The sequence below is a fragment of the Ambystoma mexicanum genome, chromosome 1q (genome assembly GCF_040938575.1).
Source record: "Ambystoma mexicanum isolate Mex_15411 chromosome 1q, UKY_AmexF1_1, whole genome shotgun sequence".
Taxonomy (NCBI): Eukaryota; Metazoa; Chordata; class Amphibia; order Caudata; family Ambystomatidae; genus Ambystoma; species Ambystoma mexicanum.
The window spans coordinates 684,485,734-684,774,091 of record NC_090922.1 but is presented as its reverse complement, the minus strand read 5'-3'; positions in this window follow the sequence as shown (position 1 = coordinate 684,774,091).

Below are 288,358 nucleotides of genomic sequence, written 5' to 3'. Positions count from 1 at the left end.
GAAGTAGAAAAATACAAAAAATGACTTGAAGCGCTGTTTGAGGCCTGGTGAAAGCGCAAATGTTCTCTCCTCTTACCTATTAGGAAACCGGAATTCGATGCAGGAGGATTGCAGACTGTCACAATGCCGAGCGCTGAATGAAATACTGGGAGATGCGGGTCGGGTGAGGCCATGTTTGGATGCTTTAAACCTAGACCGTGAGTGTGCTACCAGAATGGATCGCGTTAGACGCCATCTTGGAAGGAAAAATGGCGGATAACAATACTACGAGATGTAGTAGATTTCGGTGAAAGATATATTAAATTGTTTGTCACAATGTTGTTGACAACCATAAATGGATTTCTGTGGGTGAAGAGAATTGTTGTGATTCTTAATAGTAGCCACGGCGCAAGGAACTGAAGTAGGTCCAATACAATTGGAAATAATTATCATGCATGTGAAACCCTCTGCGGGAGTGGACTGCATGATTTATTTTTAGCAGACTGGACAATGAAATGGATGTTTAAATTGTCACGCTGCCACAAAATAATTGATCACATGTGTGGTTCAGGGCAACTAGTGTGGGTGGCACCTGTAACCAGACAAAAGAGATAGATCATTTGTGAAGGAACAGACTCCATTCTATCCCGATGTTCTCTTCTTACTCTCTGACAAGTATGATTCCCTTCTCACATTCTAAGGAACTCATTACAAGGATGGCGGTGAACCATGGCGCTATTAGCGCCATGGTTCATGCCGGTAAAATACCGGAACCGCCTTGGTGGAAAGGGGAATTACCGCCCTATTCCAAGGTTGGTGGGGCGGTAATTCCCCCTTCCACCATTGCCCTTCCCCATTCCCATTTTTGCCCCATAGGGCTCTATGGGAATGGGGAAGGCGCTAATTACGGTACCGTAATTAGCTCCCTGGTCCCTTTGTGGGTTGGTTTTTACCGCCTGCAAAAAGCAGGCGTTAAATTCCCCAACCCGCAAAGGGACCTCGTAGTAAGGCGGTAAGGGTTTACCGGTACCGGTACAATACCAGTACCTGTAAACCCTTACCGCGTACCGTGTAATGAGGCCCTAAGTATTGATTCACCCCTCTGTATTTATCATCCGTATTCTAAATGATATTGACATGGGGCCTCATTACGAGGTGGGCGGTAAGCGATTACTGGTACCGGTAAGGGCACCCGTACTGGTAATCCCTTACCGCCCTATTACGAGTTCCCTTTGTGGGACCTCCCTTAATGCCTGGTTTTACCAGGCATTAAGGACGGGACCCGCAAAGGAACTTTGGTGCTAATAACGGTACCGCAATTTGCGGTAGCGTTATTAGTGCCTTCCCCTTTCCCATTGAGCCCTATGGGGGCTCAAATGGGAATGGGGAAGAACCCTGGTGAATGGGGAATTACCGCCTCCGCCAACCTTGGAATGGGGCGGTAATAGCTCTATTCACCAGGGCGGAGTCGGTAAGGATTTGGAGGCAGCCATGGTGCTAATAGCGCCATGGTTACCTCCAAACTCCTAATGAGGCCCATGGTGTCCTCACCCTTTCTGAAAAGAAGTTAATGCCAATTCATTTGTTCATTCTTTTTGTGCTTGGTCATGATGTTCCAGAATGTGTTGGTCCTTATCTCGAGCCACCTCAAGACCATCCTTAGTTCTCTGCTTAGGCTGTCCAGTCTGCTGGCACTCTCAGTGTGAAAGATCTTCTCTTTGGCTCCCGCTTGGCTTTCTATTGCTTTTCCAGATGCTCTGCTCACCGTGCTATCTTTTTCTCTCACGTGCCACTCTCCACAGCTTCGGTCTCAAGTCCTCTGCAGCTCAGACTGTTTTGTGCAGGGCCTTACATACGCTTTTTCTCAGACCACCTTTGTGCCTTTTCTCTTGATTGAACTACCATGATCTCACTTGGTTTGGGGATTAGTTGTGCTAAATGTTGCTTTTAATTGACCCCTTACTGTGTGTCCCTGGCTTAGTGAATATATAAAAGGCCTATTGGCTATTTTCAATTCAGGAAGAAGACCTCCCTCTTGATAGTTATATTATGCTTCATGCCAGACTCTGGCCTCTACAAGTGGGCCCAGGTATCAAATCCATGATGCTCAGCACTCTCTTGTTTCAACAATGAGTGTGTTGCCCCTGAGCTATCCTTCCAGACGAGCTAACATGGAACTTGACTGACCAAGTTGTATACATTTTCTTTTGTGCTTTCCCCACAAAACTTCGTTGTTTTGAACCTTTGGCTTTTTGATGTGACCCTGATAGGTCAGTGTGTGTGTCTCCTCGGAAGCCTTTGTCTTCCTGACATGGAGTAAACTTTGGCCTATTTCATTCGATGGGGACCTGCCCCCAAATATGTGGTCCCACAGACTCTTGTTTATTGTCATCAATGGATCCAGTGAGGCAAAGCCATGATGTGGAGATACTACTGGGATACACACTTCTCACAAGCACTAGTTGTAGATGACCACCTCAGGTTCTTGTCATGCACCATTGTCAAGAATGAGCCTGCATACAAGGAGTGGGCATGCCACATACCATAGGTCACATGCTCTCTTCTGTGTTAGATATCAAATCCCATATGTCAGGGCATAGCACAAGGGATGGCCGGGGTCCCTGCAGCTCCCATCCTATACTGGCCCCTTGTGGCTCACAGCTCTTTCTTGATTGGCCATTTCTTGGGCTGGGCAGGCCTGGAGATCCCACCGTGTAGATTGTATATCAGATTCACATGCATCATCCGGGAGGGTTGGATCTATTCCTTTAACTATGAGCTTTCCAAACAAATATGTGTTATGTTATCCCACAACTTCCTCCATGTTCGCATGACTCTGGCTGAAGGATCTTCTTGCTGGAACATATGGATTATATTTAGGCCTTTCATTTCTCAATGCACCAGATGATTTTCAAGGGCATCAGTTACAGTTTTCTTAGAGGCCATGCGGAATTAAATGCAACAGTTTAAGATGTCCCTCTCCCGGGGAGGGTGGGCTGGACATAAGCCGTGTACCACATTTGTGGGCTCATTCTGAGCCCTGGTGAAAGCAGGTGGTATTTCAAATACTGCTATTTTTACTGACTTGACCCATTATGTGAAGCAAGTTATTTATCTTTTATTATTTTTTGTAAATCATGCATGCAATAAATGCTGCATTGTTACTGATTAAAATACCTCATCAAATTTCCCCATAATTTGAACATCCACAGAAAAGATGGAGGTAAACATTTTTCACCCACTTATAAATCCTTTTTAGGTTAAAACGCTGTAAAGCCAAATAGATGCGGTGCCGAACCACTGCTGTCCAATATGCCTGTCTGCCCCTTAAACAGCGCTGCTTATGAATTGTTTGATCAACAAGAGCACGGTATATGTTTAAATGGCCAGCATTTCTTTTCTGCCTTGGCAGTGGTAAAGTTTCCTGTGTATACCCAGAATGCATGGGATAGTGGTAATACCTGCATATATCGTTCTTGCTAGGACAATGTCAAAACTATCAGGGGTACATTAGGAGGACACGAAAAAGTCATCAGAAACTTGATGAACATATCTGAGGAAAGTCCTGTGCATTTATGCCAGCCACTCAGGGGGATAGCTCATGGGCAACCTGCTCGCCTTGGAAGCAGGTCGACACAGTGCAACACAGGTTCGAACCCCGGGTCCGCACTTAGAAACCTCTGGTTATTAAGCGCGTTATAAATAACCTATTATATCATATCACTCAGCTGTTTATGGGAGGCAATGCCTGTATGAGCAGTATGTTCCAGTCCCAAGTGGACAATGGTACTGTGCACTGCACTCTATGGTTTCAAAGCTGATTAGGGATATTTTGGATAGGAAGAAGCAACATTGTTTATATTACGCTAAAAACTGGTCGCAGAATGAAATGATGGAATTCACTAAAGGTGTGGTAGAAGGTTGTTCGTCTGTTGCAGTTGTTCTGCTCAACCGTTCAGTGGCCGTGGAGCCGGTAAGATGGTTCAGCGGGTTACATGCTCGTTGTTGTGATTTGTGTTTGATCTTCAGGTCCAAATCTCGGCAAGGCCAACTCAGCCTTTCATCCTTCCGAGGTCGATAAATGAGTACTGATTTTGATTGGATAATAATAATAAAGTATGTAAATATATCCTACGTAGAGCACTTTCAATTAAATCGCTATATATAAAAAACAAATTATTATTCCTGCTTGTTTATTTTGCAGGTGGGGGCATCCCTAGAGCAGCATGGACATGTGGCCTTGTGTTTCTGTTGGGGTGCTGCAAGGGTGGGGATCAGGTCAGTCTCACAACAGTGAAGATCCCAGTGCAGGGTACTTTTAAGGGATGCCCCCTTTATATGGATTTCAAACACAACATCTCCAAAGATCTCCCATGCCTTTCAGCCAGGCCCTTAGGTTGTGCACTGAGATATGTGTGGACCACGACCATGCCACTCTGCACTCCTTTGTGGACCTTCAGTGGATCCACTGATGATTCTCAGTAGATGGCTCAAATGCCTGGTCACTACCCATCAGTCTTTCTACTGGCATGGAGTGCCCTCTGTCAGCAGCTTCACTGTTGTTGTACAATAAGAGGTGATTCCAACCACCTTGGTGTGACATCATTCATAATGATGATTTGAAGCACCTGGGTCCATATAACTCTTTCATCCAGACCTAAACTGCCCTAACATGTGTAGGCCCAACCGCACATTCTCTAATACAATATTATTGTTTTGCACATATTTTTGGAACAGTGACGCTTTATACTGTTGGTGTGCAGTAGTGTACTTCGAAGTTATCGAGCTTTCCCATTCCATGTGCTAGTAGCCCATCCAATCCAGGGCACCGCCCTTGTCTTCTAGTGCTTTCCTATTATACTATGAACAGTACTCTAAGTCGCATGATTGATGCCTGACAGGACACAGCTTGAGGAGTCTGAGTAAGAGATTGTGACAAATCTTATGGGCTGCAACGAATCCCTCGCACTTAACCTAAGGAAAAGAAAGAATGGGGAATTGTTAGTTTTAGTGCTTAGGAGGCACCAAAGCCCAGACTATAAACCAAAAGTATTGGATTAGAATACAGCTAGAGTGAAATTTCACTTGAGGAGGGACACACACATTTTAGGTGTTGTTTGGTTATTTGCCCATCCTTTGAATGTCCAAGGCCATGCTAATCCGTATGAACATTCCCACCCACGTCCTGCCACCCCCCCTCCCACCCAAATACATCATCCTTGGATCTCCTTGAACTAACTTTACTAAGATTTAGCATCAAACCTTGTGCTGGAAGTGCCTGCCAGTGTATTTTCAATGCAGTCTTCTGACTGGTAGTGACTTAACTGGAGCTGTGAATGTACCACTGGCGTAATAAAAATACCTAACCAGGTCTAACTTCAGCCACTCAATTTATAAGCACTCTGCATGTCCTTCACTGAAGTCCTGTTAAAAACAAGCATTGGCAAAGCCCAACAGTTTTGGCTTGTGTATAAGTATTAGGCATTTGCCAGGCCCTGCTATCACATGCCCAGATACACCCCCATGTTGCAGCTACTACAATCCATGGTCAGTTAATAGCACTATGGCAGTGCCTAGCAAATGCATTTCCCATGTCTACATAAAATCCCAAACTGACAATTTGAAGTAATGGCATTGCAGTACTAAGTTTGGATTGGACATGGAAACTGACTACAGCCCAGGATGTACTGATTGACTCCAAGGTGGATAACAATGTTCTTCAACACATGTACCTGCTCGAATGTATGGGCACATTTTCTTTCTTAATTAATGTTTCTATGGCCGGTTGGCTTGCAGCAGCAAACTTTTGCTTTCTTTGTGGCATGTATCATGACTATAGCTGAATCAGGAGTTGTTCCTCCAGTGATCTGTTCCCTTAATACAGTAGGATGGGACCCCTGTTTGGTAAAGACCATGGTCTCCAGCAGAACTTGGATACTTGGCTGTTACTGTCAATGATCCTCACTAAGCCATGTGTAGGTATGAAAGAGCTGGATTGACACCTTACCATGGACATTTAGGGTGGACCGTGCATACAGTTTCTGACATGTGATGGGCCACAAAGGGGTTAGTGTTTACTAACACCCATCCTTGGTGTCTGATTTGAAAGGTTTGTGTTTAACTGGGAATGTATCTATTCATTGATTAGTGATTTCAACCGTGCCACATTGCATGGTCATGAAACTACTTCAGAGTGGTAGGAGACAATGGGAGAACAAGAACATCCAAACAGGAGGAAAGGATGGAGTAGTGCTAGGAGAGGTGGAATGGCTGGAGGGGGTTGAGACATTTTTCAACACTATGCCTGAGGGCCACAACACATAATATCAGGAATCGGCAGACTTTGGTTATCTTTTTCCTCGTTAGTGAAGGCTCCAAGGAAGAGAAATGCTTTGAGAGGATACCTGGCCTTTGTGAGATCTTATCACTATCTCAATGGCCAAATCATATTATTTTATCTCCTGTCCTCAGGGAGCAGGGTTTGATGTTCATGGACTCTTTTTGAAAATATCGGATACCCAGCCACATATGTTTCCACAATTGCTGAGCCCTGCTTTCTAATACACTTGCTCAATCAAAAGCACAGAACCCTATTTGAAAAGGATTATTTAAATTAAATTTGGCGTCAAGAAACCTTAACAGCAAACAGGGCACATTCAATATCAGGAAGAAGACACATGAATATGGTCAAAGAGTATTTCGATGATAACATGCAGCAGGCTATGGATTATGAACTATTGCTATGTCAAATCCAAATCTACTTTGTGCAACAGGAGTGATCATTGGAAATAGAAAGACAAGTCTCTCGGCTAAACATTTTGATATCTTTGAAATCTTTACAATGATCAAAATGAATTGTCATTTCTACCCCGCATATCTAATGGCTCAGAATAACCAGCACTGGATTTCCTGAAGCTATCATATGTGGAAGTCACTGATCAATGACCTTCTGATTATGAATATGATGCAGATGCAGAGCAAGGCATCATCTTCACACAAGTGCTGCTGACAGAGAAAAAGATGCAATACAAAGGAACTCCTTCCTGAAAGATAGATACAACATATTTTCTGATGGTGATGGGGAAAATATGTGATGTGAAAGCAATCCCTTTGCTGTGAGTTGTTTAATCAAATGGATGAGCAGTTCATTGTATCATTGACCAGAAAAACAAACTATGAGAAAAAACAAGAAGTGTCAAGTACCCACTTTCCAATGGGTCACTATACAAAAATATTGCATATAACAATACTAAAAAACAGTGATTTGATACATAGATAAAATATACAGCAAATATAAAACATAAACATGACATAGACATGTTCGAATGTAGTTGATAAAGTGGTGTAAATGAGTGCAAAGAAATAAATGAATCTATACACAGATAATTGGACAAACGGTATTGGATAAGAGAATATTTGAACGTCGACTTAAGTGCTTGAGTTTTGGCTCAACGGTGATCTTTAATTTGTAGACCATAGCCTTCATCCGTATGAAGAATATGTGTTTGTGGAGACAGTTCAAGATTTTTGTTAAAACATTTCCATTTCTGGAAAGCAGGATATGTAATGTAAACCTAAATAAGCTCATTAATTGTCTGAGACAATGAGTAATGCCAAGTTAAAATCACTGGTTTTTACCTAAATTAGACTTCCGTTCCCAAAGGAGACAGCAATGAATCTTGCATCATTTCGTACTGGTGCCATCACATCGGCCAGTTTGTAAAAGATTCAGCATGGAGTAATATGTCAGGTCACTAAAGTTGTGTAACAACAGTCTATACAATGGTGACATGTACAATAAAATCACTCTGTGACATCTAAGTGTCCAAGTTTTAACTAACTAGTAGGAAGATGAATGGCGTTGAGCATATCTTCCATTGGGACATAATGGAATTCCTAAAATTAGCGGATCGTTTAAAATCCTGTGGGACCGATAAATGCATCAATACCATACATTGTAACCGACTAAAAGGAACTATGGGTGAGGTAGAGAAAATGTTCCAAACCTCCCATTTAAAAAGTTTTGGTTTCTGGACTGTGATACCGCAATTACTAGTTTGACATCCGAAAGCTGCTGCTGGAGAGTTGCATGGATTCCATGTCTCGGCTTGTTGATGCAAGCAAATTTCCAATGTGCATGTCCGGTGCTGCATCAAAGCATGGGCATCATACTAAAGGACCATATTGGAACATGGCAGGCTTAAATAACCTAAATGCTGTCTGGAGCTTTGCGATTTTAGGGCAATATGTGGATGCCAACTTGGAGATGGAAATAGCTCCATGTGGCAACTTGACAGGCATAAAATAGGCTGTGTATGGAGCATGTGTTTGTAGAGCAGGGCCTGGGGGCCATGTCGGAAAGAGAAATGACATAGTGTCATGTAAAGAACTAGAATGATGTGAATCTTGATGTTCATTCCCCTCAAGAAAATGTTAACATAAATGAAATACCACTGAATGTTAGCCAAGACAAATATACATATAAATGGGAAACAGTTGTATGTTAGATGATTAAAGTAACACGTTTGATTGTAGATTTTCATTCAGGCCATTTGTATGGTTATGAAGGCTATGGATCCAGTGTTGCTCCACTTTAAGACAATTACTCATTGAGTGATCAGGTGGATCACAAAGAAGTCGATAACAAACCATAAAATATAATTTTCATTGTGGCCAAAGGCACAGAAATATTGCAAAAGAGGTCCCTCTGCATTCAAAGTACCAATCCTTGATTTATGTTCCAAGATTTGAGTGTATACTGTATGAGTAGTCATGCCTGCATAGCACAGTTGACCAGGTCATAGGACATGGTTGACACTTTTATTCTGGAATGTGTTACACTGCCAGGTAAATTCAGACTTTTTGGTCGTGAATTTACATACTGGACAGTGGCCTCATGGAAAGTGGTTAACTGATCGAACATGTGGCTTACCTAACACTTGTTCAATTTCCATCAGTGTCGAGGAGTTCTATGTGCAGCATGCACTAGTTTGTCTATAGACTGTAACCACGTTTGAGGGCGAACATAAACTTAGAACCAGTTAAGGAAGCCATGGACAGGGAACTTCAGTAGTTGTATATGAGCTGTTTGAGTTTGGGTGTAAATCTGGTATAGGTCAAGGAACAGGCGCTGAAAGGGTCTGATGTTTTAGCTCATTTGGAATTCAAGAGGGCATCTCTGTCAGCGTGCCATCATGTTTTGCTGCTTGTTTTAACAGTCAGAGTGGATACCCACATTGAAGACAAGTTGATATCATGAAATTAGAGTGCTGAGAGCAGTTAGCTTTAATAGTGCAGTACACCATAGCACAAGAAATTGACTACAGGGTAAATTATCCATGAGGTCTTTGAGATGCTGCCTAGTGTGTTGTAGTCTTGTGTTCCTGTCCATGGGTTCTTTGTGTAAGGTCATACAGAGTTTGTTATCTGAATGTTTAAGTACTAAATCTAAAAATGGGATCTCTTTTTGGCTCCTGTGCATGGTGAATTTTAAATTCAACCATCCTGTGAATTCTTGAAGGAGTTCAAAGTCAACTTGCGTGAACATCATCAGTGTATGTTTTCCAGCAGCTAATGTTGGATCTGAACCGTAGTAGTAGAAGGGGTTCCCTTTTGTACAATGTAAACTTTTGACAGGTGGTCACGGCCCGTGCTTCCAGTCTTAGTCCCTCCCCCTTTTGATATGCTTTGGTATAAACTTAATATACATTTGATATAAAAAGGATATAAAAAAGGTTTGATATTGATTTTATATCAAATGTATTTTGGCTATAAAGTGTTTTCTAATTCATATCAGTTTTCATATAAAGTGAATATACATTTTATATAAAATCTACATATAGATGTGAGCGGCTGGGAGCGGTGTGCAATGATGTTGCATGATCGAGTGCCTAGAGCGAAATGAGCTCTGAAGACAGAGACTGTGAATCTAGGCTTTCGCAGAGTGGCACAGTGATGAAGTCACAGAGGGGTTCTGCCCCGCAGTGTTAGGAAGTGGATATACATTTTATATCAAATTGATAAGCCCCCCAAAGATTTTGATAGCAATTTTATTGAACCCCAATAATTGATATATATATTTTGTATATTACAAGAATCCCAAGAATGTTTGATATAAATTTTGTTCTAAAGGGACGTCCCTAAGGCTATGATGGCGTGGGGGAGAGGGGCTTACAACCTGGATATATATCCTTTGTGGTAGGAAACCCTGGTGCTTTTTCAGCTTTTCAGGAGCTATGCAGGAAACAACGATTATGAACAGCTTCAGTTACAACGAGGGGAAAACACCCCTGGAAGCCCTGAGGATTACGCTGATACTCATATTTCTGATTGTTTTACGGTGTATGATGGGATGAAAGATGCCCAGTATTTAATGGCTGTCTATGAACCCAAAGTATTTTGGGACAACAATGATGTGGTTTTGGAGCAGTCAGCCACGGCCATTGGGGGCCTCGAAGACAGGGACTGTGAATCTATGGTTTTGCAGCCATGATGATGCCCAAGAATGATCTATCCCTCCGGGGACTTGATGAAAAACAGGGGCATGTGTGCGGGGGTGCTGGGCACCAAGCTGCACCAGAGACTAGCCATATTTATTGTGTTTGCTGCTCAAACCAACTTGAAAACCCGGTGGATCCTCACAATAGACTATGTAAGGAATGTGTTTCGCTAATGGAGACAGGTAGTGTTAAAGACACTGGGCCTCATTACAGTTCCGGCGGCAAACCTGCCGGTGCTACCGGTGGGTTGCCGCCGGACCTGTAAAAAATGACCAGTGCCTGACTTCCCAGTGCCACTGGGCTATTCCAAGTCCGGTAGCCGGGAGGTCAGGCACCAGTAATTTTGTTAGTCCCCATTCCCATTTGGGAATGGGGACACAGGAACACCGGCACTGTTTACAAAGGTGCTGGTGCACCTGTGAAAACTCTGCAGGCGGGTGCCGTCCCGCCCGGCAACTCTGACCTTGATGGGTGGGATAGCACCCGTCGGCTGAGTTGTAGTGTGCCGGTCCAGAAACGACAGTGCCGGTAGGCTTACCGGCACTGTTGTTTGTGGACCGACACAATTGTAATGAGGCCCACTGTTGTTTTTCATTGCGTCTCCTGTTCAAAATGAATTGGAAGCCCGGGTCACAACAGTCTGAGTAAGTAATCTATCTCACTGATGGAGACCAATACGGCTATGCCTGCTCTCTCCCGCGCTGATATTCGGACTATCCAGGGGTTTACGACCACAGGTTCTGGGGCGTGTTTAAAACAACACTATTACAGATGTTGCTCAGTGCATAAAGTTGATGACCCTCGAAGGATGCTCATGAGTGTTTGGATGTTGAGCTCTAAACGTCTAGTGGAAATGATGCGAGAGACACAGCCGCTTATACAGGCAAGGGTTGGTGTAGTGATGGAACGATGCGCATCTAAAACATTATGGGCTATGCAATCAGCGCAAAACCCCCTTTTGAAAATGTAGCAATTTAGACAGGGGTGGCCGATGTGTGTTAGAAGAATCATTGAGAAAACTGTTTGCAAGTGAGGGATAAAGTATATCAAAGACAGTATGCATAAACTGACCTACGAGGATTGAAAATGTAGATGTTTTCATATGTAGTTGCTCTTATTAGCAGGAAATGAAAAATGTACATATGTTGGAAAGGGATCAATTTAATGTGAAACCTGCTGTTGGATGTGTGAAACGTTTTTTGCTGGATTTAATTAAGGAGCTTTTCAGTACTTTATGTCCAAGGCTGCTGTGTTATCTGGAAGCACTAACAGAGATATACAGAAGGGAATGTAACAATCTTTTATGTATTGCAAGCATATGCGTCAACACCAGCCACCCGCTAATGGAAAACTACTGGCAAAAGCACCACAAAGGTTTTTTTTTCTGATCTAAAGTCCCCAGTGGGCTCCTCATTGCGATTGAAAGCAGCTAACCTGCAGCAGTGCTTTATGAATTTTTGACAGGGAACTTTATGAAATTTTGTCAACAGTTTCTCTATTATGTGTATTTGCTTATCGACACGGTAAAAGACAGTGGGCCTCATTACGGGGTTGGAGGTAGCCTTTACCAGCAAGGCTCCCCCGAAACTCGGCTCCGGTACCCACGAAAGGGGAATCACCGGGCCATACCGACCTCGGCAGACCCGGTAATTCCCCTTGCGCAGGTGCCCGAGCCGATACGTCCCCATTCCCATTTGAGCCCCTATAGGGCTCAATGGGAATGGGGAGGATGGTAGCAGCGGTACTGTTCATAACGGTACCGTTGCTACCATCATGGTCTGCTCACATGTTCCGGTACGGCCACCTGGTCAAGAGCAGAAGTCCTAAAATGGTGGTACGGTAACTATGGTGCCGGTAGCGATATCGGCACAGTTGTTGCCTTACCGGCATACTCCCAGTGTGTCTATGAAGTAATTGCTGATACAATTTGCAGCCGATAGGATCGTCGTGCAGCATCTGATAACCCAAACTATTGTGAATAAAATCTGAATAAATGTTACTGTTTTAAATGTTAATAAAAATGTGTTGTTTATAATACACAGTTTCGTCTTTATGTTCAATGGTTATGGGGCGAACATGCTGGGCATAAAGTTATTGGAAATTTACTAAGGAAAAGGGCTTGTGGCAACATCTGTGAAAATAAAAAAGCCAACACCTGGAACAGCAACAGAGTTCTACTCTGTGTCTTAACTTACAATGGGTGATTAAAAACATAGAAACAATTTCCCTAAAGAATTGTTGCCCCTGTCACAGGCCAGCATTACACCTCTGAATAAAATTATACATAATAAAAAGTAATAAAGTTCCAGACCATTTATGAATTGTAAAAATATTTGTTCATATAAAAAAGGACACATTTAACACAGAAAGAAAAACATTTAATGCAAAAGAAAAAATAAACATGCAGATTCAAATGCGCAATGCTCAGACAAACAGCTAGATGGACATGTCACTTATGCAGAAAACATATAAACAGTTTCTCTGAAAATTGTTGACTCCACCACAGCCTACCATTATACGTATGAATTCAAATGAACAAGTGATCTGTGTTAATTTACATAATAAATAGGACTGTACAATAAAGAGCCAGACCATTTTCTGAATTGTAAAAATATATGTTTACATAAAAAAGACACATTTAATACATACAGAAAAACATTTAATGCAAAAGAAAAAATAAACATACACATTCAAATAATCAACGCTCAGACAAACAGCTAGAAGGACATGTCTCTTATGTGGCGTAGATTATTTAGAGGTCTGGTAAAGATTAACACAAAAAATATTTAATAGCCATAAGGGTGTGTCAATCCGCCTGGTGTCAGTGTTCTTTTATCAAACACAACAGTGAGCATCTTTTGTAGAGTGACGGTGCAAATATCCTACTGTTTTATCCTACTGTGGATCGCTGACCACAACTGCAAGATCACTACCATCGCCAACACTCCCTGTCCTTGGTCTTACCATACCATAATTTTCTTCTCGATCCCACAACCTGACATAATCAAGACAACCTCTAACCCTGTACCTCCTGCAGTATCACACAGCTCATGTACGCTCATGAGGGACCACCTCCTTCCCCTACTCAACACCCCAGAGCTCCAGCCCCCTTTCACAAGTAACCCCAACATACTTCTGACCACATACACATCAACACTCTCCAAAGCAGTGTACATCCTAGCTCCCCTACCCCTTCACAAATCCAAGACAGTACCACACACAGACCCCTTGTTCACACCCGACCTCATGGAGATCCGTACAAGAAAACGCCAAGCCCAACTCGCTTGGCAAAATGACCCATCGAGACGACTAAAAAATGAATTCAGGACAATTGCCAAACAATACAAGACAGCCAAATCCAACTCCTATTACTCTAGAATAAACAACGCCTCCTCCAACTCTAAAGAAATATTCACCATTTACAGGGAATTAGAATCTCCCATCTCACCACCCGCCATCATCACCAAAGAAGCATCATGGTGCTCTGACAAGCAAAGATACACTCTTAGGTGAAAATTGACAACCTAAACCAAAACATAATTTTTTCAACAAGCCACATTCAGGAACAACTAAGCAACCACCAATTCCAACCCAACTCCTCCCCTCTCCACTCCCTCCACCATACCCTTCGTCTTCAGAGACAACACCGAAAGCAAAGTCATTAAACTAATCCTGGGCCTGAATCCTTCTAAATGTAAAGGCAATATTTGCCCTGCCTCCCTCATTAAATATTGTGCTGATGTGCTTACCCCCATCATCACAGCCTTCATTAATGCCTCATTCGCCTGCAGAAACATGCCAGACAGCCTTAAAGAAGCTTGGTTTCTCACGCTTCTCAAAAAACCACACTAGACCCAACCATACCAACCAACTACCGGCCAATTAGTACAGGCCCCTCAATTCTTAATATCCTAGACCGGGCTGCCTATCTGCAGATTCAGCAATTCTTGGAGAATAATAAAATCCTAGAAATTCGCCAATCAGGTTTCTGCCCTGGCCATGGAATGGAATCAGCACTACTAGACCTCAAGAACCAGTGATTTGAGATTAGCGATAAAGGGAAATGACCCTGCTCCTCCTATGAGATCTATCCACAGCATTTGATCTGCTCAACCGCCAAATCCTCTTCCACCACTCTCCTGCCATTGCCTGCATTGTGTCCTTTTTGGAAGGCAGAGTCATGAGAGTCTTTGCAGTCAAAACCAACACCTCTCCTTCACCCGTCACCTGCGATGTCCCCAAGACTCCCACATCGCCCCCACCCTCTACAACATCTTCACCAGTTCCCTCTTCAACTCTTAGACTCCCTCGGCATAGCCTACACCAACTATGCCGATGACACACAAATCCTAATCCCACTCTCTCGCAACTACCCAGAGGATTCCAATATCCTAAACAACATGTACTACACCGCCCAGGCTCGGATGGCAGGGAACCACCTCTGTCTAAACAGTGACAAGACTGAAATTCTCATTGTCGGCTCACCCCATGCCCGTAAGTCTCTCAGTGCACAATACTAATTCTTCCAAATTGACCAGTGTGCAATTCTAGTCTCTATAACAGTAAAGACACTCAGTGTCTACCTCGACGCCTCTCAGACCCTATCTAGACAAGTGAGCGCCATTGCACCCTCAGCAGCGTACGCCACCAAAGTCCTTAATGCAGACAGACCCTTCCTCACTCAAAACAACTGTCTCACCATTGCCCAGGCTGTCATTGGTTCAATGTTAGACTACTGTAATGTCCTCTTTACAGGCACGTCCACCAGCGATATCGGAAAAAAACAAACAATTCAAAAGAATTCCTTGAGAGCAGCCCTAAACATCCCTAAACAAGAACACATCTCTAGGGCAAGAAGGGAAGCTCACTGGATGCCCATCCAGGAACAAATCCACTTCAAAACATTGACCATTACACACAAGTTATTCGCTAGTACAACACCTCCCTACCTCACACTACAAATGTATAAAGCCCATTCCATTAGACCTACCAGGACCCCGTACACAGACAGACTGTTCATGCCCAAAGTGAGAAGATGTAGAAAAAGAGGATCTAGCTTGTGGGCCTGTGATCGAAATGTAATAACCATCTGCCTTTGGATTTTATGATGTGGCTGTGCAGAATTGTGCTCAAAGGTTAATAAACACTGCCGGAGCATGGTCTGACAACTAGCACCACCATTTTTTGTGATGCAAAACACAAATGTCAATCTTACCAGAAACCTCTGCAAATTTTCCAAAAACTGCAAGATGCAGAAAGTACCCAGAAGGGATCACTTTGTAAACAAGGGACTGTTTAACCCCTCAGCCTCCATTCTTATTTGAACAAAATCATAGGGACCAACAGTTTCCAGTATTTGTTGGACCAGTGTTTCCACATCCTTGGCTATAACTGTTAGCCCATGCCCCTGGCAGCGCAAGTGGTTCAAGATCATGAATCTGAACTCCTCATAATGCTTCATGTCCAAGAATGTTTTATAAGTCCTTTGATATGTCCACACCCTCTCCAAAGAAATAGGAGATTTCGGTGTCTGGGGTGTTGATGCCTGTGGTGTGCTAGCTCAAATGCATCTGGATATAACCAACCTGCCATTTTTCAAAATTTTAAATAGGCGATACCTCTGAGCTCGATTGTTTACTTCAGCCACTACAACACAAAGGTACAAGTCAATAATCGGTGGAGAATAGGAAATTTCAAAGTGCACATCATAGATTTCAAAATGTTCAGATTTCATGTCTAATGTGTGTTTGTTGGTCTGTCTCTTTTTTATGTGTTGCAGTATAAGCATCGAAGCAAATGGAAAAATCTGAGGTCTTATATTTTCACGTTGTAAAAAATATCCCAGCTCCACATGCTTTACCACTGCTGAAGAACATACATTGTTCACAACATACCTCAACAATCTCTTATGGAAAGTGATCATAGAAAGTGTTAAATTATATATGCTGCATACCTTGCACTGTGAGCTTACAATAAGACACTTCATACAGTATCATTCTGATGCTCCTTGACCTATTGTTCAGAGGCTGTGAGAGTGCAAATCATTACACATGAGCCTCAGACAGGTGAGTTAAGTGGCCTTAACCATTCATCAACAGATGAGCAATTCTAATGTGTAAAGCATGCTCCTATTAGTCAGTCAATGCACACATCTGTTTTGCCATCTCTATGGAAGAACCATATTTTGAATCTGGAGTGTGCTTCCTGCAGCCCCAGCCTGATTCAGAATATTTTTCACAAATCACGGGCTGTGAAAGAGGAGGATAGAGGAAGGGCAGTGGGAATTAAGTGATCTATTGTCACATAGTTTGACATGTATAGATTACTTAGTATTCATGTTTAAAGAAAAAGTGTTCAGTCTATGGGGACTCAGATTCATTTGGAAAGTTGAATGGAGTGGATTCAAAACCACCTCCTGTGGGCCACACCACTGATCTATGAAAATAAATTAAAAGCATAATAATACATAGTGGTGGCCAGTGAACTTCTTCTACGGGTATCTTTTCTGTAATTCTAATTGGAACCCCCTATCCATACTCCTCATAGCCTTGTCTTCTTTTTGTTGATCATGTGCTAATGCTTTACCAACCTGTGTAAGGTGTTTACGTGCATGTTTCTCTCTGTTTTTGAGATGCCGGGTGGCTTCCTTTCACCAATCCCCAACGACGTCAAATGCAGCAGGTCTCGTTTTCTTGTGTAACAATACAGTCAATACAGTCTCCAAATGCCCAAATCTCGCTATCTCAAAACTCCCTAATTTTGGCCATTGAAGTTGTGGTTCATGTCTGGTTTGACGATGCCAAATACTATTTAATACTATAGCTTCAATACCATATTCCACAAGCATGTCATACACCAGTGACCCTGCAGGTAGTGCCGGTTGACGATGTTCCAAATCATTCGGTTGTCTTCTCCTGCAACAAAGCTTTGCCCAAAAAGATGACAACTTACTGAAACCTGGCATATCTGAAAAAGCAGTTGTACCAGGCCAATATGTTACGCGTAAAGTACTGTCTAAACTAAACAAAGTCAGGCCCTATCTGTTTGAAACGCACTCACCTGATTCCAATGAAAGAGGGATCCCCCATCAAACCATTGAAACTGTTGTGGCTGGCCGTCTTCCCAAAAAGCCTCTAGTCCGGGTATATTGCCCTCATGACCTCTGGGCAAAGTGTGGCGTCCGAAGATCGTAGGCAGCAGTCTGTTGAGGAATCATGGCTCAACGTGCAGGGGCCCCCGATACTCACTGATCTCGGTCAGTCCAACCCGTCCTCGCCAAGTGATGGGTCATAATCGGAAGAGCCAAATCTTGGCCGCCATTCTGTTAGTCCATAAATATGAGGCTACTGCAAAGAAATGAAGACACACCAGTCACGAGGAACGAATATATAAACAACAGTTTATTAGCAGTTGAGCAGGCTCAGGTTTCGCAATGCATGTATACAGACATAGAAAAAGTGAGCTAAGACATGGGGGAGTGGACGTACGTTATACAGATTTGGAATACCACAATGAATTTGGGCTAGCTCATCACGTGATGATGACTCATGACCTACAGACCTACAGACGTGGGCATTTTACCATAGCAACATGTGCTAGTGCACTCGAGGGTATCTCACAGACAATTTACTGTCTGGGAAGCAGAGCAGAGAGGGGTGTAGGAGTATATTGTGTTCCTAACACAATGTAACATTCCTCGCGCTACTTTATCTATGTTCTTTCTAGACTAAAAGTTCAGTCTGCATTTCTACTCAGTAGCTTGGTCTTTCAGAACAACATATGCCATCAATTGTGCTTCACTTTAATAGTCTTGGTGCACATTCACAATTAGCTGCAGAAAGGGCGAGGGCACCCAGGAAGACAGGCAGGCACTGAATTTACAGATTAGCTATGTTTGTGCCGGTACTTCAAGGCTCTAAGTTTGAAAGACAAACAATGTGCTGAGCAGTTTCAGCATTCCTGTGCAGGGGCCTTTTAGAGGTGTTTTCAAGGTGGTGACTTTGAAAATTCTCACCACGTTTCAGAAATGAAAATAAGAGCAAAACAACCAAGATGGGGTTTTGAGGCCATGATAGCATGGTTCAATGTGAACGTGCTTAGGCCAACATTACAATGAAAAAAAGATATGTTTTTACAAAGCAGTGGATACAAATATTCTTGTGCAAATAAGTGCAAGCGCGGCAACGTAGTACGCCAGTCAGAAAGGACACTGAACACTTTGCAGAAATAATTTGTGATGTTAAAGTTCACTGTTTATTTCTATGGTTTTGCTTCAATGGGTACATGTTCACTCATCACTGCATTTTCCACCTTGCTTTAATATGCCATTGCATTGTGTACTCTGTGTGGGGAGCCTGAAGTAGGGGGTTTAAAGGGCCTGGCCCAACACAATGGTCTTGTGTTTGGCAAACCCGATATGTGTGAAGAAATCTTTGAATGATGAAGCTTGAATGATGCTACTTTTAGCAGGGAGGTTCTAAACATTCAAAGACAAGGTTCATTACGGTCCAACGGTAACCCTGCCGGTGCACTTTATTATATGTTTACTTAAGCATGTATTTAGCAACATATAAATAATATATAAAAAAGTGGAACATATCTATTTAGGGGTTGGTTTACTATAAATGCTATATGTTGTATAAATAAATAACATCATGAATTTAACACCGGCTATACATTTGAGTTTGCTAACAAACCATGTACAGATATCTAACTGCAAGCTTCTCGGGTGAAGATAAATCACAGCAGGTGGTTAGCCTTTAAATCTTGGAGAAGTTGATAAAACAAACCCTGGTATATTTGCGCATCTCTATTTGCTGTTTAAGCGCTATGTAAAAACATACAACACAATGCAGGGACTTCTCTAGCGTACCTAGAAGCAGCATATAAAAGCATGATACAATACTCCCCATAAAAGTGCATAAAACCCATGCATTGTATATCACACACAACATATCTTTAGAAGTTATAATGAATCATCCAACATATAGCTCATCATTCCATCGCCTTTGTAGAAAACAATGGGTTGCCATTTGTCAGACACCCCATAACACCTGTTCTCAAGGCCTGTTGATAAATCAAAAGAACAACACCACTTGTCCAGGCCCCAGACATTCCAAAGCCCTTGATGGATCAAAAAAAGAACAACTCCAGGCATCGGCACACCCAGGCAGTCCAGCAGCCCTTATGATCAACAATGAAGAGGACCTATCCTCGGGCCCTCAAGACAATGCTTCACATTCTGTAGTGCTGGTTCTGGGGATCAGAATGACTATTTGTAGCACCCTGTGATCGATATCTCCATTGTCAGTGGCAAACCCAGGCCTTTTGTTGCTTGAAGCCCCCTGAGAACCAACAAATGGCAAACTCCACAAATCCTTGCTTTGCATATCCATCCTTAATGATTGTGTTAACCTGTCAGCCATTTCCATGGGCATTCATAGATTCATGGCATCGGCGTATGTTGGTTGCGATAGGACAGATTCCACAAACACTCTGGGGACAGCACAGAGACCATGATGGTTTGTCAGGCCCCTCAAACATCATTAATGGGCCTCAAAACTTCCAGATATTATTGAATTAAGTGTAGAAATGTTCATAAATCCAATGGGTGATGCTTGTTGGTTGCCATGGGCTGTATCACAAAAAGATAAGTGCACCAAAGTGCACTCAGGGTTTCTTTAATGTTTAATGTAATGTTTGGAATGGCAATCAGAGCTGCTGGTTCCAAGCTTTAATATTGAAGGGTCTGAATGATTGTGTAGTGGTGCTATAAACACTAAACACTTACAAAACCCTGTACACACATTTTCAACTTCTTCCAAAGTGTTGTAGTCAAAATCTCAAAAATAGGTCTAGAATATAAATTCCATGCATAGAAATAGAATCCGGTGCTACCAATTTCTATGTGCTATCCTTGCCGACATGCAAAACCACAGAGCATTCTAGGCAAACTATACATTTTCAAACACACCATTAAATGCACAGCCTGTCTCAGAAAGAGCCTGTCTCATGGCATGAATCAGAAAGGTTAGAAAAATACAAAAAACAATACATTAAAGTATTGAAATTCCCCCCAAAATCACCTTTTTGTGTTGCTGTTGAAATAAAACTCTGAATCAATAGCAGGCCCAGAATTCAATCAGCAGGCTTTGCAGTTCTCCCAGTGTTTACAGGCCCAGGATCAAATCCAGCCGAGAAGCAAGGCACCCCAGGCAGAGCTGCAATCACCTCTTCCAAGTCAATTAATTGTCAATGCCGGGGATCATCAGGCAGGTGTTCTGACACTGGGGTTGACAGTACTCCTGCTGCAGTCAGAAGGGTCCTTTTAAAGGGGTGAAAGCACATGACTTTTCCTGGGGGCCAGCAGCCACTATTTCCTATTAGCAGAAGCAGAGCATTCTATTTCCTACATACTGCTTCCTATGTGTTAGAGCAACATCTAAAGTTAAGTTCAGCCCTGTAGATGCTGCCTGGGCCCACTGCCATTTTTCTTATCAACAGAAGCAGAGCATTCTATTTCCTGCATACTGCTTCCTATGTGTTATTGCAACATCTAAAAATAAGTTCAGCCTCAGCTGCTTCCTGTGCCAACCTTCAGTCTTAAGTTAAAAATAGTCCTGCCAACGACCATTAGTGTTTGTTGGTAAACATTGTTCATGTGTATTCACATGGAAAAATATTTTTATACAGTTGGAACAAATACTGTGTATTCTGGTGATCTAAATATAAACCCCATCTGTGCGTTCTGCTGATGTGGCTAGAATACCTCTGTATGAGTCACCACATTCCTAGTATTCTCCAGGCCTTATCGTAGCAAAAAACACCTGCAGTGTTGATTCACAGCTCTTTGGTGGGTCGCAGAGGGACACATGTAGGTTACCGGATTGTCAAAGCGGTACTTTGACATGTGTATGGACTCTGAAAAGCACACTTTACTTGTAAAGTAAACTGCTTTTCATTATTTACACTCTGTATCACAGCCAGTTCATATCAGATTGGTGTACATTTTTATATCAAAATTGATATAAAAAAATGGAATATCAAAGTTTTCGGTGAAGTTTACATACAAAGGGCCTCATCATGAGTTGGGCGGTAACGCCGGTGGTATTACCGCCGGCGTTATTAGCCCTACCGCCAAACCCCCGGCGCTATTAGCGCCGGATCACGGGTTTGGCGGTAATGGAATTCCCCATTCCCTGCTGAGCCCTTTCGGGAATGCCCCATTCCCCATTGGGCTCAATGGAGAATTTTTGCGCTCTTACCGCCGGCGGATTTCCCGCCGGCAGTAATAGTGCGAATTTTCAGCGGATTTCTCCCTGCTCAAAGCTGGGGAGAAATCCGCCGAAGCCCTGATTTGGCGGACCCTTAAATCCGGCGGTAATAGCGCTACTGCCGGTTTTAAGGGTTACCGCCAAACTCGTGATGAGGCCCAAAATGTTAATTAATATTTTATATAAATCAATATTCATTTTGATATACATTTCTTTATAGAAAATATGATTTTAATAGTATTTTTATATAAAATTCCCTATCAAACATATTATTTTTGCATGTCGGAAATATGCTTTTTAATATTAATTTTTATATAAATGTATATATTAAACATATGTTTTCTTTTGATATAAAATGTTTATATTAAAAAGATACTGAAATTGCTCAATATCATTTTCTGCTTCCTATAAACTTTATATAAACCTTTTTGTGGTTCAATTAAATTGCTATCAAACACTTTGGGGGGCTTAGCAAATTGATATAAAATCTATATCTACTTTGTATCACCCCAGGGTGGAACCCCTCTGTGATGTTATCAGCGTATTACTATGCGAAACACTAGATGCACAGTCCATGTCTTCAACACTCACTTTGCTCTTGGCGCTCAATCATGCAACATCTGCGAGTGCTGCACCCAGCCACTCCCATCTATATATGTACATTTTATATAAAATGTATATTCACTTTATATCAAAACTTATATACATTTGAAAACACTTTATAGACAATACACATTTGATATAAAATCAATATCAAACATTTTTGATATCCTTTTAATATCAAATTTATATTAAGTTTATATCAAAGCACATCAAGACCAGAAGCAGGGGGCGTGTCCACCTGTCAAAATGTAACATTGTACAAAAGGGGATTCTTTCTATTACTAACTGGTGATTGGGCATAATACAAGGTGTTCAAAAGCAGATCAATGACCATGTTTTCATATTGGGATGCATTTAAGATCACTCTCCTGCCATCCTTGTTAGCTGGTTTAATGATAATTTGCTGATTATTTTGAATTAGTAGTAGAAATAGTAGTGTATCACTTCTATAGCACCTTTCACCAGATATAAGAAAAGATTGGTGGAGGTGCTAGCATGCGTGTGTGCATATTGACCGATGCTTAAGATATGAGGGGTGGCCAAGTCCCTGTTGTCCACCCACATAGAAGAGGCATTTGGATGGGTGGTGATGAGGGGTCTAGCATAGGTACAGGAGAGGGGGATAGAAGATATGTGTACTACATATCACATTTATGTCATGAACGGTAGCTGCATTCTTATGGCAGAGATATTGTGCAAAGTGTCTTCAAATGGTGTATGAAGGAGGGTGTGTGCAGTTTTGAGGGTGAGCCTTCAGCTGATAACTTTGTGCATGGATAGAAAGAGTTTAAATGCATGATTTACATTCTAAGCATTGACCCAGAATAAGTATGCTGGTTATACTCCAATCTGCTAGCTATAATGTAGCACCTATATGTAGGGAGGAGTTAGACACTACGGGGGAGGTGGCCCAGAGCGTTGTAGGATCACAGGTATGTTTGGCCCAGGTTGTCTATGTATTATTCATGCCACTCTAAATCTCCCCATGCACTGCTGATCCATTGGGAAAGCAAAATCAGTGAAAAAGTTATGTGGGATTGGCATAATCAAAAAATTGCAGATGGCACCTATTAAAAAAGTGGTGCATTTCACCTCATGATTGCAAGTGATATCATGCACAAGTATAGCTCCACTTTCGTTGTCTGTTAGATGTCACTCAGAAACACTACGTAAAATATATTCCCATTGTCTGCAATTCCATATGTTGTCACTAAGTAAAAACCAGCAATTTAAATATTCAAATCTTTAACATGTTTTAAAGGTAATGCTACACATGAAAGTGCAAAAACACATAGCACACAGTTAAAAAAAGAACATTACACTTATTTTCGACAAGTGTAAGGTTTGCCATCTGATGCGGTTGTGAAAGCCTTAGTTTGTTTTATTTTCATCAAAAATAATGCAAGTGATCCCAAGATGGCGGCCGGCGCAGGAGGATGTGCCTGACTGTCTCTCCCCACCAGGCCGTTCCACAGAAGCCCATAAATGATGCGTGTCGGGCATCCATGCGCCTACTACTAAAAAAATGAGCTGGCGTACCTGATATGGGAGGGGGTCGGTGAAGTTGAACGCCCCCGAAGTGCTGCGCTGCTCCGCGGAGGAGGCCCGGGTCCTGTGGGGGACGGCGCGTGAGCACGGCGGCGTAGGACCTAACCCTACGGCATGGACCCGCAGGCTTTGAGCCCCTGATTCTGGCCGGTGAGGGCACCTGGGGGGGCCACCACCAACAGTGAGACACGGTGCGGCACGGTTGGGGAAACAGACTTTGTCGCACGATCGTCAGAACGGGGCTGCGCCGGCTGGGCGCTGCCGATCAGGTCCCGGTGCGCCTCCCGCACCTGCCGGGCTGTCTGCCTGCAAAGCGCAGTGTGATGCGATAGAGGCCCCGGGCCGGACTGGGAAAGACCCTGCCGCCTCCCCAACAGCACACGGGCCAGTGCACTTGGGGGGAGTGCACAGCGGCCGGGTGGAGGGGGCTTATCGGAGGAGCCTACAACGGCAGCGGCTCCACATCCCTACCCGGCCTTGAAGAAAGAAACGCCCAGGCCCCCATGCGTTCTGCCGCCGGGGACTGCGGGCATCTGGTCAGACGAAGACCTCACTGCATCAACGCAACCCTACTCCCGCTTTGCCGAGTGGCCTCACGCTGCGGGTGTTAACGCGGTGGAGCCTGGAGGAGTGGGCCACTGGGGGTGATTGGCACCTGGGCTGCAGGAACTTCACTACACCATATCGCACCTACGGGGAGCCTGTAACGCTCACCTGGTTCCCACGGAGGCGCGGCGTCTATTCTCGGATTATGTGTTTCCAACCAAGGGATTCCAAGAAGTACTTGAAATTGCGGGGCCTTGATCACATCAAACACGATTGCTTCCCGATGTCCGTCCTGACCCACCAGAGTGATTTCAACTGTGGAATGCGTTACAGGCCCTGAGGCTATTTCGGTTCCATCAACTGTAGTAATTACATCTTGGGCTACTTTCGGGCGGAGAGGAAGCTTAATCCTGGAAGCCAATTCACGGTCTATGTAATTTCCAATAGCTCCACTGTCTATGTATGCTTTTATAGCATGCAACTGCTGAGGCTGTTTTGGGTTCACAAGCACCATTGGCATGACAAAATGCGAGGTCAAAGAGTTTGTTTTCAAGCTCGGCAAGCGGACCCCTACGCTTGTCGGGCTAGGTCGTTTCCCGAACCAGGTGTCAATAACTCGTTATCAGTGGCTCCAACCACCTTCTTGGGTGGTTTAACTGGACAACTTTGAAGAAAGTGACCGGAAGTTCCGCAATACAGACAAAGTTGCATTTGTCGCCTTCTCTCTCGTTCCTTCTGCGTTAATGGTCCTTTAACACTGCCAATTTGCATAGGTTCGGAAACGTCAGTACTCTTGGAGTTAACGTGAGTCTTGATAGGTACTCTGGTTTCATACTTGAGCCGATCTGCTTTTCTATTTTGAAGTCTGTGATCAAGTTGAACCACTAAGTCTATGTAGTCTGCGCAGGCCTGGGGTGGGTCTACTATCTGAGCTATAACATCTTTAAGCTCTCCGCGCAGGCCTCGATGAAACAATGCGATCCTTTTATTTTCAGGCCATCCGGTTTCCACAACTAGTCTATTAAAGGTGGCGATATAGGACAAAAGATCCTGATTACCTTGTCGTAAGGATAGCAGTTCGTTGTCAAGGGCCTGTCCCTGCGAGTGTCGAGCGAACAATCTTTCCATGCTGGCCTGGAAGCTCTGGAAATCCCGGAGAATGGGATCATCCTGATTTACCAATGGAATAGACCAATCGGCAGCACAGCCACTGAGGTAAGATAGTACAAAGGCTACTTTGGTCTGGTCGTTGGGGAAGGCCCCGGGCCTGCATAAAAAGTGTAAACGGCATTGGTTCATAAAAACGGCATATTTCTTGGGATCCCCCGCAAAACGTTCCGGCGGGGCCAAAGGCATGTGTCCAGGTAGATTGATTTTTACCGGGTTATTCGAACCCATTGTTGTAGAAATATCTCCGGAAACAGGTAAAGGAGTGTGCTCTGCCTGGCCCTGCAATAACCTTTTGGCCAGATCATCAGTTATTTCCTTGGATAGGATTAGTTCCCTTCTGAGAGCATTAGTCTCCTGGCGGGCTGAGTGCACTTCTGCCCGTAATTCCCCTAAAAGATGGGCCAGCTGATCTGTCTCGGAAGTCTCCATAGCGCCCAGGCGGGAAATTGTGGTAAGGCTTCGTGTTCTGTAACGCTCACCTGGTTCCCACGGAGGCGCGGCGTCAAAGGCGCAGAACTCTGAAGATGGACAGGAAGGGCCCCTCTATTCTGGCTTCCCTGGCTCGTTGGATAACCTCCTTAGGGTTTGGAAGGATGAGCTCTCCATCCTGCTTCTGATGCAGGGGCGCGTTGAAACCCAGTTACTTCACTGGATTGAGGATTGATGGGAGTTCAGGTAAGCTTGACTGTTCAGGTAAGGCGCTGTAAAAGTTCTGTTCAAAAGTTCAAGCTTAATAATAATGTTCGTTGTCTAATTGCAGCAAGCGCTAATGCTTATTTCCCCTTAGGGGCCGGGGTTCGGAATGCCGGAGATATGGCGCCGACCCGAAGTGAAACAGTTCTGGATGAGCGCTCAGGTAATGTCTTTGCATTCACTCATTCAATGTCTTTGTCTTTTTTCCCCATAGGGGCCGGGGTCCGGAGATGCCAGGAAGCGGCAGGACCCGAAATGCAGTGGGAATAATCCAACAGGTAAGACTTAAAAGGAAACTGAGCTTTCCTTATTCCTTTTCTCCCTCTCACCTTTGTTCTTGTCTTTTTTCCTCTAGGCGCCGGGGCGTAGCTGAATCCGGAAGATCGCTGCTGAAGATGGAAGCGCCTTGCAAAGGTGAGTAAAATGCAGCGCTGCAGCGATCGAAACGAAATGCCTTTAAAATGATGTCTTCCTTTTCAGGGCCGTTGGAGAAATGACTCCGGGATGCAGATTTAGCAGGAAAGGGCTTTTCTTCTCCTATTCTCTTCCTTTCTCCCCTTGCAGGTGTTCCAGGGTGCTGGCAGGCGTGGCTGAAGTCAGGATGCAGGAGCTGACACGGTGAGCGTCCAGCTGCTAGGTTCAGAACAACACGAAGCATGTGTGGCTGTTCGGGTGGGGTTTAAATAGCCTTGGAAGAAGTTCCTGGTATGTATCCTTCCACCAATCAGATATGTATCCTTCCCCGACCACACCCGGGTGGTGAAGTAGTCCTACAGGTTAAGTAGTCCCATTCAGGCCTCAAGAGGGCCTGGATGAAGCAGCAAGGTCTGCATCAGGTAAGTGTGCACCCAAGCACTTAAACACATATCCTCTTCTATGAGCCTGGCGCCTAAGGCGCCAGGACTGGGGTCCGCTATGAGCCTGGCGCCTAAAGCGCCAGGACTGAGTCCAAAGGGCCCCGACTTGGGCCCGCTGAGACTTCCCTGGGGAAAATGATGTCTGCCTCTGGGGTTGCTGGGCCCGGCCTGGCTCCTTAGAGGTAGGCATCATGACAGAGCCTCTCTCTTTCCTTTACTGCCACTTTCTCAGCAGCTATGGAGGCGGCCCCATGGAACGAATAGTGGCGCTGTGTCACCACCGTGATTTTTCTCCAGCTCTGCGGTGCTCCCCACCTGAACACCTGGGTGCGCCTCCATCAGCTTCCGGGAGCGGACGTTCACTCTACAGAGGCTTCCAAGTATCAGGCGAGAGGCCATCTCGGTGGCAATAGCAACTAGGCCCCAAAGGGGGGAGCTTCCCAACGCTTCCCGCACAACGATCGACACATTAAATGCCCGGGGGCCTCCTCCTCACAGCACGCCTGGACCACAGTTGGGGCATTACTAGACTGTCGTCCCCAGAGGCAAATGCCCCAGGCCACGAAGCAGGCCACTTCCAGTGTGATACACCGCTAGGTTTGATCTGCCAAGGGCGAACTCTGCTTCATACACGTGCCGTCTAGACTGGGGCAGGGCCCGGCAACGGGCGCCCCCCTCCACAACTTGGCCCCCCTGTGAACTAGCCCTCCCAGCCTTAGGAGAGCACATTCATGTCCAAATCAAAGGCGATGACCCCAGCGCAGTCCCCCCCCCGCAGTGGAAGCAAGGCAGGAACTTAAGGCAGCTTTGGGGCACACAGGAGGACACTGTCCCGAAGCTAGACGATATCCCCCCACTCTCTCGCAACTCCTGTCGAACCAATATGGATGGTGGTTCGATGAGCAAGGAGGATATACAATTAAAGAACTTCAGTCACAACTCATCAGTTCAATGCAGGAGCAGTTCAAAATCCTCAGGGGCGAAATGAAACAGGCCATTCAAGAAATTAAGCAGGACGTGGCCAAGTTGGAGGAAAGGTCTGACATAGTGGAGAGAAAGCTTCAGCAGGTAGAAGATGATTCCATGAAATCGGACGAAACTATGGACAGAATAGCTCAGACAAACATGTTCCTTGAACAGCAGTGTGAGGACCTGGAAAATATTTCAAGAAGATCAAACATTAGGATTAAAAACCTCCCAGTCCATAGAAGATCCAGACATGTTGTCAACGGTGACAAGCTGTTCACAGAAGTTCTAGCGGATGACGCAGAACCGAAGGTAGGGATTGACAGGCTCCACAGGGTGGCCCTAATAGAACATCCGAAGCAGGAGCTAGACCCAGAGACGTCCTAGCATCGGTAACTTCCTATGTACAAAAAGAGCAGATTCTCCAGAAGGCCAGGCAAGCATCTCCGATGAGAGTGAATGGTCAAGAGGTACAGTTGTACCAAGATCTGGCCCAATCCACGCTCCTCAAAAGGCGGAAGATGGGACCAGTGGTCCGTCATTTACAATCAATCCAAGTGAGTATAGATGGACGTTCCCGTTTGGTCTCCTGTTTACTTGGGAAGGAGCACAGCACAGGATCACGACCTGTGAGGAAGTGGAAAAGATTCTAGGAATAGAGACTGGAAGGGAGGCCACACACCCAAAGCTCCAGAGGAGGACCTGGGGGCCGAATGCACAAGACGGCTGGTCAACGATTCACAGGAAGGGCAGAGAGAAGAAAAGTAAATGAAGCGCAAAGCGGTCCGGATATCCCCCTCCCAAGTTCAAACCCCTCAAGGGAAATACGCCAACACCTGCATATGAACAGATGGACATGCCCGACCGGCCTTTAGCAGGCCAGTGAGAGGGGACACCATGGTACAGTTGGAATCTTTAGTGGGGTTTAGGACTCCCCACGTTGAGTTATCGAGGAGACAAATGGGCCGGGAGGACTGGGCACTTCGCTCCAGTGCATGTAGCAACCCGGTTCAGACCTCAAGGGACTATGGGGCTAGGAAAGGGGGGTGTTTGGGGGAATGGAGCAGTGGGATGGCATACAAGCATGGTAACGGACATACAAAAGAGGTACCTAAGATGACACAAGGTGCACAGCTAAACACCAATCACTGGTCAGGACATACATGGCCCTAGTAACAATTCTCTCTCAGAATGTTAGGGGTATGAACACCCCCATGAAACGGGCAAAAACTGGAAAGGCAAGCCTGGAAAAAGAAGGCGGAAATACTATTGCATCAGGAGACACACATATAAAGGGGTGAGAAAAGCAGGATCAAAATTAAAGGGGCGGAATGTATCTTCCAGTCAAATGCCGAGGGTAAGAGTGAAGGAGTACTGGTGGCTGTGAAAGACTCTCTGAAGGCACAGATTCATAATTACTGCGCGGATAAAAAGGGGAGATATGCGTTCTTGAACATCTCAATCGAAGGGAGATTAGTCACTCTGGCATCTGTCTACGCTCCGAATGTGGGACAAGACCCCTTTGTGATACATATGCTTAATGAACTGGAGAAATTTGCGACAGGAGACATTATCCTGGGTGGGGACCTGAACCTGGCTTGGAATCCCTCTCAAGACAGGAGCACAAGAACTAATACAGATCTGAAAGCCCCCTCGGAGCCACTGAAGAAAGCATTTGAGTCCCCTTCCCTACATGATGTATGGCGGGCGAAGAACTCAGATAGGCCCGGCTTCACGCACTTCTGCCACCTCCATAATTGACTGTCTAGAATAGACTACATATGGGCATCGACCGCCCTAATAGGAAAAATTGAGGAGGTGGAGGTGAGCCCCATTTCTCTTTCGGACCATGCCCCAATCACAGCATCTATAGCTCTCAGAAATAGAGAAAAGCGCGCATGGTCCTGGAGATTTCTGTCTGATCTACTACAAGACAGAATGATAATGGACGAAATACAGGAGAATATAGATACATACTTCACCGAAAATGACACAGGGGAGACCTCGCAAGAGACGGTGTGGGATGCCTTTAAGGCGGTTCTGAGAGGTGAGCTAATTGCCCTCAAAGCCAGGAGAGATAAACAAATGGCGCAATGGGAGCACGACCTGGAGATACAATTGCGAACGGCCCAGAGAGAGGTGGTGGCCAACCCTTGCAGAGCCAAGAAAAGGGCAATGTAGCACATCCAGGGGCAATTGGATCTCCTTTGTATGATGAAAGTGGAATACTCACTTCTACGAACGAAGCAAAGGTATTATATGCTTGCAAACAAGGCAGATAAACTACTTGCCCTCCAGCTCCGGGAGACATTCAAGGAGAGGACGATCTTGGCATTGGAAGATCCCAATGGTAATCGGAAAACTACTGATGGCGAAATGGGTGAGATCATCCGTACCTTCTACCAAAATGTATACCGCACTAACAGCCCGAATCAGCGAGAACAGAAGAAATTCCTCCAGAATGTACCTCTCCCCAAACTACAGAAAGAAGTCAGAGAGATGCTCAACGAAGACGTTGCACCAGGAGAAGTTCTGCAGGCAATCAAACAACTCCCAAAGAACAAGACGCCTGGACCAGATGGTTACACAGAGGTCTTCTATAATAAATTCCGAACCTCGCTGGTCCCTAGGCTTACGACACTCTTCAATACATTTAAGTCTCGGGGGAACATCACGCCTTCAATGAATGAGGTGAAGGTAGTGCTCTTCCTAAAGCCAGGTAAAGATCCTGTCCTCCCAGTGTCATACAGGCCAAATTGCCCTGATAAATTTGGACGCAAAACTCTATACAAAGGTCCTGGCCAACAGGCTGACGGAGCATTTGGCTTCTCTAGTAGACGCAGACCAGGCAGGCTTTGTCCCCATGAGACAAACAGCAGACAACACCAGGAGGGTCTGCCACCTAATAGAAAAGGCGGAACGTACCAACGCTAGAGCAATACTGGTGACACTGGATGCTGAGAAAGCATTTGACCGCGTCGAATGGTCACATCTCTTCCACACAATGGAGCACATGGGATTTCGAGATTCCTATTTAAAAATGCTGAAGTCCAACTACAATAGCCCTGTCCTGAGATTTTAAATTAATGGTTTTTTGTCCCAACCAGTCGCCCAGACGAGAGGAACAAAACAAGGATGCCCGCTCTCCCCTCTCCTGTACGCCCTCTTTCTAGAACCTTTCTTGGCAAGGATATGTCTTAAAGGTATTCAGATGGAGGGTCTTGAACACAAAACTATGGCATTCGCCGACAATATGCTGGTAGCCCTGACTGAACCAACTGAATCTCTGCCAGTGCTCATGCATGAATTGGAGGCATTAGGAGCCATCTCAGGCCTTAAAATAAATAAGAGCAAATCGGGAATCCTAAACGTCTCAGAACATCCATCTGCAATAACAAGACTGGCTCAGATGTTGGGGTTGCAAGTAGCGCATGTCATATAACATACCTTGGAGTCAAACTTACCCCCTCAGTGGCTCAGCTATACAAGGCCAACTTCCCGGGCCTACTACTCCAATTGCAAAAGCTCCTAGCAAGGTGGTCCTCCCTCTCCACCTCGTGGTGGGGGCGGATTGCGGCATTCAAAATGACAATCCTTCCGAAGGCACTTTATTACTTTCAGGCCCTTCCTATAAGGCTCCCCAAATCGTTCTTCAGATCTTTGAACAAGATGACGTCAGCCTATGTGTGGCAGAATAAGAAACCAAGAGTTGCAATGTCCACGATGTTGGCTCCATTAGGCGAGGGTGGCCTGGCTTTTCCGCATTTTAAGAAAAACTATGAAGCTGCGCAACTCACGGTGATCAAAGAGTGGGTGGCGGATACTCCCCAACATAAGTGGACTAAACAGGATGTGGCAGTAGCGGGTGCCCCACTCTCAACCCTCCTTTGGTCCCACAAGAAACATAGACATATGAACACTAAAATAAGTGAATTCATGAGAGCAACCCTTAATGCATGGGACACAGCAGTCAAGAGGGGGGGGGTCTGACAACACACCCATCCCCCTTCACACCGTTATTTGGTAACCCCGACTTCCCACCGGGGATGGACCGAAAGCATTCTCCTCCTGGAAGCAGGTTGGCTGCACGAAGATCTGCGATATGTTTGTTGCACAATCACTTAGGACCTTTGGAGACTCGGTCCGCGAACTTGGAATGACAGGGTCAGACAGGTATCAACATACTCAATTGATCCATTGGCTTTCATCCCCTGTCAATAGGGAAGCAGGAACAAGGGCCTTCATGAACTTTGAAATCTTCCTGACAACAGACTCAGGTACTCGGAAACTGATATTTAATCTATATGCACACCTAAACTCACAAGGGGAGGTAGTCTGCTGGAACTACATGCAGAAGTGGGAGGCTACACTGGGTGAGAAGATTCCACGACACAACTGACGAGGTCGACTCACCTGATGGAAATGTGGCATAAGGTGCTACTGCAGTGGCACCTGACACTAGAACAACTACAAACTATAGTCCCAAGTAAGGATGGGCAGTGCTGGCGGGGGTGCCAGAATCGAGGCGACTGGAAGCACAGTTGGAGGGAGTGTCCAGTACTGGAAGGCTTCTGGACGGAAGTTAAGACCCAAGCGGGAAAAATGGTCCAAGGGGTTGAAACTTTGGGGGAAGGAGTGTGGCTGGCAGGACTTTGGGATCTGAAACAGACAGCATATACTAGGCGCCAGCGGAAAGTGATTATGGTTTTGGTGATAGCAGCGTGGCTAGCGATAGCTCAGTGCTGGAAACAGAGGGCACCCCCAACACAACTCCAATGGCTCAGTAAAGTTTGACACTTCAACACCATGGAATGGATGACCCATAAACTACAGGGCACCCCTGAGAACTTTCATTTGGACTGGGGTCCCCTCCTGCAGTACCTGAAGAGTGACTATATGTTGCAGTGGTGTCCTCACAGAATTCATATTCTAAACCTGTTTTAATCCAATAGATTGCACCGTTTGTCATGATCATGTGATTATTTAATGGCGTCCTGAGTTCCTGGGGTACATGAGAGGGGGAGGGTGGGGGGAGGAGTGGGGAGGGTTTATTTGTTGTTGAACCTGGTTATATGTTAAAATCAATAAAAAGACAGTTTTTTAAAAAAAATAATGCAAGTGATTCTGTCTCAGAAATCTTGGTCTGATAATCAAAACCCCCTTTACTAAAGCTCCATGCCAAAAGTATAGTGTATGCAGGTGCCCTGCTGCATCAGTCTCTTCACACCTGCAACACCTGGCTTTCAGTGGCACAGAGCATGTTCAAAGGTGACATGTGCCTTCTTGACAGCTGCTAGGATACCATGTCACTGCAGACAGTGGCTGCATTTAACCTCTGACCCAAAACATCATAATTGTGGCCCTAATCAGTATGGTGGCTTGGAAAACACTAAGAATACTTGGTTTCGGTATGGGGACTGATAACATCACACAATTATTAAAGTCAGATCAAATTGGTATCATACAAGTGTCAACCCTGTGAAACCCAGGTCATCTGCGTGAAGGCTATTTGGATTCAAGGCTAGCCTGCTTGCCTGTACTTCAGTAAGTGATACAAAAGGTAGGATGCTGTTCTCCTTTGATTCTCTGGGAGGATGGTTAACACTTCCCCTCAAGCAAATTAACTCTCACCAGGAGATCTCATGGGGACCACATTTCAAAGAGGTGCACGCATTAAACAAAGGACAGCCGCACACCAGGGTATTGCACATCAAAGGACCTTTGAAGCTGCAGGCTTGGGAAGGGAGTGAGTTTAGAATAGCCAGCGAGAACAGAAGGGAAACTGAGATTTATTTTTGGGTTGAATTGACTTCTGCCCTGCAGGAGTACAAGGATGTGTAGATGCTAAAGCACCTACTCAGCTCTCACACTTCTACAAAACAAGAGTGAATACAATCATAAAGGTAAAACAGGCAGAGTTAAGAGATATTCCTTCTTCACCATTTGTGTTAACGTGAGCCTTGGGAAGACTATACTCTCAAGAGGGGTATGAATGTGAAACAGTAGCAACCCAAACAGCAAAGTACAGCAATCCAAAATAAAGGAATAACCCATCAAAGTTCTGTAAAAGTATGTATACTTTAATTAAACACACCATATGCAAAAATAAATAAATAGAAAACACTACAAACACTCACCCCTGTTGAAAGAAGACAGAAAATGCAAACAGAGTAAGATTGCTTCACTCAGTTCTTCAAAAAGTATATGTTCTCGTATGAGATTAAAGTGACCTAGTAAGCATCTAGGGCCCAGAGGCAGTTATCAGGCAATACTACCTTTGCTGTTCTTGGCAGTTCGACAATGGAAAACCAGGCTTCTTAGCACTGTGCTGATGATTCAATTCCGGCTTGAGTGCGGCAGTAACGGTAGTCCAGGCAATAAGCAAGGGTGAAACTGAAGGTCGCTTGTGGTTCGAAGTGGTGCACAAGTGATGCAGATTTTGGAGGCCATCAGGCAATGGTTGAGGTTTGATGGCAGACAAGCTGATAACAGGATGTGCATGATGAGTCAGTTCGATACATTGCTTGAAGGATGCAGTTTAGTGAGAAAACCAGGGTTAGCGACAAAGAGGCTGGAGATTCAAATAGTGGTTTGAGTGTTGCAGGTGATGCAATAGTACTTAGTTTGAGACAAGGCAATGACGTGCTTCAGCTGTCACAGTGAGGTGGTGATTGAGTTCTAATGTGCAGTACTGTGGTTCAAAGGCATCTCTGAAGGGTTATGTTGGTTTGAATGGGGTAGAATTAGCTCAAATCACTGCTCTCAATGATTTGACCGCAAAAGTGCAGCAATCTAGGCTGTCTTGGCACTCAGGTGCTGTAAGTCCCACTCCAGAGTTTCAGGGGCAAGAATAGTGCTTGTTCTTGGCTCTCAAATACAGGGGAGGATGGCACACACCTTCAGTGGTCATTCAGCCCAGTGAGGTCATGGGTACCAGTGTGGCTGGCAGAGGGGCAGGTTGTGCTCCAGCAGCATGTCACCTCCCTATGTGCCCTGAGAATGGTAAGGAAGACGAGATTGCCTCTACTGTGGACTACCTGTCTTCACTACAAGTCCATAGGACTTTGGAAAGGACTGCTCTCCCAAAAGGGTACAAACTTATTCTTCTTCAAAGGCTGAAGTCCAGAGATGAATCCGAAAAGGAGTGGGAGACAACTTCTTTTAAAGGTAAAAGGTCAACAGGTGATTGGACTACAGCAAGCCTGCTTTAAGTCGTTCAATGCTGTTCTTGAGACAAGTGGCCACTGCCTTCTGACACATACCTAACATGTTTTGCTCTAAAGGAAGTGGAGCAGACAGGAAGGAAAGAGAGATACAGAAAGAAACAAGATGGTGGAATTCTCCTCCAGCTATGCTGAGGTCCCTGCATCTACACTAACTCTGCCCCCTCCATTGTCAACAGCATCAAAGGCTCTTCTGGTTTGCAATACTCTGTTGTGAGGCTAGTCCTTTTGGGATGTGTGTGCCCTTTGATACCTGTTTCCCAGGCCAGCCCCTACTGTAAATACTCGGTTGATTGCTTTGCCAGTTTGTAGAGGTATGAGGGACCTTGAAATAAAGGAAAGGAACGCTGAGAATGTAACAGAATGTGAGGGGTCAAGTGATGCACCCACGGATGAGTCTGGGGTGCCCCAACTTCAACTGGAGGAAACATACAGAGACAGTTACTGGAATTGGAAAGGGGGCTGTCCACCGGTGGTAGTGTCACCCCCAGAGAAGTGTTAAGAGGCCACAGAGGTGGATAGAAGAATGCTGCGTTCGATCTTAGAGTTTTTGTGGGCGGGTGATGTCACGGGTTAAAGGTGCTGTGCCTTTTAGAAGGACCCACGTGGGTATAAGGGTGTTTAAGGGGAGAGGAAATGATAATAAAGTAGTTCTTGCAAGAGAATGTGGTCCTGTGTCGTTTATGGGTTCACCTAATTTGAACGCTGACAATGTTCTGTACAGATTAGATGTGGGTTATTGATGCAAATGTCCAGTATTGATCTAAAAGTTTAATCAGCAAAGTTGGTGAACATGAACATGTTTCAGATTACAAGCATATAAAGCAAATCTTAGAAGCGAATAGTGTGCCATATGGGAGGTTGCTTTGCTCACTGGCAGCAACAAAAGAAAACAGATACTTCATATCACTGTTCACGAACCATTTGAAAATGTATCTGAATTGTTTACTTGACAGTAATGTCAATGTTAAGAATGTGTTTCCCTACACCAGACAGAGAGCCTCCTTCGAACATTACTTCTCAGTGTACCGACAGAATTATGTGGGCTGGTTACCTTAAATGTCAACTACCCCGGATGCATAGAATAAATACTGTGAGTTTAGAGCAGCGACCAGATTCATTGAGAATGGTATGGGCTCCCTGTAAACACGATGCATCATTTAAAACCATCCAACTTAAATCTTGCCCAATGCACGTTAAACTTAATGTCAATGAAATCGTCTTTAAATTAATTCAGGACAAATGTGTAATTGAGTAAAGTGACATGTCACTGGGGTCGGAGTGGGCTCTGTCACATATAAGGATGTCACGCCATTCACACCAAATGACACCATCTGATGTTTACAGGATTCTCACTGAAGAAGAAGTGGGGAAATGGGCCAAGAAGATACACCTAAACAGGTGCAACACGTCCATCTCAGGCAGCAGAGCAGACTTGCAGCATCATGTTTACAGCGTCTGTAAAATGCATAGAAACAGTTTCTTCGAGGATATTGCAGTTCATTAAACGTGCAGTGTTCTCCAACATTGAGAACTGCGGGGACCATACACACCAAACGTCTTAGAAACCATATCCATGTTTACGATCCATGTGTTGTAGCAAAGAAGAGGCATAATGAGGTCCTAGATAAAACATTTAAAATCTGTTGTTCGACTCGATGACCTGACCTTATTTAGAGACATAGGGCCTCATTATGAGGTTGCTGGTAAAACCTCCGGTAGGCGGCGGGTTACCGGCAACCCCGTAGCACGGTTTCTGCTGCCTGACTCAGTGCCACTGAGATATTATGGCAGGGGGCAGATATGGTAAATACCCATTCCTGTGGAGTGCCATAGGACTCCACGGGAAGGAGGTTACTGAAGCACTGCCACCACTGCTAACGGTGCAGGTGCTTCAGTGAAAACACTGCCGTAGGGGCGTGAACTCCCGGCAGGTCAGGTGAACCGGTGAAGGGTGTTGGTACGTTGCTACTGGCACTCTTATTTCTGGATCCAAACTCGTAATGAGGCCCATAGAGAGGATTGACCTTTAATACAAAAACTGGTTGAGAGGAAACAGAGCATCTGCGCTCCAGAGGGACTCAGTGGAAATGCTCATTACGTAACAAAAACTCTTAAGATTTTGAGAAAATGATTAACGAAGTTGGTGGTTCACAGTTAAATGTCTAAATCAATACAGTGTCTAAATCTGATTGGGCTAAGCATTATGAGAAGGTGTTCTGTTCCCAAAATCTACCTAACTCCTCACAGTCCTTTGATCTATTAGAATCCTATGTTACTTGGCAACTTAGTTTAGTTTAGTTTAGTTTGTTTATTTATAGAGCGCGTCCAAACCCTCAGGTAGCTGGGCGCATAATCATGGGCACAGCATAGTTACATATTGTTACACAAAGACATGTATAAAAAAAAGGGTACATACATTCAATGATCAAAGGGACTGGTACAGAATGTGGCATGAGATAATTACAACGGAAAGAAAGGACCGAGTTACAGGTGGTCCAGTTCAAGATTTACATAGGACATACAGTTCTGGATAGTGGATAGTGGAGAGAGGCCTGAATAAGTGTAAGTATATGGCAAGGTGTTTAGGCTGAGAGCCAGGATTTCACCATGGCTCTGAATGGCCAGAAAGAGGCTTCCGATCTGATTGCAAGAGGGAGAGAGTGCTGGGAAGCTGGATCCTCCTGCTGTTTTTAGATTGTAGTAGGGAACCTTTAGTTGGTGCAGGTAGCGAGTTCTGGTGGGTCTAAAGGAGCAGTGTCTATAGAATTTGTCCAAAAGGTAGCGTGGGGCAGTGAGGGACAGGCACTTATGTGTGATGACAAGGGTTCTTAGCTTGATTCTGTCCCGGATATGGAGCCATTGGACTTCTTTGCTGGCCGTAGATATGTGAGCCTTACGCGGGAGGTTGAGGGCACATCTTAAGGCATTATTTTGAAGAATCTGGAGTCCGTTTAAATTTTTAGTGGTGGTGCCTAGGTAGAGCGTGTTACAGTAGTCTAATTTAGACAATATCAGCGCTCTAGATAAGGTGAGGCAACTGGAGGGGGAAAGAAAAGGCCTACAGGCATTGATCAGTTTATTGGTGTATGTGGTGGTTGAAATGGTGGTGTTTATTTGTTTTTTTAGTGACAGGGTGGAATCGAGGTACACACCTAGTGTTTTGACCTCTTTGGAGACTTCTATGATGTTGCCATCAATGGTAAAAGATTGGTACCTAGGGTCCAATTTATTGAGGCGGGCCTGGGATCCTACGATAAGGAGTTCCGTCTTCTCGTCATTGAGGCAAAGACTGTGTGTGGCCATCCAGGGTTGGATTTAAAGGTAGATTTCATTAAGCTTTGCAACATCTTCTTCATAGCAACCAGTGAGAGTGATGAGGACCTGGGTGCCGTCTGCGTAATTAGTGTAGCTGACACCCAGTTCGTCGAGATGGTCAAAGAGGAGCTTAGTGAAGATGTTGTAAAGTGTGGGCGAAATGCAGGAGCCTTGGGGAGCTCCACATTGGATTGGGATAGAGTCAGCAGCCGTGGAGGGGGCGAAGAATCTAGTCGACCTGTCAGACAGAAATGACTGAATCCAATTGGTGGCATTCTGTGAAAATGTGGCAGCCGAAGAGAGGTGTTGTGTGAGGATCTGGTGGTCAACCAGATCGAAGGCAACAGAGAGGTCCAACAGGAGGAAAATGGCCAGTTTACCCTTGTCTTTGGCATCATCCATTTGGATTTTTAGATACAGGAGGGCAGTTTCTGTCCCATGCCAGGGTCTAAAGCCGGATTGTCGCAAGCCTAGGAGGTTGATGTCTTCCAAATGTTGTTGTATTTGGAGGTAGGCTACTCTGTCTAATATTTTAAGGAGAAAAGGTACCGTGGTGATGGGTCTATAATTCATGGGGATTTTAGGGTCTAAGTTGGGTTTTTTGAGAAGGGGGAGGACCCACGCTTCTTTGAGGTTATTGGGGAGCTCTGAGTTTTTAAAGGAAGAGTTGATCAATGAGGTAATAAGAGGGGCTAGCTCATTAGCTCCATCTTTGATGACGGAGGCGGGGCATAAGTCCCCTTTGCAATTGGATGGTTTGAGGCTGGCGATTATCTTGACTACTTCCTCCTCTGTGACTGGTGAAAAGTGGAAGGGGGCAGTTGGGGATGGTATAGTCTTTTTTACTGTTGAGGTTGTCTTTGGTGGCAAGGTTAGCTTTTTTGACTTTTATCTTTGCTTGAAGGAGGGCAATCTTGTTGGCGAGATCAAGCTGGATATTATTGCACCAGGCCTTGTCCTTGGTGCAGTCCTCTGTAGGTGGCAGTGCTGATTCGAGTTCCCTTAATATAGAGAATAGTTCTTTGGTACCAGATTTGGCGTTGAGTATTCTCATGTTATAAATCTCTTTTTTTGAGTTTAAAATGGCCGATTTTTAGGTGAAGGCGGCTGAGACGAATTTGTCTTTAGTGGAAAGAGATGGGGCTTTTCTCCAGCTGGTTTCCGCCGTTCTTTTGATGTTGCGGAGAGCTTTTAGTTCTGCTGAGAACCATTTGTTGGAGTGGGCAATGGGTTTGGCTTTTTGTTGTTTAAGTGGGGCTATCTGGTTGAGAGCTAGTTCCAGAGTGTTGTTGTATAAGTCTACAAGAGTTGATGGGTTGTCATTCTGAGTGGGAAGGTTAGCTTTGGTGATAGGCAAGAGAAGTGGTCTAAGGTTCTCTATAGTGAAGTTGCGATTGTTTCTGGAGATTATTTGTGGTGTCCTAGAGGGTGGTGTGGTTATGGGTATGGTTCTGGGTAGAGAGAAGGTGATAAGGTGATGGTCAGTCCACGCACAAGGAATGATGTCAGTCAGTGAGAGGTTGCAGTTGGCATCTGCAAGCCAGTCAAGGGATCTTCCTATTGTGTGTGTTGGTTTATTAATGTGTTGCGTGAGGCCTAAGTGAGTAATGGTGTCATTGAGAGAGGTGGCGTGATTGTCATTAGGGTCATTGAGTCCCAGGTTGAAATCACCCAGGATGATGATTTGTGATTTAGGTTTAGTGTTTGTAGTGAGTAGGAGAGAGATATCCTCTTCAAAGGTGGACAGGGGACCTCGGGGTCTGTATATGATGTGTAGGAGGATGGTTTGGGTGTTAGATAATGGATGTTTAATGGATAGGAGTTCAGCTGAGGGTAGGGTTGTGTTGGTTACTTCTCTGATGTTTAGGATGGATTTAGCAATAATTGCTACACCTCCTCCTATTCCGTTTTTTCTGGCAGATAGGATGATGTTGTAGTTATCCGGGATGGCCAGAGCTAATGTGGGACCAGCTGCTAAGTGGAGCCACGTCTCAGTGATAGCGATAAAGTCGAAGTGGTTGGCAGAGATAATGTTGGCAATATCAGTGGCGTGGGCTACCAGTGAGCAGGCATTGATAAGAGCACCCTTGATGGAGGTGGATGAGAGGTTGACTTTCGTGGGTGGTGGAGTGTGGGATATTATGGGATTATGACTGGGTGAAGGGACGATGTGCGCAGTTTGCTGCACATGGTTCTTGGTCTGGTTGGTGAGCATTCTAGTGAATTTTAGGTCGAGGCTAGTGCGGTGACTGAGTCTTGCATTTCTAATCTTAATTGGAGGTGCTGCATTCAGGAAGGTGGTAGTAGGTAGAAGGAGGCGAGAGCCTAGTCTTGTGTTTCTGAGAGGTGTGGGACAGGGTGTGAATGGTGTAGGTGGATGAGCAAATCTGTTTATTCAGTCCACTGGGGATAGTAAGTCTGGGTAGAGTGGCGTAGTTGTGTTGGTGTAGTTCTGAGGTTAGATATTGTGAAGCAAAGGGAAGAGCGTTGCCATGGTCAATGTGGCACCTCTAAGTGTGGCCATCATGGGAGGTTTGGCTCTGGGTGGTAATGGCAGTGAGTGGCAGCAGAGGTTTAGCGAGTAGAGCGGCAATTTACGCAGTCAATTAAGGTTAGCAATAACAGTGAATATAGGCACCTGCGCAGGTCGCAATAGGTAGAGGGCAATGTGAGCACTTAAATGAGCTTTGCAATAGCAGTAAACATAGGCATCTGCATGGCAATGCATGCTCACAATGAGAGGTATACAGGCACTGCAATGTCCTCATTAGGTAAAGGCAGCGAACAGTATGAACAGTCAGTAAATGCACGCAATAAGTGTACGCATAAGTATCGCTAGGGCCGCCGTGGGCATTGCACTGTGTGGGAAAGTAAACACATACAGGCAGGGCAGAGTGAACACGTAAGGATGTTTGCAGCACAGGTCTGTTAGAGCAGTAAGTAAATACACGAGATAGAAATGAACAAAGGCACCTGCTAGAACCGCGATGGGCAGGGTGAGGGACAATGTGGGCAATGAGAGGATATTTGCAGTGACGTTGGAGGATGGTGAGCAATGTGCTTTCAATCTCTCTTCAAATGTCGTAAGCTAAACAGGAGTGCAAGCATATATAAATGGACAGAGAAAAATGCGATTGTGAGTATATTCCACGGGAGGGTGGACAGCAGTGCCACAATCGTGTTCATTAGCGTCAAGGCAACGGATTTGGGATGGCAATGTCAGAGGAGGCTCACCCACGGAATGATGAATTCTTCGTCAAAAGTTCGAGGGTTCAGATCGGTGCAGCATGGGAGTAGGGCGTAGTGTCCTCGCCTTGCGCCGGTGGCGCTAGGTCAGCTTGGTCAGTAGTAGGCCTTCTTTCTAAGGCCTTACTTCATAGGCCGGCTGATAGCCTGCCGGCTATAGGTCTGGGTCAAAAACGAACTTGCAAGCCAATCAGAGCTTGGCAAGGACAGGCACAGGCAGATGCTCAGTGATCAGGCAAGGCATGGAGACAATGCGCGGCATCCATCTTGGGACGGGTTCCCTTGAATTGAATTAGACATGAGAATAGTAGCTGAATATCGGTGTTAATGCAGTCGGGGAAGCTAGGTGATATAACTTAAAGTGGCCCTGGAATCTATCATTGGTATTTTGAATAAGATTAGTCATTCTTGCGCTCCTGGTCCTAATAGGCTTTCTAACATCCTATTTAAAAATAGTCCGATGATCTGGTCTACACTCTGACACTCTTCTTTTTTAAAGTGGCAGATTCTCACTCCTTTCCTGAGTCCTGGAGAACAGTTCTCATTTATGAAAAAGGTTCAAGATCGGACCCAAAAAACTAAAGGCCCATAGCATTTACATCCATGCTGTTATTACGTTTGGAAAATTGGGCAGGTGGCAGACCAGTTTTAGGAAGCATGTGGGCACCTCACTTAATGGTGTTTATTTTAAAATGTGCACAATCCTTGACCTGGACAAGGAAATATGAATACGTCTTTTTAGCGACAAACGATCTCTCAGCCGCTTTTGATGCAGTAGATAGGAACCTTTTGTGGGCCAAACTGGAAAGTTGGGGGATCCCTCTGGGTTTCCTATGACTAATTTATGGTCTTCATGACCTTTCTGTAGTACAGGTTCGACTGAATTGGTGAGGGACCCTTTCCCATAAAATTCCACAAAAGGGGTGTTATGCAGGGATGCATACTGGTTCCCTGTCTTTTTAACCTTTATGTGGTGGATATTAGAGAATATTTATTCCCTGCATATTTGCCTCCCCGAAAAACTACATCCACTCACGGTTAAGCTACACAGATAATTTTCTGATTGCATGCAAATCGGTCTCCAGCGCCTGCTTGAAATTATGCGGCAGGTAACTCTTTAAAGATAAACTCGGTTAAAACAAAAGTGATGCACTGCACTTTGAAAGGGAAAATCACCTCTTTTCAACGGCGTGTACCGTCTGGGGTTCTTGAAAGTTCTGGCAATTTTATTTGCTTAGGATTTCTGATTCTCTCAAAACCCCATAAGTCCCAGGTCAGGGAATGGTTGAAGAATCGAGCTACTGCCCTCTCGAACCAAATGTATAGAAGCATAATTTTTGTGGGTGTTGGATATTTAGTCAATGTTAGAAGGAATAATATGGAGAAGAGTGCTAAAACTTCATAGCTCTGTTCCACTGTCTGCTATTGCTACGAGCGTGGCATACATTGGATTACTGGTAGGGCGCAATGGCGAATTTTATTGTTTTTCCATAAGACCGTCAGTCCCTTGAATGCCTCTTTATTTTGTCTACTGAATAATATTATGAAATTAAACAGGGTTGTGTATAGGAGAGACTGAATTTTGTACTAATTTACTACATCGACTGCAGACGACTGAAATTGAGCTTGTGAATAATCCTGCCAAGTTGAAGTAGATCTTGTACAATCATGACTGGATTTCCACCTTGGATGATTTCCATAGTTACGAATCCATGAGCCATTGCATAACTGACGATTAAAAGTTTGGGGCGCTGGCTCTGTATCTTTCTATCTATCCAAATAGATTTGTACGAAGGCTCTATACGAAATTTAGGTACAACCTGCACCCTACGAAAGAAATTCTGAGTAGGTACGCATTCATTTCGGCAGATGCAGCCAATTGTAGATTTTGTGGTATCCCTTACAACTTGAAACTCTTAAACATGTACTGGTTTTCTGCCCTGCACTGCCTGACCTTTTTTTTTTAAAGTTTACACACATATGGTATGATAGGTTATTTATATTGCGCTTAATACCCAGAGATTTCTAAGTGCGGACCCAGGGATCGAACCTGTGTTGCCCTTGAGCTATCCCCCAGAGACAGTACTTGGGAGTATGTGATGCTTTTTGGAACGACTGCCTAGCTGGACTCACTACTTCTTTAGTGCTGGTGTTAGTCGCTTTCCTGAAAAGCTTACAATTAGAGGTGAGAGATTGAGACTTTGAAGAAATTGGGGCCCACGTTATGTTATGTGTGTATTTTGTGAGCTTATTTTTATAATTAAGCAATGGATTAATAATTGTTTCTCACCTTTTATACATTTTATGTAACTTCCATTTTTAGCTTTTTATTATATGCGTCTTAACATCTTTTAGAACTAATGTTTTGCAATATTGAAACATGTTTTACTAATTTGGTGTAATTTATTAAAGGTTACTTGTTTAACCAAACAACAATAAATAAAATAGAAAACAAATGTCTCAGCATTTTGGTTTGACTGGCACCAGCCCATTTTCATGCTGAGAATACTCCTCTTCCTATGCTACGCATCTCTGAAGACTTGTAATGATTAGCCCCTCAGAAATAGGGCCTCATTACACGTTGTGCGGTAAAAATCCGAATTTTACGGCATGGCGCTACTAGCGTGTCCGCCCTCGCAAAAGACCGCTAATAGCGTCCCATTACGAGTTCGCGGACACGAGCATAGCGCCATGCCGTAAATGACTTTACCGCCATGCCGCAAAAGTCCACAAAATGCCCATTACCGGCCTCGACCAAAGTGCTGATAGCACCTCCTCCCTCACGCAACATGCAAATAGCGGTCACCGCAATTAGCGGACACCGTTAAAAAGCGGAACCGGAAATAGCGTCATCGCACAGGAACGGCAAAGAGAACGGCGGCCATCTTTAAAAACACAATCCATTGCCATCCTCTGCATCCAGGACATCTTTCCGGAGAACTCTGACCAAAAACCATCCAGGACTGCCTGAAGATGTCAAAGGCCCTAAAAAAAACCTCTGATCGTCAGCGGAAAGAGAAATTTACACCAGAGGGGCTCATATGCTGACAAGCACACTTGCAGCAGATGCCGAAGTCGTCTTGCCAATGATATGCGCCGGGAGGCTATCATCAAGAAAAAGGCCATCTGGGACGTAGTTGCCCGCAAAGTTAGTGCGGTGGGCACTACCACCCGCAGTGTGAAGGACTGCCGCAAGAGGTGGGACGACCTCCGGCTACGTGTGCAGAATATCCTATCAGTCAACCGTAACCTTGCAATGGCCACAGGAGGTGGCGCAGAATCACCTCTGAAGATGAAGGAGTGGGAGGAGACATGTGCCTCCACAATAGGAGTCGAAGCCATAGAGGGGGTCGGAGATATGGAGCATGGTGTGGCCATCTCATCTGATGGAGGTGAGTGTATACGTCAAACAATGCACAGTGAAGGGTGAGGGGGTACCCCAAACATATGTCGATGACCAGGCCATTGATCCAGCCACACACATACATGCATGCATCACCATATACACGTGCAATACAGACCCATCAATGCATGACCAACCCGACACCCCCATTACAAGAATCACTGATGAATAGGCCCCAATGCATAGAGCAGCATGACGTGAACATTCTGCATGAGGCACCTAGACCCATTAACGATGATGTACCCTATTTATGTCCTCCACAGGCTCACCGACATACACTGGAGAGACAAGCACTGCAGCACGTACTCCCCCAGCAGCCAAAAAAGCCAGAATGCATGAGAAAGGTGACACCGCCACCACCTCCAGGGGAACTGGGAGGACAGTCCATCTGCAGAGGGCCAAGTGCGGCAGGAGCACCATTTCATCACAGCCTGAGGGCACGGCTCCTGTTGTAGCTGAACCCACTCCAGTGTGCCCCATCATTGCTGAGATGAGCACGGAGGGCACGCACTCCGCAGCCACCAGCTGAACTGGGGAGGCAGCAGCCACCGCACCGGCCACTGACGAGGAGGACACAATCAACGTCCTACAACTAATCCATAACCCCAGCCCAACATGGTCCATTGAGGGGAGTCCAAGGGCAACGTCCGGATCTGCTACCCAGGGAGCACATGACACCCACACTGTAGAAGGTGCATGGAGCCCTCAGGTGTCCTCACCGGATGCCGGAAGCACGGACCAGGGCGCACCGTCCAGGCCAGCAGCACCTACCACCCTGGCAGACCTTGCAACCATCACCCGGAGGCAGGAAGACATTACTGCGCTGGTCGCCCAGCATGTGGCCGAGACAGGCCGTCTAAGGGATGACCTCAACAAATATGCAGGGCAAACAAAGGAGGCCATTGAGGCCTGCACTGACAGGATATGCCAGGAGATGGGCCAACTCCGCCAGGCCATTTTACGTATTGGGGACATCATGGAGCAGCATCACCAACCCCCAACACAGGATCGACCGGGAACCTCCTCCTCAGCGAGTTCCCAGCAGACCAGCCCCCTGCGCCGCTCCCTGCGAAACCTGAGGCGCCCCACATCACACCAACCCAATGTTGGTGGAGGCCCTGATGCTTAGGTCCACCAAGGACCAGGTGGCACATGTGGGGCAGGAAACTTAGACACCATAAGACTCACCTGGGTGTTTTGGGGGGGAGGGGGGTAATGGTGCATTTGGGTGTTTTGGGGGGGAGGGGGGTAAGGGTGCATTTGGGTGTTTTGGGGAGAGGGGGGTAAGGGTGCATTTGGGTGTGTTGGGGTGTTGCACTTCTTATCACATTCTGTTCAATACACACTGTTCTGAAGTTGAAACCCAAGCGTGGTCTCCATCATTGCGTATGTGTCATTTATATTGGACAGGGTCCTTTGTGGGACTCTAAACATGCACCAGGGCAACAATATCCGTCTCCGTCCATGCTATTTCACCTTTGTGCCTGATGGGATTTCAGAATCAGATGCTGACGCACATCGTGTGCCTCCTTGGCATTGCCTCTTGCATGTCCTGCCGGGGCATTCCACCCGTACTCATCCCCATCCACATCATGCTCTTCTGGTGGTTGCATGTCAATTTCAGGTGGCATTGGCACATTCCATCATATGCACATTTTTTGATGCTCTACACATGCCATGGTTATCTTTGCCACTTTGACACGGCTGTACAGGAGGGCCTCACCCAGGCTGCTTAGGCAGCGGAGCACTGTCATTGGAAGGCTGACTGCCAGCTCTATCACGACGCAGGTACGGGGATGTGCAATATTGTTGTCCTCTTCCTGCTGTTTCTGTGGGTTCCGTACAGGGGTTAGGAGCCACCTCCTCAGTGGATAGCTGGCATCGCCTGTATGGTGTGAGGAATGGGTACCTGTTACGGGTCACCTCTGGTGCGGGCTGTTGTTGTTGGTGCTGCACTGCTATCATGTAGTCAAGCCCGTCATGTCATGCTGCTGCTATTGGGACCATCTTGGTGTGGGAAGGGGTGTGGGTAGGGGTGTGGTGTGCTCTTTTGTGCTGCCTGTCTCCATTGCATGCACCTGTGCTGATTGTGTCCACCTGTGGTAGATGGGTACACTGCTCAGGTCTCTTAACGGGTGCTTTTCGATGCCGTTATTAGCGCCATGCCGGTAAGGGGTTTTTGGGTGTTTTCCATGCCGCTAATGCCATGTCCGCATGGCTTGTGATGGCCTGGTATTAGCGCCATGGCGCTAATTCCGGTCTGGGGGTCGCGCGCCCGCGGCCTTGCCGCTATTAGTGGCACCGTAATTAACTGGTGCGCTGATAGCGGTGGGTCCGGGTCGTGTTTGGCTTAGGAAATTACCGGTACCGGTATTCCCTTACCGCACAACATGTAATGAGGCCCATAGTCTTAATTTTAATTCTCGCCCGCTGATAATTTTACAAGTCAGTTACTGCCCTGATGCCTGAGATAGGCATAATTTGGAGGCTAAGCAACAACAGACTAACACACCCATTCGGATTGGCTTTTTTCCCTATCCTTAAGACTTACCATAAGAGTTCGACATTTTTTTTCTCCAGAAATCCTCCTGGCTTGACATTGGCTTTCAGTCAGAAATATATCCGCTTTATGTGGGCAATTTTAACCAATACAAGTCATTCTCGCTCTACAAGTCACGAACATAAATGTCCCCAGGCTCAATCTGAAATGTGCAGAAGTACATTCATAGTAACATTTTTGAAAAAGTGGTTACTAATTCCCTCAATTATAAAGTAATATAAATATTATTTACTTAACAGTTGAATGTATTGTTTCACGGATAAAGTTGGCTTTAAGCTAATACTAGGCCAAACTATTTTCTAACTCTATTTCAAAGTGCCCACGGGTCTGCGTGCAAATTCTCTGCAGTGGCTAGTGTCCCTGGACATGTTCAAGCCACAGTGGAGACATGGTGATGAAGGACATGAGGATGCTGAGATCCTTGCAGGTCAAGAAGGTGGTCCAGGATCTCTGGTAGCAAGGGCCAAAGTGAGCTCCAAAATAGAGGGATTTCCTAATGGGATCTCCAAACTCGATCAATAAAGGAACTTAAAGCTGATCTTACCCAAAGAGTGAATGCAGGTGATCAGTGCAACACAGTGCAAGTGATGGGGAAAAGGCCCAACCAGCCACACGTGAAGGCATCCATCCTAAGAGCCATTGGGTTGACCACCAAATGCAACATTTTCTAGAGATGCCTTTTCAATCTAGAGAAGAGGTCTACCTGAGCGGAGTCAAAATTAGTCTGACGGGAAAGGAAAAACAGGTTCATCCAGCCTCCAGTCCCTTCAGTTGAGCCAGTTTAAAGAACACCTGTATGCAGCTAAATCCTTAAGCCTGGGAATATGATCTGCCCGTAGAAATATAAGGTGCTGAAGATAAATATTTTCTGACTTCCAAGTGCATTGCATCATCGTATGTCTAGGGGATTGACACAACAGACTGCCAATACTTTGCCCAGATATAGAATTATGGAAAAATCCTCTTTGCCACTGTCCTGACTCTTGAGAATAGTTTGCCCACCTGAAGCTCCAAGCAATTGATTGGGTGTTCTTTCTGGTTACAGTGCCAACAACGTATGTCATAAACAGGGCACAGCAAACCCTTTAAGAGAAAGGTTGGCGTCCGATACGATAATTAACTTCAGTGCCTATGAAGCAGCTATTAGGGTGACTCCTCTTTGACCTGCAATGAAACAGGAATCATCTTAGAGTTGAATACATTTGCTCAATTGAAATTCTACCAGCATTATAGAGCAATGCAATGAAGCGTGCCTGGTAAAAATAGACCTAGACAGTGGAGGACAGGTGGCCCAATATTCAGGCTAAATTTTTGAGGGAAATAGGATTAAGAGAAATGAATACATGGGATCTTTCAGACTGTGGGCATGGATGATTTCCCAAACTTGATGACACAGTTGAAATCCTATAAAATACTTACAATTAGATCTGTTTTGCAAATAATCTAGGTAAAAAATCAAACTCACACCTCGCATTTGTTACCAGGATACAACTGGGAAGATAACACATCATGGTGCTTAAAACAGGTGCAGTGGGACGCAACAAGACTTACCTTTTGCCTCGATCTGAAAAGGTGGACGTCCTGAGTATTCTTTGTCATTATACTATGATGTGTGCAGTCTTCAGTTTTAGGGCAGTATATAAGTCACCTGAATGAAGGGTATTTTTCTGGACGTATAGTGCCTCCATTTTTAGGTTGCCATAGACCACCCAGCTGATATGATATGATATATGATATAATATGATATGATATATAATATGATATAATATGATATAATATGGCATTTATAATGTGCCTATAAACAAGTGTTTCAAGGCGCGACGAGGCAGGGAGGGGAACAAAGGGAGGACAGACAACGATCATACTAGGCCAGGTGTCCTTCAGATCGCGCAAGTGCATGGGAAGGGGGCAGGGACAGTGCAGTACATGGGAATAGATAATAACAATAGTAAGTAACAGCCAGCATGTGGCAAGTGCATGGGTAAGTGCAGACACTGGGTGTCAAAGGCTGGTAGGGGGACTGTAGGGATACAGAAAGAGTCCCCAAGTGCGGGGGTTGCCAGACGGGCAGTGCAGGTGTGTGACGCTGGAAGAGGAGGGACCTGAGCCCGAGATCAGAGCGTTTCCAGGTAGCCAGTGCAGTTCCAGTTACAGCCAGGAGGTCAGCAGAGGAGAGGAGGAGAAAAAGCAGAAGCAAAGAAAAAGGTTTTGAGGTGTTTCTGGAACCGGAGACGGTTCTCCTCAAGTTTAAGGGAGGCGGGGAGGCTGTTCCAGAGGGAGGCACCAGCCGAAGAAAGAGATCTGCCAGCAACTTTTTGCTTGGAGTAGCGACTGACCCGGAGGGAGTTGGAGGCAGATGAGCAAAGAGCGCGAGAAGGAAGATATTTAGGAAGAGAGAGTTGAAGGCATTGAGGCCCCAGGCACCAGAAGGCCCTGTGGACGATGCAGAGGGTTTTGAACTTAATCTTTGCAGCCACTGGGAGCCAGTGCAGAGATTCCAGTCCTGGAGAGATACGATCCCTGGGCTTGAGGCCAAAGACAAGTCTTGCAGTCCTGTTCTGGATAAATTGCAGAGGACGGAGAGTAGACGCAGGCAGATTTAGAAAGAGGCTGTTGCAATAGTCCAGCCTAGAGAGAACCAGGTCTCTGGAGACAGTGAGCTTCTGGGGGAAGGCGAGGAAAGGAAGAATGCCTCTGAGGAGGTGCAGCTGGGAGTGTGACTTCTTAGAGACGTCAGAGATGTGAAGCGAGAAGGAGAGTGTGGAGTCGAAGATGACCCTGAGGTTTTTAGCCTTGCAGGTGGGAGCAGGAAGAGGGCCAGGAGAGGCCAGCCAGAGAGCTACAGGAAAGGAGGGAGCAGGTGTGCTGATGAGGAGAATCTCAGTCTTACTGGCATTAAGGAAGAGGTAATTGGCGGCACACCACTCATGAATAGCAGACAGACAGTCAGAGATGAGGGAAGGAGAGGAGGAGGCCGAGGGTAGCCTGAATATGAGCTGGGTGTCATCTGCATAGCACTGAAAGTTGGGGCAGGGAGCGGCAATGTGGTGGGCAAAGAGTGCCAGGTATTGGTTGAACAGCCAGGGAGAGAGGTAAGACCCCTGGGTGACACCACAGGTAGAGAAGAAGATAGCGGAGAGGAAAGACCCAAGTTGGACCTGGAGGGTCGGTCAGAGAGGAAAGAAGTCAGCCACGCCAGAGCCTGACCAGTGATACCCAGGTTATCACGGAGACAGTTGAGCAGGACGGCATGGTTGACAGTGTCAAAGGCAGAAGAGAGATCAAGCAGGATGAGGACGCACAGGGAGTTAGTGTCAAGGTTGGAGAGCTGCCCAAGCCCATTGTATTAATGACAGGTGTCATGCTTGTATTGTCCTATTTATTACAACAAGGATGGCTCAGACAGAGCCTGTAATGTCTTCAAAAGGATCTTGAATGGCCTTTTACTGCAGAGGTTGTGTGGCCTGCTGTTCCATCATGCACACTTGGCTAAGAGGAAAGGAGGGACATTAGGCAAGGACACCATACAATGGTGTACCCAAAACTTTATTTGGTATTCCGTAACCACTAAATGGATCCATATCTTCCAAGTTACCAAAAATCATTCCTGGGAAAAGGGTGAAAATATGATGTGAGCTCCTTTAAGAGAGCTTCCTGGAGACAGAAACCAACATTCGAATGGATTGTGTTCTCCAACGTATTCCTCATCTTTGACATGGAGTGTCCACAGCTCGGCTGCTTTGGAAATAATTCAGCAGAGGGCGCCCTACATCGATGGCGTCAGGTCGATGTCCCTCGAAGACCTCCATCAAGGGTGACGACATCAGATTTTTTAAGTAGCACGCACGGCGCCCATATCCTCAGTTCCCTTTTTTCCACAAACGTGTTTGCTTCGTGAAACTCGGCGAGCCTCGTACTTTTCTAGTGTTTGCTGTGAAGATTTTCTTCTGGATGTCTTTGTCTTCCACTCCAAAGTCACCTCGGTACGGGATCAAGAAATGCCGGGGCTGCGGATACAAGATGTTCATCACAGATCCGCATCGTGTCTGCCTATGGTGCCTCGGCGGGGCCATGACACGGATACGTGAACCAAGTGCCAGTCGATGACTGGAAAGGCCTTGCAGGAACGAAAGGGAAAACTCAAGTTAGGCAAGGAGTCCAAGCCCCATAAGTCCCGACCTGCTGGGCCTTCGACCTGAACCGGGACATCCGACCCAGCCCTTTGAAATGAGGTAGCAATACTATGAGATGAATGGGGATGCACAAGTTATCCAAACATCAATAATCGAAACAACCTAGGTAGTTGGCAAATAGGTTGACTGTTTTCATGTAAAAAAAAGTGGATGATGTCTGGCACGGATCCATTGCCCCAAACATCACCCTCTGCCCTGTCCCATGCCTTTCCTCCCCAAACAACCAGCATTTCCGACTATATATCAACCCCCTGCCAAAACTCGACCGATTCTAGGCAACACCGGACACACACGCCTACCATCAAGAACCACACATACTATCACCCAAACAAGATCCACCACTACATTCAAAAGAAACTCCAGACTCTCAGGACGCACCCATCTCCAGCACCTCCCCCCCAACAACCTTCACCCCCTGCACAATCTCACTACCAATATAACACCTAAAATCTACCAAACCCGGGAAACTACTGTCACCACTCCTCAACAAATTATCACCCATAAAGAAACATCCCCACACCAGCCCAACCTCAAAACCACCATCTCCCAAACCCGCTTGTCCCAACCTCCCATTGCTACCAACACTAGACAACCCCTACTAGGAGCCCTACTAAATGTAAGATCCCTTGGAGCACATGCAATTGAGATACAAGACTCCATATTAGAGCTCAACTTGACTTCCCAGTGCTTACTGAAACCTGGCTACATTCTGCATCAGGTCCTCAGATTACACTAGCCGTCCCTACCGACTACACCCTTCTCAGAGCAGACCGCTCTGACACTATAGGCGGTGGAGTAGCCATCATCCAAAAACCCTCACTACTTTTTAGGGAATGTAAAATGGAAGCACTCATTGGCTATGAAACTCTCTCCCTCAAATTAGCCATTAACCATTAGGAAACCATTAACTTCCTAATAGTTTACAGAACACCCAGGGCCCCAAGTAAGCCAGATTTAGAATTACCACTACTAATCACACCGCTACTTAAACCCAAAACAAAATACATCCTTCTAGGAGACTTTAACCTAGGTTATGATGATCCTGCAGACAGCAAAGCTGCAGCCTGCAAAAAGGCATTCCAGGAGAAGCAATTTTCCCAAATAGTTAACACCCCTACTCATTCCAAAGGAAGAATCCTTGACCGGATACTCACCCTTAGTACTACAGTAACTATAACAGATGTCCTCCAACTACAATGGACCGACCACTGCCTAATCAAATTCAAAATAAAGCTAGATACTGACCGCAAAACCATACGTTGCAAACCACTACCCATAGAAGTCAGAAATACGCGTAAACTCACCCCAGAAAGTTTAAACCCAGTTCTCAACAACCTACTCAACTCCAAACCACTGGGCAATGCTAGCTTAGAAAGTATTGCTAATCACTATCACCAATGTCTAAAATCAGCGGTTGATGAAGTAGCCCCTCTCAAAACCAAAGTGCCCACAGCTAAACGCAGCAGCCCCTTGCTTTAATAATGAACTCATAGAACTCAGAAGAAAAAAAGAGCGGTAGAACATCTAACCAGAAAAAATAACTCACCAGAACTTCTAACAAAACTACAAAAACTATCCAAAGCCTACAACTCAGTGTACTCTCCTACAACGCAAAATCTCTCAACGACCGCATAACAGCCGCAGCCTCCAACACCAAAGAGCTATTTACCATAATCAGAGAACTAGAACCCATTCTTCCCACCAGCCCTATAGTTCCTAGTAAAGCCTGGTGTACCACCATTCAGGACGCCCTATCCTTCAAGGTGACCACACTCCAAAACAAAATAGCCTCACAAAAAACTACTAGATCTTACCACCACGCCCCCCACCCTTTGACTATCACCACCAGCTCTGACGTACCAGAATTTCACTTCACACAAGTCACCATTAAGCAAGCCCTCTAACTGCAAAGGTGACAGCTCCCCTGTTAAAGTAGTCAAAGTCTGCGCCACTATACTAGTACCCAACATTACCAATTTTGTGAATGAATCCTTCAATTCCAGCGAAATACCAGCCTCCATTAAGGCAGCCTGGGTCACACCATTACTTAAAAAACATCGCTAGACCCTGCAGTCCCTACCAATTACAGGCCAATAACAACAGCACCCTTCTTCCTCAAAATCATTGACAAAATAACTAATACCCAAGTACAACACCATCTTGAACATAATCACCTACTAGGGGAAAGACAATCAGGTTTCCGCCCCAACCACAGTACAGAGCCTGTCCTACTAGACCTTAAAAAGCAGATGGATGCTATAAGGGACTCTGGCAAACTGTGTAACCTACTACTCCTAGACCTGTCAGCAGCTTTTGACCTGGCCGGCCATGACAAACTCTGCCAAACCCTATCCACTGACTTCCACTTCTCACATAAGGCCACCGCTTGGATAAAATCCTTCCTCTCCGACCTCACTTCAAGAGTTTCTATAGGGGAAGTTGCAGCTGACCCCATCCAGGTTCCACTAGGTGTACCACAAGGATCCTGCCTCTCCCCCACCCTGTACAATGCATACACTAAGTTACTTTTCGCAGCACTAGATTCCATGGGAGTAATCTACACACATTTTTCTGATGACTCACAGATCCTTATTCCCATCACAGGCAACTTGTACCAAGACACGGCCACCATCAACACAATTTGCTCTCACATCCTAAACTGGATGGCATACAACAGCCTCTCTCTTAATGGAGACAAAACTGGGATTCTCATAGTTGGCTCCCCAAACAAACTCAGAAACCTCTACCCAGACTACACCACCATAATGATTGATGGCACACCCATTAACATCTCCCATAAAGTCAAAACACTGGGAGTGCACCTTGACTCGAATCTCACTATGAACAATCACATTAGCACCCTCGCCTCTTCAATAGCCTGTACCGCTAAACTCAACACACTTAGCAGGCATCTCCTATCATCTGCCAATTGCTTGCCACTTGCTAGAGCCCTCATCTTAACAAAAATACACTACTGTAACATTTTACTGTTAGGTACCAAACTCCAACTCCTACAAAACAAAGCCCTCAGAGCAGCCTTGGGCATTAAGAAAAGAGAACACATCTTACAACACAGAAGAGATGCACACTGGCTCCCAGTACAGTCTAGAATCCTCCATAAAACACTCACCATCACCCACAAATGTCTATCTGACACTGCTCCTAAGTACCTCAACAGTTGCAATGTACGCAAAGCCCCACCTAGATCTCTCAGATCCAACGCAAATATCCAGCTGCACATAACCCGCTTCACTACTACAAGAGCAGGTAATGCCAGCTTCACCATTGCAGCCGCCCACATCTGGAACTCTCTCCCACCCCATCTATCCAATGAAACCTTGCTACCTATCTTCAAAAAACAACTCAAAACCTGGTTGTTCAATAAGTACTAAAACTCCTTCAAATACTCCTTACCTCAAGACGGTAAATCCTGAGTAAACACTAGACCATTGCTATGTCATATGATAGACTATATTTATATATCCCTGTTATCTTTCTGCAAATTTAAATGTATGTAACCGGGATTTGAAAACGAAGATATATGTAAATTATGCCGTGATATCCAAGTGTTTGGGCGTACAACCAAATGCAATAAATAAATAAATAAAATTATCTAAAACATGCAGTACAATGGACGTCAACGGACGTCTCACAGCATGGTCTCAACGATTGTCATTAAAAAAATCATACTTATAGTAAAAGCTCGTCATTGATGACATTGACCTACGTATTTGCTAACGTCATCCTACATGGCAAACTACAAAAACCTATTGGAGAAAGTGATTGGGTCTAGGGGAACATCTAAGTATATGTTCCATATTAGTCTAAGAAAGTGATAGGCTCCTTAACAAAAGGTGGGGCAACTAAGCCCTCCCCTCAAACAGGCCACCATGAACGTCACTAAATACACAACATCCCATTGGTTACACATACTATAGGGCCCTTAATTACGCAGCCCCCTACCATTGGTTGTCACTCTTACATCCGTCAGTACTTTTCCACCTACGTTAGCAGCACGTAGGCTGAACCTCCAGGTGCTGGTGAGCTGGTCATAACCATAGCTTCCCACCAATTAGCATATCATCTATCATCACCTACATAGTCTGCACGTCAATTAAGGCTTTGAACTCAGCCTTGGAAATGTTCCTTGCTCAGGAGAATACAGGGGAGTGGAGGCACGCTCTGCATCCCTGCATATGTTTGGTTCATCATATTTGTCCATTTTCATCCTTCCACGTGACTGAAGACCACAAAATTGACCTCAGGTTCATTTAAAAATACTATTTTTTAATAGACCTCTGATGTCTTCCTTGTTTTCGTCCATGTCTTCTGAACAGGATTTTTTTTCGTTCTTTCACATGATTGTAACTAATGTCTGCTCATCCCAGTCTGATATGACCTTGGCTTCTTGGGGTTGGTCCCGCCTCGCCCTTCTGAGATTCACTCCTGTAATTCAATTGCTTTTTCAACTGCGACACACTGGAAAGGTCTTCCTTTTCTGGTCCAGCTCTGCTATAACACATAGTGGAATCATCCATTCTTTATTTGCTCCTATATATGTATACATTGGCGCATGCCGCAATCTATTCACTACTTAGCTAGCCTCAAGAATACTTTGTCTGCCTGCGTTTCTTTGCATATGCACACGTGTAAAATGACTTGATATCTTCATCGTTTCTGTAGCATAAGCCTCTTCATCTTGATCCCAAGATGTCACTTATCTTTGATACTTTTTTGATGCCTTATAGAATATCTTCATTCTCTTCTCTCTGCATCTCTTCTATGTACCTCAGTCTGGCTTCGTGTGACATCACCATTACGCTCTTTTAGACATTTTTTCTGATTCTTCTGGGATGTCATTAAAATGGCCATCATAGTGTCTCATATGCAGCTTTGGTTTTCTTAATGGGAACCTTGCTTCCAGGATTCTCCTTGGTATCTGTATTTTCACTGGTACTGCACGTGTCTCACACTCTGGTTCCCAACATATAGGCAATATGGGCGAGATGGTTGAGGTGGGGTACTTGGCTCCTTCTCTACAGACCAAAGAGTCGAGAGGTGACTCTCCTCAGAGGAAGAAGGTGTCAGGAATGCAGTTGGAGTGTCCGCGCCCAATTGTCAACCTTTGTGCAACATGAACTCCCATTCACAGAAAACATGCACACGGCCACGTTTCTTTTCTCTTCACAAAAAGCTCAGACACTATTTACAACACAGTAGGAATCATTTTGTGAGATGTACAGGTGTATCGTCTGCAAGGAAATACACCTCCTATGGAAACCGCTGGCAGTTGCCTTGGAAACGGTGGTGATCGCACTAACACTGCCATGTCATACGCACATTGTTGCATGTCATGTGACTTCTAGCCTTTTAAACTCCTCCTTTCACTGTGTTGGTGCTTCTGATTTTGTGGAAGTGTGCTTAGCTTTTCTATTATGTATTCTTGATTTCCTGGTTTCCTGATTCCTTGCCTGTTTCTTGGACTCCTCTGGTCTATTGCCCTTTTGGTACTGTTTGCTTCGGATATTACGCCTTTTGTTTTTTCCTTTGGACTCAGATTACTGCCCCCAACCTGCCTAAGCTGCTCCCTTGGATACCTTGCTGCCCGCTCTGGTGCCGACTCGGAATACGTCTTCACGGATTGCCTTTGTCTTCTCCTAAGGATTTGTTTGCCCGCCTTGCTGTCAACCCGGACCATTTCCACTGATTATTGTTCCACTTGGAATTTCGATTACTGTGTTCAAGTTTAAAGACTGCCTCTTGCACACAGAGACTGAGTTAGACCAGAGGCCCCTCTCCTCATCACAGCTCTGTACGGACTAGAGACTGCTGGCGTACTCTGGCTGAGCCGCGAGGAGCGTCCTCGTTTCGTCTGGGTGTTTGAACTATCCAGGACTTCCTGGTCCTTAGGTGTTTGCGTGCCGTCGGATGTAGCCCCCTTCACTTCTAGGGCCTTTTGTGTTACTCGGTTGTGTTGATCCTTCTGCAACTATCAAAAGGAACCTTTTCCATCTACCCCATGGTCAGGTTGCATACATCTCTTCTGTTTCTTCAATCTGCATTACACACCCCATTCTTTCCACTCTAAGCTTGCTTGTCATTCTGCTTCTAGATACACCAGGTGTCCCCCTCTCTCAACACTGGAAGGAAAGCCCTTCTCCCAAGACACTGTACAAATATATTTCAGTAATCATTTTCTTCAATTGCAGATTGGTTTGGGCAGTTTCTGTGTGTGCATTAATGTATTTACAAAAGTAAGCTTTGTCCTTAACCTGAATTTTCTTTCCGGTTTTAGGAACTCTGCTGTTCGTGTTTGGGTCCATTCTCCCAAATAATAAATCCCTTGGTATTGGTTTTTATCCATTGTTAATGACTCCAATCAAGCATTCCCACTAAGTCAGTGCCTTGTCTGGGATTGCTCAAGGGAAGCTCTTATTTATATTTTTATGACAAGTTATAATCTGGATGATGAACCCTTGTATAACGCCCCTCTCTTAGAATCCCCCTGGCCCCACTGAGCCAAGAAGTATGTTTGTTTTGCACATTAAAAAGGTTTATTTGAAAAATTAAACAATAGATATATATCACACTTTATAATAAATTAATATTTGATATCACACTTAGACATATGACAGTGATCAACAATGGATGATGTTATACTAGCACACTGGTTTAATTACTTAGCAGTAGTATAGAGGATAAGGTAGCTGAGAATGCTTTATGGTTTCAAGGAGATGCAAAGATGAATAAAAGGCAGTACAGAAATAAACTTGATATGATTTCAGCAAAAGATAATATGATCACTTTTTCTCTGACAATTCACTCCCCCCTATGCAATGTAAGGAGATGGAAGTAACACACACAGTCTTCAGGAATACAATCACAGTACAATACAAATTCAGTCCCCCCCTAGCAAGCTTATAGCATCAGGGATGATTTTGAAACACAGGAGAAAGACTTTCAGGTGATTTGCAAGGGAGTGAAATATGCTAAAATTGATTTTAATTCCCTCTAGAGGTTCAGGGTGAGTGAGAGATACTAAATATTAGTTCAGGATCACTTTAGCAATGCTCTATGAATGATTGTCAGGTTGCAAACGAATTTCAGTAATGGAAGCAAAGGACAGATCTTTCTACACGCGGTTTAAATGAAGCAAAATGTCAAATCACTGCTCTTTTTTTCGAGTGCGTCGAGCGCAATTACGGAGGCACCATAAGGAGTAGCAAGTCGGTTTAGAGCTTAAATCTCGTTCCTAGTACAAACGGTTCAAGAGATACGGACGATTTGATGAAGGTAGTTTTTCAGAAATTAATTAATGATTCAAAATGGCAAATGACACTTTTACAGGTTTAAAATCGGAAAAGGGACACACGATTCTATGATGCAGTTCTGGACAGGTTCAAATGTTTTGAATCAGATTATTTTAAGCTAAGAGATGGGTTCTGCACAGTTCTAGCTGGGCACTCACACTATAAATTTGAAAGGAATGGCCTTGTCACGGATCTGGTCAACAAGTTTAGCTGCAGTTCTCTCTGCTCGGCGGGTCAATCAGGCACCGGTTCTGTTCACAGCGGTCTGGTCTGGGTCTCTGGTTCTGCTGGTCTGGATCAAGTGGATTCTGGATACCGCACTGCTTTCTGGGTACTGGTTCTGTTCTGGATACACAGGACTCTTAGCAAGCAGCAAACTGCACAGCCCAGCGGTTGAATAGTTTGGTTTGGTTGCTAGGTTCTGAAGGCCTGCTGATAGGAGTTCAGCTTCTAGGTTCTAGAGTTCCTTGGAGTCTGGTTCTGGAGTCAGTCTGGATCTCTGGAGTTCTGGATTCTGGATTTCTCCATCAGAGTGCTGCACAGGAATTCAGTTGAAGGTTGGAAAATGAATGTCCCTGTCTGGCTTCCAGTGGCTCTTTTTATGTCTTTAGAAAATGGGTGCGGATGCTAACTTTCTATGCCCAACCCACTCATGATTTGATAGGTCAAGGATTTCTCTTTGACCTGATTTGAGAAGGGAGAAGTGAGTCATCCTATGTCATCAGGTGTCATGTTTATGGCTCCAAAGAAAGAACACTCCCCTTTGCTTTTACCTTAGAAAGTCATTTTCATAACTAAACATATTTCCCAAATACACAAGTGGTTGACATTACATGTACATATCATATATTACTTCGGGTAGGTCTCTGTTCCAACTCTGATGTTTCTAAGAGCCAGGGTTCAAAAATGGCAACTTATTTTCATTTTTAGCTGGTTTACCAATATTGGATTTTTACCAAAAATTACACAGATGCACACCGCCTTTCTACACATATTCCAGTAAATTTTCATTTTTCTAGCGTGAACCCCGTGTCTGCAATCTCCATAATTCATGGGGTTTTGCCTCAGAAAATGGTACAGAGTCCTAACACCTCTTAAAATGTGCACAGAAAAATCACAAGAATAATAATATTAATTATATAATGTTGACAAGTCCGTACTATGAATTATCCATCTTTTTTTAAATTATGCTCTGGCCCAGAGGGGTGTGGTTTCCCAAAGCACATGGTGGAATTTCTGGTTTGTCCACTTCCCCCAACTCCGGTTGCTCACAGAGGCACTGCCCCTCCCAGTTTCTCTCAAGAGGAAGCCATTTACGACCCCCCACCCCTAATTTAACATTTGCCTGAGCCAAGGAAGGCTCATTGTTCTGTTTCCCTCCAGTCCTAGGTGCTCCTCCCCTGATTCAATCAGGGAGGTGTCATCTCCTTTTGGTGGGGGCAGCAGAATGCAGCCAGGCCTGGGAAGAGTGGCTGAGCAAGTTTCAACTCCTGTTGGGGGTAGTTGCCGGGAAGAATTCACTCTCTTCAAGCCAGGCTTCAGCCAAATGTTACTTTTGTTCCCAGTTTTTCTTCATTCAAAACAAACTTACAATTTTTACACATGCAGCTAGAATGCTGATTCTAAGTTCAAAACTATGACATTTAACAGTTGCAAACTATGTGACACTCAACAGTAGGTCACTCATTTATTTTAAACATTTAGATTTTAGTGGCTTTTAGTCCAATTTAACTTCAGCTGCTGACATCCACAGCTCAGCCAGTTTTGTAATAAACATTGTTTTGGGCTCTTCATCTTTCCAGATTTTGTACGCACACAAGACTACATTCTGCCAAATGTCTGCTGGTGTTCAGTGAGATTTTTGAATATCTTGCAATGTTTAAAATAGGCATTTTTAGCTTGCATTTCAGAGAAACAAAGGTGATTTCAAAGCGCTTTTTGATCTAACAGGCACTGCTGTTTTTCCTTTGGCACACATTCCACTCATGGCACTCCTGGCCCATCACGCTCGGACTGGTGGGTAGTGGGTCAGGCGACCATTTTGGATTTCCTAAGCCCACAGCACCAAATGTTGCAGCATAATAGTCCAAACGTGGATCAGGACACCCAACACCATACATATTGTTAGGCAGAATTCGTCATCTACAGTACGGGGGCAAAAGTCGAGATGGATTCTGACAGATGTCCAAGTGTTCAAGGTCCAGGAGTGGTTCCCGCCATTCGTCCTCCTCATTGAAACGCTTGAGGAGAAGGCACCACTGGTCGCTTTCCTCGTTGTCCTCTTCGGCTGGCATCCCCGAGAGGGTGAGTTGCCTGTCCAAACATTCGACGCCCGCGGGGTGGGAAGCTTTCCTGGTGAAAATGCTTGACATTTTCGAACAACAGGGCAAAGCCCTGTCCGCACCTTCTGTTGAAGCCACCAGGGAACGTTCTTGGCTGGATACTTGCACGCCCTTGATCCCGGGTATACAGCAAGATCCTCATTGAGAGCCTTTGAGGACTTGTTCGGACAAGGTTCATAAGGATCGCTCGAGACGTGAAGCAAGGTCATGTTCTTCGTCTCCATCAAAACCGTCCAAATCCTTGATAACTTCAAAGCCATCGAAGCCATCAATGCCTTCGGTGCCACGCCAGCCTATACTACCTGTCGGGTCCTCCACCCTGATCAGGCCCTCGATGCCTTCGGAGCCATTGTCGATGCCGGCACCATCTGCACTGTCGGGGACAAATTTACTGGTTCAACCCCTGGCATCGGTGGAAATACCTAAGAAGGTGGTGTCCAAGTCCAAGTTGACACCAAAACCTCTGGCTGTAGTTCCACAGAAAAGGTGTACTCCACTGCTAAAGAAAGACTTATTTAAGTCCCTCGTCTCCATTTTTGAGTAGGAAGAACATTCTGATGAGGGTGAGGCTCCTTTTGAACTTCAGTTTGGGACCCTAATGTGCCAGATTGCCTCATCTCGGAGGAGTCAGATGCAGGATCTTTGTTATACCTTGCATAATGCCAGTAGTATTGACACTTCTCCTGAGCTGGAGCTCGGCTGCCCGGACCCTGGTGAGCATGCCGGCTCCTCTTACCAACGTCTTATGTCGAGAGTGGTGGAGTATTTTCGCTGGGCTAGGCCTACTGCCCACTATGATCAGGATGTTTTACAGACATTTTGGATCAGGGTCCTCCTACAGATCCCATATTGCCATTTCATGTGGCTCTGCACAGCAGGGTGGCTACAAATTGTGAAAACCCAGAGACTAATCCGGAGGTGAACAAGTCTCTGACAAGGAAATACCGCTCCTCCAGTAGCGACACCGGCTATCTGTGCTCTCACCCCACTGCTGAGAGTCTGGTGGTCCAGGCAGCCATGGCATTCAACCAGAGGCATGGCTACGTTGACAGCCCTGCAAAGGGGTGTTCATATAAAGAACATATGTGATGCTGCAACGTGGTCTTCGATACACACGTTTACCAAGCATTATTTTCCGGATACTTCCCATTCTCAAGATGTGGCGTTTGGTAAGGCAATCCTTTATTCTGCCCTTTAAGTTCAAATCTTACTAAATTCTTCACCCTCCTCCAATCATGGGTGCTGCTTTGGGAGTCTGTCAAAGATGAGGAATACGTTGGAGGACACAATCCATTCGAAGAACAAGTTACTTACACCTGATAAGTTCTTTCGACTGGATGTTCCTCCAGCGTATTCCTCATCGCCCTCCCATCCTACCCCTCTGTAGAATTTCCCATGCTATTACAGCTTTAGTTCCAACAAGGGTGAGTACAATCAGGCCCGATGTGTGCCCACTTCTGCTACACGAGGAGGGGGAAAAACAAGAACTGAGGCTACGGGCGCTGTTCCTGCTACTTATAACATCTGATGATGTCACCCTCGACAGAGGTCTTCGAGGGATATTGACCTGATGCCATTGACGCAGGGCGCCCTCTCCCGAAAAATTTCCAAAGCAGCCGAGCTGTGGACACTACATGTCAAAGATGAGGAATACATTGGAGGAACATCCAGTCGAAAGAACGTTACCAGGGGTAAGGAACTTGTTCTGCTGATCTTGGGAAAGTTACTCTTACTACAGAGAATGTCAGATCAAACTGGATTGGGGCAATGAGTCTCTGAAAGAAATATGAGGTGCACAGCCATTATCCCTCAAGGAGCTGTGGTGGCAGGAGGGACCGCAGAGTGTAAAGCTTCAACCTCTTTTATGTTAGTGTGAAAGTCATGTGATGCTTAAATTAAGGGTATTTCTACAGTACACCCTGAAGACCAGGCCTGTAATTTCCGAATATTGGGAGGAGGAGGAATGATCAGGGTAGACATAGCTGAGTGAAGCAATCCATTCTTCCATTGTTCCTCCTCTTTGCCAATTTAGAGGCCCCAGTGATGGCTGCCAGGTGTCTCCACCTAATAGGAATGTTCCTACCCTCACTCTTCGAGTGCTGTTGCTCAAAAGGGCTGACATCCCCAGCAGCGGAAGACAGGGAGGGTTTAGATCTAGGTGTGCCCCTGGGAGCAGGTAGGAAAGTCATTGAGAGACTGAAAATGCCTTTTTCTGTGCCCCTTTCCATGGCTCTGTAACGTTGTCATATAGAAAGGTAAAGGAATTAAAAGGAGAATTGTTCCATATTAATTATCATGACCATATGCAGATAAGACTTTAATGTAACGCAGCAGCCTGTTGTGCATCTGGACAACAAATATGTTGAAATGACACCTTTGTCAAACACTGTTACCATAACCCTTTCTTTTTAAATGAATGTTAACAGAGAAAAAAGCGAGAATCCACAAATCTGTAAATTTGAGGTCAGCAGCTTTACTGCATAGCGTGTTCCTCTGGGGAGGGACATTAATGCCACAAGGTCATGTGAAGGGCAAAGGTGTGATCTGGAAATCCCCTGCAACATAACACAAAATAACTGCCACCTAGTGATATAGCACTGACACTACTTGCTTGCTCGCCCACTTCCTTCCGTTTTATTCCGAGAAAACTCCATTAGAAAGACGTGGTTGTTTTAAAGCGATTCAATGTAGCACATCACCAGCACCTAGAACACCTTTTAGGGTGTGTCGTGCTACACAAGTGTCTGCAGTCAGACAGTCATTCAATAAGGCACTATGTAACTGCGTAGCTGCGAAAGGAGAAGGTGAAGAGAAGGCATGCCATATATACGAGGCACGTCATCGTGCCAAGACAACCTGTGGTTTAAGTTGACCAGATGACTCAACAATGGCACAAGGCTCTCTAATTTCATAGAATAAGCTTAACGGAAATTCAAAAATGTTCCCGTTTCAGAGCAAGGCATATGGGTGCACTTGTAGATGCCCATGTCTCTATAACATAAAACACACATTGTATTAATACGAACGATGTGACACCATTTTTTGGAGGTAAAGAGGCCGCATTCTATTACAGACAAAATTCCACACAATAATTCAGACGGGGTCCCACCAGTCGTTGACATCTTGCACCAGAGGTTACCTTGACCCTAGCAGCCCTGTTGTCCCGTCAGCTGCCTGAGTGGCCTACTGGCGGTCTGAGCTGTCCCAGGGTTAAATGCAACATTGCAATAAACACACAGTATAACTCGGCGCACTGATCTACCCACTGCCAACAAAAGGTGACATCATATAAACAGGGGATGGGTGGGCGGGATTCGTTTTCTCCAGAAAAAGGCGTGTGCCTGTGGTGGGAAAGAAAGAGGAAGATGACGGCCTGCCTTGGTTACATACCATGAACCCGGACCGGATGCAGGTAAGCTGCCCCCAAATCCTGGCGCTGTGCCCCGCCCCCTTTTCACTACCAGACACCACCAGTGAACAGAGGCCTCCCCGCCATGGCCCACGAGGCAGCCCATAGTGGCGTCGCTCCTGCAGGGCCATGGCGGCGCCTGCATACACCTAAGTGCCAATATTATGTTACATGTGCGGCAGTTGAAGTGGCAATGATGCTAAGTGTGTGTTGTGCTGACATTTCACATTCAGCGCAGTTATTAATATCACAGCGTTAAAAGTGAGTATTCAGCCCACAACATATCCCCAATACACGCTCCTGCGACATACATCAACTATCTGCACATTTTATAGGAACGCGCCTTTCCCCCAGTGCCCATTTCTGTCAGATCGTTTAAAAAATAGCCTATTCTTTCTACAGCACTCAATGAATAGGCTTTGCAAGATGAAATGAATAATGGTTGGCGTTGGTGGCAGCCTACCAACAACAAGGCTAGGGGTGGGCAGATTAGCAGCCCACTAGGAGGCGGCCATTTGCATGACAGAGAATTCTCAGGCTGGGCCTGTTCGCTGTACCGCAGAAGGAACCCACCTGAGACCTAACATTTGTCTGTTAGGCGAATAGATGAGTATTTATTAGAATTAAACAGTTGGGAGCTCCGTGATATTTATACTGCTATCAGAGCGGGTGTGTGGGAAGCAGATAATCTGGGAGGCTTCTATAAAACAGTCTTTAGTTCAGCTACTGAGGGGATTTCGCGGGTCTCCTGCGAGAGTCAGATAGAGTTAATTTGCCGCAAAGCTGCATGCTGGACCGAGCTGATATTGCAGTGTTATTTAGAATAGAAAGGTCAGGCCTGAGATTGAATAGTAATTGACAAGAACTCTACAGGGGAATAGAGAAGGCAGTCGGCAGCCAGTGACTGTAACGCTCTCCTCTTTTTTTCTTCATGTCCTGGGCGCCTGGATATTCCCCTTTTTTTTAGCTCAAGGCCTTTAATGAGATTTTCTCTGCAGCTGTAATGGTGGGCGCAATGACTAGCCATGTTAGTTTTAAAACGCGCTCATGTGGTAACGAGCAAAAGGTCTGATACCGGGTGAGTCACATTCACTGTGTGTTTTTCATCCATGTTGGTGCATGTGGGTCCACTTTTGATGTGGACTGCAAGTTAAATTGTTGCAAACAATTACAGTCCATTGAAGTACTTACTATATATGAAAACAATAGTATACTGGTGGACAGTGCTTTAAGTGGCCTGCCAAATTGGGGTGTGTGGTTGAAAAGGGGCTTGGCCTGGCAGGGGGTGGGGATTTGGCAGCTCCACAATTAAGAGTCAAAACTTGCCTCAGCTGAATGCCGCCTGTTAGGCCACACCCCCATAAGAGCCCGGCCCCGTTCTGCAAAAGTGCTGTGGCCTTAACATAGCTCTCAACTCTCCTGCTTCTGGTGGGTTTCACCCACCAAAATTATTCCCTCACCCGCCCACACGCCAGCTCCTTTGTTTCACCCGCCTAGAACATGTTTTCTTTCTCACATTGCGACCATGGTAAAAAACAAAAACCTAAATGTTACTGGGGTACCTGGGGTTCATCTTTGGGAAGACATTCTTTTTTGTTTTTTGTGGCATCACGTTTTGGCAGGATCTCTCCACAGTGGGCCTCATTACGAGCATGGCGGTAGCCGTACCTATATGGCAGGCATGGCTACCGCCATGCTCGCTACCGGCACCGCCCCCCACGATTGGGCAATAACCGGCCTATTACGAGATGAATGGGCCTGTAATTGCCCATTTGCGGGTGGCGGTATTGCCGGGCTCCCGATCCGCATTTTGCCTCATAGGGCAGAATGGGGGTGGGGCACATGGTTGTACCGGTACTCTTGATAACGGTGCCGGTGCAATCACAAGTTCGGCTCGAGGATGACGCATGGCCCGCCAGGTAAGACCTGGCGGGCTGGCAGGAACGCACAAGCAGAACGCATAATGCGGCAGGACGATATAAACGGTGCCAGTGCCTTACCGGCACCATTCATACCGTCACTGCCACCCTTATAATGAGGTCAGTAATTAGAAATCAAAGACAATTAAAAATACCATAACAACAATGAATGCTGTTGTGCTCTTGAAAATCATGTATACAGTTCTTTGCCAGCGGTGTGGAGTTAGGGAGGCATGTTTCTACCCTGGCATGTCATGAGCTATGCAGATTTTAATGCAAAGTTCATAATAAACTTCACTGCCACTGGACCCTGCTAAACTATCTGGTGGGGGATATTTAAACAATGCTGATACCTTTAGGCATCATTTTGGCGTTCTTAGTTGCCAAACGCGGTATTTTAAAGATGTGGCCAAATACCACCCCTGCCCCCTCGCGCTAAATCACTGGTGCTTTAATGGATCATCACCGGGGCAGTAAATGAGAGTAAAGTGAATGGGGTGTATCACACATAACGTAGCCAATACATCAACGTTCACATACACAAGCTTGCCCCCAGAGATGCCCCAGATGACATTAGTTCACTTAGCTTCCAAGCTTGTTATCGCCCATTACATGCCAGCAGAACTTTCTTGTAAAGAGTGTGAATTTGCCATAATAACACATTGAAGCACTCTTGGCTTGAGGATGAATAGTAAGTTTACTTTTAAGCTTTTGGCAAACAAAATAAACTGTGCAGAATGTGTTTGTAATAACTCGTTTACATCTCTGGGCAGCAATGCTGCATGCAAAAGGGCCTACTGGAGCATCCCAACTAGTTAATATTAAACTGTGGAATGTTATCATTTTGATTGTGTGCACATCTATATCGATGTGAAGTCCTGTGATATCACTTGCGGTGCTCAACATGGGCTCTCACCCTCCAAGTAGTTGTGAAAGGTTGAGAGCTACGCCTTCAACGGAGGCCTTCAAACGATGTAAGTGTTGCCGCCTAATTGCGGCACCGCCCCCCTGCCAGGCACCACTTTGGATCGATTATCACCCTCGCGCCTGTGGTGCGAGGGTTGTCATCCCTGCATTAGTAATGTAAGGGGTGCCTTGCAGGGCGTCGGTTCAGCAATAAAAAGGCAAGCAAGGCTTTTCTTTCTAAAGCTGAAGCTCTAGCCTATACTCGAGAGCTTCAGGCTTTAGAGAAAAAGGCTTGGCTTCTAGTGCGATGGGGATAGCAGAGTAAATTAGGGAGCCCCAGCATGGTACTATCTCAAACACAGTGTAGGAGCATACCGGGACTCTGCCCCGGCCCACTTAAAGCTCTACTTGTGGGCTACTCAGGAATGTATCCACCTAATGTGAGAATAAAACAGCTAAATATCTTTTGTGGTATATGAGGTCGCACATGCTGAGCTCCCGCGCAGTGCAGCACTTTACAGAAGCCATTTTGTATCAGCATCAGACAGTGGGCCGGGTACGACTGAATGAGGTGAGCAGGAATATTCAATCGGGAAATTATGCATGATTTATATCACACACATTCATTACTTGAGACGCACAGGGATGAAGTGATTTGGCAGCAATAGACAACCGTCCTGTTTTGTGACTGTTCACAATAAATTAAAAAGTGACTAATGAACTATTGTTTTAGGGAAATTGGCAGAGGTGTATCCAGGATTGTGTAACAAGTGGAGTCTGGAGCTAATATAGTAGGGCCCGCCCAAAGGGCAGCCCGCTGAAGAAAGTGAGTCTGTTCTGCCCGGATCGAATGCGCAGGAGTGACAGAGCACAGCGAGGGAGCACAAACCAATCAATGGTATCTTGGGGGTGGGAGGATTCAATGCACAGGAGCCTTTTCCAATGCATTTTTATAATGCCTTTTCCCATGATATGCCGGTACTCTGCAAATGTAAAAACATGTTCATACTGACTGTGCTCACACATGTCCATTCTTTTACACCTATAAATGCCATTGTTCCACACATGAAAATACTCATGAATGCTTTGTTCATAATGCCAATAGTAATGCTATAACGAAAACAATTCATGCTGGTACTGCCAATATATGCCAGTATCCCACGTAAGAACATACTCCTGTGGACTTTGCCTTAATGTCAGTAAAAAAGCCATGGCACAGTATGAAAACATGCCCTTGCTGGCTACACAAATCCCTATCTGATTTAAAAACATTCATCATGTTGTGTTTGCCCCCGAACTCCAGTAAGAAATGCCATGCCTCAGTAAGAAAACATTGCCTTGCAGGCTGCAAAAATACCCCTCCTGTTAGCATATTTATTTTGCCTTTGACCTTAATACCAGTAAAAATAAATACCATGCCAGAGTAAGGAAATATGCCCCCTAAACCCCATGTAAAAACATACATAATGTTGGCTTAGCCCTTAATGCAAGTACACAATTTAATGTCACAGTTGTGGCCAGCCAACCCCATTGTAGTACCGGTATCCCACCCCAACCCCGTCACATAATAACACTCATAGTGGCATTGCTCTGCCCATAAACGCCACACACACACGCACACACACGCACCCACGCACACACACACACACATACACACACAGACAGACACACAGACAGACAGACAGACAGACAGACACACATTGACACCCAGCCACACACAAAAATACACACACCCATATACACAGACACACAAACACACGCAGACACACACAGACACAGACATACACAGACACACACAGGCACACAGTCAGACAGAATCTCACAATGACACAGACATACAGACAGACACAAGAACTCATACACATTCACCCACCAGTCACACACCCATACATCTTCTCTGTCATTCAGAAAAACGACCACATCATTCACACTGCATTATCATTCACACACACTCTTGCACACACACATACATTCACACATACTTAACATCCTCACACACATGCATAACTCAAACACAAACACTTTTTCCCCTTACCTGTTTCCCTCCAGACTCGCCCCAAGGCTGCATCCTCAGCTGCTCAGTAGGCCTCCCACTCCTGCATAGACAGGGAAAGTCGCTATTATGTGGATGAGCCGGAGAGCGACCCCCTGCTGGCCAGGCTGCACAGTGGCATTTGTAATTGACCACTTGATGCTGCTGAGTTGTAATCTACAGATTTTGAGTGGGACTTGCCCACTCAGGCCCTACCCTGTCTACGCCTCTGGAAATTGGTAGAAAATGCTGCCTTTTAAAGTACATTGGCCCACATTGGCCCATAAAAGAAGCACACATATCATGGTCTTCCCAGCCCTTCGGTAATTTTTTAAAATTATGATTATTTTTGTTATTGGTTAAGAAAGCTCAACCTTTAATAATACATAGCAGGATTAAGGGTTGTGGGTGGGGACCATGCGCTCTTGTTAGCACAATGCGTAATGAAAACAGTCCAAAAAGTTATTATGTGTGTATATGCCTTGATTGAAAGATCTCTTCAAATCACATTGTAGTAAATAAGAGTAGATTTTATTCAAAGTTTGGACAGCCGACACGTGTTTCGACCTACGGGTCGTTCTCAAGGCGCAAATGTCATTCAAGTTCAAGTACTGCAAATATGTTGCCGCCCTTTCAATCGGTCGAAAACAATGCATCCATTTCAAATTAACAAACCCTCCAATGGGCTCAAAGCATCAGTACTTCAGTTACCAAAATATATAACCTAACAATCAGGATAACAAAGTATTCATTGGGCCAAATCCCTGCATCAAAAGGGTGATTTTGCTGCCAGTTATACTGAATCTTTCTTTTACACACAGATTTAAGAAGTGTTCAAGAGCGCACAGCTTAACCTTATCAAATCCACGGTTTTCTAATCCTTATTTTAATAATACATAGTAAACAAAATAAATGGCATTAAAAAAATGCCATCTCTCATAAACAGATTTACAACCGATACTCAAGATATTTACATACAGAATTTAATTTGTCATCAATTACAAACAGAAATAAAAAAAAAAAACATTAAAATTCCTAGATCATTATCCTGCAGCCTCTTCTTAATCCAGTGCTCTGATAAAACATGTAATTCCTATAACTGTCGAAGTAGTCCTCCACTCCAAGAAAATAGCCAAATCTCATCAGTATCTAATCTGGTAAGCATATGAAATAACTTTCCTAGATGAACCCTACACAAATTGCTCAAAGCAGTACAGTCCATTACTCAATGTTTGGTGGTCTCCAACACACCTATTTGTTTATAGAATCTACAAAAACTCTTGATATCTGGAATCTTGTTATATATCATCAAGATTTGTTTAGAGCGCAATAGATTCCAGCGAAAGCGAGTGAGAAAAGTGCATGGGTCAGTTTTTCCGGGTATATTCTTAGGAAGGGGGCTAACACGCCCCACCTTTTATAATCATACCTCAAATATTCCAAAGATGGATAAGAGTGGAACTTTTCCAGTGTCGATGCCCAGTCCTGTTGATATAACAAAAACTTTACCCTGCCTGGATAGTCAATCAAGTCATGTACAGAACAATTTATCGTTTCCAATAACATATTAAAAAGCTCCAGAAGGGCTAGAATTCTACTACAACACCTCTTAATGTAAATGGCATTAAAGTCTTCAAATGAAGAGTCGACTACTGGACATAGTATCTAATGGAAGAGCGATAATTTTTTCCAGTATGCTCTTTATTTTAAAGAAACTAGTCCCAATTCATAGCGAATGGCTGCTACTGGAAAAGTCTTAGGTAAGTTTAATACACATTTCCAGATTCTTCCCTCCAAAACTGTCAGATAGTCTAAAGTAGCAAAAGGATGGGTTTCAATTCCATAGAGGATCTTGGGAATGATTTTAGCCTCGTGGTATTTTATAACTGATTTCAAGGAGACCCTTCCAAACTTTATGTCAAACATCTTTAACTAGATGTTCATTTTCAAAGTTAACTCATTTAACCAAACCAGAATATTCTTCAAAGAGGGTCTTGCGTTGACAGGGAAGCCCAGATAAATCAATGAGTCAACAATAGTGGCTGCCGATTTTCTAAAAGGATCTATGTGATTTTACTGAACCGAAAAGTTTGACTCCCAAAAGTCCTTTTTTTATTTTATTTTTTTATTTTACGCAAATATATATGTGGGGGAGACCACCCACAATGCCCCCACCTTACCGCTATACATTTTATATTCACTTTACCCCCCACATATATATATATGTGGAAAATTGGGGGTCAAACTTTTGGGAGTAGGTAATTTTGTACGATACCTTTCTGTTACACCACTTAAAATTACACATCTTCCTAGTTTTAGTGAATCTTATTATTTTTTGATTTTCTAGGATTCACAGTCAATGCATGATACTTCATGTAAGATACAAAGGAGGTAATCAGACGTTGAAAACCGATTTGAGTGGCATCAGAGAGAAACAATTTGTCTGCATACGAGAGCCAGCAAAAACGCCCATTTTGCAATTTTGGAGTAATTAGAGAGGCTGGAGACCTTGCATCCTCAATATCAGCTAGGTATACGTTGAATACAAAAGGAGCGTGCACACATCTCTGTCTCACCCCGTGGGAGGTTGGTATTTTTCTAGATAGGACCCCCTCATTATTCATTCAGACTTGAATCTGTTTTCAAATAGAGACCCATTGCCAGATTAAGAACACCAGCTGGAATACCCCAACTATATAAATCCCTCCAAAGCAGGCTAAACTGCCTCATATTTTCCACTCCATGCTCATTGCTGAACTGAGTTGATCACTAATCTAAGTCAACAATGCCCAAATTTGATGCCTGAAACCAATTTGCAATTTGGAAATTCTACCTGTCTCAGCCGCCCAGGCCTCCGGATGATGTAGCACGATTGACGCAAATATTTGACTATTTGCGTTAGGCAGTGCTATAGGCCGATAACTTGCAGGGCTAGCTCTAGCTCCTCTCTTGAAAATAGGCACAATGGGGGTCATTATGACCCTAGCGGTAGCCTTGCTGGTTGTTAGGCGGAAACCTGTGCAGTTCCCTCTGGGACCACTGCAAAAGATTTAGGACTACAGGTGTTTGGCAGTAAACCCACTTGGTAGCAGTCTGTACCACACAGATTCACTTGGTAGCTGTGGCTGAGCAGTCAGACTTCCCTCAAGAAGAGTTAGGCAGTATGTGGAGTATACAAAATAGGGCAATCTACACAGTAGAACAAGCAAACACGGAACAAGGCTTCGGTGTAAAGATATAAAGGTATTTATTTATAATAGCACATCTATGGAAAAAACTCTGGCACTAATACGGCAAACAACTTCAATAGCAATTACTAATACGAAGAAAAAGATCAATCCGGCTAACAATAGTTCGACAAGTGTAGGTTCACCGGCATCACTTATTTGCAGACAGAGGTGTATGCTTTAACCTAGATGGCACTCTAGTATTCGTTAGGTCGGGAGAGAAAAATAAGGCAGGTTATGAAATCAACTCGGTACCAATACTTTACGGACAAATGCAAGGCAAGTAAGGCAGGGTCTACTGTAGTTCACAAAGTTCAGAGGCCAGGCCCACTCGGAGAGAGGCAAGGCGATATGTCCCAAAAAGTGTCTCAGTGGAAATGCGCTTCGAGTCTTTATCGCAAAGTGTTATGGAAAGATTGGACCAGTTCAGAACAGCAAGTTAAAGAAAGCTTGAAGGTGACCCAATGGAAAGGCGAGGATTAAGACACCTCACTCTATCCGGCAGAAAGGGAAGCCAGGCGGACACGGTACCTTGTTTGTGGAGAGACAGCTCCGGCGGGGGCAGTTGTTCCTGGTGGTGGATGCACGTCGGGTCTTTGCCAAGAGTAGAGATGATCTCGTCGTCGAAGAAAAGTGAAGTCCGGTGCACCACCAGGGAAGAGACCAGCCGCGGAGTGCTCCGTCACAAGGCACCACCTTTTGGTCGCGGTACAGGGGTAGTGGCTATCCGGTTACCGGGGTGCTCTGCACGGGTAATTCGACCACTGCGTCCTGGTGCGAAGAAAAAGCAAAGGGGACTGGTTGTTCCCACCAGTCAGGGGAAGAGACTCTCCGTCAGGGAGATCTCCTCTGTCGTCGGGAAGTGGAGAGTCGGTTCAGCAGGGCTCCACCGGAGGTGTCGTCGTTGCAGGTTGGCTCAGCTTTACCCTCGTCGGATTTTTAGGTCCTGTGGTGACTTCGAAAGATCCAGTCCCAAAGGCCCTGCTTTTATGCAGAAAACCCCCATTCATTCAGCCTAGCTGTCAATCAAAACACGCTAAGTGGTGAGCGGGGTGGCTCACCACTTGGGCCAATCACACCAGAGTGCGACTGGAGTTGGCAAGGCAACTCAGTCCAGGGTGCCCAAACCCCCTCCCACACCCCTGTGGTAACCCAGACAGAATGGCACCACTTTGGAGGGTCTCTGTACAGAAGCCCGCCAAAAGTGGAACAAAGGGCTCAACCTTTGGTTTAGGAGTCACAGAGACGAACACAGACGCCATTTTAAAAACCGAGTTCTGGCAGAAAATACCATCCGATAGACTTATTTAAGATAAGTAAACCGGTGGTATGTTAAAGATTAACGAGAAAAAGTATCAATCTCCAACAATGGGAAGAATCCCATAGGGTTATATTCGGGGTCGAATATAACAAGTAGTTTCCACTGCCACCAGCCAAAACTCGACGAGGGGGGACGGGACAGTGCCCCCTCGAATAACAGACCCCGGAGTAATCGAATTACCCCTACTAGTACGTCCACAATAGGATAGTTTGTACTAGTTCTGTTAGTAAATTTAGGTCTAGTAAAGCCAATGGTGACTTTACATGCCCGGTGAGACAGTAGTCAGTCCCCGGGTATGGAGTCTATGATGGAGGTCCGCTAGGACGCCCCAGTGCTACGGCACGGAGGATGCAGTGTAACACACATAGCAAAACATATGAGACCCTATGGAGTAAAAGATCCCATAGCCCATAGAACACATTGACATTCAAAGGAATTACACACATTCATGTCCAAGAGTGGGAGAAAAAGAGTCTCACTCTTGGCAGGATGGAAAAAAACAAACTCCTTAAATCCAGCAAAGCTGCTGGGGGACTCACTAGGTTAGGAAATTCAGCCTAAACAGAGAATTCTCCCTAACACTCACCCCCCCCCCCAGACTAAGGGACAGGAGGATTTAATCCACTCCTGGATGAATCCCATACCTCTAGTCGATGACATACATCCTAGAGAGACCATCAGCATTTTGGTGGTGACACCCTGACCTGTGCTCAATGGTGAAATCAAACCCTTGCAGGCAGATCGACCATCTCAATAGTTTCGGGTTTTCCTCTTTCATTTGCATTAACCATCTCAAGGGTTGGTGGTCAGTCTGAATGACAAAAGTAGAACCATACAAGTACGGCCTAAACTTCTTCAGAGCCCATACGATAGCAAAGCACTCTCTTTCGATTGTTGCCCACCTTGTTTCAGGATCCTTCAGCTTGCGGCTGATGAAGCAAACGGGGTGCTCCCTACCTTTCCCATCAAGTTGACTGAGTACGGCACCTATTCCTACATTTGAAGCATTTGTCTGCACAATGAAGTGTTGGCGGTAATCAGGAGCTCTGAGTACTGGGGCTTGGCAAAGAGCCTTTTTCAGGTTTTCAAAAGCCTGATTGCACTCCTCGTTCCATCTAACCTTTTTAGGAAATTTGGACGAGGAGATGACATTCAGTGGAGAAGCTATGGTCCCATAGTTCTCGATGAAATTCCTGTAATACCCATTGAGGCCTAGGAAGGCTCTCACTTGGGATTGAGTAGTAGGTGTTGTCCAATTTTGCACAGCTCCAATCTTACTGAGCAAAGGCCTTATTTCTCCACCTCCTACCTCATGTCCAAGATAGACTACCTTACTCTGTCCAATTTGGCATTTACTCGCCTTTATGGTCAGATTGGCTCGTCCAAGATCCTGCAAAACATCTCTCAGGTGGGTTACATGTTCTTCCCAGGAATTGCTGAACACTGCTATGTCATCCAAGTATTCCATGCAGAAGTCCTCCATCCCATTCAGAACCTGGTTTACCATCCGTTGAAACGTAGCAGGTGCATTCTTCAATCCGAAAGGCATTACCTTAAATTGGTATAAGCCAACGGGGGTAGAAAATGCAGTTTTCTCCTTGGCATGGTCTGTCAGGGCTATTTGCCAATAGCCTGACGTCAAGTCAAATGTGCTGAGGAACTTGGCGGCGCCAAGTTTATCCACCAACTCATCTGTTCTTGGCAAAGGGTGGGCATCAGTCTTGGTGACTGCATTAAGAGCTCTATAATCAACGCAGAATCTAAGCTCTTTAGATCCGGCCTTTGGTACTAACACAACTGGGCTAGACCATGGACTAGTAGAGGGCTCTATTACCCGGAGATCGAGCATCTTGCTGACCTCTCGTTTGATGTGGGTTCGTACGTATTCTGCATTTGGTATCCTCTGCTTTTGACTGGCAGACAGTCACCAGTGAGTATGTCATGCTGGCCCCAAGGGGTCAAGCCTGGCGAAAGCGAGAACAGAGAGGCAAACCGATTCAACATAGATTTGCACTCTTCTTGTTGCTCGGGTGTCAGATTTGAAGAGAGATTTACTCCTTCAACTTTTTCGTCCAAAGGTAAGCCTCTGAGGAGATCCGGAAGAGCTTCACTCTCTTCTTCTTCCTCGGATGATGCTAGAAGCAACGCTCCTACATCAGGTTGGGAAACATACGCTTTGAGTCGGTTGGTGTGTAAGACGGTCGGAGCCTCCTTGGGATTGCCCAAGTCCACCAGATAGTTGACCTCTACGAGTTTACCCACAACTCTGAAGGATCCCATCCATTTGTCTTGCAAGGCCCTCTGCCTTGTTGGGATCATAACGAGAACGAGCTGGTCTTGAGCGAACTCAACCATGTTAGCCTTTTGATCGTGCCAGTGCTTGACCAATGCTTGTCCAGCTTTCAAGTTATCACTTGCTTCTGTCATCATGTGCGACATTCTCCTCCGGAGACCTATCACGTAGTCAGTCACTCTGACCGGCTTGGGGGAAGGAGCACTCTCCAACCCCTCCTTAATCAGGGCCAATGGACCTCTGACGGATGACCATAGAGAAGTTTGAAGGGAGAATAACCTACTTCCTCCTGAGGGACTTCTCTATAAGCAAAGAGAAGGCATGGCAGTAGAAGGTCCCACTTACGCTTAAGGGGTTCCTCTAAAGCACCTATCATGCTCTTCATGGTTCGGTTGAACCGTTCTACCAACCCATTGGTTTGTGGGTGGTAAGCTGTTGAGAACTTGTAAGTAACTCCACAGGTTTTCCACATGGCTTTCATGTAGTGGGACATAAAGTTTGACCCCCTGTCAGAGATTACTTCCTTAGGAAACCCGACCCTAGTAAAAATACCAAGGAGGGCCTTAGCCACAGCCGGAGCTGTAACAGTCCCCATAGGAATTGCCTCAGGATACCTAGTAGCATGGTCTACTACAACAAGTATAAACCTGTTGCCTGAGGAAGTTGGAGGATCAAGGGGACCAACAATGTCAATCCCTACTCTCTCAAATGGGACTCCCACAACTGGGAGAGGCACTAAAGGTGCCACATTCTTGGAGCCAACCTTACCAGAGGTCTGGCAGGTGTGGCAGCTCCTGCAGTGTTTTTCTACTTCGGCCCCCATCTTTGGCCAATAGAAGCAGAGAGAGAGCCTTTCTTGAAACTTAAGTGACCAGCCAAAGGAATCTCGTGGGCTAACTGCAAGAACTGTGGTCTGTTCCCTTGGGGTACTACAAGCCGCTTGTAGTCTCCCAGTGCAGACTAGGTCGGTTCACTGTAGAGGAGGCCATCTTCCCAGTGCAACCTGTATTTCCCAGGCTCTTGCCCTTCAGCCTGAGCTTCTGCCTGGTGGCGAAGACCTTCCAGAGTTGGACATTCTCTCTGTCCCTTACTGAAGTCGGCCCTGTTGGGTCCACCATCTGCCAGTAAAGACTGCAGCTCAGGATGGTCAACAGGATCCAGATCTCCAATGAGTTCCTGGCGTTCCATTAGCTCTTCGTCAGAGTCTAATTCTACTACACAGGGTTGTACCTCCCTCTCAGCCTCAGCTGGAGGTGGAGTTACGGGTGTAACTTTGGACAACCGCGGGGAAGTCCTTGTTGGCTGCACTGAAACGCTGGCTGCTGGTTTCGGGATAGAAGTCTTAGGTTTCCCTTTCGCTTCTGATTTCTTCGAGATAGCGGCCGACAATTCCAGTGGAGCAGGAGTGATTTCTTTCTTCATCATCTCCGGGAGAGTACCGCGTATGGTCCTCTCTCTTGCAGGTCTGGTTAGCTCCTGTAACCGTTTACTAGGAGGTCTGGGAGTATGCGATACAACTCCGAGAGTTTTCAAATCGTTACCCAACAGTACGCGTCCTGGTACCTCACTCTGTATGCTGACAGGTATCTTCACAGTCATGTCGTTACACTGGATGAGAACTGGTAATTGGGGAAGCATCTGCACAGGCCCTCCAGCTAACTTGGTGAGGCGTTTGGGTGCCTTAGCAACATCCTCAGCCTGAAAAAACGATTTATCCACCACAGTTATGCTGGCCCCAGTGTCCCTAATGGCAGGAGTCTCCTGACCATTCACCTGGACACTGTCCTTATAATACTCTTTAGTATTATCGTGGATGGAATTATAGACATCTAAATTCTGTTGTTCCCACAACCCCAGAGATTTTAAAGAAACGCTGGCTGAGACTCCAATGGGTTCATCAGCTAGCAGTAGAAAGTTTCCACTTGCCATTTGGACTTTCTCCTCTGGAGCGAAGGCTAAGGAGACAAGCTGGACCCCTGAAGGTTTACCCTTACATCTGGGATCTCCTTTCACGTGGTCAGTCGAGCCACAAACAAAGCATTTACCGAATGCTTTCTGGAATGGTGGCTTGTTCTGGCCTCCTTCCGGTTTGGCACCAGAAGACACACTATTCTGCTGCGGTTTTCCTTGTGGCTTACCCATCTGGTTTTGTTTGGGGCCCTCTTTGGAATTTGAGTTATTCGAATTCTCTTTTGAGTCTTTTTTAGGCTGTTTTCCCTCATCCTTCTTCTGAGTTGCCCCAGAATCCTTATGAGTAGCCCTGTTGGCAACCCATAAGTCAGCAGCCTTAGCCAGCCTCCGGGAATCCAATTCCTTTGAATCAGCCAAGTGCTGTCTGAGCTCAGGAGAACAGGCATCATAAATCGACTCCCAACATAAAAAGATTCTTCATACCCTCATAAGTGTTCACTTTGTAACCCTTAATCCATCCCTCTAAGTTTTTCAACCCTTCACTCACCCAGGTAGCCCAAGGGGTACCATCATGCTTTTTGAGGGTTCTAAACCTCTTAAGATACTGGGAAGGGGTCTTCCCGAATCTAGCTATCAAAGCTAGCTTGACACTTTCGTAATCCGTCTTATCCGCCTCCCCCAACTCCATTACCACATCAGTCGCAACAGGGGGGAGCCTAGAGGACAACCAGGGAAGTAAGTAATTCCCGGTGATGTCCTGGAGCCCATGATTTTACTCAAACAGTTTTAACCAATCCAACACATCCAATCTCGGTTCATACATACCCACTAATTCCTTCGGCATCCGGGTCTTTTGGGACTGGAGCTCCTAGAGGAACCAGAGGAGAGAGAAGCATTTTCCACAGACAACTTTTTCATCTCTAATTCGTGATTAAGTTCTATTTCCCTGAGCCTTAACTCAGCTTGCTTCTGCTCAGCCTGGGCATTTATCCGTCTGAACTCGAGCTCTTGGTTTCTTTCAGATTGAGCCAAGAACCATTTGTATTCTAATTCGAGCTTAATTTTTTCAAGTTCAAAATAAGCAGGGTTACATGTGGGACCTGGTATGGGCCCCGTAGGTACAGCTGGTAAGGCAGGTAGAGGAGTTGTCAGGCTCCAACCTTCAAGCGCAGGAGTGGTACGAACCAACCACCCCCTCTGCGGTCTGGGTGCCTGCAAGTCACAGCTTACACAGACCTCCGAGACCCCGGCGGGGAAAGAGGGTTAGGGAATTGTTGGTTGGACAGGAACTGGTTTTCAGGATAACCGGAAAAAAGGGTTAGGAGAGGGAAGGTGGACAGGACTGGGGGAGTCAGGGTAAATACGAACTAACAATTAAACATGCATACCCAAACCAGCATATACATTACATGCCCACATTACAGGCTGTCATCAATGAGGCAATTAGAGCAAAAGGACTTATCTCTGTTTTTGAGTGCGGGCCTCCTGCCTGCGCACTCTCAGGTCCGGTCTCCGGAGCAGATAAATGCTGCAAAGAGAGTTATGACTTCAGTACAGTCACGCCGTTTTCCCAGTTGCGGTTCCCTTAGCTGGTGCATGTGGCTAATTATGCATGCAAATAATATGCACTGCTCGTGGGATCGCTGCACTTCGGTGCGGGCCTTGCGCGGGTCTTAGCTTTGGATTAATGGCTGCTACGTGCTGCACTTATCTTTTGCCGAACAAGGGGACTTCATGAGTCTGGGCGGTGCCCCCTTGCGTGTGCCCCGCTTCGCGTGGGAAATTCCTGACTGTTCGCCCCTGAACGCGGCTTTGCTGCCCAAGCGCGGGTTTCCCAGCATGTGCTGCAGCTGCTCCCCTGCGCTTGCGGTACTTATCTCAGGTGTATGAGGGGCCCGGGTGATGGCTGGTTGGGGTGTGGCCCCTCGTGTGTGTCCCCTTCCTCGGAGCTGCAATGAACACGTCCTCTTCGTTCGGGAGTTCAAGCACAAGCCCCGTGCTAACGTGCGCCCACGCATGCGCGGATGTGCTCCACCCAACGTGGGTGGGGTTTTGTAGTTTCCGGCCCAGGGCCTGCTGGGAAGTGGAGTTTGTAGGCCTTTGTTCCTGCAAAGAGGGCACAGAAGCCTTCTATAAGGCAATATCCGTTTGCGCTGGGGTTTTTTGTGTTTCCCCATGTGTGGACCACGTCCACAGCTCACTCCAGGCTCCCCTCTACACAATCCCAATGCCTGCCCCCTGACAGTACTCCCCCCCGCACAGAAGGCTCTGGGTTTGGGTTTCCCTGGGTAATCTCGATGAAACGCCCTAATCAACCTGGGCGCATGCACATTGCAGGCCGGCTCCATAGACTGGTCCTCCGGGCCATATCCCACCCAATCAATAAAGTATTACAAACCATTTATTCGGTGCTGAGAATTCAGGATTGCCCTAACCTCATATTCAGGGTGTCCCTGGACTAATATTGGAGGTGATTTCTTAGTAGGGACAGTGGAGGGTGCAGGTTTCAATAGGGATACATGAAAGGTGGGGTGGATCTTCATTTGTTTTGGCAAGGCCAGCTTTACTGCCACTGGATTAATCACTGCAGAGATGGTAAAGGGACCCAGATATCGCGGTTGCAACTTACAAGGGCTGGACATTTTAATATTGCGTGTGGATAGCCAAACGCAGTCCCCTTGTTTATATGGAGGTATTTGTCTCCTTTTCAAATCGGCGTAATGTTTCTATGACTGTTTTGCAGCATCTAAATTTTTTTGTATACTAGACCAGACTTGTTGTGCATAAACATGATGCCCCCTGAGTGTGGGTATATCCTCCAGGGATGGTCTGGGAGCTGTGGGCAAAACCCTAGGGTGGAAACCATAAACCCCGAAGAATGGGGTATGTTTCGTGGAACTATGGAGAGCATTGTTGTACGCTATTTCTGCTAACCATACATACTGAACCCACAAAGTTTCAGTGTCTGCAGTGTAGCAGCGTAAGTACTGCTCCAGGCCCTGGTTTAACCTCTCGGTTTGTCCATCGGTTTCTGGGTGGTATCCCGAGGACAAACTTACTTCCATACCAATTAACTGGCAAAAGGCGCGCCAGAAGCGGGAGGTGAACTGTGGACCACGATCAGTAATTACTCGTGTTAGAAGTCCATGCAGTCACACTACGTTTTGTAAGAACAGTTCTGCTAATTCCCCAGCTGTGGGTACCCCTTTACATGGAATAAAGTGACCCATTTTTGTGAGCGAGTCAACCACTACCAAAATGGAAGTGTATTTTTGGACAGGTGGTAAGTCCACAATTAAGTCCATGGTAACATTGTGCCACGGGGTAGGGGGAGTTGGCAAGGGTTGTAGTAATCCCGCCGGTTTTTGATGGCTGGACTTCTGTCCTCTACAAAAGTTGCATTCTGTCACGTATTTGCGCACATCCCGTAGCAGTGTAGGCCACCAAAAATGCCGAGCCACGTTCCGTTGGGTTTTGGCTACACCTGGATGACCCGCGGTAGTGGCATCATGGCACCATTGCATAACCTCCTTTCAGAGCTCTTCTGTGGGCAGGTATAATGCTTTAGCATAGTAGGGAAGTCCATTCACCAGGGAATGATGTAAACCCTTCCCACACCAATCTTGCAACTCTTGTGTAGTCATGGCTGTTTGTACATCTTCGAATATGTTAGGCCGTCCGACTACCCCGATAATTCGTGGAGGAGGCACAATAGGCCGATTTTCAATACATTCCTTATCGTCCGAATCAGGGTATCGTGACAAGATATCCACTTTTTTGTTATCAGCTCCAGGACGATAAGTAATAAGAAAATCATAATCAGCGAAGAATAATGCCCAACGTAGTTGGCGTGGACTAAGTGTCTTAGCAGTTTTGATGAACTGTAGATTCCGATGATCGGTGATCACAGTCACGGTATGATGAGCCCCCATGAGGTAATGTCTCCATTCCTCAAAGGCCGCCTTTACTGCTAGCAATTCCCGATCAGCTATGGTATAATTAGCTTCGGCAGGGAGTAATTTGCGGGAATAGTAAGCAACAGGATGGAGCATTCCCGTCTGCACTTCTCGTTGTGAAACAACTGCACCGATGGCGTAGCTGGAGGCATCTGTCTCGACCACGAAGGGCTGAGCTAGATCGGGATGCTTTAGCACCGGGCAGACGTGAAAGCTTTTTTCAACTGTTGAAAACCTAGTTCTGCCGCTTCGTTCCAAACATATGAACGTCCCTTTTTTAGTAAGGAAGTAATGGGGGTCACCAATTCCGAGAAGTTTCGGATAAACCGCCGGTAGAAGTTAGCGAAGCCTAGGAAGGATTGCACTTCCTTCACCGATTTTGGTGCTGGCAGTCTAAGATTGCTTGTACTTTACGTTGATCCATTTGTACCCCAGACGGGGTCAAAAAGTACCCCAGAAATTCCACATTAGAACCGTGAAATTCACACTTCTCCAGTTTAGCGAACAAACCATGTTCTCGTAAACGTTGGGGTACTGCCTTGACATGTTTGACATGTTCGTGTTTGTCTTGTGAGTAAATTAAGATATCGTCGATGTATACCACCGCAAAGATATCTAGAAATTCACGAAGCACTTCATCCAGGAAATGCTGGAAGGCAGCTGGGGCGTTGCACAGGCCGAACGGCATCACCTGATACTCGTACAGGCCAAACTTAGTCCGGAACGCTGTTTTCCATTCGTCCCCAGCCCGTACTCGTACCAGGTGATATGCCCCTCGAAGATCTAGTTTAGTGTATATGGTCGCCTTCCGCACTTAATCCAGTAAGACTGGAATTAACGGTAATGGATACCGATTTTTGATGGTGATACGATTAATTCCGCTATAATCGATGCACGTTCATAAGTCTCCGGTCTTCTTCGGTATGAAGAATAATGGCGAGGAGACTGGGGAATTAGAGTGTCTAATGAACCCGCTTCGTAGGTTAGTGTCTATATATTCCTTTAGATGTTTTGTTTCATCTTCAGTGAGCGCATATACCCTACTGCAGGGTAAGACTGCTCCTGGCTCTAGGTCAATTCGGCAATCAAATGGCCGGTGAGGTGGCAGGGTTTCCGCCGCTTGTTTACTAAACACATCGGCATATTCCGCATACTCGGCGGGTAAGGCACTCATGTCTAAGGGTTCCATTGAGGCTATACATGGTTTCTTTTCGGATTTTAAGCACTGTGCGAGGCAGAATTCTGACGAAAAACTCACCTTGTTTTCTGACCACACTATCTTGAGATTATGTTTGTAAAACCAAGGAAGGCCCAAAATAATCCCGAATTGTGGTGCTGCAATCAAATCAAATTGGATGTCTTCCAGATGATTTTGCTGACAACGCAAGGTTACTACTTGTGTGCTTTGGATGACGGGCCCAGAACATAATGCGGTACCATCGACCGTCTTGACGGATTCCGGAGTAGATTTACTACACAAAGGTAGTCCCAGCTTGTTAGCATACGCGACATCAACGAAATTGCCGGTGGCTCCTGAATCCAGAAACAATGTAACCGTAACCTCGTGGTCCAGGAAACCTAACACACCAGACAACGTGACATGCGGAGCATAATTGCTGAAACCAACTGCTGGGGCAATCTCCACAGCCTGGCTCGACTGTACCACCCCTACTACTGCCGAGCCAAGGCGTTTCCCTGCGGCTTAGGTTTATTAGGGCACTCTTTTACGAAGTGCCCCGAGGTACCACAGTACAAACATAGCCCTTCCTTGCGTCTACGCTCCCTCTCCTGTTTGGTGAGAGGACCGCGAACAGCTCCTATCTGCATTGGCTCGTCTCCTGTCACTCTCTCCACAGATGTGGGAGGATGGGAAGTCCCAAAGCGGTCCAACCTAGCTATGGGACGCGTGTCCCCACGCTTCTTGTCTCCGCGACGTTCAGCTTGCCTATGATCCAGTCTTAATGCTAGATCAATCATTGACGGACAATCCTGGGGCTGTGGATCTACCTGGGCTATGAGGTCTTTTAATTCGTCACGTAACCCTAGGTAAAAGAGAGACATTTGCTTTTCACGTGGCCACTCAGCTTCAGCGACCAACCTATTAAACTGTGTGACATAGGTCACCAGTTCCTTGCTACCTTGACGTAAGGTAAGCAATTCTCTGTCCCTACACGTGGCGGCTGCCTACCGGTTGAAGATCTTGCCGAATTCCAGCTGGAATTCATCCCAGTCGTACAACACTCCATCATCCCTATGCACTAAAGGGTTTGCCCAAGCTGCAGCGTCCCCAGTTTGATAAGAAATTACAAAAGCGGTCCGGGCTTGAATGGTTCGAAAGGCTGCTGGTTTCATAAGGAAGTGCAGCTGGCATTGGGTCATGAAGGTCTGGTATTTCTGGGGGTCTCCCGCATACCTTTCAGGTGGAGCTAAGGGTACTACAGGTTCAGGAGTAACCTGGACTTGTACAGGCGTAGGGAGCGTAGGCTCCGTAGGGAGGGGGGCTGTTTGTGCAGCTAAACTGCGCACTTGCGTAGCTAACACAGCGTAATCCTGTCTGGTGGCAGCAAGCTCAGCCTGGAGGCCCTGCAAGACCTTGGTAAGCTCCTCCATGACAGGCTGGTTCGCACCACTCGGTCACCTGTTAGACTTGGGCTTGTGCTTCTGTCAGGCTCCAACCTTCAAGCGTAGGAGTGGTATGAACCAACCACCCCCTCCGCGGGCTGGGTGCCTGCAAGTCACAGCTTACACAGACCTCCGAGACCCCGGCGGGGAAAGAGGGTTAGGGAATCGTTGGTTGGACAGGAACTGGTTTTCAGGATAACCGGAAAAAAGGGTTAGGAGAGGGAAGGTGGACAGGACTGGGGGAGTCAGGGTAAATACGAACTAACAATTAAACATGCATACCCAAACCAGCATATACATTACATGCCCACATTACAGGCTGTCATCAATGAGGCAATTAGAGCAAAAGGACTTATCTCTGTTTTGAGTGCTGGCCTCCTGCCTGCGCACTCTCAGGTTCGGTCTCCGGAGCAGATAAATGCTGCAAAGAGAGTTATGAGTTACTACCTTGTGGGTGTTTCCTCACACACACAACAGATGCATCCAGTGGGTAAACGACATTCCTTCATGCACCCCCACTCATCTCCAAGTTGCCACGTTCTAACTTGTATGCCCCCTTGAGTGGGTTTCACCCTGATATGCGGTTAGGCCGCACGTGGCCCCGCAGTTCACGCTGATCCACATGTTAATATGCACACGTAGATTAAATAAGAAACGTGCCGCTAGCCGCACGTGGCGCAGTGCGACTTCATTACAAGTCACGCCGTGTTCCCAGTTGCGGTTCCCTTAGCTGGTGCACATGGCTAATTATGCATGCAAATAATGTGCACTGCTTGTGGGATCACTGCGCTTCGGTGCGGGTCTTGCGCGGGTCTTAGCTTTGGATTAATGGCTGCTACGTGCTGCACCTATCTTTTGCCGAACAAGGGGACTTCATGAGTCGGGGCGGTGCCCCCTTGCGTGTGCCCCGCTTCGCGTGGGAGATTCCTGACTGTTCGCCCCTGAACGCGGCTTTGCTGCCCAAGTGCGGGTTTCCCAGCATGTGCTGCAGCTGCTCCCCTGCGCTTGCGGTACTTATCTCAGGCGTATGAGGGGCCCGGGTGATGGCTGGCTGGGGTGTGGCCCCTCGTGTGTGTCCCCTTCCTCGGAGCTGCAATGAACACGTCCTCTTTGTTCGGGAGTTCAAGCACAAGCCCCGTGCTAACGGGCGCGCGCGCATGCGTGGATGTGCTCCACCCAACGTGGGTGGGGTTTTGTAGTTTCTGGCCCAGGGCCTGCTGGGAAGTGGAGTTTGTAGGCCTTTGTTCCTGCAAAGAGGGCACAGAAGCCTTCTATAAGGCAATATCCGTTTGTGCTGGGTTTTTTTGTGTTTCCCCATGTGTGGACCACGTCCACAGCTCACTCCAGGCTCCCCTCTACACAATCCCAATGCCTGCACCCTGACAGGAGCAGGGGAGACAGTTTTGTTAGCCTCTCCTTCCTCTTCAGCCTCTTCATCACTATCGTCAGAATTACGATTTAGATCAACACCATCACTGTTATCTACATCTGCTGGAGAAGTTGGTTCCTCTGAACCAGTACCCAGACTTTGGTTTTCCAGCAATCTCGCTATTAGTTCTAACTTCTTGCCTCTTACAGAAAGGTTCTCTTGCCTACAGAGAGCTCGTAAACTCTCAGTATTTTCACCTGACAAGGATTCTTGACTGTAAGCATCCATAGTAGACATGTTTTTGAAAGTTGCTTTTTAGTGCTGAGCTTTGTGGTTAGTTATCCTAATGACACTCTAAACTTTATACTCGATACAAATACCACCGCTGTACACCAGTGTTAGGCGGAAACCTGTGCAGTTCCCTCTGGGACCACTGCAAAAGATTTAGGACTACAGGTGTTTGGCAGTAAACCCACTTGGTAGCAGTCTGTACCACACAGATTCACTTGGTAGCTGTGGCTGAGCAGTCAGACTTCCCTCAAGAAGAGTTAGGCAGTATGTGGAGTATACAAAATAGGGCAATCTATACAGTAGAACAAGCAAACACTGAACAAGGCTTTGGTGTAAAGATATAAAGGTATTTATTTATAACAGCACATCTATGGAAAACACTCTGGCACTAATACGGCAAACAACTTCAATCACAATTACTAATACGAAGAAAAAGATCAATCCCCCTAACAATAGTTCGACAAATCTAGGTTCACCGGCATCACTTATTTGCAGACAGAGGTGTATGCTTTAACCTAAATGGCACTCTAGTATTCGTTAGGTCGGGAGAGAAAAATAAGGCAGGTTATGAAATCAACTCGGTACCAATACTTTACAGACAAATGCAAGGCAAGTAAGGCAGGGTCTACTGCAGATCACAAAGTTCAGAGGCCAGGCCCACTCGGAGAGAGGCAAGGCGATATGTCCCAAAAAGTGTCTCAGTTGAAATGCGCTTCGAGTCTTTATCGCAAAGTGTTATGGAAAGATTGGACCAGTTCAGAACAGCAAGTTAAAGAAAGCTTGAAGGCGACCCAATGGAAAGGCGAGGATTAAGACACCTCACTCTATCCGGCAGAAAGGGAAGCCAGGCGGACATGGTACCTTGTTTGTGGAGAGACAGCTCCGGCGGGGGCAGTTGTTCCTGGTGGTGGATGCACGTCGGGTCTTTGCCAAGAGTAGAGATGATCTCGTCGTCGAAGAAAAGTGAAGTCTGGTGCATCACCAGGGAAGAGACCAGCCGCGAATGCTCCGTCACAAGGCACCACCTTTTGGTCGCGGTACAGGGGTAGTGGCTATCCGGTTACCGGGGTGCTCTGCACGGGTAATTTGACCACTGTGTCCTGGAGCGAAGAAAAAGCAAAGGGGACTGGTTGTTCCCACCAGTCAGGGGAAGAGACTCTCCGGCAGGGAGATCTCCTCTGTCGTCGGGAAGTGGTGAGTCGGTTCAGCAGGGCTCCACCGGAGGTGTCGTCGTTGCAGGTCGGCTCAGCTTTACCCTCGTCGGATTCTTAGGTCCTGTGGCGACTTCTGAAGATCCAGTCCCAAAGGCCCTGCTTTTATGCAGAAAAAACCCATTCATTCAGCCTAGCTGTCAATCAAAACACGCTAAGTGGTGAGCGGGGTGGCTCATCACTTGGGCCAATCACACCAGAGTGCTACTGGAGTTGGCAAGGCCACTCAGTCCAGGGTGCCTAAACCCCCTCCCACACCCATGTGGTAACCCAGACAGAATGGCACCACTTTGGAGGGTCTCTGTACAGAAGCCCGCCAAAAGTGGAACAACGGGCTCAACCTTTGGTTTAGGAGTCACAGAGACGAACACAGGCGCCTTTTTAAAAACCGAGTTCTGGCAGAAAATACCATCCGATAGACTTATTTAAGATAAGTAAACCGGTGGTATGTTAGAGATTAACGAGAAAAAGTATCAATCTCCAACAATGGGAAGAATCCCATAGGGTTATATTCGGGGTCAAATATAACAAGTAGTTTCCACTGCCACCAGCCAAAACTCGACGAGGGGGTATGGGACAGTGCCCCCTCGAATAACAGACCCCGAAGTAATCGAATTACCCCTACTAGTACGTCCACAATAGGATGGTTTGTACTAGTTCTGTTAGTAAATTTAGGTCTAGTAAAGCCAATGGTGACTTTACATGCCCGGGGAGACAGTAGTCAGTCCCCGGGTATGGAGTCTATGATGGAGGTCCGCTAGGACGCCCCAGTGCTACGGCACGGAGGGTGCAGTGTAACACACATAGCAAAACATATGAGACCCTATGGAGTAAAAGACCCCATAGCCCATAGAACACATTGACATTCAAAGGAATTACACACATTCATGTCCAAGAGTGGGAGAAAAAGAGTCTCACTCTTGGCAGGATGGAAAAAAACAAACTCCATAAATCCAGCAAAGCTGCTGGGGGACTCACTAGGTTAGGAAATTCAGCCTAAACAGAGAATTCTTCCTAACACTGGTAAATACCAGCACGGCTGCCGCCGGAGTCATGAATTTACCGCCACCCAGCAATGGGAATTTACCAGGGAATTACAGCCCTGGCGGACCCGGTAAATCCCCATTGCCGGGTGCTGGTGATTATTACTCCCCATTCCCATTGAGTCGCACTGGACTCAATGGGAATGGGGAGGCCGAATGCACCGGCACCATTCAAGAATGGTGCCGGTGCATCCGTCGAGGTCTGTTTGCGGGTGCCAGTCCGCCCTCCAGATCAGACCTGGCAGGCGCAAAGACACCCACTCGCAGAACTTGTAGTTTGCCCTTCCAGTAACATTAGTGCCGGTAGCTTATGGGCACCGTTGTTACCGGACCGGCAAACCTGTAATGAGGCCCAATGTATGCACAAGACCAAGTAGCAGAAAAACTCCCTGTTCGGGAGAATTCTCATAAATGTGCTAATTCCCTTCACCTTTGAGACCGCAAACAACTTTGCTGGATTTTGAGGACTTGATTTTTTTTACCTGGAGATAGTGTGAGCCTTTTTTTCACCACTCTCTCATGTATTTTGAATGTGTTTTACTCTTGTATCCGTTGATTGTGGAGTTTTAGACAGCCCCATAGGCATCTTCTTTTCATTTGTGTCACACAGCACCCTCAGTGCAGTGACACAGGGAAGCCTTTCATGCTGTCCCAAGGTTTAAATACCTTCTCTGGGATAAACTACTGTTTCCCAGAGAAAGTAAAGTGAAATTGCCTTTACTAGTCTTTCGAAATTCCTACAACCAGCACACACTATCTTATAATAGAGTGCTGGAGGGGTTACTTGGTATCCCCTATGTCCAGAAACTCATGTAGCAGTCAAATGCTACCCTTTCCTCTCGAAATTGCTGGTGGCAGTGGTTTTACAATGAACTACTATGATTTTTCCTGACCGTGAACACCGGTAGCGTTAAATCACGGGAGCCATGTTTTTCAATATGGCGTCTGAGCCGCCTTTGTTTAAACGGGTCCCGGTCTTCTTTTTTTGCCATTTCGTTTTGGAAAGGTCCTCCTAGAGTTTGTCTCTACACGCCAAGCCAGGTTTGGTCCGTTTATTCCTTCGCTTTTGGCGGGCTTCAGGACTGAAGACCGCCTCTGGCGCCCGAGTTTCTGGGGTGGGCAGGAAGTGAGGGAGGTGCCTGAAACTCCCTCTGCTTAGTCTCTTAGGAGACCCAAATGCACTCTGGAGTGATTGGCTGACTAACTGTCCAGCAAGGACAGCCACCCTGCTGGGTGAGTGGCAGCTAGGCTGGAATGAATGGGAGAAAACTCTTTAAAAGGCGAGTCTCTTGACTTGCAAGGCAGAGTCGACCACTTGAACAAAAGAACCAAAGATGAGCTGGAAGAGGACGGCTGCTGCAACTCATGGACCATTGGTTTGCCCAGTGAAGCCCTGCTGCAGGTCCGAATCACCAAGTTCATCTCGACAGAGAAGCCCTTCAAGGACGACTTCTCCCTTTGAGTTGGTGGGACCAATCAACTCGTATGCCACCTGGATACCATTATTGGAGCTGGTTGTATTTTCCTCAGAGCACTGGTGGACACCAAATAGCCAAAGGGAAGGACACCAGTTTGTGTGCTTGACTACAGCTACCAGAATTGAAGATTTACCTTTGCCCGCTTTTTCGACCAGTCCCCGTGCAGTCCAGGAGTCCCCCAACATCCTCCCTCTTGTCCCCACGACTGAAGCTCAGGAACAGCGAGATCTGCAGGAACTGCCAGGAACAAACGTCTTCAGCTGCTTCTTTTTATTCATTGTAAGGTACTGTGAAAACCCGACCGAGAGAACTTTCCTCTCACTGCGAAAGTGCTTGAAACTTTGGCAACTTGCAGGCCTAGTCAGCTTCTGACCCCACCATATGAACCTTTCTTTTACAAACTACTTCTGAGAACTTTGGCAAAGACTTTTCCGTTTAACTTCCAGAACTGCTTTATCCTATACAAGACTTTAGCCCATTGACTTTGGCCTAACCTATTGGATTGAATCAACTCCTCTGGGGAACTCAAACTATTTGCACTGTTTAAGAGTAACTGTCATATTCGTTTTATTAACTTATGCCTTTTTGCTCCTACTTCAAATGCTCTGAATGCCATTTTGCTCCTCCTTCAAAGTAGTTTAAATGGTGTGCAGTGAAAAAGTCGAAAACATTATGTCGAAAGTCATAATGTCGAAAAAAAAATTCGAAAAATCTTTTTTTGAATTTATTTATTTATTTATTTTAATTCTTGATAATGCGCCAAATCGCCCAAAGGCCTCACGGCGCACACAAAACAAAAAAAGACAATACTAAACGGACAGTTGAAAAGTGGACATCTCAGGGGGAACTATGAAATGAAAATTTAAGGAGCATTGAAGAGATGGGACTTGAGATTTTTCTTGAACTGAGTCAGTGAGGAGGAGCTCTTAAGATGGAGAGGAAGAGTGTTCCAGAGAGTAGGGGCTGAGACACTGAAGATGGTTTTGCCGAACTTGGCAGTTCGAAAACAGGGCTAAATGAGCATGGCTTGCTCAGTGGAGCTAAGTGAACGGCCGGAGACGTAGCGATGAATACACTGGGTCAGGTAGATGGGTGCAGAACCAATCAGACATTTGAAGGTAAGAGTGGGTATCTTAAAGGATACTCTATGCTTGATGGGCAGCCAGCGCAATTTCTTCCTGGCATCAGTAATAGAAGAGTGCCTGGCCAGACCTAGCACGGCTCGGACTGTGCCGTTTTGGGTTGTCTGGAGAGCAGTGATATTAGCAGCAGAAGTATTTGCTAGGAGACTGTTACAATAGTCTAACCTAGAATTAACAAGGCCCGTTGCCAGAAGAGACATATTGCTGACAGAGAGAAACGGCCGCAACGCAAAGAGTTGCTTGTTAATCCAGCAACAGGATGCCCTGGTTTTAGCAACATGTTGGCGCATTGAGAGCTCGGCATCAATAGTGACGCCCAGAGTCTTAACGCTGCGTGCTACTGGAATGGATACATTGGCAATGGCAAATGAGTCGTATTCCTTAGAAAGGTTTTTTAACATGTGGCTTGAACCTGCTATGAGAAGCTCAGTTTTATCGGCATTGAGGGCCATAAAATTCGTACTCATCCATGAATTGATGGCAGTGTAGATAGCAGAGATGGCCTTGGAATCTATAGGGTAGGAACCAGACAACTGAAGGACGACCTGGGTGTCGTCCGCGTAGTTGGTATGAAGGACACCCAGATCGTCGAGCATGCAAATGTTTTATTTTTTTATTTATATGTTTTTTCTGGGTTCTGCAGCTAAAAAAAAGGGGTAAAACAAAAAAAAAGTTAGAAAAAAGGGAGTTTGGGGGGAACACCCTCATTTCGAACAAAAAATAAACAAAAAAAGACATTCAACATTTTTTTTCTGACTTTTTTTTCGACATTATGACTTTCGACATAATGTAATTCGGTAATATCACTATAAACCAGTTTAAATGCCTCAGAACCTGATATTGTGAAGTACTGAAGTATATTTGTGTGTGATATAGATTGCCTCCTTCTAGTGATTGTTTTATAACTGACTGTGAAATAAATTAATATGTTTTACCAAGAAACCTTGAGTATAAAAGTCTATTTGAAAACTTGTAATTATAGACCTCTGTGTAACATCCTTACAGCTCACGTTCGCTCTTGAGATAAGCCTGGCTGCTCAGCAACACTACCACAAAACTGTGTAGTACAGACTTATAACAAAGGTTGGTTTTGCTTACACCTGTAGTCCTAGTTGTGTGTAGTGGTCCCAGAGGGTACTGCATACAAACATTGCCTAACACTCCCATAGCAAGTATGTTGGCAAATAGGACGGATAGTGTTTTAGACCACACCATCCTATCTGCTTTAAAGACAAGGTTAGCCAGGCCATTGGGACCCGGAGCATATAAGGAACTAATCGTTAAAGACAAGGTTAGCCAGGCCATTGGGACCCGGAACACATAAGGAACTAATCGAATTCAACACCCTACAGATCATTTTTTCCCCGAAATCTCCTGGGTCATTGCCCTGTTGCTCCATTGGCCAGACTGTGTTTGCAGCAACTTGGTGACTGGACCACATCTCATCCATGACACTTTATTGTTCCATGCGGCCAACTGTCCCCCGTCCATTTTAACAGTGAGCACTTCACAAGTCTTTTCAGTTCCAATTTTCACACTGGATAAGGTAATGATGTATGGTCATAACAAATACAATGCAGATTTTGTTTTCCCCTGCAAAGGCGTGCTGCGAATCTGCAGCAATTACATTTTTGGTACCTTTTCTTCATGTCCCGGATATCTCTTTCAAATCCACTGAAAATGATTGACCAATGGCACACTTTGAATGCATGATTGATTTGCTATTAGGTTTTGGTTTGTTATTCTTAATCAGTTTGGGTTGACATTGATCATGTCATCATCATCAATAATGGATTAAAAAAATCAAACTGTATCACTATTTCTGGCAGCGTTTCTTTGATTGTTGCGACTGCCAGTTAGTCATCGCTCATTCCCTGTAGTTCATTGGCGGATTAAGCATTAACGAAAATCAATCCTATCCCTCAGTGAAATGGTAAGCGAAGCGTGATCACTCATTGGTACTTTGCGATGGCGTAGACCAATCAGGGAAAACAAAGTAGAGTTTGATCAATACTAAAACACTTTTCAACAATAGCATTTTGCTCTCTTTTTTGAAGGGTGCAGAACTGACATTTTTGGCAGTGATCATACCTGGGCTTCTGTAATTTTGACTGGAGCAGAGAAGACGTTTGAGGAACCCACTGACTGGGATGACTTTTCAGGACCCTTTTTTCAATTAAATCTTTAATTCCTATATCATATCTATTTTCAAACACCTATTTAAATACATTTGATCTTACTTTTTACATTTCCTTTTCTTGTTAATTTAAAAGTTTTCCTTTTCTTCCTTCCTGTTTCCCTATTTAATTAACAACATCCCTTCTGTCCATCCTGTCTCCTATCCAAACATAATTCCTCCATTCCTTCCTTTTACTTAATTTGTTTCTATTCGCTTTCCTTTTCCTGCCTTCCCCTCCCTCCCTCCCTCCCTATCTCCCTCCCTTCCTTCCTTCCTTCCTTCCTTCCTTCCTTCCTTCCTTCCTTCCTTCCTTCCTTCCTTCCTTCCTTCCTTCCTTCCTTCCTTCCTTCCTTCCTTCCTTCCTTCCTTCCTTCCTTCCTTCCTTCCTTCCTTCCTTCCTTCCTTCCCCCCCTTCTCCCTCCATTCCTTTCTTCCTCCTCCCTCCCTGGACCCCTCCCCCCTCCCTCTCTTTCTTTCTTTCTTTCTTTCTTTCTTTCTTTCTTTCTTTCTTTCTTTCTTTCTTTCTTTCTTTCTTTCTTTCTTTCTTTCTTTCTTTCTTTCTTTCTTCCTTCCTTCCTTCCTGCATAAGACAGGTCTTCCCAGACTCACTGCTATACTGAATACACAGGGAAACCTTACACTCTGGACCAGGGTATTATCATAACAAGGTACACTGAAAAATTATCCACAGGACTGAATTCAAAAAGTCAGTATCAAAAATGATTATTTTAGCTTGATACAAAAATTGTAAATGACAATTAATCATGTATGAATCAACACTGAAAATCACAGTTAGGTTGCAGGTAAAATGACATTTAAAACAGTGTAAATGACAAAATTAATTTCTACACTGAACAATTCAATCATTCATTTAACACACATCCTCATACAAACACACACATACAAAAGTGCTTACATACATTTTGGATGATATTCAAATGACAACATAGAGAAAAATATTTTAAATATTTGACAAATTGACAATATGTCCCCAAAATTTGGAATGGATCATAATAGTAATTGCAATATGGTTGAACACATCTCCAACTAGTTTCAGTTTCTGACTAGTTTCGACGTGTTATTTATTTGTTATTATTTATTATGTGTGTACTTATATCGCGCCAAAAGCCTGCAGGCATCAGGGCGTGTGCGACAAGAACAAAACATCAAACAAGGCCAATCATTTGCACGGCTTGTGCAAAGCGGTTTAGCGGGACATTAGCAGGCCTCCTCATCTAAACAGATGCTTTTTCAGAGATTTCCTGAAAGAGAGCAGGTTTGTCTCCAACCGAAGGGAGCGAGGTAGCTTGTTCCAGTACTGTGTGGCCTGTACTGCAAAGGTTTTACCCTTACCGGTGGCCAGGCAAAATCGCGGTACGTTTAGTAAGCCCTGATCTTCTGATCGTAAGGACCGGGAGGGAATGTATCTCGAGAACTGTTTCTCTAGGTACTTCGGAGCTGTGCCATAGATACATCTGTGAACTATGGTCAAAGATTTGAAGATAATTCTATCCTCTATTCTCAGCCAGTGCAGTGATTTTCTTCCTTCCGGAATATGCGCTTTACGCTTGATGCCCTTCACTATTCAGACTATATGATTTTCCATGACTTGACACTTTTCTATTTCTTTCTTAGAGGCACCTAGGAGCAGGGCTTTACCGTAATCCAGTCTGGACATAATAACTGCCATATCATCCGTGGCCGTATTTTCCTCGTTGAGGAAAGGGTGGATGGTTCTCAACAGATGTACATAATATGCATTATTCTTGTGGAGGTATTTCACCTGTGCTTCCGATCCCACTGATGCTTCGATCATCATCCCCAATGTTTTAACCTGAGATGAGACAGAAATAATTGTCTCCTTTATAGCAAAGGCTTCATATCCAGTGCCCAGTTTGGCTCTGGCCTGGCGTGAGCCAAAAACCACCAGTTCGGTCTTTGAACTGTTTAGGCACATCCAATTTTGTCTCATCTCATGTTGGATTATTTTATCCACGTCTTCATCAGGGAATCCAAATTATGTACTAATAATCCAATCACTCGCTCTGTCAACATGGGGAGCTGTGACTGCAACTTATTTTCTGCAACCAAGAATCTAAAACTCACATATAAAGAGGCAGCAGATCTCTCTTAAAATCAATGATGCCCTCACGGCAGGGGTGATATTTTCACAAACGCTGCATGGTGCAACTGTTATGAGTGCATTCAGAAACCCAGCAGCCCTCGTCCTGATGCAGATGGCGATGCTGTCTCTCTGGCGACCGAATTTTAGGAGGCGACCATGCTGTCATACACAACAGTTCTTTTGAATGTCTTATTCCTACAAGCTCTTCTGACCCCCCCTCTGCACCTATTCTTTCACGGTTGCATCCACTTTGTTAACATCACTTGTCTTCTTGGAACTCATGGTGGAGGATTAAGTCATCATCAATGCAACAGCAACATCTACACCTTGGCAATGATAGGAGATGTATTGGGAGCAACATCGGCGAAAGAACCTGGCGAGAATGAAAACAAATGCAGTAGTTGAGCCAACAGTGTTGGCATTGGGGAGGGCAAAGCAAGTTACATTATTTATAGATTTATTTTGCAAATTGATTGAGTGCAGACTGAACTTCGAGAAGCAGCAAACCACTGTTCATCAATGAATTACAGGTAAGGGGACACAAGATACAGGCAGGCTCTCAGACAATTATTAAGATTTCCAATTCCCTGGCCTCTCCCCACCCAGACCTCGTCTCCTGCCTCTCGGAAATCGACCACTGGATGATGGCCAACCACCGCCTCCTCAATCCTGCTAAAACCAAAATCCTGATTTGTGTTAAGACAGCACTCATGCCCCAACCAACCCCCTGGCTGCCCTCCCTCGGCCCTTCCTCCTGCAGCATCCATCTCAGTAAAGAACCTGGGATGCACCCTGAGCTCAGACTTTACACTCTCTTGAAACATCAATGCCATCTCCACAGCATGCCACTTTCATATCTGCATTCTCAGTTGAATCTTCCCCTATTTCTCCTACCATCACAGAATATCTTCCATTCTGGCCATCATCCTCTCTCGGCTAGATTATACCAACTCCCTCTACCTAAGCGCCCCTGACGCTCAGCTCAGAAAGCTCCAACGGATCAAAAAACTCTGCAGCAAGGCTTCTCCTTGCCCTCTCCCCAAGATAATCCATATCACCTGTTTTCAGGGTGCTCCACTTGATCACAATTAGTACACAGGCCTCTTTCAAAGCCATGTGCATCACCCACTGTTCCCTCCAAATGAAAGGCCTTGAATTCCTCCAAAATAATCCCTCCCGCTATCAACCCAACAGAAACCTGAGATCTGGCTCTGCAAACCGCTTAGTTGTCCCCCCTTTCAATTTCTCTAGGAATCCGCCTTCTCTGTCCAAGCACCCAAAATCTGGAACTCCCATTTAACCTTCACCTCCAAAAGGACCACCTCACTCGCAAGATGGCCCTTTAAACTTGGCTTTTCCTTCCTGCAACCTGACTCCCCCTCCCATTCATTACACCATGCCTGTCCTCCCATTCCCATAATGGTTCATGACTAGAAGACTCCCACTTCAATGACTCACCAAGGGGAGCCTGCCTGAGCATATGCTTAGGGCTAGAGGTAAAGGGTAGCTCCCAGGCAGCGGCTTGGTCCCTGTCTCATCCCTGACTCGAGTTACATGACCAGTGGACACTCGCTCTCTGTGGCTCAACCAGGATGGCAATCCCCGGGCGACTAGTCCTCAGCTGGGGGATGCTTGCAGGGACAGCTCCCTTCTGTAGCTTGCCCCTCCACCCGTGGCCCACAACCAGTCCTCAAAACCAATCAACAGCAACTGACAGGTAAGAGACAACATCCTAATTCTCATAGCCATGGTTCCATGCAGGCAGGTGACTGTTAAGGTGTAGGCATTGGGCCTCATTACGAGGTGGGCGGTAAGGGATTACCGGCACCGGAAAGGGCACCAGTGCCGGTAATCCCTTACGGCCCTACTATGAGTTCCCTTTGCGGGTCCTTCCTTAACGCCTGTTTTTTTCAGGCGTTAAGGACAGGACCCGCAAAGGGACTCTAGAGCTAATAACGGTACCGCAATTTGCGGTACCGTTATTAGCGCCTTCCCCATTCCCATTGAGCCCTATGGGGGCTCAAATGGGAATGGGGAATGGCCCTGGTGAATGGGGAATTACCGGTCCCGCCAACCTTGGAATGGACCGGTAATTGCTCCATTCAAAAGGGCGGAGTCGGAACGAGTTTGGAGGCAGCCATGGCGCTAATAGCGCCATGGCTGCCTCCAACCTCGTAATGAGGCCCATTGTGTTCTTTCTAGCTTGTTGGTATAGTGCAACTAGGGTAGCGACACTAGGGGATTGCAGAATGCAGCCATGCTCAAATCTAGGTGAACGAAGAATACAGCCAGTGCACTGATCTAGGTACTTCTGTAACATAGCCATCATTTTATTCCAAGTCATTGTGGAGTGCAGCCACAATATTAATTCCAGGTGAGCTTGGAAGGTAGCCATTTTACTGAATTTAGGTGAATGCTAAATAATCTTTGCATGGAATCTTGGCAAATTGAAGAATCTAACCTGGATAATATATCTAAGCGAATGAAGAATTTTAGCCAAGGTCGGAATCTAGAAGAATGTAGAATGCAGCCTGACATTGAATCTAGAAGAACTTTGGTGGTGATCTGTGACTGAACCTAGGAGCATGTAGAATGTAGACTCTGAATTAAAGCTAGGTGACTTAGAATTTAGCCATCATCTTAATAATAGGTCACTGTAGAATGTTTACAATGCATTGAACTGCTCACACTCCGTGCGTAGAGAAACTAGATGAACGCATGGCCGCAGACCCGCATGCATCAGCCATCATCCACCATCCACCACTCGAAGACACTTCGAAAAACACCTCTGCCATAAGAATGCAGCTACCATTCATGAAAATACAATAAGTAGCTGCACACATAATCACTCTACTGCTCTCTCATGCCTTCTCTAGGTCACTTATCACCAATTTACCATATGCCAGCTCAACATGAGTGTCTAGCAGGGACTTGACCACCTCTCACACCATCATATTGGCCAATATGCACATATGCATAATAGCACCTCCTTGAATTTCATCCCATACTGTGCAACCATACTAATGGTGAAAGCTACTATACAAATGATGCATTATAGTACATTACATTGCATTACATGCAAGTAAGCAACAGGAGCAGTAATTATGCGTGAAGTAGACTTGGCCGGCAGGTGGGATTGGAACTAGCTATGGTGCATGGGAAGGTGCTCCTTGAAGTGGAGGGTGTTGAGCGCCATTCTGAATTGCATGAGAGTGGGTGTGGATCTAATGTTGACAGGTATGACGTGCCAAAGCATGTGGTGCAGATCAATAATCCATGTTTCCTGTTTTAATGTTTGCATTTTTGCAGCTCTAATCTCGCCAGGTCCTATTTTTTGTACAGCAGTGGTTGCTGGAGATAGCGACCTTGTCATCAAGGTAGGAGCGAGCCTGCAAAGGGATGACCTTGTAAATGAAGCTGCTGGTCCTGAAGGAGATGCATGCTTGTAGGTGGAACCAATGTAGTTCGATGAATGTGGGCATAATGTGGTTGATTTCCACAGCGTCACCGTGACCAGAGTTGGATGTATCAGGCTTATTTCTATACACCCCACGAGACACTGTGAGTGTGTGCTCCCACTGAGAATGCTCGTATTATAAGGCTCATTGTGTGGGCATTCAGCCACCACGAGACACGATGAGGGTGTGCTCCCACTGAGGATATTTGTATTCTAAGGCTCATCCTGTGGGCCTTCACCCACCACGAGACACAGTGAGGGTGTGCTCCCACTGAGGATGCTTGTATTCTAAAGCTCATCCTTTGGAAATTCAGCCACCACTAGATACGGTGAGGGTGTGCTCCCACTGAAGATACTTGTATTCTAAAGCTCATCCTTTGGAAATTCAGCCACCAAGAGATACGCTGAGGGTGTGCTCCAACTGAGGATGCTTGTATTCTAAAGCTCATCCTTTGGAAATTCAGCCACCATGAGACACAGTGAGGGTGTGCTCCCACTGAAGATACTTGTATTCTAAACCACATCCTTTGGAAATTCAGCCACCACGACATACGGTGAGGGTGTGCTCCCACAGAGGATGCTTGTATTCTAAGGCTCATCCTGTGGGCATTCAGCCACCATGAGACACAATGAGGGTGTGCTCCCACTGAGGATGCTTGTATTCTAAAGGTGAGCCTTTGGAAATTCAGCCACCATGAGACACGCGAGGGTGTGCTCCCACTGAAGATGCTTGTATTCTAAAGCTCATCCTTTGGAAATTCAGCCACCACGAGACACGGTGAGGGTGTGCTCCCACTGAGGATGCTTGTATTCTAAGGCTCATCATGTGGGCATTCAGCCACCACGAGACATGATGAGGGTGTGCTCCCACTGAAGATGCTTTTATTCAAAGTCTCATCCAGCTGGCATTCAGCCACCACGAGACACGGTGGGGGTGTGCTCCCACTGAGGATGCTTGTATTCTAAGGCTCATCCAGGAGGATAGCTCAGCAGCAACATGCTCGCCCCGGAAGCTAGACGACAAGGAGCAACACAGGTTCAATTCCCGGGTCCGCGCTTAGAAACCTCTGGGTATTAAGTGCGTTATAAATAACCTATCGTATCATATCATATCATATCCTGTGGGCTTTCAGCCACCATGATACACAGTGAGGGTGTGATCCATCTGAGGATGCTTTGATTCTAAGGCTCATCAGGTGGGCATTCAGCCACCACGAGACACAGTGAGAGTGTGCTCACACTGAGGGTGTTTGTATTCTAAGGCTCATCCTGTGGGCATTCAGCCACCACGAGACACAGTGAGAGTATGCTCCCACTGAGGGTGCTTGTATTCTAAATCTCATCCTTTGGAAAATCAGCCACCACTAGATACGGTGAGGGTGTGCTCCCACTGAAGATGCTTGTATTCTAAAGCTCATCCTTTGGAAATTCAGCCACCACTAGATACGGTGAGGGTGTGCTCCCACTGAAGATGCTTGTATTCTAAAGCTCATCCTTTGGAAATTCAGCCACCATGAGATGCCCTGAGGGTGTGCTTCCACTGAGGATGCTTGTATTCCAAAGCTCATCCTTTGGAAATTCAGCCACTATGAGCCACAGTGAAGGTGTGCTCCCACTGAAGATGCTTGTATTCTAAAGCGCATCCTTTGGAAATTCAGCCACCACGAGATACGGTGAGGGTGTGCTCCCACAGAGGATGCTTGTATTCTAAGGCTCATCCTGTGGGAATTCGGCCACAACGAGAGACGTGAGGGTGAGGGTATGCTCCCACTGAAGATGCTTGTATTCTAAAGTTCATCCATTGGAAATTCAGCCACCACAAGACATGGTGAGGGTGTGCTCCCACTGAGGATGCTTGTATTCTAAGGCTCATCATGTGGGCATTTAGCCACCATGAGACATGATGAGGGTGTGCTCCCACTGAGGATGCTTGTATTCAAAGGCTCATACAGTGGGCATTCAGACACCACGAGACACAGTGAGGGTGTGCTCCCACTGAGGATGCTTGTATTCTAAAGCTCATCCTTTGGAAATTCAGCCACCACGAGTCACAGTGAGAGTGTGCTCCCACTGAGGATGCTTGTATTCTAAGGCTCATCATGTGGGCATTCAGCCACCACGAGACATGATGAGGGTGTGCTCCCACTGAGAATGCTTGTAGTCAAAGGCTCATTCAGTGGGCATTCAGCCACCATGAAACACAGTGAGGGTGTGCTCCCACTGAGGATGCTTGTATTCTAAAGCTCATCCTTTGGAAATTCAGCCACCACGAGACACGTGAGGGTGTGCTCCCACTAAAGATGGTTGTATTCTAAAGCTTATCCTTTGGAAATTCAGCCACCGCGAGACACGGTGAGGGTGTGCTCCCATGAGGATGCTTGTATTCAAAGGCTCATACAGTGGGCATTCAGCCACCACGAGACACAGTGAGGGTGTGCTCCCACTGAGGATGCTTGCATTCTAAAGCTCATCCTTTGGAAATTCAGCCACCACGAGGCACATGAGGGTGTGATCCCACTGAAGATGCTTGTATTCTAAAGCTCATCCTTTGGAAAATCAGCCACCACGAGTCACAGTGAGAGTTTGCTCCCACTGAGGATGCTTGTATTCTAAGGCTCATCATGTGGGCATTCAGCCACCACGAGACATGATGAGGGTGTGCTCCCACTGAGAATGCTTGTAGTCAAAGGCTCATTCAGTGGGCATTCAGCCACCATGAGACACAGTGAGAGTGTGCTCCCACTGAGGGTGCTTGTATTCTAAAGCTAATCCTTTGGAAATTCAGCCACCACGAGACACGTGAGGGTGTGATCCCACTGAAGATGCTTGTATTCTAAAGCTCATCCTTTGGAATTCAGCCACCACGAGTCACAGTGAGAGTGTGCTCCCACTGAGGATGCTTGTATTCTAAGGCTCATCATGTGGGCATTCAGCCACCACGAAACATGATGAGGGTGTGCTGTCAGTTTCGTCATTTCTTTTCTTCATACAGGGCCCTTGCTTAAACGTGGAGCTCAGCATTCAATATGAATTTGACATTGCCTTTGTTTCGTCAAACTGAGTGCTGTGGTGGGTCCCAATGGTTTAAACATTGAGGATATACTTTGTTGCCACTGAGGTATACGATCATGCAGCAAAGTTAGAAATCTATGCTCTTATTGACAACTGGCGGGGCAGTGCGCAATACTTTGAAGACATTACACTGGGCAAATTATTCTAATGTGCCTGCGAAAAATGCTCTCAGAATTCTTCACACACTGAACTGTGATTAAGGAAGAGTTGAGCTGAAGCAAGCCCGACAAAAGGGGAACGTGTACCTCACTGCAGATCCCATCCCCAGAGATGGCACGTGGAATGTACGTGCCTTCTGATAGACGAGCACGATGAAGTGAAGGGGCAGAATCTTCATGTTGCTGTTCAGTAAAACTGCAGGTACAAATGATGAGGGAGCCGGGTATTCCCCTTGCAAGCAATTCTAGAACTGAGCAAGTCTCGTGATCTGGCCGATTCCAGGGCTGCCGCATGGAAACAACGTTGAACACCCTTCAGAAGCAAGAAGAGAGTATTAGTGTTGGTGGCCCAAAGCCCATCCCATCCCAAGAAACCGTCCCACGTGCCAAGATTCCCAGAACCATCTGCAAGCATTTATGAGGCGATTGGAGGGTCACCAAAGGCAGTCTCCTGACAGGCAGTTGTAGAAAAGGAAATCATTTTGATGAGGTATCTAAAGCTCAGTCCCTGTCGTCGCATCAAAAAGGTCAGTAAGACCGTAAGGCCAGTAGGAAGTGTCCCGAGACGATGACGCCTAGGGCAACCCGGTGGATGAAATTGAATAGGCACTCTTCATCTCTACTGTGCTGCTGGCCAAGACAAGGAGGAATCATCAACCGCGGTGGTGTAATCATTCAAGGCAAAGCAATGCCAGTGCTCATTGACACTGGAGGATGTGTAAACATTATGGTACACATACAATGTTAGGTATTGGTGCCTTGACAGACACGAACTCACATTAGTGGTTATTTTTTCACATTTGTGGGCACAAAGTCAATGGTGCTTGCAGGTGAAGTTACAGTGGAAGCCAGTCATGGTTGCAAATAGGTGGAACATCTATTTTACGTCACCAAAGTGGGGAATAACTCTCTCTTAGGGTGTGACAAAGCTGATGCACTTGATGTGGCACGGTTGACAACTTGATAATAGATGTCGGATGCATTCACGTGGCCGGAGGCTCACAATGCCCTCTTTCAAGGCATGGGAGGTCTGGAAGGTCAGGTGGTCAGTCTCTGCATTGATGACGCCATTCAGCCGGTGTCGCTGCGGCATCTATGTAGATCATTTTATCAGCAGGAAAAGGTAGCCCGTTATGTAAAGAAGTTGGAAAATGATGACATTGTAGTGGTGGCTACAAATCTCAAGCAGCCAGACACCGTCAGCTTCTCTCTGGATATGTGCCTTTCAAATACGCTGTTCAAAAGGGAGCACCACACGACACCAACAATTAGCCACACTGCAATACACTTAAATCATCCATATGTTGCACACGTGTGAATTTTGCTCGTACGGTCAAAAATCTGGGTTTTTACTGTCAACAGAATCTGGACTTAAATGGCCAGATAATTCAACATTAAAAAAAACTCTTTATAAACGAGGTCTTCTCTGAAGAATATCCCTTTACATTTACATTGAGAGCGATCACCTCCCATCGTCTTTGGTTCTCTGATCAATTCAAAGAATGATTACTTTAATTCACTTCATTTGGGCATCCCTGACTATCAATTAGAATGTATTTATTTATGCAGTCATAGCAGGGCACCAAACCCTCAGGCATCATAGCGCTTGCTACAGTGAGTGCAAGTAGACATTCTTACGAGTGCAAAAGCACACAAGTAGGTTACAACATACAGGTGCTTCAAAGTAGCATAAACTGGCAAAGCCATGCCTCAAGTTGTGGGGGGCTACATCAGGTATACAGATAGGAGACAAAATAGAGGTACATGCCCAAAATGGCAAAGCCATGGCTCATGTTGTGGGGGGGGCAACATTAGGTATACAGATACTTAAGAGATAATTAAGATACATGCACCAATTGGCAAAGCCACGCCTCATGTTGCAGGGGGCTACATCAGTAATGCCGGCAGATATGTGGGATGCAAAAGGTAACGTACATCGATTTGGTAGGATGTGGGTAACGTTGATAGAAAACAGCTAGATAAAGGCCAGATTATGAGCGTAAGCAGTGAAAGGTGGCATGAGTTCTTAGTAAAGCCCAGGTGCAGTAACGGGCTGCAAGAGTCAATGTAGATGGCGTACAAGTCGGATGTGTGCTGGGAATGGACGAGTCTCCTTGCATAGTGCACGTGTTTCATCTAGTGTTCAGATAAGCTAGATAAGAATGGCGAGCAGAGAGTATAATGTGAGATCGCGCTCAGGGTTCGAGAGATGGTCGTGTGTGTCGGGACAATAATTACGGGCGAGGAGCATGGGCGCAACTCGGTTTAGAAATAATTATCGGAGTAGGGAACCACAGAAATGAATTAATTCAAAAAGTTCAGAATGCATCTATTCATTTGATTTTGGCAACTTCCACATGCAGAACCGATTACTGCCTTCTGTCAATCCCTCCATCGGCTACCGCTTAGATGCCGAAATATTTTTAAGGTGCTTCTGCGATGAGCCCCTCTTTATCTACAAAATAAAATGTATCTATATAGATCACCTCAATCATTATGATCAAAAGATCAGAATTTACTTGTGCCCAAATCCAAGTTTAAAAACAAGAGAGGGCACAGAATTGCCATAGTCTCACTGTGACTCTGGAACTCTCTTCCTGAAACCATCTGGTAAATGGACCTGGCTCTTCTATTAATTGTTTTCACTTAGGGCTACTCCGTGATTGGCATGCACCATAACATGATGCAGTTTGTTCTGTAAGTGGCAATGTACAAACCATGAATTACAAATTACAAATCATTTTCAAAGATAGATTTGAATGTGGACTTCAATCAGGTGCTGCTACATTACCACGCTCTCAACCCATAGTGACCAGTGCTGCTACAAGAGGGAGTCTGATCTTCAGATGTTATCAGGTAATATTGACTAATATCAGTCAATATTACCTTTGCAGGAAGCTTGGTGGTTGGACAGTGTCGAGCTGTGCTTCTGGGTGCATTTCAAAGGTTTGGTTCGAGGATGCGGCAGGCATGGTGATCCCGTGGTGATTAGATGTCGAACAGGAAGGTTGCTGCAGTTTGAAGCATTACTCCAACAATGCAGATCTGGCGGTCAGCAGGTTAATTTCAACGGTTGAGGTTTGGCAGCAGTGAGCTGGTGCCAGGATACGCAGGAGAGTCAGTTCAATACAGAAACTTGGAGGTTGCGATTCGAGGGACACCAGGTTCTATAAACTTACAGAGGTGTTGGCAATGTAGCAGGTGAAAGTTTGAAAGCAGTTCAAGCGAATGCGCTGGCAGCGGTACTTCATGGTTCCAGGCAAGGCAATAATATGATCTAGCTGGTGATGTACAGTAGTGAACTGGTTCGAATGAATAAACGTCTGCCTAATAGAACCAGCTCCAGTGGGCCTGCTGGATCGAACAGTGTCGAACATGCTCAAATCATGGCTCAAAGTAGTTTGACAGTGAAAACACAGGGATCCTTGCTGTTCTGGCTTTTAGGTGCTGTGAGGCCCAATCCTGGTAGTCAGGGATAGGATGGGTCCCAAACCCTGGGGAGACTGCCACACAACTGCAGGGGTCATGCAGCACTGTGAGGTCCTGGGTACCACTGAGGCTGGCAGAGAGCCAGGTCTTGTTCTAGCAGCAGATCACCGCAAATGGTCGCTGGGGATGATTAAGGCCTTGAAACACCTGCTTTGACCCTGCAACTGGAGGACTCTGGAAATGACTGCTCAACAGGGTTCAACAAAATCATCTCAAGTGATGATCCACAGAGATTCCAAGATGATTCAAAGAAGTGGTGCGAGACACCTTCTTTTAAAGGTAAAAGTCTACAGTTGATTAGACTAAAGCTAGCCTTCCTTAGTGGTTCAATCACTGTTCTTGAAAGAAGTGGACTTTGCTCTTCTGACATCACACCCAAAGCGCTTTGGTCTAGAGGAAGTAAAGGTTGCAGGAAGGAGAGAGAGAGGCAGAGAGAAACAAGACAGTGGAAGCCTTCCTTCACTGTGCAAAGCCCTCCTGTCTACTCTAACCCCATCCCCATCCCATCTCTCTAGGAACAAAGGCCTTTAGAAATGCAGAACCCTGGTGTAAAGCTACTCCCTTCGAATGGGTGTGCTCCTTTAATGCCTGGGCCCTTGGCACCTGCCTGCAGTGTCCTACCCTACCCTCAACCTTAAAAAACCCTCAGAAACAGACCAAAAGCCATTTAAGTTCATGTCCTGTCATTTGGCAAAAAGGAGTGCATATGTGGGCCTTTTTCTCCTGTCATTTGGCAGGCTCAGCCTATCTGGCCAGAATACACATCACCTTCCACATCTGAGCTTGGCTCACAGGAGCTGACACGTGTGATATCAAAATGGATGTGGTTGCAAAGATCATAAGTAGTGCTATGCACCATGCCTTAACGCAGGCATAGTTTATCTTTAGAGTTTATCCTGTCACCATCTTGGGCTACTTATGATCATAATAGTTTTGGTACAAGGATGCATATCTTGAAGGCAGCCCCTTGGCTGCTGAAACTTGCCTGTTAATGCAGCTGTCAAATAGGCAACTATGACCTCTGAACCTGCTCAGTGCCAGTGGTAGAGCAGGCACTCTAAATCAGAATACGAATGCAGCAGGGCAAAGATACACACTATGCTTTTGGAATGGAGCTTATGAAAGGGAAATCTGATCAGCAGATAACTTTTTCACCAATGGAATTATCAGCATCATTGCTTTATTTAATAAAAAACAAAAAAGCCAGGGCTTTCATTGCCTTGCCAAATGGCAATTCATCACAACATTTCTTCCCCTGTCTCTCTCTGTCCGTTCCTCTCTTTCTCATTTTTGTACTTCTTATATCACTCCATCTCTTTCAACTTCTTTCCCTAGTTCCATCTAGTTCTCTCTCTCAAATACATTTCCTCTATTCCCCATATCCCACTCTCTCTCGTTCTATCACCTCTGCTCTCTTTTCTGAGCACTGTCAGTTTTTGTTCTTTCCACCGTCATATTTCCATTGGTAATTAAAACATTCCTTTTTTTCACCACCCCGTGGGCCTTAGGATTTGTGTCATTGTACCTGTAGGATTTACAAACACCATCTGGGGACATTGAAACGTGATTTTACAGCATGAAAGGCTACAGGGAATTAGACAACAGTATTTTGAACGTGTTGCACATAATGTTGATTTCATAGCCACGGAGATGATTTGGGCAGGTGTGGAGGAGGTACCAAACACAGCCTGCTCTCCAACCGTCCATTTTGAAGTACCAGGAACGTTCACCCCAAAGTATGTAACGCATGCTGAGCAAATAAACCAACAGAGAGCCGCAGTGGGGCTCTGCCCAGTACCTATCAGAAGAACAGGACCTATTGAAATATGGATACCAAGGAAACCATGGACAGTAAGGTACCCCTTGAGAAAGCCATATCAACCAATAAAACGAAAAGAAGGTCTTCTAAAGACAGTCCCTGAAGAAACCAAAAAGGTCTTAATGGAAGACGAATGGTGATGTCACAAGAACCTGGACTGACTCACATATAGAAGACATAATGACCTCAGAACGATAGAAAGAGACGAAACGCCACAAATAAAGGATATCATGAACCTAAAGTAAAAGGACGATGTCAAATGTAAGAAGCTTAAGCCATGAGCATGATAAAGATATTCAACTAGTTTACACATGTACATATGCTTGAAACCGCAAGAAAGCTAAGACAATCGTGTGGCTTGCTATGCTTAGTATCTACCTCAAAAGAAGCATGTTATATGAGTATATTTCCACTTTGCACAAGAAGCAGTATCCACCAAAAGTTTACTAAAAGGCCACACGAGAAGAGTATCATATTTAGTGAAATCAAGAATAAAGCAGCAGAAACGAAACTCAGCAGAGGCAAATCGTGCCGGGAGAACCAATGTCATATCTGTCAAGATGAACGAACAGTAGCTACAATTAATTGGAGCAAAGAACAGAATATACTGCTCTGGAAGGTCAAGATAAGAAGCCAAAGGCAGGTGGTGGGTTAAATGAAAATCAAATACACAAAATGAGGAAGAAAAGGCAAATTCACAGTGTCTGAATCACGTGACCAGCTGAGCGAGTAGAAGTAAGACCTTCACACCTACGCATGGCAACAGGCCAAGAGAAGATATCAGGACTCTTCCAGACAGGAGATGAAGTCTCAAGGCCAACCACAGTGAAATAATTGACTCATGGCCACTAAAGTGATGATTGATTGTAACAATAATTGGAGGGAGGCCGGGGGAACCAAGGGGTACCCTGCACCTGGTCGACCATTCTGCATGCTGCTAAGCAAAGTTTAAAAGTACCAGTGGGTTTAGTGCCAACCCAATCACAATGGACCAAGTAATCTAGGGTCCTATAGTTAGTAGAACCAATGGGACGTTGTACTTTTAGTGATGTCTACAGTAGCCAATTTGAAGGTAGGACTTAGATGCCCCACCTGACAGAGTTTACCCAAACCCCTTACTCCGTTACCATATACAGATATAGTACGTATAGTAAGGTTACCTTTTCCAAACTAATAGAATTGTATGCCAACTTTTAAGCGTTAAACGTCAGTGATGACGAGTTTTTGGTATAAATGATGAGTTTTTTATGAAATTCGTTGGAGTTGTGAAGCGAGAAGGAAGATCACACATCCGCTGATATTCATGAGACTCCCTGTTTTTTATACTTGTCATTGTAGGGACTCCCTTTGCCAAACCGTTGAGTTGTCATTATTGATTTGGTGTTGGAGTATTCAACTGCACCCCCATCCATCTCACGGGTGCTACTATCTTATCTTAAAGTGCTTCTGAGCAAACCCCGACTCTATGGGCCAGTTGGGGGTCTCAGAGCACATTTGGTAGCAAAAGATGTTTATCGATTATTGAATAGATAAGACACCCATTGACCGTCGACATAAAGTAACTCTAGGTCCTCAGCAATATCACAAGTCCTTTGCCATCCGGCTGAGTAGACCGTGAAGCTCCCCATAGACAGTGGTTAGAGTAAAAGTATAATCTGCAGACAGAGGTCTGAAGGGACCTGTGTTCCCCACATAACCCCTTCCCACTCCTACGGGCAGCTAAGTGGGTGAACGGCAGGAGAGGCGGTGGCGAAGGTAATGATCTCGAGCATCCAGAGAGGAAACAAGCAAACAGTGAGTGAAAAAGACTGAATGCTTTGGCAAAAGTATATACCTTAGAACAAGTAAGGGAAAAGGTAACGGAGGGAGATGGGAAAACAAAATATAGTCAGAAGTGGAGTAGAATGTGTATATATATATATATATATATATATATATATATATATATACATATATGAGGGGAAGGGAAGGAAATAGTGACTCAGAGGGTGACTAAAGTAGCAAAGGAGGATACCGGGGAAGACACCTGAGAAGAGAGAGGATACCAGGGGGGGTCCCGAGAAGAGACAGGATTCGCCTTATTCCTACACTTTAATATAGCGGCTAGAAGAAACTTGCATCCAGAGTCCTGAATGAAGAGGAAAAAATAGGTCACCACGGCGGTTAAAGACACCTGTGAAAGGGATGAGTTTAGACTCCATGTTGGGGTAAAATATTAGAGGTCTATGTAACCAGCTGGAGTTCGTCTAGTCTTTTAACATCTGTCTTATGTGTTATTTGTTGTGATGTCAGAGGTCGAAAATTTTCCTTCGAGGAACCAGCATAAAAATTACGCAATTGGATACTTGAAATGTTGTAAAATGTAACCTGATGTTTACTGAGCAAAATAGAAGATATAACATTTTGTGGAAAAACGGGATTGGACCTTGCAACGATTGTTGTTCGCTCATATTGTTGCAATTGTTTAAACAACGAAAGACATATCAAGTGTTGTATAAAGAGAAAGTGAACAAATTTAAATATGAAACACATAACTCCATTAGTACACCTGTGCAAACAGTTGCCAAAACATACACCTAAGCTGAAAAAGTACAGTGCAGAATGGCTTAAAGGAACCGCAAATAAAATGTTTATGCCATCGCCACAGGGTGGATCGTTATCTAAATCAATCTTGCAACACATGACAACATACTTGCATGCCACATACACAGGCAAAAAGTTAGCAAACGTCTAGCTAGTCTAGATTTGTGGAAAATATACCAACAGGATAAAGAGGAGGAGCCGCCATTAGACTGGATACTTAACGTATGCACAGAGGGGGGTGAGACGCCCTCAATGCCGAAATGAAAATGGAAAACAGTAAGGACGAAGGGTTATACCCGTTAAGAGAACTTAAAGCAGCTACAGGATATAGCAACCCGGTTTATGAGTCACCTACACAAAATAGTGATGAAAATATAGACAAAGATAGAGATAGAGATATCACCTCCAAAGTCCAGTGGGACAAGCAGAGATGCGAGAACGAGAGAAAAGACCAGACACAATCAAGTATATCTCTTGATATAGAGACAGAAGGCAAAAGATTGAAAGGAAAAAGGGATAGAACTGATGAGATAGTATTCACACAGAACGAATGGATGGGAGGGCAGATCCAATTGAAACTCGATGGCAAAGGAAGTGATGACGCAAAACAAAAGGAGAAGTTAGATGATGTACAGAGAAAGGAGAAGGAAAAGGAAAAAGGATTGAGAGACGAAAGAATAAGCAAGAAAGATAGGCAGAGACAAGAACAGTTATATCGTGAAGAGCAAGAAAGACAACACGATCATAAACAGAGAGCAGCCAGGGATCAAGGCAGACAGGAGCAGTGAAGGATAGAGGAAGAACAAAGGATACAAGAGAAAAGAATAAAGAGACAAAGGGATGAGGAAATCCAAAGGGAAAACTAATGTAGAGACGCAAAGAAAGAGGAAGAAGATAGGGTCAGAGAAGAAGCGAGGAAGCGCAGAGAATTTGATGACGATGTAGAACGCAAGAGAAGACAGAGAGCACGTGATCTTGAATATCTGGAAAGGGAGGTTAAAAAAGTTGAGACAGTGGTAGATTGTGAAGATATAGAAGAATTATTTCCTGAGTACGATTCAGTACCAGGCACGTCTAGGGTGAATATCGAGGATGACTTCGACACCAGAAGCATCGGAGAGACGATCGATAGAATATATTATGAAATGGGGCTAGAACAAGTACCCCAAGGGGAGGGAGATGACGAGCGCCTGGAGAGCACACAGCTTTATGACATTGAGGATTTCTCCCGAAGTAGTGGAAATAGAGAACTGTCCCTAGATAGACTGGAAGTAAGTAGGAACAAAGATGATGCAAGAAGTTGCACGAGTTGGGCGCACACAATGTCTGACGCTGAAAGAGAGGAGCATGAAGAAAAGGAGGAAGACAGAAGACGCGAAAAACGAGTCTCAGGAGGGAAAGGGATAAGATGGTCAGACTCTGGGGGGTCTGCACCGAGGGCATCCGAACCAGCCACACAGTCAAAACGACGCAAAGAAGTATCTTACGGTCAGAGGGGGTGCCTCCACCACCCTATGTGAGCCGGCTAAGGACATTGCCAGGTAGGCGGCAATGCAGGAATATTACTCCTGCAATCGACAGAAGAACAATGAGAGAAGAGAGAGAGGGCTATGCGTCCCGATTTCCGTTACTCGAGAAAGGTGGAGCGAGACCACAATATATTCCATGGCCACACATGGATCGGGAAAATCTGAAAAATAAGCTTACAATGTTGACCTTGGGAGCCGGAAGATGGATACACGAGCTAGAAAAAATGACAGGAGGGAACCCGTTAGCTATAGGGGATATCAAAGGTCTCTTAATCGCCATACTTGGTGATACAGCAGACGATGTGTGGACACAGGCAGGTTACCCTGGTGTGACCACAGTTAATACAGTGCATGACGGAGCTACATTTAACAATTGCAGGGCCGCAGTATGGAAAGCATTATGATTGCTATATCCGGATACTTCCGACATTGGAGCTATCATGACTCGTAAAATGAAGGAGTCAGAAGACCCTTTGATTTACATCCAGAATTTCCAAGATGCATGGGTACTCGAGACTCGTGAATCTTGGGGGAAATCTATACCTGTATTCTACCATATATTATGTCAAGGGCTGCCAGATCCGGTACAGAAACAGCTCAAGAAATTGGTTTGAACAAGGCCAAACCGTGGTCTGAAATACAGTTGACCATAGCACACTATTGCAGGCTCCTGCAAGAAAAGAATCACAAAAAAGAAGCTGCACAAAAGGGTGAAGAGCCAAATGAGTACAGAAAAAATACCCCCTTGAAGCGGCAATGATAACTAGCGCAAGTGGATCGAGCATGCAACAAGTCAATAATCCGCAGCAGAATAATCAGGGCAATGCAGGGTTTTACCCCCACGGGAAGAGGATTCAGAGGAAGAGGGTGGCAGAGTAATCAGGGAGGTTTCCAGAATAATCAAGGAGGCTTTCAAACATGCAAAATGGGAATCAAGATATTTCAAATGGGAAAATGATCAGACCACCACCAGTATGTTGGTTGTGTGGGATGACAGGGCATCTAGCACGCACATGCAGAAATCAAGGCATGATGCAAACAGGGGCAGGTATGGTGAATCCACCTGTGTTTTTACAGCAGCGGGAAATGGAGTTGCACAGAATCACACAGTGCAACAACAAACGCCAGGAACGTGAATTTTCCGCAGGGACAGTCTCAAAAGTCACTGATGCAACTGTCACAAACAGTAAGTACAGGACAGGCCGTGAACCCTGTAATGAGGAATAACACTGGTGATGGGTGAAATCCATTCACACAGGGTGGGACAAAATTATATATGGACTAGGACAGCTCACTAGGAACCCTGATGTGTTCTATCCTATCAGAGACACCAGACTCTCACCAGGAAGCAAGGGTGGATGTCGTTATAGGGGATAAAGAATATTTGTTCCTGGTTGACATGGGTGCAACACGTTTGTGTGTATGTGGAGGCAAATTTTTTACTCAGAGTTTCACAGGCGCTACAATTACTGTTCCTTTTACAAACGCACTTCCAGTCTCTATAGGAGAATGTTATATGAATGTATTGCTGTTATATTAATAACAAACACCAGTAAACATCATGGGTCGAGATTTAATGATGAAATTATACATGACAATCTCGTTCACGGAGGAGGGCATAGTATGTTCAACTCCAGGAATGCACTATTTGAACATATTTAAAATGATTAGAGCATACGCAGGGCACACAGCCATGAGGGCTATGCCATTAGAGCCAGAAATATTTGCATATGGATTGGCTGCCAGGCCTTGCTGCGAAAACCATGAGGACCCCAGATGAATTTCTGTTTAGGTCAAGAATACCTATGCACGAGGAAAAGGGACAAGTATTTCCCTTAATGATACACACAGCCGCAATACGAGGCAAAATGGCTTTGATCGATGGTTGTGATGATGAAGGCCGACAAAAGTGCACAGTAATCGCCATTGAAGAAGGATACAGATTGACTGACATTGCTGATAACGATCTGTTTGATGAGCAAGCAGACGGGGGAGGAACAGCAGTTGAGGTGAACCTCATCTTTTGGGTGCAAATGATCAAAAGAGAAGTGCCTCAGAGAATGATGTTATCACAGAACCGTCCTTAATATATCGAGGACGACATGGCCCAGGTGCCGGTCTCAGTATGGACCGCAGGCCTCTATGACGTATGATTATTGAAAGGAGTCGGAGAAGTGAAAATTAAACTGAAGCCAGGAGCAATTTTACCAAAAGCACGGCAATACCCAATGTCCAGGGAGGCAGATGAAGGAATTTTTAAGACAATTTCTGCCATGATGAATCAGGGGATCTTAGTGACGTCAGAGTTGCCATGTAACATGTCAGTGTACCCCGTGAAAAAAAGTAAAGGGGGGTCTTGGAGGCTAATACATGGGGGACGTGGGCTGAGCTCATGCCGTGAGGACGTGCTGGCTCGGAGCTCCTGCCTAGATCCTAAATGATCCTGAAGCTGACCCACAAATAAGCTTGTTTGACATGAGGTACGCGCACCGGAGGGCACACCAACCGAATCCCTAACCCATGGGTCGAACGAATTGGAAAACCGGAGATGCTGAGAAGGAGAATGGAGGGGGCAAAGAGGGGGCACCATGGCATCCAAAATGGCCAGTGCGACCACGACCTGGTGGTGAAGGGGAGGAGCGGCCGAGACGAACAACAGTGAAAGCTGACGTTGTACACTGCGACACACCGGACGGCCCCTGTGAAGAACGCCAGGAAAACTTGGGGCCTGACACCGCGGCTGTCCGATCCCTCTCGCACCAGAGTGGGCCGGGAGAAGAAATCAAGAGAAGGTGCAAGACGCACCGAGACGGCAGACCGAGACTAACGGCAGGATAGCCCGGGCACTGGCGCCGTACCGCCAGTGATCCGCAACAAGAGGCTAACGGCAGGGAGTGGCAGATGACCGGACCTTGGGCGGTGCACATAGAACATCGGAGACCACCGTGCAATCTCACAAACACCAGGCGATGGAGGGAGAGAGCCACCCAGAGCAAAGAGAGTCCGGAGCAGGCTAAGGGGACACACGCACACCTGACAACAGCAGGAACAGCTGAGAAGATCCCTGGAAAGACCCCGTGAGTGCAGAAAGGTACGCTGGAACACTCTGTGGGCAGGGGGAGCACTCGGGCAAAACTACAATGAGCTGGCCTGGGAGAGGGGAACAGGCCGCATAACCAGGGCACATTAACCCCCCCCACAACCCCCAAGCGGACAGTAAAGGAAGGCTCAGGACCGGGCCCTAGTGAAGGCGGTGGGATGTTACAGCACACAGCCCACTGCCGAGACACCACCTCTGAGGCCCTGCACACGCGGGAGAAATGCAGGGCAAGCCAGGTGCGCAGCGCCAATCAAGCAAAGAGCAACACGGCCCACTACAACACAGTGTGCTAACACAATCCAGGCCCATTGTCGGGGCGCCATCAGTGAAACGCTGGAGCACTAATCAACAGTGCCACACTTTCACAGGTCGCAGAAGGCTTCAGGAACAATACCTCAAACCGCGCAAACCACGATAAAAGAGGTGCTTGACTACACTAATCTGAGGGACCGCCTCACGGGAAGGACAGCAGTGCACCAACAGCGCTGGGCAATCCAGGAACCCTACACAGACCAAAGAAAAGGGTATCACAGCCCACCACGCTGTGGCGAGCTAACACAATCCAGGCCCAGTGTCGGGGCGCCATCAATGAAGTGCTGGAGCACTAACCAGCAGTGCCAAACTTTCCCAGGTCACGGATGGCTTGAGAAACAATAAATCGAAGCGTGCAAACCGCAAATAAAGAGGCACTTGGCTGCACTAATCTGAGGGACCCCCTCACGGGAAGGACAGCGGTGGACTAACACTGCTGGGCAATCCAGGAATGCTGACAAGACCAAAGCAAAGGGTACCGTGGCACACCGCACTGTGGAGAGCACGACCCAACTCAAACTTGGTGCCGGGGTGTCACCAACAAAGCGCTAGGGCGCCACTCAACAGCGCCAATCCTCACAAGCTGTGGTTGGCACAAGGAACCGTATGCCTATAAGCACGAACCACGAATTAGAGGGGCACCAGGCCGGGCTGATCTGAGGGACCCCTGCCCAGGAGGGATAGCAGCGCACAAATAATGCCGTGCAGACCCAAAACCCTGCACTGACCAAAGCAAGGTGACCCATGGCTCGCTATGCAGAGGCATACACAACACAACCTTGGCCTGGTGTTGGGGCACCACCAACGTAACCCTGGGGCACTACGCATCAACACCAAACCCCTACAGGCTGTGGGCGACCCAAGAAGCAGTAAACCAACAAGCACAAACTACGACAGGGAGTGGTGCCAGGCTAGATAGATCTGGGGACCCTCTCATGGGAAGAACAACAGCACACAATCAGTAAAGCGCACATCACCAAAAGGGGGAAAACAAAAAGAAGAGAGATTACACACAACACACAATCTGACATCACTGGGGACATGCCCTCCACTAATCATAAGAAGGACTCAACCATCATGGACTCCTCTAACGCTGCCAAACAAAAGGGGCAACCACAAATCGCCCCAGAAACACAAGCAGAACAGACTGAGAAGGACACTGTCACCAAAGAGGACCAGGTACTTGAAGCAATTGCAGCTCTACGGTCCTTCATAGACACAAAGATTGAGGAGGTCAAATCGGATGTACAGCTGGTGAGACAAGACATGAGAAATCTTACAGAGAGAGTCACTACGGCCGAGACGGTGCTAAAGGAGACAACAGAAACTACTACTTATCTAGGGAAAAGGCGGACAGAGCCAGAAAGGAGGAACGCACTGCTGGAAGCCCGAGCAGAGGATGCGGAAGGACATGCCCGGCGCATCAACATACAAGTCCTGGGAGTCCTGGAAGGGATGGAGGGATCCAACCCAACGGATTTTGATGAAAATATGATACTGCAGGAAATCGGGGCAGGAGCACTATCACAGGGGTTTGTAGTGGAAAGTGCCCACAGATCCTTGCAAAAGAGGCCATTGTTAGGCAAAACCTGTGCAGTGCCCTTAGGGGCCACTACACACAATTAAGACTAAAAGTGGTAATACAAGTTCACCTTTGTTACAAGCCTGTACTACTATGTTAAAGTGATAGCAGTAGCAGAGAAGCCAGGCTTATCTCAAGAGTATATGAGCAGTAGCAGAGATTACACAAAGGACCACAATTACTGTGACTCAAGCAAACACTGACTCAAGGTTTCAGGTAAAAAATATAAGTACAATTATTTTTAATCCATCTGTTATAAAACACTTCACTTCTATAGATTGGAAACCACACGTAAAATACACCACACACAACCAATTCCACTTGTGCCAGTAAATTCAAGGTAAGTACATTAGGATTTGACAGACCAGTGTTGCAATACTAACGCGTACCCACGGATAGAAATGCTCACGAAGTTAAAACACACTTTGTACTTAAGAATTTAAAACATGGGAAAAGGGAATAAAAATCAGAGGCAATACTTTTTCAAGGCAAGGAGACTCGAGGACAAGTTCAAAGATACAGATTAAAGTCAATAGGCCTGCGTCAATGGAGCAGATGCTCAGTTGCCGAGGATCAAACGTTGAACAGTTCGAGATTCGAGATGCCAAGAGTTTGTAAAGATTGTCAAATGGAAGTAAAAGTTATAAGAAGGAGGGAAGAAAGAACAAATCTTCGTGGATGAAAAGGGTTCATCCCGTTTCCGGCTGGTCAGACGGAGAGAAAGACCAAGTGTGCACAGTACCTTATTCCGTTGGAGAAAAGCTGGTGCCACGGCAGTTGTTCCTGGTAGTTCCTGCAGACTCACGGTTCCTGCGGCTTCAGTCATGGGGACAAGAAGGAGGACGTCTGGAGCGATCTGCACTACCCAGGGATGAGGCCAGCAGCAGCGAAAAAGACAACGATGAATAAAAGGTGTGCTCCTTTAAATCAGGAGAGGGCTCTTCTGATGGCTATCTGGACCACTACAACACAGCAGTGATTTCGACCCAGGAGAAGATTCTCTGTCTGAAGAAAAGACGAGCTGGTTGATCCCACCAGGCTCAAGGGAAGAAGACTCCGGACTGGATCTTCTCTTAGTCGTTGAAGGGGGTAGATAGCACAGGACTGCAGCAGGGCTTCACCGGGGCTTGGGGTTGCAGCAGCCATTGTCTTCTCCACTTCTCTTTGGTTCCTTGTAGTTCCAGAGGCGACTCTGCCTTGTAGCTCAAGAGTCCTGCCTTTTATGCCAAAATCCCCCATTCACACAGCCTGGCTGTCAATCACTCAGCAGGGGGGTTGTCCAGCCCGGACAACCACCTCAGCCAATCAATACAAAGTGCAACTTGGGTTTCCAAGGAGACCCTGTGCAGGGGGTGACTACACCCCTCCCTCACATTCAGCCCACCTAGACACCCACGCACCAACGGTGGGCTTCTGGTTAGAAGCCTGCCAAAGGTCGGCGAACAAAGGAGGAAAACATTGTTTGCCGCACAAAGAAAGACCCAAGAAGGATGTTAATAAAAAGAAATGGTGATTAAACCCAACCGGAGCTGAAATAAAAAGTATTTGGACTAGCGGGTGTAAAGTTCAAGGCTACTAAAATAGCCTAAAACAATACCACGGTAGGAAAATTAGGGTAGATACCACAGCCACCAGCCAAGTCTTAATGTTAAGGGAGCGAAACAATGCTCGAAGAGGTACAGAAAAAAGGGTTAAGAATCAACCCTTTCCAATACTCCATATAAAATGGGGTGTACTGGATCTGTGGCTAAATGACTATGTAAAGTTAATGGCAACTTTACCCGTTTCTGGGGGACAGTAGTCAGCCCCAGAAATGGAGTCGGTGGGAAGTCGAAACGACAAACCTGTGTCACTGCACTGAAGGTGCTGTGTAACACACAAAGTGGGGGGCTACTGAAGTGGTGTACTCCAGAGTCCACAATCACAAAAACAGATGAAATACACATGGCAAAACACAGGTAAGAGTGGGTGAAAATCTCACACTCTTACCAAGTGGAAAAAAATAAACTCCAGAAATCCAGCAAAGCTGCTGAGGGACTCACTAGGTAAGGGAAATTAGCCATAGAATGAGAATTCTCCCTAACAGCCACCACCAGGCTCACACCCTCGCCCCATGATAGCAAAAATACTGAACTTCCAAGACAGGGAAATAATCTTGAAATTCTCCAGGGAAGGAGGCGTGATTCACCGACATAATGCCAACATAGCCATATACCCGGATTACACCCCGGCGGTAGAGAGGGCACGGAACTCTTTTGTCCCAATCAAGCTGAAACTTAGGAAGTTGAACCTCAAGTACATGCTGATGTACCCATCCCGGCTTAAGGTACTTTACAAAGGATGGGCCGTCTTCCTGGAAATGGCGGCAGCGGCCAAAATGTGGCTGCAGCACAACTTAGACGATGGCAAAGAGGTGCTCACATGAAGAACACAGATCCCAGAGGATGAAGGGGGGGGGGCAGAACACAGTAACGAAAGGTCCCGCAGGTACAAGACAAGGATTAAGAGCAACACATCCTGTTGTAAGGCAGGAGGGAGGCAAGCACCTCCGACAGAGATAATGAACATGGCCTACGAACTGTTCGGCGTCAGTCTACTGCCGACGCACCATGGCCCGCACGCCATGACCCAGGAAGGTCCGGCAGTTGCAGAGGCGCTCGAGTGCCACTGACGAAAGGTGGCCGCTGAGCGCAGTTACCTAGTTTTGGTTTGGTTAAGAGTTTGTTTGCTTTTGGTTTGTTTTGGAGTTGTAAAGGTTTCGATTCCTACACAAAATGTGGTGTGCAATATGAAGTGCGGGTGCACTGATGTGTGCGTCTGGAAGGGGGAAAAGGCTACCTGGGGCGAGAGACAAAAGGAGCCACTGGGGCAGGATCCAAGACCCAGGAGATCAGAAAGCTTGGGGGGGCCACATGCTGGAATGGCTAATGAAATTAAAATTCTAACATGGAATGTCCGAGACCTGGGGACATACATGCGCAGGAACCGAATTAAGTCCTTTCTCAATAGGAAGCGGGTGTCTATTGCACTGCTCCAGGAGACCTACCTGACGCAATAAACCATGGGAACGGTGTTGGACCACTGGGTTGGACAGTGTTATGGGGCTCCCTAATCCAAGTACGCCAGGGGTGTACTCATTTGGATAAGTCCAGCGGTCCCATTCAATTCAAAGTACTAACCTGGGAGGCGAACCCCGAGGGCCGATACCTGGTGGTAAGGGGATGGATTGACACACAGGATCCCAAAACATTTAGATGTGCTAGGGGCCAAACTAGCCCACCATCAAGATAGCTTCTGCATCTGGGGAGGGGACCTTCACTGTGTCAGGGACTGGGAGCTGGACAGATCCAAATCGACAGCAACCAGAAATGATGCAGCATCAGGGGCGCTAAATGCACTGGTCGAAGCCCTAGACCTGGCTGATGTGTGGCGTGAACTCCACATAGTGGACAGAGGTTACTCGTACTTCTCCTCGCCACACACCCTCCACACTAAAATTGACTACCTATTTGTGCCCAAGCATCACCAGCCACAAATAGACTCAGCACAGTACTTGGGCAGATCAATCTCGGATCACTCGTCACTGCTGGCGACATGGAAAACAAGGGGCTCCAAGCCGCCCATACCGCTATGGTGCATGTCATCAGATGCCTTGACCGACCAGGCTTTCACGGAAGGGCTACAAGATAAACTGGAGGAGTACGTAGAGGTGAATGAGGGCAGCGTTGAGCGATGGGGAACAGTTTGGGAAGCAATGAAAATAGTGGTGAGAGGCAAGGCCATCACAGGAGCAGGAGACATAAGGAAGACACTAAGAGCTGAGCTAGAGAAAATGGAGGATGAGATAAAACACAAGGAAGCTAATCCGCAAGGAACATGGGAGGAGGAGGGTGAACTGACGCTGCTGCGAAGGGATTGCCAGAAGCATGGGTGAGGCTCTCTAAATTTGATTACGCAGTGAAAACCGCCAGGGCAAACGCTGAGGGAGACAGACCTAGAAGGCTATTGGCGTGGCTGTGTAAAAGGGAACACCCACAGCACCAAATCACAGAGATCAAAGACGCAGTAGGCACAGTACACAAGACACAACAAGACATAAATGACACATTCAGGGACGTTTACTCCTGACTGTACAGCCACGATCATCAGGTCGTGCAGCCAGACATACTAGACAAACTGGAGGAAATAGGTCTCCCAAAAATAGAATCGGCACAACGTGAAGCCCTGGATGAGGAAATAACAGGGGATGACATTGCTGAGGTAATAAGGTCCCTCGCCTCCAGTAAAACACCTGGTAGTTCTGGACTCCCTCTGGAGTTTCACAAAACATACAAGACAGTCATTACACCGGTGTTGCTTGAGGTTTACCGAGAAGCATTCACCAATGGGGAACTGCTGGGGTCCATGAGAGAAACGCTAATTGTCCCGATACCCAAATCTGGTAAACCAACAGAAGAATGCGACTCCTATCGCCCACTAGCGATGCTGAACTATGATGTTAAGATCCTCACCACGATACTGGCTAAACGCCTGAACAGAATAATAGGGGGCCTAATATATAGCGACCAGACAGGCTTCATACCGGGGTGCAGTACTGCATTAAACCTATGCACACTGCAACACATCCTGGCGCAGACAGAAGGATCCCAAAGAGAATATGCTATACTCTCCCTAGATGCTATAAAAGTGTTTGACTCAATTTACTGTGAGTGGCTACTGGCGACACTAATGGAGTTCGGGTTTGGGGAGGTCTTCATTCGGTGGGTTCGGATCCTATACATGAACCCCAAGGCTAGGGTCAAAACTGGGAGGCTGGTGTCGGCGATCTGGCACATAAAGAGGGGGACCAGGCAGGGATGCCCGCTATCACCAATGCTGTACGTCTTGGGCCTTGAGCCAATAGCAATATACCTTAGGAAACAGTACCTAGATGCCGGCATCTGGGTTGGGGGAGTGGGACAACCACTGTCACTCTACAGAAGATGTGCTGCTACATGTAAGGGACCCACATCTAAACGTCCCAGTTACCTATACATTCTAGATAACTATGCTAAGGTGTCGGGAATCAGCTTCAGCAGATCTAAATCGGGCATATTCCCAATAGCGGGGCTACGCGGGAGGGACACCAGCATGCTACCAGCAGTGGGAGGCGGACTCGTTCAGATACCTGGGGGTCAACATAATGCACACGCCAGAACGGCTGCATGAATACAACATTGCAAAGGTGGTGCAGGGCCTGGGGAAGTCCATGAAGTTTTGGTCTAAGCTACCACTATCACTACTAGGCAGGGTGGCCAACACCAAAATGATCATCCTGCCGAGATTTATGTACTTCTTTAACAACGTGCACCACTACATCAAAACATCTTTCTTTCGAACGCTGGAGACACTGATCCGGGAGTTTCCATGTGGCACCGCCCACCACAAACTCTCACTAACAACGCTACACCTGCCGTATGACAAGGGCTGGTGAAACTGCCAAACCTGGAGAGATATTATCTAGCAGCTCAACTCAGCCACATAGTCAAATGGCTGGTGGACAAGTACACCTCAGAAACAGGCCTGATACAACACCTTCTGCTAATAATTTTGCTATATATTTGTTGTATACTTGCTGTATATTCTGTCAATAATAGGCACCACTGATGTATATTATATTCGTTGTGTATTGTTGCTAAACTAATCTTCTGATCTGTACATATTGCATATGCGCCACCTGTTTCATACTGCCCTGCCTATTTTGTAACCTGTCAATCAAGCTTCGCATTAACTGTACTGTTGCACCCTGATACCTCTGGGTCTGGTGCGCATTATAAATGAATAAACTAAACTAAACTAAACCTGGTGGCTCCCATTAAACTGAAAGAAATATTGTGGGTAACGCACAGGGACACAGAACACACCCCAATGGTGGTAATGCTAGGTAAGAAAATATGGAGGAGGACACAAGCCCTACTGCAACATGAGCACCCTTACTCCTCAGAAGTAACAAAAGCGGCAGATATATGCCGAGACAGCACAGACATGGCGGTGTTGAGAAGATGGAAAGGGAAAGGGATATACGCATGGGGTGATTAGACGAAGAGGGGGCCTTCAGGGAGTTCAACTCAATGCAAGAAAGAGAAGGGATCTCAAGTGGGCAGTTCCTCTGGTACCAACGTATCCGAAAGGTGGCTAAAGACAGATGGGAGGGCTGGCAGGAGGAACCGCAAGCAGAACCATTACTCACGTTGATGTGCAATCGGTCCAATTGGAGCGACGGCTGGCGCCCAGTTTCAGGTTGTACAACATGTTAATAGATGCACCCAATCCCACGCCATTAAAAGAGAAGTGGGAGGCAGATTTGGGCACTGTTATAATGGAAAAGGAGTGGGAGAGGATACTGGGTTACCCAAAGCAGTATCGAGGAACCACCGCTTTAAATTAATGCAACCAAATGTGTTATATCATACCTACATGACTCCGCACAGGGTAGCCACATTCAATAAGAGCACTAGCTCACGATGCCCATGGTGTGGAGGAGAAGGTGCCGACATGATACATATGTTCTGGGGGTGTGGGCGTGTACAAGGTTTTTGGGCGCACACAGAACAAGCCTGCAGAGTGGCTGGTATAGTAAGGTTTGAATGGTTGCCAAAGGAATGAAAGCTCAGTCCTTACCCCAGGGTTAGCAAATACAAGCACGTGCTTAGATTCATGGACCTGGCGTGCATCTTAGTCAAAAGAACCATTGCCATGTCTTGAAAAAGGCTGGGGGGCCACAATATGAAAAATGGCAAAGGGAATTTGAGAGGTGAGCAGAGGCGGAAACAAACCAAGGTGTGCTGGAAGGGGTCCATAGATCGGAGCGGACGGCAATGACAAATGGGCCACATGTAAGGCACTGGTGTGGGACATGTTCCACCCATCTGACAATAAACCCCCCTGAGTGAGCTATGCACTGTGAAACATGCCTACCCCATGCCTGTGTAGCCACCCACCCACACCCAACTGACAATGGCCACTGGTGATACCAGGAAAGGAGGGGTAAGAACTATATCCCGGGCACCAGGATGCCTACCCTGTTGAAATATACAATGCACCATAAGACCTGTGTAGGAAACTGTGTGGTTATTGTTTGAAGGTTATTATTAAATCTTGGCATAAATGTATGACTTGAATGGAAATGACACACTGAAATGCACTGTTGTACCTAATCAAATGCCAATAAAAACATTTTAAAATGAAAATTGGAGGCATGTACAAGATTTGAGGCTGATAAATGATATTGTGGAGGCCGATATACCTGTTGAGGCGAAATATTTCACAGTGATTGACTTGAAAAATGCATTTTTCTCAATCCCATTGCACAAAGACTCACAAGATCTGACATCATTTACGTTCAGACAAATGCGCCTGAAAAGCATGAGGTTACCCCAGGGGTACCGTGAGTCTCCTCTGTTCAGCTATTGACTATATTAGCTGAAAAAGGATATAAGGTTGATAAGGAGAAGTTACAATATTGTCAACAAGAAGTGCTGATCTCACATGAGGGGAAAAGAGTTACCCCAGAAAGAGCTGAAGCCATACTGAACACAGCCAAGCCACGCACAGTAAAACAGATGCAGAGCTTCTTAGGCCTTTTCAATTATGTCAGGGCATGGGTCTTCAACTACAGCTCATACACCAAGCCTTTGCTTCAGGCCCTAAAGAAGGCACAAGTGACAAAAGAAAAGATTGAATGGTCTGAGACAATGGAGGAAGGATTTGCTGACCTCAAAGAGCCATTTGCATGGCACCGGTTTTAGGGATTCCCAATTATGCAGAGGAATTCTACCTGTTTTCACACACAAATGGCAGCGTTATGATGGCAGTACTCACACAGAGAACCATACTGAGGTACAAGCCCATGGCATATTATAGTGGCAATTTGGACCCAGTGATGAGGGGCCATTATCCGTGCAAACAAAGTTTAGCTGCCGCTGCGTTCGCCATCGAAAAGGCTACTACCATTGTAATGGGATGCTCAATGACATTGTACGTCGAGCAATCGCTATTTGCTATTCTAGAGAAACCGAAAGGCACACTGACATCTCAGATAGCTTCTGCTTATGAAGTGATAATATTGAATCCATCGATTAAGATAGTCCGATGCAAAATAGTGAATCCAGCTATGTTTATAGCAGAGCCAGTCACTGAAGGAGAGCCAATACATGACTGTGCAAATTACGAAGAATTCTATGATGAAATCCATAGAGTAAAGGAAAATGCATTGGCAGAAGGAGAAATTGTCTTCATTGACAGTTCTTCGAGAATTGATCAAAATGATGGGCAAAGATATACAGGCATTGCTGTGATGAAGCACACAGCAAATGGAGAATTTTGAGTGCTTCTTAGTGCACGGATACCATCTCACTATTCAGCACAGGCTGTAGAATTATTGGAGCTGATACTCGCGATTGAGAATCACGCAAACCAGGAAGTGACGATGTACAGTGACTCTGCCTATGTGAGGTCTACAGTGCACTCAGTCTTAGTGCACTGGAAAATGAGGGGCTACCTCTGAGCAGATGGCATGCCAGTACAACACGCAGCCTTATTGGATAGGCTGATTAAGGCACTACAGCTCCCAGTGGGCATAGCGGTCATGAAATGCGCCGCCCACACGAAAGGGACAGATTTTATCTCATAAGGAAATCAAGCAGCAGACACGGAAGACAAGCATATGGCATCCAAGAGCGAGACGATCATGGATGTGGAAGTCCTAACATAAATGAGAAAATGAGTGTCGCACGGAGTGAACCTGAGAGCTACAATCATATGGGACAAACACAGTTAATGGAACTCCAAGGGGAGGCACCACAGAAGGAGAACAATTTATGGAAGTGGCGAGGGTCTTCTTTAAACCCCTCTGAAAGCTTATGACGACAAGACAGCACTGGTAAACCAGTAATGCCTATAGCCCTGTTAAAAATAGCGCTGGAGAAGTTACACTATCCAGCACACATGACAAAAGAGAATCTAGTTTCAATACTTGCTAAAGACTCGTTCATACCTTCGCCTAATCAAGGATTTTTCATGGCTTGTGGGGAGACCTGTCGATGTTGACGTCCTCGCATTCATCAGAGACCCAGCTAACTCTACGCAGATGAACATGCTCTTGCATGGTATCGTGATGCAAGTAGAACTTTCCAACCATTAACATAACTGTCTAAGAAGATTTTAACTTTCCACTGAGGGACAGATCGAGAGTGTAGTGCCAGAGATTTCATTTTTTATTTTTATACTGACAAGGCACAACATGTCTTCAGGAATGAAGCAGATCAGAGGCGTAGACTGGGACCCCGTATATTTTGAACATGCACAGTAAAGAAAGTATATCCACCTACAAGAGACAAACCATTGATCAGGCAAAGAGAGACAATTGTTTTAGTACCTGCAACTCACAAGCAGAACTAGCAGAATCCAGAAATGATATTGGTTAGAAAGTATATTAAAAGTTAGTATCTCTCAACGGATGATCGAGATGGGGATCCAGAGCATCAATCTTGTCCTCCCCCAGGTGGAGACACGTTCGTACTTTTCGCGAAGTAAATGCTGCTGATTGACCTACAGGGGTATAATGTATTTATGTATTATATTCATCATTATTTTACTGTCACTGATGATCAGAACTGCATTTTTTATTGGTGTACAAAGCGTTCCAATCCCAGTGCACCCACCCAATGGTGCACACATGAAGCCCATGAAGGCACCCAGACCTTACATAATCCTTCCAGTCCCTATGAAATCTGATGGTGGAGTGAGTGAACTTCAGATGGATGTGATTAGCAATGACACACAAACTCTTATGGTAACAAGCAAAGTGAAAAGCCGGAGACAGGGTCGACAGAGGGTCAATGTAAAAGGTTACTGACAACCACACGCACGCAAACATTGAATGCACACACGCCAGGCCTAGTGTCAACAACTGCAGAACCACAATCCAAAGCATGGGAGAAGAAGAGACTGCCTACTATGAGAAGTTCCACTACAAGTGAAGTGAAAAGACAAGTGGAAAAAACTGAACTCCTGAAGAGACAAGAGGAATTGGAGAATAAACCGACAGAGACAGCATCGACAAAAACATATGTTCCAGTGAATGGGACAAGTACAAGTTCTACAATACAGCCATACACTGGACCAATGTCAGAGTGGATGATATGGGCATTTCTAACTAAAAGAAAAAGAATTCAAGAGTAGTTGGAGAAGAAACCAAAAGAAATGACATTAATGAACACCCCTGAACCTACACTGATAGAGACAAAGACAAGCTCACAGAAAATCTTACAAGCACAGCTGATAGCAGAATCAATATGGCTGTCCTTAGCCAGAGCCAGGAAAAGGCCAGAGGAAATTGAAAGATTCGCCAGACTTTTGTCTACTCAACTAGCACAGATGAAGATACCTGCATCATGGACCGGGATACCTGAGAATCCTCCAGCAAGAAGGAGCCATACAGATGCATTCAGGGATGTAGTTATAGCGAACTACATGAAAACCTTAAGGATTAAGAGAAGCATACATAGACACGACGGTGAACTAAACGATTACTTGGACAGTACAGCACATTTGGGAAACAACATTTGGTACCAGCATATGAAAGAAGTTGGAAGACGGTGTTCAGAGGGGGAATGTTTTGTTTGTGCACTCCTACCGTATAGCATGGGGAAGTCCAAGATCTTTGTAGCTGTAGAAATTGACATCCAGACAGCACACTGTCTCTCGCACGTAGCAATGTGCCAGACCAGAGGTCAGTTCATGGGAAGTGATGCCTCATTGAAATGGGCAACTGAAGCAACTGATCCTGATGAAGATGACTATGTCCAGGACATAAAGACAAGAAACATAGCTCATACTAAGAATCATGTCATCAGGTATGAGAAACCTGGAGTGAAAGGAGCTGAAATCATATGGGAAGTGAACAAAAAGCTAAATCTCCAAGGGAAAACTCAAGAAGAAGCTTGTCGATGGAAGAACAGAGTCCAAATGCAAATCTGGGGAACAGTACTTTCACCAGATGGATGGGAAAAAGGGGTAGTGATTTGCAGGGCATGGATGGTCCTCGGAGCCTGCAAAGAAGCAATTGAAAATGCACAAAGGATATGCAAAACATCATGGCCAAAGCTTGCAAAACTGCTGACATGGGTCGAAGACAGAGATGGATCCTTGCAAATAGTGGCACTGGAAAGCCCAAAACTGTGCTTCAGGACAAATGCCACAAGAAAGATGCGAGCGAATCAGAACTGTGGACGAATTTTTGAAGCTCCAGGAATGTTGCATGGAACTGCAGTAATTATGGATCATTATTGGGCATGTGGATCCAATGAATACATCAGACTGCCGAAAAACTGGGGAGGTATATGCACAATAGTGAATGTTCATGTTCCAACATTGGTGATCTCGAAAGGTGACCTGAATATTGACAGTTTTCCGAAAGCAGATGCTCACCTGAGGAGGAGGAGATCTGTGGAACTAACAACCCGAATGAAGAGAGAGAATTACTTTTCTGCCAAATCAGAAGAAGCTTTTCATGTAATCCCATATGAACACAGGCTGTTCAGCCTCGCCTCATCAGTGTTCATGACAATCTTCATGCCAAGATTTCAAGTTGGAGCAAATACTAAATGGTTGCAGATAACCAGATGGGAGTTACTGCAGATTATCAACACAACCATAAAAGGATTCAACACAATAAAAGAAGAGTTAAGGGCACTTTGATTGATGACTCTCCAGAACAGATATGTCCTTGACATGATCACAGCTATGGATGGAGGTGTTTCTGCAAAAATTGGAGAATCATGTTGCACATTTATACCCTCTCACGATGAAGAAAATGGAACTCTAACAGAAGCCATAGGTATGCTGACAAAACTACAGAATCAAATGATCGATGAAACTGACGAAGTTGATGATGACAGCTGGTTTGGATCACTATTCTCGTGGGTTCCGCAATGGATGGCAGATGCATTCAAATTCCTAGGAGCCCTGCTAGTGATGATATTGCTAGGATTCTGTGTTATCAATATAATAATCTCTCAGTGCCAGAAAACTGCAAAAAAAGTCATAGGGATGAAGATCGTGATTGATGTCGAGCCAGGATGGAAGCCCAAAGACCTGACTAATGAAGAAATAGGAGACTTTGTGAAGGCCAGCATTCATGCACCAGAAGGAACAAAGTTCCTACATCCCAAGAAACATAGAAATTATGTGGGAAGAAGGGTTTACTGCAGCCCGAAGGGACAGTGTCAACTGATGACGTGGAACAAAGACGAACACGTAAGAACAGCGGGAAGCTTGAAAGGAGTACTAAAGATATGGACCCCAAAGAAACATTTCTTCAGACCATCATGTATAGATCCAGAAGATGAAGAAAGAATGGACTCAAAAAATGGAGCAAAAGAGAAACTGGAAGAACTGAGAAAGAGGTGAAAGTGGTCGATGAATCGCCCAGAGGGGGAGTGTAGAGGAGATCCCAAGCACAGCCAGCACTCCAATCGTCCATTTTGAAGTACAAGAAACGTTCACGCCAAAGTATGTGACGCATGCTGAGCAAATAAACCAACAGAGAGCTGCAGTGGGGTCTGTCCAGTACCTATCAGAAGAACAGCACCTATGGAAGTACCGATACAAAGGAAACCTTGGACAGTAAGGTACCCATTGAGAAAGCCATATCAACCAATAAAACGAAATGAAGGTCGTCTAAATACAGACCATGAAGAAACCAAAAAGGTCTTAATGGAAGATGAATGGTGACATCACAAGAACCAGGACTGACTCACATGTAGAAGATATAACGACCTTAGAATGATAAAAAGAGACGAAACACCATGAGTAAAAGATATCGTGAACCTAAAGTGAAAGGACGATGTCAAACATAAGAAGCTTAAGTCATGAGCATGGTGAAGATATTCAACCAGTTTACACATGTACATATGCTTGAAACCACAAGAAAGCTAAGAAAATCGTGCAGCTTGCTATGCTTAGTAGAAGGATAGTGCGGCAAGTGCCACCTATACATGTCTACCTCAAAAGAAGCATGTTATATAAATATATTTCCACTTTGCACAAGAAGCAGAATCAACCAAAAGGCCACACGAGAAGTGTTTCATATTTAGCGAAATCAAGAATAAAGCAGCAGAAATGAAACTTTGCAGAGGCAAATCGTGCCGGGAGAACCAACGTCGTATCTGTCAAGACGAACAAACAGTAGCTACAATTAATTGAAGCAAAGAACAGAATATACTGCTCTGGAAGGTCAAGATAAAAAGCCGAAGGCAGGTGATGGGTGAAACGAAAATCTAATACACGAATTGATGAAGAAAAGGCAAATTCACGTGTCTGAATCACGTGACCAGACGAGCGAGCAGAAGTAAGACCTTCACACCTATGCATGGCAACATGCCAGGAGAAGATATCAGGACTCTTCCAGACAGGAGATACAGTCGAGGCCAACCACAGTGAAATAATTGACACATGGCCACTAAAGTGATGATTGATTGTAACAATAATTGTAGGGAGGCTGGGGGAACTAAGGGGCACCCTGCTCCTTGCCGACCATTCTGCATGCTGCTAAGCAAAGTGAAAAAGTATGAGTGGCGTTAGTGCCAACCCAATCACAATGGACCAAGTAATCTAGGGTCCTATAGCTTTTAGAACCAATGGGACATCATACTTTTAGTGACGTCTACATTAGCCAGTTTGAAGGTAGGACTTAGTGCCCCACCTGACAGAGTTTACCCAATCCCCTTACTCTGTTACCATATAAAGATATAGTACCTATAGTAAAGTTACTTTTCCAAACCAATAGAATTGTATGCCAACTTTTAAGCATTAGACGTCAGTGATGGTGAGTTTTTGGTATAAATGATGTGTTTTTTATGAGGTTTGTTGGAGTTGTGAAGCGAGAAGGAAGATCGCACATCCGTTGATATTCATGAGACTCCCCGTTTTTTGTACTTGTCATTAAACAGACTCCCTATGCCAAACCGTCGAGTTGTCATTATTGATTTGGTGTTGGAGTATTAATCTGCACCCCCATCCATGTCACGGGTGCTGCTATCTTGTCTTAAAGTGCTTCTGAGCAAACCCTGACTCTATCGGCCGGTTGGGGGTCTCAGAGCACATAGGTTAAAGAATAGTAGGAAATTGTCCATCATACTAGCCCTAATTGCTTTTAAAAGAGTGGTTTACCCCATATTGGAGGAAAAGTGTATGAGTAATACATTCTTTTAGGGATTTTGCAATATCATTGTGTAATGTTATTATTGCTTTGCTTGGTTTTAGTGTTACATATGAATTTAATGTATGCATTGATTGTATGATTGCATTGATTGTATGTATTAAGTGCATGCATCAACTATCGAATTACTGCATGAATTTCGTATACGTGGTGTGATCGACACAGCATTTAATGGCACATATTGATTGAATGTATGAATGCATTGATTGTGTGCATGTATCAATGATGTGCTTTAATTATTGTAATATTGTATGCATTTTCTTTTTTTGTGACGAATTGTGAAAGGTTTTAGCTATTTAAAACAAAACACAATACATAAGTGCATAAATAAATAGGATGTGTGTTGTCTGTGGCAGGTCTGACAGAGCGAGTACCTGAGAGCTATCATAGATGCCAAATATACCACGGTTTCATCTATCGCTTTCTCTCCTCTCTCTCTCTTCTCTCTCTCTGTCGCTCATTCTCTTTTCCCCGTTTCCCCCATTTACTTGCAGATCTACTTTGTTGTTGCAATGGAGGCACTGGGCGGCAGCTATCAGTCACAAACTTCGCAGAACACAGTCAGAGAACATCTCGTCTGTTGTAGGCTTCAGAATCTCCGTCTCCTTCGCCTGCAACCTTATTGTATTTCTGTCACTGGGAAGACAGTGGGCGTTTGCTAGCAGGAGTCCAGTGTAGTGAGCGACTTCACAGAATATGCCCAGAGAATATGATAGCTGGCAAAGGCGCTTCAGACACTAGTGCTGCTCATTTTCCTGCAGACATCTCATAAGTCCGGGGACAGAGGCTGCCCGCTGCTTCTAGTCCAATGGATCTGCAGCCTTGGAAGAAGCCGTGGCAAGCGCCAGACACTTTACTGCTCTTTCTTTCACTCTTTGGCTGCGAGTCTACCGTCATTACATTGCTACAAGGCAGCGGGTGTCTGCTATTGGGAGTTAGTGGAGTTGAGGGCGTTGAAGACGTCATTGCTTTTGTAGACTTCCTCTTACTCTGCAGGGCGCGACTGCTCTTTCATCACCACCCAGGCAGCAGGTACCTGCTTCCAAGAATCGATGGAGTCACAGACTTCAAAGAGGATGGATAGATCACATGCCATCCGTACTAGAGTTCTAAAGCACGGTCTCTCTCTCTCTTTCTCTCTCTCTCGCTCTCTCTCTTTCTCTCTCGCCACCCATCTCTCTCTCTCTGCCCACATCTCTGCCCCATCTCTCTCTCTTTCTCTCTCTCTCTCTCTCTTTCTCTCTCGCCACCCATCTCTCTCTCCCCACATCTCTGCCCCATCTCTCTCTCTTTCTCTCTCTCTCTCTTTCTCTCTCGCCACCCATCTCTCTCTCTCTCCCTACATCTCTGCCCCATCTCTCTCTTTCTCTCTCTCTCGCTCTCTCTCTTTCTCTCTCTCTCTCTTTCTCTCTCCCCACCCATCTCTCTCTCTCCCCACATCTCTGCCCCATCTCTCTCTCTTTCTCTCTCTCTCTCTCTCTTTCTCTCTCGCCACCCATCTCTCTCTCTCCCCACATCTCTGCCCCATCTCTCTCTCGTTCTCTCTCTCTCTCTCTCCTTCTCTCTCGCCACCCATCTCTCTCTCCCCACATCTCTCCCCCATCTCTCTCTCTCCCTCTCTCTCTCGCTCTCTCTCTTTCTCTCTCGCCACCCATCTCTCTCTCTCTCTCCCCACATCTCTGTCCCATCTCTCTCTCTCTTTCTCTCTCTCTCTTTCCCTCTCTTTCTCTCTCTCGCCACCCATCTCTCTCTCTCCCCACATCTCTGCCCCATCTCTCTCTCTTTCTCTCTCTCTCTCTTTTTCTCTCTCTCTTTCTCTCACCCTCTCACCCCTCTCTAATGCGTGCTACCTGAAACCCAGTGGTGTTAGTTCGGCAACCTGTTGAAGGCCTTAGAGGGTAGTGAACCAATGAAAACGTGAATGGTAAACCTGTCGAGCTATGCCTCTCTCACAAGTCACAGCAGGATTTCCAGGGGACAGGCGTGGGACTAGTAATCACTGGAAGAACAGTACACGTGCAGCTGACACGATTCCATCAATTGCCCATGAGCTGTGACACACAAACCTTCCAGATTCAAACCCTGGTGCCCTCCCAAAAGAGCACTCACTCATATACGTTCCATTCAGAAATCATGCCCGCTTGCAGCGAGTGCCATTTTCCTCATCTATTACTGCAATCATATTATTTATTTGTAATTATGTGCCATGGCTTGCTATTCATTATTTGAATAGACAGTCTTCTTAAGTCATGCTTGAGCGCCGTAAATAAATGAGTTTTGTACAGCTGAGAGGCCTTTCTTCACTTCGCAATAACTTAGGAAACTATAATATGGGAGGATTTGCTTGGTGCTGTGTTCGGAGTGGGGGCTCGCCTTCTTAAAACTGGGCAGGTTGGTCTTCCTAAAGCTTTATTTGGCCCACCTATTGGTAGGTGTGTGTACAGAGCACCATTCCACAAACAGTGTCCATAAAGTTAATGTTTTCCATGGCGCCAGTGTGGGTTTCTTGATGTTGATTTAAAAGATGTCTGTGTAAGCATTGAAGACGTGGTTGTGATAGGCCTCAGAGACTTTTGACTTTAGTTCCACCTTCCTGGCCATAGAGGAATGGAATGTGCTGTGGTGCAATGCACAACTTTCTGGTACAGCTGGGCATTGGCTCTTGTCCATTTATATTTTGTGTTTGTATTTATTTGAAGAATAAATAAGTCAATTATTAACAGAAATTACTTACAATAACACATTTACAGATGGTGCCATCATTCCCCCAACGGGTGCCTGCACAATAGCAGAAAGATGAAAACTGGTGGTGAGTCAGTTTGTGGGTGTGAACAAAGTGGGTCAGACCAGGAACAAAGCAAAACAAACAACAGCAAATAACAAACAGGTGACTTTCAACAGTAAAACTACAAATATACAAAATTACATTATTGCGCAGTACTGAAAGGTGTGGTTCGATCAAGTAGGGAGGATGGGGAAATAGGGAAGTGGGCACGGGGAGCACCCTCGTTGCCAAGTAAGTGACATTTCAACTGAGCATTGACGAGATCTGCAGTCGGGCTGACTTTGATTCTGATGGGCAGTGGGTTCCAACTGAGCAGGAAAAGTATGGAGAATGAGCAGAAGTAAGAGGAAACACAGGGAGCAGTGAGGTTGAGCTCAGAGGCAAGCTGAGGGAATGTGATTGTGAGTAAACAGGCAGACCGTTACTGAGGAGCAAGGCCATTGATAGCTATGTAAACTTGGAGAAGGAACTTCAAAATGGAGCATTAGTGAATTTTCTGAGTTCGAGGGTGGAGAATAGTGTTTTTGTAGAGAGGTCAGAAAGAAATGGATGCATTTTTTTTATGTAGGCTATTACGAGCAGCAGAGGCAGTGGTAGTCAGAATTGTTGCAGTCACAAGTCGCTATCATAAAAGATCTCATGGTTGTGAGCCTTGGGTGAGGGCAAAAGAAGATCAGGCAGGAAAAAAGATAGGAGAGGGGAGGGAGGGAGGAAAGGCATTGAAAGCAAGGAGAATTATGACTTCTGTTTTTGAAGAGTTCAACATAAGGCAGCAGAGAACCATCCATTGACCGACTGCAGCGAAACAGTTGTTGATCTGTTCCAAGATGGCTGGATGAAGGAAGGAAAGGAGAAAAAGATTTAGGGCCCGTTTCATGGAATTATTTGCATGGGAAATAGGGAACTTGCACGCCAAACTGCATGTGTAATCCTGCTTGTCAATTAATGGAATCGAATGCGCAGTACTTTTCCAGGACTTGCATGAAGTTTGCACAGGCTTGGCACGTATCTGCGAGCCATCGAGCGCTTTGCGTGAGCATGGCCTGTGCAGAAGGTTTGGAAGGGGGCGGAACACAGAAAAGGGGGACGAACATGCGAAAAAGTGGGTGTTATGAGGGACAGCTCGGCGGGCAGTCCCTCGCATGCCCACAATTGCATCAAATGACACGTATTCACAGAACCACCCAAGCAGAAAAATGGCTACGTAAATCCCTCGATCTCTACGCCACCCGAAGGCAGGCGTACAGACACTTGCGCTTAGGAATCAGCACATAGAGGGGTGATCGCATGTTGGATTTAGGGGTGCATGCACACAGACAAGTTTCTGATCTAACTTAGGGGTGCGGGTACGTAGTGTAGTGGGGTGCAGGAATGGTTTACGGGGGTTTGCACACAGATTTTCTGACTTACACACGAATTATGAAGTATCATACACATGTTGTCGGGTGCCAGCAACAGTTATGGGGGACCCTGTGCAGGGTCCATGAGATGCAGGCTTGCTTGCGGGGGTCCCCACGCACTGTTTGAAGGGTGCATATAATCGCACCCGGGCGAGCACACAAATATAGATGTTCTGGCTGTTTATGCTTTGCGTGGGGGCGTGTCGGGGGCGTTCCACATACATCTTGCGAATACGATTACTTTGCACAGTAGAATCCATGAATACACATGGCCAGTTTTTTTATTCTGCCTGAAGGCTCGCACAGTTACCTTCTCAGTGTGCGGCATTTATGGAAGAAATGCACACTTTTCCATGAATCAGGCCCTAAATGTCTTCAGGAAAGGGGCGATAGTTAAAGGCAAAGGGCAAAATATGTCTTGCTTTCGCCAAGTATAGAGGGTGAAGATCAGAGGTCCAAGGACGATTGGGGAGGGCACCGACAGGAAGCGGCATGGAGTCAGAGGAGAGGTTTTCGAGTTCCCCAAGAGTTCAAAGGACCTTCCAGGTAGGAGTCAAAGAGAGGTTGGATTCATGAGCATGAAAGAGAAAGCTGGAGACATGAGTTCACTGTCGTGGGAGTGTTTAATAGCAAAGTCAGAATGAACTGAATCTCCAAGGCCATTATCCTGTCAGTGCTTAGTGATACGGTTGATGACAACCCACTCAAGGACCTTTGAATAGTAGGGAAAGAAGGAAACTGGGTGATAGTTTTGTGGTATATTTGGGTCTGGGGAGGGTTCCTTCAAATGGTGTACGACAATTTCAGATTTGAACAAGGTAAGGAAGAGTCCAGTGGAGAGAGAAAGTTTAAAGAGCTCAGAGAGATAAGGTCTGGTGATTGGGAGTAAGGGTTCTATCAGGATTTGCCAAAGATGGATGGAAAGTCAGCACACTCACCTCAAGCTCAGAGCTGGAGGTGAAGAATGGTCCAAGTTTTCCACACTCTCGGGATTGCGTGGAGCGGCAATCCACGGGTAATAGCGTTACCACCACATTTCTACCACTTCGCCCAACTCCTTATGAGGCCCTAAGTCTTTCACCATTTGAGGAAAATCCAGTTTGAGAGAAGCACACAATGTGTTGGCCATGTAAAGGATTGGGGCTAATTTGGTAGGAGAGGTAGGGAAGAACTCGTTTTGAGTAGAAAGGGTGGGAACAAGGTCAAAACATAAGAAGTGTTGGAGAGGGAAAGAGATTAGATAAGTGAGAGTGGCGCAAAGTTTAGAGGTAAGGTATTGCACAAAGCCATTGGAAGAGAGGATGAAGGCAATGGATATCAGCTTGGGAGCTGTGATCAAAACATGGAGGGTAACTGATCATTTACAGGGGCGATTGTGAAGTGAGGAGATTAGGTTTGTGAAGCTGAATGATTTCACAGAGTGCAGCAGAGTAAAGGGCAACAAAGGATTTCTTTTAGGCTAGCAGTAGGCTGGGGTCCATGATTCTTGCCAGTGTCGTAGGTCACAACGAATGTTTGTTTTGAAGCTCTAAATCTCAAAAGTAATCCAAGGCTGGGAACGGAGACAGGAAGGTGTAAATGTGTTTGCAAAATAGTGTAGGTCAAAGTGAAAGAACAAAGAACTATCGAGGCTGAGTACCACAAAGGAAATACACCAATCACGGGCTAAAAGATTCACAAATCTTTTATTACTGTACAGTTTACAAAGCAACACAGATAGCTATCTGGCACCAGCACCTCGCAGTGTGTACCAGCCGACACAGTGAGGAGAGTGAGGTACTGGACATCGAAACGTTCATGCTTTTATACAATTCATGTAATATTGTCCAGCCTCTCTTCACGTTAATAATTTCTGGTCTAGAGTTCGGGCTTAGTTCACATACAGATTATACAAATTTAGGCAAAGGATTACATAGGTTCGTATTTCCATGGAGACACAATAGCATTCCTTCACAATGTAGTTCAGCCAAAGCATACGTTCAAGGTTTGTTCTTCATTGTCCCAACGTTTATACAAGGATGAGGCTTGTGAGCGCAGGCAACACTTAGATGACAGTTCATATGAAGCGCAAGGTCTCTTTGTTCAGTTTAAACAGTCAGCTCTAAACATTAATAGAACTCAAAGGTCAGAAGGCTTGGTTGCAAGTCGAAAACATAATACACCATTTTAGAACGAAGAACACACAAGTGGAAATCAAAATAGCAGATGAATCTTAAAATGGCTTCGAAGTTAACCCAAAAATCGGAACTGTGCAACGAGGTTTTCTGTGTAGCGCGAATAGGCTTAGGCCAATATAAATACTAAGGAGGCACTATATAATTACTGTTTAACAAAAGGGTGGCATAAGTGAATAGTAACAGTCTGAAAGAAAAGTGGTCAATGGAAGAGGCTTGAATATGTGAGAGGTATAGGAGGAATAGGCGAAGGGGTTAGGGGCAAGAGAGTCACACTTACATTTACTCTTGGTCATTCAGGAGGAGAGTGGAAGAGTATACCATGAAGGGACTGAGATGTTTAAGTGAACAATGGAGTAATCAGAGGGAGAGGGGTCAATGGAGAGGTGAGAGTAGGAGAGAGAAGTAGAAAGACCTGGGCCTCATTATGACCCTGCCGGTCCGGAAGTACAGTGGTGGTAAAACCGCCGCCACCATTCTTTCCAGACCGGCTGATTAAGAGTCCTGCAGGCGGGGGGTGTCACTCCCGCCAGGTCTGCAGGCGGACATGGAAACACCGGCTCTGTCATAGACGGAACCGGTGTTTCCATTGTCCCCACATCCATGAGTCCTATGGGGCTCCATGGGAATGGGGATTTACACAATTCTGCCTCCGGAATTCCCGGGTCACCGGGGTTGTAATGCCCCGGTGATTCTGGGAATCACAGATGCGGGATGGTAATACGAGTCCGGCAGTAAACTGCCGTTTTTTTTCCAGCTCGGTTACCGCCGGACTCGTAATGAGGCCCATGGTCAACAGAGTTTCCACCAAACTAGGCTGGTCTTGCAGGTGTAGAGGGAGTGGTCAGATATAAAGGGGTTCATTTTAAGATGGGTGACTTCAGAAGTCTTGTGAAGGTCATGGAAATGTCATAAGGAAGTGACTCAAGGGGAAGATTTGGGTCATGGAAGAAGGAGTGGTGTCTGTTTTGGGTACCAGCTATGGGTGTGAGGCTCAGTCTGTTGCCATTAATTCCAGTGTCCAGCCTTTTTTCATTGGGTCCAAGCAGAGATTGGGCAGAAAGACTTCCTTGGGAGCTGGTAATCCTTGGGAGTAGGCAATCTAGCTGTGCTCTCTGGGTCGTGGAAATGGATCACCAGTTCAATTCCCTTTAGTCACTAGATGTTTAGTGTCTGCAAATACATCAGAGTAGTTTGTGGAAGAGTTCGCAGACCAGCAGAGCTTTATCAAGGATACGCATTGGGTTGGTGTGTTCTTCCGTGCATCAGGACTAGTCAACAGTTCTGGGAGAGAAAGGATGAAGATTCTTGGTTTAAATAGGAGACTGGGGGCTGACAGGGGAACTTAGCTCCCAGTGACAAGGTTGCATGCACTCGACTTTTAGCAACCAATCTCTGGGCTGCCACTTTTAACTTTGACAGGCGTTGTTCTGGATGTTCTCTCAGGTGTGGATTTAGACACAGAATGCAGGCATTATTCAAAAACAGGTAATGCGCGGTTTGCCAACTGCACCCTTTGTCTCTGAGGCAGGCAATAGCCATGGCCATGTCTAGCAACATCTATATCCCAAAGACTCTCTCATAGGAGCCTCTCAACACTCTCCACTCTGTGTGCAGGAATCGTGCTGCTCATGTGCAAGTTTTTGCCTGAATTTAGCTCATACTGACATGTCTTAATGCTCATCTAGGCTCTATGGTTTTCAGGGTTACAGAGTTGGATATAAGGTGGTTTGGATGCTCACCTCCAAAACAAGGAGCAGTTTCGGGATCTTGGTTCGAATCCACCCTGTTGCTTTTTTTATCCCTTCAGCAAATGGAAAAAAAACATGCACAGACAATGTGGGCTTGAAACTTATGTATACTTATGGCATGATTTAGCTTCACAGTGTATTGGCGTATAGGTTACGCCACAGCTTTTGTAACAATGTGGTCTAAATCCTGTCTGCAGACCAAAGTGCACAGATTCCAACCCTCTTTTAATCCAATTCCATTTCGGTACCCTTCCCACAAATAGTCACACTTTTGGATAACTAGAGAATTATATATATATATATATATATATATATATATATATATATATATATATATATATATATATATATATTATTACATGGCCACGGTAGTGGCCATGTAGTTATGGTTAAGTTCTGTTTCCATAGGAAGAGCACTTTTTGGGCGGCTTATAACTTCGCTCTCCCTGGACGGATCCTCACCAAACTTTGCAAAAAAAAGTAGTTGGGTCACTCTGAATTTTTTTGCAGAGTTTGGTGAGGATTCGTCCAGGGGGGGAAAAGTTATAGGGGGGTCCCAAAACTTTTTTTTTCCCATAGACTGAATGGGAAAAAACTTTGCGCACGGCTACAGCCCGAACCGCTGGACGGATTTACACCAAATTTGCGGCAGGAGCGGCGGCCTGGTCCCAAAAGCGTGCTTTTGTAAATTTGGTGTAAATCCGTCCAGTAGTTTTTTATAAAATGACCAAAATGTAAGGCAAAAAAATTAGTGATATCTGCGTTCACTTCACGGACGGACTTCCGTGTTCACTCCGCGGACAGCACGCCGATTGGTCCATGGCCTTGATTCATGTCCGCGGACATGCGACGTGTTCGCTGATTGGACGGCGAGGGGCGTGGAGCGCGTCAGATTTTCTGTGGCGCCCGCCATCTTGTATTCGCAGTCGACCGCGTACAGCGCAGTGAAACGTGGATAAAAAATTGTATTTAGTGCCGTGTGTTGGAGTGTAAGAGTGTTTGGGGAGGGTGGGGGAGTAAGAGATAGGTTCAATGTTTTGTTTTTTTGTGCTAGACCTTTTTGTTGCGTTCGATTTGTCTGCGGAGAACACGGCTGTTCTGACATTTTGTAAATAAACTAAATGGTGGGGTGTTTAGAGGACGGAGTATGTGTCATTTTTGTTCGCAAGGAAGGTAAAAATGAGCTATGAACACTCGCGGTGTACTTAATTGTTCGTAAATACACCAACTGGGGGTGTCCTCAGGATGCTGTCCGTATTGTAATCTGTCTAGTTGAATGTGTTCTAAGAACACTCGCAGTGTCCCAAAATGGTTGCAATTACACAAAATGGGGGTGTTCTGAGAACGTTGTTTGTATTGTTCGTTGTCAGGGTGAAAGTGTTTTAAGAGCACTCCTTTTGTCCGCTAATAGTACAATTTCCTAGGGGCGTCAACCGACTTTTTGTCCACTAAAGAAACGATAAATCCGGCTGGTGTGCGCTGACATTATGTGATAATCCTATGACTGGCGCTATTGACCTGGCTGACTTGCTTTTGCGACACTAAATCATATCTCCCGCCCCTAAGCCTGATATTATCAAAGCATTCATATTCCCCGCCTCTCTCCGTGACGTTACAGGGTGCGTAATGAAACGCACCCAGTCGTCTCCAGTACTACGTGACTTTACACAGAACCCGGAAGACAACACACATTATGTCACAACACAGCGCGCCACAATTCGGAATATGAAACTGTGATTTAAAAGCAAAGAGCAAGATTGTAAATGTTGTAAAGTACATTTATTTGACATCAAATGTTTAGAGAATATTCAGCAATTTGCATTTGTCTTTGTTGTCGATCTGCAAAAGTTCATGTTGAGACACGCGATGTTCCTTTGCGGTACAGAGAGCGTTAGATCAGCTTACAACTCAGTGCGCCACAATTCGGAATATGAAACTGTGGTTTAAAAGAAAACAGCAGGATTGTTCATTTGGTAAAGTACATTTATTTCACATGAAATGTTTAGTGAATATTCAGCGATTTGCTATTGTCTCTGCTGTCGATCAGCAAAAGTTTATTTGGAGCCACGCGTTGTTCCTTTGCGGTAGATAGGGTGTTGGTTTATGATAAAAGCAGTAAATGGTCGCTCTGATAATCGGAAGGTTGCTCCAACAACGAGCCATTAGACCACCCTATTGGTTGGTATGTTGTTTGTAGCCGCTAGTACTGCGTAAGGGCATTTTGGTCCTTGGCGATTGTCCCATAAAATGGTGAGGGTCATGAAGTTGCATATTTGGAACTGCACCTGGCAGTTGAAGACCCCATCCGCTGGAGTCTGTAAATCGTGACATAGGCTAAATGGGGCCACGTACCTGTTTTAAAAAACATAAATTAGTCTCACCAGCCGATCTTCATTAAAAATCATCATTTTATTTATTAGGGAGTGAAAATATTTGCTATCGAAGATAGTGCAACAGAGTATGTTAATAATAAAATAATAATATTTTCCCATTCATATAGCGCTAAGAACCATGAGGTATGTAAGCGGTGCTTATTATTAACAACGGTGTGTGGTCCTCATTTATCGACCACGGAAGGATGAAAGGCTGAGTTTGGCCTTGCCGGGATTCAAACTTGCGTTAGCAAGCTGTGCACGGATGTCAAAGCGAGCGCTGTACTCGCTGTGCCACTTGACAGGCTACAGTGAAGTGGCATAGCTAGTAGAGCGCTTGACCGCCTATAGACCGGTTAAATTATTTCTATTAACCCACCCTGTGTCGTCTGCCTTTTTCGGAGCCCTCTAAACGCCAGGGGATCAATTCGGCGGTGATAGTGCGCGGTAGAAAACATTATGCCACTTTCAACGAACAAGTTCAACTTGAGCGGTCTTTAATGCTACGCTTTTGTAATTATATTTGGTATAAAGTAATCTAAAGGGTTACTTACAGTACAATTGTAATTTCCATTGTCTACGAGTGGTGCAGTCCCAAAATACGACTCTGCGTGTGCCAACGATCTTTCGCATAGTGATATAATATATAAAAGTGGTTTCGTTTCAGAAATTTCATCTTTATCTTCTCTTACGTTTTAGCAACACTCCTTCAAGAGAAGTCTTTCATCACAATCTCTGTCTGTCAAGGTTAAAACACAATACAACCTTATAGTCCGCTTCGTGAGCCTCTCCGGGGCCCGAGAAAAAAATGGAAGCAGCTGACCTTCACTGTGAACGAGCATAAATTCTTACTTTGCAACATTCTGTGTAAAGCCATTGTAGAAGTTGTGGAATCAGCTGACCTTCACTGTGAACGAGAATAAATTCTTACTTTGCAACATCTGTGTAAAGCCATCTGTAGAAGTTGGTTTTTGCACGCCATGTTTGTATATTGTTTGCGTGATATTAAAAAAACTTTGTTAAAGGGACGTTATAGTTAAGTTGCGCTACTAAAAACCTATGAAATTCAGTGAAAAAACTTTGTTAAAGGGACGTTATGGCTCAAAGTAAAACCGAAAAACCCCTGAAATTCGCCAGTTATGGTAACATAAGCAACCATAACTCGCGCCACCGTGCACTGCTAACACTAACACCCAGGACATCAAAGATGACATCACAAATGCCATTGATGACATCACTGTTGACATCACATGGCTGGCTCTCCCTTTTTATCCTTTACTGACATATCGAAGCCACATAGAGGGTAATTCATAGAATTTCGCAGAAAAGTGTCGCAAGCGGCTGGCGCAGAGTGTCCGCGTGCGATTGTCTGCGCCAGGCACGTGCGCTAAAACCGATTTCCGCGCACAGCGTATTCATGGATTTTAGGCTCCCAAACCAGCCGTGGCGCAGAGAATCGCAGCGACCCTGCAGCAGCGCCAGTAACGCCCCGAAGAACGCCCTCGCGCAAGGAAAAGCCATCAAAATCGCTAAATCATCGCAAAGGGCTGCACTAACCCTGGACCAGTTCACCGGGCTGGCAAACAGCAAACGGCAAGCGGGGAACGTGTATTTCAGGGGTGCGCGGGAAGTTCCACACGCGATTGGGCCAGTGCGAGCAAGGTATGTGAATTTCAGGGGTGCGCGGGAAGTTCCACACGCGATTTCAGCAGAGTATGTGTATTTCAGGGGTTCGCGTGAAGTTTCTCACGCGATCGGACCTGGGGGAGCGGGCTACGTGTATTTCAGGGGTTCGCGTGAATTTTTTCACGCGATCGGGCCTGGGGGAGCGGGCTACGTGTATTTCAGGGGTTCGCGTGAACTTTCTCACGCGATCGGGCCTGGGGGAGCGGGCTACGTGTATTTCAGGGGTTACCGTGAACTTTCTCACGCGATCGGGCCTGGGGGAGCGTGCTACGTGTATTACAGGGGTTCGCGTGAAGTTGCACACGCGATTGTCCCAGTGCGAGCAGGGTACGTGTATTTCAGGGGTGCGCGGGAAGTTCCACACGCGATAGTCCCAGTGCGAGCAGGGTACGTGTATTTCAGGGGTGCGCGGGAAGTTCCACACGCGATAGTCCCAGTGCGAGCAGGGTACGTGTATTTCAGGGGTGCGTGGGAAGTTCCACACGCGATACCAGCAGGGAATGTGTATTTCAGGGGTTCTGGGGAGTACTACACGTGAATTGGCCATGTGGGTCCTCCCAGGTGTACGCTCCACAACCTCCACGGCCCCTGCAGGCAGCCCACACCACGGGGGACTACCCTGCACCGCTGCCCATGTCCCGCAGGCAGCCCATTCACCATGGGCATGCCCCCCAGCCAACCCACATGTCACCTTGCACTACTGATCAACAATGCATGTCTCCCACCACCCCCACCCCCCAGCAGTGCAGGGGCAGCCTCCACCAGGCCCCCACTCATGTCCCCCTGCACCCCCACCCCCCAGCATCCAGGGTCACCCTCCACCAGGCCCACACTCATGTCTCCCACCACCCCCACCCCCCAGCCACCATGGGCAGCCTCCACCAGGCCCCCACTCATGTCTCCCACCACCCCCACCCCCCGGCAGTGCAGGGTCACCCTCTACCAGGCCCCCACTCATGTCTCCCATCACCCCCACCCCCCGGCAGTGCAGGGGCAGCCTCCACCAGGCCCCCACTCATGTCTCCCACCACCCCCACCCCCCTGCCACCATGGGCAGCCTCCACCAGGCCCCCACTCATGTCTCCCACCACCCCCACCCCCCGGCAGTGCAGGGTCACCCTCCACCAGGCCCCCACTCATGTCTCCCACCACCCCCACCCCACTGCCACCATGGGCAGCCCCCACCAGGCCCCCACTCATGTCTCCCACCACCCCCACCCCCCGGCAGTGCAGGGTCACCTTCCACCAGGCCCCCACTCATGTCTCCCACCACCCCCACCCCCCGGCAGTGCAGGGTCACCCTCCACCAGGCCCCCACTCATGTCTCCCACCACCCCCACCCCCCTGCCACCATGGGCAGCCCCCACCAGGCCCCCACTCATGTCTCCCACCACCCCCAACCCCCGGCTGTGCAGGGTCACCCTCCACCAGGCCCCCACTCATGTCTCCCACCACCCCCACCCCCCGGCAGTGCAGGGTCACCCTCCACCAGGCCCCCACTCATGTCTCCCACCACCCCCACCCCCCGGCAGTGCAGGGGCAGCCTCCACCAGGCCCCCACTCATGTCCCCCTGCACCCCCACACCCCAGCATCCAGGGTCTCCCTCCACCAGGCCCCCACTCATGTCTCCCACCACCCCCACCCCCCAGCATCTAGGGTCACCCTCCACCAGGCCCCCACTCATGTCTCCTACCACCCCCACCCCCCGGCAGTGCAGGGGCAGCCTCCACCAGGCCCCCACTCATGTCTCCCACCACCCCCACCCCTCTGCCACCATGGGCAGCCCCCACCAGGCCCCCACTCATGTCTCCCACCACCCCCCGGCAGTGCAGGGGCAGCCCCCACCAGGCCCCCACTCATGTCTCCCACCACCCCCACCCCCCGGCAGTGCAGGGGCAGCCTCCACCAGGCCCCCACTCATGTCCCCCTGCACCCCCACCCCCCGGCAGTGCAGGGGCAGCCCCCACCAGGCCCCCACTCATGTCTCCCACCACCCCCACCTCCCGGCAGTGCAGGGGCAGCCCCCACCAGGCCCCCACTCATGTCCCCCTGCACCCCCACCCCCCGGCAGTGCAGGGGCAGACCCACCAGGCCCCCACTCATGTCTCCCACCACCCCCACCCCCCTGCCACCATGGGCAGCCCCCACCAGGCCCCCACTCATGTCTCCCACCACCCCCACCCCCCAGCAGTGCAGGGGCAGCCTCCACCAGGCCCCCACTCATGTCCCCCTGCACCCCCACCCCCCAGCAGTGCAGGGGCAGCCTCCACCAGGCCCCCACTCATGTCCCCCTGCACCCCCACCCCCCAGCATCCAGGGTCACCCTCCACCAGACCCCCACTCATGTCTCCCACCACCCCCACCCCCCAGCATCCAGGGTCACCCTCCACCAGGCCCCCACTCATGTCTCCCACCACCCCCACCCCCCGGCAGTGCAGGGGCAGCCTCCACCAGGCCCCCACTCATGTCTCCCACCACCCCCACCCCCAGGCATCCAGGGTCACCCTCCACCAGGCCCCCACTCATGTCTCCCACCACCCCCACCCCCCGGCAGTGCAGGGTCACCCTCCACCAGGCCCCCATTCATGTCTACCACCACCCCCACCCCCCTGCCACCATGGGCAGCCTCCACCAGGCCCCCACTCATGTGTTCCACCACCCCCACCCCCCAGCCAGCAGGGGCAGCCTCCACCAGGCCCCCACTCATGTCTCCCACCACCCCCACCCCCCGGCAGTGCAGGGTCACCCTCCACCAGGCCCCCACTCATGTCTCCCATCACCCCCACCCCCCGGCATCCAGGGTCACCTTCCACCAGGCCCCCACTCATGTCTCCCACCACCCCCACCCCCCTGCCACCATGGGCAGCCCCCACCAGGCCCCCACTCATGTCTCCCACCACCCCCACCCCCCGGCAGTGCAGGGTCACCCTCCACCAGGCCCCCACTCATGTCTACCACCACCCCCACCCCCCTGCCACCATGGGCAGCCTCCACCAGGCCCCCACTCATGTGTCCCACCACCCTCACCCCCCAGCCACCAGAGGTAGCCTCCACCAGGCCCCCACTCATGTCTCCCACCACCCCCACCCCCCGGCAGTGCAGGGTCACCCTCCACCAGGCCCCCACTCATGTCCCTCTGCACCCCCACCCCCCAGCATCCAGGGTCACCCTCCACCAGGCCCCCACTCATGTCTCCCACCACCCCCACCCCCCAGCCACCATGGGCAGCCTCCACCAGGCCCCCACTCATGTCTCCCACCACCCCCACCCCCACGGCAGTGCAGGGTCACCCTCCACCAGGCCCCCACTCATGTCTCCCACCACCCCCACCCCCCGGCAGTGCAGGGGCAGCCTCCACCAGGCCCCCACTCATGTCTCCCACCACCCCATCCCCCTGCCACCATGTGCAGCCCCCACCAGGTCCTCACAATCCCCAATCATGTGCGTAATGGTCAGCCTCCACAGCCAAAAAGCCCTACCAAGTAACCCATTCACCCACATGGAAATGGAAATCACATGTTACACCCCCAATGTTCATGAAGCTAATGAACCCATGTCCGTCACACACATTTTTTGCAATTGAATGGGAAAACACACAACATGACATGCATGAAACCAATGAGATGATACCACACAGTGAACTATGCCAACAAAATTGTATTGAAAAAAATAAAGAATGCTAAAGAAAGAAAACTAACTACAATGTAAATATGAAAAAATAAGCTGCATGTCCGCATAAAAACACAAAAGTGGAAATCCAAATCCTAAAAAATTTTGTCCAAAGTCAAATATAAAAAATTCTCCATGCAACAAAGAACTATGTACAAAAATAACAAGGGTCCATGAGCCCAACTGAACTAAGGAAACCTCCTAAAAAACCTACCTAAATATCAACTATATACAAAAAGTGGAGCAGTGTCCGTCGACTCCAAATCATAATAAGAACGAAAGGAAACCTAAAACTAAAGAACTATATACAAAGGCGGCGGGCAAGTCCAGCGGCTCACTCTGTGGTGTCCCGGGCAAGGGCATCATCGAACTCCTGTTCGATGTCCCGGAGGCGGTCCAGTTCCATGGCCCCGAGGGTCCGCAGGGACGATGCTGTGTCCTCCTCCAACCCCCTGCGGATTGCCTCGAGGCACTCGGCCCGCCTCAGGGCCCTCCGCATGGAGTTCTCTGCCCTGACCATTGTGAGCCGCGCCTCTTCCGCCCGCCGCCGCTCCGCATCTATGGCGTGGCCCAACCGCTGCCACACGGAAGACACTCTCTGTCCTGGGTCCCCCTGCCCTCCGTCCGATGCCTGCCCCTCCGATGTCGAAAGCCCCGAGCCTTCATGTCTCCCACCATGTTGCTGCTGCTGCTGCTCTGCCTCTGCCCGTGCACTGCCTCCTGCTGCCTGCACATCCTCCGCCGGCTGGGGTGCACTTGTTGATGTGGCCACCCCTGCTGGACCTCCGACTCCCGACTGTGGCAGGGATGCCTCCTCCACCAGCCTGGCCGCACCGTCAGAGGCAGCTCCACAGGGCACCCAGGTGACTGATGGGTGGGAAGATGGCACAGAGGACGACTGGCGCGTAGGGGGTCCAGTTGAGGAGGGGGTCGGAGCAAGCCCCATCAGACAGCGGAATCCGGCCTGGGTGACCTGTCCCAGCAGGCTGACGTGGTCAACGAGCCATTCGAGCTGACGTGCAGTCTCTCCATGAAAAGACTGCAGGTCACCTCGCATGGCCTGTTGACGCAACGCCACACCAGCCAGGACAGGCTCAACCCGGACCTGGATGGCCACGTCCGCAGGCAGAGGAAGGCCAGTTGACGTCAGCTCATCTCCTGCCTGAAAACGGGTCTGGACGTAGGCATCCCTGCTGGTGCAAGATGATGCAGGGACAGGATCGGGGACAGGATTGCACACAGGCACCTCCGCGGCCGCCTGTGCTGCCTCCTGTCCCTGGTCCTGCACTGCACCACTAGCACCAGTGGGATCCCCACCTCCAGACCCTGTCTCTGGTGCTTGCGCGGCCCCCTCCTCCACCAAACCCCCCACCAACCTGGATGACTCAGTGCCATCTTCCGCTGTTGGGCCCTGTGGGGTCCCAGCTGCCCCTTCTGCTGCCGAGGAGTCCAACTGCAACCTCCGCCTCTTGGACCTCCCCCCGGCAGCTGCGGCCTGGGACGCGGCACCGGACTCCTCACTCCCCGACGAGATGACAACACGGGAGGGGAGCCGGGCCTTGCGTCTCCGGCTGGCGGTCGGATCCCCGCTGCTGTGCTCCACAGCACCTCCTCCGTCCTCTTCATCAGTTGACGCTGCAGACAGGGAGAAACAAAACACAGGCATCAGGGCACTGTACAATGGACACATACACGCATGACAGTTGCACATGAGTGGCATTGGCAAACCTCAGACATGTCATCACAATCCCCAACACACATGTCATTGCAACTGGCACACATGAGCCATACCACAGCCATATCGCAACTGCCAGCACCATCCCTACACATACAACAGCATCAGCAGCCAAAGGGGAGCCAGACATCACATGCAACACAGGAAGTGCACCACACATGTACACACACCAACACACTTGCATGCATGTCTACACCTCTGCCAAGTGTCGCACTGTTCAGACGGGCATCCATGTCACATCTGCCAATCAGGCTTCCACATACCGCTGTCACATGCATCCATGTTGCATCACTGTTGCACCCTTGTCAAATACACACACATGCACATGTACACAGTGCTCATACATGCAGCCGAAAACAACATACATGCCTGACATCACGGACATGTCTACTTACATACACATTCATCCAAACATGTGTGCACGCACAACTGCATTTGCCATGCAAGCCCACACACACAAGCACCATCCATGTCTCACACATTACAGCCCTCGCATGTGTCAGCCCCACGGCCCTGTACACCCCCACCCATACTCGACCCCATACAAACAGATGTGCAACCGGCACAATGGCGAATGATCACCACACGCACTGCTCACAACCAGGATGCATGTACACTCACCGCTCGACTCCAGACGGGTCTGCTTCTCTAGGACCTGGACGTGGAGCGCTGGGGATATGCGTTCCAGGACCCCCATCTGTTCTTCCGACAAGTGGCCCCGGCGCCCCTTGGCATCCGCTGCCTTCAAGAGGCGCCGGGCCTTGTTCAGGGTCCTGGACCTTAAGTCCTCCCAGCGCTTCCTGACATGTTGTAAGTCCTGGACTGCCACCCCCTCCGCGTTGATGGCAGTCACAATGTCAGTCCAGATCCGAGTCCGTCCTTCCTTGTCGGCGCGGGAACTTCCAAAGAGGGCATCATACTGCCCCAGGACTTGCTCCACCAGGACACCAACTTCGGTGGCACTGAAGCTGGTGCCCCTCTGCCTCTCTGGCCGGGGGTTGTCAGTGGTCACAGATGGTGTTTGCCCCGACATGACAACCCCAGAGGCAGGAGTGGGTGGGCAACTGGGTCCTGGGGCTGGGCTGTGGAGCGATGGAATTCCAGTCGGGAGTCTTCGGTTCCAGCAGGGGTTGTCACAGCAACAGCACCCATGGCTGATGTGCAGGCAGCAAATGGCAGTGCACGTGGGCAGCAGGCAGTCAGGCAGCAGCAGATAGCAGGTGGGAGCGTGCTCGGGGCTCTGGGGGGCAGTAGTTCGGCCTTCTGGGCAGGAGCGTGGTCTTCCATGTGCTTACGCGTGGCCAGCTTGGTACGGAGTGATTTGGCACGTGAAAATCCTGCACGTCAGCGTGAAAACCGAGGAAAGGCCCTTAGCGCCTAAGCGCGTCAGCACGCATATGCGATTCTATTGGACCAAAGGCCCTCAATGCGTAAGCGCGTCTGTGACGTGACCCGCACGGGTGTTTCCCACACAGCACGTGATGACAGAGCACACGTGGAAAGACTGCACGTCAGAGTCTCATCGCGTGTGATTGGTGGAAATGGCCGTACACGCAGAAGTCACAAAGCGTGTAATTGGTGGAAATGGCCGTACACGCATAAGTCACAAAGCGTGTAATTGGTGGAAATGGCCCTAGCGCGTACACGCCGCGTAAGTGACGTTGGACGCGTGGGCCTGTATAAAAGGTACGCGTAGAACACCATTTCCTTGTACGTGCTTTTCGTGGAGAGCGAGTGGGTGAATTCTGTACTTCTTGTCGGTTCACTCGCGATTTACTTCACGGCGTTTCAAGTTCGTATTCCCTGTTACCTCTGACATATTTTTCTCTTTTTTCTCTTTTACTGCTTTACCTGGGCCTGTTCCCTCAAACAGTGTTCCCTTCTACTGTTGTCCTGTCTCCTCAGACAGCGTACAAATCTTCTTTTGGCGGGGGTGTTGCCAACCAAACGCGCTCCTTTTTCACGCTCTTTTACCTGGCAGACGGTGAGTCACGCACGTATCTAACATCTTTGCTTGCCCCGTGTGTAGCCTACCCCTTCAGAGGTCATTCTACGCTGCGTGTGACACGCATACGTTCATTCTTGTGTTACTGGGTGCCACAGCGTAGTGCAGGTTTTTCTTTCTGCACACGTGGTCTAGGAGGGGTCGCGTGCACGTCATCTCCCTTTTTTGGGGCTCCTGTGCGTAGCGTGACCCGTCATCTTTCCCCAGGGGTTACTATCAACCTTGCAAGAGCACTAGGGTACAATTACCATCTGGTACCCAATCCCTTTGACCCCCAATTGCCCAGGACAATATTTGACAGCCACTCCCATACGCACATCAACATCAGTGCCATGGTTGGGAGGCGAGGATTCCGTAAGGGTGGCAAAGGTGGAAGAGCCACAAGTGGTGGCCGTGGTGGATCCGGTAGGGGACGTGGTCGTTACTTGCAGGGTGAGCCTGTCCCCCCATGTGTGGAGGACCAGTCAAGGGCACCCATAATCCCCCCCCCTCCCGTTGAGGCTGATGTGGCTGACACCATCCATGCTCAGCCCTTGTTGGACCAGCCCATTGTGGCACCAGACCTGGCTGACTCCATGGCTGACTTCCAGGTCAGCAGGCCTATGACACGTGCGCTGGTGCACGTTGATGTCACCATGCCACGTGCATCTGGGGCAGCAAGGTCATCTGCTGCACCAAATAGGCAGGGCGGAGAGGCTGCAGGGGCATCTGCGGCTCCATCCACCACAGCCCTCACACACCCAGCCAGGACAGTGTCGGTCCTAGTCCATGCTGCTGATATTCCCCCTGACACCATCACACTAGAGCCAATGCCTGCACCAACTCCCATGCTGAGTGTGCATTCCCACGCTCCTGATACAGAGTCCACCAGGGCTCCTGCCCCTAGTGTCCAGAGCGGCGCAGGACACTCAGGATCACCACCACCTTCCAAGCGGAAGAGGAAGAGTGCTCGTCCGGCACAGGCTGATGCCCCAGACACGGCTACACAGTCCGGCCCGTCCAGGAAGCCCAGCTTCACGGATGACGAACTGAATGCACTTGTCGAGTATGTGTCCGCACATGACAACGAGATGGTCATTGTTGCAGGATCCAAGACCACACCTGCACAACGCCAGGCACACTGGCAGACCGTTGCGGACATTGTAAGTGCCCTTGGAATCGTGAGGCGCACAGCCAATGATTGCTATAAGCGCTGGAATGACCTAAAGCGCAGGGCAAAGAGTAAGCTGGCCTCAAGTCATGCCGCAACTCTAGTGACTGGAGGTGGGTCTCCAGTAGTAGACATGGAACTCACTCCACATGAGTCAGTCGCTGGGACCTATGTCACGGAGGAACAGATCCAAGGCGTGGGAGATCTCCCTGATTACGAGGCATTGTCCGGTGAGTGCACATGCATGTGTGTGTCATCCATGTGCATGGTGTGTGTGAGGGCTTCTGTTTGTGTGCCAGGTGAGAGTGTGTGCGCCTGAGTCGTATGGGTCATCCATGTGCTTCATGCAGTACATCCTGCGCAGCTGCATTTGGCCATAGCTGTATCCCTTCTGCCAACAGTAGACATGTAGTCCAACTGCACGCCAGTTGCCCTTGAAGTGTCACCTTGCCACAACATTGTTGCAAAATTTAGCACTGTTCATTTAGTCAGATATTTTCCATTCCACCACTTTTACTAGGCATGTCGCAGTCCTCTAGTCACATGTCTGACATGGCTATGGTAAAGTTGAGTGACTTTGTTACCTGGATATCATTTGTTCAAACATGTCCCTGTGCAATTGCACCATTTCGGACTGGCAGCTCCAGGTGAAGAATCTGACCTGTTAGAATTAGAAAAGCTATTACATGCGGGAACTGGACAGTATGCATAGGTGCTGCCCTCCTCTCCATCTTCACTCAATAGCAATGGTAGATGCCATCTGTGTGATGGCATGTGTGTTTCACCTGCCAATCACAGGCCAATGTGCGATGCCACTGCCAGGCAGCATGCAGAAAATGTGTTCATCTTCAATCTTGGTGTCATCAGTGTGTGCCATTTGCCTGCCCTTCATACGCAGTGAGGGTGCATGCATGGGAGGGTTTTAGTCATGTGGGACATGTGTCAAACAAGTACTGTTTCTCTTGCTTCTCAGCCCTCATTGTGTGCCATGGTGCTAATGCCTGTTTCCATTTCTTTGTTTTTATGTCTTTGCAGGGGAAGACGCACCTGATACTGCTGGGGTTGTGGAGATGGTGCAGACCCAGGAGGGGCCCGAGGGCCGACCAATCACCAGTGAGGGACGTGGTGTGGTGGTGGGTGAGAACCCACAAGTGCTGCAGGTCCTGCTCTCAAGGGGTGTCTCTGGCTGCACCTCCCCCGAGCTGTACTCAGGTGTTGATTCGGATGAGACCTACGTGCCGTCGCAGGTGAGTGTTCCAGGGAGGGATTCTGTTCTGTCTCACCCACCTGCACCAGGGTCAGAACCCTCAATGGGGATGTCAGTGTTGGCAGCTACGCCTTTGGTGGTTACGGATGCAGGGTCACACTCCGCGACATCTGATCCTGTTCCTGGGCCAGCAGATCAGAGGGGGAATGCAGTCCTGCAGCCTCAGGCAGTGCCGGCACAGCAAGGCGCAGTTCGCCTTGCCCCAGACAGGTGTGGTGCCCGCCGACGTGGTGGCCGTACGGCACCTGGCAATACTGCATGGGAGCAATCCATTTAAGGTATGGCAACCCAACAGGCAGCATCATCCGAGATGATGGCTCAGGCCATGGATAGGGGGGCCACTTCCATTGTCCCCCCTGAAAGGCTGATGGAGCGACTAGAGCAGGCAACCGACACCATCTGCCAGTCACACAGGGAGGACATGTTGGGGTCCAACAGGGACAGGCGGGCGGCACTGGCGACTCTGCAGGAGGCCATCTCCATTGAGTCCCATTGCCACAGGGAAGCCCTGAGGCAGGAGCTCCTTCACCTCAGGACGACTCTTGTTGAGCTTGAGGCTTCTACACACCAAAGGACAGAACAGCAGCTGGAGCGTCTCACCCGTACGCTCTCAGCTGAGATGCAGGCAATGAGGGCGGAGGTCCGGGCATCCCGTGAGTTGTTGCATGGGGACCTCCGCACACTCATCCTCCAGAACCAGACCTACCACACCCGCATGCTTGCAGCCATGGAGGAGCAGACTAGGGCCTTGCGTGGGCTGCCTCCCATAGTGCAACCACCTCCGGATGCAGCTGCACAGGGTGATAATAGCGACAGCAGTGATACTCCCACAATAGGGTAGCCGTGTGGGCCATGAGCCCATGGAGGTGTTTTTTTTTCCCAGGATCCACGCAGGTGGGTTCTGGTGTGCATCCTGTCCTCGGACCTCCTGGGTGGCCTCCCCAACCCCCCCGGGCCCTTCAATGGCCATTTTTGATTTTTATTTTTATTTTTTTTTATTTTTATTTTTATTTCTTTTATTCCCAATTTTTTGGGGACGATTTGTTGGCTTCCGTGGTTCCTGTGGGCATACGCTGCATTGTGGCTGGGCACATGCAGGCTTGTAATGTATTTGGTTCAGATGCTTGGGTTTGAGTCACACACACCCCTCCTGCTTCCCGTTTCCATGGGCTTGCAAAGGGTGTGCCCAAGTGACAGTGAATTACACAGTGACGTTGGACTCCCATGAGCTGTGTGGGCAGTCTGTAGTCAATACTGTGTATACATTCCTAGTGCATATTGCTGTTGTGTTGTACACTGCATGTTGCATTGATGTGTAACTCATCTTCTGTGTCTACCTCCCAATTTGCAGGTCCCTTCCTCATATCTACACAAGGACCTCTAGTCTGGAGATGTGGTCCATGTTGGCAGCAGTGCACCTACAACTCTACAGGCGCCAACACTGCACAGTTGGTAGTGGTGGGAGTGCAGGCATTTCCAGGTGGTGAGACTACTAATATTATACATTAGTGATGTCATGTTAATGGTAGTACGTGCTCAAGTTTGTTGTTGGTCCGGCATTACTGTGAGCATTTCAGGTGTTGCAAGTTTCTAATAGGGACACTGTACATTGTGACACTAGTGTCATGTTGTGGGGATTACTTTGTTTACGTGCAAATAGCATGACATGGCACGGTGTGTCGTGTTGCGGTGCTGGGGTTGGGTTGGCTGACATGGCACTGTCCTCTTGTTGCATTTTGCAAGTGGGTATTCATTTCAGCTGCTTGAATGCGTAACTTCACAAAACTGCATTGGTGGTGTCAGTGTGGGTAGGGATGAACACATTGTGACACTTCCAGGTGAACAATCTCAGGCTGATATGGTTTTCACGGTTCTTTCTCCAGACATTCAGGATCAGTGTCAGGTTGAGTCATCATTGATTGTCAGATGGAATGTGCCAGGGCAGTGTGCACTCCACAGGGGTGTGATTTCTATGTGAAGTAATTAGCCACTAGCTGTGTACGGGCTGCCTCCCCCCGTGCCCTTTCCCCTCCCATGCGCAGCGGCTGTGCATGTGGTTGGGGATGGGGGGGCACCACCATGTCCACGTCCAGGCCCCGGCGTGTTGCTGCCACTATGATCCTGCACACTACTGGGGGAGCGTACAACAGCTGCCCGCCAGAACGGTCAAGGGAGCGAAAGCGTGACTTCAGCACTCCAAATGTGCGCTCCACTATGCCCCGGGTTGTAATGTGGGCTGCGTTATATCTTACCTGGGGTGGCGTGGTGGGGTTCCGAATTGGCGTCATCATGTGGGGGCTGAGAGGGTAGGCACTGTCCCCTGTGGAGGTGGTGATTGGTATCATTGGTGGGGTTGTGACCTTGCTCAGTATCTGTCATGCATGCATGTGCAGTGGCATTCATACTCACCAAGCAGCCATGTATCGCCATGCCGGCCAGCTTCTAGGTCCCGGCTTAGGGTGGACATTCGGTAAATGAAGCTGTCGTGGGTTGACCCAGGATAGTTGGCATATAGTGAGGTGATGATTCCCTTGGCATTACATACTACCTGCACGTTGATGGAATGCCAGTGCTTGCGGTTCCTATAGATGTGCTCAGATGCCCTGGGGCGACGTAGAGCCACATGGGTGCAGTCAATGGCACCTAGCACTTTGGGGAATCGTGCCACAGCGTAGAAATCCAGGGCGGCAGCATGCCTTTCTGCAGGGGTTCTGGGCAGGTATATGTGCCTGCGGACTGATGGGCGTGCAGTGATGATGTTCAAGACCTGGTGTAGGCAGCGTGACTGGGTGGCCTGTGATACACCACCCACAATGGCACTTGTCCGCTGAAATGATCCAGTGGCTAAGAAGTGCAGTACATTGAGGACCTTCTCTAGGGGGCTGAGTGCTTGGGAGCACAGGGTGGGTGATGTGAGGTCGTCCTCCCACTCACTCACCAGGTCCAGTATGATGTGTGGTGGAAACCTGTACCTCCCATGCACCTGATCATCAGGCATCCCGAAAAGGCTGGTTCTGGGTGTGAATATTCTGGCCCTGACTATCCTCCTCCTCCTCCTTTGGTAGGCCACGCCCACTGCTGCTAGGAACGGTATGTTCATCCTGGGTCTGAGCTAGTTATTTTGTTAGCGCGCAAATTAATGCGTTGCGCGTGTTGTAGGCGAGCGTGTGACCCGCGCACCCCTCCAATTCAGTGCCCAGTACAATAGCGTGTGGAAATTGGCACGCACACCGGGATACAGGTGCGCTGACGTACTTGCGTGTGTAAGTGTCCGCGCACACCTGATATACACGTACATAGGCCAATCGCGTGTACACGCACTTTTGTCCAATTACACGCGATGAGACTCTGACGTGCTGTCCAATTACACGCGATGAGACTCTGACGTGCTGTCCAATAACACGCGATGAGACTCTGACGTGAAGTCTTTCCACGTGTGCTCTGTCATCACGTGGTGTGTGGGAAACACCCGTGCGGGTCACGTCACAGACGCGCTTACGCGCTGAGGGCCTTTGGTCCAATGGATTCGCGTATGCGTGCTGACGCGCTTACGCGCTAAGGGCCTTTCCTCGGTTTTCACGCTGACGTGCAGGATTTTCACGTGCCAAATCACTCCGTACCAAGCTGGCCACGCGTAAGCACACGGAAGACCACGCTCCTGCCCAGAAGGCCGAACTACTGCCCCCCAGAGCCCCGAGCACGCTCCCACCTGCCATCTGCTGCTGCCTGACTGCCTGCTGGCCACGTGCACTGCCATTTGCTGCCTGCACATCAGCCAGGGGTGCTGTTGCTGTGACCACCCCTGCTGGAACCGAAGACTCCCGACTGGAATTCCATCGCTCCACAGCCCAGCCCCAGGACCCAGTTGCCCACACACTCCTGCCTCTGGGGTTGTCATGTCGGGGCATACACCATCTGTGACCACTGACAACCCCCGGCCAGAGAGGCAGAGGGGCACCAGCTTCAGTGCCACCGAAGTTGGTGTCCTGGTGGATCAAGTCCTGGGGCAGTATGATGCCCTCTTTGGAAGTTCCCGCGCCGACAAGGAAGGACAGACTCGGATCTGGACTGACATCGTGACTGCCATCAACGCGGAGGGGGTGGCAGTCCGGGACTTACAACATGTCAGGAAGTGCTGGGAGGACTTCAGGTCCAGGACCCTGAACAAGGCCCGGCGCATCTTGAAGGCAGCGGATGGCAAGGGGCGCCGGGGCCACTTGTCGGAAGAACAGATGGGGGTCCTGGAACGCATATCCCCAGCGCTCCACGTCCAGGTCCTAGAGAAGCAGACCCGTCTGGAGTCGAGCGGTGAGTGTACATGCATCCTGGTTGTGAGCAGGGCGTGTGGTGATCATTCGCCATTGTGCCGGTTGCACATCTGTTTGTATGGGGTCGAGTATGGGTGGGGGTGTACAGGGCCGTGGGGCTGACACATGCGAGGGCTGTAATGTGTGAGACATGGATGGTGCTTGTGTGTGTGGGCTTGCATGGCAAATGCAGTTGTGCGTGCACACATGTTTGGATGAATGTGTATGTAAGTAGACATGTCCGTGATGTCAGGCATGTATGTTGTTTTCAGCTGCATGTATGAGCACTGTGTACATGTGCATGTGTGTGTATTTGTCAAGGGTGCAACAGTGATGCTACATGGATGCATGTGACAGCGGTATGTGGAAGCCTGATTGGCAGATGTGACATGGATGCCCGTCTGAACAGTGCGACACTTGGCAGAGGTGTAGACATGCATGCAAGTGTGGAGGTGTGTGTACATGTGTGGTGCACTTCCTGTGTTGCATGTGATGTCTGGCTCCCCTTTGGCTGCTGATGATGTTGTATGTGTAGGGATGGTGGTGGCAGTTGCAAAATGGCTGTGGTATGGCTTATGTGTGCCAGTTGCAATGACATGTGTGTTGGGGATTGTGATGACATGTCTGAGGTTTGCCAATGCCACTCATGTGCAACTGTCATGCGTGTATGTGTCCATTGTACAGTGCCCTGATGCCTGTGTTTTGTTTCTCCCTGTCTGCAGCGTCAACTGATGAAGAGGGCGGAGAAGGTGCTGTGGAGCACAGCGGCGGGGATCCGACCGCCAGCCGGAGACGCAAGGCCCGGCTCCCCTCCCGTGTTGTCATCTCGTCGGGGAGTGAGGAGTCCGGTGCCGCATCCCAGGCCGCAGCTGCCGGGGGGAGGTCCAAGAGGCGGAGGTTGCAGTTGGACTCCTCGGCAGCAGAAGGGGCAGCTGGGACCCCACAGGGCCCAACAGGGGAAGATGGCACGGAGTCATCCAGGTTGGTGGGGGGTTTGGTGGAGGAGGGGGCCGCGCAAGCACCAGAGACGGGGTCTGGAGGTGGGGATCCCACTGGTGCTAGTGGTGCAGTGCAGGACCAGGGACAGGAGGCAGCACAGGCGGCCGCGGCGGTGCCTGTGTGCAATCCTGTCCCCGATCCTGTCCCTGCATCATCTTGCACCAGCAGGGATGCCTACGTCCAGACCCGTTTTCAGGCAGGGGATGAGCTGACGTCAACTGGCCTTCCTCTGCCTGCGGACGTGGCCATCCAGGTCCGGGTTGAGCCTGTCCTGGCTGGTGTGGCATTGCGTCAACGGGCCATGCGAGGTGACCTGCAGTCTTTTCATGGAGAGACTGCACGTCATCTCGAATGGCTCGTTGACCACGTCAGCCTGCTGGGACAGGTCACCCAGGCCGGATTCCTCCGTCTGATGGGGCTTGCTCCGACCCCCTCCTCAACTGGACCCCCTACGTGCCAGTCGTCCTCTGTGCCATCTTCCCACCCATCAGTCACCTGGGTGCCCTGTGGAGCTGCCTCTGACGGTGCGGCCAGGCTGGTGGAGGAGGCATCCCTGCCACAGTCGGGAGTCGGAGGTCCAGCAGGGGTGGCCACATCAACAAGTGCACCCCAGCCGGCAGAGGATGTGCAGGCAGCAGGAGGCAGTGCACGGGCAGAGGCAGAGCAGCAGCAGCAGCAACATGTTGGGAGCCATGAAGGCTCGGGGCTTTCGACATCGGAGGGGCGGCCATCGGCCGGAGGGCAGGGGGACCCAGGACAGAGAGTGTCTTCCGTGTGGCAGCGGTTGGGCCACGCCATAGGTGCGGAGCGGCGGCGGGCGGAAGAGGCGCGGCTCACAATGGTCAGGGCGGAGAACTCCGTGCGGAGGGCCCTGAGGCGGGCCGAGTGCCTCGAGGCAATCCGCAGGGGGTTGGAGGAGGACACAGCGTCGTCCCTGCGGACCCTCGGGGCCATGGAACTGGACCGCCTCCGGGACATCGAACAGGAGTTCGATGATGCCCTGGCCCGGGACACCACGGAGTGAGCCGCTGGACTAGCCCGCCGCCTTTGTATATAGTTATTTAGTTTTAGGTTTCCTTTCTTTCGAATTATGATTTGGAGTCGACGGACACTGCTCCACTTTTTGTATATAGTTGATTTTTAGGTAGGTTTTTTAGTAGGTTTCCTTTGTTCAGTTGGGCTCATGGACCCTTGGTAGTTTTTTATACGGACATGCATGTTTTTTCTTCTCATTCACATTGTAGTTAGTTTTCTTTCTTTTGCATTCTTAATTTTTTTTAATACAATTTTGTTAGCATACTTCACTGTGTGGTATCATCTCATTGGTTTCATGCATGTCATGTTGTGTGTTTTCCCATTATATTGCAACCATTGTGTGTGACGGACATGGGTTCATTAGCTTCATGATCATTGGGGGTGTAACATGTGATTTCCATTTCCATGTGGGTGAATGGGTTACTTGGTAGGGCTTTTTGGATGTGGAGGCTGTCCATTACGCACATGATTGGGGATTGTGAGCACCTGGTGGAGGCTGCCCCTGCACTGCTGGGGGTGGGGGTGGTGGGAGACATGGGTGGGGGCCTGGTGGAGGCTGCCCCTGCACTGCTGGGGGGTGGGGGTGGTGGGAGACATGGGTGGGGGCCTGGTGGAGGCTGCCCATGGTGGCTGGGGGTTGGGGGTGGTGGGAGACATGAGTGGGGGCCTGGTGGAGGCTGCCCCTGGTGGCTGGGGGGTGGGGGTGGTGGGAGACATGAGTGGGGGCCTGGTGGAGGCTGCCCCTGCACTGCTGGGGGGTGGGGGTGGTGGGAGACATGAGTGGGGGCCTGCTGGAGGCTGCCCCTGGTGGCTGGGGGGTGGGGGTGGTGGGAGACATGAGTGGGGGCCTGGTGGAGGCTGCCCCTGCACTGCTGGGGGGTGGGGGTGGTGGGACACATGAGTGGGGGCCTGATGGAGGCTGCTCCTGGTGGCTGGGGGGTGGGGGTGGTGGTAGACATGAGTGGGGGCCTGCTGGAGGCTGCCCCTGCACTGCTGGGGGGTGGGGGTGGTGGGAGAAATGAGTGGGGGCCTGCTGGAGGCTGCCCCTGGTGGCTGGGGGGTGGGGGTGGTGGGAGACATGAGTGGGGGCCTGGTGGAGGCTGCCCCTGCACTGCTGGGGGGTGGGGGTGGTGGGAGACATGGGTGGGGGCCTGCTGGAGGCTGCCCCTGCACTGCTGGGGGGTGGGGGTGGTGGGAGACATGAGTGGGGGCCTGGTGGAGGCTGCCCCTGGTGGCTGGGGGGTAGGGGTGGTGGGAGACATGAGTGGGGGCCTGGTGGAGGCTGCCCCTGCACTGCCGGGGGGTGGGGGTGGTGGGAGACATGAGTGGGGGCCTGCTGGAGGCTGCCCCTGGTGGCTGGGGGGTGGGGGTGGTGGGAGACATGAGTGGGGGCCTGGTGGAGGCTGCCCCTGCACTGCTGGGGGGTGGGGGTGGTGGGACACATGAGTGGGGGCCTGGTGGAGGCTGCCCCTGGTGGCTGGGGGGTGGGGGTGGTGGTAGACATGAGTGGGGGCCTGCTGGAGGCTGCCCCTGCACTGCTGGGGGGTGGGGGTGGTGGGAGACATGAGTGGGGGCCTGCTGGAGGCTGCCCCTGGTGGCTGGGGGGTGGGGGCGGTGGGAGACATGAGTGGGGGCCTGGTGGAGGCTGCCCCTGCACTGCTGGGGGGTGGGGGTGGTGGGAGACATGGGTGGGGGCCTGCTGGAGGCTGCCCCTGGACTGCTGGGGGGTGGGGGTGGTGGGAGACATGAGTGGGGGCCTAGTGGAGGCTGCCCCTGCACTGCTGGGGGGTGGGGATGGTGGGAGACATGGGTGGGGGCCTGCTGGAGGCTGCCCCTGCACTGCTGGGGGGTGGGGGTGGTGGGAGACATGAGTGGGGGCCTGGTGGAGGCTGCCCCTGGTGGCTGGGGGGTGGGGGTGGTGGGAGACATGAGTGGGGGCCTGGTGGAGGCTGCCCCTGCACTGCTGGGGGGTGGGGGTGGTGGGAGACATGAGTGGGGGCCTGCTGGAGGCTGCCCCTGGTGGCTGGGGGGTGGGGGTGGTGGGAGACATGAGTGGGAGCCTGGTGGAGGCTGCCCCTGCACTGCTGGGGGGTGGGGGTGGTGGGACACATGAGGGGGGGCCTGGTGGAGGCTGCCCCTGGTGGCTGGGGGGTGGGGGTCGTGGTAGACATGAGTGGGGGCCTGCTGGAGGCTGCCCCTGCACTGCTGAAGGGTGGGGGTGGTGGGAGACATGAGTGGGGGCCTGCTGGAGGCTGCCCCTGGTGGCTGGGGGGTGGGGGTGGTGGGAGACATGAGTGGGGGCCTGGTGGAGGCTGCCCCTGCACTGCTGGGGGGTGGGGGTGGTGGGAGACATGGGTGGGGGCCTGCTGGAGGCTGCCCCTGCACTGCTGGGGGGTGGGGGTGGTGGGAGACATGAGTGGGGGCCTGGTGGAGGCTGCCCCTGCACTGCTGGGGGGTGGGGGTGGTGGGAGACATGGGTGGGGGCCTGCTGGAGACTGCCCCTGCACTGCTGGGGGTGGGGGTGGTGAGAGACATGAGTGGGGGCCTGGTGGAGGCTGCCCCTGGTGGCTGGGGGGTGGGGGTGGTGGGAGACATGAGTGGGGGCCTGGTGGAGGCTGCCCCTGCATTGCTGGGGGGTGGGGGTGGTTGGAGACATGAGTGGGGGCCTGCTGGAGGCTGCCCCTGGTGGCTGGGGGGTGGGGGTGGTGGGAGACATGAGTGGGGGCCTGGTGGAGGCTGCCCCTGCACTGTTGGGGGGTGGGGGTGGTGGGACACATGAGTGGGGGCCTGGTGGAGGCTGCCCCTGGTGGCTGGGGGGTGGGGGTGGTGGTAGACATGAGTGGGGGCCTGCTGGAGGCTGCCCCTGCACTGCTGGGGGGTGGGGGTGGTGGGAGACATGAGTGGGGGCCTAGTGGAGGCTGCCCCTGCACTGCTGGGGGGTGGGGATGGTGGGAGACATTAGTGGGGGCCTGCTGGAGGCTGCCCCTGCGCTGCTGGGGGGTGGGGGTGGTGGGAGACATGAGTGGGGGCCTGGTGGAGGCTGCCCCTGGTGGCTGGGGGGTGGGGGTGGTGGGAGACATGAGTGGGGGCCTGGTGGAGGCTGCCCCTGCACTGCTGGGGGGTGGGGGTGGTGGGAGACATGAGTGGGGGCCTGCTGGAGGCTGCCCCTGGTGGCTGGGGGGTGGGGGTGGTGGGAGACATGAGTGGGAGCCTGGTGGAGGCTGCCCCTGCACTGCTGGGGGGTGGGGGTGGTGGGACACATGAGGGGGGGCCTGGTGGAGGCTGCCCCTGGTGGCTGGGGGGTGGGGGTCGTGGTAGACATGAGTGGGGGCCTGCTGGAGGCTGCCCCTGCACTGCTGAAGGGTGGGGGTGGTGGGAGACATGAGTGGGGGCCTGCTGGAGGCTGCCCCTGGTGGCTGGGGGGTGGGGGTGGTGGGAGACATGAGTGGGGGCCTGGTGGAGGCTGCCCCTGCACTGCTGGGGGGTGGGGGTGGTGGGAGACATGGGTGGGGGCCTGCTGGAGGCTGCCCCTGCACTGCTGGGGGGTGGGGGTGGTGGGAGACATGAGTGGGGGCCTGGTGGAGGCTGCCCCTGCACTGCTGGGGGGTGGGGGTGGTGGGAGACATGGGTGGGGGCCTGCTGGAGACTGCCCCTGCACTGCTGGGGGTGGGGGTGGTGGGAGACATGAGTGGGGGCCTGGTGGAGGCTGCCCCTGGTGGCTGGGGGGTGGGGGTGGTGGGAGACATGAGTGGGGGCCTGGTGGAGGCTGCCCCTGCATTGCTGGGGGGTGGGGGTGGTTGGAGACATGAGTGGGGGCCTGCTGGAGGCTGCCCCTGGTGGCTGGGGGGTGGGGGTGGTGGGAGACATGAGTGGGGGCCTGGTGGAGGCTGCCCCTGCACTGTTGGGGGGTGGGGGTGGTGGGACACATGAGTGGGGGCCTGGTGGAGGCTGCCCCTGGTGGCTGGGGGGTGGGGGTGGTGGTAGACATGAGTGGGGGCCTGCTGGAGGCTGCCCCTGCACTGCTGGGGGGTGGGGGTGGTGGGAGACATGAGTGGGGGCCTGCTGGAGGCTGCCCCTGCTGGCTGGGGGGTGGGGGTGGTGGGAGACATTAGTGGGGGCCTGGTGGAGGCTGCCCCTGCACTGCTGGGGGGTGGGGGTGGTGGGAGACATGGGTGGGGGCCTTCTGGAGGCTGCCCCTGCACTGCTGGGGGGTGGGGGTGGTGGGAGACATGAGTGGGGGCCTGGTGGAGGCTGCCCCTGCACTGCTGGGGGGTGGGGGTGGTGGGAGACATGGGTGGGGGCCTGCTGGAGGCTGCCCCTGCACTGCTGGGGGGTGGGGGTGGTGGGAGACATGAGTCGGGGCCTGGTGGAGGCTGCCCCTGGTGGCTGGGGGGTGGGGGTGGTGGGAGACATGAGTGGGGGCCTGGTGGAGGCTGCCCCTGGTGGCTGGGGGGTGGGGGTGGTGGGAGACATGAGTGGGGGCCTGGTGGAGGCTGCCCCTGCACTGCTGGGGGGTGGGGGTGGTGGGACACATGAGTGGGGGCCTGGTGGAGGCTGCCCCTGGTGGATGGGGGGTGGGGGTGGTGGTAGACATGAGTGGGGGCCTGCTGGAGGCTGCCCCTGCACTGCTGGGGGGTGGGGGTGGTGGGAGACATGAGTGGGGGCCTGCTGGAGGCTGCCCCTGGTGGCTGGGGGGTGGGGGTGGTGGGAGACATGAGTGGGGGCCTGGTGGAGGCTGCCCCTGCACTGCTGGGGGGTGGGGGTGGTGGGAGACATGGGTGGGGGCCTGCTGGAGGCTGCCCCTGCACTGCTGGGGGGTGGGGGTGGTGGGAGACATGAGTTGGGGCCTGGTGGAGGCTGCCCATGGTGGCTGGGGGGTGGGGGTGGTGGGAGACATGAGTGGGGGCGTGGTGGAGGCTGCCCCTGCACTGCTGGGGGGTGGGGGTGGTGGGAGACATGCATTGTTGATCAGTAGTGCAAGGTGACATCTGGGTTGGCTGGGGGCATGCCCATGGTGGATGGGCTGCCTGCGGGACATGAGCAGGGGTGCAGGGTAGTCCCCCGTGGTGTGGGCTGCCTGCAGGGGCCGTGGAGGTTGTGGAGCGTACACCTGGGAGGACCCACAAGGCCAATTCACGTGTAGTACTCCCCAGAACCCCTGAAATACACGTACCCTGCAGAATTCGCGTGTGGAACTTCCCGCGCACCCCTGAAATGCACGTACCCTGCAGAATTCGCCAGTGGAACTTCCCGCGCACCCCTGAAATACACGTACCCTGCTCGCACTGGGACTATCGCGTGTGGAACTTCCCGCGCACCCCTGAAATACACGTACCCTGATGGAATCGCGTGTGGAACTTCCCACGCACCCATGTAATACACGTACCCTGCTCGCACTGGCCCATTCGCGTGTGGAACTTCCCGCGCACCCCTGATATGCACGTACCCTGCAGAATTCGCGTGTGGATCTTCCCGCGCACCCCTGAAATACACGTACCCTGCTCGCACTGGGCCAATCGCGTGTGGAACTTCCTGCGAACCCCTGAAATACACGTACCCTGCTCGCACTGGGACTATCGCGTGTGGCACTTCCCGCGCACCCCTGAAATGCACGTACCCTGCAGAATTTGCGTGTGGAACTTCCCGCGCACCCCTGAAATACACGTACCCTGCTCGCACTGGGCCAATCGCGTGTGGAACTTCCTGCGCACCCCTGAAATACACGTACCCTGCTCGCACTGGGACTATCGCGTGTGGAACTTCCAGCGCACCCCTGAAATACACGTACCCTGATGGAATCGCGTGTGAAACTTCCCGCGCACCCATGTAATACACGTACCCTGCTCGCACTGGCCCATTCGCGTGTGGAACTTCCCACGCACCCCTGAAATGCACGTACCCTGCAGAATTCGCATGTGGAACTTCCCGCGCACCCCTGAAATACACGTACCCTGCTCGCTCTGGGCCAATCGCGTGTGGAACTTCCCGCGCACCCCTGAAATACACGTACCCTGCTCGCACTGGGACTATCGCGTGTGGAACTTCCAGCGCACCCCTGAAATACACGTACCCTGATGGAATCGCGTGTGGAACTTCCCACGCACCCATGTAATACACGTACCCTGCTCGCACTGGCCCATTCGCGTGTGGAACTTCCCGCGCACCCCTGATATGCACGTACCCTGCAGAATTCGCGTGTGGAACTTCCCGCGCACCCCTGAAATACAAGTACCCTGCTCGCACTGGGCCAATCGCGTGTGGAACTTCCCGCGAACCCCTGAAATACACGTACCCTGCTCGCACTGGGACTATCGCGTGTGGCACTTCCCGCGCACCCCTGAAATGCACGTACCCTGCAGAATTTGCGTGTGGAACTTCGAGCGCACCCCTGAAATACACGTACCCTGCTCGCACTGGGCCAATCGCGTGTGGAACTTCCCGCGCACCCCTGAAATAAACGTACCCTGCTCGCACTGGGACTATCGCGTGTGTAACTTCCCGCATACCCCTGAAATACACGTACCCTGATGGAATCGCGTGTGGAACTTCCCGCGCACCCATGTAATACACGTACCCTGCTCGCACTGGCCCATTCGCGTGTGGAACTTCCCACGCACCCCTGAAATGCACGTACCCTGCAGAATTTGCGTGTGGAACTTCCCGCGCACCCCTGAAATACACGTACCCTGCTCGCACTGGGCCAATCGCGTGTGGTACTTCCCGCGCACCCCTGAAATACACGTACCCTGCTCGCACTGGGACTATCGCATGTGTAACTTCCCGCGCACCCCTGAAATACACGTACCCTGATGGAATCGCGTGTGGAACTTCCCGCGCACCCATGTAATACACGTACCCTGCTCGCACTGGCCCATTCGCGTGTGGAACTTCCCGCTCACCCCTGAAATCCACGTACCCGGCCAAATCGCGTGTGACACTTCCCGCGCACCCCGGTATACACGCACACGTATTTTTTGTCAGCGGGTCCGTGTTTGTGGGTACCCCTTTGCACGTCATTTGTCCTGGAGGGCCACAGTATAGGACATTCATCATGGCAGTATATAGGTGCTATTTGTTGGCGCACCTTTTGGCGCACATTTCTTACAGCCGCAGAGACGCTACAGCCTGCTTTCTTGTGGCGGTCGTGTTTGTGCCTGTGCGCTGGTTTGAGCGTGCGCTTTTTTGCCCTATTCTATTCCATGAATACGTGTTGTAGGCGAGCGTGTGGGCGTTCCGCGCACTTGTGCCCTGTACTTCCCCCGTGACGCCCACGTTTTGGCAAGTTGTTCCCCATTCCAAGTGTTACGCCCGTGTTCCGCCTACTTTTGTTGCGTGCGCCGCGCTATGTGCGATTTTCGCTCGGGCCTGTGCGATTTTGACCTGGCGCACGCTGTTAGATGGCCTGTGCGCCAACGTGCGCCGCGCACTTTTTTATCGCACATCCGCTGGTTTTCTCGCGCACGGACTTCCATGAATCGATGTGCGCTGCTTTTCGTGCGATTTTCGCACTTGCACTGCGATTTTCGCTATTCCACTGCGATTCGCACGTTTCTGCCCACTTGCGCCGCGCTAATTATTCCATGAATCGGCCTGATAGTTTTCTTCAGTAACAGTCAGGAAGTAAAAATTGAAAAGGTACTATATTTGTAGACTTAGGGTCCAGTCACATCATATGAAACATATACATAGCGGAAGATACAGGCTTGAAAGAGAGCAATCCTTTCTGTGCATGAAGATAATCATTATGGTTATCAGCACTTTCTCATAGTTTTATTTTTATTACTCTACCTTCCCTCTATATGCTCATATTTGTATACATTATACTCACTCTCCATAGAGTGAATGGGAAAAAAATTTTGCTCGCGCCTACAGCCCAAACCGCTGGACGGATTTCCACCATATTTGGACCAGGAGCAGCGGCTTGGTCCCGAAAGTGTGCTTTTGCAAATTTGGTGAAAATCCGTCCAGTAGTTTTTTTTAAAATGACCAAAAAGTAGGTCAAAAAAAATTAGTGATATCTGTGTTCGGTTTGCGGATACACTTCCCTGTTCGATCCGCGGAAAGTGTCCTGATTGGCCAATCATCTTGCGTGATGTTCGCGGACATGCAAAGTGTTCGCTGATTGGACGGCGTGGAGCGTGAAGCACATCAGATTTTTCGGTAGCGCCCGCCATCTTGGATTCGCGGACGTCCCCGGCCCCCGCGGTGAAACTTTGTTCAAAATGTGTATTTTGCAGAGTGTGTTGGTGTGTAGGAGTGTTTGGGGAGGGTGGGAGTGTATGAGATAGGATGAAAGTTGTGTTTTTTATGTGTTAGACTTTCTTTTTGTGTTGGATTTGTTTGCGGCCATCACAGGTGTTCTGAAATGTTCTAAATAAACTGACTAGGGGGTGTTCTAAGGAGTCAATATGTGTCCATTTTGTTCGCAAGCAAAGTGAAACTGTTCTAAGAACACTCGCGGTGTCCGGGGAGTGTTCGTAGGTGGTGTCCTGAGGACGCTGTCCGTATTGTTCTCTGTCAAGTTGAATGTGTTCTAAGAACACGCGCGGTGTCCTGAAATGTTCGCAAATAAACAAAATGGGGGTGTTCTGAAGACGTTTTTGAGAACACTCCCGGTGTCCTGAAATGTTTGTAGGGGTTGTTCTGAGGACGCTGTCCGTATTGTTCTCTGTCAAGTTGAATGTGTTCTAAGAACACTTGCGGTGTCCTGAAATGTTCGCAAATAAACAAAATGGGGGTGTTCTGAAGACGCTTCTAAGAACACTCGCGGTGTCCGGGGAGTGTTCGTAGGGGGTGTCCTGAGGACGCTATCCATATTGTTCTCTGTCAAGTTGAATGTGTCCTAACAACACTCGCGGTGTCCTGAAATGTTCGCAAATAAACAAAATGGGGGTGTTCTGAAGACGCTTCTAAAAACACTCGCGGTGTCCGGGGAGTGTTCGTAGGGGGTGTCCTGAGGACGCTGTCCGTATTGTTCTCTGTCAAGTTGAATGTGTCCTAAGAACACTCGCGGTGTACTGAAATGTTCGCAAATAAACAAGATGGTGGTGTTCTGAAGAGCTTCTAAGAACACTCATGGTGTCCGGGGAGTGTTTGTAGGGGGTGTCCTGAGGTCGCTGTCCGTATTGTTCTCTGTCAAGTTGAATGTGTCCTAACAACACTCGCGGTGTCCTGAAATGTTCGCAAATAAACAAAATGGGGGTGTTCTGAAGACGCTTCTAAGAACACTCGCGGTGTCCGGGGAGTGTTCGTAGGGGGTGTCCTGAGGACGCTGTCCATATTGTTCTTTGTCAAGTTGAATGTGTCCTAAGAACACTCGCGGTGTCCTGAAATGTTCGCAAATAAACAAGATGGTGGTGTTCTGAAGACGCTTCAAGAACACTCCCGGTGTCCTGGAATGTTCGTAGGGGGTGTCCTTAGGACGCTGTCCGTATTGTTCGTTGTTAAGTTGAAAGTGTTCTAAGAACTATCGCGTTGATCTGAAATGTTCATAGGGGGTGTCCTGAAAACGGTGTCCGTATTGTTCGCTGGCAAGTTCAAAGTGTTCTAAGAACACTCACATTGTTCGCGGACATTAAAAGTTTCCCATAGATCATAGTTGAAATGTTTGACTGTATGGATGTGATATGCTGCGGTGGTTGTTGCCAGGGCATAGAGTCTTGGGTGCATGGCCATTTGGCCATGCACCCAAGACTCTATGCCCTGGCAACAACCACCGCAGCATATCACATTCATATTTGCTTATAACTTTGGGTGAAAAACAAATGTATAAGGAACAAAGGTATTAGATACTATGGATATGATATGCTGCTATGGTTGTCCTTATTATTGTATACTTACTGTTTGGTCTAGTAATGGGAGTCCATGTTTTTCTTCTTCATTTCTGCGATAAAAGAAAATAGCATGTTAGTATTAGTATTTTGTAATGACTTATTACATTGTATAAGCAATATACTTTTATTTTTTTTCGACCCTCATATTTAGCAGAGTACAAATCAGAGTACTGCGCAATTTGCTCAGTTTCTGTATTTGTTGCTAAAATCATTGGGTCTGTGGGAGAAAAAAAAATCCATGTTGGATTAAAAAAAAAACCCTTTTTCTGTTATGCTACAGTTGATTTGTTTGTTTGTTTTCAGTGTTCACTTGTTGTTTCTGGCTAATGCTTTATACTTTGCTTTGTTGTATTTTTTTTGGAGCAGTAACAGATTCTTCATTTGTTTTGATATTATAAAATTTTGGAGCAGTTAGATACCAATTGGTGTATTCTAACTGTCTATTTTTTTTAATATATTTTAGTGGTTTTGATTTATCTATTTGGATATTGTTAAATTTTGGGACAGTTAGATACCAATTGGCGTATTCTAACTGTGTATTTTGTGGCCTAATTTAGTGGTATTCATTTATCTGATTAGTTGTTGTAGAATCTTTGAGCTGTTAGATAGCTTTTGGAGTATTCTAACAGTTTATATTATTTTAACACAAATTTATAATTTTGGGACAGTTAGATATCAATTGGCGTATTCTAACTGTGTATTTTTTGGTCTAATTTAGTGGTATTCATTTATCTGATTAGTTGTTGTAGAATCTTTGAGCAGTTAGATAGCTTTTGGAGTATTCTAACAGTTTATAGTTTTGTAACACAAATTTACTTAAAGGTTTAAATACAGTTTATCAAATTTTGGTTTTAAGAACATCAAATAAGCGTTTGTAAGATTTGCTGGTAATCTCTGCTTTAGAGTAATGGTACTATCATTACATTCAAACCATCCACATTTCTTTTTTATATATGCAGTGTAGTGCCCTGAATTGGTTGTGGCTCCTGCGTGGTAGATTATACCTATTGTTGTAAAGGTTTTCTTACCAAGTGATATTTGACCATGTGTGAATCCAGTCAGCTTGCAGTTGTTTTTGGTACCATCTGCATTGTAACGTAGAAGCATTAGTATTACGTATTTACTATGTGTTTGTATTACTAACGTGGAGCGATTATCTGAATTGCAGGTAGAGCATAATCTACCATGGTTTGCATTTTGTACAAGTTGCTGAAATGGAATGGATTCACAATTTGGTATTGATATATATGAAGCGTTCATTGGGGATTTCTTCTTGTGTCACATTGTTGCAGAGAGTGCATGTATGTTTCCACATGTATGAAATCTGAAAGATTTCATTTATAGGTATGTTTTTGTTTTCCAGTACTTGTAGTAAGTACATTAGAAATTCTTGTGGATCTTCCTGTGAGTTTATAGTGAATTTCACCATTCCAGCACAGTAGTCCAATTGTCGTCTTATTACAAAAACACTATATGTGTTGTCAGGATTGTTTGCTGCATTTCTGTGAAGTACTAACCTTTGCAAACACAATGGGTCTGTACTGTGTGAGTAAATGTTGTCAACAATTGGTGGTAATTGAAATAGAATATTCATTGCTACATTTGCATAGCAACTTACACCAACTATATTTGAGAATTTAAATGGTCCAGGTAGTTCTGTATCTAACTGCTTTTTTTGGAGTTTGTCTTCCTTCTTTAAAGAAGTACCTGGTTTACTTTCTCTAATTGATTCTTTTTTGTTTGTGGTACTTGATGAAGTATTAGTTTCTTTTACTCTCTTTGGAGGATTTGCAGTGACGTCCTGTTGCATTTCTGTTTGATTTAGTTTTCTTTTACAACGTTTTAGTTTTTGTGGAACAGAATATGTGTTTAGATGGGGAGTGTATAGTGAGCGAAGTCTATTATATTCTAAAATGCAAAGAATATCAGCGTTTACTTTACTTGCATCAAAGTTGATTAGAAATAGACCGTCAAGTGTACGTAAGCATGATAGTGCTACGTAGCTCATGCCTTCTTTAAAGACTGTGTTACCTATATCTATCATTGCTTTGTCTAGGGTAAGACCTTGTGATTTATGAATCGTGACTGCGTATGCAAGAGTTAGAGAAAATTGTTCTCTGCGTACATACATATCTTTGAAGAGAAGGAATCTAGCTGTTGAGCGTCCTATCCGTTTTACTTCTGAAAGTTTGTCAAAGAGTATATTGACAAACTGAATTTTGTTGTCACGTGGGTATGTTTGAAAGCCAACAACTGTACCCAGTGCTCCATTAACTAGTCCTTGGTCCATGTCAAGGTTACGTTTAAGCATTACTCTGTAATTTAAGGATAATTTTAACATCTTTTCTAAGCCTGCTGTGTTTGAGATTGATTTTTCTAAATTATTTAGTCTTGTTGTGGCTTGGTCACACATGGGTAGTGTCATACCACGTACATCTAGTTTGTCTGTGGTGCTAATTTCCATTATTGGTTGCATTTCTTTACTTAGCATGATTTCATTGAATTTGAAACAGCTTGCAAGAGTTGGCATTAAGGCCATACAATTGACATTTTTGTGGGCTAATTGTTCCATAACATCTGTAGCACATGCATTATCGCCATAAAGTGCATTAATGCGCCGGGTTTTCAATGTTGCTTCTGCTTCTATAGAAAGTATACCAACTCTCAAACTTTTTAAAATGTTGGCATAAGTTAGATCTGCAGATTGGCGCATGTTTTCTGTTAATTCTCTGTATTGGAAATGTTGCCAAAGGTTGACATTTCCAATGCTGCCAACAGTTTTACGGCAGAGTTTGTGCCCTAACGTTTTAAAAATAGGTTCACCTTTTACTGGTGTTAATTGAAGCAGATCTCCAAAAACAATAATGTGTTTTCCTGCAAAGAGCTCTTCATAGTCTGTTTTGAGTACTTCTTGTAATCTGAGGTGAATCAAAGCTAACATCAGGTTGGAGACCATGCTCACTTCATCTATTAGTAGCATTTTCATTTGTTTCAATACTCTGCGTAATTCCATTGCAGCTTCTGCAGAAAGTTTGTAATAGTCTAATTTGTTCTGGTGTTCTACTGGTAATAGTAGTAATCAGTGTAATGTAACACCACCTATGTTGTAGGCAGCTAAACCTGTGGGGGCAGTGACAACAGCTGACAGTTTGTTGTTTGTCAATTGTTGAAGGAACTTACTAATGATTTTGATTAGGAATGTTTTGCCAGAACCAGCTTCACCACTGACGTACAGTAGTATAGGTTTATAATTATGGCAGGAACATTCTTTATTTTCATGTTTTACACCATGTGCAATTTGTTTTGTTACTTCTTGAAAAATGCTACTTTGCTCATTGTTTAGTTTTTATTGTAGTATAGTTAAGTTTTCCTTATCTTCATACTGACACATGGTGTTTTCTACTTCTATCATAGCTAATTCTGCCTCATTTGTTATTAGTGGTTCTCCCAGTGGTTCTTGGCTTCCTGTTACAGAAGGTTTACTACTGTCAGGAGTATCCTTATCTAGTTGGGCTTGGAGTTCTTCTTCATGTTGCTGTTCATTGTGCAACATTGTTTTGTACTGTGTAAAGTTTACATCCGTTATAGTGCTTTCATTTGCTTTGAAAGCATCCTCATATGAGTCATAGTTATCTAGTAATTGTTCCTCTTTTCTCCATGTTTTGAAGAGTTGTAGCAGGGACATGTAATATACTTCTTTATGTTGAGGAGTCTTCAATGACAATTTGATATGATTAATTAAATTTGGTTTAGTGAGTTTAACTAAGCTGCCTTCACAGTCTGTCACTCTATATTTACCTTTTTTTCATCAGGTTTCATATTATTTTGTATGTGTAGTTTTGGGCTATTTGGTATAGACACATGTTTTGCAAAGTATTATTTCTGTTTGGGTAGTATGTGTCCAATAAATTGTTTTTTAAAATGTGTTGGCTGTTGGGATCATGTTTGGCTATTGTTTCTATATCTTCATATGATTTTAGAACTCTTTTTCTAGATTTAGCTGGACCAAGACTTAGCCATACTATATTTTCAGATTTACCATACAATGAAGTACCAGTTAAACGATCAGCTGCTTCATAAGATCCAGCATTTTTATGCCCAAGCTGTATAATTTCTGAGATCCTGTTTTATCTCATGACAGGTCATTCCAGAGGTCTTGGAGCTCTGTCTTTTCTGCTTTAGTTAAGTATGCTGTGACATATCGTGCAACTGCAGTAGAATTGTCTGCAATGTACTGCACATCTATGTTTGCATTCCATAAGTGGGCAATGATTGCATTATAATCATTGACATATTTTTCTTCTTCTTTTCTTTTTATGTAATATGTATTTTTAGGTGACTTTCCTTTAACACTATGCCTAACTGAAGACTTGAGGTTGTTAACTTGACCTGTATTTGTAACTGGTCTAGGGAAACCAAATCGGCATTTGGTGTAGTATTTGCCTTTGTTTTTGTATTTGCGACGACAATATTTTCCACATTTGTGTCTTTGAAATTGTAAAATTTGTGCACGAAGATCACTATTTGTGGCTTCTGATGGAATTTCACAAGTGACATATTTTTCAATAAACTGTAAAACAGTGGCATCACTGTCTTGACCAAATTTAGGAGCATCTTTAATCCATAAAAGCATAAAAGCATGTGGATATGTGGTGCTCCTCTGGCTTGGTATTCTTTTCTCCAAAAGAAGTGTTGCACTTCTCCAAGGGGAGGAACAGTTTTATTACAAATAAAATGTAGCATAGCAATGAAGCGATGGTGAAAATATCTTGAAACATTAACAGGATCCAAAGAACAAAGTTCTCCAGGTGTTAGAATATCTATGTTTGTTTTGTTTTTATTTGATATGCGTAGGAACTCATGTAAATCTTCCCATGCATATTCTGCACAACTTAATGTAACAAACCAAGTGGGTGGGCCAAGGTTTCTGATCATACACCGTACATCTCCATGACGTCGAAACCAGTACTCTTTAGTACCACGCATATTTGCTAATAGATTTGTAATATTTGATTGTAAAACCTCATTCTTTTGTTGCACTTTCTCTAATAATTGTGTAGCTGTCATATTTTGAAAGTGTGATCCTGATTTTAATATGTGTGCAACTCCGTAACATAAAGTTGCTAGTTCACTTTCAAAGAGTAGGTGGAACATGTATTCCACATTTTGTCTAAATCTGGGATCTTCAGAATACATCCGTAATGAGCGGTATTCTGAAGCTGATATTTGAATAGGTCTATCATCATGCCTTCCTCCTTTGCCAGTAGGAAAGAGTAGAGGAAAAGCACGTGCTTCTATACTTTTTACCCATATACTGATTGGCGATCCTTTTGTTTGACGCATTTGGTAAGTTTCCAGTACATCTTGTACGGTGTCATTACATTGCAAAGGATGAATTGTATAATGGTCTAGCTTCTTGTGTTTCTTGAATAATTTCAGTTGTATCTTTCAAGTTTTCTTCAATATTAATTTCTTTGTAATATTCATTATTCTCTTTAAGATATTGGAAGGCTTGTCTAACTTTATATAAATCTACCAGCTGTTGCCATATTTTTTTGTCTTTTGTAGGTACTCCATTTACTAATATAATTAAAGATTGCTGCATTGGACGTTGCACTCCTAGAGTATGCACATTTTCTTTTAGATTTAATGGTAAATAAACTACTTTTCCACGAATGCCTTTTACCAATTCAGAGGGAGGTAATTTTGCTGTTTTTGGTTGAAGGCGTATTATTGCTTGAAATGGGTGTACTGTTTGAATTATGATGCTCTCATATAAATTAAGTTGTTGTAGAGGTTTTGATACTGGGTATAATTCCAAATTATTTGTGATAGAACGTGAAGGAGTTTGGTTGTTGTCAAGTTTTGTAGTGCACTAACTGCAAAGTATTAAGGGCTCAGTTATTTCATATTTGTTTTCTGCTAGAAGGTAGAGAGCTAATTCAAACCATTTAGAATCTTCATTGTCTTCTATTTTGAATGATAGGTCCACAGTTCTTGTGTTACTTTTATAAAAAATTCTACGGCAACATACACATACATGGTTTGGTACTTCAGCTGATGTACTTTTAAATTTTAGTATTTCTTTTTTGTATGTGTTTAGCAAAAGGTTCCCATGTGTAGAATTGTTGCTTAATTGGTTTAAAGCTATTTCGTTCTGTAAATGGCTTTCACTTCCAAAATATTTTTTCTGGATATAGTGAATTTCTTCAAGTAGGTCTTTTGCTGTACCATGTAGAAGGATGTTATTTAACGTTGCTAGTGCTAAAGCAGGACTTTTAGCATAGTACAGTTTATAGACTAGATTTCTTATAGTTGAATGATGTGTTGATATCCTTTTGATATCATGGAAAGTGGTTTTACAAGTAGGTCCTGTAATGCAGTCCAATGAATGTCCTTGTAGTCCTGTGTACTTGCGCACTGGACAGGTATCTATATTTTGCAGTAATTTAATTTTGATTTTGTCTTTGCTTTTTACATATTTATTGAGGAATTGGTGTAAAGATTTGAAACATTGTTTGGGAATGTTACACATTGACGTGCATGGCCATTTGTACACTAGACGTTCTGATTCAGTTGAATGGAGGGGTAATTCTAAGTTTTAAGGGCATATTTTTGTAAGGAGTACTTCTTGTTCCATTATGGTATTATTCACTGTTTCATAACCTCAACCACTGCTATTTATGGCAATTGTATTCGTTTGCTTTTGTTTGTACGCTTCTTCATTAAAATATGGTTCTGTGCTCGTAGTGTGATTCCATTCACCTCCGCAGATACTTAAGAAGTTCTTTCTGTTGACATTTTGCTTATTGAGAAGTCTTTTTTGTAATTTAGTTATTAGTTTTGTTAGTGGTTTCATTTTGTTTAACAGTAAAATAAATACATTTCTTTTGAGAAGAATTGCACTGTCCATCAATGCTTTTAAGATTAATTTCCTACGATAGGTTTTAAGCTTTGAACCTGATTTCTCTCCTGTTTTTATAAGATTTTGAAGGACTTTGTGACGGTATATTTTGGCTAAAATACTTTTCTTGGTATTCTTACTTTGCACTATATTAAAATTTGAAGAAGTAGTTTTATCTGTACTGATAGCTGATTTTCTGTTAATTGTTTTTTGGTTTGTTTTACATTTTGATAGAGGAAGCGAAGTTGTTGTACTTGAAACTTCTTGTGTTTCACTAAATGATTGTATTAGCTGTTTTGTTTCAACTTTTTTTTACAAATTCTGCTAGAGATGGATGCTTATGGTGGACACCTTTATTTTCATTTGCTCTAATTTTGCGTTGCTTTCTACGGAATTGTCTTTTGGTAGGCATTCTTTAGGGTCTGTTGAAAAAAATAAAGAAGATATGGGTTGGGGTGTTCTGGAGTGTATGTGTGCTGTGTGCATGAGTGTTTGAGTAAGATGATAAAGATGTATGTAATGGTGTGTGATTGTGCATTGGGAACTAAAACTAGTATGGATAGGTATTCTTGAATTTATGTGTTACTAAACTGGGGTTCAGATGACAAAAAAAAGTAAGCTAGTGGTGTGGAAAAGTACAAATAGTAAATCTAATGTATACAATTAAAACAGTTGTTTGTTCTATAATATGAAAATTGTAGTGGTTCAGTTGGCTAATTTGTGTGTCCAAAAATAGAAATTTGTGGGCCATTCTGGTTGTAAATCCCTGTTTAAGACATGGACATTTTTGGACAAAATGGTACAAAATCTCTATTTTAAGAAACTAAAATAGCTCGTATTAATGTTATAGTATATTTGATTAATAATATAAATATTATGGTGATATTTTACTTACTTTATTTTTAAATTAACAGGTAACTTCTTAGTTTTTCTTTCTTCTTCGAATTCGGCTGCTTCTTTTCAGGAAACTGGTCTTCACTGCAACTGTAAAAGCTTCAAATTAGTAACTTTGTTTGTATATAGCACTGTTTTTAATTTAGATATTGATTTTTTTAATTGAAATCCTCAGTGCCTTCTGTAAAACCATTAAACTAATTTATTTACATAAGATACATTGCATCAGTTCAGTACATATGATATGTTCTTAATGAACAAATTGTATTGAATGACTAACTGTAGCAAAAATAAAATATCTTTACTATGTCTTGTGAAATTTATAATAAATTAGTGAATACCACTATTTCTGTAAGTAAACTGTTCTAGGTAATAGCGCCTCAATGTCATGTCTAATTTAAAGTAATTAAGTAAATAAATAAATAAAAACAAAAAATATGAAATTGTATAAGTATTTTTATAAAGGTTTAAACATAGATTGTGTATGCATGCAATTTTGTTTGAATATATGTAGTCTATATATTCCATTTAAAAAATGTTAGTTTAACATGATTTGAGTGTGTGTGTATACAGAAAGTAAAAAGTATAAAGGTGTATAAGTGATAGTTGATTTTAGGAAATTGAAAAAAGTACAGTAAATTCATTTTACAGATTTTACAAGGTAAAAGTCTGTTTGAAAATGTGTTCATCTACCATAGCTCTCCACGCACACGCTTTTGGCGGGTGTCACATGCCTTGTAAAGGGCAGACTCACCCGCCAAGCCTCCTGCACGCCCATTCATTCCAATGGTCGTCTCACCCGCCAAAAACACAGAGGGTAATTCATAGAATTCCGCAGAAAAGTGTCGCAAGCGGCTGGCGCAGAGTGTCCGCGTGCGATTGTCTGCGCCAGGCACGTGCGCTAAAACCGATTTCCGCGCACAGCGTATTCATGGATTTTAGGCTCCCAAACCAGCCGTGGCGCAGAGAATCGCAGCGACCCTGCAGCAGCGCCAGTAACGCCCCGAAGAACGCCCTCGCGCAAGGAAAAGCCATCAAAATCGCTAAATCATCGCAAAGGGCTGCGCTAACCCTGGACCAGTTCACCGGGCTGGCAAACAGCAAACGGCAAACGGGGAACGTGTATTTCAGGGGTGCGCGGGAAGTTCCACACGCGATTGGGCCAGTGCGAGCAAGGTATGTGAATTTCAGGGGTGCGCGGGAAGTTCCACACGCGATTTCAGCGGGGTACGTGTATTTCAGGGGTTCGCGTGAAGTTTCTCACGCGATCGGGCCTTGGGGAGCGGGCTAAGTGTATTTCAGGGGTTCGCGTGAATTTTTTCACGCGATCGGGCCTGGGGGAGCGGGCTATGTGTATTACAGGGGTTCGCGTGAACTTTCTCACGCGATCGGGCCTGGGGGAGCGGGCTACGTGTATTTCAGGGGTTCGCGTGAACTTACTCACGCGATCGGGCCTGGGGGAGCGGGCTACGTGTATTTCAGGGGTTCGCGTGAACTTCCTCACGCGATCGGGCCTGGGGGAGCGGGCTACGTGTATTTCAGGGGTTCGCGTGAACTTTCTCACGCGATCGGGCCTGGGGGAGCGTGCTACGTGTATTACAGGGGTTCGCGTGAAGTTGCACACGCGATAGTCCCAGTGCGAGCAGGGTACGTGTATTTCAGGGGTGCGCGGGAAGTTCCACACGCGATAGTCCCAGTGCGAGCAGGGTACGTGTATTTCAGGGGTGCGCGGGAAGTTCCACACGCGATACCAGCAGGGAATGTGTATTTCAGGGGTTCTGGGGAGTACTACACGTGACTTGGCCGTGTGGGTCCTCCCAGGTGTACGCTCGACAACCTCCACGGCCCCTGCAAGCAGCCCACACCACGGGGAACTACCCTGCACACCTGCCCATGTCCCGCAGGCAGCCCATTCACCATGGGCATGCCCCCCAGCCAACCCACATGTCACCTTGCACTACTGATCAACAATGCATGTCTCCCAACACCCCCACCCCCCAGCAGTGCAGGGGCAGCCTCCACCAGGCCCCCACTCATGTCCCCCTGCACCCCCACCCCCCAGCATCCAGGGTCACCCTCCACCAGGCCCACACTCATGTCTCCCACCACCCCCACCCCCCGGCAGTGCAGGGTTACCCTCCACCAGGCCCCCACTCATGTCTCCCACCACCCCCACCCCCTGGCAGTGCAGGGGCAGCCTCCACCAGGCCCCCACTCATGTCTCCCACCACCCCCACCACCCTGCCACCATGGGCAGCCCCCACCAGGCCCCCACTCATGTCTCCCACCACCCCCACCCCCCGGCAGTGCAGGGTCACCCTCCACCAGGCCCCCACTCATGTCTCCCACGACCCCCACCCCCCTGCCACCATGGGCAGCCCCCACCAGGCCCCCACTCATGTCTCCCACCACCCCCGCCCCCCGGTAGTGCAGGGTCACCCTCCACCAGGCCCCCACTCATGTCTACCACCACCCCCCTGCCACCATGGGCAGCCTCCACCAGGCCCCCACTCATGTGTCCCACCACCCCCACCCCCCAGCCACCAGGGGCAGCCTCCACCAGGCCCCCACTCATGTCTCCCACCACCCCCACCCCCCGGCAGTGCAGGGGCAGCCTCCACCAGGCCCCCACTCATGTCCCCCTGCACCCCCACCCCCCAGCATCCAGGGTCACCCTCCACCAGGCCCCCACTCATGTTTCCCACCACCCCCACCCCGCAGCATCCAGGGTCACCCTCCACCAGGCCCCCACTCATGTCTCCCACCACCCCACCCACCGGCAGTGCAGGGGCAGCCTCCACCAGGCCCACACTCATGTCTCCCACCACCCCCACCCCCCTGCCACCATGGGCAGCCCCCACCAGGCCCCCACTCATGTCTCCCACCACCCCCACCCCCCGGCAGTGCAGGGGCAGCCCCCACCAGGCCCCCACTCATGTCTCCCACCACCCCCACCCCCCGGCAGTGCAGGGGCAGCCTCCACCAGGCCCCCACTCATGTCCCCCTGCACCCCCACCCCCCCAGCATCCAGGGTCACCCTCCACCAGGCCCCCACTCATGTCTCCCACCACCCCCACCCCCCAGCATCCAGGGTCACCCTCCACCAGGCCCCCACTCATGTCTCCCACCACCCCCACCCCCCGGCAGTGCAGGGGCAGCCTCCACCAGGCCCCCACTCATGTCTCCCACCACCCCCACCCCCCTGCCACCATGGGCAGCCCCCACCAGGCCCCCACTCATGTCTCCCACCACCCCCACCCCCCGGCAGTGCAGGGGCAGCCCCCACCAGGCCCCCACTCATGTCTCCCACCACCCCCATCCCCCGGCAGTGCAGGGGCAGCCTCCACCAGGCCCCCACTCATGTCCCCCTGCACCCTCACCCCCCGGCAGTGCAGGGGCAGCCCCCACCAGGCCCCCAATCATGTCTCCCACCACCCCCACCCCCCGGCGGTGCAGGGGCAGCCCCCACCAGGCCCCCACTCATGTCTCCCACCACCCCCAGCCCCCGGCAGTGCAGGGGCAGCCCCCACCAGGCCCCCACTCATGTCTCCCACCACCCCCACCCCCCTGCCACCATGGGCAGCCCCCACCAGGCCCACACTCATGTCTCCCACCACCCCCACCCCCCGGCAGTGCAGGGGCAGCCTCCACCAGGCCCCCACTCATGTCCCCCTGCACCCCCACCCCCCAGCATCCAGGGTCACCCACCACCAGGCCCCCACTCATGTCTCCCACCACCCCCACCCCCCAGCATCCAGGGTCACCCTCCACCAGGCCCCCACTCATGTCTCCCACCACCCCCACCCCCCGGCAGTGCAGGGGCAGCCTCCACCAGGCCCCCACTCATGTCTCCCACCACCCCCACCCCCCGGCATCCAGGGTCACCCTCCACCAGGCCCCCACTCATGTCTCCCACCACCCCCACCCCCCTGCCACCATTGGCAGCCCCCACCAGGCCCCCACTCATGTCTCCCACCACCCCCACCCCCCGGCAGTGCAGGGTCACCCTCCACCAGGCCCCCACTCATGTCTACCACCACCCCCACCCCCCTGCCACCATGGGCTGCCTCCACCAGGCCCCCACTCATGTGTCCCACCACCCCCACCCCCCAGCCACCATGGGCAGCCTCCACCAGGCCCCCACTCATGTCTCCCACCACCCCCACCCCCCGGCAGTGCAGGGGCAGCCTCCACCAGGCCCCCACTCATGTCTCCCACCACCCCCACCCCCCTGCCACCATGTGCAGCCCCCACCAGGTCCTCACAATCCCCAATCATGTGCGTAATGGTCAGCCTCCACAGCCAAAAAGCCCTACCAAGTAACCCATTCACCCACATGGAAATGGAAATCACATGTTACACCCCCAATGTTCATGAAGCTAATGAACCCATGTCCGTCACACACATTTTTTGCAATTGAATGGGAAAACACACAACATGACATGCATGAAACCAATGAGATGATACCACACAGTGAACTATGCCAACAAAATTGTATTGAAAAAAATAAAGAATGCTAAAGAAAGAAAACTAACTACAATGTAAATGTGAAAAAATAAGCTGCATGTCCGCATAAAAACACAAAACTGGAAATCCAAATCCTAAAAAATTTTGTCCAAAGTCAAATGTAAAAAATTCTCCATGCAACAAAGAACTATGTACAAAAATAACAAGGGTCCATGAGCCCAAGTGAACTAAGGAAACCTCCTAAAAAACCTACCTAAATATCAACTATATACAAAAAGTGGAGCAGTGTCCGTCGACTCCAAATCATAATAAGAACGAAAGGAAACCTAAAACTAAAGAACTATATACAAAGGCGGCGGGCAAGTCCAGCGGCTCACTCTGTGGTGTCCCGGGCCAGGGCATCATCGAACTCCTGTTCGATGTCCCAGAGGCGGTCCAGTTCCATGGCCCCGAGGGTCCGCAGGGACGACGCTGTGTCCTCCTCCAACCCCCTGCGGATTGCCTCGAGGCACTCGGCCCGGCTCAGGGCCCTCCGCATGGAGTTCTCCGCCCTGACCATTGTGAGCCGCGCCTCTTCCGCCCGCCGCCGCTCCGCACCTATGGCGTGGCCCAACCGCTGCCACACGGAAGACACTCTCTGTCCTGGGTAACCCTGCCCTCCGGCCGATGCCTGCCCCTCCGATGTCGAAAGCCCCGAGCCTTCATGTCTCCCACCATGTTGCTGCTGCTGCTGCTCTGCCTCTGCCCGTGCACTGCCTCCTGCTGCCTGCACATCCTCCGCCGGCTGGGGTGCACTTGTTGATGTGGCCACCCCTGCTGGACCTCCGACTCCCGACTGTGGCAGGGATGCCTCCTCCACCAGCCTGTCCGCACCGTCAGAGGCAGCTCCACAGGGCACCCAGGTGACTGATGGGTGGGAAGATGGCACAGAGGACGACTGGAGCGTAGGGGGTCCAGTTGAGGAGGGGGTCGGAGCAAGCCCCATCAGACAGCGGAATCCGGCCTGGGTGACCTGTCCCAGCAGGCTGACGTGGTCAACGAGCCATTCGAGATGACGTGCAGTCTCTCCATGAAAAGACTGCAGGTCACCTCGCATGGCCCGTTGACGCAACGCCACACCAGCCAGGACAGGCTCAACCCGGACCTGGATGGCCACGTCCGCAGGCAGAGGAAGGCCAGTTGACGTCAGCTCATCCCCTGCCTGAAAACGGGTCTGGACGTAGGCATCCCTGCTGGTGCAAGATGATGCAGGGACAGGATCGGGGACAGGATTGCACACAGGCACCTCCGCGGCTGCCTGTGCTGCCTCCTGTCCCTGGTCCTGCACTGCACCACTAGCACCAGTGGGATCCCCACCTCCAGACCCTGTCTCTGGTGCTTGCGCGGCCCCCTCCTCCACCAAACCCCCCACCTACCTGGATGACTCCGTGCCATCTTCCGCTGTTGGGCCCTGTGGGGTCCCAGCTGCCCCTTCTGCTGCCGAGGAGTTCAACTGCAACCTCCGCCTCTTGGACCTCCCCCCGGCAGGTGCGGCCTGGGACGCGGCACCGGACTCCTCACTCCCCGACGAGATGACAACACGGGATGGGAGCCGGGCCTTGCGTCTCCGGCTGGCGGTCGGATCCCCGCCGCTGTGCTCCACAGCACCTTCTCCGCCCTCTTCATCAGTTGACGCTGCAGACAGGGAGAAACAAAACACAGGCATCAGGGCACTGTACAATGGACACATACACGCATGACAGTTGCACATGAGTGGCATTGGCAAACCTCAGACATGTCATCACAATCCCCAACACACATGTCATTGCAAATGGCACACATGAGCCATACCACAGCCATATCGCAACTGCCAGCACCATCCCTACACATACAACAGCATCAGCAGCCAAAGGGGAGCCAGACATCACATGCAACACAGGAAGTGCACCGCACATGTACACACACCAACACATTTGCATGCATGTCTACACCTCTGCCAAGTGTCGCACTGTTCAGACGGGCATCCATGTCACATCTGCCAATCAGGCTTCCACATACCGCTGTCACATGCATCCATGTTGCATCACTGTTGCACCCTTGTCAAATACACACACATGCACATGTACACAGTGCTCATACATGCAGCCGAAAACAACATACATTCCTGACATCACGGACATGTCTACTTACATACACATTCATCCAAACATGTGTGCACGCACAACTGCATTTGCCATGCAAGCCCACACACACAAGCACCATCCATGTCTCACACATTACAGCCCTCGCATGTGTCAGCCCCACGGCCCTGTACACCCCACCCATACTCGACCCCATACAAACAGATGTGCAACCGGCACAATGGCGAATGATCACCACACGCACTGCTCACAACCAGGATGCATGTACACTCACCGCTCGACTCCAGACGGGTCTGCTTCTCTAGGACCTGGACGTGGAGCGCTGGGGATATGCGTTCCAGGACCCCCATCTGTTCTTCCGACAAGTGGCCCCGGCGCCGCTTGGCATCCGCTGCCTTCAAGAGGCGCCGGGCCTTGTTCAGGGTCCTGGACCTGAAGTCCTCCCAGCGCTTCCTGACATGTTGTAAGTCCCGGACTGCCACCCCCTCCGCGTTGATGGCAGTCACAATGTCAATCCAGATCCGAGTCCGTCCTTCCTTTTCGGCGCGGGAACTTCCAAAGAGGGCATCATACTGCCCCAGGACTTGCTCCACCAGGACACCAACTTCGGTGGCACTGAAGCTGGTGCCCCTCTGCCTCTCTGGCCGGGGGTTGTCAGTGGTCACAGATGGTGTTTGCCCCGACATGACAACCCCAGAGGCAGGAGTGGGTGGGCAACTGGGTCCTGGGGCTGGGCTGTGGAGCGATGGAATTCCAGTCGGGAGTCTTCGGTTCCAGCAGGGGTGGTCACAGCAACAGCACCCCTGGCTGATGTGCAGGCAGCAAATGGCAGTGCACGTGGGCAGCAGGCAGACAGGCAGCAGCAGATAGCAGGTGGGAGCGTGCTCGGGGCTCTGGGGGGCAGTAGTTCGGCCTTCTGGGCAGGAGCGTGGTCTTCCGTGTGCTTACGCGTGGCCAGCTTGGTACGGAGTGATTTGGCACGTGAAAATCCTGCACGTCAGCGTGAAAACCGAGGAAAGGCCCTTAGCGCGTAAGCGCGTCAGCACGCATACGCGATTCTATTGGACCAAAGGCCCTCAGCACGTAAGCGCGTCTGTGACGTGACCCGCACGGGTGTTTCCCACACAGCACGTGAAGACAGAGCACACGTGGAAAGACTGCACGTCAGAGTCTCATCGCGTGTGATTGGTGGAAATGGCCGTACACGCAGAAGTGACAAAGCGTGTAATTGGTGGAAATGGCCGTAAACGCAGAAGTCACAAAGCGTGTAATTGGTGGAAATGGCCGTACACGCATAAGTCACAAAGCGTGTAATTGCTGGAAATGGCCCTAGCGCGTACACGCCGCGTAACTGACGTTGGACGTGTGGGCCTGTATAAAAGGTACGCGTAGAACACCATTTCCTTGTACGTGCTTTTCGTGGAGAGCGAGTGGGTGAATTCTGTACTTCTTGTCGGTTCACACGCGATTTACTTCACGGCGTTTCAAGTTCGTATTCCCTGTTACCTCTGACAGATTTTTCTCTTTTTTCTCTTTTACTGCTTTACCTGGGCCTGTTCCCTCAAACAGTGTTCCCTTCTACTGTTGTCCTGTCTCCTCAGACAGCGTACAAATCTTCTTTTGGCGGGGGTGTTGCCAACCAAACGCGCTCCTTTTTCACGCTCTTTTACCTGGCAGACGGTGAGTCACGCACGTATCTAACATCTTTGCTTGCCCCGTGTGTAGCCTACCCCTTCAGAGGTCATTCTACGCTGCGTGTGACACGCATACGTTCATTCTTGTGTTACTGGGTGTCACAGCGTAGTGCAGGTTTTTCTTTCTGCACACGTGGTCTAGGAGGGGTTGCGTGCATGTCATCTCCCTTTTTTGGGGCTCCTGTGCGTAGCGTGACCCGTCATCTTTCCCCAGGGGTTACAATCAGCCTTGCAAGAGCACTAGGGTACAATTACCATCTGGTACCCAACCCCTTTGACCCCCAATTGCCCAGGACAATATTTGACAGCCACTCCCATACGCACATCAACATCAGTGCCATGGTTGGGAGGCGAGGATTCCGTAAGGGTGGCAAAGGTGGAAGAGCCACAAGTGGTGGCCGTGGTGGATCCGGTAGGGGACGTGGTCGTTACTTGCAGGGTGAGCCTGTCCCCCCATGTGTGGAGGACCAGTCAAGGGCACCCATAATCCCCCCCCCTCCCGTTGAGGCTGATGTGGCTGACACCATCCATGCTCAGCCCTTGTTGGACCAGCCCATTGTGGCACCAGACCTGGCTGACTCCATGGCTGACTTCCAGGTCAGCAGGCCTATGACACGTGCGCTGGTGCACGTTGATGTCACCATGCCACGTGCATCTGGGGCAGCAAGGTCATCTGCTGCACCAAGTAGGCAGGGCGGAGAGGCTGCAGGGGCAGCTGCGGCTCCATCCACCACAGCCCTCACACACCCAGCCAGGACAGTGTCGGTCCTAGTCCATGCTGCTGATATTCCCCCTGACACCATCACACTAGAGCCAATGCCTGCACCAACTCCCATGCTGAGTGTCCAATCCCACACTCCTGATACAGATTCCACCAGGACTCCTGCCCCTAGTGTCCAGAGCGGCGCAGGACACTCAGGATCACCACCACCTTCCAAACGGAAGAGGAAGAGTGCTCGTCCGGCACAGGCTGATGCCCCAGACATGGCTACACAGTCCGGCCCGTCAAGGAAGCCCAGCTTCACGGATGACGAACTGAATGCACTTGTCGAGTATGTGTCCGCACATGACAACGAGATGGTCATTGTTGCAGGATCCAAGACCACACCTGCACAACGCCAGGCACACTGGCAGACCGTTGCGGACATCGTAAGTGCCCTTGGAATCGTGAGGCGCACAGCCAATGATTGCTATAAGCGCTAGAATTACCTAAAGCGCAGGGCAAAGAGTAAGCTGGCCTCAAGTCATGCCGCAACTCTAGTGACTGGAGGTGGGTCTCCAGTAGTAGACATGGAACTCACTCCACATGAGTCAGTCGCTGGGACCTACGTCACGGAGGAACAGATCCAAGGCGTGGGAGATCTCCCTGATTACGAGGCATTGTCCGGTGAGTGCACATGCATGTGTGTGTCATCCATGTGCATGGTGTGTGTGAGGGCTTCTGTTTGTGTGCCAGGTGAGAGTGTGTGCGCCTGAGTCTTATGGGTCATCCATGTGCTTCATGCAATACATCCTGCGCAGCTGCATTTGGCCATAGCTGTATCCCTTCTGCCAACAGTAGACATGTAGTCCAACTGCACGCCAGTTGCCCTTGAAGTGTCACCTTGCCACAACATTGTTGCAAAATTTAGCACTGTTCATTTAGTCAGATATTTTCCATTCCACCACTTTTACTAGGCATGTCGCAGTCCTCTAGTCACATGTCTGACATGGCTATGGTAAAGTTGAGTGACTTTGTTACCTGGATATTATTTGTTCAAACATGTCCCTGTGCAATTGCACCATTTCGGACGGGCAGCTCCAGGTGAAGAATCTGACCTGTTAGAATTAGAAAAGCTATTACATGCGGGAACTGGACAGTATGCATAGGTGCTGCCCTCCTCTCCATCTTCACTCAATAGCAATGGTAGATGCCATCTGTGTGATGGCATGTGTGTTTCACCTGCCAATCACAGGCCAATGTGTGATGCCACTGCCAGGCAGCATGCAGAAAATGTGTTCATCTTCAATCTTGGTGTCATCAGTGTGTGCCATTTGCCTGCCCTTCATACGCAGTGAGGGTGCATGCATGGGAGGGTTTTAGTCATGTGGGACATGTGTCAAACAAGTACTGTTTCTCTTGCTTCTCAGCTCTCATTGTGTGCCATGGTGCTAATGCCTGTTTCCATTTCTTTGTTTTTATGTCTTTGCAGGGGAAGACGCACCTGATACTGCTGGGGTTGTGGAGATGGTGCAGACCCAGGAGGGGCCCGAGGGCCGACCAACCACCAGTGAGGGACGTGGTGTGGTGGTGGGTGAGAACCCACAACTGCTGCAGGTCCTGCTCTCAAGGGGTGTCTCTGGCTGCACCTCCCCCGAGCTGTACTCAGGTGTTGATTCGGATGAGACCTACGTGCCGTCGCAGGTGAGTGTTCCAGGGAGGGATTCTGTTCTGTCTCACCCACCTGCACCAGGGTCAGAACCCTCAATGGGGATGTCAGTGTTGGCAGCTACGCCTTTGGTGGTTACGGATGCAGGGTCACACTCCGCGACATCTGATCCTGTTCCTGGGCCAGCAGATCAGAGGGGGAATGCAGTCCTGCAGCCTCAGGCAGTGCCGGCACAGCAAGGCGCAGTTCGCCTTGCCCCAGACAGGTGTGGTGCCCGCCGACGTGGTGGCCGTACGGCACCTGGCAATACTGCATGGGAGCAATCCATTTACGGTATGGCAACCCAACAGGCAGCATCATCCGAGATGATGGCTCAGGCCATGGATAGGGTGGCCACTTCCATTGTCCCCCCTGAAAGGCTGATGGAGCGACTAGAGCAGGCAACCGACACCATCTGCCAGTCACACAGGGGGGACATGTTGGGGTCCAACAGGGACAGGCGGGCGGCACTGGCGACTCTGCAGGAGGCCATCTCCATTGAGTCCCAGGGCCACAGGGAAGCCCTGAGGCAGGAGCTCCTTCACCTCAGGACGACTCTTGTTGAGCTTGAGGCTTCTACACACCAAAGGACAGAACAGCAGCTGGAGCGTCTCACCCGTACGCTCTCAGCTGAGATGCAGGCAATGAGGGCGGAGGTCCGGGCATCCCGTGAGTTGTTGCATGGGGACCTCCGCACACTCATCCTCCAGAACCAGACCTACCACACCCGCATGCTTGCAGCCATGGAGGAGCAGACTAGGGCCTTGTGTGGGCTGCCTCCCATAGTGCAACCACCTCCGGATGCAGCTGCACAGGGTGATAATAGCGACAGCAGTGATACTCCCACAATAGGGTAGCCGTGTGGGCCATGAGCCCATGGAAGTGTTTTTTTTTTCCCAGGATCCACGCAGGTGGGTTCTGGTGTGCATCCTGTCCTCGGACCTCCTGGGTGGCCTCCCCAACCCCCCCGGGCCCTTCAATGGCCATTTTTGATTTTTATTTTTATTTTTTTTTATTTTTATTTTTATTTCTTTTATTCCCAATTTTTTTGGGACGATTTGTTGGCTTCCGTGGTTCCTGTGGTCATACGCTGCATTGTGGCTGGGCACATGCAGGCTTGTAATGTATTTGGTTCAGATGCTTGGGTTTGCGTCACACACACCCCTCCTGCTTCCCGTTTCCATGGGCTTGCAAAGGGTGTGCCCAAGTGACAGTGAATTACACAGTGACGTTGGACTCCCATGAGCTGTGTGGGCAGTCTGTAGTCAATACTGTGTGTACATTCCTAGTGCATATTGCTGTTGTGTTGTACACTGCATGTTGCATTGATGTGTAACTCATCTTCTGTGTCTACCTCCCAATTTGCAGGTCCCTTCCTCATGTCTACACAAGGACCTCTAGTCTGGAGATGTGGTCCATGTTGGCAGCAGTGCACCTACAACTCTACAGGCGCCAACACTGCACAGTTGGTAGTGGTGTGAGTGCAGGCATTTCCAGGTGGTGAGACTACTAATATTATACATTAGTGATGTCATGTTAATGGTAGTACGTGCTCAAGTTTGTTGTTGGTCCGGCATTACTGTGAGCATTTCAGGTGTTGTAAGTTTCTAATAGGGACACTGTACATTGTGACACTAGTGTCATGTTGTGGGGATTACTTTGTTTACGTGCAAATAGCATGACATGGCACGGTGTGTCGTGTGGCGGTGCTGGGGTTGGGTTGGCTGACATGGCACTGTCCTCTTGTTGCATTTTGCAAGTGGGTATTCATTTCAGCTGCTTGAATGTGTAACTTCACAAAACTGCATTGGTGGTGTCAGTGTGGGTAGGGATGCACACATTGTGACACTTCCAGGTGAACAATCTCAGGCTGATATGGTTTTCACGGTTCTTTCTCCAGACATTCAGGATCAGTGTCAGGTTGAGTCATCATTGATTTTCAGATGGAATGTGCCAGGGCAGTGTGCACTCCACAGGGGTGTGATTTCTATGTGAAGTAATTAGCCACTAGCTGTGTACGGGCTGCCTCCCCCATGCCCTTTCCCCTCCCATGCGCAGCCGCTGTGCATGTGGTTGGGGATGGGGGGCACCACCATGTCCACGGCCAGGCCCCGGCGTGTTGCAACGTTGTGCAGGACACATGCTGCCACTATGATCCTGCACACTACTGGGGGAGCGTACAACAGCTGCCCGCCAGAACGGTCAAGGGAGCGAAAGCGTGACTTCAGCACTCCAAATGTGCGCTCCACTATGCCCCGGGTTGTAATGTGGGCTGCGTTATATCTTACCTGGGGTGGCGTGGTGGGGTGCCGAATTGGCGTCATCATGTGGGGGCTGAGAGGGTAGGCACTGTCCCCTGTGGAGGTGGTGATTGGTATCATTGGTGGGGTTGTGACCTTGCTCAGTATCTGACATGCATGCATGTGCAGTGGCATTCATACTCACCAAGCAGCCATGTATCGCCATGCCGGCCAGCTTCTAGGTCCCGGCTTAGGGTGGACATTCGGTAAATGAAGCTGTCGTGGGTTGACCCAGGATAGTTGGCATATAGTGAGGTGATGATTCCCTTGGCATTACATACTACCTGCACGTTGATGGAATGCCAGTGCTTGCGGTTCCTATAGATGTGCTCAGATGCCCTGGGGGGACGTAGAGCCACATGGGTGCAGTCAATGGCACCTAGCACTTTGGGGAATCGTGCCACAGCGTAGAAATCCAGGGCGGCAGCATGCCTTTCTGCAGGGGTTCTGGGCAGGTATATGTGCCTGCGGACTGATGGGCGTGCAGTGATGATGTTCAAGACCTGGTGTAGGCAGCGTGACTGGGTGGCCTGTGATACACCACCCACAATGGCACTTGTCCGCTGAAATGATCCAGTGGCTAAGAAGTGCAGTACTTTGAGGACCTTCTCCAGGGGGCTGAGTGCTTGGGAGCACAGGGTGGGTGATGTGAGGTCGTCCTCCCACTCACTCACCAGGTCCAGTATGATGTGTGGTGGAAACCTGTACCTCCCATGCACCTGGTCATCAGGCATCCCGAAAAGGCTGGTTCTGGGTGTGAATATTCTGGCCCTGACTATCCTCCTCCTCCTCCTTTGGTAGGCCACGCCCACTGCTGCTAGGAATGGTATGTTCATCCTGGGTCTGAGCTAGTTATTTTGTTAGCGTGCAAATTAATGCGTTGCGCGTGTTGTAGGCGGGCGTGTGACCCGCGCACCCCTCCAATCTAGTGCCCAGTACAATAGCATGTGGAAATTGGCGCGCACACCGGGATACAGGTGCGCTGACGTACTTGCGTGTGTAAGTGTCCGCGCACACCTGATATACACGTACATAGGCCAATCGCGTGTACACGCACTTTTGTCCAATTACACGCGATGAGACTCTGACGTGCTGTCCAATTACACGCGATGAGACTCTGACGTGCAGTCTTTCCACGTGTGCTCTGTCATCACGTGGTGTGTGGGAAACACCCGTGCGGGTCACGTCACAGACGCGCTTACGCACTGAGGGCCTTTGGTCCAATGGATTCGCGTATGCGTGCTGACGCGCTTACGCGCTAAGGGCCATTCCTCGGTTTTCACGCTGACGTGCAGGATTTTCACGTGCCAAATCACTCCGTACCAAGCTGGCCACGCGTAAGCACACGGAAGACCACGCTCCTGCCCAGAAGGCCGAACTACTGCCCCCCAGAGCCCCGAGCACGCTCCCACCTGCCATCTGCTGCTGCCTGACTGCCTGCTGGCCACGTGCACTGCCATTTGCTGCCTGCACATCAGCCAAGGGTGCTGTTGCTGTGACCACCCCTGCTGGAACCGAAGACTCCCGACTGGAATTCCATCACTCCACAGCCCAGCCCCAGGACCCAGTTGCCCACACACTCCTGCCTCTGGGGTTGTCATGTCGGGGCATACACCATCTGTGACCACTGACAACCCCCGGCCAGAGAGGCAGAGGGGCACCAGCTTCAGTGCCACCGAAGTTGGTGTCCTGGTGGAGCAAGTCCTGGGGCAGTATGATGCCCTCTTTGGAAGTTCCCGCGCCGACAAGGAAGGACAGACTCGGATCTGGACTGACATCGTGACTGCCATCTACGCGGAGGGGGTGGCAGTCCGGGACTTACAACATGTCAGGAAGCGCTGGGAGGACTTCAGGTCCAGGACCCTGAACAAGGCCCGGCGCCTCTTGAAGGCAGCGGATGGCAACGGGCGCCGGGGCCACTTGTCGGAAGAACAGATGGGGGTCCTGGAACGCATATCCCCAGCGCTCCACGTCCAGGTCCTAGAGAAGCAGACCCGTCTGGAGTCGAGCGGTGAGTGTACATGCATCCTGGTTGTGAGCAGGGCGTGTGGTGATCATTCGCCATTGTGCCGGTTGCACATCTGTTTGTATGGGGTCGAGTATGGGTGGGGGTGTACAGGGCCGTGGGGCTGACACATGCGAGGGCTGTAATGTGTGAGACATGGATGGTGCTTGTGTGTGTGGGCTTGCATGGCAAATGCAGTTGTGCGTGCACACATGTTTGGATGAATGTGTATGTAAGTAGACATGTCCGTGATGTCAGGCATGTATGTTGTTTTCGGCTGCATGTATGAGCACTGTGTACATGTGCATGTGTGTGTATTTGTCAAGTGTGCAACAGTGATGCTACATGGATGCATGTTACAGCGGTATGTGGAAGCCTGATTGGCAGATGTGACATGGATGCCCGTCTGAACAGTGCGACACTTGGCAGAGGTGTAGACATGCATGCAAGTGTGGTGGTGTGTGTACATGTGTGGTGCACTTCCTGTGTTGCATGTGATGTCTGGCTCCCCTTTGGCTGCTGATGCTGTTGTATGTGTAGGGATGGTGGTGGCAGTTGCAAAATGGCTGTGGTATGGCTCATGTGTGCCAGTTGCAATGACATGTGTGTTGGGGATTGTGATGACATGTCTGAGGTTTGCCAATGCCACTCATGTGCAACTGTCATGCGTGTATGTGTCCATTGTACAGTGCCCTGATGCCTGTGTTTTGTTTCTCCCTGTCTGCAGCGTCAACTGATGAAGAGGGCGGAGAAGGTGCTGTGGAGCACAGCGGCGGGGATCCGACCGCCAGCCGGAGACGCAAGGCCCGGCTCCCCTCCCGTGTTGTCATCTCGTCGGGGAGTGAGGAGTCCGGTGCCGCGTCCCAGGCCGCAGCTGCCGGGGGGAGGTCCAAGAGGCGGAGGTTGCAGTTGGACTCCTCGGCAGCAGAAGGGGCAGCTGGGACCCCACAGGGCCCAACAGGGGAAGATGGCACGGAGTCATCCAGGTTGGTGGGGGGTTTGGTGGAGGAGGGGGCCGCGCAAGCACCAGAGACGGGGTCTGGAGGTGGGGATCCCACTGGTGCTAGTGGTGCAGTGCAGGACCAGGGACAGGAGGCAGCACAGGCGGCCGCGGAGGTGCCTGTGTGCAATCCTGTCCCCGATCCTGTCCCTGCATCATCTTGCACCAGCAGGGATGCCTACGTCCAGACCCGTTTTCAGGCAGGGGATGAGCTGACGTCAACTGGCCTTCCTCTGCCTGCGGACGTGGCCATCCAGGTCCGGGTTGAGCCTGTCCTGGCTGGTGTGGCGTTGCGTCAACGGGCCATGCGAGGTGACCTGCAGTCTTTTCATGGAGAGACTGCACGTCATCTCGAATGGCTCGTTGACCACGTCAGCCTGCTGGGACAGGTCACCCAGGCCAGATTCCTCCGTCTGATGGGGCTTGCTCCGACCCCCTCCTCAACTGGACCCCCTACACGCCAGTCGTCCTCTGTGCCATCTTCCCACCCATCAGTCACCTGGGTGCCCTGTGGAGCTGCCTCTGACGGTGCGGCCAGGCTGGTGGAGGAGGCATCCCTGCCACAGTCGGGAGTCGGAGGTCCAGCAGGGGTGGCCACATCAACAAGTGCACCCCAGCCGGCGGAGGATGTGCAGGCAGCAGGAGGCAGTGCACGGGCAGAGGCAGAGCAGCAGCAGCAGCAACATGTTGGGAGCCATGAAGGCTCAGGGCTTTCGACATCGGAGGGGCGGCCATCGGCCGGAGGGCAGGGGGACCCAGGACAGAGAGTGTCTTCCGTGTGGCAGCGGTTGGGCCACGCCATAGGTGCGGAGCGGCGGCGGGCAGAAGAGGCGCGGCTCACAATGGTCAGGGCGGAGAACTCCATGCGGAGGGCCCTGAGTCGGGCCGAGTGCCTCGAGGCAATCCGCAGGGGGTTGTAGGAGGACACTGCGTCGTCCCTGCGGACCCTCGGGGCCATGGAACTGGACCGCCTCCGGGACATCGAACAGGAGTTCGATGATGCCCTGGCCCGGGACACCACGGAGTGAGCCGCTGGACTAGCCCGCCGCCTTTGTATATAGTTATTTAGTTTTAGGTTTCCTTTCTTTCGAATTATGATTTGGAGTCGACGGACACTGCTCCACTTTTTGTATATAGTTGATTTTTAGGTAGGTTTTTTAGTAGGTTTCCTTTGTTCAGTTGGGCTCATGGACCCTTGGTAGTTTTTTATACGGACATGCATGTTTTTTCTTCTCATTCACATTGTAGTTAGTTTTCTTTCTTTTGCATTCTTAATTTTTTTTAATACAATTTTGTTAGCATACTTCACTGTGTGGTATCATCTCATTGGTTTCATGCATGTCATGTTGTGTGTTTTCCCATTATATTGCAACCATTGTGTGTGACGGACATGGGTTCATTAGCTTCATGAACATTGGGGGTGTAACATGTGATTTCCATTTCCATGTGGGTGAATGGGTTACTTGGTAGGGCTTTTTGGATGTGGAGGCTGTCCATTATGCACATGATTGGGGATTGTGAGCACCTGGTGGAGGCTGCCCCTGCACTGCTGGGGGGTGGGGGTGGTGGGAGACATGGGTGGGGGCCTGGTGGAGGCTGCCCCTGCACTGCTGGGGGGTGGGGGTGGTGGGAGACATGGGTGGGGGCCTGATGGAGGCTGCCCATGGTGGCTGGGGGGTGGGGGTGGTGGGAGACATGAGTGGGGGCCTGGTGGAGGCTGCCCCTGGTGGCTGGGGGGTGGGGGTGGTGGGAGACATGAGTGCGGGCCTGGTGGAGGCTGCCCCTGCACTGCTGGGGGGTGGGGGTGGTGGGAGACATGAGTGGGGGCCTGGTGGAGGCTGCCCCTGGTGGCTGGGGGGTGGGGTGGTGGTAGACATGAGTGGGGGCCTGGTGGAGGCTGCCCCTGCACTGCTGGGGGGTGGGGGTGGTGGGACACATGAGTGGGGGCCTGGTGGAGGCTGCCCCTGGTGGCTGGGGGGTGGGGATGGTGGTAGACATGAGTGGGGGCCTGCTGGAGGCTACCCCTGCACTGCTGGGGGGTGGGGGTGGTGGGAGACATGAGTGGGGGCCTGCTGGAGGCTGCCCCTGGTGGCTGGGGGTGGGGGTGGTGGGAGACATGAGTGGGGGCCTGGTGGAGGCTGCCCCTGCACTGCTGGGGGGTGGGGGTGGTGGGAGACATGGGTGGGGGCCTGCTGGAGGCTGCCCCTGCACTGCTGGGGGGTGGGGGTGGTGGGAGACATGAGTGGGGGCCTGGTGGAGGCTGCCCCTGCACTGCTGAGGGGTGGGGGTGGTGGGAGACATGGGTGGGGGCCTGCTGGAGGCTGCCCCTGCACTGCTGGGGGTTGGGGGTGGTGGGAGACATGAGTGGGGGCCTGGTGGAGGCTGCCCCTGCACTGCTGGGGGGTGGGGGTGGTGGGAGACATGAGTGGGGGCCTGCTGGAGGCTGCCCCTGGTGGCTGGGGGTGGGGGTGGTGGGAGACATGAGTGGGGGCCTGGTGGAGGCTGCCCCTGCACTGCTGGGGGGTGGGGGTGGTGGGAGACATGAGTGGGGGCCTGCTGGAGGCTGCCCCTGGTGGCTGGGGGGTGGGGGTGGTGGGAGACATGAGTGGAGGCCTGGTGGAGGCTGCCCCTGCACTGCTGGGGGGTGGGGTGGTGGGACACATGAGTGGGGGCCTGGTGGAGGCTGCCCCTGGTGGCTGGGGGGTGGGGGTGGTGGTAGACATGAGTGGGGGCCTGCTGGAGGCTGCTCCTGCACTGCTGGGGGGTGGGGGTGGTGGGAGACATGAGTGGGGGCCTGGTGGCGGCTGCCCCTGGTGGCTGGGGTGTGGGGGTGGTGGGAGACATGAGTGGGGGCCTGGTGGAGGCTGCCCCTGCACTGCTGGGGGGTGGGGGTGGTGGGAGACATGGGTGGGGGCCTGCTGGGGGCTGCCCCTGCACTGCTGGGGGGTGGGGGTGGTGGGAGACATGAGTGGGGGCCTGGTGGAGGCTGCCCCTGCACTGCTGGGGGGTGGGGGTGGTGGGAGACATGGGTGGGGGCCTGCTGGAGGCTGCCCCTGCACTGCTGGGGGGTGGGGGTGGTGGGAGACATGAGTGGGGGCCTGGTGGAGGCTGCCCCTGGTGGCTGGGGGGTGGGGGTGGTGGGAGACATGAGTGGGGGCCTGGTGGAGGCTGCCCCTGCACTGCTGGGGGTGGGGGTGGTGGGAGACATGAGTGGGGGCCTGCTGGAGGCTGCCCCTGGTGGCTGGGGGGTGGGGGTGGTGGGAGACATGAGTGGGGGCCTGGTGGAGGCTGCCCCTGCACTGCTGGGGGATGGGGGTGGTGGGACACATGAGTGGGGGCCTGGTGGAGGCTGCCCCTGGTGGCTGGGGGGTGGGGGTGGTGGTAGACATGAGTGGGGGCCTGCTGGAGGCTGCCCCTGCACTGCTGGGGGGTGGGGGTGGTGGGAGACATGAGTGGGGGCCTGCTGGAGGCTGCCCCTGGTGGCTGGGGGGTGGGGGTGGTGGGAGACATGAGTGGGGGCCTGGTGGAGGCTGCCCCTGCACTGCTGGGGGGTGGGGGTGGTGGGAGACATGGGTGGGGGCCTGCTGGAGGCTGCCCCTGCACTGCTGGGGGGTGGGGGTGGTGGGAGACATGAGTGGGGGCCTGGTGGAGGCTGCCTATGGTGGCTGGGGGGTGGGGGTGGTGGGAGACATGAGTGGGGGCCTGGTGGAGGCTGCCCCTGCACTGCTGGGGGGTGGGGGTGGTGGGAGACATGCATTGTTGATCAGTAGTGCAAGGTGACATGTGGGTTGGCTGGGGGCATGCCCATGGTGGATGGGCTGCCTGCGGGACATGAGCAGGGGTGCAGGGTAGTCCCCCGTGGTGTGGGCTGCCTGCAGGGGCCGTGGAGGTTGTGGAGCGTAGACCTGGGAGGACCCACAAGGCCAATTCACGTGTAGTACTCCCCAGAACCCCTGAAAAACACGTACCCTGCAGAATTCGCGTGTGGAACTTCCCGCGCACCCCTGAAATACACGTACCCTGATGGAATCGCGTGTGGAACTTCCCGCGCACCCATGTAATACACGTACCCTGCTCGCACTGGCCCATTCGCGTGTGGAACTTCCCGCGCACCCCTGATATGCACGTACCCTGCAGAATTTGCGTGTGGAACTTCCCGCGCACCCCTGAAATACACGTACCCTGCTCGCACTGGGCCAATCGCGTGTGGAACTTCCCGCGCACCCCTGAAATACACGTACCCTGCTCGCACTGGGACTATCGCGTGTGGCACTTCCCGCGCACCCCTGAAATGCACGTACCCTGCAGAATTCGCATGTGGAACTTCCCGCGCACCCCTGAAATACACGTACCCTGCTCGCACTGGGCCAATCGCGTGTGGAACTTCCCGCGCACCCCTGAAATACACGTACCCTGCTCGCACTGGGACTATCGCGTGTGGAACTTCCCGCGCACCCATGTAATACACGTACCCTGCTCGCACTGGCCCATTCGCGTGTGGAACTTCCCGCGCACCCCTGATATGCACGTACCCTGCAGAATTCGCGTGTGGAACTTCCCGCGCACCCCTGAAATACACGTACCCTGCTCGCACTGGGCCAATCGCGTGTGGAACTTCCCATGCACCCCTGAAATACACGTACCCTGCTCGCACTGGGACTATAGCGTGTGGCACTTCCCGCGCACCCCTGAAATGCACGTACCCTGCAGAATTCGCGTGTGGAACTTCCCGCGCACCCCTGAAATACACGTACCCTGCTCGCACTGGGCCAATCGCATGTGGAACTTCCCGCGCACCCCTGAAATACACGTACCCTGCTCGCACTGGGACTATCGCGTGTGTAACTTCCCGCGCACCCCTGAAATACACGTACCCTGATGGAATCGCGTGTGGAACTTCCCGCGCACCCATGTAATACACGTACCCTGCTCGCACTGGCCCATTCGCGTGTGGAACTTCCCGCGCACCCCTGAAATGCACGTACCCTGCAGAATTCGCGTGTGGAACTTCCCGCGCACCCCTGAAATACACGTACCCTGCTCACACTGGGCCAATCGCGTGTGGTACTTCCCGCGCACCCCTGAAATACACGTACCCTGCTCGCACTGGGACTATCGCTTGTGTAACTTCCCGCGCACCCCTGAAATACACGTACCCTGATGGAATCGCATGTGGAACTTCCCGCGCACCCATGTAATACACGTACCCTGCTCGCACTGGCCCATTCGCGTGTGGAACTTCCCGCGCACCCCTGAAATCCACGTACTCGACCAAATCGCATGTGACACTTCCCGCGCACCCCGGTATACACGCACACATATTTTTTGTCAGCGGGTCCGTGTTTGTGGGTACCCCTTTGCACGTCATTTGTCCTGGAGGGCCACAGTATAGGACATTCATCATGGCAGTATATAGGTGCTATTTGTTGGCGCACCTTTTGGCGCACATTTCTTACAGCCGCAGAGACGCTACCGCCTGCTTTCTTGTGGCGGTCGTGTTTGTGCCTGTGCGCTGGTTTGAGCGTGCGCTTTTTTGCCCTATTCTATTCCATGAATACGTGTTGTAGGCGAGCGTGTGGGCGTTCCGCGCACTTGTGCCCTGTACTTCCCCCGTGACGCCCACGTTTTGGCAAGTTGTTCCCCATTCCGAGTGTTACGCCCGTGTTCCGCCTACTTTTGTTGCGTGCGCCGCGCTATGTGCGATTTTCGCTCTGGCCTGTGCGATTTTCGCTGTGACCTGGCGCACGCTGTTAGATGGCCTGTGCGCCAACGTGCGCCGCGCACTTTTTTATCGCACATCCGCTGGTTTTCTCGCGCACGGACTTCCATGAATCGATGTGCGCTGCTTTTCGTGCGATTTTTGCACTTGCACTGCGATTTTCGCTATTCCACTGCGATTCGCACGTTTTTGCCCACTTGCGCCGCACTAATTATTCCATGAATCGGCCTGAAAATCGGGTGATTTCACCGCCTGTAAAACAAAAATGGTTGAGAGCTATGTCATCTACTATACAGAAAATATGCATACCTGAAGTTTGTGTTCATGTATATGGATATGCATGGAGCTGCAAGTAGAAATCTTAAAGACTTGTACAGTATTTCTGGTAGATGCTGCTTGCCAATGATATGACACTTGTACTCAGAGAGATTCAGAGTACATTTGCAGTGCTGATCTATGATGATGCAGTTAGATGTAAGGTCTTGAATGTGATTGGTGCATGATCATCTGATTTTTGAGGTACATTCGATGAGGGAATGGCAGAGAGAGTGTAGTGGAAATGGTAGAAGGGCTGTTCATGTTACAATATGTCCGCGGACATGGCGGTAGTTCCCGGACATCGGGAGTTACATCCGGGGATTTTCGGGTTCAGAAGTCATGCAAATGAGAATAAGCACTGAAAGGGATTGGTCAGGAAAGTTTGGTGCGTGTGTTGTGCCAGGAGAGATTTTCTCAGATACTCTTTTTTCTGAGAGAACAAAAGATAGCTATGGCTGTGTGTTTCAGAAAACAGATTGTTTGGATTTTAGGAGATTTGTGGATACATTGGTTGAAGGTGCATGCAGAAAGCTGTGGAGTAGCTGTAGATCTTGGATTCCCACATGTGGAAGTACACTGGTATGGAGTACCTCTCTGTGCTACTTTGGAGACAGAGCAACATCCAGACATAATTGTAGTTCATTGTGGAGGGAACAGTTTAGGACATGTGACTGGAATTTCTTTGCAATTTGCTATGAAAGAAGGACTGAGGAAGGTTATGGACATGTTTCCTAATTCTCAAGTGATATTTTCACGGATTGCGCAGAGACAAATGTGGCTTCGTTCTTCTTCATTTGGTCCACAAATGGAAAAAGCAAGGCGCAGTGTTAATAAGGCTGTTTGTGGCTTTCTAAGAGATTTTGGCATGTCTTCTTTTCACAATGAAAATATTATGTTTTGTAGTACATACATTTTTCGCAGAGATGGAGTCCATCTTACTTATGCTGGCAATCAGATTTTTCTGAGAAATGTACAAAATGCATTGCAACCTTTTTTGGAATTACAACAACGATTTTGAAGTAGATGTTAAGCATTTACAATTTTTGACTTACAAACACCACCCAAAGGCTCTTTTCAGAGCCACCACTTCTTTCCAGAGAAAATTACAATGTTTGTGATGGAGTAGTAACCCAATTTTTTTAATGTTCGCGAACTGTCCGCGGACTTCTAAAAAATACAAAGAGCCCTGCTTCATTTATTTTCACTTCTACTTTTTAACTGGGAAAGGCGGCTCTGAAAAGAGCCTTATTTTTTTTTTATTTTTGTAATTTTGTATTTTTTTTGGTTTTTCAGACAGGACACACTAGGAGAGGAGGGTAAAGGAGGGTAAAGGGGTGGACACCAACCACAGGGATAAGAAAGGGCGAGCTGAGAGAGGAAGATGTAGAGTGGGTTTTATTTGGGTAGTGAGCAGGTCTTCTCGTGCTCTGAGACGATAGTCTCAAAAGCACTCCAAAGTCGCTCCCCCCTGCAGAGTACTGTGTCACAGTACATACATACAACTGTGACCCTCGAAAGGTAAGGGTCATCAGCATTCTGTATGGCGTGTGAGGCAGCTTGAGAAAGACGCTGTCCCACAGAGGAGGTCCTTGTGGTGACAGGATCAGAAACAGAGGATGAAGTAGAGGAAATCAAGCTGCTACGTTCTTCGAAAGGTACAACCCTGCGAATAGCCCCAGAGTGAAATGACTTCAGGTGTCGCTTCATAGTAGTGGTCCCAAAGCTGTAGTTACTGTGCTTCCCGCGACTGAGTATCATTTTGCACTCATTGCAGGTAACATGGTTCGCACAAGCCTTAGGACCATTCCCATGAATGGTAAATAACCGCCACACCCAAGACTCACGCCTAGTACGGGTAGTAGGGATTTCCTCTACCTCATTCTCATCATCCTCTTCTTCCTCCTCCGCATCCTCAGTCCTGTTCCCCTCTTCAGGCCCTTGGGGAGGTGGTGGTGGTGGAGTGGGTGGTGGTGGTGCTGAAGCAGGTGCAGCACTAAGTGGCAGTTCAGGAGCCAAGGATGCCATGTCGATGATGGTGTAGTCTGCAGGTGGCAGCAAAAATCACTGTGTTCTGAAGAATAGCCAGAAACACAATGGGAATAAGCTCTTGGGCGTGGTCTTTTATACGGGTGCTTGTGCGCGGTCCGCGGACATGCGCACTGTGCGCGGACAGATCGAACACAAAAAAAGGATCGGAAAGTTTCAAAAGGTATATAGAAACTCAAGATTGCTATGTGGGACTTGTGGCATGGTGAGAGTTTATTGAAAAATATTATGGATTAACTGAAAATGTACTTTTAAATTGTTCGGGGACAAGAACAGTGTCCGCATTTCAGGACACACGATGAGCGTGGGCGCGGTCATATGATCTGTTTGCGAACTAGTCTGCGAAGGAAGCGCCTGTCCGCAGGACACCAAGTGCACGGAGATTGGTTAGCGCATGCGCATTGATGTCCTACGGACACTGTTCGGGTTCTGAAGTAATTAAAAGTGCGTCACACGTGAAACGAACATTTCAGGACACCGCGTGTGTTCTTAGAACAGTTTAAACTTGGTAGCGAACAGTAAGGACAGATATAGTGTTCTTCAGGACACGTGTTATTTAGTTTATGTACGAACATTTCAGGACACCAATTGTGTTCTTAGAACACTTTCAATTGGGTAGCGAACACTACGAACAGTTGTACTGTTGTTCAGGACACATCATTTTCGTTTATTTCCGAATATTTCAGGACACCAATTGTGTTCTTAGGACAGTTTTAAGTTGATAGCGAACATTACGGACAGATATAGTGTTCTTTAGAACACTTTAATTTTTGTTTCTTTACGAACATTTCAGGACACTACGAGTGTTCTTAGAACATTTTGAACTTGCATGAGAACATTACGGACAGATGTAGTGTCCTCAGGACAGTTACATTTTCGTTTCTTTACAAACATTTCCGAACAACCGCGGTGTCCGTGGACACCTAAATTGGTTTTATCACAAGGAACTGAAAGTAATTACAACACAATATAAGAAAAGTAACTTTATTTCATATATATATACAATTATGACTGGGAAGGTGGGGCAGAAACGGAAACAAAAACAGGAGAATTAGGGATTTCTAGATAACTGGGATCAGGTGAAGAAGGGAAGGAAATCTCATCGAAACGCTTTGGTCCATAGACAGGGTTAGGGGTTAACTGCGTGGGATAGGGTGAAGGGGGACAAGTGCAGGTTGGACAATGGTGTGCTGTTGGGGGTTTCACATAATTTTCAACAAAGTTTTTCAAATACATAAAATGTTGCATAAGGTCATCCATTTTTTGATTAATCTGCTGTAGAGTGATATCCTCTGATTGTTGTTGTGAGATGCTTGGAATTTTTGTATGGTCTGTAATTAAAAAAAAATGTATATGTTAAATGTATACAAAATAATATTTATTAATTGGTTTATATAGTAAAGTGTGTACCATTAGGTGGACTATTTTCTAACATTTCCTCTCGTGGGAAATGCTCCTCTAGCCAGTCGAGAGTACTACACATTTCTGTGAGAAAACAAAAAAGTAATATGTTTTTTTTTTCTAATATAGAAAGTTTATAAATATATGAGTAAAAAGAAGTGCACTTACTATGTCTGGTGAGATACGTAATCAGTAGTGTATACGTCTGGTCTTGCTGTTGGTTGTGGAGCGTCTGTGAGGTAATTATGGTGGAAGCCACTTTATCTTCTTTTGGTATATTCCATTTTAAAACATATTGTATTTACATGAATGGTTAGTGTGTTACATATATGGGTAACATTTTTTAAGTATTACTACATATACTTTGTATGTGTGCTGCTTTGTGAATTTGTCAAATGTTCCTATGTTATGATATAACTATTACACATACCTCCCCAGAGTTTTTAGGTGGTGGTACTGTTGTCCAAACATGTTTGCGGACAGTCAAATTCAGTAGAAAGGGTTCAGTATGTTCCATATTATATGTACATAAAGTCAAAGTTATTATTCTTAAGTTGTGCTACTAAAAAACTATGAAATTCAGTAAAAAAACTTTGTTAAAGGGACGTTATGGTTAAGTTGCGCTAATAAAAACCTATGAAATTCAGTAAAAAAAACTTTGTTAAAGGGACGTTATGGTTAAGTTGCGCTACTAAAAACCTATGAAATTCAGTAAAAAAAACTTTGTTAAAGGGACGTTATGGTTAAGTTGCACTACTAAAAACCTATGAAATTCAGTGAAAAAACTTTGTTAAAGGGACGTTATGGTTCAAAGTAAAACCGAAAAACCCCTGAAATTCGGCAGTTATGGTAAGATAAGCAACCATAACTTGCGCCGCCACCGTGCACTGCTAACACTAACACCCAGGACATCAAAGATGACATCACAAATGTCATTGATGAAATCACTGATGACATCACATGGCTGGCTCTCCCTTTTTTTCCTTCCCTGACATATCTATGCCACATGATTTTCTTCAGTAACAGTCAGGAACTAAAAATTGTAAATTACTATATTCGTAGACTTATCTTTCAAGTATGTTGTTAGAATAATTCCCTTATGGTCCAGTCATATCATATGAAACATATACATAGGAGAAGTCACAACCTTGAAAGACAGCAATCCTTTTTGTGCATTAAAATTATCAGTAGATTTATCAGCACTTTGTTACTTTTGATGTTTTTTTTATTACTGTACTTTCCCTGTATATGCTCGTATTTTTATATGTTGTACTCACACTATTTTCCTTAGGGTCCAGACACATCATGTGATTATATATAGATAGGGTAAGTAACAGCTTTGAAACAGAGCAATCATTTTTCTCCATAAAGGTAATCAGTTAGGTTATGAACACTTTCTGCTACTATTGCTGTTTCTTTTTCCTACTTCAATTCCCTTGTATATATTCATATTTGTATGTGTTGTTGTCTCTTTGTGATTTGTGCATAATAATGCAATTATGTAGTAAGTGGGTTTTATTCCCTACTTATCACAAGTTTCACTGTACGCAAAACTCTAATATGAAAACAGTTATCATTTCAATATTCAACATGGCAAGCTTATGAATATTGCACCTCCATCATGTATGCTGCACACAATGCCTATGTTTCTACATGAGTACCTTAGTATACTGGATTGAAGTTAATAATAGAATGCTATTTATATCAATGCACAGCTTAATGCGCTGATTAGCATTTCATATTTATTCCAATAATCTTTGACACTTTTTTTATTAACATTACACTAAGAATGCCTTGTACAGACTTTTCATGAAAGGTAAATGCACATGTGATGTCATCAGTGATGTCATCAATGACATTTGTGATGTCATCTTTGATGTCCTGGGTGTTAGTGTTAGCAGTGCACGGTGGCGGCGCGAGTTATGGTTGCTTATCTTACCATAACTGCCGAATTTCAGGGGTTTTTCGGTTTTACTTTGAACCATAACGTCCCTTTAACAAAGTTTTTTTTACTGAATATATATATATGTATATATATATATTACATGGCCACGGTAGTGGCCATGTAGTTATGCTTAAGTTGCTGTTTCCATAGGAAGAGCACTTTTTGGGTGGCTTATAACTTCGCTCTCCCTGGACGAATCCTCACCAAACTTTGCAAAAAAAGGTATTTGGGTCACTCTGAATTCTTTTGCAAAGTTTGGTGAAGATTCGCCCAGGGGGGGCAAAGTTATAGGGGGGTCCCAAAACCATTAGACATAATGGGAAAAAAATGTGCTCACGCCTACAGCCCAAACCGCTGAACGGATTTACACCAAATTTGCGGCAGGAGCGGCGGCTTGGTCCCGAAAGCATGCTTTGCTTTATTTGGTGTAAATCCGTGTAAATCCGTCCAGTAGTTTTTGAAAAAATGACAAAAATGTAAGTGAAAAAAATTAGTGATATCTGTGTTCGCTTCGCGGACACACTTCCCTGTTCGCTCCGCGGACAGGACGGTGATTGGGCAAGCAGCTTGCATGATGTCTGCGGACATCTGACGTGCTCTCTCATTGGATGCGGTGAAAGCGTGCAGTGCGTCTGGCTTCACAGACGCCCACCATCTTTGTTCCTCCGCCTGCACAGTAAGTCTTGTGTCTGTCTCCTGTTCCTCCCACCCCCGCTCATGCCCCATGTGTCCTTCTTGTCTCCCCCACCCCCACTCATGCTCCGTGTCTCCCCTGTTCTTCCAGCCCCCCGCTCACGCCATCGGCACACGGTGGCCAGCGGAGGGCCGAGGAGCGGGATCTGCCGCCGCGACACAAACGCTGTCTCTCTTCCTCCCCCCAACCCCCAGCTCATGCCCCGTGTGTCTCTCTCCCCTTCCCCCACCCCCGCTCATGCCCCGTGTGTCTCTCTCCCTCCCCCGCACCCCCGCTCATGCCCTGTGTGTCTCTCTCCCTCCCCCACCCCCCGCTCATGCCCCGTGTGTCTCTCTCCCCTTCCCCCCACCGCCCGCTCATGCCCCGTGTGTCTCTCTCCCTCCCCCCACCCCGCTCATGCCCCGTGTGTCTCTCCCCCTCCCGCCCACCCCCCGCTCATGCCCCGTGTCTCTCTCCCCTTACCCCCACCCCCCTCTCATGCCCCGTGTGTCTCTCTCCCTCCTCCCCACCTCCGCTCATCATGCCCCGTGTGTCTCTCTCCCTCCCCCCCACCCCCGCTCATGCCCCGTGTGTCTCTCTCCCTCCGCTCCACCCCTGCTCATGCCCCGTGTCTCTCTCCTACCCTCCACCCCATGCTCATGCCCCGTGTGTCTCTCTCCCCTTGCCCCCACCCCCCGCTCATGCCCCGTGTGTCTCTCCCCCTCCCGCCCACCCCCAGCCCACCTCCCGCTCATGCCCCGTGTGTCTCTCTCTCCCTCCCCCCACCCCCGCTCATGCCCCGTGTGTCTCTCTCCCTCCCCTCCACCCCCGCTCATGCCCCGTGTCTCTCTCCCCTTCCCCCACCCCCCGCTCATGCCTCGTGTGTCTCTCTCCCTCCCCCCACCCCTGCTCTTGCCCCGTGTGTCTGTCTCCCTCCCCCTCACCCCTGCTCTTACCCCGTGTGTCTTTCCCCCTCCTGCCCACCCCTGCTCTTGCCCTGTGTCTCTTTCCCCCTCCCGCCCACCCCCGCTCTTGCCTCATGTCTCTTTCCCCCTCCAGCCCACCCCTGCTGTTGCCCCGTGTCTCTGTTCCCCTCCCGCCCACCCCCGCTCTTGCCCCGTGTGTCTTTCCCCCTCCCGCCCACCCCCCGCTCATGCCCCGTGTCTCTCTCCCCTTACCCCCACCCCCCTCTCATGCCCCGTGTGTCTCTCTCCCTCCTCCCCACCTCCGCTCATCATGCCCCGTGTGTCTCTCTCCCTCCCCCCCCCACCCCCACTCATGCCCCGTGTGTCTCTCTCCCTCCGCTCCACCCCTGCTCATGCCCCGTGTCTCTCTCCCCTACCCCCCACCCCCCGCTCATGCCCCGTGTGTCTCTCTCCCCTTGCCCCCACCCCCCACTCATGCCCCGTGTGTCTCTCCAAACCGCCCACCTCCCGCTCATGCCCCGTGTGTCTCTCTCCCTCCCCTCCACCCCCGCTCATGCCCCGTCTCTCTCTCCCCTTCCCCCACCCCCCGCTCATGCCTCGTGTGTCTCTCTCCCTCCCCCCCACCCCTGCTCTTGCCCCGTGTGTCTTTCCTCCTCCCGCCCACCCCTGCTCTTGCCCTGTGTCTCTTTCCCCCTCCCGCCCACCCCCGCTCTTGCCTCATGTCTCTTTCCCCCTCCAGCCCACCCCCGCTGTTGCCCTGTGTCTCTTTCCCCCTCCTGCCCACCACCGCTCTTGCCCCGTGTCTCTTTCTGAGTCCCGCCCACCCCCGCTCTTGCCCGGTGTCTTTCCCCCTCCTGCCCACCCCCGCTCTTGCCCCGTGTCTTTTCCCCTCCCACCCACCCCCGCTCTTGCCCCGTGTCTTCCCCCCTCCCGCCCACCCCCGCTCTTGCCCGTGTCTTTCCCCCTCCCGCCCACCCCCGCTCTTGCCCGTGTCTTCCCCCTCCTGCCCACCCCCGCTCTTGCCCCGTGTCTTTCCCCCTCACCCCCACCCCGCTTTTGCCCCGTGTCTTTCCACCTCCCGCCCACCCCTGCTCTTGCCCTATGTCTTTCCCCCTCCCGCCCACCCCCGCTCATGCCCCGTGTGTCTCTACCCCTCCCCCACCCCCCCCGCTCATGCCCCGTGTGTCTCTCACCCTCCCCCCCACCCCCCGCTCATGCCCCGTGTGTCTCCCTCCCCCCACCCCCTGCACATGCCCCGTGTGTCTCTCTCCCCTTCCCCCCACCCCCGCTCATGCCCCGTGTGTCTCTCTCCCCCCCACCCCCGCTCATGCCCCATGTGTCTCCCTCCCGACCACCCCCTGCTCATGCCCCGTGTGTCTCTCTCCCTCCCCCCACCGCCTGCTCATGCCCCATGTGTCTCTCTCCCTCCCCCCACCCCGCTCATCCCCCGTGTGTCTCTCTCCCCATCCCCCCACCCCCCGTTCATGCCCCGTCACTGTCTTCTGTTCCCCGCTCATGCCCCGTGTCTGTCTCCTGTTCTCCCCACCCCCCGCTCATGCCCCGTATCTGTCTCCTGTTCCCCTCATGTGCCGTGTCTGTCTCCTGTTGCCCCCCACGACCCCCGCTCATGCCCCATGTCTCATGTCTGTCTCCTGTTCTCCCCACCCCCCGCTCATGCCCCGTGTCTGTGTCCTGTTCCTCCCACCCCCCGCTCATGCCCCGTGTCTGTCTCCTGTTGCCCCCCACCTCCCCGCTCATGCCCCGTGTCTGTTCCCCCCACCCCTCGCTCATGCCCCGTGTCTGTCTCCTGTTCCCCCACCCCGCTCATGCCCCGTGGCTCTCCTGTTGCCCCCACCCCCCGCTCATGCCCCGTGTCTCTCCTGTTGCCCCCCACCCCCGCTCATGCCCTGTGTCTGTCTCCTTTTGCCCCACCCCCCGCTCATGCCCCATGTGTCTCTCTCCCTCCCACCACCCCCTGCTCATGCCCTGTGTGTCTCTCTCCCCTTGCCCCCACCCCCCGCTAATGCCTCGTGTTTCTCTCTCCCTCCCCCCACCCCCGCTCTTGCCTCGTGTGTCTGTCTCCCCCCCTACCCCGCTCTTGCCCCGTGTGTCTTTCCCCCTCCCGCCCACCCCCGCTCTTGCCCTGTGTCTCTTTCCCCCTCCCGCCCACCCCCGCTCTTGCCCCATGTCTCTTACCCACTCCCGCCCACCCCGGCTCTTGCCCTGTGTCTCTTTACCCCTCCCACCCACCCCCGCTCTTGCTCCGTGTCCCTTTCCCCCTCCCGCCCACCCCCGCTCTTGCCCCGTGTCTTTCTCCCTCGCGCCCACCCCCGCTCTTGCCCCGTGTCTTCCCCCTCCCACCCACCCCCACTCTTGCCCCGTGTCTTTCCCCCTCCCACCCACCCCCGCTCTTGTCCCTTGTCTTTCCCCCTCCTGCTCACCCCCACTCTTGCCCCATGTCTTTCCCCCACCCGCCCACCCCTGCTCTTGCCCCGTGCCTTTCCCACTCCCGCTCACCCCCGCTCTTGCCCCGTGTCTTTCCCCCTCCCGCCCACCCCCGCTCTTGCCCCATGTCTTTACCACTCCCGCCCACCCCCGCTCATGCCCCGTGTGTCTCTCTCCCTCCTCCCCACCCCCCGCTCATGCCCCGTGTGTCTTTCTCCCTCCCCCCACCCCCCGCTCATGCCCCGTGTGTCTCTCTCCCCTTCCCCCCACGCCCCGCTCATGCCCCGTGTGTCTCTCTCCCTCCCCCCCACCCCCGCTCATGCCCCGTGTGTCTCTCTCCCTCCCGCCCATCTCCCGCTCATGCCCCGTGTGTCTCTCTCCCTCCCCCCACCCCTGCTCATGCCCCGTGTGTCTCTCTCCCTCCCCCATCCCCGCTCATGCCCCGTGTGTCTATCTCCCCTTCCCCCCACCCCCGCTCATGCCCCGTGTCTGTCTTCTGTTTCCCCGCTCATGCCCCGTGTCTGCCTCCTGTTCCCCTCATGTGCCGTGTCTGTCTCCTGTTGCCCCCTACCCCCCGCTCATGCCCCGTGTCTGTCTCCTGTTCCCCCCACCTGCTCATGCCCCATGTCTCTCTCTTGTTGCCCCCCACCCCCGGTCATGCCCCGTGTCTGTCTCCTGTTCCTCCCACCCCCTGCTCATGCCCCGTGTCTGTCTCCTGTTGCCCCCCACACCCCCGCTCATGCCCCGTGTCTGTTCTCCCCACCCCCCGCTCATGCCCCGTGTCTGTTGTCCCCCCGCTCATGCCCTGTTTCTGTCTCCTGTTCCCCCCACCCCTCGCTCATGCCCCGTGTCTGTCTCCTTGTCCCCCGCTCATGCCCTGTGTCTCTCCTGTTGCCCCCCACCCCCGCTCATGCCCCGTGTCTCTCCTGTTGCCCCCCACCCCCCGCTCATGCCCCATGTCTGTCTCCTGTTCTCCCCACCCCCCACTCATGCCCCGTGTCTATCTCCTGTTGCCCCCCACCAACCACTCATGCCCCGTGTCTGTCTCCTGTTGCCCCTCACCCCCCCGCTCATGCCCCGTGTCTGTCTCCTGTTCTCCCCACCCCCAGCTCATGCCCCGTGTCTGTCTCCTGTTCCTCCCACCCCCTGCTCATGCCCCGTGTCTGTCTCCTGTTGACGCCCACCCCCCCGCTCATGCCCCGTGTCTGTTCTCCCCACCCCCCGCTCATGCCCCGTGTCTGTTGTCCCCCCACCCCCTGATCATGCCCTGTGTCTGTCTCCTGTTCCCCCCACACCCCGCTCATGCACCGTGTCTGTCTCATGTTCCCCCCACCCCCCACTCATGCCCCGTGTCTGTCTCCTGTTGCCCCCCACCCCCCGCTCATGCCCCGTGTCTGTCTCCTGTTGCCCCCCACCCCCCGCTCATGCCCCGTGTCTTTCTCTGTTGTTCCCCCCACCCCCGCTCATGCCCCATGTGTCTCTCTCCACATCCCCCCACTCCCCGCTCATGCCCCGTGTCTGTCTCCTGTACCCCCCACCCCCTGCTCATGCCCTGTGTCTGTCTCCTGTACCCCCCCACCCCCACGCTCATGCCCTTTGTCTCTCTCCTGTTGCCCCCACCCCCTGCTCATGCCCCGTGTCTGTTGTCCCCCCACCCCCTGATCATGCCCTGTGTCTGTCTCCTGTTCCCCCCACACCCCGCTCATGCACCGTGTCTGTCTCATGTTCCCCCCACCCCCCACTCATGCCCCGTGTCTGTCTCCTGTTGCCCCCCACCCCCCGCTCATGCCCCGTGTCTGTCTCCTGTTGCCCCCACCCCCCGCTCATGCCCCGTGTCTTTCTCTGTTGTTCCCCCCACCCCCGCTCATGCCCCATGTGTCTCTCTCCACATCCCCCCACCCCCCGCTCATGCCCCGTGTCTGTCTCCTGTACCCCCCACCCCCTGCTCATGCCCTGTGTCTGTCTCCTGTACCCCCCCACCCCCCGCTCATGCCCCGTGTCTGTTTCCTGTTGCCCCCGGCTCATGCCCCGTGTCTGTCTCCTGTTCCCCCCACCCGCTCATGCCCCGTGTCTCTCTCCTGTTGCCCCCCACCCCCGCTCATGCCCCATGTCTGTCTCCTGTACCCCCCACCCCCACGCTCATGCCCTTTGTCTCTCTCCTGTTGCCCCCACCCCCTGCTCATGCCCCGTGTGTGTCTCCTGTACCCCCACCCCCCGCTCATGCCCCGTGTCTCTCTCCTGTTGCCCCCCACTCCCCCGCTCATGCCCCGTGTCTGTCTTCTGTTCCCCCACCCGCCGCTCATGCCCTGTGTCTGTCTCCTGTTCCCCCCACCCCCTGCTCATGCCCCGTGTCTGTCTCCTGTTGCCCCCACCCATGCCCCGTGTCTGTCTCCTGTACCCCCCACTCTGCGCTCATGCCCTGTGTCTCTCTCCTGTTGCCCCCCACCTGCCCGCTCATGCCCCATGTCTGTCTCCTGTTACCCCCCACCCCCGCTCATGCCCTGTGTCTGTCTCCTGTTTCCCCCATCCCCCTCTCAATGCCCGTGTCTGTCTCCTGTTCTCCCAACCCCCCCGCTCATGCCCCGTGTCTGTCTCCTGTTCTCCCCACCCCCCGCTCATGCCCCGTGTCTCTCTCCTGTTGGCCCCACCCCCCGCTCATGCCCCGTGTCTGTCTCCTGTTGCCCCCCACCCCCCGCTCATACCCCGTGTCTCCCTCGTGTTCCCCCCACCCCCCACTCATGCCCCGTGTTTCCCTCGTGTTACCCCCCACCCCCCCGCTCATGCCCCGTGTCTCCCTCGTGTTCCCCCCACCCCCCACCATGCCCCTTGTCTCTCTCCTTTCCCCCCCACCCCCGCTCATGTCCCGTGTGTGCCCTGTACCCCCCGCTCATGCCCCGTGTCTCCCTCGTGTTCATCCCGACCCACCGCTCATACCCCGTGTCTCCCTCATGTTCCTCCCCAACCGCTGCTCATGCCCCGTGTCTCTCTCGCGTTCCCCCCACCACCACTCATGCCCTGTGTTTCCTTCCTTTTCCCCCCCACCCCCTGCTCATGCCCTGTTTGTACCCTGTTCCCTCTCACCCCCCGCTCATGCCCATGTGTCTCCCCTGTTACCCCCACCCCCCGCTCATGCCCTGTTGTGTTCTTTATACACCCCGCCTTCCCTTTCCATGGCTATAGGAAGGAAAATCTTTTTGTTTGTTTTACCACCCGGCGTTCTCACTTTGAGGACATAAGATGTTAGTGGTCTTCATCTGTTGAAAAGGATGTTATGTTGACGTTGCACTAATAAAAACCTTAAAAACTTAGTTAAAAAAAAATGTTACAGGGACGTTATGGTTAAGTTGCACTAATAAAAACCTATGAAATTCAATGAAAAAACTTTGTTAAAGGGACGTTATGGTTAAGTTGCGCTACTAAAAACCTATGAAATTCAGTGAAAAAACTTTGTTAAAGAGATGTTATGGTTAAGTTGCGCTACTAAAAATCTATGAAATTCAGTGAAAAAACTTTGTCAAAGGGACGTTACGGTTCCAAGTAAAACCGAAAAACCCTTGAAATTCGCCAGTTATGGTAAGCTAAGCAACCATAACTCGCGCCACCACCGCGCACTGCTAAGACTAACACCCAGGACATCAAAGATGACATCACAAATGTCATTGATGACATCACTGATGACATCACATGTCTGGCTCACTCTTTTTTTCTTTTGCTGACATATCTAGGCCACATGGTTTTCTTCAGTAACAGTCAGAAACTAAAAATGTTATTTTATTTGTAGACGTATCCTTCAAGTAGGTTCTTACAGTAATTCCCTTAGAGTCCAGTCACATCATATGAAACATATACATACGGGAAGACACAAGCTTGAAAGACAGCAATCCTTTTTGTGCATAAAGAGAATCAATAGACTTATGAGCACTTTCTGATAGTTCTGTTGTTTTTTTTTATGGCTGTACTTTCCCTGTACATGGTCATATTTGTATACATTGTACTCACACTACTTTCCTTAGGGTCCAATCACATCAAGTGATACATATACCTAGGGTAAATAGCAGCTTTGAAACAGAGCAATCATTTATTTGCATGAAAATAATCAGTTAAATTATTAATTGTTTCTGCTACTACTTGTGCTTTTTTGCTAACTTCACTTTCCCTGTATATACCCATATTGGTATGTATTCTTGTGTCTTTGTGTTTTGTCTATAGTGATGCAATTATGTAATACATGTGTTTTATTAGCTACTTATTACATATTTCACAGTACACAAAAATCTATTAAGAAAACAATTATCATTTAATTATTCAACATATTGGCCCTCATTACGACCCTGGCGGAAAGTGACTGCCCGGACCGCCACAGCGTAAATAGCGTTTCCGCCATTGCACGATGGAGCAAAGTGCGGCCCATTCCGACCCATCGGGCACGAGCACCACGGCATGGCGGAAGTGCAAAGTCCGCGATGGCGGAAATGACCCCAAAACGGCCCACACCGCCGCCGTACGGCACCCTAGGTGCAATACCGCCACCCATCTTAGCGGACACCGCAGTGAGCGCCAACCGGAAAGTACGGTGACCGTAAATATACGGAAACGGAAGTAAAAACATGGGCCCGGAACGGGAAACATCCCGCCGTACACCTATAAAACCACAAAATCCACACAACCACTAAAAACACTACCCTGAGACACACCCCAACCCGTCATCCACCCTAGCGAAACCAAGAAAAATGTGAAAAGTAGCGAAGAAAGCGTGCGACCGCAAGCGGCAGGTCCACTTCTCCCGTGAGGAACTCACCGTGCTAACAGAGACCCTCCAGGAGAATGCTGCCGTCGTCTTCTCGACGCAAATGACCAGGACGGCACTTGCGAACAAGAAGGCCATATGGGCTCTGGTGGCACAGCGGGTAAGTGCGGTGGGGACCGCACCCCGCAACCCACAGCAATGCAGAAAGCGATGGGACGACCTGTGGATACGCGTCCGTAGCATACTTTCTGCCAACCGCAACATTGCCACAGCCACCGGGGGAGGATCGGAATCACCCATCAAGTTGACCCCCTGGGAAGAAATCTGTGCCTCCACCATAGGAATGGAGAGCATAGAGGGAGTCGGAGGGATGGAGAAAGGAGTGCAGACATCCGAAGAATCAGGTAGGTGGCCCAAATTAAACAAAGCTAAATCCACAATGTCCAATCATGTGAAGTACCATGTGTCCACATAGTGCAACAGAAACACATGTCCAGGAGAACGTCCACACACATTGGCCTGATAGCCCACTTTAAAACTCACAATAAATACATAAATAATTAAAAACCCCAAAAACACCCACTACACGTGCAGCAGGCACACCCTAACTGCAGGCTGCCAAACAACTGCACCCTCACTCCACACACAAATGAAAGCACCTCCAAGGCCCCGACCCAAATCACCTTCAGGTACCACCCCAATGCATGTGATACAATGCCATTCCAATTCCCACAGACCCATTAATAACCCTCGCCCTCCTTTACTCCACCACAGGGTCCGATCCAAACGACGAGCATCAGGACACCCCTACCAGCACACCTGCAAAGAGGGCCAAGACCAACGGCCAAAGACCCTCCACCTCAGCTGCACGCATCAAGACACGGCAGCAGCACAAATCAGATGGCAGCACAGAGGAGGGAACATCAACAGGCACCCCAGCAGCCAGCATGCCCACAACAGCAGCACCACAGGTCCCCCCAATGGATGCCACAGAAGGCACTGCCTCTGGTGGCAGCAGCACCATAGGTGACACCCCATTGATGGCAGCATGCTCCGACACAGAAGACGGGGATGTCGAAGTCAGATCCATCCATGACCTGTCCCAATCCCCCTGTCTGTCCCATCCCGTACAACATGAGGATACCACGCAGGGGCACCCACAAGACGACGACTGGCCATCCCCCACAAGCCCTGTGGCAAGGCAACATGAGGTCACCAGCCCCTCTGTGACACCACCGCAAATGGCCATGGCCCAGCAGAGGCAACAGTCCCTCGACCAGTTAATCGTGCAACAGCAGCAACTGGCCACGCTCCTCAAGGACCATGCCGATGAATGTGGGGGCACTAAGGCAGACATAGAAACATCAACTGAGACACTTAGGGCAGAAATGGAGAGAAGTACAGAGACACTAAGGGCACAAATGGAGAGTAGCACCGAGTGCCTGAGAGTCCAAATGGAGAGTAGCACCGAGAGCCTGAGAGTCCAAATGGAGAGAAGCACCGAGAGCCTGAGGGGGGAACTGCATGCGACGTCCAAAGACGTATGTGCCGAACTTGCCGCAGTGCGCCGTGTGCACACTGAGCTCTCACAAACCCTTAGGGACATGCATGGACGTGAGCAGGCAGAGACATCATCCGTTGCAAGTTCCGTCCAGGGCAGCCCCCAACGTAGATCTGGGAGGAACCTGCGCTCCACAGGCAGGGGTGCCCCTGATACCCGCAGAGGGGGCTTGCAATAGCGACTGCCCACTGACAATGAGCATCTTTGGACACTGGTGTTCGGGGGGGAGGTAGGAGGGTGGAGGGGGTGTGTTGGGCTCACTTGGGTGGCGGGTCGATAGGGTGTTCAACATGATATCACATATGCCATAAACAATGCACGATCAACCAATGAGATGTGTGGACAATGATCTTTGTGTACTAGGCCATCATAGGCGTACAGTCCATATTGTGCATGTACCAGACACACACAGTGCCACGAGTACCGTGTCCATGTATCAGCCACCAGGCGTGAGTGCTAGAAGCATGCATCAATGAGATGCTGACGAATGTCACGGCCCTCCTGTGCCTCGCAGACTCCTTGAGGTGCTGCCACATCCCCACCCTCATCATGACCATCTTCAGGTGCTTGCAGTTCTGCGTCAGGGGGCATGGGCACATTTCTACGTACGCACATGTTGTGGAGCATGACACATGCCATGACCATCTTTGCAACCTTCTCATGGCGGTACAGGAGTGCCCCGCCAGACCTGCTGAGGCAGCGGAAACGAGTCTTCAGTAGGCCGAATGCCTGTTCAATGACTACACGGGTACGTGAGTGGGCATGGTTGTAGTCCTCCTCATGCTGGTCCCGTGGGTTCCGGACTGGTGTGAGGAGCCATCTCTTCAGTGGATATCCAGCATCACCTGTATGTGGACGATAAACGTATGATGTGGAATGCCATTGCTACGTACGCACACCCCCCCCCTTCCTGCCAGGTCATTGCCGAATCACATACCCCACATCATCATGCATGAAATGAGACTCACCGAGTAGCCAGGATCTGTTCCCTGCGTGTCGCTCCATGTAGCGTGGTATTGTAGAGTTCCTCAAGACCATAGAATCATGGGTTGATCCAGGGAATCGGGCACAACAATGTGTAATGATCCTGTTGGAGTCACACACCATTTGTACATTCAGGGAATGAAATTGTTTTCGGTTGCGGTACTGGGCCTCCATGGCATGTGGGACGACCAATTCCACATGGGTGCAGTCGATGGCACCAAGGCAACCCGGTATGCCGGCAAGTGCATGGAATCCCACTTTTGTGTTGGTAATTTCCTGCTCCGAGCGTGGTAGAGAGATGTAGTCGTCTGCGTGCTGCAGGAGGGCATCGAGCACTTGCAATAGTGTCCGTGAGAACAGTGGCTGAGAAATGCCATGCAACTGTCCGACTGTGTGCTGGTAGGTGCCTGTGGCCAGGAAGTGGAGTACAGACACCACCTTCAGTAGGGGTGGGATGGCGGTTGGGCTATCTATCATGCTGACAAGGTCAGCCTGTGTCATGTCCACAATGGCGGCTATGGTGTCCCGGTCCAAACGGTAGAGGGTGTGGATCTGCTCATCAGTGAGGTTGAACGGATGTGCTCGGAGGCATGGGATTGCGGGCTGCCTGCGTGGTGGTAGTGGCTGTGCTGGCGGCCCTTGCTGGCCCTGCCTTGGCCTCCTCCTCCTCCTGCGTCTCCTCCGTGCGGCCGGTTGTAGTTGGTGTTCGTCTTCTTCTTGGAGTTGGAGTACTTGCAGTGCTATCAGGTCCCCCAGGGCCAACATCGCGAGTCCTGCCGGTAGCATTTCGGAGTGGGTGTGGTTGTGGGAGGAGACTGGGTGTGCAATTTATGTGTTTTCAGGCTGTATGGCCTCCACCTGTGGTGATTCATTCCACCTGTGCAAGCTGCTCTCCCCTTTGGCCGAGCACGTCCCGCACACAACGCTGCAATTCGAGTAATGGCATCTTGCTATTGCAATCATGTATTTGTACCCGATGGCCGTGTAACATTGGTTGATATGTTCATTCGGCTATGGTCCCATTGTTTCACATACAATCTTTGCAGTAGCGAACAGACTTGTGAAGGGTCAGTGGAACGTAGTACTCGAGTAACGGTGGGCCCTCATGCATCACTGTACCGAGTTGCACCGACGGGCGGGGCGTCCCATTTGTGGGTGAAGGCAGTTGCCATTTTCACACACAGCCGCACTAGATGGATTAATTTGTGATTTCAAGCGGCCACAGATGCCTTTTCGACGTGATGTTGCAAATGAGGAATTCGAAGGGCGGCGCTTTCGGTTATCAGCTAGCGGCGAGGAGATGCCCACAGGTCTGACTGCAAATATAACGTTCTATTGTTCAATGTCCTTGAGACAGGGGCCATGGCGAGGATGCAATGATTGATATGAATAGTTTGGGATGCGCAATAGCAACGTGGGCGATGAGGCCGGACGTTCCCAAATACATGTTACTTCACAACACTGGAATTACGGGCTGGGGCACTGTGGATTTTGCAGGCTGCATAACGCACAGACTCAATGGATATTTCTAATGTTATGTGAGTAAATATTCAGGCGTTTTTATACCGGGATGAGGGAATGATGAATGGATGCATGGGCAGATGATTTGATATAGAGTTTGCCATGTACAGGGCTTCTTGGAATCTGTCCGCCTCCCCTGCGCTATGTGATGCAGGGCTGCCATAGTGGGACCATCGTCTATCTGGCCTTGTTGAGCCCTCCCTGTCTCGACGCGCCTTCAGACACTTGTGCCCATGCACGTTAACATTCCCATCAGATGGATTCTGTTTTCACAGACGCATGCACAGGTACACTCGTTTGTGATGGTGTTTACACCTCGATATAGATAGTTATGAGTCGCAAGTGGTTTTGGGGTGGTGATGATCCTTTGGAGTGGGCTAGCATGCATATGGCTGTGGATTTAGTGTGATCATTGAAGTGAGTTGTTCGAATGTAGTTCTGATGGCCATTCTGTTCTTTTTCTTTTCTTTTGGTTGACAGGTATCTCATCCCCTTTTGCCACTGCCATCTGTATGCCACTCCTGCAGATGGCTTTTACTCCCGACACCTGCTGCTTCGTGTTAATCAGTGGAGCAGCATTACGATCTTATGGGACGATCGCCAATGGGCCACATGCCCTTACGCAGTACTAGTGGCTCGGAGCAACATTTCGGCCTTTCAGCTGGACTAGTGCCTCCCCATTGGGACGGCCCTGCGGTTCTGTGCGCTTCCATGTTGCCTTTTCGTACGTGAATGTGGCTCTGTGTACCATGATGGAACAGGGCGTCACACAAGTAGTAGCTGGTCATTTCTTGCGGATGCAGCCCACAATGGTGAAATGTGTTTTGGAGTTCATGGCCTAATGGCTGTATGGGCTTGGTGATTTTGTTGTGCATTAAATTTATATTCTGATATGGGCCGTGTAGCGTTCTTCTTTGCAAGTGATGTGGCATATTCCTATTTGGGGAGCGATGTATTGTGAGGAGATCTGCATTGGGTTCCAGCTTCGGAGTTTAGTTGCGTGGTACTGTGCTGGGCGCGTTTGCCTACGAAGCCCAGTGAGGTCAGGGATGAGGGCTGCCAATATGACTGTTTGAATGATGTCATGCTCAGGGGCGGGGGATTAGGTTTTGTGTAACAGATGCCGGTCAGCCAGGTGGACTGGTGGAATGATGTGATTTTCGGAATATTGCTGGTCACAGGTGCCTGTGTTTGCGTGCGTTTCTTGGTGGGGGACTGTGGTCATGTCCATTGGAATGGCTTCTGTATTCGTGCCATCTGTGCCCTGCAGCTCCCATTGGCCCCTCTTGTGATTCTTTTGTTCGTTGGCATGCATGGGTGACTTGTACATTTCACTGGTTGCATTGTGACTTCATTGCACCTACGGGGAGTTGTACTTTGTGGGCAGGGAGCGGTGTACAGGCACTCAGTGGGGCCGTTTACGGTTGATTCGCGATGCCGTACTTCTCACCATGGCGGAATGGTACTTTCCGCCGTGCTTGATGGCGTTAGGTACATGTCCGCTAGGGTCGGAATTCGCGTACCCTTGCGCCATGGTGGTATTTACGGTTTGGCATGGCGCGCGTGCGCGTACTTGGTGCAGTTAGCGTTGGCGTTCACTACGGTGTCGCTAATGGCATCGTACTTTGCGGTGACGGGTCATAGTCGCACCGAGCGCTATTCGATGGCGGTATTGCATTTCCGCCATCGTTTTTCGATTTCCGCCAGGGTCGTAATGAGGGCCATTAACATTACGAATATTATACCTTCATCTTGTACACTGCACACAATGTTATGTTTCTGTATGAGTAGCTTAGTATACTAGATAGAACCCCATAATAGAATGCTATTTATATCAATGCATTGTTCAATGCACTAATTAGGGTATGATATTTATTGCAATGATCCTTGACACTTGTTTCGCAACATTATAATAAGAATCCCTTGTACACATATTTCATGAAAAGTACATACACATGTGATGTCATCAAAGACATTTGTGATGTCAGTGCACGGTGGTGGCGAGAGTTATGGTTGCTTAGCTTACCATAACTGGCGAATTTCAAGGGTTTTTCGGTTTTACTTGGAACCATAACGTCCCTTTAACAAAGTTTTTTTTACTGAATTTGATAGGTTTTTAGTAGCGCAACTTAACCATAACGTCCCTTTAACAAAGGTTTTTTACTGAATATATATTTAACTTTGTTAAAGGGACGTTATGGTTACGTTGCGCTACTAAAAACCTATCAAATTCAGTAAAAAACTTTGTTAAAGGGACGTTATGTTTCCAAGTAAAACCGAAAACCCCCAGAAATTCGCCAGTTATGGTAAGTTAAACAACCGTAACTCGTGCCACCACTGTGCACTGCTAAGACTAACACCCAGGACATCAAAGATGACATCACAAATGTCATTGATGACATCACTGGTGACATCACATGTGTGGCTCCCCCTTTATTCCTTTACTGACTTATCTAGGGCACATGGTTTTCTTCAGTAGCAGACAGGAAATAACAATTGAAAAGGGACTATATTTGTAGAGTTATCCCTCAAGTATGTTTTTACAGTAATTCTCTTAGGGTCCAGTCATATCATATGAAACATATACATAAGGGAAGACACAGGCTTGAAAGACAGCAATTGTTTCTGTGCATGAAAATAATCATTAGGGATATCAGCACTTTCTGAAAGTTCTTTTTTTATTACTATACTTTCCCTCTATATATTCATATTTGTATACATTGTACTCACTACTTTCTTTAGGGTGCAGTCACATCATGTGATACATAGGGTAAGTTGCACCTTTGAAACAGAATAATCATTTCTGTACAAAAAGATAATTAGTTAGGTTATGAACACTTTCTGCTACTGCTATTGTTTTTTTGCTTATTTCACTTTCCATGTATATACTCATATTTGTATGTGTTATTTATTTGTGTTTTGTCTGTAGTAAGTGGGTTTTATTAGCTACTTATTACATGTGTAACAGTATGCAAAACTGTAATAAGAAAGTAGTTATCATTTCAGTATTGAATATCGCAAAATTATGTATATTAAACTTCCATCATGTATGCTGCACACAATGCGTATGTTTTCTACATGAGTACGTTTGATAGAATTTACAATAGAATGTATTTATATCAATGTATTGATTAATGCACTAAGTAGGTCATGATATTTATTCAAATGATCCTTGACACTTTTTTGTGAACATTATGTAGCCGGTCAAGTGGCACAGCGAGCGCTCGCTTTGACATCCGTGCAGAGCCTGCTAATGCAGGTTCGAATCCCGGCAGGGCCAAACTCAGCCTTTCATCATTCCGAGGTCGATAAATGAGCACCACACACCGTGGGTAATAATAAGCAGCGCTCAGATACCTGAGGGTTTGTAGCGCTATATAAGTGTCAAATTATTATTATTATAATAAGAATGCATTGCACAGACTTTTTATGAAAAGTAAATGCACATGTGATGTCATCAGTGATGTCATCAATGACATCTTTGATATCCTGGGTGTTAGTCTTAGCAGTGCACAGTGGTGGCGCGAGTTATGGTTGTTTAATTTACCATAACTGGCAAATTTCAGGGGGTTTTCGGTTTTACTTGGAACCATAACGTCCCTTTAACAAAGTTTTTTTACTGAATTTGATAGGTTTTTAGTAGCGCAACTTAACCATAATGTCCCTTTAACAAAGTTTCTTAGGTTTTTAGTAGCAGAGCTTAACAATAATATCCCTGAATTTATGTACATGTAACATGAAACATACTAAACCCCCTCTACTGGATTTGATGTCCGTGAACTCTTCTTATGTCCGCGGACAGGGGCGTACAACAGCAGCACTACCCAAAAGGTCTGGGGGTATCTTTAATTGTTATATCATAACATATGAACACTGCACAAATTCACAAACCAGCACACATACACATTATATGAAGTAATTAATAAGAAGTGTAACCCATATATATAACACGTCAACCATTCATTTAAATACAATATGTTCTAAAATGGAATATACCAAAAGAAGAAATATAGGCTTCCAACATGATTACCTCACAGAGACTCCACAACTAAGAGCAACAGCAGATGTACAGACCTGTAAGAACACACCTTACCAGAAGCTAGTAAGTGTACTTCATTTTACTCATATATTTCTAAAATGTCTGATTTAGATACAAAAATGTGATATAATTTTTTTTTTCTCACAGAAATGTCTAGTACTCTGGAGTGGCTACAGGAGCATTTCCCACGTGAGGAAATATCTGAAGATAGTGAACCTAATGGTAGACACTTTTCTGTATAAACCAATTAATAAATATTATTTTATATACATTTAACATATACATTTTTTTTTGTACAGACCATACAAACATCGAAATTAGTAAACAAAAAGAAATATTGAATAAGACTCTCCAGCACATGGAAGAAAAAATGGACATACTCATGGAAAATTTCAACAATTTAAAAAACTTTGTGGAGGATCACTTGAAAGAAAAAACTAGATACCATTGTCCCACATGTACCTGTCCCCCCTCACCATATCCCACTCAATAATCCCCAAACGCGCCCTGAGGCCTACGGGCATGTTGGCGCATTACAACAATTAAAATAAATGAATAAATAAATAAACCCTCTCCATGAACAAAAACGTTTTGATGAGACTTCCATCCTTTCTTCACCTCATATGAATCCTCTTGAAACCCCCAATTCTCCTGTGTTTGTCTCAGTTTCTGCTTCACCCTCTCTGTCATGAATTTAACATCCATATATAATAAAGTAAAATTATTATATTGTGTCCTAATTAATTTCTTGTCTTTTTTTAAAAAACAGTTCAGGTGTCTGCGGACAGCGCAGGTGTCCGGAATGCCCAGAAAGAAACGAAAATGGGGGCGTCCTAAGGACACTATACCTGTCCGTACTGTTCACATGCAAATTGAAACTGTTCTAAGAACACACCTGGTGTTCGGGATGTCCGCCATTAATCAAAATGGAGGTATTCTAAGGACACTTAACCTGTCCGTACTGTTGGCAGGCAAGTTGAAACTGTTCTAAGAACACATTCGGTGTCTGGAATGTCCGCAATCAAACTAACACATGCAGTGTCCTGAAATGTTCGTAAACAAAATGGGGGTGTCCTGAGGACACTAGACCTGTCCGTGCTGGTCATAGGCAAGTTGAAACTGTTCTAAGAACACATTAAGTGTCCCGGGATGTTCGTAAATAAACAAAATGGGGGTGTCCTGAGGACGCTATACCTGTCCGTATTGTTCGCAGGTGAGTTGAAACTGTTCTAAGAACACAAGCAGTATCCTGAAATGTTTGTAAATAAATGAAATGGGTGTGTCCTGAGGACGCTATGCCTGTCCGTATTGTTCGGAGGCAAGCGGAAACTGTCCTAAGAACACATACGGTGTCCTGAAATGTTCGTAAATAAACAAAATGGGGGTGTCCTGAGCACGCTAAACCTGTCCGTGCTGTTCGTAGGCAGGTTGAAGCTGTTCTAAGAACACATCAAGTGTCCCGGCATGTTCGTAAAAAAACAAAATGGGGGTGTCCTGAGGAGGCTATACCTGTCCGTATTCGCAGGCGAGTTGAAACTGTTCTAAGAACACAAGCAGTATCCTGAAATGTTCGTAAAGAAACGAAATGGGTGTTTCCTGAGGACGCTATGCCTGTCCGTATTGTTTGGAGGCAAGCTGAAACTGTCCTAAGAACTCACACAGTGTCCTGAAATGTTCATAAATAAATTAAATGGGGGTGTCCTGAGAATGCTATGCCTGTCCGTATTGTTCGCAAGCGAGTTGAAACTGTTCTAAGAACAAACGCCTGTTTGTAACTGTTCGTTTCACTTGTGTCGCACTTTTAATTAGTCTCAGGACCCGAACAGTGTCCATAGAACACCAACGCACATGCGCGAAACAGTTTCAGTGCATTTGGTCTCCTGCGGACACCCATTCCCGTCGCGGACATGTTCACAAAGCTATCATGTGACCGCGCCCATGCCGAGCGTGTGTTCTGACTGCGGACACTGTTCTTGTCCCCAAACAATTTAAAACGACCTTTTCAGGCAATCCACAATATTTTTCAATAATACATTACCATAGCACAAGTCCCAGACAGTAATCCTGACTTTCTACATACTTTTTGGGACTTTTTGATCCTTTTCTTAGTGTTCGATCTGTCTGCGGACAGCGCGGGTGTCCGCGAACCGCGCAAAAGCACCCCTATAAAAGGCCACACCCCAGAGCTCATCCTCATACCCCAGAGCTCATCCTCATTGTGTTTCTGGCTATCTTAAAGAACACAGTGCATTTCTGCTGCCAATTTTCCAGATTTATTTCTGAAACCTGATGGCATCCATGGCTCCACTACTGCCACCAGGTGTAAATCTGGAAAATTGGCATCTGCCTCAGCACCACCCCCACCACTTCCACCACCTCCCCAAAGGCCTGATGAGGGGAACAGGAGTGACGATGCAAAGGAGGATGAAGATGATGACAAGAATGAGGTAGTGGAAGTCCCTACTACCAGCACCCGCTGTGAGTCTTGGGTGTAGCAGTTATTTACCATTCATGGTAAAGGACCTAAAGCGCGTGGAACCAAGTCACCTGCAAAGAGTGCAAAATGGTGCTCAGTCGCGGTAGGTTTGGTTCGTACAGCTTTGCTACGACTACTATGAAGCGACACCTAAGATCGTTCCACGCTGGGGCCATTCGCAAGGTTGTACCTTGCGAAGAGTGTAGTAGGTTAACTTCCTCTACTACATCCTCCGTTTCCGATCCTGTCACCACAAGGAACCCTCCTGTGGGACAGCATATTCCTCCAGCTGCCTCACAGGCCATTCGCAATGCTGATGACCCTTACCTTTCGAGGGTCACAGTTGTGTGTATGTACTGTGATGCACTCTCAGAGTACGAGAAGAACTGCTCACTACCTAAGTAAGGCCCACCCTACATCTTCCTCTTTCCACCCGCCCTTTCTTATCCCAGTGGTTGGTGTCCCCCCTTACCCTCCTTTTACCTCCTCTCCTAGTGTGTCATGTATAAAAAAAGAGCCGCCTTTCACAGTTTAAAAATAGAAGTGGAAAATAAATGGAGCAGGGCCTTGCGTATTTTTTAGAAGTCCGCGGACAGTTCGCGAACATCTAACATTTTGGGGTGCTGCCCTATCATAACCATTGCAGTTTTGTCTGGGAGAAAGTGGTGGCTCTGAAAAAAGCCTTTTGGTGGTGTTTGTTTGTGTTTGAAAAACTTGAAATGGTCAACACCTAATACAAAATGGATGCTGTAATTCCAAAAAAGGTTGCAATGCATTTTGTACATTTCTGAGAAAAATCTGATTGCCAGCATAAGTAATATGGACTCCATCTCTGCTAAAAATGTATGTGCTACAAAACATAATATTTTCATTGTGAAAAGAGGACATGCCAACATCTCTTAGAAAGGCACAAACAGCCTTATTGACATTGCGCCTTGCTTTTATCCATTTGTGGACAAAATGAAGAAGAACGCAGCCACATTTGTCTCTGCGCAATCCGAGAAAAAATTACTTGAGAATTTGGAAACATGTCCATGACCTTCCCAAGTCCTTCTTTCATTGCAAATTGCAAATAAATTCCTGAAACATGTCCTAAACTTTTCCCTCCACAATGAATTACCATTATGTCTGGATGATGCTCTGTCTCCAAAGAAGCACAGAGAGGTAGCACGTCCAACCACTTCATTCCATGTACTCCATGCCAGTGCACTTCCACATGTGGGAATCCAAGATCTTCAGCTACTCCACAGCTTTCTGCATGCACCTTCAACCAATGTATCCACGAGTCTCCCAAAATCCAAACAATCTGTTTTCTGAAACACACAGCCATAGCTATCTGTTCTTCTCTCAGGGAAAAGAGTATCTGACAAACTCTCTCCTGGCACAACACACCCACTAAATTTTACTGACCAATCCTTTGCTCTACTCATTCTCATTTGCATGTCTCCCCAACCCAAAATCCCTGTATGTAACACGCGATGTCCGGGGACTACCGCCATGTCCGTGGACATATTGTAACATGGACAGCCCTTCTACCATTTCCACTTCACTCTCTGTGCCATTCCCTCATTGGATATAGCTAACCAGTCACACGGCCATCCACCAATCACATCCAAGACCTCTACATCTAACTCTATCATCATAGATCAGCACTTTAAATGTACTGTTAATCACTCTGAGTACACATGTCATATCATTGGACAGCACCTTCTACAAGAAATACTGTACAACTCTCCAAGATTTCTACTTGCAGCTGGATGCATATCCATATGCATGAACACAAACTACAGGTATGAATATTTTCTGCATAGTACATGTACAATTCTTATACACTCATATAAACAGATTAACTGAGTTTTAAACTTGTATAACCTATAAAATGAACTTTCTGTCATTTTTCCCATCTGCTATAATCAACTATCACTTCCAAACCTATCTGCTATTTAATTTCTTTTTACACACACATGTTGAACTAACATATTTAAAGTAAAATATAAAGAGTGCACATAGTCAAACAAAACTGCATGCACACACTATGTTCAAATATCTACCAAAACCCCTACAACAACTCAACAATACTTGTACAAAAACATAAAAATCAATGTCTAAATTAACATCAGTGCTATAAACACACAAATTACTAATGTGTTTCCTTTACAATTGCAGTGAAGACCACTCTCCTGAAAAGCAGCAGCAGAATTTGAAGTACAAACAACAACTAAGAAGAAACCTGCTCATTCAACAAAAAAAGTAAGTTAAATACCACCATAATATTTTTACTATTACTCAAACACACTGTGGGGTTAATTCATGCTATTTCTGCGCCTAAAAACAGAGATTGTGCACCATTCTGTCCACAAATCCACATTTGTTAAACAGAAATTTACAGGCACAATGGGACACAAATCCCCATTTTTCGGCGCACAAATGAGATAACTCAGCCCCTAGCATTTTAATATTATAGAAAAAACAACTGTTTTAATTATATACCATTAGATTTACTATTTGTACTTCTCCTCACCACTAGCTTACTTTCTACTGTCATCTGAACCCCAGTTTAGTAGCACACAAATTCAAGAATATCTATTCCAACTAGTTGTAGTTGCCCAATGTACAATCACACACTATCGCATACATCTTTATCATCATACTCAGACACTCATGCACACAGCACACATACATTGCAGAACACCCCAACCCATACCTTCTTTATTTTTTTCAACAGACCCTAAAGAAAGCCTACCAAGAATCAAGTCAGTAGAAAGCAACGCAGAAGTAGAGCAAATGAAAATAGAAGTGTCCAAAATAAGCATCCATCTCTAGCAGAATTGGTCAAAAAAAGGTTCAAACAAAACAGGTAATACAGTCATTTAGCGAAAGAAAGCAAGCTTCAAGTACAGACACTTCGCCTCCTCTATCAAAATGTAAAACGAAACAGAAAACCATTAACAAGAATTCAGCTAACACTACTTTTAAAACTGTTCCTATAAATCTTGATATAGTCACAAGTAAGCATACCAAAAAAAGTATTTTAGCAAAAATGTTCCGCAACAGAGTCCTTCAAAATCTTATAAAAACAGGAGAGAAATCATGCACAACCCTTAAAACCTACCGTAGGAAATTAATCTTAGAAGCTTTGATAGACAGTGCAATCCTTCTCAAAAGAAAATTATTTATTTTAGTGTTAAACAAAATGAAACCACTAACAAAACTAATGACTAAATTACAAAAAAGTCTTCTCAATAAACGAAATGTCAACAAAAATAACTTCTTAACTATCTGTGGAGGTGAGTGGAGTCACACTACAAGCACTGAACCATATTTTAATGAAGAAGCATACAAACAAAAGCAAACAAATACAATTGCCATACATAGCAGTGGACGAGGTTATGAAAAAGTTAATAATACCATAATGGAACAAGAAATACTGCTTACAAAAACTTAGAATTACCTCTCAATTCAACTGAACCAGAACATCTAGTATACAAACGGCCATCCACGTCAATGTGTAACATTACCAACAAATCTTTCAAGTCTTTAGGCCAATTCCTCAATCAGTTTGTGAAAGGCAATGACAAAATCAAAATTAAACTACTGCAAAATATGGATCCCTGTCCAGTGCACAAGTACACAGGACTACAAGGACATTAATTGGCCTGCATTTCAGGACCTACTTGCAAAACCACCTTCCATCATATCAAAATGATATCAACACATCATTCAACTATAAGAAATCTAGTCTATAAACTGTACTATGCTAAAGGTCCTGCTTTAGCACTAACCAATTTAAATAACATTCTTCTACATGGTACAGCAAAAGACCTACTTGAAGAAATCGACTATATCCAGAAAAAATATTTTGGAAGTGAAAGCCACTTACAGAATGAAATAGCTTTACAACAAATTAACAACAATTCTACTCATGGCAACCTTCTACTAAACACATACAAAAAAGAAATACCAACATTTAAAAGTACATCTGCTGAAGTACCAAACCATGTGTGTGTATGTTGCCGCAGAACTTTTTATAAAAGCAACACAAAAACTGTAGACTTAACATACAAAATAGAAGACAATGAAGATTCTAAATGGTTTGAAATGGCTCTCTACCTTAAAGCAGAAAACAAATATGAAATAAGTGACCCCTTAATACTTTGCAGTTACTGCAACACAAAACTTGACAACAACCAAACTCCTTCACTTGCTATTACAAATAATTTGGAATTATTCCCACTACCAAAACCCCTACAACAACTCAATTTATATGAGAGCATCATAATTCTAACAGTGCACCCCTTTCAAGCAATAATATCCCTTCAACCAAAAACAGCAAAATTACCTCCGTCTGAATTGGTGAAAGGCATTTGTGGCAAAGTAGTGTATTTACCATTAGATCTAAAACAAAATGTTCACACTCTGGGAGTGCAACATCCAATGGAGCAATCTTTAATTATCTTAGTAAATGGTGTACCTACAAAAGGCAAAAAAAATTGGCAACAACTGGTAGACTTACATAAAGTTAGACAAGCCTTGCAATATCTAAAAGACAATAATGAATACTACAAAGAAATTAATATTGAAGAAAACTTGAAGGAGACCACTGAAATAATTCAAGAGTCACCTGAAACTGGCCAATTTGAGCTTCTAGATCCTGCTACAGTATCCAATACTTTAGACCATTATACAATTCATCCATTGCACTCTAATGACACCGTAGAAGATGCACTAGAAATGTACCAAATGTGACAAACAAAAGGATCGCCAACGCCAATCAGCATATGGGAAAAAAGTATAGAAGCACATGCTTTTCCTCTACTCTTTCCTACTGCCAAAGGAGGAAGGTACGATGATAGACCTATTCAAATAACAGCATCAGAAAACCGCTTGTTACGGATGTAGTCTGAAGATCCCAGATTTAGACAAAATGTGGAATACTTATTCCACCTACTCTTTGAAAGTGAACTAGCAACTCTATGTTACGGAGTTGCACACACATTAAAATCAGGAATCCACTTTCAAAATATGTCAGCTACAGAATTATTACAAAAAGTGCAAAACAAAGATGAGGTTTTACAATCAAGTATTACAAATCTATTAGCAAACATGCGTGGTACTAAAGAGTACTGGTTCCGACATCATGGAGATGTACGTTGTATGATCAGAAACCTTGGCCCACCCACTTGGTTTGTTACATTAAGTTGTGCAGAATATGCATGGGAAGATTTACATGATTTCCTACGCATATCAAACAAAAACAAAACAAACATAGATATACTAACATGTGGAGAACTTTGTTCTCTAGATCCTGTTAATGTTGCAAGATATTTTCACCATCGCTTCATTGCTATGCTACACTTTATTTGTAATAAAACTGTTCCTCCCCTCTGAGAAGTGCAACACTTCTTTTGGAGAAAAGAATACCAAGCCAGAGGAGCACCACATATCCACATGTTTTTATGGATTAAAGATGCTCCTAAATTTTATCAAGACAATGATGCCACTGTGTTACAGTTTATTGAAAAATATGTCACTTGTGAAATTCCATCGGAAGCAACAAATAGTGATCTTCATGCACAAATTTTACAATTTCAAAGACACAAATGTGGCAAATATTGTCGTCGCAAATACAAAAACAAAGGGAACTACTACACCAAATGCTGCTTTGGTTTCCCTATACCAGTTACAAAAACAGGTCAAGTAAACAACTTCATGTCTTCAGTTAGACATAGTGTTAATGGTAAATAACCTAAAAATACATATTACATAAAAAGAACAGAAGAAGAAAAATATATCAATGATGACAATACCATCATTGCCCACTTATGGAATGCAAACATAGATGTGCAGTACATTGCAGACAATTTCACTGCAGTTGCACGATATGTTACAGCATACTTAACCAAAGCAGACAGAACAGAGCTCCAAGACCTATGGAATGACCTGTCAATAGACAAAACATTGTCTCAGAAATTATACAGCTTGGGCATAAAAATGCTCTCCCATAGAGAATGTGGCTCCTATGAAGTAGCAGATCATTTAACCGGTACTGCTTTGTATGGAAAATCTGAAAATATAGTATGGCTAAGTCTTGGTCCTGCTAAATCTAGAAAAAGAATTCTGAAATCATATGACGACATAGAAACAATAGCCAAACATGATCCCAACAGCCAAGAGATTTTAAAAAACAATTTGCTGGATACATACTACCCAAACAGAAGTACCACTTTGGAAACCATGTGTCTCTACCACATAGCCCAAAACTTCACATGCAAAAATAATATAAAACCCGATGAAAAAAAAGGTAGATACAGAGTGTAAAATTGTGAAGGCTGCTTAGTAAAACTCACCAAACCAAATTTAATTAATCATATCAAATTGTCATTAAAGACTCCTCAACATAAACAACTATATTACATGTCCCTGCTACAACTCTTCAAACCATGGAGAAAGGAAGAAGAAATACTAGATAACTATGACTCCTACGAAGATGCTTTCAAAGCAAATGAAAGCACTATAACTGATGTAAACTTTACACACTAAAAACAATGTTGCACAATGAACAGCAACACGAAGAAGAACTCCAGGCCCAACTAGATAAGGACACTCCTGACAGTAGTCAGCCTTCTGTAACAGGAAGCCAAGAACCACTGGGACAGCCACTAATAGCAAATGAGCAGAATTAGCTATGACGGAAGTAGAAAACACCACGTGTCAGTATGAAGATAAAGAAGACTTAACTATACTACAATCAAAACTAAACAATGAGCAACGTAGCATTTTTCAAGAAGTAACAAAAGAAATTGCACATGGTGTACAACATGAAAACAAAGAATGCACCTGCCAAAATTACAAACCTACACTACTGTACGTCTGTGGTGAAGCTGGTTTTGGCAAAACATTCTTAATCAAAATCATCAGCAAATTCCTTCAACAATTGACAAACAACAAACTGTCAACTGTTGTCACTACCCCCACAGGTTTAGCTGCCTACAACATAGGCGGTGTCACTTTACACAGATTACTACTCCTGCCAGTAGAACACCAAAACAAATTAGACTATTGCAAACTTTCTACAGAATCTGCAATGGAACTACGCAGAGTATTAAAACAAATGAAGATGCTACCAATAGATGAAGTGAGCATGGTCTCCAACCTAATGTTGGCTTTGATTCACCTCAGATTACAAGAAGTACTCAAAACAGATTACGAAGAGCTCTTTGGAGGAAAACACATTATTGTTTTCGGAGATCTTCTTCAGTTAACACCAGTGAAAGGTGAGCCTATTTTTAAAACCTTAGAACACAAACTCTGCCGTAAAACTGTTGGCAGCATAGGAAATGTCAACCTTTAGCAACATTTCCAATACAGAGAAGTAACAGAAAACATGCGGCAATCTGCAGATCTCACTTATGCCAACATCTTAAAAAGTATTAGAGTTGGTGTACTATCTCAAGAAGCACAAGCAATATTGAATACCCGGCACTTTATGGCAATAATGCATGTGCTACGGATGTTATGGAACAATTAGCGCACAAAAATGTCAATTGTATGCCCTTAATGCCAACTCTTGCAAGCTGTTTCAAATTCAATGAAACAATGTTAAAAAAAAGAAATGCAACCAATAATTGAAATTTGTGCCACAGACAAACTGGACATTAATGGTATGACACTACCCATGTGTTAACAAGCCACAACAAGACTAAATAGTTTAGAAAATTCAATCTCCAACACAGCTGGATTGGAACAAATATTAAAATTATCCTTAAATTGCAGAGTAATGCTTAAACATAACCTCGATGTGGATTAAGGACGAGTTAATGGAGCACTGGGTACAGTTGTTGGCTTTCAAACATACCCACGTGACAACAACATTCAGTTTGTTAATATTCTCTTTGGCAAACTTTCAGAAGTGAAAAGGATAGGACGCTCTACAGCTCGATTCCTTCTCTTCAAAGACATGTATGTACGCAGAGAATAATTTTCTCTAACTCTTGCATACTCAATCACCATTCATAAACCACAAGGTCTTACCCTAGACAAAGCATTGATAGACATTGGTAACACAGTCTTTAAAGAAGGCGTGAGCTACGTAGCACTATCACGCTTATGTACACTTGACAGTCTATTTCTAATCAACTTTGATGCAAGTAAAGGAAACACTGATATTCCTTGCATTTTAAAATACAATAGACTTTGTTCACTATACACCCCCATCTAAAAACATATCCTGCTCCACAAAAAGTAAAACATTGTAAAAGAAAACTAAATCAAACAGAAATGCAACAGGATGTCACTGCAAATCCTCCAAAGAGAGTAAAAAAAAAATGAATACTTCATCAAGTACCACAAACAAAAAAGAAACTATTAGGGAAAGTAAACCAGGTACTTCTTCAAAGAAGGAAGACAAACTAAAAAAAAAGGCACCCAGATACAGAACTACCTGGTCCATTTAAACTTTCAAATATAATTGGTGTAAGTTGCTACGCAAATGTAGCAATGAATATTCTATTTCAATTACCACCAAATTGTTGACAACATTTACTTACACAGTACAGACCAATTGTGTTTGCACATGTTAGTACTTCATAGAAACGCAACAAACAATCCTGACAACACGTATAGTGTTTATTGAATGAGACAACAATTGGACTACTGTGCTGGAATAGTGAAATTCACTATAAACTCACAGGAAGATCCACAAGAATTTCTAATGTACTTACTACAAGTACTGGAAAACGAAAAAAAACATACCTATATGATTTCATACATGTGGAAACACACATGCACTCTCTGCAACAATGTGACACAAGAACAAATCCCCAATGAGCGCTTCGTGTATGTATCAATACCTAATTGTGAATCAGTTCCATTTAGCAACTTGTACAAAATGCAAACCATGGTAGATTATGTACTACCTGCAATTCAGATAATCGCTCCACCTTACTAATACAAACACATAATAAATACGTAATACTAATGCTTCTACGTTACAATGCAGATGGTACCAAAAACAACTGCAAGCTGACTGGATTCACACATGGTCAAGTATCACTTGGTAAGAAAACCTTCACAACAATCGGTATAATCTACCACACAGGAGCCACAACCGATGCAGGTCACTATAATGCATATATAAAAAAAAATGTGGATGGTTCGAATGTAATGATAGTACTATTACTCTAAAGCAGAGATTACCAGCAAACCTTACAAACGCTTCTATTACAACTTCTATTAAAAAACTATAAACTGTTAGAATATGCCAACAGATATCTAACTGCCCCAAGATTCTACAACAACTAAACAGATAAATGAATACCACTAAATTATATAAAAAAAATAGACAGTTAGAATATGCCAACTGGTATCTAACTGCCCCAAGATTTTACAATAACCAAACAGATAAATCAATACCACTTCATTATAACAAAAAATAGACAGTTCGAATATGCCAACAGGTATCTAACTGCCCCAAGATTCTACAACATCTAAACAGATAAATGAATACCACTAAATTATATAAAAAATAAACAGTTAGAATACTCCAACTGGTATCTAACTGCCCCAAGATTTTCAATAACCAAACAGATAAATCAATACCACTACATTATAACAAAAAATAGACAGTTAGAATATGCCAACTGGTATCTAACTACCCCAAGATTTTACAATATCCAAACAGATAAATCAATACCACTTCATTATAACAAAAAATAGACAGTTACAATATGTCAACAGGTATCTAACTGCTCCAAAAATCTGCAACAAGCCAACATATAGAACATTAGCCAGAAACAACAAGTGAACACTGAAAACAAACAAACAAATAGACTGTAGCATAACAAAAAAAGTTTTTTTTTAATCCAACATGGATTTTTTTTTCCCACAGACCCAATGATTTTAGCAACAAACACAGAAACTGAGCAAATTGCACAGTACATTGGTTTGTAATCTACTAAATATGAGGGTCAAAACATTTATTTTGATTATTCAATGTTATAAATCGTTACAAAATACCAATACTAACATGATCTTTTCTTTTATCACAGAAATTAACAAGGAATACTTGTACTCCAGCTACTAAACCAAACAGTAAGTATATTATAATAAGCATAATCATCGCAGCAAATCACACCCATAGTGACTTATAACTTCAGTGTTTATAAATTTGGTCTTGACCATGCACCAAGACTCTAGGCCCTGGCCACAACCACCGCAGCATTCCACACCCATAATAGCTTATAACTTTGGTGCTTATAAATTTGGTCTTGTCCATGCACCCAAGACTGGATAAGCCACTATGGGTGTGATATGCTGAGGTGGTTGTGGCCAGGGCATAGAGTCTTGGGTGCATGGCCATACGGCACCCAAGTCTCTATGCCCTGGCCACAACCACCTCAGCATATCACACCCATAGAGTCAAACATTGGGCACTTTTAATGTCCGCGAACATGACGAGTGTTCTTAGAACAGTTTCAACTTGCCCACGAATAATACGGACAGGTATAGCGTCCTCAGGACACACCTATTTCGTTTATTTATGAACATTTCAGGACACTTGATGTGTTCTTGGAACAATTTCAACTTGCCTACGAACAGTACGGACAGGTATAGCGTACTCAGGACACCCCCATTTTGTTTATTTACGAACATCCCAGGACACATGTTCTTAGAACAATTTCAACTTGCCTACGAACAATATGGACAGCGTCCTCAGGGCACCCCCATTTTATTTATTTACGAACATTTCAGGACATCGTGTGTATTCTTAGAACCGTTTCAACTTGCCTGCGAACAATATGGACAGTCATAGCATCCTCAGGACACACAATTTCATTTATTTACAAACATTTCAGGACACCGCGTGTGTTCTTAGGACAGTTTCAGCTTGCTTGCAAACTATTTGGACAGTTCTAGCGTCCTCAGAACACCCCCATTTTGTTTATTTACGAACATCCCAGGACACTTGATGTGTTCTTAGAACAATTTCAACTTGCCTGCGAACAGTACGGACAGGCATAGCGTCCTCAGGACACCTCCATTTTGTTTATTGACGAACATCCCAGAACACTTGACGTGTTCTTAGAGCAGTTTCAACTTTCCTACGAACAGTACGGACAGGTATAGCGTCCTCAGGACACCCCCATTTTGTTTATTTACGAACATCCCAGGACACATGATGTGTTCTTAGAACAGTTTCAACTTGCCTACGAACCATACGGACAGGCGTAGTGTCCTCAGGACACCCCCATTTTGTTTATTTAGAACATCCCAGGACACTTGATGTGTTCTTAGAACAGTTTCAACTTGCCTACGAACCATACGGACAGGCCTAGTGTCCTCAGGACACCCCCATTTCGTTTATTTATGAACATTTCAGGACACCCGCATTGTCCGCGGTCAGAACGAACACAACAGGGGTGCCTGCCACCTAAATAAATACAACATTTAACCCATCTCTTACTCCCCCACCCTCCCCAAACAGTCTTACACACCAAAACAATTTACTAAATAGTATTTTTCCACCAAGTTTCACTGCGCGAATCCAAGATGGCGGGCGTTTCCAAAAATCTGATGCACTTCACAATCTTCACCGTCCAATCAGCGAACACGTTGCATGTCCGTGGACATGACGCAAGCCGATTGGCCAATCAGGACACTGTCCGCGGAGCGAACAGGGAAGTGTGTCCGCTGACTGAACATAGATATCACTAATTTTTTGTGACCTACTTTTTGGTCATTTTTTTAAAAACTACTGGACGGCTTTTCACCAAAAGCACGCTTTCAGGACCAAGCCGCTGCTCCTGGTCCACATTTGGTGAAAATCCGTCCAGCGGTTTGGGCTGTAGGCATGAGCAAGGTTTTTTCCCCATTCAGTCTATGGGAAAAAAATAAGTTTTGGGACCCCCCCTATAACTTTGCCCCCCCTGGACCAAACCTCACCAAACTTTGCAGAGAGAGTGCCTTGCTGCAGTCTCCCGAAGCACAATATCTTCCTTACGGGCTTCAATGTGCCCATCTCATTTGCTGGGTTCTCTTCTCGACGTACAACAGCTCTCAGCACACCAGAAGCACACAGGCCACTGTGGAGTGGATCAGAAGATGGTAAAGAACTTGTTGTTCAGTTTAAATAGCGGGGACAGTGCCAGCATAACGTCAGTCGAATAGGTAGCACCTGGTTGAGCATTCCTCTTGCTCAGTTGTAGCATTCTCAAGCTCTTCTTCGTCCCTCTACCTATTACATCAGAGTGGTTTGATATTTTAAATTAGTACCCGCGAGAGTCAAGCAGGAGGGGAGGTTCGCTCCATGAGATCCTCCCGCATGTTACCACCCCTAGGGGCACTATTGGTTATAGGCCTCACCTCCTTGGCCTCATGGAATGGGGCACCCCAATGAGGTGAAGTGACGCTATCTGCAGTATCGTCACCCCATATGCACTGTCCACTCAGACACACTGCCCTCAAATGCACACTCTCTCGTCTCCCACACAAACATACACTGATCCTTACTAAACACAAATTACCCCCACACACTGATCATAAACACTCACACACTGCCCCATCCACACTCATTTCACACTTCCCTCACACACTGCCCCCACACAGCAACATGCATTGCCCACACGCTCATACTGTCAACTGGCTGATTCAAATACTACCCCCTGTGATGAATCAGAGGTGATCATCCCAAAAGTCCTGACCAGTACCCCTTCTCATGTGGCCAGGGAAAGGCAGCCGCTACCTGATCCTGACCGTGGGGGTGTTATTATGCAGGATGATCACATGGGAGGGGATTCAGGTCAGGAGGGATGGGAGAACCCGCTGAGTAATTTCACTAATGATCATATGGTCTTAATAACTTATTGTAAAGTTGAACTTTCTGATGTTAAAACCAATAAGAACATTATGGACTTCAAGTACCATAATGCTTTTTGCACTGAGATGAGGAAGAGGGATCCAGAGTTACTAAACCGTAGTGAGCGGTCTAGTTGTAATCACCCTCACCTGAGCGGGACCTTTAAACATTTAAAGTCCTTTCAAGTATGAGTTGGCAAGAAGCAGGAGGAAACAGGAGTTGAAGCCGCCACTGTACTGAGAGCCCAACGTCGTGCAGAAAATATGGTGGAGGTCGGGTTTCCTAACACATGCAGAGCACACACAGCGGGACGCAGGATTGGGGCCAGCTACCCCATAAGAGAGAGGAGCTCCCTACGACCTGTAATATGCTCCGGTGTGAGGTTTTCACCAGTGAGCGTTTGGAGCTGTGGAAGCTCCAGTGACTGTCAGCACAATCAAGCTAACAGAAGCTGTCAAAAGCTGGAGAAGTCCCAATGAGTGAGGAAGCAGAACCGGCAAGTCAGATGGAGACCCCAGAAGTGACCGGTGAGCTGGCCTACTATAGGCAACCCCGGGGTGCTCCAAAGGGGACCGCCGTGTGTGAACGAGCATTTTGAATACCAAACCTTTGAAGTTAAGCAAACTAGACACAACTCTCCTTTTAAGAGTTGTCAATTAGGGGAAAATTGTTACCCGCATTGCCAAAGCCAAAAGTGGACAATATTAAAGCAAAGAAGAAGTTGTTGATTCAACTTTCCCCATTGAGGATTTAAGTGTGGAAAGTTTGGAACAAGCCTTACCAAAAAGTATAGGTTGTAGTAAGAGGAGTTTTATCCTGGTAGAAGAGTAAACCAAAAAGGGAGAAATAGATAGTTGTTAGTCCTGGCAGGCAAGTGGACCAGGAAGAAGATAACTTGAAGTAGTGTAAATGTGGTAGAAGGTTGTGGTGGAAAGAAGTTACAAATCAATCACAGTGTTTGATTAACTGTTTTTTAAACCATCCTGACTACGATGTTGTTACTACAGAGGAAATATGATGTGATCAAAAGGGATTGGTCTTCAAAGAACATTTGCCTTGACTGCTGATTCGATGTGTGAAGAGAAAGTCGTATTGGTTTGCCAAGCAGAAAGTGGTGGAAACGTAACCATTGTCTGCAAGTGTGAAAAACCCTTTTGAATTGAGATAATTACTTTGTCAAGTAAATGGCATATTGAATGAAGAGAATGTTTATATTCTATCTGGAGCGGAATGTGGCTTTGATTAAACTTTGATTTGAAACTGCCTGAATTGATCGAGGAGAAGAGGATCCAGCCCGGTCACAAAGATTCTTGTTGATATATTTTGTATTTGAATGTTTATGTTATTGTTGTGAAGTTTAAACCGTCAAATAATTACTGTATGCTTTTGTTTTATGTATTAGTGTGAGAGACAGATACTTTTTGACATTTGGTCATTTTCCTTTAGCCTTTGTTTGTTAGGTAGGGAAATCCTTGTTAGGCTATGGAAAGATAGGCATTTACCTCCCCCCTTTTATTTTAATAAAATAGCGACTTCTAAGAAAACTCTACCTAAGGGTCCATCTCGCATTTCTGACCCCTCAAGCCCCACACACACAAACACACACACATACTGTCCCTATGCATACTCCTCCATGCACATTTCCCATGACACACACACTGCCCACAAACACAGTACCATCACACACACTGCCTTTCACAAGAACCCATTCTGACTGCACACACACTCACACTCTCTTTCCCAACATACACTCACAAACTGCAACTTCCCCCACACATACTGCCACTACCCCATTTGCACTGCCATTCACTCACTCACAATTCCACTCCCCTGCACACACTTCACCCATACATGCACTTCAACACCACACACATTGGCCCTCCAAACACATACATATTGACCTCGACACACACTGCCACTCAAGCACACATTGCCCACACACTCTCACATATCACTGCCCAAAGATACACTCACCCTCTGGCCAAACACGTATGCACCCACTGCAACCTAACACAAACAGTGTCCATACACCACACACTGCTCTCACACACACTGCTCCAAACATACTCTACTTACAGGCTGCTCTCACATTGCTCAAGCACACATGCTCACTTTGCCCCATGTGACTGCCCCCATACACTGCCCCACCCATGCACAATGTACCTCAACACACACTGTTCACACATATACTCTTCCCCACACACAGACCTCCAAACACTTACCACACTCACTTTCCACATATAAAGTGCCCCATGCACTCCTCACTCACAACCACTGCCCACAAACCATACCCATGTCCCCACACAGAGTACCCACACATAGCTCCCACACTGCTCCACCACCCACTATGCCCACATACACAATGCCGCTTAATAAGACTTCCCTGCACATGCATGGGTCAGCAACACACATGTGCACTGCCCACTGTGATGAATCTGAAGATGTTTCCCTTCTCCCCTCAGGGGAGACCTTTCCCATGGGGTCAGGGTGGTGCATTCAGAGTTCAATATTCCCCCTGGGGGTGGTGCACTGTGAAGGAGGATCACATGGGGAGGAAAGCCCCTATGGGATTGGGGACAGCTATCCTCAGGGAACACGTTATTCCCCCCTTAATACATCCAACCCCTTCTGAAATACCAAATCCTCATCCCCCTCTCTAGGTAGAGCAAATGTGCTCTGGTGCCAGGTCAGTCACTTTAATATGCTTGATAAACATAAAACACAAGAGAATACTATGTATCTTGTATATGAGATGAAAGTGAGTACTCTGAAGAAGATCATTGCGAGTCCGAGGATCACTTGGGAGCAGAAAAGTGAGCAGTCTAGCTTCTTGCAAGATGTCATTTGCCCGAACAAATACAGCAAGCCAGCATGGGAGTTCAAAAGGAACTCAGCTGGGAGATAGAGGGACAACGAATCCTTCAAGGAGGAACTTTGAGAGCCGTTGAGCGGATGAGCAGAGAAAACCCAAAGAGGAAAAAGCGGCAAAGTGAGAAAAAGAGGAATCCAAACGCGATGCAAGCTGGAAGGACTGTTCAGGCTGCTACCGATATGTACCTCAGGACACCCCAGGCTTGGGTGAATGGCCTGCAAGGCAGGACACAAAGCCGAGCAGAGAGAGATGCCTGCAGAAAGGCTGCAGAACGCGCCATTCATCCAAAAGCTGCCAGAGCCTCGAGATTTAAATGCTGGTACCTTCAGAGAAGAAACAAACAGGTATGCAGGTTTGGTATGTGCCTGGGTGCTGAATCCAGTGTGAGGAGATGTATGGGTGATTTACTGGTGGGTGAAAGGGGATGCATGTGTGTGTAAGGCCCTGGGAGACTGGGGATCACAGGGGGCATTTTGCCACATCCTTTATTGAATTTGCATTTTTTTTCAAGGCATTTTTGGGCAAAGGCAAGTTCATGTGTGCCATTCCCTTGCTAGACTGGCATTTTTGGTTCAGTCAGTCTAGCCATTGTTTACTGTGTCATGACATTTATTGCTCAGCATCTTTAAGAAAGTGTAAGGGTGCGTATGGGAAAGACCACTCTGGAAACAGATTGTGTTGAACCCACTAAAATGTATTAATTTATGCGGCTAACAAACTGTGTCTTTCTGTCGACCCTCTTTTCTCGGAGGCAGTCTTTTGTTAATGAAAGGTTCGAACTTAGATATAGGAAGTCTTATTTGGCCGTTGCTTTATAATGTAAAGTTCAGGGACCAACTCATTGGAAGGACCCCACTCATGGAAACAATCCTCCCTTCCATTCAAAAGAGACAGATGTGGGAATACCGAAGGCTCCCTCTCTCTCTCTCTTTCTCTCTCTCTCTCTCCCTCTCTTTTCCAAAACCCAGTGCTTTACTGTTCAATCATCAGTTCTTTTAATGTCCCCAGCAGGCCTTTCTAGTCAGTTCATATTATTCCCTTGGTGCGCAGCACTTTACAACTTCTCCTCCTCTCCTCACCTGAGGGAAGCCTTCCCCTCCTCACCTCCTTGCTTCGTGCTTTGATTTGCTAGAAGCGGCGGCAGGGATTCCACACTCCTCCTTGCTGTTTAGCTTCGCTTCCTAATCTCCGCGAATCCGACTGTCTCTGGTGACTCCGCCCCTTCTTTAAATGTGGTCCGATGACAGTTGACAGGTGCCGGCTGGCTTGTTCTCTTCTTTACAAGGATTCCGGGTCAGCCGTCAAACGGCCCGACTCTGCCTTTACACTGGTGGGGCAGGAGTGAGGGAGCGATCAGCGCTCAGCTGTTTATACGCGTGGCTCGCAGCGTACAGGCTGACCTCAGCGTTTAGCAATGGGCTCCGGCAAAGCCGCTCCGTTTCAGCGAACTTCCCATAACATATAAACGGGCTCAACAGGAGCGCTCTAACTTCTTTGCTTCAGGCGAACTGCTCATAAAATTATAAACGTGCTCAACGGGAGCGCTTTAGCTTCTGGTATTAGTCTCTTTCTCTAATACGCCCACTCATAGGTGGCCGCTTCTTCCTGGGAGTCTCCTTCTCCCTCGTTTCGCTCTGTCATCTGCCGGCCAAGAAAAAACGAATAATCACAACCTCAAAAGAAAACCAGTATTATTCAAGAAAAGCACCTCCTAGGCAATCCTTCATCTCTCATAGGACCACAGACATATCTTTCCCCAGGGAGACCCTCCCATAGTGACAACATGACCTGCGTGACATCACAATCCTCTCAGTCCTCTCCGCCTTCCTGGCTGACTGCACCATTACATAATTGGCTCTGATCTGTAGCTTCTCTCCCTGAATTGTCACAGAAAGCAAGCATGATAAGTAGTGTTACCTCGCTAGACTGATGTTTTGGTGCAGCAGACTGTATATTCTTCATTGTAGCATGCCCTTTTATTAACTGAACATATACGATGAATCAAGCAAGATAAGTGTTCTTATGGGTCTAGACTGGTTTACATTGGAACCAGTTTGGACAGGTTTTCATATTGTGACATGTCACTTTTAATGGCCATACATTACATAGGAGTACTGGAATATATTGGCAGAGCCAGTTTTGTGTAGAAAAAAGTCTTAAAGTGAACATAAGTATGGTCTTATATGGGAATACTAGCATATGCTGGTGGAGCCAGCATGGAAATGTATGGGCACAGCCAGCATAAACATGTTTTTTATACTGGCATACAGTGCAGGGACCGGCATGATAATGCATTGGGAAATGCCCTGTGCACTTTTGGTGATTTGCATCTATTGTACTTTTTTTCATGATTTACCATACACCCTACAAAACCGATTGTTGGCCTTTTACCCACATTGTTGGCCTTTTACCCAATTTTCCCAGAAAGTGTGCTGTGTAATGCACTATTTTAACCCATCATTCAAAACATTTATTCTGGGGAGGGAGAAGAATCCCCCATCCTCCTCCCCCAACCTATTTACATTAGCTTGGTGTCCCTCGTTATTCTCAGTCGCAATCACATACCTGTAGCAAATATTTACACCCTCCAAAAAAACAACTTACCAGCCACCGCTGATGGCTGGTATATTTTTGGACCAAGCACCCCCCCCCCCCTTCTCTCTATATTATAATAAAGATTTAAGCTTTGAAAAACATATTTACAACTTTCACTTGCAGTGGTGTATGCCCCTGCAGCAGCATAATCATCATAGACATTGCACACACGTGGTAGTCTGTTCCTGCCCGGGGCGTGTCGTGCCCTGTGCTTTGTCAATGAGCTTGGGGGGGGGGGCATAGCATGGCTCGCAGGGGAGCTGCCACATTTTGTGCTATGCCATTGGGCACCACTGGGTCTGACAAAGGGGTAGTGTGCAGTGCGGACCTTGAAGTCTGCCAGTGAGTCCCCGGGTGAGAAGCAACGTATGGGTGTTTTCAATTTAAAATAACTGTGTGGTGCTATGAATTTATGTGTGCAGCAATTAAACTACTTTAAATGGTGTTTTTTTAAACCCTCTTGCACCAAGTATTACGCTTAGATAATAAAAACTATGGGGCGTCTTGGGTAGATTGAAAGAACCTTTCCCATGTTTTATACTCCAGCAAAGACAACATTATCAGGTGCCCTCTTCTTTGTGCTTGCTGACCAGTCTCATAGGTTTCTTCTAGTGTAGTGGTAGCTGACTCATAGATAGATTTATAACCAGGGAATTTTTGTTGATACTAAATCCTGGTCAATGATTTAATTTACAAGCCTTGCTCGTGCAGCATTTTTCTCCTGCTTAAGCAGAAGCGCACAACCTCCCAAGGTCAGTGCTTTTCTGGCTTGTTTAACACAGCAACGTCATGTATAACACCTACTTCTGTGTCCATTGGTCTATAGATGTTTCATACACTAGCTGTAGCCTGTGTTACAGATTTCGGTTACCCTCTTACAAATACTGCATTATGTATGTTTTACATATAGACCCCACATCGAATCTGGAGAATGGCATTCCCCAAATGTGTAATTGTGGCCAAATCATGCACCCCTCTGTGTCTCGGTTCTTATATCTGGCTGAAATGAGACCACCTGGAAACACAGGTGCTAGATGCAGCTAAAAAATCTGACAGTCGTTTGCCATCACTTCCTGTGATGTCATCTGGAGTCAAGGGTTGTGTGATGTCACTTCTGCTACCCCTGGTATTTTGCTGAAATGACGTCCCTGCTTTTTCATAACCCAGAAATGTGGGGTGGGACAGTGTACTACACGGTGTTAAATCAAGGGATGCAGTCTTGGTAGAATTCAAAATATTTCCATAAATCATCCAACAGAGGAGTGATTGGAGGGTTATGTTAAAGTCTTTCGACTTCTCAAGATGATTTGGCAAGGACATTTTTCTGGTGCAGGTTTACCTGGGAGATGATATCAAGCCAAACAGATGAAAGGGAACACATGTAACAAATTACAGGAAAGCTTTTTCAGAGTTTTCAAAAAACAAAGTCTTCATGGTGAATGGTAGACATTTCTTGTATTGTAAAAAAACACCCTAAATTCAGAGTTCTCATTCCAGAGGTCGCTCAGTCACTGACAGCCTGGGAGTTAAGCATACTTAAAATTCTTTCTTAATTGCAGGGGTTTTGCGTATTGCTTCCTCTGCTTCCCATCCTGCTTTCACCTGTGCTCCTTTTCCTAGTTTGTTTTCTTCACAACAGACCCTGGGCCTAATTCCGAGCTTGGAGGTAAGTACAGGTACTTTCCGGCATGGCGGAAACTACGGGACCGGCTTGGTGACAGACCGCTAATTGCGGCGCATTACAACCTCGCGGGCACGTGCTTTCCACCATGCCGGAAAATGACCGAGCGGCATGCCGCTAAATGACCCATAAAACCCCCTACCGGCATGCTGCGAGACGTACTTAACAACACCGCCAAGGAAGCAGCAGCATCTGTAAATTACAGTCACCGCAAAACAACGGAAGTGAAAAAAACGTCATCGCACAGGAACGGGAAGGGGCGCGGTGGCCATCTTTAAAAACACAATCCATTGCCATCCTCATCAGCCAGCACCCTTGGGAGCAATCCAAAGTCTGGAAAAGGACCACACACCCAGAAACAATGCCTAAAGCCTCAAAAAAGTCTGAGGACTGGCTCTGCAAGAAGAGATTCAGCCCTGAAGAGCTTCAGGCAATGGTGGACAACCTGGCGGAGCACACTGACGTCGTGTTCATCAGCAACATGCGCCGAGAGGCAATAATCCGTAAGAAAAACATCTAGGCACAAACTGCCCAAATGGTGAGCGCAGTAGGCACCACCCCCCGCACTCCCAAGGTCAGCCGCAAGCGGTGCCTCCTCTCCACCAACCAGAGTCTGGCACTGCAGACCGGAGGGGGCCCAAGTTCCCCAATGAGACTGGAGCCATGGGAGGAGACATGCGCCTCATTGATCGGGACTGAATCGATAGAGGGTGTCAGCGATATGGAGTGCGGGGCAACGTCGTCTGCCGATGGAGGTGAGTGTCCAAAGACAACACTGGAAATGGCATTTACATGATGTATACTCCCCCAAGGGCCGTCAAAGGCACCTTGTCATGCTGCCTTCCCCCCCATCCAAATAATGCAGAGCCAACTGCCAAGCAATCAAGGGACAAGTGCAAGTACATAACGCACATCAACCATAGTGCACTAACTTGCACATCCCATTATGCACACTGTGCAGCAGGTTTGGCAGTGTGCGAGCCAGACTGCACATTACCAAGGCAGGATGAGTCACTCTGACACCTGCATCCATGTCATACACATGCATATGTACTAGTGCTGTTGCAACGGCCAAAAGGCCACAAACCCCAAATGACTTAAATATGAATGCAGCCATTAATGTAATTAGCGTCTCAAACAATCACTCATGTCGTCCCTCTCTTCTACCCCCACAGGCACCGAGCATGAGAGCGGGGAGCCCGAGACAAGCCGTCAAACCACCTCCACGGGCAGAGGCAGGGTCCGACGCATACCAGCCCGGACAAAAACAGCCACCCCGGCTCCCCAAAGGTCAGTGGAGGATGCACCACCCCAAACTCTCCCTGCATCGGCGCTTGCCACAATGCCCACCCCAGGGTCGGAGGAGTCTAGCATTGCTGGGGAGGTGGCAGCTACAGCAACCCAGGAGAATGTGCACAGCCCCTTGTCCATCTTTGGGGCATCCAAGGAGGAGTTCTACCCCACAGTCCACACCCCGGAGCCCAGCAATGTCCCCCAGGCATCGTGCAGTGACTCTGGGGAGCCTGAAACACCTGGCCGTAGTGCACGTGCCGATACACAGGGAGACGCTGATCCTGGCCCCAGTTCCCCAGTCGAGGACATGCCAGGGCATGTAGGCCCAATACCCTGCATGGATGAACAAGCATCAATGGATGCACTACGTGCAAGTCAGCTGACTGCCCTCATCACTGGGTTCATGGAGGACAACCGCCAGGCCAGGGTGGAGTGGCTAGATGAGCTCAGGGAAATGCGTCAGGTGGTCACAGAGAGCAGCAACAGATTATGTGCTGTCCTAGGACGCATCACAGATGCCCTTGAGGCTGCGAATACCAATCAGCAGCCTCAGCAGGAGGACACGCCCTCATCCAGCCGATCCACCCCGGCAAGCACGATGCGACGCACTCTGCGTTCCATGCGGCGCCGGGACATGCCTCCCCCAGGCCCCGGGAGCATGGATTAATCGGCATTGCTGCCACATGTGCCCTTAATGGAGAACACGGGACTACTGTTGTGGAGTTGGGGGGAGGTGGGTGGGGGGTGAGGGTTTGTTTTGGAGTTGAGGGGGAGGTGAGTGAGAGGCGAGGGTTTGTTATGGAGTTGGGGGGAGGTGGGTGGGGGGTGAGGGTTTGTTGTGGAGTTGGGGGGGAGGTGGGTGGGAGGGTGGAGGGAATGTTCACACCTATCCATTTCTATTTTCAATACACCATTGGAGTTGCAAAGTTTAACCTGTGTGGACATTCATCATTGAGCGTGTGTATAATGACGTCTGACAGTGCATGGTCTACAAGTATACACACACCCAGTGCCCTGTGTGCCCATGTGATGCCGCCTCTGCTGACTTGTGTTGTGGTTATTATGTCCAACCAATGTTTGCCACACGACATGTCCCTCCCGTGCACCGCCTCCATGATGCTGGCTTGCCCCTTCCTCCTCCTCCTTCAATCCATCTTCATCTGGTGCTAGCAGTCCCATGTCAGGAGACAGAGCCACATTCCAAGGGATGCACATTTTGTCCAGCTTTACACATGACATGGGGGTCTTGGACACCACATTGCAGTGGATGGGTCCCCCACCAGTCCAGCTTCGGCAACTCATATGTGCCTTATGCAAGCCAGGTGACTGCTTCATCTGCACTCATGCACGGGTATTGCCAGTATTTCAGGGCTCCCTGGGCCTGTTCTGTGGGTTTCTGACAGGGGTCCCGTACCATGGTATCAAGGGACAGCCACCAACACCTGCATGTCCAGCCAATTAAGGTAAGTGTTTGATCTGTCATGGTGGAGAACTGAACTTGTCTTACATGGCAGCAGGTCATTGATGCCCATACGCACATGTCCATGGATGCATTCGGGACATTCATGGCCACAATATGTGTCCAGTGCAATGGAATGCTGTAGGGGGCGCGTCTACGAGATGGTCCATGAACAATGGCACACACATCTCGTGGTACGAGCTTCGTTGATGCATGCAGCAGTCTTGGTGTTATATCCATGAAGTGCTGTGTACTGTGTGAATCCGTAGTTGGGTGTGTTGGCTGTAGTCAGTGGCTCATATTCATCATACTGCTCTGATCCATACTATGGTGAATTCCACCACTCCTATGGGTGTGCCGAACCGGTGATGTGGTGTGGTATCCCTGCTGCCCTCAGTTCAATCCACTCCCAGGGATGGCTCTCCGGTGTGGTGACATCCTGGAGGCAGCCACATGATACATATACAGTGTGTCTTCCTATATGTACTTATGGTTGTGGGGGCCGCCAATGAGTGGTGCATGTGTTGTGGGATTTGGCCTTGTCAGATGTTGGTAATGTTGTCTTTGGTGAGTGCCTTACTCCATTGATGTGGGAATCTGTACTCATGTGCCATTACACTGGTTCTGTGGCACAGTGTTTGGTGGGGTGAACATCATGCACTGGCTTCATCATTCCGACCCAGTTTGTTCATGCAGGCACCCACCTCATGGCACCAATGCACTGGCATGACACAGTCAGACGACTCACCAAGCAGCCAGGCACGTCATCCTGCATGTCGCCCCATGTGGCACGGTAGCGTGGAGTTCAGCGGGCACATTGAGTCATGAGTTGTTCCCTAATGTCGGGCCCACCCATGTGTGATGTTCTTGCTTCTGTTGCATTCCGTCTGCACGTTGGGGGAATGGTATTGCTTGCAGTTGCGATCCGCCACCTGCATGCCATGCTGGTCCACATAATCCACGTGGGTGCTGTCAGGGGCACCCATGTAATTTGGCATGCCTGCCAATGCATGGGGGCCAACGTTTGTGTCGTATATCTCCTGGGTAGTCCATGTTAGGGATCTGTAGCCCCTTGTGTGCTTGGGGAGGTGATCCAGCACTTGTTTCTGCGTCTGTCCGTGTAATGGACAGTTGTGACATGCCATGCATGGGCCCCACTGTGTGCTGGTAGGTGCCTGTGGCATGGGTGTGGGGCACAGGCAACACCTTCAGTTGTGCCGGGATAGCGGTGTGTATTTGTATGCTGCTCGCTTATCGCGTTATTTCGCAGCCCAAATATGGTGGTGATGGTGTCACAGTCAAGCTGGTAGGGCGTGTTTATCTGCTCAGGGGTTTCCTTGAGGGTCCGGACCTGCTGCGTTGGAATGGGGGCTGCTGGGGTGGTGACGGAGTCTGCACTGGTGCTGCATGCTGGGCCTGTCTCCCCCTCCTTCTCCCCCTGTGTCTCCTCAGTGTGGGGGGGGGCTGGTGTTGTTGGTGTAGTTCTTGTGGTTGTGCCCTTGCTGGCAGGGCCTCCTGCTTCATGTGCTGCTACCACTATTGGTCTCATCTTGGTGTGGAAGGGGGTGTGGTGTGTGGGTGTGCTCCTTTTCTGCTGTGGCAGACTCCATTGCCTCCACCTGCGCTGATTGTGTGCACCTGTGGCTCTGGGTACCACTGCCCAGGGTCCTTTACTCCTTCTCTGAGATGCCTGTATGTACTCCATGCCGGTAAGGTACTTTACGGCCTTAAGGAGGATGTTATTTACGTGTGTTCCTTACTTGGGATCAGCTCCGGTTTACGCCATGCCGCTACTTTCGGCATGGTGGGGCGCGCGCGCGACCCGAGACCTAAAATTACGGCATCGTAGTTTACGGTGCCGTAAATAGCGGTCTGACGGGTCAGAATAGCCCGTAGCAGAAAGCGATGCTGGTAATCCTTTAGCGGCATTGTTTTCCCTTACCTCCAGGCTCGGAATGAGGCCCCCTCTCACTTGAAAGCAGCCAGAATCAGCATTTGTAACACGTAAGGAACAAGGTGTGCATGCTACACAGTGTGGTGAAAAAGGAGCATGGGGGCTGGCTGCTAACTTCCAGCTGCAGAAGAGGATTCTAGAGTTTTCAGAAAACAAAGTCTCTAAAGAGGACAGGAGGTTTTTTTGTACCACAAAACTGCCTTTCCAGTTCAGAGGTCCAATTCCAGAAGTATCTCAGTCAGTATCTGGTTTCCTGTGGTTTTGAGTATTGCTTACTCTGCTTATGTGCTTTTTGTTCTGGCTTCTTTGCTTCCAGGGAGACCATTTTAGTCGTGTTTCAAGGTCTGGGTGTGCCCACTATCTAGACATAGGCAACAGTATGCATGGGTGCCTGCCAGCAATGACACAGATTCTCTACCAGGAGAAAGATACATGTAGCTGGTATACAGTCTCATTTCAGTTTTGGACAACTCTTCCCAGCTTAATGGACTTTTCTATCTTCCCCAACACCCAGCCTTCCTCTGCGTTCCCTCCAAATTGGCAAAATATTCCTATTGACTATGGGTTCTCACACGCTACTCTTATCCCTCTGTCCTTCATCTGGATCTCTTCATGCCTTGCCAGATGCTCATAATTTCTCCTCTTGTCTTCTCTCTTCTGTCAGGCATATGATGTACATGGAAGTTTCCTCTCTCTATCGTGCACCTACCTTGGATTCCTCTTATTTCCTCCTTCCTCTCTGATGTTGTTTAAACACATCCCTCCAGATTTCTACTTCATACTTCTACTGAGGTCACCCCACATCCCCACATGATGTTCTCTGCATTCCTGGTTATTTCATTGATCCTATTCCTCCACCTTTTGATCTCTACTCTCCTTCTTAAGCTTCCCTCTGCCGCCTTGTCAAACGGGAAATTATATTGTGCCTCCTATTGTAATGAATATATGTATATTGGCCTACGCCAAGCTGCTTGAAAGCCACTTGTGAAGAAATCCGTGTTGCAAGGTCCCGACCTTAGAATCAATGTAAGCTGCCATTTTAGGTCAAACTGCCATTTTAGGTTCTCTCTGCAAAGTCACCCTGTGAGCTAAAATGGTGGACAGTGTCATTGCGAAAATGTAACATGGCCGTCTCAACCTCTGTGTATGAACTAATGTGTAACTGGCCTGCAGGCCACTTGTTAGGGTCATGAACTGAGACCTCGTCCTACGTTGACCTGTGTGTAAAGGATTACTCGTGTCAATGAAGCTAATCCACGAGCATATGTTACGAACAATGTATTCAAATACTGAGCTCAGACATTTATTTAAACTACATTGTATAGATGTTTGAGAGGGTCTATATACGAAATCCTAAAGTACACTGTAGCCATTGAGGCTTGTTGGTGAATACATTAAAAGTAAACTCTAAACGTATAGATGTGTGAACTCGGCACAAACCCTAGATCTGTAATGTATTAATTAATATTAACCCACAGTCGGGGTGGACTTCATGTTTTCAAAGGTATAAAAGGTGCGACTATTCTAATGTACAGTCCCACTCACTGAGCACACCGAACCACGCTGGAGTTTGCTGTGTTGTACTGAGGGCCAATAGCTATCTGTTACTTTGTCCTTTGAAACTGTTCCGTATAAAATAAAGATCTTTGTATGTTCCTCTGTAACCCGTGTTCGGTGTATTTCCTTTTGGGGTACGCAGTCTCGATATGTTCTCTTTGTTTTCACAGTTGGCGCCCGAATAGGGACCCTCAAGATTGACGACCCGATCCCTGGACGATTAGCGTGATTGCCGAAATCACCAAACACAACGTAAGATTAGTTAATTAGGTAAGAATTTGAAATCCGATCGGACCTCCTTAGGATTGATCAGGTGAGTCGTGACCCGATTCTTAAGTATCCTGATAGTTTGTTTTGGAGTATTGTATCTGCAAATACAATTATTGACCAGGTAACACCAATATTTTGATATGCCTGGGAAATTGTCTACCTGCTTCAGGGCATTATTCCGCAGTGATAGGCAATCTTTGGAATTTAGCCATCCAGCACCACAGGAGGGGTCGTCGGCTTGTACTATGTACTTGTCATGATGCCTACCCCCGGGAACCAGACCAGGTCCAGCAACCCTGGAAGCAGGCATCACGTTATTTTGAGCAAACCCAAAAACCCCTACTAGGGGCTGTTTGGGTGCGGTCCTGGCGCAGGGAGGAACAGAAGGAGAAGAGGGTAGAATAAGAGCAAGACCTTCGATCCTTACCTGAATTTGTATCCACCGCGCCTTCGAGCTGGAAGAAAGAAGCATTTTACGCGTGCCGCCTCGCCTGCTGCAGTGCCGCGCTGAACTCACCGGCCTTTGCAGCATCCTCACAATCCACTGCATCCTTCTGCACATTCCCGCCGCACTCTGGCACCTAAGGGGAACACAAGAACAGCAAAGGTGAGCCAAGGGAATAAACAGAGGCAATAGTAACTACCCCCATAGACTCACCTGATTACCGCCGGGGGTACTATTCCTCTTCATGGGTCGGCGCAGTCTCCTTTGCATCCTCGCCGTACCCCAGCCCCTAAGGGGAACAAAAGGACAACAAGGTGAGACAAAGGGACAAACAAGGGGAACTCTTCTCACCACAATAGACTTACCTAATTTTACCACCGGAGGCATTATTCCCCGAACTTCATATTTTCTCTCCACATCTGAATAAGGGAGCAAGCACCAGGTTACATTCTGGCCTTATTATATTGAACTGTGTAGGATAAGCCAAATCCTTACCTGAACTTTGTCAGCTACCATGAGGAACTCTTCGCTAGGGTCAAGCTGCAAACTGCAAGGAATCGGACAAGAGTGAAAGTCAGACATGTGAACTCTTACGAACTACATACTTTTCGGAGTCAATATTGTTCTGGAACTCACCAATTCTTTCGAGCCAGTGAAGCAACTGGTTATCAACGCGCCCCTGCGCTCAATGCAGGATGGAGAGCTCATCTTTTCAAACCATCAGGTGAGACTATAAGAGGGGACATCAAAGGTGATCTGTGGGGAGAACAGCGGGGGTGGGGGGATTTACGCTCAACTCCACGGGTGGTTAATCCCCTTTCTCCATTTGCAGAAGAATACTCCTACGGGCCAAGCAAACGAAGCTAGGTGGGCCAGTCCACTCTGTCATCTCGGCCCTATGTGTCACATTGGTGGAGACCGCAGCTGTCCAGTTCAGATCGACGCCTCTGTGGGAGCCAGGCGAGTGTAACAGTACTGTAAGCATAGCATTGGAAGTATAGTGTTTAATGATATTTGGCACAGACAAACCAGACATGCCTCCGAACTTCAGTGGCCAATCAATGGTAGTTTTTAAATCCCTTGCATTGAGTATTTAGAGTCAATTCTATTAAAGAAAAAGGCTAGAACTGCAGCATTTGATGTTTTGCAGAATTGGAAAAAAGAAGCGTTACAGCAACTTAAGAGTAGAGAAAAACATGTGCGCCGTCATAAAACAAATGCCGAAAAAGTGTTGTTGTATGACCAAGATAAACAGTCTGAGTCAGCTAGAAATATGGATAGGGCTTTCTCACTTGGCATTCAGAAAATCTATCCTTCTAAAGACATGTTTCTGAAGAACTTATTGATAAATTGTTAAATGAACGAAGGCCTGGTGCCTCTGCGCCACCTCCGTATGTTCCTCTTCCTGCTGCTTTGCCTCTTCCTGCTGTTATTCTTGCTCTTCCTGCTGTTGTTCCTGTTGTTCCTGCTCCTCCTAATGTTCCCCTTCCTCCAGTTGTTGTTCCCCCACCTGTTCCTCCATCTCTTCCTATTGCACCAGTAACAGTACCTCCTTTGAATTTACCTGCTCCTCCTCTTCCAAGTGGTCTTGTACCGCTTGTAGTCGATCAGGGTGCGGGGTCGACGGTTGTCACTCATAATACTGTACTTCCAGAGAAGAAACGAGATTTGATTGCATGGGCTAAGCATTGTATAGAGAGGGATGATCGAGCTAATATTTTTGCCACACTTTCTAATATGGATAATTTTCCTGAGAAAAATGTTTTTATTGAAGGTTTAGGGATTCATTTATGTGTAATGTGGGGCAAATAAAATAATGCAGATCTCCCACAAGGGTTGCGAGATCTGAACACGTTAGCCTTCTCAAGAGACACTGTGGAGAAAGTACGTGAGCACGTTGAGAGGATATTTGAGTACAGAAAAGAGTTGGAGAGGTTACAGAATGAGGATGACGACGAGGGTAGTATGTATGTACAGAAACGGTCCCTTCCTTGTCGTAAATCGATATCTGAGGAAGTACGAATTTGTACGAAAGATGCGATTATATGGATCTCAGATATGTCGATAACTCCAATTAAGGTATATGACACATATAGTCAGTATAAACCAGAAATGCAGAGGAAAGTGATACAGGTAATGATAGAGTACCTGCAGGATGATTGTGTGAAAAGAAAGATTAGTTGTCCCACAGAGTTATTGAGCATTTATAAGAGAGCTTTTTCACTTGACACTTCTTCGACTGCTTTAGCGCTCGACTTGGCTCTGTTGCTTAATAAGCGTTCGGAGTTGCCAACTTCTCAGTTGCCTATGAGAGAGGTTCATCCGACATTTGTCCCGAAGGTTGAGATTGCGGCCGATCATGCAATGAATGCAGTTGCTGTGACCATTCCTGCACATTATATATCACAGTTTGTTCACGTCCCGTTCTAGAGACAGGAAGTGAATACCATTAGACAATCTATTCCTGACATTAGGAAAAATCCGACAGGATTCTATAAAGAAATAGAGTCTGTTTTACAGTCCTCAGTATTCACCTTGAGTGATATTGATCTGTTATTTCCTGTACTCCTGCCGATAGATTTGTGGAAACAGGTTAGGACTATAGATGACGTACCAGGGTTGGGAGATACATGGGCTAACATAATTAGACTCGATGGAGAAAGGCTTGCTGGTGAGAGACCGCCTCAGGTGATACTAACCTTGCCTGATAGAATCATTGCAAAATTGAAAACCATAATTCCCGAAAAAAGAATCATTTGGGACAAGCTTACAGCCTGTGTCCAAGGGAAGTCTGAGGGTGCTACCGAGCTCTTTAATCGGTTTGAACAGGTATTCTCGGATTTCAGTGGACAAGACTTAGGCACAGAGTCTGGGAAAATATTATTTGTGGACAAATGTGTGCGTGGATTGCTGCCTGACATCCAGTCAAAATTATGTCTTCTGAGAGTGCTTGGCAGGCGAAGTCCCAATCAGAGGTACTGCACATAGCTCAGTACTACGAGAATCATGTCAATAATGAAAAGGAAAGAGTAGAGAAGAGAAAAGGTGTTTTAAAGACTAAAGTACTATTACAGCAAATTGTTAGAGGCCCCAGAGGGGGTAGTTTGCAGATTAGAGGCCAGTTTGTTCCACAAGAGAATGTGCCCTTGGGTCCTGTGAACATTAACCAGTGTGCCTATTGTCGGCAAGAGGGTCATTGGCATGCACAATGCCCCGTCCTTCGAAAAAGGTCGAATAACACATTCGGAAATATGGGTAGACGATCCAGAGGTCGCCCGGGTGTAGGGGGCCCTGGTAGAGGCCAGTTTACACATGATTTACAGCAACCTTTTTCACAGGATAATCAGGTATCAAGTGTGTATACTAGAAACATATTTGATCATCCTTCTGTTGCTTACCTCTCTGAAAAGCTTCCTTTTGATGATATTCTGTTTCGTTAGGATTGCCCGAAGCAGGGTTTGGAACCTACGCCTATTCCCGTCAATCAGAAAGGTCCCTACATTGAAATGGTAGTGGGAAATAGGAAACATCTATTCTTGGTAGATACAGGGGCACAGAAGTGTTCCATTGACCATTCTTGGGTTCGAAACATTCCACTGTCAGGGCAAACCAATGTTTCTGTAGGGTTTTCTGGCACACCAGTTGTTTGTCCAGTTTCTTCGCTGGTACCTATTTCTTTGGGTCCCTTTACGGACCACTGTCCATTCCTTTTGACTTCGAATTGTGGAGAGAATTTGCTGGGGTTGAATCTGTTGAAGGAATTAAATGCGGTAATTCATTGTTCTTCTAATGGAATGCGTTTGACGATTTCACCACAGCAACTTTCTGTCTCTCAATTCTTGACCAGACCTTTGCCACCAGAACTCAGAGATGTACCAGAGTGTTTATGGGCAATTGACGATAATGATGTTGGGGTTTTACAGATCGAGCCTGTTAAAATAGTCTTGAAACATGGCATAAAGTTGCCACGTATTCCACAATATAAAATTTCAGTTGAGGGCGAGCAAGCTTTGAAATGCATTGTTTCCGATTTTGTGCACCGCGGGGTGATTGAGGAAATTGCAGGTAGTTTGTGCAATAGTCCAATTTTACCCGTGTACAAAAAAGGCAATAATGCAATTCCTTTTCGTTTTTTATAATTGATCTACGTGCCATTAATAAGGTTGTCGCTCCGCAATTTCCAATTGTGCCTAATGTGATGACAATATTAACTATGATTCTGGCTTCTGCTACTTACTTCAGTGTTGTGGATCTGAAGAATGCTTTCTTTAGTATTCCTATACACAAGGACAGTAAATATTTGTTTGCGTTCACCTTAGGGGGACGCTCGTTCACCTTTACCTGTGCACCGCAAGGTTACACGGAAAGTCCTAGCATTTATGGTAGGGCTTTGAAAGAACAGCTTGATACCTTTGAATTGCCCTCTACTTGTACACTGCTTCAGTATGTTGATGACTTGCTTTTAGCTGCCGACTTTGAGAGTGCTTGTAAGGAGGGCACTGTGTTATTACTCATTCACCTGGCTAAACATGGTCACAAAGCTTTGCTTAAAAGTTTCAATATTGTTGTCAGGAGGTCGCCTATTTAGGCTATCTCCTGTCAAAGGAGGGAGGAAGATTGACACCTGAACGTATAAAACACATATCTGGCATGTCTGTCCCAAATACGCAGAAGGAAGTTAGAGCCTTGGTAGGTATGGCTTCCTACTGTAGGTTGTGGATCCCAAGCTTCTCACTAGTGATTAAACCGATGTTGGCTTTGACGAAGAAGGGCATTTCTTCGCCATTGCCATGGAATGCGGAACACCAGCAACCATTTGATCTGATACAGTCCCACTCACTGAGCACACCGAACCACGCTGGAGTTCGCTGTGTTGTACTGAGGGGCGATAACTATCTGTTACTTTTGTCCTTTGAAACTGTTCAGTATAAAATAAAGATCTTTGTATGTTCCTTTGTAGCCCGTGTTCGGTGTATTTCCTTTTGGGGTACTCAGCCTCGATATTTTCTCTTTGTTTTCACAGCCTTACTTACTTCCTTGCCCTTGCTGTTTATACCTCCTGCTGAATCACTACCTCAACCTGAGACATTAACTTCTTAGCCACCGCCTCATGAAACACCACCTTCTCCTCAATGCTCACTGTGTGATCTTTATCCTCCCTTTAACCTTTCTCCAACCTCGTATTCCTTCCCACTGATACAACTTCTCCACCCACTCATCAGGTCATCATTAGTAACTCATTCATTGTGTAGGTGAGACAGTCCAAGACTTAGGCCCTCATTAAGAGATTGCCAGTATCCCACCGGTATTACCGGCGGGATACCTGCAAACTGCCCTCTACCACCCGATATCCTGGTATTAACAGGATATTACGGGTGGCGGAGAGATGGGAAGTTCCCATTCCCATAAGTATATACGGTGCTGTTGAATCACACATTTCTTTGCTGGCAGGGGCCTGATCTACTGGCAGGTGAGGCCTGCTAGGATAGGAGATCCGTGGCACCCATCGGCAAACTTGAATTATACCAGTCTGGAAAAAATGCTGGAATGACCAGCAGTTTTTCCAGAACGGCCCTCAGTCATCATTGAACGGTACAGAGACTGATTCAAAAAAGTCAACTTCCATGAGTCAGAGACCAAGACATCCCTGCCTCTTAATCTGAGAACCACAATGTTCTCCTTTATGCATGCAAGCTTCACAGGATCACATCAAGCAAATTAAGGACAAGATCAACAAATTCTTGTGGATGCTTTGCTGACATTAATGATCAGTTTGGTGGGCCCATGCACACAACGACACCTTAATCAAGGAAGTATAATTTGCAACCATCTTCAACCAACATACAATGGCCCACCCTCACACATGACAAACCCTCCCTCTATAGAAGTACCCCCAGATGAATGTGGGCTAATTTCATCATGTTTCCCTTTATTTGTGTGTGTATTTATTAATGCATTCTTGTTGACTCAACATCTGAAAAACAGAAGACAAAAAACAAATCATTAACATCTTTAAATTGTGGTCATCCTGGGTGGAGTGACTGACCTTCAGGCAGAGGCATCGCTAGGGGAGGGCTGGAGGGGCTATAGCCCGGGTCGTTTGGTTGTAGCCCCAGATAGAAGCTATTGGGCTACAACCTAAAGGCTGGCTAGCCCCGAGTCCTGACAGTCCTGACATTAGCGTAACCCCAGATCTTTTGCAGACCTAGCAACACCACTGCCTTCAGGAAATTAAAAAAGGTCACATCAGTTAATAATACTAAACATCAGAGGTACAAAACATTACTACTGAAATGCTGGCATACATGTACCATGGGAATGTGGGAGAAAAAGATGCTTAAGAATATGGTTCCCATAAGCCCTCCCATTGAATATTTTGGGTAGGCCTTATGGTGCCGTAGTAAACATTTGATTATAGGTAGCAGAGAATAGGGTAAAGAGATACATTTAGGCCAGACAAGGTAAGTTACAGGGACAGACATCCACCGGCATCCCCTCTCAGTCAACCCATCTTCTTATCTGACATTCACAGAACCCATTCAGGACATAACATTCTCAACAGAGCATTCCACGCATACAGGGCAAGGTGAAGGGAAAGTCAGGACACAACACATTGCGTATCTGAATGCAGGAGGCTTGGGGGCAGGTAAGAAATTAAGAGTCACATCATTTCACATTACTAAATGTTCTTAAATATCAGTGGTACAGTACACCATTAATGGAAGCTGGGAGGATAGATTAGGGGCAAAACACTCTCCTTGGTAACAGGAAAATGACATACAACAAGGGTCCGAACCCTTGGAAATGACTTCAGCAGCTGGGGGAATCTGGAATGAAGATGTATTTGAATTAAAAATAAATAAATACATATCCTGGCATGCACATACCAATAAAAGGTGAGGGAGGTAGATGTTTTTTACTACAACTCCCATCATCCCTCCCCATGAAATATCATGAAATATCATGTGTTGTGGGAATGGGACAACAGTAACAAAGAATAAGGGCAATGCTTATCTGAATGTGTGCAGATAAAAAGCATGTCAGTTGAAATTGGGAAACCTTATTAAACACATTACATTACATCTGTTTTCTGGTATAAGCAAACTACAACAAGGAAAAATCAGCAGTCAACCTGTGGCTTGAGATATATTGGGATGTATGTCCAGCTGCCCTGTTCCTCCTCAAAAGATTTAGGTTGAGGAAAATATATTAAGAACATGAAGAAACAAAGAGGCATGGCTATAGGGGGAGTGATGAGCAACAGGCAATGTACGGTTAGTGTGTAAGGCAAGGGCGTAGTGGATTATGTGTCTTGAGAAGGTCCAATGGTAGGGTGTGTATATGTGTGTTCATATAACCTAGTAATAAGGTAACAAGAATGATCGATGTAATAGCCAGCCCTGTCCTGCGGCAGAAAGCACTGAAGCACTGCCATATTAAGATTGAGGCCTAGGGTGGCACAGGTCACGATAAATACAGCAGGCATCCTGGCACCCAGTTCCATAGCACTTTCTCATCCCCGCTCCCAGCCCAGTCATTAGACGAAAAGGCCTTCAAGCCGGATAGATAAACCATCCATCGTCTCATGCTGCAGGCCTGTGAAATCAGAAAGGAATGCGAATAGCCAAGCACCAGCAGGGCTGTGCCGGTCCCCAAAGGGCGATCTCCGGGAGCAAGGAAGGATGTCATTAGCTGCCAAAACATCCTAACACAGATTTAGGGCATTAGCAACCCTATGGAGGGTGGTTATCGTATTTTAACTGCCAGGTGCCCACAAACAGCACCCCTAAATCCCTCACAACTCGATTGATTAGTGTAATTCTGGAGAGGCCCAGGTGAAGATCCAGTGAGGAGATGATGCTAAGGGTAGGGGCACAGAGCTGTCCAGTGAGTTGTACTACGAGGTTCATGGGGGCCTGGCAGGCCGCCTACGTGCCTGGGGTCAGATGAAGTGCCTCTCATTTCAGAGGGCCATTTGACCTCGAGAGTATCCACTGAGCTCATGTCCAACTACCAGGTGAACATCACGTGAGTTGTCCATGTGGAGGGAAACATTCTTACATGGCCCACAAATCATGTTCATAGAACCCAAAGTGGCAAAACTGAAGACCATGTGGAAGGGGATTGGATCAGCGTAAATGCAGCCAATCAGTCACGGTTCTATAGGGAACGGGTGGTACGTATCCATTGAGGGTGGGGAATTAACACCTTATATTATATGCATCATGGGTGACGGCATTGCCCTTTATAATGTGCTATTTGCTGTGAACTAACCAGTGCACCCCATGGCAATAAGAATTAAATACCCCTACTGATATGTTTTTTTCCTTTCTGTATAAGAAATAAACTTTGTATCTTGCAAGGGGTGCACCAAGCTTTTTTCCTTAGAGAATTGTTTTTTACTGTCTGGTTGTTCGTGCGCTGCCCTAAAGATTCTTCAGACTACAACTCCTATCTGTCCTCCCCATTGTCTAGACTGGGTAACACTGATGGGGGGCTGTTGTAAAACACAAGAGGGGTACATGCAGGATTAATTTATTATTATCTTTTTGTCAATTTATAAAGCGCACATAACAGAATGAACCGTATACAGGCGCATACATCATTGAGTGTGCCATGCCCCACCTCATCCCCAAAAACACTGCACAATAAAGAAAAAGAAACCACACCTCCAGTACTGTCACGCCCCTAGTACAAAGTTGGCCTCATTATAAGTCGGCCTGTCTGGTATTAAAGTGCCAGTACTAACATATACCAGCACTTTACCGGACTGGCCGCCTACAGGTTTGATGGTGGGGTACCTGAGTTACTCAGGCACCCTATTGGCAAACATCTCCATTATTACCGGCACCAGTGTTACCAGTGCCTTTAATGAAGGCAAATCCCCTCCATTGAGTTCTTTGGGACTTCCTGAATGGGGATTTACACCATCACTCTGGTACTCGTAATCCAGTGGTAATACCGTCAGACCGAGTGCTAGAGACGGTAATAGCATTTGTCGGTATCCTGACGGATTTACCGCCAGGATACCGGCAACGTCATAATGGGGTTGCATACTAAGTGCATTGCTTATCAGAATGAGTTCAGCATCAGGGAAACTTGGTGCTAGTGCTTCCAGAGTTATCAGGACTAACGTATCTCCCATGGGCAGATGTAGGTTAAAACAGTTCTGGACACGTCATCAGGATGCTTGCACATTTCACAACACAGACAGATGGGTGCAGCATATCTACGGTACAAAGAGGTAAAACCATCATTAGTATTGTGTAAAGTATAGCTTTACCTTATATTGTACCGTAATGCACTCGAGCTAAAAAAAAACAAGTCTCACGCGCTATGTGTTTGATGGATAGCTGTGGGGGCATGATGTCAGTCATGAAAAGAATTGTGAAATAAACATGTTTTCAAAAACACTCCTTAATGCTGTGTTCTCCTTCATGTAGACGTGATTAATACTTAATAGAGTTTAAATAGCATGTCCTAAAACTATGTGCTAGATCACAGAAGCGGAGGCAGCACAATAGGCTGCAGTGGGTTGGGCATAAGTAATATTACCGAGCATATAAAATGTGTGTTCTTCTATATGCTAGTCTCGAACAAGGTTATTTTATTCATAGTGTGGGCTATTAGGTTGTGCTGAAGCACCATTTAAAAGCCACAGTTATTGCATTGTAGTACAGCTAGGAGGGAGCTGTGAGGAGGGAGACACAGCTCGTGGGTGCTAGTTGCTTATTTACTTACCCATGGACTGCCCATGGCCATGCTAATCCCTATATACAATGCCACCCGCTACCTGTCCCTCACTGCCCAAAACACGTCCTACTGAGATCCCTTTAAGCTACCTCTGTCAAACAGTAACATCAAACTATGGTCTGACAGTGTTATTTTACAAAGCCTACTAAGTGTTAATGGCTTAACTGAAAATGTGCTACTGGTGTAATAAAAATGCCTTAACCAACTGTGCCCCTAGGCACTTAATTTATAGTTGTGCCCTGCACCGCAGTCCTGTTAAATATGAGCATTGACAAAGTCAAAGTTTTGGCTTATGTATAGGTAATACTTAGGCATTTCCCAGGAACTGCTGTCATATGCACATCTAATCATAGTATTGTCCAGCTGTTGCCAACTTATTGCAAGATTGTGCCTTTATGGCAGTGCCTGGCAATGCCTATGCCATGCCTACACAAACGCCAAAACTGTTGGATTTGACAGTGGCTGTATTCATGTGACACTTCCCAAGCCTTCATCCAATAACCCTGCTGTCAAATGTCTAGGGTGGGTGGTAGCCAGATCTTAGATTATGGTTAGCATGCTGGATGTAGGGCTGCCCTGCTCAAACAATGTGATTCCTAATAAATTGCTATGGATCAATAGAAATCAGATGGGAGACGCATTGTTTCGGCCTGAATCGCATACCGATCAGATAGAAATCTCCCATTGCAAAGTTGTGAACTCACAACTATGAATGTGATCAAAAGGCCATAGGGCACCAGACCTAAAATTACAGGCTCTTTGCAGGAGATCAACACATCAGCTGTGCCCCACATGTCTGTATTACTACAAAACATCACATGGCACCCTAAGAGAACATACATCATACACGGCCTGGGACTGTCGGGGGGCAGGAGGGAAGAGAGGATGCTAACAGTGCCAGGGCTTCAGTGAGACACATGCCGGTAGGGGCTTGATTTCCTGGCAGGTCAGGCCTGCTGGGGGATCCATGACCTCTACCGGCATTCTCATAGTACGGCAGTCCGAAAAGGGTGCCAGTACGTTGCACCCTTTTTCCGGACCGCCGTACTCGGAACGAGGCCTATTGTCTATCCCTGTTCTTTTTTCACAGTTTTACTGTTGTGAAAACAAAACAACAAAAAATAATTAAAAAACTCAAGGACTCTTCAAATATCCATCCAGGACACTTATAAAAGGCATAGGAGGATGTAAGGGTTGAACCCAACTCCAATGGCACCTCCTCTATTAGAAGCAAGCGGTCTTATCACTTCACAACCAGTGCCATAATTATGAAGCCTGTAGAAATGCACATAAAACTTTAATAAAGACTGGCATGTCAATATGCAGAACAGTAAGGTACAGCCTCCAATGCTCTCAGCTCAGCCAAAGCATTTGTCTGTCTAGTGCTATGTCATGGAGGGAGTGGAAGGCTGTCAATAGAGTCACTTTAAGTCAATCACTGAGGGTAAAAAAATGAAATCAATTCACCAGCAGTCAATCACCTAGACAAAGGGGCTCATATCATGGCAAAAGGTGGATCGTGTGTCGGCCTATATTACAAATGTTGGTGGCAAGTTCTGTACCTACAGTGTTTGGGTTATCGCTCCATAGTCGCTCCAATTTTTTAAAAGGGCTGAAAACCGCACTCTTTTCGTAGGCCGGACTTTTTCTTGTGTATGATTTCTGCATATGAACCTGTTTTGGAGTTGGTTTCCACTCTTGTCTGTTTTCGTATTGTTTGTGTTGTCGTTTCTAAGCTCCCTTAAGCCTCAGGGTACCTGGTGCGCTATACAAATGCTAAACATAAACACATTAACATAGTCCTATCACTTCTATTAAGAAATAGGATGTAACGAAGAGTGTACATAGGGCCTCATTACGAGGACGGAGGTAACCTGTCAGTGCTACCAGCGGGTTTCCGCCATCCCAGTAATACCGAATCCGCCATTACAAGTCCCGGCGGATCGGGAAGTCAGGCGCCGGAAAATGTTAGTCCCCATTCACATGGAGTCCCATAAGACTGCATGGTAATGGGGACACGGAAACACTGGCACTGTTGCTAACGGTGCTGGTGCTTCAGTGAAAACGCTGTCGGCGGGTGCCAGGTCAGACCTGCAGGACGCAACGGCCCCCACGCGCAGAGTTGTAGTGTGGCAGTCAGAAATGACTGTGGGTACGTTGCTACCGGAACCCTTAATTCCGGACCACCACACTTGTTATGAGGCCCTATGTCAGATCATGGCCAAGGCTTAACACGATCTTTTTCTTATACTTAAGGTAGGTGTATTTGTTTACTTGTTAGTGGAGTGTGACCACATAGTGAAACAAAGTACGACAAGCTCGAGCAGAATGCGGGATTTAATGAGGTCTGGGATACAAAAGAATGTGAGGTCCTCTTTGCTGAATTAGCAAATCTTGGGTAGGAGGACCTTTGTTTGTTTGTCAGTATAAATGGCATCCCTGCTAGAAGCATGCCACTTTTATCTGCTGACAATCTAGTAATTAGTGTATCCAATTTTACTCACCGAGTTGTTCCACTTACAGTAAGTCAGACAGGTATGGAGAGGAAGTTCTGAGAGCAGTGGCACAGTTGCCATGGAAACCAGCCTCTTGAAATTTGACATGCTCAAAATACCTACCCTGCTTCATCGGGGAGCCTAACCTGGAGCTGTAACAAAACAAAACAAAAAAAAAGCCAGTAATATTTAAGAACAAACTGCAAACACATCTATTATGCAGACAACGTAATAATTGGCAGTCTATATTGTGTGCCATTATAACAAAGTTATAGACATGGAGTATTTTGATGCCGGCTCAGCTGTCACTAATAAGGGAAATAATAGAGATGTGATGTGTATTTTGACCCTAAAACTTAGTGAAGAAAAGAGTATGGAAAATAAACTGCGCACATTGTTAAGGGTTGGTGTTGCTAGGAAACTGAAAACGTTGGGCAGTAATACATAATAATGAGCCCTGGGAGTTAATGCAGACTCAGGCTTATAATCCATTACTTGGCACACTGTCCCACCATCCAATGTATTTTGTAGGATTTGCCATAGTTGAGAGCATAGGTGCCTCACACTGTACTAAGTCGGCTGCCAACTGCCCAACTCGGCCAGTGGTCTGGACCTTAGACTTGCTCGAAATAATCTATGTAACAAAGCAATTTCAATCTTCCCCATGATCCCCCTACATCATACCATAGTAACGTCCTTCACCTTAGCCTCCACCTATTTCTGTTTACATTAGCATGGATCAGTCCTCCATAAAATATAGGGATGGTGTGTTTCTCCATTCAAAAAATATATATAAAGTCACCCTCCCCTAATACATATTTTCCATGAATCTACAATGGATTGTCAAGCAGTACATGTTCCTTCCTTCCCACCAGTGCGATACCCAGAGTGCATTTGTGTCATTCCTTTTTTGATTAATCTCGCACTCTTTGGTGACTTGTGTAGGCAGAGACGTTTTTATGGGAGGGCAAAAGGGGCACTTGCCCAGGGCCCCACCTTGGAGGGGGCCCCACAAGGCTAGCTGATCTGAAGAAGTAAGATTCCATTGTTCACCAGTCTTAAATAGCACATGTCAGGATATTTGATGGGGTGCTGCTGAGGCTCTAAACCCATTGCCTTTCTGTTCTGTCAAGTGCATTCTGCCCTAATCAATTCATCATGTATTGCTTTCTGTGTTCACTGTGGCATACATAGTTTCTGTGTTCCTTACGGCACAACTCTGTAGCATTCTTTCCTTCCTGTAGGAATTATGTTTATCATGTGCAATAGGCAATGGTGAAATGCATATTGATACATTGAGTGCCACAATGGTTCAGAAGTTAGCTCAGTGTGTGAAGCACCCATTGCAGAGATATGTGTTCATATGCAAAATTAGAATATCACATTCCAGCAAGGCTGGCTGAGTCTTTCCTATGTGTGAAGTTTATAAACCTGCCTGCATATGTACTTGGTTTTGCAGAACAACATCTGTTATTATCAGCAATGTACTTGTACCAGATAGGGGTTGCTATAAAAACTAACATATCATCCGTATGGTGACGGTCTAGAAATTGGTTTGTTCAGATGGGGTGTTGTAAAACCTATGCAATCACCTCCAACGATGGCATAAACTGTTAGTCCAAGAGGTGAATAAATATCCAAATTCAAGACTATGGAACGACAGCGTTCATGTTTGTGTCCAGAATTTGCCAACAGATGATACAGTTATCCTTGTCAAATCATCTAATATATCTTACATTACTCTGCTGGTATAGTTTAATCCATTACTTGATCTTTCTTCTTTTGCAGGCCGTTTGGGTGGAAGGGTTGGTAGCAGAAGAGAGCGGACCATATGTTGCAGGCCTCAGGCAAGCATATTTTAAGGTCTGCTTGTTTGACACAAAAGGCGGTTTGCATTTTGGTAAAAGTCAAAGGTTTTTATGCACGTTTATAAATGAAAATGTCACAAGCCATTGTTTTGGAAGTATTTAAAACTTTCAAATACAAAAGACAAACCCAGATTAAATATGTTAAATCACATCGATTGGTATGCTGGTTCTTATATATGTCCCTTGAAGATGGAGAGAATGAAGCTAGAATCATTCCCATTTTGCATAACACCCTTCTATAATATTTTGTTTAAAAATGTTCATGTTTGGTAATGTGATTTGTGTACTTTCCAAGTCAGCTTTTTTAATAAAATGAGATTGTTTACGTTTATGGTTAAAACTGGAAAAGAAATTGCAGAGTTGGCACAAATCGCAGCTTCACCCCTTCACCCCTTAACCAATGTGTGATCCTGGGCATCTCATTTAATCTTGTATTGCCTAACCTCTCAATATTGCCAGTCACTAAACCTTTCAAAATTGTTATCCCTTCCGAGTGATTTCCTTCTCATGGTATGATCTTCATAAAAGCCTTATTCATGGTTTCACTGTGTTAATAGAGAGTATATTTATATCGCACACCACAGGTATTTGTTCCTTTGATATCTAACGGAAACACTATTTGAAAACCATATCCCACTTCTAATCTCAGTCTGTCTGGTTAAAGACACCTTCCTGGTAGCTCCTAATCTGCCTCCAGTATCCATGCTACGGTATATGTAGCATTCTCCTTCCTTCCAATTGGTGGTCTCTATCCATACATGAGTACTCATGCATTCTGCGAGGCAGCTAATGTGAGTTCTCTGTCTTTTATGGGTCACATGGACCTTTTACATACGGTCCTGCATTAATACTACATCTACCTTCCTGGATGTTATTGATAAAAAGTATCCTGTATATACTAGAAGAGTAACCCCTTTGTAGACTGCTAATGTTGGTCTTCAAATGCTACCTGTTTATCATTCTGATTAGAGCAAGAACGAAAAAGGCAAGGGAAAGGGAGTAAACATGCTTATTATGCTGCGAGACAGCATATCAACCTATAGGTTGTGAGCGCGACGGTAGGGGTTTGGGGGCATGACAAGTATTCTTGATCCCTTAATTCCTTTGGTTTGGTGGATGGGGGCCCCAAAGATGTCCGTGCCCAGGGCCCCAAAAGTGCTCAAGATGGCCCTGTGTGTAGGTGGCCCAGAGTTGCAGACCCATGGAATGCTCTGACAAGTATTCACTCGCAAGCAAACTATTCAAAATTTGAGGCAGCGGGAAGAAGCTTTTCATTCAAGCTTATTGGTGCAAATGAAGACAGGGGAATGCTTGTGGGAGTAAAGGTGGGTTTATTAGAAACAGCTACGTCTGCAGTACACAGAGAGGATGGCAGAGCTGCAGAGACCCGCCAGCCAGACCACATCCGCACGGTGTGCTCCCCCTCATGCAACCGCCAGCCACATTCACAGGTCGCAGTGGTGGTCATGAGACAAACGCGAGGACGCCTATCAACAGACTATTGCAATTCCTTCTTCCCTGCTTCAAACACATTCCCATTATCTTAATCATTCTTTTTACTTTTCTTAGGAGTATTCTCTGACATAGCCTTTTTTCCTTTGGTTTATAGTGCCTAGAGGAGGGCAGCTAAGTACACACTTTTCTCACTAACGCTGTTCATCGAAATATACTTAAAACATTTTGGTGGGTGGATTCAGTACTGATTTGGCCAGTTTACATAATCTTAGAATGTACGTGTTCCCTAAGGGTTGAGGAGATTATTAACTATTTGCATCTCAGTACAATGAAGAAACTGCATGCGCATTGTGTCGGAGAAGGGTCCCAAGCTCCATTTCATAATACAGGATGTGCACCAAGAAACCTCTGCCTTTGCTTTCACAAAGGGGTGTGTCTTCTTTTGCAAGGCTCTTCCCTCCAAAAATGCGGAAATGCTTGTTGGGTAGGAATATTGTCCTATTACACAATTTGTTAAAAAAAATACAAATATTTTATTGCATGGTTGAAACACAATAAAATCAACCTTTAATAAATTGCATTCCAAGTAATACAGTCCAAAACATACAAACAAAAATATTACTGCAAAGTATTCCGAGACCATCAATACATTTCATATGGCCATCATTTATTTTTTAAATTGCATACAAAGTGAATGACAAAGACATACATATCATTAAACGGACACACAAGATATATCATCAAGTTTCCCAAACGCACTAATAAAATGTAAAACAATAAGATAAAACAGTAAGATAAAATAAATATACACGATCAATCAACGAGCAACCACCTTCCACTTCAGTATATAGTCTTCCAATTTCAGGGATTTAACAACACCCATTACATCAATTACTATTGATGACTTTCGCCCAGCAAGACACATTGACCATATTTGATTGTCTACGTCCTTGTTATGTACAAAGGGAGGCTTTCACATAACCAGTAGTTTAAAGGTAAAGAACCTTTTATTTGCAAGTTGATGACATAAGACGACCCCCAGCAGGAGGAGTACAATCTTCCCACTAAGGCCCTGCTTCTTCACTGGCTCTCCTTGGAACCCTGCTACATAAGATGCAGTTCTATGTTCTATAGTATCTAAGTGACAATAGACATAGTGAAGGAAATATTATACACTCATGGTTTAACAGGTAAACATTGGAAACACTGCACATCCTAACACCTCTCCTCCTTAAACATAACAAGTAACTGTGTGGGTGAGGACCCACTAAAATTGAAACCTGTAAAACACATATTGAACAACTGAAATTGAAACCTGTAAAATAAATATTATACACTCGTGGTTTAACAGGTAAAACATTGGATGCGCTGCAAGTCCTGGCACAAATCAAGAGCATAGATATATGACATCTAGTGGTTGATTAGGTAGAGTCACAAGAAAGTCCCTGTCTCCAACTAACTGAAGACAAATTACCATTGAAACGGAAAAGCCACCCTTTCCTTATTCCAAATAGCTCCTCCTTTGACCAACACTGACGAACCCAAGTCTTTCACAACTTGCTTGGGTTCAGAAAACAACGAGGCTCCTTTACGAACTTTGGTGGGGAGCTTGACTTTAATCCAATCACCCTCTTTGACCTTGAGTTCCCTACAACAATTCTTCTGATCATACCTCTCCTTGGATCTAACTCCAGCTTCAAAAATTCTCCTTTTTACACTCTCTAGATCCACATCCACCATTTTTGATTTGCCCATCCAACCTGGACATAAATGAGTATTTGGTTTTCTTCCTCTCAAGATCTCAAATGGACTCACGCCTGTGACACTATGGGTAGTTAGCCTATACTGGAACGTGCGTTCCATCACTGTTCTCACCCAATCTCCTCCAGTAGCCACCGCTATCCTAATAGCCTCCATCAGAGTCCTATTAAATCGTTCCACACACCCATTACTCTGGGGATGATATAAAGAAGTATTCACCTGCTCAATCCCATGATTCTCTAAAAATTCTTTAAACTCTCTGGAAACAAGTTGGGTCCCATTGTCAGACAAACACTTTCTTGGAAACCCTTCTCTCCAAAACAGTTGTTCCAAAAATCTGATTATACTACTACTGGATATGTCCTTGAGTACACATACCTCCGGCCATTTTGATAATAAATCTATGACTACTAATAGGTAGCTATCTCTGCCACCACCAATATTAAATGGACCGAGGAGATCCAACGCAATTTCGTCCCAAGGGACACGCGGGGACTCCCTCACTACCATGGGAACTTTTTGCACTTTCAAGCCTTTGTTTCCCTCAATACATTCCACACAGTCTTTGACTTGTTCCTCTATGTCCTTGTCGATACCAGGCCACCAAAATTCAGACCTCACAAGTCCCTTCGTCCTGGCCAGACCTAAATGCCCAACATGGGCCAACTCCAAGACAGACTTCCTCATACCGACTGGCACAACCATCTGGTGACCCTTGTATAAATAGCCATCCTGAATCCATAGCTCCTCCCTCACTTTGGCAAAACCATTCATCTCGCCCCTGTGGCTCTTAATTTTACCTTCTGCAACCAGAGCAAGTACTCCTTGATATACAACATCCTCCGTGCAAGACACATCCCACTCACTTTTCTTTAATGTTTCATGCACCTGGAATATTTCTGCACTCTCCTCTGAACTTGTAAAGTCACTATCGTCAGAAATTTCCCTCTGGACAGATCTAGACAAGGCGTCTGCAACCACATTAACCTCCCCCTTTACGTGGAGCATGGTATACTGTAACCCTTGCAATGCCGTGACCCATTTCATAATGCGTCTTGACACTCCCTCCAAACCACCTTTTGTAAAAATTCCAACCAAGGGTTTATGGTCAGTGCAAATGGTGAAACTCCTCCCCCACAAGAATCTTTTAAATTTCTCGACACCCCAAACGCATGCTAGAGCCTCCTTCTCAATAACTGAATATCTAGATTCTGGGCCCTTCAAAGACCTGGACGCAAAAGCCACAGTCTGTAAACCTGTCTGATCCTCCTGCATCAGAACAGCCCCAACACCATAATCACTGGCATCAACAAAAAGCAATGTGGGTTTACTTTCCTCAAATATTTTCAAAATGGGAGCATTGACAATAGCCTCTTTTATCATCAAAAATTCTTTCTTGCACCGGTCACACCATTTAAAAACGACTCCCTTGCGAGTGAGAAATCTCATATTCCTCGACATTTCTGCTAACCCCTTGACAAATTTGCCGTAAAACTCCACCAGTCCCAAAAATGATAGTATGTCCCCTTTAGACTTAGGCTCCTCCATTCTTTTTATGGCCTCAATAGCCTCCTCCTTGGGTCTAACCCCTTCCCCAGTGATCTCATGACCCAGGTACACCACTTTGTTGGCTTTAAAAGTACATTTTTCCAAGGCAACGGTGAGGCCTGCCTCCTTCAAAATATCCAAAACTCTTTTCAAACGAACATCATGCTCCTTCTCATCGCTCCCACATACAAGAACATCATCCTGATAACACATCACCCCTTTTTCACCCCCAAGTAATTTATGCATAATACTCTGAAACACACTTGCGGCTGAGACCAAACCAAATGGCATGCGAACACACCTGAACAATCCAATCGGGGTGATGAAGGCGGTGAGATCCCTGGAATTAGGGTGCAATTCAACCTGATGGTAGGCCGATTTAAGATCTAGTATGGAGAACACTTTTGACCCAGCTACTCCCACCATCAGATCATCTATTCGGGGAAGGGGAAACCTGTCTGCCACAACCATGCTGTTTAGATGTCTAAGATCTATACAGAGCCTCAAAGACCCATTGCCTTTTCTGACTACAACTATAGGACTGACCCATTCAGATGCTTCTATCATTTCAATGACACCATCTCTTTCCATTCTCTTGAGTTCTTCCTCTACATCTCCTCTAAGAGCAAGAGGAATAGTTCGCAGTTTTGCAATCTTAGGGACAGCTCCTTTCTTTAGGCGAATTACATGTACAAAGCCCTTGAGACACCCCAATTTCCCAGATAACGTGGTTTGTATCTCTGTGGGCTCTCCTCCCGCAACAGACATTACCTGCTCGGGATGACTTGCCTCAAGCCTTATCTTCAATTCAGCTTGATCACTCCATGACAACAATTCACCCCCTCTGTTGGTAACATACACACAACCTTTGGCCTTCCTGTCCTTAAACTGTAATTCAGCATCAAAGCAACCTATAATATCTATGGGAACATCTCCATAAGCATTTGCTTTAACAGTATTTTCCCACAGAGTACAACTATCGAATTTGTTCCTCCACACTTCCGCACTTATCAAGGTGTAGTCAGCACCACTATCCATTAGCATGCGTACGGGTACACCTCGAATTACAACCTCAGCATAAGGTTTCTGCATTTTCACTCTGCCATTGACAGCATTCACTGTAAATACCACTTCTCTGCCATCCTCACAATATGACTCATCTTCATAACTTGCACTTATTTCATGCACTTGATTTGACCCAGCATTAAAATTTCTACAACATCGGGCAATGTGCCCTCTCACACCACACTCATTGCATATGATATGAATAGCAAAGCAATCCTTATCAGAGGCTATATGCGACAAGCTTCCACATCTAAAGCATCTTCTCCCTGGAAAACCTCTGGATTGTCCTGAATCCCTAACCATCTTGAAAGAATTCATGTCTTTGGGAATCCCTCTGCTATCTTTTGCAGGAACCCATTGACGCCATCCTCTGCCAGTTGCCGGTCTGTTCTCTTCGCTCCTTTTAGCATTCTGCGAGGCGCGTCTTGGATTCCACGTACTCTGCCTCTGAACAACCTTTGACACCTTCAGCACTGAACCCTGACTCTCATCCAACTTGGGTTTACCATTGTTCACAGTATCCGATTGAAGAACTTCAATGCACTTATCTGTGTGTTCCACCATTTTCGCTATCTCAATTGCTCGATCCAAAGTGGGGTTCCTCTCTTTCCATAGTTCTTTCCTAATACTGTCATTGGAACATTTAATCATTAGCTGGTCTCTCAAGTGCTCATCCTGACAGTGAGTGAATTTGCATTTCACTGCTAAGCCCCTTAAAGCCGTGACAAAATCCTCGATACTTTCCCCATTCTTCTGCTCTCTCGTGGCAAATTTATATCTTTCCAATATAATGTTCTCCTCCACTCTAAAATGCCTGTCCAGTTTGGCTAATGTCCTTTCATATGGACCAGCATCCAAAATGTCAGAAGGCTCCGGCAATCTCTTTAAGACCTCTTGGCCTGCAGTTCCCAAACAGTGAAATAGCAATGCCTCCTTGCGCTCATTGGAGTAGTTGGCACCAAACACTGCTAAGGCATATTTGCTGAATCCTTCCTTCCAGTCTTCCCATCTAACCCTGGGTTCACCTGGCACTGCCAGAAAAAACACAGGAGCAGGCACATTTGCCATGTCTCAAAGTTGCAGAATAGAATAACAAGCTTGCAATTCTGGTTTAACCAATAGAGCTCCCACCCAATCAGGTAGGTGACACTAATTAAAAGATAGCTGCTTGGTTATGTACTCACCCTGGAGCGCCTCACCAGGGTCATCGGCGGCGACTCCTTTCTCAACCTTGCTCAGTGTGGGGCCAGGGTGTCCAATGGCCGCTCAGAAAACACACAACCCAAAATCCAATTATAAAAGTGCCAAAGCCGTGTCTTTGCCAGCCCAGTCTCCACAAGTTCAACAAAATTGCAGGGGTCCAATTCCAGCTCCCACAGACCACGGAGCCTCCAGGGGTTTTCCTCTGGCGCTAGCAATGTCCCTCCGGTGGATGCCACACACTGGATGTCAGGCCGTCAATAATCCACTGAAAAAGGCCCTCCCTCAGGCAAGTCAGGCTGGCTCCGCTCCACAGCCAGCACACTAGATCTGTAGAAAAGGCGCTGGGGGTCGTCCTCCGGGTCCCAGTCAAAATCCTCGTCGCCAAATGTTATGTACAAAGGGAGGCTTTCACATAACCAGTAGTTTAAAGGTAAAGAACCTTTTATTTGCAAGTTGATGACATAAGACGACCCCCAGCAGGAGGAGTACAATCTTCCCACTAAGGCCCTGCTTCTTCACTGGCTCTCCTTGGAACCCTGCTACATAAGATGCAGTTCTATGTTCTATAGTATCTAAGTGACAATAGACATAGTGAAGGAAATATTATACACTCATGGTTTAACAGGTAAACATTGGAAACACTGCACATCCTAACAGTCCTCTGTGTAAAAATGTGAGAACTTTCTAAAATAAACAGACCGCACATTTACCAATTCTTTACAATACAACAACCAGTGTTTATCTGACTCCGAAACTAGGTTATAGAATCGACAACGGTCACGTGCTGCGTCAATTCTACCGTAACAGGCCAATATTTGCTTCGAGGCAAGCAGATTCCTACGGAATCGAAGAAAAGTTCATTGTGCAGATCTGTCAGGATAGTTACTAAAAAAGGATGCTAAGACTGCTCATTTTGTATGCTCACTCTGCAATGAAGGATAAGAATGGAGACATTCCGGCGTGTTAATCCAGTCATATCTATATAAAATCAACTTCATTCTCCAGGGAGCTTGAATCTGTTCATTTATAGAGCTTCTGATGCTCACCAAAATTGACATACATAATTCGTGGGTATCTTTAATTTTTGGGCAACCAAGGAATTCTTAGTAGGGTATGCAATTTATCTCAATAATGATAATGATAAAATCCTCCAGTGTGCTCTTACCTTAAGTGAAACAATTCCCAAATCATATTTTATTGCATGCGTTGGAAAAGAAGTCGGAAGTTTGTTTCCATATTTTACCTTCCAAAATGGGAAGAAAATCTAGCATCTTAAGAGGGTAGGTCTCTGCACCATATAGCAATTTCAGAAAAAATGTTGTTTCATAATATTAAATTACTGGCTTCAACGAAAATGTACCAAATTTGGTATCCACTCTCGTTAGTTGGCTATCCAGGTCGGCTGAGCGGGTTCTAAACCACTTATAAACATTCCCACAACTTGAGCATGCATTTATCAAAAACCCTTGACCCTTGAAATGGTAGCCTTCGTAACAAACCAACTGTATTTAGTTTTCTTCCTAGATTTGGTTAGGTGCATAACCTTTGTCTTTTATGGGTTGACCCTAAGCGGCAGACCTTTCACAAATTCCACAAATGTGTTGATCAGTCGCTAAAGGCCAACCGCGGTAGCATCACACAAAAGATAATCGTCTGCGTAAGCGAGACATCTAAAGCGCAACTTTGTTCTCTTGGGTGACACCAAGGCTGCTGCTGACAGATGTTGATAAATGTCAGCCAAATAAAGGTTGAACAGGCAGGGGGCCAAAATGCACCTCTGTCTCAAACCCCTCCGAACCTTGATTTTTCTTGATAAATCCCCTGCTTGAATCAAACACTCTTGCATATAGGTGTCTCTATGCATAGCAATTATTAACTTTAGCTGGCAAGGTGGAAAAGCATCTGGATGGCTCCAAAGCTTCACCCTATCAACCACATCAAATACGGCGTATAGGTACAATGAGGCCTCATATATTCCTTTATACGTCCAGCTCCATGCCATTTGTTGCAAGCAATTCATTGCTAACCCGTTCAATGATGTACCCATATTCCGTTTCTCAATTCTGCCCATCGACTCCACCCACGACTCTACATGCGAAAGAAAAACAGACGCAAATACCTTGCTATCGGCATCCAGAATTGAAATGGGTCGATAACTCAATGGGCTTGAACGGTCTCCTTTTTTGTATATTGCCAATGACCAGGTGGCAGGATATAGTCCAGTTTGGGGAATCGCCCCAAAAAGGGATAGTACGTCCTCTGTCCAACTCACCAAATCCACTTTGAACAGGTAGTTAGATAGGCCATTAGGTTCCGGAGCTCTGGAGATTATTGCACAATATGTGTCACGCAACTATCTAAGGTGCTGGAGTTATGTGGTGTTTGTGAGGTGTTGGGAAGAACGCAACACATACTCTAGGCTTCAGCTCTCTAGGTGTTTCAGTCCTAGAATATCCTTCCCACCAATAATGGGAGCCCTGACCTAGTCCCAAGGGCTGGATGTGTGCATCAGCAGTGCAGATCCATGCAGTCTACCCCGGGGTAAGTCATTGGCCATTGGTATTTGCACTGTCACACACCTCCCTGATATCTGACGTGGCCTGAGGATTCTGACAACAATGAGAAAGTCAGGGATTGTATGCAGTTTAGCAAGGGCAGTTTGTCCATAATGGGTGAGAGGACGCCAACCCACCCGACCCCACGTCCATTATCGACAAGCCACGCCAGCCCAGTGTATTCACTGAGCACTGCCCCATCTGATTGTTGCAGCTGAGGCAGCGCTCCTTGGATGACTTAAACTGACAAAGAGGAACATGCAAGGCCGGGGTAATTTCGCTTTTGTATACATTTTTGTATATATCAGAGGGTGGTCATGGGCCTCCCCGCATATACAAACAGAATGGAGCACTGTGTCATCAGTTCTATTGCTGCTGCTATTGGCTGCTGCCTATGTGTGAAGGAACCAGCAAGTGCTCTGTGCTTGCTTCCTGGTTTCTGTTCTTGTGCATGGAAGCCGGAGGGCCCTTGTCACAGGAAGTGGCATCAGAGAGGAGCAGGATCCGGAGCGGGCTGATGTAAGTGTAAAATCTAATATTTAATATGTACGTTGTTATATATGTTTGTATGTATGGGTGTATGAATGAATGAGTATTTGATGTGTGGGTGGTTGAGTGCATGTGAGTTAGTAAATGCTGTGAGAATGCGGCTTGCATGCGTGAATAGGTGTTTGGATGAGAGAGTGAAGGATGTGTGAATGCTATTTGAATCCATGAATATGTTTTTGAATGAGCAAGAGAATGCTGTTTGAATGTGTGAATGTGTGCTTGAATGAGCAATTTTGAAATGAATGCTGTGTGAAAGAGAAAGTTAACTTGAATGTGTTTGAATGAGCAAGTGACTGCTGTATGAATGTTTTTTTTTAAATAAATGCTGTGTGATTGCTACGTGTATGTGTGTTTGAAAGAGTGAGTCAATGTGGGTGTTCTTATGTTGGGTTTGTGCAGGCCTGAGAGGCTGATTTGGTAATGGGGGAAGGAGATAGATATTTTACTGGGCATCTGTGAGACTGCTGTATAATCTTTAAAAGCATCATAAAGCAAGCAAGCATGAGTGCTATCCTCTATCTTCTGATACTGGTGCTGACCCAATTAACAAAATGTTGTTCAGGGACGTCATTTAGGGGTGGCCAGAGGTCGCAGTCTCCCTTGGTTTTTTTGTAATGCAAGCTCCTGGGCTGTGGCCAGCACCATGTGGCTCTTTACTTCTGGAGTGGTTGGCTTTCTTGCTCAGGCCCCATAAAAAAGAAGAACGATAGAACAGGAGTGCAACAAGTCTAACACTTTCAGCACTGACCCTAAATAAGAAAGAATAGGAATACTATGTGTCTTTCTAGAATTCTATACAATAATTGCTAGACTCATTAAAGGTTTATTTCAGGCACACTTCAGGGGGTGAGTCACTGATTTAGTCTGCTCTTAAACGCCTCAACTCAGCCTTTCATCCTTCTGAGGTCGATAAATGAGTACCAACACAGGTTGGGTGATATTGGGTGTATATTTTTTCTATATAAAGCGCTTAAGCATCAGTGCTATATCATAACACATCATTATTATTTGGTCATGGACGTCTGCTTGCATTCACAGTCATTTGGTAATATGGGCCTATACACACTGATCTTCACGATACATATGGTGATCCATTTTTGTATGAAATGTACATCACATTATAGTGATATCGTAACCATATTTTTCGGAGTGTACAATGCTATGTGATGCCACTTCCTGTTTTGTCAATGAGTGAAAGGTCGTTTTCGATCACTTTCCGCGATATCACTTCAGGGTGGGGTCAAATGACAATACTTCCTGTGATGTCACCAGTGGTCAGGGGTCGTGTGATGTCACTTCCACTATAGTGATATCGTAACCATATTTTTTGTAGTGTACAATGCTATGTGATGCTACTTCCTGTTTTGTCAACTAGTGAAAGGTCGTTTTCCATCACTTTCCCCGATATCACTTCAGGGTGGGGTCAAATGACATCACTTCCTGTGATGTCACCAGTGGTCAAGGGTCGTGTGATGTCACTTCCACTACCCCTGGCATTTTGGTGAATTGACGTCCCTGATGTCCTTGCTGGTGGCATTACACTGCATTAGACACAAACTGCACCTGAAATCACCCAAACATTCCTGTGCATGGTGATTCACAAAGAATCAATCACACATGCCATGCATTCAATTTGCACTCACTGCAACTTCCACTTGCAATTTCACTGAATTCACAAAAAATCGAGGTGTACGCCTTGGAATAGAAAAAGAACATGGGTTGGCAAAAAGCTAAAAGATATTTTTACCTAAAAGTTGTTTCAAACATTGAGGAAAATGAACCACTGCAGGGGAAAACGTTTTTTTAAAAGTTTGTTTTGCTCCTGTGAAGTTTCTGGAATTCCAAAATTGCCAGGTTGGAACAGACAACAAACACTACTGGAGCAAGGTTTTGTTTCTGAATCAGGATGGGTCTTTTTTGGGGGTAGATGAAATCTGGTTTGCATAGTTCGAGGACTGCACCCCCCCATGGACACCTATTTTGCATATGCAAAGTGGGTGTATCTGGAGGTACAACCATCTCCTGTCCATTAGGTTGCTTGTAGCCATTTCTAAATTTCTGCAGGTCACAATTTATTTGCACTGTTGTGATTTAGGTGCAATGTATAAGTGCACTTTGTATGTTTTCAAGGCGTAAATGTATGTTGCAGACAAAACATTTTTTTGTGAATCAGGGCCAACAAACATACTGAAATAAAAATATCACAAAGAAATAAAAGGAAACAAGCTAATTCAGATAAATATACACCTGTTCATGCAGTGAAATACAGTCAAACCCTGTCCAAATGAAAAGCGACATGGTGCAATTTAAAAGGGAAATGGCTTTTTAAACATGAGCCTTTCAGATGTGGAAATACAAGTTTGTGATAACAAGTAAGAAAGTAGGCATCATATATTATCGGATTTTTCATGTGTAATTGGTCTGTGCAAGGTATCATTTTGTGTTTTATTTGTAATACCTCCTTTATGTATGTTACTTTATGTGGCTTAACGACTTCGAAATAAACAGAGGACTTAAAAATAAAAGACAAATTATGCCTATAATATGAATAAAGGAAAGTAACATCTGATTATCATCAAATATAGTTACAATTTGATATGACTTTTCAATTTTTATGAAGTTTGGCTACCGCCAATACTTACAACTCAAAATCTCCCTTCCACCACCAAAGTACTTGGATACAGAAGACACGTTTTCAGTTCTCGGTCCTACACTACAGAATCATCTCCACCACAGAAGTATATGGATACAGGAGACACATTTTCATTTCTCGGTCCTAGACTACAGAAACAGAATATGGATACAGGAGAAACGTTTTCAGTTCTCAGTCCTAGACTACAGAATCATCTACACCACAGAAGTATGTGGATACAGGAGTCATGTTTTCAGTTCTTGGTCCTACACTACAGAATCCTCTCCACCACTCAGGTATGTGAATACAGGAGACACGTTTTCCGTTCTCAGGTGCTAGACTACAGAATCATCTCCACCACAGAAGAATGTGGATACAGGAGACACATTTTCAGTTCTCAGTCCTACACTACAGAATCATCTCCACCACTCAGGTATGTGAATACAGGAGACACGTTTTACGTTCTCAGGTGCTAGACTACAGAATCATCTCCACACTACAGAATCATCTCCACCACTCAGGTATGTGAATACAGGAGACATGTTTTACGTTCTCAGGTGCTAGACTACAGAATCATCTCCACCACTGAAGTATGTGGATACAGGAGAAACGTTTTCAGTTCTTGGTCCTACACTACAGAATCATCTCCACCACCGAAGTATGTGGATATAGGAGAAAAGTTTTCAGTTCTCGGTCCTACACTACAGAATCATCTCCACCACTGAAGTATGTGGATACAGGAGAAAAGTTTTTTATTTCTCGGTCCTAGACTACAGAATCATCTCCACCACTGAAGTACATGGATACAGGATGCATGTCTTCTGTTCTTGGTCTTAGATTACTCATCTTTTCATCTTTGATTGGACATTTGGCTGAAAGTTGACCATGTAGCCTCTGGAAAATGTGAAGCCTTTATCTTTGACTTTACAATTTCTTGCTGCACTCCTGGTCCATGCTGATGTGCAGAAGTTAACTGCTCCGCCCAAGAGGTGATTATGGGGAAGTCATTCACATTATGAATAAATACATCAAAGAGGCAGTTCAATTTACCAGACAGTGCTGAATCCATCAATTTCTGAAGGATTCCCACGTATTGAGATGGAGAGCACCCTTGGGGAAGTTAAAAGAAACAGAACAGAGTTTGAACAGAGTGCATTTGAGAAACGTAGGCAACTATTACAGGTATGGCGAAAAGTAGAGAGCAGTACTTGCCAAGATGGTGTGGCAACATTGATTCATTAGTTTTATTAAACATTTGAAGAAAAATGTTACTTCAATCAAAGTGAACTAGTTGCAAGTCTATGTCCTATGGTCAAACAAAACAAATATGAATTAGTCACTATGTGGGTGAACCACCTAGCAGATAATCAAACAACCTGTATTAAAAGCTTCATCATTCTAATAAACAACGTTTAGGATTACCCAATGCAAAAGTAATTTAATGAGGAAAAGGGATATGTTTCAAAGAAGCAAGCTTCAGATACCTAAACTGTTTATATTGTTGAAACAATATAGAGGATGGACTGGGCAGGGGAGCCCAAAGATCCTCCTTGAATTACTGTTTTGTTTCTGGAAATGACACTGTTGTGGTAGAACAATTTGAAATAGTGAAACAGAGTGCAAGCGATCATGATCTCCATTCGATTGCTCTAGGTATGACAAATTGCATGAAGGAGAGGACCCAAATGACGCCCGTGGAGATAACCTGGGGTAAAAACAGGCTCAGAATAACAGACATAAATACCTAGAATCTCATCGCAATATGAACAGTTTATAATGGAGAACTCCACCCAGGTAGAGTATGCCTGGATACTGAAGGATTTCAAAGGAAAACAAGATAAAGGAGGAAAAATAAATATGCTACCTAAACATGCATATGAGCATGACTTAGTGATGGCAAGAAGATCATTCAGATCCAACATAAGAAAACTGCAGAGGGAGAAAGGGATCCCTATAATGGAAAAGATAAGGAAATTAAAACAGAAATATCAAAACTGGATCGGGCCATCTAGGGCAAGACATATGCAAGTGGATGCTGAAAAAAAATGTTGAAAGCGGCCTGTACTAATAACACAAAGCATTTGTGGGACCTCATTAATAACGGGGGAAATTTTAGACCAGCACATATGATGGGCCAGGTATTAGAAGAACGATGGGAAGACCATTATACAACACTATTCACCAAAAGAGGTCAAAAAAGTGAAGGGAGTGAAATCAGCGGAGGGAGAGCTGGTCATTTGAGCTTGATGTGGAGGAGGCAAGTAAAATGATTGGCAAACTGAGCTTCTCAAGAGCAGCAGGCAATGATGGCCTCTGAAATCAGGCTTTAAAGCGGAATGGAGGAGCTAGTGGTGAGGCTATTTAGACAGGTTATGCAATCCAAGAAAGTGCCAAGTTCAAGGCGCAAAGCATTAGTGGTCCTTATATTCAATGAGGGCGATCGAGGCGATCGAAGAACTATCGACCGATTGCCCTTTTGGACTCTTTGGGGAAACTATTTGCATCGGTCTTGTTGAGAGACCTAAATGCATGGACTATTAAAGCTGGCTGACTAGACCCTAGACAGACAGGTTTTATAAAGTAGGGACCTCACTGAACCTGCTTGTCTTAAATTTGTTAAAACAGAGAGCCTCGGAAACAAAATGCACAGTATACCTCGCCTTTATAGACCTGGAGCAGGCTTTCGATGGGGTGAACAGAGAGTGCATATGATCTAAATTCAGAGAATGAAAATGCCCTTTAGATCTGATAGAGGCAATCAAATCCTTGTAAACAGACACATCAATCCAAGTGAGACTATCAGCAGAGAGGGGTCTGTTAAGGAAAATATACACCCGCAGGGGGCTAAAGCAGGGATGCATGTTAGTGCCCCTGCTTTTTAGCCTCTATATGTCAGACCTGAAGGATTGACAAAAAGAGATCCAAGCTTTACCCCAAGGATAAACTCCTCTGAAGTTCCTTGGATAATGTACGCAGATGACTTGGTCTTTATTGATCACCAACCATTGGTTTACAGCGGCGGCTTGATGCGTTTAACATCTATCTGAAAGAAAATGGCATGCAGATTAATGTGGGGAAATCTAAAATATTGATCATGTCATCTGCGCACAGAAAACAGAAGGAAACCTTCATATGGAGGGTGGAAAATCAAAAATTGGAGACAGTACACTCCATGATTTATCTGGGTTGTGGAATGATTCAACCCACTTTTGCTCTGCCATGCGGCATCACTGTTTTCTGATGGTGCCAGAAACATCAAAACGGGCGCAAAACCCCTGTGCACGCCAAAACCTCTGAAAATCGTGCTTTGCAACTCAAAAAGATGGCTGCCCAATCTACCACTCAGGTTGTCAGCGGTGGAACAGAGATCTCACTCCTGAAACATATCACTGGGCTCCTCCACATTCAAAAATGTTGCTTTAAATCCTTTTTCTTTGTTGCTGAAACTACAGAATGTTGGTACAAAACACCTTCAAACATCCAAAATTCTTGCTGGGTGCTACAATCCACTTAGTATAAGAAATCATTGTGAACATACAATGTCCTGAAAAGCTGAAAGTATCAAAGAAACATCTACAGCAAAAGTTGTCTGCCTGTGGAATCTGTCAGAATTTGGGTGCACTACCCTCGGCCGCCTGAATGACAGCTGTCAGAAGCCTGATTAAAACTTTAAAACCTGTATAAACTGAAATCAAATGTTGCAATCTAAGTGGCCTGGTATTGAGAGTAACCTATGTTGTGATTGTTTGAGCCCATGGTTTAAAATCTGGAATAAGTGTTCTAGCTGCTCGTTTGAAATCACAAGTTTGTTTTAAGCTAAGGAAAAATGCAACAGAATTAACATTTAAATTTAAGCCTGACTAAAAGCCACCCAAACTGGAATAACAGCTTTCCTCACAGAGGCAGGGCCTCTCCCTCCAGCTCCTCTCCACCAAGAACTCACACCTAAGTGATGATTCTGCAGTGGGGAAGAAGACAATGGACATCCTCCAGCTAAAGGAAATGTGAGGCATGACGGGTCGTAAATGTCCTCTGCCCAGGAGAAACAGGGAGGAGATGCTCCTGGGTCCCAGGGAGAGACCAAAGGGGTAGAGCTAAACAACCATTTGTTGCTTAACAAGGACAAAAGACACATTTTAAAAAGACTGATAATTTACTATGTAAAATTGTGCAAAATATAGAAATAACAGCATTGTTAATGTAATTTCTGGATGCACGGGTGAAAAAGCACCAGAACTCTGTGACATGTTCTGGGAAGAAACGGCGGAAAATGTGATGTTGCACAAAATGTATTTCTGATAGAAGTATGAAACTTTATACACGTATGCCCATGTTCAACACACACATTTGTAGAAATTTGCTCCTAAATTGGACATTGTGTTCCAGATGGAAAGGGCAAAATTCTGTGAAAAGCAGATGCAAGATCCCACAGTGACGGGGCTTGGAGGAGTATCTGCTACACAAAATATGTAATATGTATATATGAGTATTATAGAGGTTGCACATGTAGAAATATGTATTGTACCAAAAGTAGATTTTGTGTTCAAAGAGCTAGGGGTGGATTCTAAGCCTCATAAACACACACCATAAAGGTGACACCCTGTTTTTCTCCCCTATCAAGGCAGAGAGGAGACTTTGATCAATCCCTGTCAAAGGGGTGAGCTTAGGCTAAACCAGCACACACACCCCTTTATCATAAGCATAAATAGAGACAGCAGAGGGCAGAAAAAAACAGACAGTTTCACCCACTATCCGAATGCTGGCGGAGCACCCAGCTGCAGAACGATCCATCTTACTTGCTCCAGACGCCACAAACTTGGCAAAGCAGAAAGGTGCATTATATAGCTGAGCCAGAAGGCACGGGTGTAATTGTATTTCTTGGTTGTTCTATATATCTGTTCTCCATTTATTATTCATATTCCAGCTAGGCCTTACATTTCCAGAACCAAAACCAACCCCAGAAACCTAAGGTGAGCATCATATCCAGCCGGGCTGTGCTGTACTGCTTGCCTGCTGAAAATAATTATCATCAGAACCAGAAGAGCCAATCCAGTCCTGTGCCGTGCTGTGACCAGCGCCATTGCCGATCCGATCCAGTCCTGCGCCGTGCTGTGAACAGACCCAGTCCAAGCAGATGTGCCCAGCTGTCTATCCCAGAACCAGATTCCCTTCCCTGACCAGAAATCTTGACGGACCAGAATCCTGACGATTCTGTTTAAAAAACCTATCTAGTGAGTATTTGTACATAGAACTGTGTGAGTAACTGAAGTGAATCCCAGAATGAAATTGAGTATCCACCACGTGAAGGGTTCCCTGGCCAGGAACTGTGGAGATTCATGTGTGGCATTATCTTTTTCTATATTAAGCGAAATGGATGGGTATCCCCTACCCTGTGGGCCAGGGGAACTATATATAATACAAAAACAGAACTGGAGGTCACACGGATAGATACAATTATTCGAAACAATTATTCAAAACACTAATTTACTCATGTGGGGGGGAGTGATAAGAGGCATAGTCAGGTAAATAATAAAATTCACATATTTTATTAGTTGTACAAAATCACAATAGAATAAAAGAATTTAATCCACACAATAACATTTATTTATCAAAAAAGTTCTAGAAAAAAATCTAAGAAAACTGTCTGATAGAGCACTGCTGAGTGTAGTACATTTAGCCATTGTGTATCTACAACAGTGGATAAAAGTCGGTGCAGAAGAATTATCAAAAAGTGCTAAGTGCCTACTACGAGTATCTCATTTACAAAATATCATCATAAACGTAGTTTTGACGACCAAAGAACCAAACTAACTAAATCCAAAAAAAAAAAAGGGACAAAAGAAAAAAGCTGATAGACGTCTTTATCAGGGCACGCTAATGACATAACAACTAATCTTTAGACAGCCCACAACATTTTTAGCATAAAAAATAGCATTACACCAGACGGTCACTTAATAGTTGATATACTGTGTTTCTTTTTTGATTGAAGATCTGGAACTCTAGTAGAATGCTGATGCAAAAGAACAAAAAATATATAAACTTCTTATTACATTTTTTTTTATATATTTGACTAAGCCTGACCATGACTCTACACATACCCAACACCCATTAAGTTTCAACTTATAGGACTACCAAATTCAAGTTAACCAAATTCACCTTAAAGGGTGCATAGGGGGCGCAGAAGGTAATTACTTCATTTGCGCTGCCAAAAAATACACTGATGATAACGGGTAGTTCTTCATCTTGGAGACAAAATCAGAAAAAAAGGGACTTGAAAACATAATCCCAGATTCCTGACCTAATTGTAGTGAGCAACTGACAAGAAACGTGCAAAAGGCTGCTTATATGATCCCCACACTAACATTGTAAAAATGAATGGAGTCCATAAGTCACAAGGTCAAATGTATGTTCGTCTGCTATACCAAGTTCGTGGAGTTCAAGTTCGTGCAAGTAACTCAAAGGAGCCACTATCCACGTTATAGTGGAAATATACGGCCGCAGGTACTGCCTCTAAAATAAGAATTTTTTTTTTTATAAATAAAGGCAAGTGCATGTAGGAAAGGCCGTAAATAGAATACCAGGCAAGCAAACGGAACAGCCATTACAATATTAAATGGCCATCACATGTCAAGCAAGGAAAAACTCATAACTCAAATGCGAAGCAAGGAGGAAAGAAAAATAGCCACATTTTTCAATTATGTGGAAGCCGCATCTCGATGGATGTAAACGACAGCCATCCAAACAAAAATCTAAGGGGACAAAACCCTGGTAAAGTAACGTAGTATGAGACCTTTTGGGATTACATTAGCTTGGCTCGTAAGTATATATCTGAATTGGACCTACAATTGCCGGCTCATACTAAAGACGAAACAAGTCCAAAGCAAAAGCAGTAACGAGCCACGCGAGTGCCGGCACGCAATATGGAACAGTGAGTACAGGGTTGCAATATGGAACAGTGAGATGACTCTGGCATTCTGAATCCGAAGCAGACGGTATATGCTTAGAAGCCGGCAACATCATAAACGCTTAGAGAGGATCTTACCGTACAGCATGGAGGATGCATGCATTCAACTCATGGACGGAACACGCAGTGAAATAAGTGTTCAGCGGTGTTTGTAAATTTACTCTCAGCCATCTGCATTCAGTGAAAATAGAGCTCGTAAAATGTACACGCTTCATTTCAGTGAGCACGAAATTGTGAGCACAGAAAGAGGACTGATCATGGATCCTCAACTTAGTAGCAAAGGTAAACAAAGGACTATGGCATCTACAGCCGATAGTCTAGAATAGTAGTAAAAAAATGTAAACAAGATGAAATTACAATCCAAAAGGAATATGAATAATAAATGGAGAAAAGATATATAGAACAAACAAGAAATAAAATAAGAAAAAAAAGAGAAAAAAAAAGATAAATGATTTAAAACAACCAACAAATGTAGTAATAGAAAAGAATAAGAAAAAGTGATGAAATAAGAGAATAATTTTAAATATATATAGCTGAGCCAGAAGGCATGGGTGTAATTTTATTTCTTGGTTGTTCTATATATCTGTTCTCCATTTATTATTCATATTCCAGCTAGGCCTTAAATTTCCAGAACCAAAACCAACCCCAGAAACCTAAGGGGAACAAAAAATACAGCCGGGCTGTGCTGTACTGCTTGCCTGCTGAAAATAATTATCATCAGAACCAAAAGAGCCAATTCAGTCCTGTGCCGTGCTGTGAACAGAACCAGTCCAATCCGATGTGCCCAGCTGTCTATCGCAGAACTAGATTCCCTTCCCTGACCAGAAATCTTGACGGACCAGAATCCTGACGGTTCTCTTTAAAAACATATCTAGCGAGTATCTATAGGTAGAACTGTGTCACTAGCATATGTACTGTCCATAGTTAATCCCTATCTTAAACCCATCCTATCTTGTCTTCAGAACCTGATATTGTTAGGAGTGTTTTTGAATTGTCAGAACTTTTCTTGCGCTAAGTTTCTCTTATTTGTATTCTCAAATCATAAATCATTAGTGTTGTGAGTAACTAAAGTGAATCCCAGAAAGAAATTGAGTATCCACCACGTGAAGGGTTCCCTGGCCAGGAACTGTGAAGATTCATGTGTGGCATTCTCTTTTTCTATATTCATAATCTAGTTTAAGAAATCCCATTTGTCTTTTAAAAATGCATTCTTGTTTCCCATTCTTGTGCCTATCCTGAAAAATTCACTAAATCGGCCATAAATTAGTCAGTTTTTGTGCTAGACACAAAATGTCAAGGTCTGCTTGTAGCTAACATCCACAGCTTTAATCTGCATCCCAAATCCATACAGTTGCCCCATGATCGATATTACTGCACGCTGAAAGGTTTGCAGCGAATTTCGTTTTAGGGAAATTCTGACACGTGTAAAACAGCTTTTGATTGCTTAATTTGCTTAATTTTAAGATTTCACATTGTTTCTTAGTATCAAATCATTGCTAGTGTTTGTGGGCAACTATCCAAAGCGGCTACCATAAGAATTTAAAAATTTCAGCAATTTAAACCATATTTAGTGTTTTTACCCAATCCATTCTCAAGATAACTTTAAAACCATTCTGACCGCTTGCCAATCAATTCTGTTTTTCTCTTGTGTTGCTGGGGGGAAATTGGGACTGATATTTTGTTTGAATTCTGCCATTTCTGAATACCTGCTCTCTCCTCCTATCTCTTTACACTGTCTATTAGGGGCTTGAGGGGTGTGCAGGGAGAACTAGTAACACACAAGTATTATTTCTGTGCTGAATTGTTTTTCTCACTATTACTCCTTGTGTATTAAAGTGAGTATTTAGTGTTACATCACCCCATTGTTGATTATTGTGTACCCATTAAAACATACTGTGATTGAATTGTGAATACATAAATAAATATTTTAACTTTGCAAACCAGCCTGATTCCTGGTTCAGTGTGACCGGGGGGGGGTGTTCCAAGAGAAGGGCGTGATATGAGTGGTACATCGTTCAGAATAAAAGAACATTTAGACAAAAATAAATAAGGATTCAGTTGGGCATTACATGCTAGGCATTGACTTGGGTGTGTGCCGGATTGAAATCACTTACAGGGTATAGTCATAAACAAAAACTAGGATGAAAAAGGCCAATACCGAATGCTAAGAGATAAGCTGGGAAGACTCACAACACAGCCCTGCCTAGAAGATGTGGAAGTTACTCGGCTCCCCCACTCATGACTTTCTGTATCTAGAATGTGGTCCAGATATTAACATATGGAGCAGAATCCCTTTTAAATCTGTCATGGAAAGTGTGGGAGTACTGGAGGGGATCATCTGACAAAAGATCTTGAAATTGCCAAATTCGATTCCGAGCTATGCTACTAGATATGAGCTGCGACTCCAATCCCTGACATCAGTTGTATTGTAGAAAAAACTATCACTATACAGGAAATGCTTGATTGAGGACAGTCCTGTCCCTTTTCCATTCTAAACTCACAAGAGAAGGGAGTAAAACAGTGGAAGAAGTTTGAGATCTACCTTGAAAGATGTGACATCCCACTGGACTTATATCGGATCCATGCAAAATGAAAAAAACGTTACAATCACTGGATTGGATAGAAACTCTGGAAGCCAGGAGCAGGGATAAATTAAGTTGGAAGCAGAAATGTTTGAATCAACCGCTAATTTACCTTCAAAATTTCCATCAGCCCATTATAAAGACCTTTTTATCAGATGCTGACTGAATACACTGGTGACGAGGGAAGTTCAATTGGCCAGGAAACACATTGCTGAATTAAATTTGCATTGTAGATACTGTGGAGATACTACAAAGGTAGAAACTCTCTACCGCTTAGTGACTTAGTGCAATTTGTAGAATATGTACTGAGGGAAAAAGAGTAACTGATTGATGGACTGGGTAATTGATAAATTAATTAACTGAACTGAAATGCAATTTTATAAAAGGAAATGAGAGCTAAGAATATGATAAAACTGGTCCTTTGCTAGGGCAGGATGATACGAGGGACAAAAGGGAGTAGATAGCCAAGGAGAAATGTCATCGACTCGAGGCGTAGCTTACTATGAATGATTGATAATTGAGGAGATAAGATGATTTTAAACATGATGACAATGGAAATGATGTAAATGGTTTAAACTTGTAAATAAACAATAAACATTAAAAAATAGTTGAAACAATATAGATCTAAAGTAAAAGCTAAAAAACATAACAGTTGTATTGTGC